Raw genomic sequence first — 243,793 nt, 5'->3', positions numbered from 1 at the left:
TCTGGGAGCCATACCTTGCGTGTCTGGGCTTCTATTACAGACCACGGAGGTAGAGAGAGGGCTGCTGTTGTTTTACTGTGAGTTTGGTGAATGGATTGATTGGAGCACACTCTCCCAAAGCCCATTGACCTTCCAATCACGTGATCCTGCTTTAAGAAAAGACTTCTCTCACTCCTATCAGAGGAAGGGCGAAAACAGATCCTGGAGTAGTTGCTTTGGTCATTATTAGTTATTTCATATTATTTAAGTTTTTGAGATGGGGAAGGGAAATTTCACTAATCTAGCAACTCTTTTCAGGGAAGACCAGCTTCACCTCCATCCTACATAGGGCTTTTTCCTTTTTTTTTTTTTTTTTTAAGGAAGCTTTATTGAGAAGCAAATTTCATTTCAGGAAAGGAAAAACAATAAATAACTTATAGAAAGCTTGGTACATTTCCCCCCATTACCTCCTATCTTTCTTCTGAGATATGACTAGCTGTGGTCTTGGCCCCAAGTTTATCTGTCCTATTTTGGTTATGTGGCAAGCTTTCAGTATTTCTACTTCCTGCCTACCAATCAGTGTTTGTGATCCACGATACATGCATATGCAAGTAAGTCTATGTAGGGGCATAAACCTACACTACACCTATACTTAGGCATGTACACCCACAAATGCATATAGCTATGCATTTGCAGCAAATAGGCTTATAACACTGTAAGCAGGTACTGTCATACACATATATACATATATATATAAATGTATATATATAAATGTATATATATATATATATACATATCTGCTTTACTTCTACAACAAATTCCCAGGCATTCAGCACTCATAGCTAAATTGGACACAGCACAAGTAAACATCTAAACACAATCACGTGATGACTACTATGTATTCAAATCTACACATGCATGTGCAGGTATATCTAACACCAAGAGCCAAATGTTTAAGTGAATTTAAGACCAAAAGCATACAAACAAAGTAGCAGAGTCACCAAGAAATCGTGAGCTGCATTTGGGAACTCTTCCATGAATTGTTGCTATTCGGTCTTCTGGATAGAAGCTCTCAGACAGAGAGCCAGAAATGTCACCAGGGGACTGTATGTGTCTGCGATTACCTACCATTATCTTTTTGTCCAGTTAAATAACATTCAAATATGACAGCTGGTTATGAACACATCTCAGGGACTGCAGAAACAACCCAAGCAGCCTCGATTCCAAACACCCGACCTCTGGGTCTCTGTCTCATCGTGCCACAGAATAGAAATAATGAGGGCATTCTGTGGACTTAGTTTACTTGGCATGCTCAAGTATATGCCAGAACACATGGTGATAAAAAGCTATTTGAATTAAATGCTGATCCTTGGTGGTTCAGATGGTAAAGAATCTGCCTGCAATGCAGGAGACCCAGGTTCGATCCCTGGGTCGGGAAGATCCCCAGGCGAAGTGAATAACTACCTACTCCAGTATTCTTGTCTGGAGAATTCCATGGACAGAGGAGCCTGCCAGGCTGGGTGCATGGGATAGCAAAGAGTTGGACACGACTGAGCAACTAACACTTGCAACAATGACTATTTCCAAGGAAGAGTCTCACTAGCTTTCAGGTGTGCACCAACATTTGCACTTTAGGACTAACAAGGAAAGCAGACCTAACTTCACTTGCTTCCTGTCTAACTTGTGTGGATGTTAACAAATGATCATCCAAGGGGCCTTTGAAGAGAATCTGACATTTTCAGCGACTCTCCCACCTTGACTCCATCACCACCACCATCCGCAAAATGTATGGTTGTTAAAATATATGTGTGTTCGGAGATCAATATCTCACACTCCATGGGCCCAAATCCCTAATATGTGCATAATAGAATCTGCATACTTCTGGCTCCTTCTGTCTTTTAGGAATATATGATCATATGTATATGAACAGTTCCGGGTCTGATCTGAGCACGTTGTCTCCGTTGTAAACCAGAGCTCCAGAGAAAGGAGGGTAGACATATTGGTTTCTTTTCTGGGGAACCAAATTGAGACAGACTATACACAGATGTTCCTGTGACAACACTTTTTGCCTGCCCAAGTGAGCCATAGAACCGTTGCCCCGAGTCGCCGGTCCCTTTAAGAAGACTCGGTCTTCCCCAATGGGCTCCAGCGGTGCCCGCAGCAAAAGGCAAACTTGCCTGGCTCATTGGTGGTGGGGGAAATGCCGCGTCGGGTGGGAGCTGAGAGAGCGCCAGAGTGCGCTGCAGGCTCCTTTCCCCTTCCCCTTTCCTTAACCCTTCCGGGAGCGGGGAGCGGGGGAACCGGGTCGTGCTGCAGCGCGCCTGAGGAGCTGGGGCGCTGACTGCCCTGGGCTCCCGAAACTTTGCGCGGAGCGTGGGTTGACTAGGTTGAGAAGAGCAGGTGGGCTGGCCTCGGAGGGGCGGGAGGAAGACCCACCCGTCGGTATCCCAGGTCTCTCGCCCGGGCGTTAGGAAGGCGGGGTTGCAGCAGCAGCAGAGGAGCTGTCCCTTCAGCACCACGGACCTAAAGCCTGGTCGTTAGGAAGGCGGAGGCGGGGCAACAGGCGGGGAGCTGTCCCTTCAGCACCGCGGACCTTTGCCCTCCGATGAAACCTCTCGGCCCCCGCCCCAGGACTGTCTTTTCTCCAGTTTGAGCGGGGGTGTCGGGAGCAGGCGGTGAGCTTTCCTGGGAGGCTGGGGAAGCAATGAACACTCTTCTCAGCGACTCGCCTCCCAGCAGTGCTATTTTTTGCCATCCGCCCTCACCCCCAGCACACGCGCTCGCACACACACGCACGCACGCACACACACACACACACACACACATAGTCCTCTCTCGATTTCTTTGCCTTGAGTCTCCCAGGGCTGTGAGGAGCCAGGCGCATCTCAGATTGAGCTGGCAGCTCCAGGCTCCAGAGCCATGCCCTGCACGGACCCTCATCCTTACCAAGCTCCCGAGGAATGAAAGGAAACCAGGGACCCTCAGAAGGCAGCAGTGATGTGGACCAACCCCCTGGAGCCTGCACCCTTCCGAGGGCCATAGGCGACCCAGGGAACTGGAGAGAGCTCCAGACAGGAAAACCCAGCTTTCCCAAAGTCCCTGTGGATGCCGACAAAAGGAGACCCGAATTTTTGGAATAGCCTGTCCTAGGTTACCCAGCTGCAGAGTGATTTTCCCCCTCTGGCATTGAATCTCCCTCTCCAACGCCCAGCCGTCCAGAGTACCATGAAGAATTATGAGGATGTGTGACAGAGGAGTCCAGATGTTGATCACTACTGTGGGAGCCTTCGCAGCTTTTAGTTTAATGACCATTGCAGTGGGCACGGACTACTGGTTATATTCCAGAGGTGTGTGCAGGACTAAATCTACAAGTGATAATGAAACCAGCAGGAAGAATGAAGAAGTAATGACCCATTCCGGGCTGTGGAGGACCTGCTGCCTAGAAGGTATTTACTAATTCCTCTCAATGGCCCCAAACAATCCAGTTTCTGATTTTTTGCTATTCCAGTGTGTGGTTGGGGAGACAGAGGCAGTGATGGGGAAAGAGGATAGTTCGAATTATTGCCAAGAATTTGCAGATGTCCAGACTGTTCCAAGAAAGACTAATGCAGTGTGGGATGAAGGGTTGGGTCTTGTTCGTTGTTTTTGGTATGAGCTTCATGAGATGAGATTTTGTGGCTCTCCGGGAAGCTTCTGCAGTTGAGAAAAGTCTTCAAATCTAAGATCCCCAGGCATATTGTGAACTACTTTGCTTTGATCTCTGGCTTCAGATGGGGTCTCTGGCTCTGCTTAAATTGCATTTCAGTGGGGGAAGAGGTGACAAGAGAGGAAGGGAAGGAAGGGAAAGCGGCAGGGGGAGAGATAGATTGATTATGACCTAGCCTGGCATACTCTCAGCTATTTCCTGATTTCACAACATAGTCTTATCAGTTTAACTTCTGAGTTTGGTCTAACTAGATATTTTCATGAACTTCCATTGCCAATCAGTTCCAGACTAACCTATATGAACCTCTACATGCACACACACACACACACACATTTTATGAAAACATTAATACATATTTCTCCATTTGGGATCAAAACAAAACTGAGGTCTAGGTATTTAGTGTCCACCTGTCTTCTTCCCTAAAGCATTTGCAAAGCCAACATATATTTCTATGACATTTGCATAAGACTGATTCTCAAGAATCACAGAATACCACTTCTCATTCAAAAAATCGAAGATTCATTCTAAATTACAATGAAGAGGACAAACTAATTTTAGAATGTCAAGCCTGTCTCGCTATAAACTTGCCTTCAGAACACCAGAAGTCACTCTCAGCATCATTGGGCAATGCCTGGATGTCAGTAGGAATAAATCAAAAAATAGAGAAGGAAATCAAAGCTCTTTAGAGACTGTGTGCCTGAGGGGAAGGAACTGGATTAGAGGGGCAGAAGGGAGTTTTTTCAGGCTTCTGAGGAATCTGTGAAGCTTGTCATAGTGATGAGCAAGGAAATCTGTGTTTCCTGTGTGCTTTCCTTCCCTACCTGCCATTGGTTCTCCATGCCTGCATTCCCACTGGTTGGCATTTGTCAGGGCTTCTTGAGAAGTTGCATTTACGTAAATTGCTTAGGAAATCGTGCTATGACATCACTTGCTAGTATAATATTGCATCATTCCCTGGCCTTCCTCCCATGATCTGACACTCTGAACAACTGCTCTCCTGATTGTAGCACTACTAGAGTTGATTCTGTCTCCACCACAAATTTGCAACTGGTGGGAAGCCCAGGTAGGAAAGGATGACTTTAAATGCAACAGGATTACTGCACTTGCTGGCTGAAGACCTTGGTAATGCTGCAAACTATCTATGTGACCTTGGCTAAGACATTTACCTATCCAACCCTGAGCATATTAATCTGGTAGATGATTAATTTGGGATAGGTGTTCATGAATTAGCACTATCCAGGGTCTTATTATAGCCAATGTACTGACAGAAATTCTTTCCTAAACTTTAACAAAAATCTGATATCTGTGATTATTTGTGGTCAGATATGGTGAAGTCATTTACCTTAGGGAAATGCCATAATTCTCTTTCCGATGTTAACAATAAGGAATTGAGCCATCTTTATAAAGCTGAAATTTGGTGGATGTTTTGGTGTCTATGTGATTCTAAGGATGACATAAAAAAATCTGAGGTGGCTTCCAAGCCAAAAATGGCATATAGGTGGACCATGTTTCATTTATTTCCAAATTTTCTGCCTCTTTGATGTAAATCTGGGAATACACAATTAAACCCCAGTTTGGGCCTCCCTCATTAGGTCCTAAAATTCCTGAAGCCTTGTTAAGAATTTCTCAACTGATGGTTTCACTTTTCTCCAACATCATGTCCTACACCCACAGTTTGTACAAGGAATTGGAACCCCACCCAGGCATTCTGTGGGCTTAGTGGGAGAAGTGAGGATTTGAATCAAGAAGAAATTGGATTATTCTAAGATATGTTCTTGGTCAGGTGAATTCTTCTAAGAAAATTTTCTTGCAGTCTCCTTGCAATGTGACCCAGGTATTTTATTTTTTACATTTTTGAAGTATTAATACAGTGAGCTGCACAAACTTTAATGAATCACAATGAAATTTTAGCTATGTGCTCACCCATATAATCAACACCAAAATAGGCCTAGCTGAAATCTGAAGCTAAGGTTTTCCTTCATGCAATGAACATATCAAGTGTTCAAGGAATTTGCAGGAGCATCTGCTTTATGCACGGATGCAGTAGGCAGCATCCATCTTCTGCTGGAATGAAGGTGTACAGCCATCTCCTGCTCCATAATCTCTTCTCTTCCAAAGCCTCAGCATCTTCATTTTACTGGCCCTTTAAGTGTCAAAAGATAACTAGGTGGGAGAGGGCATCCATACTTTTTTAAGAGTCATGAGAGAATGTGGCTATTTCGTACAAGGAGAGAATGCTCCAGAGGGACATGACAGCTGTCTGCAAATATCTGAAGGGCTGTCATATGGAAAAGAGACTCAAAATGTTCTATGTGGTCTCAAGAGGATAGAATTAGGAGCTAGAGGAAAACAAGTTTTACCTCAGTATAAGTAACTCTCCAATATGTCATAAGAAGCTTTCAGAGGTTATGAGTTGTCTACTACCAAAAATATTCAAGTATAAGATAACTACATTAATTGTTTCCCGATTTAACTAGTCATCAGAATCACATAGAGAGCTTTAAAAAGTAGATAATAAGGCCCCACAACTAGGTTCTTGGCCTCCATGGGTCTGCGGTAGGTCACTTGGAATCTTAATTTTCTGAAAGTCTTCCAAGCAATATATGTTAATGCCAAACCACATTGAGTATTTACAATGGGTCTGGGAATAACCATGTGTGTTAAGAAGGATCACATCTCTCAAGTGAGAGAAGAGATGTTTCCAGTTTTCCTTTCTGTAACTCAGCAGAACATCATACATATTTAGCACTTATTATGTGCTAGGATTGTGCTAAGAACTTTGAAAAATTAACTCTTTCATCTTCAAAGGCTGTCAGGGTGGTGGGTATAAGTATTAGCCTCATTTTACAGATGAGAAAACTGAGGCCTGGAGAAGTTATAGAACTTGCCCAAGGTCTCATACCTAAACTCAGCAGACACTATTGCACCTAAGCCATGTGGCTCCACCTAGCCCTTGCTAGAGAACATTAATTCATGCTCCAGAGGATAAGTTGCTACTGGTACAAATATAAGCCTGTGAGAGAACCCAAACACATGGGTTTTTCCATTCAGAAGCCCCAGATCCCACCATGCTTGTGCAGCATCTGCAGGGGTGTAGGAGCCACCAGACAGGCAAAAACTCAGAGGCAGTAAAGGACACTGTTTGAATGAAAAACCAATCGACCTATGTAGAGACACCCACACTGAGAAGCCAGAACAAATGCCTGACTCATTAGCTGGAAAGCACGCTAGGCATTCACAAGGCAGTCAGTGCCCCGACCTGCTGTGCGCTTTCAATGGCGACATGTGAATTTGAATGAGAACATGTTCAGTATGTGATTCTCTCATTACGAAACCTCTTGAAGTTGTAGATATAATCAAAGGGATGTGTTTAGATAACAGAAAGACCACTGGCCTAGTAGGAAGGATGCTACCAGGTGCTAATCACATTCCTATCTCTAGCAGTTGTGTATGTTAGTACACGCAGCAATTGTATATGTAAATTGTGTATGTTATTTCCTCCTTTGGAACTTAGTTCACCCAGTTCTAAAGAGAGAGCTTCAGGTAAGATTAGTAAGTAAGTAAAGTAGCTCAGTCATGTCCAACTCTTTGCGACCCCATGGACTCTAGCCTACCAGGCTCCTCTGTCCATGGGACTTTCCAGGCAAGAGTACTGGAGTGGGTTGCCATTTCCTTCTCCATCAGGTAAGATTAGGAAGAAACAAATCCAAACATCCCTGTGGACTAGGCAAGTAATGTAAAGTGTGAAGCAAGTATTTCACAGTCCTCTTAGCTCAGTTATCTTGTTGTGAGAAGAGGAGTAACAGTGCATATGAGCCGTCCATGGGATTCTCCAGGCAAGAATACTGCAGCAGGTTGCCATTTCCTTCTCCAGGGGATCTTCCCGACCCAGGGATTGAACCCGTGTCTCTTATGTCTCCTGCACTGGGAGTCGGGTTCTTTACCACTAGTGCCACCTGGGAAGCCCATGAGAAGATATCCAGTAACTGAAACTTGGTTTCAGTGTGGTGGCAACAGAGAGTGGTGGGGACTGTGGCCAACTGGGAACAATTGCTATGTGGCTTGAGTTGATTTTCACTCTGGGAAAATGGATCCCAAACTTGGCCCAATGCTCCAAATTTTAAAAAGCCAGATGTTGAATCGTCTGACTTTTAAAATGTGGGCAACTGGCTTAACTTTTTAAACACACAGTGCCAGCCAAACCAAGCTCACTTTATGGCTGAATTTGACCTGTGGGTTGCCTTTTGAGCCCTGAAAATGATCTAAAAGGCCCTTTAAATCCTAATTTCTGATATTTTCCTTAATGAAGTTGTCCTTCATTAAGTGAATTATCACTTTTTCAACTCATTAAAAAGTTGCTACTAAGAAAAAAAAAACACTTCGGATTTTAGAAGGGGGAACTTAAAATTATGAAAAAGAAGTTCAAGAAACTGATGTTTCTGCTACAGATGGGCCTGGATGATATCAAACATCTGGCTGAAAAACTGGAAAAAAAATTAGCCGGTCATTAGAAGTTCCCCCATATTTCCAAATCTCCAGATGGTTGACTTTTTCAGCCAGATGGGGTTCCAGCTTTATTTATGTGTTCAGAAGCCTTCGGGGAAGCTTCAAAGATGTGGTTGAGGACAGACATGGGAGAAGGACATGAGTACTTCCTATGTACCAAGCCCAATTCTAGGTGCTTTAACCTATACTAATTTACAATTTTCACATCTCCTATCTGCTCCCCAGTAGAATATAAACTCCATAAGGTGGAGATTCTTGTCTACGGGGGGCACTACTATATCCCTAGAACTTAGGAACAGTACCAAGTAGTCCCTTCTTCTCCTCTGCCCTAGATTAATGCTGCACCTCCCCTTAAATGTGGGTGCAGAATGCGTCCGAACTCTCTTTCCCACTCCTGACCTTCCTGTTCCTTTCTCTCCACTTTTCTTCCTTGATCTCAAAATCCAAGAGGCAGACAAAAGAGAGAAATGGGATGGAGGCTTAAGGCAGGATGGGAGATACTGACCATGACTGTGTTTGGGGGCAGGTTAGGATTTGGGGAAGTGGCAGAGGCTGAGGTGTGAGCATGACTGACATTCAGCCAGAAGATGTTTATATAGCCATACTAGATGTTAAAACATGGAAATACTTCCTTATCTGTTGATAAATAGTATCTGTTGGTTCCCCTTACTGATGAATTCAATAAAATTTTACATGAGCTCTCTGTGTATTTTAAGAGAATTATGTTTTTGACAATTTGAACAGTATACTCCAACATGTGAAAGTATCCCCAATAAAACCAGTCCTCACCAAAGCCCCACCACTAGCCCTTCCTCGAACCTCTCAAACATCCGTTAGATCCACCAAGTAAAAAGTAAAAACCTGGCCCAGCAGGGCCATCAGGATCGTGTTCCAGGCCTACAGAAGCATCAGTTCTAATTGGCTCATCTTATGTCCTACTGAGTGTTAAATATTTTTGGATCTCACTCTTAGCTATGCCATTCTCGATGGAAAGAATTGCTCTTTTTTCTACCTCAAATCCAGACTTCTACCTTCTGACTGTAGCATTCTACCCATCTGAGAAAGTTGATAGCCCAGATATACTTTTTGCTTCATCATTTGAGATGTTATCTCTGGATTAGAATAAAGGCAAGTGACCTGCAATCCGAGGCTGGGTGATCAATGTGGGCTAGTAGCGTGGATGATTAGTGTGAGTTACCAGCACATATGGAGAAAAGCAACAACAACAAGAAATCAGGCAAAAAGATGGGTATGCCCTTTTAATGTTTAATATCACAGGGTAGTGTCTGACAAGCTTACTTAAGTGGTCATCTAATTCTCTGGAAATGTACCTTTGTTTGACTTAGCTTTCATTATAGATTCAGGCCTAGCTGTATAGTTAAATGTTTACTTGTAGAAAACTTGGGAAGAAGAACATTTATCTTTTTATTCAGTGGAGGTACAAATAGTTTCTGTTCATTAGAGGAGATAACTCCAAATGTTGTGGACAATTTGCCCATTCCCTAGGACATTAGTCAGTTTTATATATAACTTAACAATATTATTTCAGTTTTTTTCATCTAAAAAAAAAACATAACATCTTCCTTTGAGCCAGCTTTGTCATTCTGCTGGTTCCCTTCACTGATGAATTAAATAAAATTTGACATAAGCTCACTGTGTATTTTAGGAGAATTATGTTTTTAACAATTGAACATTCTACCCTAACATGTGAAAGTATTCCCAATAAAACCAATGTTTCTGAGATTGAAAAGAAGCCTACGAAAATTCCAAGATTGATTTTTCCCCCCTCATTCTATGACCCTGCCGAGAGCCCATTTTTCAATATAGAAACAAATGGGCCTTTAATAATTTATGGAAGATCCCAAAGAATATTAGATAATAGCAGGGGCTTTGGGGTCAGGTAGAGCTGGTTTCTTACCTGAATCCTGCCATTTTCTGGCTATACAACTTCAGAGATTTCCAACCCTCTGAGCATGAGTTTCTTTATCTGTACAACAAGGAAGCGAAAGTAGCAAGCACTTTCACCTGTTTCTTTCTTAGTTCTTAATTTATGTCTTATGTCCTTCATGCCTCTAAATAATATGTTGACTAGTAGTCCTTGATTCATGCGTTTTAGACAAGATGCATTTTCTAAGACAAATGATTTTGCTTTCTTACACTACTACCCTTCCTTCAATACTTTTAGTTCCCCAATGAGTTACCTGTGGCTTCCAAGAAGAATCATTCATAAAGCCTGAGGGCAGCTGGCATCTCATTCCTGGATTGGATACTAGCTGAGGCAGCACAACTGCGCATCTGTTCATGTGCATATTTTAGCAAGGAAGTCAGAAGACAAGAGCAGGGCTGAGAGAGAGAATGGCAGTGGGGTGGCCTGTTCGGAAGGGAGAGGTCTTATGAGTTGAGTGGATCTATGGTGGATACCTGAGAGCTTATGCCATTTTGTCCACATCCCACCCAAGAGAATAGCCAGTTAGGTAAGTAGACCCTAGACAGGGCTACATGATATTCAGGAAGATTGCCCTGCAGTCCGTGGCCCTGCACAGGGCTGCCTGGCCAAGGGGTCAAGCAGAGATTAAGAGTCAGTCCATGCGCCACTCCCCAAACCACACCTGTTGATCCAGAACTGAGTCTATCCAAAGGGAGGCGGACCTTTAAAAGCATAAGGGTTCTGTATGGGGCAACTGCAGGTCCAGCAGCATAGGGCTATGCACTGCCAGTGATGGGAGCCAAGGTGGGATGGCAAAGACTGACCAGACTCAGGTATCTCACATCAGGGAAGGAAGTTGCAGTGGAAGGTCCACAGGGCCTCCAGTAACCAATGCACATGCTTCTGATGGGAAGTCACTGTGTTGACTCCTGCGTGCGGAGAATCTGACCATCAGTGTTAGCTGGAGGAACAGTAGCAATGAACAGTAATGCTTTGCAAATCCACCCACTAAATGAAGTGGCATTTTGGCCTTTTTTCCTTCCTGTTCTTGGCCACAGCATACCGAATTTACTCCCAAATGAAAGAGGGAAGAGTAGGGAAATAGCTTGCAACCAGGTATGCAGTTGCAAGTTTTAACAACCAACAGTGGCTGGAAAGGTATAAAATCTGCCCAAAATATCACTAAGAAAATGAGGGATTGGACATAACACAGTTGAAAGCCAAAATAAAACAGTTGCCTCATTATATGCCACTTAGTTGAGACTTATCAATAAATAGGAAATATGTCATCACGCTTTGTCTCTAAAATTCTAAAAGTTGAAAACTCAGTGATGTACTATGTAGGTACTATGATACATAATTATATTTCAGGAGTTGGGAAACTGCAGCCAGTGGGTCAGATTTGGCCCATGGTTTATTTTTGTGCAATCCAAAAGCTAAGACTATTTTGTACATTTTCAAATGGCAGAAAAAATTAAACAATATCCCCAAATATTTCACAATACATAAAAATGATAAGAAATTCAAATTTCAGCATTATATAACTCTTAGTGTTGTATATTTTTAAATTATGGAAATTTGTTTTCTTTCCTGTTATGTTAATACCTATATAGTATCCTCAATTTTGCTGCTTGGCCTGCAGAGCCTAAAATATTTACTGTCCGGCCCCTTAAGAAAAAGTAGTTTGCCAATCCCTGCTACACCTCACTGCAGAGATATGTAGGAATCTACAATAACAATTTATTTCGAGAAGTACCCTTTGTATTCCCAAGAGTGTCAAATTTCTTTCTTTTTTCCTGGTACTACGTTGCCTTTATCATAGACTGTTCATCTGATCAGGTATTCAGGTATTCTGTCCTCTCTTCTTTCCTGAAGAACTCTCATTTAGTTCTTTGCCCAGGCAGTCCTTGTCCTCTTTCTGAGCCATGAAAAGTTTGAAAGAAAGTCAATGAGATCTTCCCCTCTCTAATGGTATCTAAGGAAGACAGCCCCTGCCAAGGTATGTAAGGAAAAATATCTGTTGGAGCTGGCAAGAGAAGAAAACTTTGGTAACCTGTGTTCTGGCGGCTATGAAGAAATTTTAAAAAAAGATCCTAGAGGCAGACTGAAGTAGACTCAATCAGACATGGCTACTGGGTGAGTGAGGGTGAAGAAATTAAGTCCACAAGAGGCAGCTGGTATTGAAAATCTAGACAGAGCTACTCATCTGTATAGTTCCAAGAATAATGTTCATATGATTATGAAACTCCATGAAAAATATTATATGAATGGGCACTTTTTTAGAAGTAGTTTCATTCTCCCAAAGTGTTAAGAATCACTAATACAGAGTTTAGGGCAGAGAAGAAACCTGGGTTGATACTTAGGATCATCTAGGCATCGGTGGTAATTGAAGACACAAGAGTACACAAGAAATGGCAGAGAAACCCCAGATGACTACAAAGAGGGAAACTGACAGAACCCCTCTAAGTAACATTAATACTATGGGGCAAGGATTAGGGAAAAAAAAAAGTGAAAGTGTTCATTGCTCAGTCGTCTGACTCTTTCTGATCCCATGAACTATAGCCCATCAGGCTCCTCTGTCTATGGGATTCTTCAGGAAAGAATACTAGGGTAGGTAGCCATTCCCTTCTCTAGGGGATCTTCCTAATCCAGGGATCGAACCCGGGTCTCCTGCATTGCAGGCAGATTATTTACCATCTGAGCCATCAGGGAAGCCCCATGGATCAGAGGAACTTGTGAAAATTTAAAAACAACAAGACCAACAACAACCAGAAAAAAAGAGAACTGAAGAGGAGAAAGAATTCAGGATTTAAATACCATTTTGAAGTCTACTAAGGCTTGCTCCAAAACGATGCAAATGAACAGAAACGTCTGGTGCTAGAAGCTATCTGGCTTAGATAGCTCCTAGCAAGATGGAGAGTCAACATCAGTAGGCTACTTCCTGGGTTTGTGGGTCCCACAAAAGGGCCTGCTTCCAGGATAGGTCTGCCCTTCCTTCTGGGATTGGTAAGCAGGTGAGATATCAAGGTGGACCCTGGAGGATGCTTCTAAGGAAGTTGCTGAAGGAGAGAATGGGTCATGAGAATCCCAGAAAGAAGTGCCAAGGAAATAGTAAAATAATAATTAGCTAACACTTAATGAACACCTTCTGTGCATGAAGCTATGATTACTGGAGCAGATTGAGCATTCATTTAGGGGCTAACTCCTGAGCATTTATTTATTTATTTAACAGACACATGCTTTACGCCAAGCACTGTTGTAAGTGAGCACTTGACAAACATTATTTAATCCTTATGCATTCTTCAGAAGGTAGCCATTACTATTCTCCCCATTTTACAAATGAAGGGATGTGGACCCAGAAGGGACATGGTTAATAAGAGGCAGAACTGGAATTCCAATCCCACCCTGTGTTGCCTTTCGTTACTGTACTCTACCTGCTTGACAGAGGATGAGATGATGGGATGGCATCATCGACTCAATGGACATGAGCTTAAGTAAGCTCTGGGAGTTGGTGATGGACAGGGATGCTGGCACACTGCAGTCCATGGGATCTCAAAGAGTCGGACATGACTGAGCAACTGAACTGAACTGCTTGGCTAAGCACTTAGTGTAAACAGAAGGGACTGATTCTCGTAATAGCCCTGGGGACAACCAGCAGGCCTCTCCCGCCAATGACGACACTGAGGCTTGGACAATTGAAGATCACCAGCGAGGTGGTGGCAGGGCTGGGACTTGAACCAGAAAATTCACCCTAATCTCCACACTGCACTGTCTTAATATAAGATTCAAGGCCTGGTGGGCTGGGCTTCTCTAACCTTCCCACTCCTGTATCCAGGAGAGTTTGATGTTCGTCATGGCTCTGAACCATTCAACAGATGGAACTGTGGTGAAAAATAATTAACCCAGCCTTTGCCAACTTTTATTACAAAGCCAGAAGCAAGATCAAGGGAAAGATGTGGCAGAGTTAGTGAGACTGAGATATGGTAGCAATAGGTTCTGAAGAAACACCACCTCTGAATCAAAGGTAAGTTGAAAAAAATAAAAAGGCAACACCAAGCATTTGGAATAAGAGCAATGTTTCTTTTCCAGAGTTTGACTAGAGGCAGATGAGCAAACTATTGGAGACTCTTGCATCCTCTACCTTGAATTTGTGGTGTTTGCAAACTTAAGAGAGCCATTAGATTCATGGGTGTCCCACTTCCTGAGGACTAGACTTGGGCACATCATTTATTTGACTTCTTTGAGCTTTACATTCTGTGTCAGGCAGGAGGAGTCAAGGTGTCTGACTTAGGTAACTCTGGTACTTAGGGTCTGCAGCCTGATTCTCACACAGTACCCAAGGCTAAAGACATCTTTGAAGAGCACCTGAGTCACATCAGACACGCCAAAGACTATTGTACCACCAGCTCTAGTTCTTAGTGACCTTGGGCGTGAGTGGGCTCACAATAGGCTGCTCAGGTGAGCCTGGGGCAGCAAGACTTAACACCGTCGATCCACCTTTTAATTTTCATGTTGTAAGAAATACTATCACATGTTATCTATCACATATGCTTTTTGGAGAATATGTAACATATAGCATATATGTAGCATATAACACATGGAGTATGTGTAACATATAACATATGTCTCCTCCTTTTAAAATATTTGCTAATTTATTTTTGGCTTCATCAAACCTTACTTGCAGCATGCAAGATCTGTGTTGTGGGAGGTAGGCTTCTCTCTAGCTGTGGCACACAGGCTCAGTAGTTGTGACTCATGGGTTTAGTTGGCATATGGGTTCTCAGTTCTCCAACCAGGGATCGAACCTGCATACCCTGCATTGCAAGGCAGATTCTTAACCACTGGACCATTAGGGAAGTCTCTCGGACACTTTATCCACCACATTTCCCTGAACCAGTGCCTAGAACAAAAGCCTGGCACACAGTTGATGCTTAATAAATATACATTGAATTTATTGCTTGTGAGTAAGTAATTTCATTACCTTGAGTTTCTCTGAGTGAATCCATGCTAATCCCTGACAATCATTGTTCTGCCATTAAGTGCTTACAAACTACTTTTAAAATAATGTATCCTATAATCCCTGCCACAATGAATGATAATTCAACAGTCTGTATTTTGAGCAAGTCTGACTTGAAGATCTCAATATTGTTTGTCCATAGCTCACTTTTCATTTTTTTTCCCCTCAAAGATGATCCATAATATTTTAACTGTCTCATTTAAAATTTCCCTCCATATCCTGGGTGCAAACTTGGGGAAGGGAAAAAGAAAATACATGTTGTGTGAGACATATTGTGTACAGATCCGGCAGGCACTGTTTCTACTCCTTGTGCTTCAGATTCTGTATATATTTGGTTACCTGCATATTTAGGAAATGGAATTTCCACCACTCTATATTCTGCAGCGTATGCTATTCAGCATCATGCATAGCTGCCTTGGAATACAATAATGCCTACCTGTTAAATTAAGGTGACTCTGAACCTCATGGGTAACAGCTGAAGTGTCTTCCATCACCTCATCTATTACAAAATTCTACTGTCACCTGTGGAAATTGATTTTGGCATTGAGCCATTAATACAGATGCATATTTACAACAAATCATTCTGACCCTTTGCAAATCACAGGACGGCAGAACCAATTAGCTGTTTATCAACTTAAAATGTCTTAAAATATGTACTACCAAGTAAGTCCCGGCTTTTCAAAATATTGCTTTTCACCAAAGATGAATCTGGCTTGCAATCAAAATGCCTTAAGTGTTTAGAGAAAAAGAAAAAGATCAAATCAACAGGCAATGATGTTAATCTGAGTCAAAGGCCTGCTGCACAGCATCATAATTGCTCTTTTCTGCTTTTTCACTCTGTGCTGAGTGATGGCTTAGCTCTGAGCAGTGGGGAAATGGCAGGGGTTGGGTTCTAAGAGATAATAAGGTCTGAACCAAGGAAAATTCATTCTGGGCCACCCCCAAAGATGATTTTCCAGTTGGAGTCCCTGGGGCTGAGCATAGGAAATGGAGAGTCTTAGCCCAAGACCGTGGACTTTCTCCAAACTCTCTTAAAGCAAGCAGAAGAATGGGGTGGGGGAGGAGGGTGAAATTGTAAACAGCATGGTCAAGGTCAGCTTCCCTGAGAAGGTGACATTTAGCCCCAAATTTGAAAAAGGTAAGGAACCAAGTCAGGTGGGAAGAACGTTCCTGCCAGGCAGAAGGAACAGCAGGTGCAAAGGCCCTGAGAGGGGAGGTGCCTTGGGTGTTTAAGGAGCAAGGAAGTCAGTGTGACTGGACAGGATGGGTGAGGAGGAAGAGAGAACAGGTGAGAGAGATGGAGGTCGGAAGGAAGTAGTAAGAACTTGGACTTTGAGTGAACTGGAAGCCTTTGGAAGAGTTTTTAATTAATTTACTTCTTTGGCTGTGTGGGGTCTTAGTTGTGGCACACAGGATCTTCCATTACAGCACATGGATTCTCTGGCTGTGGTCCTTGGGCTCAGTAGTTACACTGGGCAGGCTTAGTTGCTTCAAGGCATGTGGAATCTTAGTTCCCTGACCAGGGATCGAACCCACATCCCCTGCATTACAAAGCAGATTATTAACCACTGGACCACCAGGGAAGTCCCTGAAAGAGTTGAATCCCAGGAATGATGTAGTCTTGGATTTGTCGTGTCTGGGTCTTCTCACCTGCATTATTTGCTGCTTGACAGAAGGAAAACTTTGAACTGTGACCTTTCTTGCTTCCACCAGGCAAGAACTTCAGCTCTAACCTTTAAAACTTTCACCCCACCCGGTCCTCATGCTTCTCTAAGACTGGGCACAGTGGAATAACATCTCTTCAGCCTCCTTTTCCTTCTTCTGAAAACAAGCTACGGTCCCTCACTGTTTTCAGCATCGTATTTCTCACTGTGAGGAAATGGGGTTTAAACGAAATGACAATGATGCGGAAGTTTCTAATGCTTTCCGGATCTTACAAAGCTCTTGGAGTCATCATTCCTGTTGGGTAACCCCTTCCTGACTCACAGATTATCCCCGTCAGGCTGGCATCTTCTCCTGTGCTCTGGTCCCTCTTCTCAGCCTGGAGAGACAATAAGACACTTCGAAGTAGGTGGTTTGCATTTGAGGGAACCTCCAGTCTGCCTCCTGCTCTGTGAGGGCTTATTTAACACCTACTATGTGCCAGACACTGTTCTGGGTGCCCAGGATTCAGCAGAAAATAGACAAGTTCACAATTGTGTAGGAAAGATGCTGAGTGCACCTAGATGAACAGTTCGGGATGCTCCTGGGACATAGACCAGGGGATCCTGGATTAGGCAGGGGGACTATTCACTGTCACGGCAATGTTCTCTTAGGGCTTGTGTGTCCCCAGGGTGCCTGGCCTACAATATGTGCTCAGAACACATTTGTCTAACGCACGAAGAAACTTGTGGAGGGCACACAGAGGAGAACTGACCTCTGCCAGGTGCTGGGGGCTGGAGTAGAAATGAATTCAGAGCCCATGGCTTTTTATCCTTCAGCAGAGAGGAAAGAGAACAGAAAAACAGTCTACCTAAAGGTCCATGGAGACTAATTGATGACACATCTGTCTCTTTTTCGAAATTCTTTGAACTTTTTAAAAAACAAATAATCTTGGATATTTGATTTTTGTCACGTTCTTTTGAGTGGCATATTTTTCCTATTGTATTTTCCTAATTAAAACACCTTGAATATAAAGGTCATAGAAAAACATATCCTCGATATCAACTTTTAAAATAAAATAGACAAGGTAAGTTTTCCCCTGGGCTCTTACAGCAATCTCATCCCCTTACCCCCAAACTATTGCTACTTCAGTTTGATGAATCTCTAATAAATATTATTTCCCTCTTTTTCTGGTCTACCAAGTCAAGGAGATTAGAAAGCATATATTTTTCTCTTCCAGTTCAAATTAATCATAATTTACTCAAAAGCTTTAAAATGGTATCTTACAATTTATTAAGATATTTAATCATGTACACTATTTTTAAAAATCAAATCATACAGAAGGGCTTTTAATGATAAGCATGTACTTCAAGGGGCTTCACCCCTCCCCACTTCAAGTACTACTCCTTAGAGCAAGCTTTTTAAAAAAAAAAAACAAACATTTCTGATTCAGTTCCTCTGATGGTTACATCCACATCTCTAAATAGTATGTTTCTTCTTTGATAAACATATTATAAACATTTTTTGATTTATAATCTATTGACTTCCTGCCATAATAGGCAAGGATTTAGCTAACTCACTCTACCCTCTGTATTGATTATCTTTCTAATTTCTAAAAATAATATTAATCTTCATTTCTTTTTCCAGCCACCTTGGGAAGAACATCTTTGCTTCCCACTTTGCAGAATGAGGATGTACATATACCCTCCTTCCTACCCACCCATGTCTGTCAGTTATATTTGGACTTTTTCATGGTCAAGATTCACTCCATTTGCATTCTATTCTATAAATATGCTAATGTCTTCCATGCTGGGGCTATAGATTGATTCTGGAGTTTGAAAAACAAATGAACATTATTATGATTATGTAGACAATGTTTGATACAAAGCTAAGTTGTTTTCTAGGATTACATGTTTTTTTTTATGGTTTCAATGTCATTGCAGTCTGAGTCATTCAAAGATAAATGTCCTTATGGAGTCTCCTTTCTACAACTCAACTAGTTGTTCAAAATCATGCCATGTATTATTTGCTACAGTTTTTATTTTTCCTGGAGTTTCTGATTGACTCAAAGAGTTTTCTAACAGGTCATTTAAGAGCAAAATTAGGCTTTTTAAACAGAAGCCCTGTGGCAGGGAAAGGAACGTTTTGGAAAAATCACTCCGCCTTCTTTTTTTTTTTTTTCCTGTTTCCTCAGTACAGGGTAGTGGTTAAGAACTCAGCTCCTACAGTTAGACTACTTGGGTTCAAATCCCAGGTCAACCGCATACAGTTATATAACTTTGGATGTGTCCACTAATCTCTCTTTGTGTTTCCTCATCTGTAAAGTGGTGATTATTACTCATAAAGTTGTTTCAGGGATTTAATGAGCTAGTCCTTGTATAGCACTTAGAGCAGTGCCTGGCACACGGGAGTACTAACTTGGTGTTGGTTGTTACCACCCTCCTGTGATAAACAGATCAGACAAAATCTGCCCATTGGCACTGTTCTGCCAACAGCAAGGACTCACCCAGGTTATAGTTACCACTGTACTGTTAGTCCCCAAGAATTTTCAGTCTTGGCTTTCCTGAGGCAAAGCCAATGATATAGCTGATGCAGACCCTATCAAGAAACAAAATTCATGATTTTTGGTGATACATCATGGACCTGATTCCTTTCATACTTGTTGATGTACGTGGTCAAAATGTCAGGGAATATGTATTCTAGAATATCCCCCAACTGAGCCACAGTGAGGAACCATTAGCACTTAATACATAACAGTAGCAAGGGCATACTGAGTACCTGTATGCATTATCTCCCTTAGTCCTCTCAAGAGCACTGTGGGGTATTTATACCCACTTTACCAATAAGCAAATGGGCTCAGATGGCAAAGAAGCTGCCTGCAATGCAGGAGGCCCAGGTTCAATCCCTGGGTTGGGCAGATACCCTGGAGAAGGGAATGGCAACCCACTCCAGTATTCTTGCCTGGAGAATCCCATGGACAGAGGAGCCTGGCAGGCTACAGTCTGTGGCGTTGCAAAGAATTGGACACGATTGAAGCAATTCAGCACACACATGCCAATGAACAAATGGAACTCAGAGAAGTAATTGTTCAGATTCTCACAACTAGTGAGTGGTTGTAGAAGTGAGATTGAACTCCGGGTCTTTTAAATCTGAAAACTGATATCCTTAAGGCTGCTGCTGTCAAGAGTTCTCAAAATGTCTTTTGTTAACTACGGAGCCTCCCAACATCATTTCATGGGGTCTGCAAAGTCAAAACTATTTCATAGTGATAATAAAATGTGATTTGCCTTTTTCACTGTATTGACTTTTGCACAGATGATGCAGAAACAAAGGTGGAGAACACTCCTGGAGTCTGGAATAATGGCAATACGCCAAGTGGCTCCGGGTGTCACTGTGTTCACTACCACCACCCACTCACAGTGAAAGGAAGTGCTAATTTCACTTTGTATGTAACAACACGGGAAGGACAGGTAAAGTACTTCCACCATAAACCAAAGGCCACCGCTGGTCTCCAGCAAAGCCACTTGTGCCACTGAGGTGCGAGCTGAACTAGCTGCTTTTCCCCCACGAAACACCCTATTTACTTGAAAGGATGACTGACAGGCAAATTATGGTTATTCAGACTTGGGTGTTTGGCAGACATTTTCTTGAAAATGAGCTAAGTGAGCCTGTCACTTCAAGGAAAGCAACTGACAGTGTTTATTGCCAAGGAAAAAAATTCAAGGTTGCAAGTAAAATTACAATTTTGTTTCTATCTGCCCCCATAAGTGAATGCAATTTTTTTTCTATTTGTAATGAAATGTGCCAAATTTGGAAGGTTTGTATAACTCAGTGAGCTGATATTTCCCGAATGACCAATGCATGATGTTAAAAATGATCCCTGGATAAATGATTCATTCAAAATACAGGATTAGAAAGAACCATGGATTTTAATGTACTAGAGCATAAAAAGTTAATGCATATGTTTTCAAACTCCACATTGCAACTGGCCGTTTAAAAGAAAAAAAAAAAAAAACTGCTTGATGAGTTTTGGCGTACTATCAAAGGAGATATCTGTGATCATCTTCAAAGGCTATTCAAATTCATTGATCTTTGCAGACCACATATTTGTATGAGGCTAGGTGTTCTTCATATATTTCAACAAAACATTTGACAACAGATCTAATGCAGAAGCATATATGAGAACCTACCTCTTTTTTTTTTATCAAGCCAGACAATAAAGAGATTTGCAAAAATGTAAAACCAAATGCCACTCTTCTCATGTTTTTTGTTTTAGAAAATAAAGCTATTTTCATATAAATATGCTATTTATGTTAGCATGCAATTGGGTCTATCATTGTTTTCAAATGAATATGAATTTTTCTGAGTTTGATTTTCTAATACAGGAAATACTGTTAGATTAAATGCACAGAAATATCTCAATAATGTGCACAAGTATAATAGGAGTCCTGAGACCAAAACACACCAGAATCTCTTTACAGATAAACTTTTACTCTTGTTGACAAACTTCAAGTGGTCGATGAGAGAAACTAAAGAAGCCATGTTCACACTTTTGTCAGAAGCTTTCCTTCTAGTTCTGTCTTTTCTTTTCCGCTGGGACCTAAACCATGGTCTCTTGGCACATTCTGGTCTCTCTGTTTTTGAGTCCTCTTTAGTTGCAGCTAAGCTCAGCCATTGTTCCCCCATCACTGGGATGTAAGAGGCAATGTGAGATTTCAGCAGGCGCTGAAAGAGGTGTCTTTGATTAAAATGCAACCCTGCTGGTATCAAGTTTGACAGGGCCTGAAGGATTCACCGTGTCTTGTGTCTTTGTTCACAAACACTGACAAAGCTTAGCCACGTCCTCACAAAGAAGGGAAAGCTTGGGATTTGTGGTGTGATTCTTTACATGTGAGACAAAGCAGAGGGCAGGAAAACTGAGCTGTGAGTCCTCAGGATTCTGTGGGTAAAGATTTAAATTGATAAATTGTCTGTCTTCTACCTCAAATTAAAGGAGACCATGTGTGAGGATGAAAAAATTCAGAAATGGAAGGGACTACTGGGACAGTCACTGAACACATATTTCTTGTGCCCAGTCCTAGTGCTAGGCACTGGGAAACAAAGAGAAAAATGGGAAATCAGAGGGAGGCTTGGGGATGCTTCCAGAAACGGCTGTTCTTGTTTGCATGTTGTTTTACCAGCCCCACATCCACCCCACTTCTTCTGGTAAAAGTACTCTGATTTTCTTTTTGGGGTTACCATGTCACCCTATCACTCTATCCTCTGTCCACATGATCTGAGAGGAACTGACTCCAGCCTGGCCCTCTGGATGAGCATGTGACTCAGGAATGACTTTGACAATTATAAAAAATTTAAGCTAAGTAGCGGTTCTCAATATGGTATAATTTTGCTCCCCATGGGACGGACATTTGGCAAAGTCTTGCGACATTTTTGGTCATCACGACTTGGTAGGAGTGTGGGGGAGTACTCCTGCATCTTGTGGCATCAGGGGATGTTGCTAAATGCTCTGCAATGCACAGGAAAGCCCCCACAGTGGAATTTTCTAGTTCTACGTGTCAACAGAGCGGGGGTTGATAGCCCTGATCGAAAGATAATAGGATGACATTGAAAGGTTTTAAGCAGAGGAGTAATGCGATGTAAACTGATGTTTTTAAAATTGTAGTCGGGTGTCATGCGGGAACAGATTTTACAGATGAAAGAGGGCAACAGGGAGCAGGTGCGGGAGTGCTATTGCGAAAACCCCGGTGAGAGACTAGAAGTTTGGAAAGAAGTTTGATTTGGAAATAAACATTTGCAAATCATCAGAGGCAAAGCGTAGAGACTTGGATGAGAATAATAGCCTCCCATAAGGCTGTGAAAAAGAATAGAATAGAACCAAAGACAGAACCTCTGGAGTCACCCATGTATGGCGCATAAAATAATGATAATATCTAACATCGTCTGACAGTTTATGAGCCAGCCACTATGCCAAGTCATTTACATGATCGCGTTTGATCCATTTATCAAAGCTTTCATTACCATTCTACAGATAAGAAAACTTAGGCACAGAGAGACTAAGTAACTGGCCCAAGGCCACACAGTTAGCTATTGTCGAAGACAGAATTAGAACTAAAAAGATATGATCATATCGCTTTCCCGCTTAACTACCAAGCTGCCTCCCTGGTCTAAGAATTTTCCAAGATAAAAACTACAACTCTCACAAGAACTGAAGGATGAATGTGAGTTAGAAAATGAAAGGATGAAGCAGTGCTCCAGGAAGAGGAAACAGCACGTATGGATGTCTGGAGGCTGGCACCACAGAGGAACTAAAACACTCAGTAATGGTTGCAGAGAGGTACACATTCATAGGTGGGCGAGTGCACAGAACGGCAGGGACCAAGTCATGCAAATCTGGGGAGAGTGTATTAGGTGCAACAGGAATCCTTTGGAAAATTTAAAGTGAGAGTTAGAAAAACTTATATGAGGTATGTTCCTGGTGGTCCAGTGGTTAAGACTTTGTGCTCCCAATGCAGGGGCCCTGGGTTTGATCCCTGGTCAGGGGAATAGATCCCACATGACACAGCTAAGTTCCTGCCTGCTGCAACTAAGACCTGGCACAGCCAAAAAATAAATAAATGGATGAATAGTAAGAAAAAAAAAATCTGAGATGATAAAGTTTTCATTTTTGAGGCCTGTTGCAGATGCAGTGTGGACAGTGGATGGGAGAATAGAAGGCCAGTTGAGAAGCTTTAATGCAATAATCCAGGAGCAATGATGGATTTCCCCTATTGGTGATGGGGAATCACATTACTTTGGGAGGTGTGTAAAAGCTGGAATCCACAGAAGTTCCTATTTGTTGCTTGTCAATTGTGAAGAAAAATAAAGTCAGGGGATTCTTGTGCTTCTGGCTTCACCTTTGGATGAGCAATGATACCTCTTACTGATGGGAAATTTTGTACAGGAAGATGGTGAGTTTAGTTTTTAACAGGTTGAGTTTACAGCTTCTCATCTAACATTCAGCTGGGGGCGTTAAGCAGGTCATTGAATACACTCATCTTGATCTTGTAAGAGATGTCTTGTCTAATTACTTCTCCATGTATGTAGCTAGGCTTTTTGATCAGAAAACAAATGTGTGCCTTCCAACCTCTGCTAATTCTAATAGAGTCACCCTGGACAGGTCATTCAATGAGGTTCTGCGTGACAGATTAACTGATGTTAAAAGTCTGATTTCAACATCAGGAGGTCACTGCCAATCTAACTGGGGACAGATAGAGTTTACTGGGTCGTGGAAAGCAAGTAGTGTGAAACCATTGTTTCAACCCCATCTGCTTCCATTGCTGACTTATCATCTGATTTGGGGTGAACATTAAAGAATCTTTTCATAATGGTGACCTTTTGAAATTTGAAATGATGGTTTCCGGTTAATTTCCATTCCAGCCCTGGGGCTGCTGCTTGAAGGTCATGAGCTTGGAGCTCTTGACTTGTTTCAAGGCGCATGCTCTCAACCAGAATTGGAAAAGGGCAGTGTTGTTTTTATCCTTTACATGCCCATCATTTGGATAAAGGATTGTCATACATAATTGTGTGACCAGACACTGAGGATGAAAAACATACAAAGTGTTGAGTTTCTGTTACTAACATGACCAAATCTGTTCTTTTCTGGAGAACCTGGGAACATTTGGTTTGAGGTCATCACAGTCCAATAACACTGTTGTATCACTTAGAATTCATTCAATTGCAAGTGACAGAAAACCCAATTCTAACTGAGAGAGAGAGAGATTCTACCAGGTCACATGCTTGGACAGTAAAGGTATGGCTTGATGTACTGAATTCACAAGTAATGCTATTTTTCTTGCCATTCTTTCTTCTGCTTCTTCTCTGTTGACTCCATTTGAGAGTAATGGATTAGAGACTCAGAGACAGATACAGAACAGCAACTCTCAGGGCTGAATGCGTCTTTGCTTGAACTCAGCAAAAGAGTATGAGATTCTTGCCCAGCAAGTGTAAATCTCATTGCACTTCATTGGCTCTGATAAGGTCCATGTCTGTTACTGAGCCAATCACTGTAGAGAAGGTGTCCCAAAGGGCTGACTGATTTATGTGGTCAAACCTTGGAGTAGGAGAGGCATAGATCCCAGAGATAATTATGATGATGAACAACAAGCATCAGTTACTACATGTCAGGCACTGGTCTAAGCAGCATGCGTGCTTTTTAATTTGCTACTTGGAACAATCTTTGGGGTAGGTGCTATGGATATCACCCTTTTAACGATGAACAAAGCCAAAATACAGTAAGGTTAAGTAACTTGGGGCTTCCCTGGTGGCTCAGTGGTAAATAAGCTGCCTGCAATGCAGCAGACTCGGGTTCAATCTCTGGGTCAGGGAAAATCCTGTGGAGGAGGAAATGGCAACCCACTCCAGAATTCTTGTCTGGGAAATCCCATGGACAGAGGCGCCTGGCAGGCTACAGTTCATGGGGTCACAGAAGAGTCAGACACAGTTTAGCGACTAAACAACACCAACATAAATAACTTTATCAAGAACCCACAGCTGCTAAATGACAAAAGCAAGGTTCACAAAGGTGAAGGAACCGTCTTCAAATCAGACAGGTGGTAGATGATGGAACCACAATGTAACAAACACACGCAGCCTCTCACCACAGCATGGGCTCTTAACCCATTCTCTGTGACACCACCCTAAGTTAGAGTGGGGCTACCAGATGTCCACTGTCACCCAACACTTCACTGTTACAGAGGGCTTTCATATAGACTTCAGTTTCCCTCACCGCCTTACGAATGATTCAGGACCTGGGTGCATTAGCCCCATTTTCAGATGAGAAAATTGATGTTCCAGTTAATTGAGTGATTTGCTCTAGGTCAAACATCAAGTAAATAGTGGAACAGGGTCTAAAATCCCACACCCACCCTTTCTTTTCTTACTTTACTTTATTTATGTATTTGGCTGTGCCAGGTCTTAGTTGAGGCACGTGGGATCTTTGATCTTTGTTGCAGCTTGTGGGATCTTTAGTTGAGGAATGTCAACTTCTAGTTGGGGCATGAGAACTGTTAATAGAAGCATGTGGGATCCAGTTCCCTGACCCGGAATCGACCCTGGGCCCCCTGCACTGGGAACATATAGTCTTAGCCATTGAATCACCAGGGAAGTTCCCACAGCCATCCTTTCTAACCCTGCAATTACATACCCTGAGAGTTTAGTGCATATTTTAAAAGCCTGCAGACTTTACTGGACTCATTGCAGGCTGGTCCTGAACCCTTGATTCCTGGAAGCTACCATCATGTTAATTTCTTTCTGGCTTTGTTGTTGGCAGATAAGAGAATCTCAAGAACTTGGACACAAAGTTTCCCTAGATATTTAAACTGCAAATTAAGCTATTTATAAAATAGTTCATCCACATTGAATTATGGCCTTTTTCTTCGATTCAGTTCACACACACACACACACAAACAAATCTGTATCTGCTTCTGGACTTTATATTCTTTACTTTGATACTTCTATTTCTGAGGTTCTATCATACTTTTGTTTGACTTAATACCACAGGTTTTTAAGATTCTTATTACCAGAAGGGCATGTGCTTCCTTATTATGCTGCCTTTTTTTCCCTAAGAGTGGCTTGATTACCTTTTTAAAAATATCTATTTAGGTGCAGGCTGGGTCTTAGTTGCAGCACTGGGAATCTTTTTTAGTTGCGGTGTACGGGACCTCTAGCTGCAGCATGTGAACTCAGTTGCAGCATGTGGGATCTAGTTCCTTGACCAGGAATCGAGCCCTGGCACCCTGAATTGGGAGTCTTAGCCACTGGACCACCTGCGAAGTTCTTCTCTGCTTCTTTTCCAGTACGTTTTCAGTTCTTCTGATTTTTCTCAGTGAATTTTCTGACCATTCTGTCAAGTTGCCAGAGATATGGAATATTAAGGAAAATTTAATTAATAGAGTTATTTGGGCACAATCGACATCTTCAGAACACTAAATCTTCCTCAACAAAAAGGTAATAAATTTCCCATGTATTAACATTTCCTGTAAGGTCTTTTAGAGAAGTTGTGCCAGTTTCCTCATTTAAGCTTGTGCATTGATTGGGTATATATTATTTTCAGGTAGCTTTTATATTCTTGGTTGCTAATGTTAACGGGTACCTTTTCCAGGATATATTCTAAGTAGTTTGTATGTGAGGAAGGTATTGATTTGCAATTAGAAGCTGCTTGAACTTTCTTATTGTTGCCAGTTGCACTGTAGTTAATTTCACTTGGTTTTCTAGGTAAACAATCATGACATCTGCAAATAATAGATAAAACTTATTTTCTTCCTGCTCGCTTCCCTTTGCCTGAGCCCCAAAGGATGATGGCCAGCAATGGTAGTGCTTAAAGACCACTTTGCCTTGCCCCTCACTATAAATGCCTTTGGACTGTAGTTCTCAAAGTGATTTGTCTAGGTATAAATCCCCAAGTTTATGCAAACTTGCTAATCTGCATTTTAGCAAGCTCCTAGGGTGATTTCTTCTCCCCTAATCCTGCTTCTCGCTGTTTCACCAAGAGGCATGGTTTTTGCTATTGGTTTAGAAAGGTTTTCTTTATCATGCTAGGGAGGCTTCTATCAATGTCTAGCTAACTAAGAATCTTAAACAGGTATGGAGGTTTACATTGTTATTTGGACGTTTACATTTTTTGATATCTACTGAGATTGCAAGCTTTTTCTCCCTTGACTTGTTAATAATATGTTTTTAAATTTAAATTTATTTATTTTTTAACTGGAGGAAAATTGCTTTACAACACAGTGTTGGTTTCTATATATCAACATAAATCAGCTGTAAGTACACATATGTCCCCTTTCTCTTGAACCTCCCTCCCACCTCCCACCCCGTTAATGCCTTTTGTAATAAATCCTTTTGGGCTTTATTTTACTTTTGATATATAATGCTGAAATAAATCTGCTAATAAATAATTTAGACCCCTGCTCTATATTGATCAGTAAAATTTATCTGTAGTCTGCCTTTTGTGTGCTGTGTTTAGATATCAGAGTTGTGATAGCTTGATAAAATGATTTGCTATGCTCTGAAATAGATTCAATAACATGGAGAATTTTCATGTAAAACCCTCTGGGCCTGGGGCCTTTTTGAAAGTAGTTCTTTGACAATATCTTTCATGTGTTACTTGCTTGTATCAGGCCTTTTTTTGGAGTCATTTCTGTTTCCTAGAAAATCATTCACTTCATAGAAACATACAAATGTTTTGGTATAGAGTTGAACACTGTGATTGCTTAAAGCTTGTGTTTTTCCAAGTCTATCTTTTCTCCTCTCTAGTTTATCATTTTGTCTCCAACTGCGCGTACAGTTGGTCCTGTTTTTTCCAACACTGTGCCATTGAGTTGTCTTTCAGCCTTCATTTTTTCAGCTTTGAGGTTTCATCTCTTTCTGGGTTTTTATGTATTTTTTAAGAAGCTGGGAAAAACTGTTTGAAGGCAGCTAGCCAAATGCATTTTGAGCAACATGTTTTTTCTCTTGGGACTTTTTAACCCAGATTTAAAGTTTCATCTTGTTCAGGTTGGCAGGTTTTAATGGGAAGAAGTCCTTTTGGGGATCCCAACTCATCCAGCAAAGGCACTAGAGTTCCCAGCTAAGTGTCATCTGCCAATATGATTGACTAGCTTGCCACTCTGATTCTCACAGAGTCATTGATAAAATCACTGAAAAGGAAAAGTTCAAGAATGTAGCTCTGTGGTAAAGAATTAGTTAAGCATAATCATCATCAGAAGATTCATCTGAATATAAACTCACTTCAAGTTCAGTGAGTTCACTGAAAAGCCAGAGCCCCTAACGCTGGCTGAGTTAAGTGTTATTCACTTATATTATACACTCCTTGAGTATTTCCTCTGGGTAAGAAAGTCACCTTGCTGGTCTTAGACACACAAAGCTGAAAAGATGCAGCCCCTTTCTTCGGGCACTTAGGCTGTGAAGAAAATCCTTTCTTAAATTATGTGATCACACAAGCTTGCACACCACAAGTGATCACACCACTATTTTTTTCTTATGTAGGCAAACATTAAGTTTCCCCTTCAAAAACTACAAAAGTATCATATTTCCTGTAATCAGTGAAACTATCCAAACATAGAAAAGGTAGTAATAATATACCCTGCTCAATTCCAACTCTATTTCCACATTACCCTACTCCAAAGCAATCCATGTTAACAGCTAGATATGTTTCCTCAACATCTTCTTCACCCTCAAAACACACACATACGTGCACAAGCGGGGCAGGGGGGATTTTTTTTATTTTTAAAATTGAATGAGATATTAGCTGCTACTTGCTTTTCTCCTTGGATACGTCATGGGTTTCTTTCCAGGGCAATAGACACAGATCTAACTCAATCCTTTTAATAGCTATATCATATTCCATAGAATGGAATCACTTCAGTGTATTCAACCATTTCCCCATGGGTGAGCATTCACCTTGCTTCCAGTTTTGTTTTGTTTATAGTCATTCTTACACATACGTCGCTATGTACCCTTGCTTTTATTTTTATAGGCTAGATTACCAAAAGTGAGATTGCCAGATACAGGCATGGGCTTATCATCCTAAAAGGTATTGACAGACTTGAAAATCTTGAAAGATTTTAGCAAGTAGGGGATGGTTACCAGGCAAATACTATAATTATTAAAATGCTGCCTGCCCACACAAATTCAAGACATTTGTTTGAAAGGAAGCTCTCTAGAATGGGTCTGTTGGATGCACAAAATCCAGGGGGCACTGCTCTGAGAACAGTAATTGTTGCTGTTGTTAGTCACTCAGTCGTGTCCAGCTCTTTGTGACTCCATGGACTGTAGCCTGCCAGGCTCCTCTGTCCACGGGATTCTCCAGGCAAGAATACTGGAGTGAGTTGCCAATTCCTTCTCCAGGGGATCTTCCTGACCCAGGGGTCGAACCGTGGTCTCCTGCATTGCAGGCAGATTCTTTACCATCTGAGCCACCAGGAAAGTCATTGAGAACAGTAAAAACAACAGCAAAGCCATTTACTGAGCCCTTCCCATGTAATCAGCCAGCACCTTAAGTGTGCATCTTTCATTTCACTCTCGCTGCCATAGAAAACAGATACTGTTTATTACCATCCTCACTTTCCAGAAACAGATACAGGCCTAGCAAGTTGAAGTCACTTACTCAAGGTCACCCATCTAGTAGGTGGTATAGCTGAGATCTGGCTCCAGTTCTGTGTGGCTCCAGGACCTGTGCTCTCAACCACCATATGGGATTTCTTCCAAGGATGCCTTTGCTGACACTGTTTTACTTGAGCCCCAAAATGATGTGACCTTTGATGTTCACTTTGAACAGGCTAAGCTGTGCCTCCTGCTGGGAAGGAGGAACACAGCCATGAGCTTGATTGACCTCCACGTAGGACTTCCTCATTCAAGGGGAGCTGAGTGAGAAGTGAGCTCCCAGGTTGCTAGGTGGACATGTTTGTTTGCCCTGCACACAACTCCAAAGCCAGCTTTCTCCTCCTCTTCTCTCTCTCCTCTTCTCCTCTCCCTACTCTCTTTCTTTTTCTTTCTCAAAACAGAGAACGAAGCAACTAAGAAAAACTGGGAACTGTTTACCAACACACAATCATAGTTAAAAGTATAGACTCTGGAGTCGGAATGACCTGGGTTGGAAACCAACCTACTATTCATCCTTGAGCAAGTTTCATGAGACTCTCCAAGCCTCCTGGTCTCCCTGGCAGCATAACCATCCCACTCAGTGTTTTGTCTTACCTATTAGTGCATCATCTCCTTGGGGACCAGTCAATACCCATGCCTCCCAGTTTACAGGTCCTGAGGGAACCTGCATCATGCTGGGCCAATATTGATTCTCAGCAATTAGATTTGATGATGTTTTTTAGTAAGACTCAAGGCTAGTCAGGGGAGAAGGGAAATGAATCCAGCTTTGAGAGCCTATGTATTAAGCACTGTCTTGGAACTTGATAAACATTGACTCAACTCTGTGACATAGGCATCATTATTTCCATCATACAGAGGAGAAAAATGACACTCGGCAGAGTCAAGATCATCTTCCTAGGACTGCAGAGTAGAAATGATGGTGATGGTTGTGATAACTACTGTTTATCAAGCATTGGCTGTGAGTCAGTACTATGTCAAGAACTTTGTTTGCACTCTCATTCAGTCCTAACAAAAATCCAACACGTGAACCCTATTATTAACCCCTTTTACAGATGAGAAAACTGAGGCCCTGAAAGGTTAAATGACTTTTCGAGAGCTCTCAGTAAGTGTGGGAGCTGGGATTTGAACTGAGGTCTTTCAGATTCCTTAGAAACTTACCTTGCCCTTCCTTTGGTAGTGAAGACCTTGGTGGCAGTTATTCAAATTTAAACATTCAGCTTCTTGGACCATATCTAAATGTCATGTCATGCAGCTGTTTAGAAGGCCAGGCCTTTAGAAGAAGGAACCAGATTGCATCCCACCCATCTTCATCCCTTCATCTTTTGAGGTGTGTGGGCATCACTTGCATGGCAAGATTCTGCATCCTGTCTCGTGGGCACACGTACCGTCTGTGCTTGGCACAGCCTGCTGCCTCCCTGGAACATCTGTGGCTCCCTACTACTGTGAGTGATTCTATTTTCCACACATCTCCAGCTCGTTAGAAAGCAAGGCTCCTATTTGTTGGTAGATGTTTGCAATCTGAAGCTGAAACACTGCAAAACGATGATTGAGCTGATTCACACCGGGGGAGAGTCTTTGACACATAAACACACACACACACACATGCACACGACACTTAATTAGTGAAGAATGAGTTGGCACCTGGTCCAGTGGGCGTGGTAACTGTCCACTGAGGGCCATCTGGCTCCTCAGTTGCAGAACCGGAAGCTTTTCACACAGCAATGGTGGTCTTCCCTGGCCATGGTTGCTATTCAAATGTCCTCTGGGTCACCCAACTCACTGAAGTATCAGTGTCCCAGGGATGCACTCTGTCACCCAAGGGAGTGAGAAAGCTGAGATAAACAGCATCACCCCAGCAGACCTTGGGTTATGCAGCAAGGAAAGAGCTTCCCCTCTGAACGTGTCTTAGAACTTCCTCAACGTTCCTCCCAGAGTCTCCACTTCTGGTCTTTGGCCAAATGCAATCTTTAAAAATACACATTTGGCAAGAATCTGAAAAAAAAAAAAAAAAAAAAACCTTCAGATTGTTATGTGATGGTGGGGAAAAGACACATTTTTTTTAAACTCTAAAAAAAGCACCTTAGCATTTGTAGGCTTTTATAATTCTGAAACAGCTGAAATGCTAAAACTTTCAAGTTGGCAGGATTGAAACTGAAATCTGCAAAGCCCGTTCAATTTGACAAGAGTGGGAGCCTTGCATCTCAGAGGGATTTGATGAAGCCTGTGGGCCTGAGCCATCAACACAATGGGTGGCCACCCACTCACAGGGGGCCCTTTCCTTGCCTCCCTTCCGGCTTCCTGCAGACCTCATCTTCTGGGGCTCTGTCCACTCAGCCCACCAAGGCTGTCCCACTGCCCTCAGAGTGGCTGGGAGCACAGCATCTGGCTAAGGATTCGGGTTGTGAAGTCAGACCACTTGGGTTTGCAGTACTGATTCCATGACCTACAAATTCTGGGACCTTATTCAAGTTACTTGATTCTTCTGTGCCTTGGTTTCCTCATCTGTAAAATGGGAACAATATCTATCTCATGACATAACTCTAAGTGAGTTATGTCCTGAAAATGCATTAGAGCAGTACCGAGTACATGGGAAACATTTAATAATGCTGGCTATTATTTATTAGTGGAGACAATGCAACCATAAAAAAAGATGTGGGATTGTGGCTAAAAATGGTGGGAAGCCCAGGGCTGAGGGGTTAGAGAAGCTTAGACTCTAGCCAATCAGGGGTGAGGTTAGGACAAAAATCATCATAGGTATAATCAAGACCTACTATGTGACAAAAGCTCTATGGGGATTCAAAATTAATATTTAATATATTTGTTGATTTATAATCATCTTCTTGGGCTTCCCCGGTAGCTCAGCTGGGAAAGAATCTGCCTGCAATGGCGGGAGACCTGGTTTCAATCCCTGGGTTGGGAAGATCCCCTGGAGGAGGGTATGACAACCTACTTCAGTACTCTTGCCTGGACAATCCCCATGGACAGAGGAGCCTGGCAGGCTACAGTCCACGGGATCGCAAAGAGTTGGACACGACTGATCAACTAAGCACAGCACAGCACAATCATCTTCTTCTAGAAAGAATTTAAGGCAGTTTCTAGGTACATAACATAAGAAAAGATAGGTCCAATACTTTAACTAGATTAAGAAAAATTGGGGACAGGACTACGCCAAGAGTGAGAGTGAAATGCATCTCATAATGAAATATGTTCTTGGAAAAGTGGTTCCTAGGGCTGCCCATAAACCAGGCTTCCTTAAACAAGGGAAAGAAAAGAAAAGTGAAAGTGAAATCGCTCAGTCGTATCCGACTCTTTGCGATCCCGTGGACTGTAGCCCGCCAGGCTCCTCCATCCATGGGATTCTCCAGGCAAGAAAACTGGAGTGGAGTGCCATTTCCTTCTCCAGGGGATCATTCCCCACTCAGGGATTGAACCCAGGTCTCCCGCATTGCAGGCAGACGCTTTAACCTCTGAGCCACCAGGGAAGCCTGAACAAGGGGAAGCTTGGTCAAATGCACGGCTGCAGCACTCGAATGCAGGTAAACCTGATGGCTAAGCAAACCTTTGATCAGGCCCACCTGGGGTCCCAGACGTGCTTCGAGGTTTGTCCCTTTGCAAATTCCTTAACCTCTTGGGGTTCCTTCACCTGTCATGGGATACTATGTGTGGCCATGGGGTTATTTCAAGTGTAACTTGGAATCATAGATGAAACACATTTATCACAGGGCCAGCCACTTAGCAAAGTGTCCAATAAATCATTGTCAAAATAAATAAATTTCAGAATATATAGATACCTGCCACTCTCTTTGATACCAAGCTCAGAAAGGACTGTTTCCCTTCCTAAAAGAATGCTGTTTCACATAATAAAACATGATATCCTCATCGTGGGGACAATGGCAAAGTCCCCAAAGCCACAGTGCAAACCCCGGAGGAGCACAACAGAAGTACAGGTTCAACTTCGAGGTCTACTGCCACTGGCAGTGAGACCTCGGATCCCTCGCTTCACTTTCCTGATACTTGGGTTCTATGTCTGTAAAAGGGCAAAATACTAGTATTAATGCTTTCCTTATAGGGATGTTACAGAAATTAAATGAGATAATGATTGATAAGATATTTGGCATCATTTGGGCATGTAGGCAGCACTCGGTGGCCCTGACGTTGTTTGTTGCTGATGTTGCCAACACTGATTCATCTGCGCTTGTCTGGCTTCATCCAGAGGGACCCCAGAATGCCTGGTAGGCGGGGGTGGTCTGCATGTCCCGCCGGCGTGGCGGGCTATCTCCTCTGCGTGAGGACACACTTACAGACCACATTTTTCGGGCAACCATTCAATTATTTTATCTTGTCAACTGAGGACAAACCATGTAGCTTAAATCAAGCGAGGGGTAGAAGGATCCTTTCGGAGAGGACGAAGTGCCCTTGAAGGGCCTGGACCTGAATAAATGGCCATTTCGGTGTCCTCCTTAGAATGGGTTGTGTTGGTGAAAGCCAGCAGGGCAGGGCTGAGGTATTATGGCTTCATGGTTAGGAGCAATGGTTTGGGAGCCACCCTGTTCAGGGTTCAAGATCTGCTTCTGCTACTTACTGGCTGTGTGACCTGGACCAAGTTACCTAACCTCTCTGGGTCTCAGTTTCCTCATTTCTTAAACAAAAGGGGACAGATGATAACAGCATCAACCTCATATGATTGTGATAGGATTAAGCAAGCTGAAAGATGCCGTTGAACAAGGGGCACACAGTAGGGTCAGGTTAAGTGTTAGCTGTTCTTATCACGGAGAGTACACAAGGTGAGAACCCGAAGACGCTATGGTGGTGGAGGAAAGGGTTAAGGCGGTTGTACTTCGTCAAGGGAGGCAGAATGGAACTCAGGTGAGCCTTGGAGAGGGAGACTTGGGTAAACGAGGGGTGCTTATTGATGAGGTAAGGACCTGGGGGCGACAGACGAGCCCGGCTCCCGGGCACAGGTGGAGCAGATAATCGGGGCCCGCGGAGGTGGAAGGCATTCTGGATGAGCCAAGGTGGCAGCTAAGTTTAGCGCTGGAAGGGAGGGATTTGAATATGCATGAACTGCCCTCCCGTGGTGCCAAACGGCTGAGGTTTTCAATCGCTCCTCACAGGGAGTCATGCATGAATGGGGAAACAGAGTCAGCAGGAATCCGCCTCTAGGGGGCTGTGTGCCCATTTCTCCCGGGTTCGGGCCACTGGCTTCCCACCCCATGTCGGGGACCAGAGAGGGGGCCTTCCTTGCTTTTGTCCAATGAAACTAGGCGTTTGGGGCAGTGGATCGCCAGGGAGTGGATTCCTTTTTGACATCAAGGAGGCCTGGTTTGGGGTGATAGCTTGTACACAACCAGAAGTGGGAAAGGGTCCTGGCTCACTTCCTGGTACACTCCCTGAAACTCACATCCCCCGGTCCTGCCCTGCCTCCCCTCCCCTCCGCTGCCCAACCCTCCCCAGCTTCTCTCCTCTCCCCTTCCTCTCTACCCCTCTTCTCCAGTTCCCTCTATCTCTCTCCCACAAATCTATATTCAGTTTCTGTCTTCCAAAAAGAAAAACTGAGTAGGAGGACAAATTGTTTAAAAGCAATGCATCTATTTTAACAAAATGCTTTTTCCTTTGAGTCAGTCCTAAGAAATTTGGGTACCATCTAAGCCAGAATGAACCAGACAATAATCCTGAACGATGAAATGGATTTGGGAAGAGAGCCTCACCTGCTGGGACCGGGTGGAAAACAAGGGAAGACAGAGAGGATGTCACCCCAGTGTGTTAGAGAGGTAACCAAGCCAGGGTGTTTGATGAGAAGACCTGAAAGTCAGCAGAGAGAGAGTAAAGCATCTGTTCAGTCATTTGGATGTCAAGTCCATCCTGTGTCAAACATCCGGCTCTTGGAAATGTGTGGATGATTGCTTGTGTAGACCTGACCTTTCAGATCTTGGCCACCCTGGTTCTCATCCCAAGTCAAGAAGTCCTTCCTTAGTTGATGCATAGCGCAGGGAGTTCATCCTGGTGCTCTGTGACAACCTAGAGGGGCGCAATGGGGTGGGAGGTGGGAGGGAGGTTCAAGAGGGAGGGGACATGTGTGTACTGATGGCGGATTCATACTGATGTGTGGCAGAAACCAACACAGCATTGTAAAGCGATTATCCTTCAGTTAAAAATAAATAAATTCTTTAAAAAAGAAGGGCAAACAGAAAAAAAAAAAAAAAGTCCTTCCTTGTCCTCTGGATTTAAAGATCCCAGAGCTGTCAGGAAAATCTTGAAGTCTTTTCTGTTGGAAAAGCCAGAATCTTAGCTCTAGTCTCAGCTCTGCCCCTTAGCTCTGAGCTGTGGAATAAACCATTCCCTGTGGGGCCCCTGTTTCCTTCTCTACACAATAAGAGGATTAGACTAGGCGACCTCAAGAGGCCTCCGACTGTGACCTTCAGCCTCTGGTTCTCTTTGTCCTTGTTGCTCCACTTGACAGCCAGCTAAGAGTGTGATCTTTGGAACCACATCACCGGCAGTCATATATTGCCTCCATCCCTGGCAGCTGTGGATCTGCACACGTTGCTTTTAACTCTCAGAGTCCTTAGTTTCCTCATCTGTAAAATGGATAACAGTACGGTTTTTCACTGCACTTGTTTTCCCCATTCCACTCAACAAAGCTTATCAGGAAGCCACTGAGTGAGAATAGAACCTACCCTGATTTATAAAAATAAAATGTACATCCCATGCATATTTCAGAACGTACACTGTAATTGGTAATAAGATTCTTGGGATGCCTTCTGCAATTGACAGGGAAATATTCTGCAGCTGAGATTTGCTGGCTCCTCCAATCTGGTTCCGTTTCAGCTTTGCTTGAGAAAACTGAGGATCAGACCGGCCCAACTATCTGCCCAGGATCATCCAACAGATGTTTTTGAGTGTCGCTGAAAATGCCAAGGGAGATCTACAGAGGGGAAGTCCTCTCTCACTCCTATACCCTACATCTGGTTCTGGGATTCATACTGGAAACATTATGGGTAGAGGGGGGAAAAAAAAATCAAACCCGTGAATCAAGAGCTTTCCAATCCTTCTGCCTCTTATCCCCATCCATCTGATCTACAGCCTCTTCTTCCACTGCAGGAATGTGTTCTCATAGAAAACTGCTTTTGCCTTATCTCCCTTCTGAGAAAATTTGCTGCTTCTGAAAAGATATATTTGTCCCACAAACTTCGTGTTTGTGCACCTGATTGTAGGTGCAGGAACAAGAAGGCAAATCTGGGTAGTAAAATTGCTTCCTTTTGCTTATCTGCAAACTCTTAACTTAGAGAGGACATCGGAAGAAGACACCAGAATATCTCCCCTCCAGGCAGCTGGGCCCACATCCTCTTGGCTTGGGTACGAGAAATCCCCTGAGTTATTCAGTGTGAAGGAACATAACAGCATCCCTACTGGCAGCAGAACTGCCTATGCCAAAGCCCCAGGGTGCCCAGTCTCTGTTCATTAATGCTGCCCACAGGCTGCAGGAGAAGTCCTTCTGCTTTGACAGGCAGAAGGTCCAGGTTCCAGGGCACTGGAGGAGATAATTGTCTTTATAGCCAGGGGATGCTTGGCAAAGAGGTCAACTGACTTTATACACTCCCCTAAAAGTCTAGGCAGATGATAGTGATGAAACCATATTGTTCTTAACTCCTGGCAAAACAAACAAATGAAAGATATTTTAGAAACAGCATGCTCTAGTAGAAAGTACAATATGGGGTTGATATCTGGGGATCTTGCCAGTTATGAGTCCTGTGCTGGCTTCGCTGATGCGTTCTCAGTTGCTTCAGTCGTGTCCGACTCTTTGCAACCCACCAGGCCGCTCTGTCCATGGGATTCTCTAGGCAAGAATACGGAGTGGGTCGTCATGCCCTGCCCTAGGGGATCTTCCCAACCCAGGGACTGAACCCGCGACTCTTGCATGGCAGACAGATTCTTTAGCCAGTGAGCCACCTGGGAAGCCCGGCTTATCTGGCAAAATTAGATAAATGATTCTTGCTCTGTGTATTTCCTTGGGTTGTTATGAGAATTAAATGAGATGCTAGGTATTAAAAGATTTGGGAGAATATATTGCACTTCTTTATTTATTCAAATCATGGAGGCTGAGTGTTCACTAGATGCCAGTAGTTGCAGATAGGGTGGTGCTAGGGGGTACCTGCTCTTACATACAGGTGGGCGAAGGCAGGTGTGCCCTGAGCTGAGGAATGGTTTCTCCAGAGCACCCTCCAGAGGCCACATCCTAGCCCTCCACCTGCCAGGTTAGCTGGAAGTACAAATTTTTTCCTTAAGTCTCTTAAGTCTCCAGATTGCTTCCTGGGGTCTGAATGGTCACTCAGCTTCCTCCAGACTTGCAGCCTGAACTCCAGCCCAGATGTGCTCCCAGGAGTAGGGTATGTCACAGCTGCCCCCTGAGATGCCAGCTTCAAAATGGGCCTCCATGCAGCCAAGTCCCCCAGCCTGCTGCTGGGAGGGGGAAATACCCAGTAGATTCTCAGCTTGCTACTCCTGGTACCAATGACAGCTAGATCTCAGTCCCCAGAGAGGGTGGGATTTCTACCAAGGCTTCTCTGATCCTTTAAGGTGTGAATAATAAAACAGCTGATTTCTACTGACTGATTTATCAATTGATAAACTGGGTATTATCCTGAGCATATTTCATACAGTAACTCTTTCAATCTCGAATTGAAAACAACTCTGTGAGGGCAGGATTAGGATTATCCCCATTTTACAGGCGAGGAAATCAAGGCTAGGAGTGACCCTCCTAAGTCACAGCTCTATGTGACAGAGCCAGGATCTGAACCAGAGCCATTGCCTCTAACTACTAACCACTCCTGGAAGAGCTAAGGAGGAGACTTTTCTATCATATACCAAAATAGGGCATATAGATTCAAGTTCAAGTCTGCCCTCAGGATGACAAGGTCAGGGGTGCTTCCAGTGTCTACCAGTTCCTGACTTAATGTCCTCAGTCCTGGTCCTGTCTCCTCCCATCCCGCCCTGCTCCTGCCCCACTCAGGTCACTTCCATCTAGGAGTCTGCTTGCCCTCCTGCACCGTCAGCTGGGCCAGTTTGCACTGAACAGCGTTCCACAACTTCACGTCTTGGTCTCCTTCTGTGAATTTGTCCTCTGAACGTGCAGCTCTTCCGGAACTACAGTTTGTCTTGCAGAAAACAAAATTAAACTGCTTCCTCACCAGACACCCAGCTGTGCACAAAAAATTAATCAATTACTTTTGAGATAAGAGCTGCAGAAGAGAAGCTCAGGGGGCTGCGGTGATACTGCTGTTATCTCTGAAGACACTCCTCAGCCATTCTATGCAAAGGGAGGCTGGGTTTGTTGAGGACGAGTGTTCATCCTGGTGGATGTTTCGAGGCCTACAGGTCCCCCCATAACCTCTCCTCCCGTCTCCTCTCTCCCTCCCTCCCTCCCTCTTAAGTAAAGGTATCAAATCTTTAACCCTGCTTAACTACTACTGTGTTATAGGGGCTTCCCTGGTGGCTCAAACGATAAAGAATCTACCTGCAATGTAGGAGACCTGGGTTAGATCCCTGACTCGGGAAGATCTCCTGGAGATGGAAATGGCTATCCACATCAGTATCTTGCCTGAAGAACTCCATGGACAGAGGAACCTGGTGGGCTACACAGTCCATGGGATCACAGAGAATCAGACATGACTGAGCAACTAACATTTTTTCACTTTATTATGTATAATGGCTCTTTTACTGTAGAAGCAATGCACTATTCACTGTAAAAAACTTAGATAATAAAAGTTAGCTTCAAAGTAACATTAATTATCCTTATATTCTCTTATCCCAGATATAACCTGGAGATATAACCTTTATTGAACGTATATGTTTAGATTATCTATATTTTCTAGTTAATCCCTTATTTTTAACTCAAATGGAATTATACCATACTTTATGTGTGTGTGTGTTAGTCGCTCAGTTGTGTCCAACTGTGTGCGATCTCATGAACTGTAGCCCACCAGGCTCCTCTGTCCATGGAATTCTCCAGGCCAGAACACTGGAGTGGGTAGCTATTCCCTTCTCCAGGGGATCTTCCTGACCCAGGGGTCAAACCTGGATCTCCTGCATTGCAGGCAGATTCTTTACCATCTCAGCCATCAGGGAAGCCCACCATACACTTTTTATAGTGTCCTGTTTCCCTTACTAAAGCATCATGATCATCTTTTCTATATCGACAAATGTTTTCCCTTATCATCTAATGACTGGATAATATTTCATTGTATGCTGTGTCATAACTAATTTAATCTCTTTGGGTTGGGTATTTAGTTTGCTTCCAGTTAAAAGCAATAGACACACATACATTGCAATGAATAAATTCTTGCACGCATTCATGATAATTCCTTATGAAGAATTTCTAAAACTGAAAATCACTGGATCAAAAGATGTACATATTTTAAAATATACTTTTTACTTAGGATAGTTTAGATTTGCAGCAAAGCTGCAAAGACACTAGAAATGGTTCCCACATTCATTTTCCCCTGTTAAGTTCTCAGACTGTGATGTATTTGTTCCAACTATAAATCAATATTGGGCTTCCCTGGTGGCTCGTATGGTAAAGAATCCACCTGCAATGCAGGAGACCGGGGTTCAATTCCTGGGTCGGGAAGATTCCTTGCAAAAGGGAATGGCTACCCACTCCAGTATTCTTGCCTGGAGAATTCCATGGACAGAGGAGTCTGGCGATCCCGTCCACAGGATCACAAAGAGTTGGACATGACTGAGCATCCAACACCTAACATAAACCAGTATTGGTACATTATTAACCAAAGTGAAAGTGAATTAGCTCAGTCGTGTCCGACTCTTTTCGACCCCCATGGACTGTAGCCTACCAGGCTCCTCCATCCATGGAATTTTCCAGGCAAGAGTACTGGAGTGGGTTGCCATTTCCTTCTCCAGGGATCTTCCTGACCCAGGGATCGAAGCCGGGTCTCCCGCATTGCAGGCAGACGCTTTACCGTCTGAGCCACCAGGGAAGCCCTTTTAAGTCACATGCTTTATTCTGATTTCCTTAGCTTTTGCCTAATGTCCTTTTTTCTGTTCCTGGATTCCATCCAGGATGTCATATTATGTTTAGTCATCACATCTCTTTAGGCTCCTCTAGGCTGTGACAGTTTTTCCTTGTTTTTGATTTTTTCCTTGTTTTTGATGACCTTCATGGTTTTGTGGAGTACTGACTAGGTATTCTGTAGCATGTCCCTCAGTTTGACTTTGTGTGATGTTTTTCTCATGATCACATCAGAGACTATGGGGTTTTGAGAGCAAAACCACAAAAAGTGCCATTCTCATCACATCATATCAAGGGTACGTGCTGTCCACATGACATCACTATTGGTGTTGACCTTGATCGCCAGACTGAGGTTGTGTTTATCAGGTTTCTCTGCTGTAGAGTTACTTCCCCCACTTCCTGTACTGTGTTATTTGGAAGGAAGTTACTCTGCACACAATTACTCTGATTCCCACACTTAATGAGTGGAGAGTCATGCTCCCCTTCCTGGAGGCGGCAGTATCTACATCAATTATTTAGAATCCTTCTGTACGAGAGAATTGTCCATGCTTCCTTATTCATTCGTTCATTCATTTATATCAATATGAATTCACAGACGTGTATTTTATACTGTGGATTATAGTTCATTACTCCATTATTTATTTTGCTCCTTCAATTGTCCCAGCTCTAGCCATTGGGAGCTCTTTCACTTGGCTCCTTTGTCCTTTTGACATTCTCCCATCGGTTTGTGTCTGAGAGCCTCCTTATTTTTCTGGACTCCAGGATGTTCTGGGCTCATCTTGTACATTCTCTGCCCAGAAGAAGTCGTTTTCCCAAGAATTCTTGGTTCCTTTTACAGGAGAATGGGATTAGAAACCAAGACTGGGTGTTGGTTATGCACTTTGCTGTTTACTCCAGGCCCTCCTGGCAGACAGAGCTCGGAAACGTATGTGTGCATTGAGCCATGTGTATGGATGTATCTATCATCATTTCTGTATTTATCTACCTGTATCTGTTTTAAGCTAAACATGAGTTCATATTCATGTCTTCAGTTCTAGTCCAGTATGACATGGTCTGCTTTAGCTTTCTTCTTTGCCATTAGCTATATATATTTTTTAATTGAACTATAATTGACATACAGTATGATGTTAGTTTCACGTGTACTGCATAGTGATTTTACATTTGCATACACTGTGAAATAATCACCCTAATATGTCTGGTCATCATCTGTCCTCCTACAAAATTATGACAGTATTATTCACCACCATATTCTTTAGGTAACATGTTAAAACCCTGTGGCTTCTTTTATAACAACTGGTTTGTATCCCTTTCACCTATTTTGCCCCCCCAACACCCCTTGCTCTCTGGCAAATACACATTTGTTCTCTGTATCTATAAGTCTGTTTTGATTTTGTTTTATTTGTTTGGTTTGTTTAGATTACACCTGTAAGTAAGGTGTAATCATATGGTATTTCTTTCTCTGTCTGACTCATTTCACTTAATATAATACTCTCTAGATCCATCCATGTTGTACAAATGGCAAGATTTCATTTTCTTTATGTCTGAGTAGTACTCCATTTCGGAGAAGGCAATGGCACCCCACTCCAGTACTCTTGCCTGGAAAATCCCATGGACGGAGGAGCCTGGTAGGCTGCAGTCCATGGGGTCGCGAAGAGTCCGACACGACTGAGCGACTTCCCTTTCACTTTTCACTTTCATGCATTGGAAAGGAAATGGCAACCCACTCCAGTATTCTTGCCTGGAGAATCCCAGGGACGGGGGAGCCTGGTGGGCTGCCGTCTATGGGATCGCACAGAGTCGGACACGACTGAAGTGACTTAGCAGTAGCAGCAGCAGTACTCCATTTTATATATGTGTGTGTGTGTGTGTGTGTGTGTGTATATATATATATATATATATATATAAAATGTATCTTCTTTATTCTTTCATCCATAGATGCACAATTAGGTTGCTTCTATATCTGGACTATTTTAAATAATGTTGCAGTGAACATTGGTGTCCGTATAGCTTTTCAAATTAGTGTTTTTGCTTGGAAGATAGCTATATTTTAAAGGCTTTTGACTTATACTCCCATATTGCCTTCCATGAACTTCTTTTGAGGGGAGGACAGGAGTTAGAGAACTATGCCCTGAACCTCTTTGCTGACAATCAGGTTTGAATAAAATTGATCACACACACCGCCTAGAATGACACATTCAAAGCTAACATTTCTCATGCTATATGAGAGATATGAAGTCCCTTTTTGCTTGAAGAGATCAAAATCTGAAAGTACTTGTGTGCACAACTCCCCCACTTTGAGAATCAGAGACCACTAATATCAGAGAAGAGCTCCAGGTGGAAATCTGTGGTTATTTCTTGCTTTGTCGAGTACTTTTTTGAGCCATGACTAAGATCTTTTGATCTGAGTGGCTTCCAAACTGCTTTTAAGTCCAGATAAAGAGTAGGTCTTTTATTCCCAACTTGTGGACCTGAGACCTCATGGGGTAAACAATGGACTATGGAATCTGTATAAAGGGTCACAAAACTCAGGTACCTACAGAACCAGGTGGGTTACACATGAGGGAAAGAGAGCTGGCAAACTGGGAAACTCAGGGCCTGGTTATAGAAATGTGGGCCCAGTGTCACCAGGGCCTCTGATTTCTTTTGAAGAAGCCAGAAATCTAGATTTTTGTGTGAACCCTTGCAGTTTTTAAATGGTGGTCATGATTGGCAATCTTTCCAAAACACTGTCAGAGCCAGCCAAAATAATATGTCCTCTGGCAAGACATGACCTTCAGAATTCCTGTTTGGGACTTTGGTATTGGCACTCACTTGTTCATAGGAAAACCGTTAAGTCAATTATGTGGGAATCCATGACCATTTTCTTATACTATAAAGGGATCCCACACAAAACAAGTTCAAATAACACTGGGTTACTGGGTTACAAGTTCAAATAATTTGTGTTCAAATAACACTGGGTTACTTTGTCTTGCAAAAGCATTCATTTTTTTTAAACTTTTTATTTTGTATTGGGATATAGCCAGTTACAATGTTGTGATAGTTTCCGGTGGACAGAAAAGGGACTCAACCATACATATACATGTATCCATTTCCTCTCAAACTTCTCTCCCATCCTGCCTGCCACATAAAGTTGAGCAGAGTTCCATGTGCTACAGGCTTCCTAGGTGGCACCAAAACTGAAACTGTTAGTCACTCAGTCATGTCTGACTCTGCGATCTCATGGACTATAGCCCACCAGGCTCCTCTTCCATGGAACTCTCCAGGCAAGAATACTGGAGTGGATTCCCATTTCCTTCTCTAGTGGATCTTCCCAACCCAGGGATCGAACCCGGGTCTTCCACATTGTAGCCAGTTTCTTCACTGTCTGAGCCACCAGGGAAGCCCTGGTGGTAAAGAACTCACATGCCTACCAATGCAAGAGTCATAAGAGATGCAAGTTTGATCCCTGGGTTGGGAAGATCCGCCAGAGAAGGAAATGGCAACCCACTCCAGTATTCTTGCCTGGAGAATTCCATGGACAGAGGAGCCTGGTGGGCTACAGCCCATAGGGTCACAAAGAGTCGGACACGTCTGAAGCAACTTAGCACGCACATATGCACCACGTGCTATACAGTAAGTCCTTGTCGTTTATCCGTTTTAAATATAATAGTGTGTACATGTCCTTTCCAAACTGCCTAACTATCCTTTCCCCCCATCCTTCCTCCTGGCAACCATAAGTTTGTTCTCTGTGAGTCTCTTTGTGCAAAACATTCACTTTTTTATTTTAATTTTTGAACAAGTGTTTTATTTATTTATTTTTTTTTACTTTACAATATTGTATTGGTTTTGCCATACATCAACATGAATCCACCACGGGTGTACATGTGTTCCCAATCCTGAACCCCTCTCCCACCTCCCTCTCCATACCATCCCTCTGGGTCATCCCAGTGCACCAGCCCCAAGCTTCCTGTATCCTGCATTGAACCTGGACTGGCGATTCGTTTCTTATATGATATTATACATGTTTAAATGCCATTCTCCCAAATCATCCCCCTCTCCCTCTCCCACAGAGTCCAAAAGACTGTTCTATACATCTGTGTCTCTTTTGCTGTCTCGCATACAGGGTTATCGTTACCTATGTATTTTTCAATTTGAGAATAATTGCTTTACAATATTGTGTTGGTTTCTGCAATACATCAGCATGAATCAGCCATAGATACACATATGTCTCCTCCCTCAACTCCCACCACTCTAGGTTGCCACAGAGCACCAGGCTGAGCTCCCTGTGTTATACAGCAGATAGCCAGTGGGAAAATATTCACTTTTATTTCTTTCCTGGGTCAGTGAGTTTCCAAACAAGTTAGAATTCAGACTCTCTGGAGGCTGAGGGATTAAGACCGGAACACAGTAAACCATTAGTGGCAGAATAAGCCAGGTCAACTTCATGGGGTGTTGGGGGAAATGTGACTCCCCTACCACCACCCAAAATAGTCACAAGAGGTGTGGGGACAGGGGGGGACCTCTGCCCACCCTGCGAAGGCATGTGCCCCACACTCTATGGTCTTCATTGCTTCTTCTGCTTTTCTGACTCATGAGCCTTTCAGGGCTGTGGGGGATTGATTTAAAAGCATCCCATAAGGCAGGGAATGGAGCCGAGGGAATTATTATCCATCCAGCAAGATTAAGCCTCCAAATGAAAACCATACTTCTTCGTTCATCTTGGCATGCAGACCATGTTCTTTCACCCAAGAGAACACTATTAGTTGGCAACCAAAGAGCTGCCATGTTCATGATCATTTTCTTAAGTTTTTAAACAACTGTATTTTTTTCCAGTCCTCTGGACTTCCCTACATTGGCATCTCCTTTCTGCTTCCTAGATTTCTGTGTTTGGGGCATAGATCTGGGTTTGAAAGTCATTACTCAGATGAGTAATTCTTCATGGAATAGTTCTGAGTGTCTAGTGAGATGACATAGAAAGAGATTCTAATTTTTATTTATTTACTTTTGGCTGCACTGGGTCTTCGCTGCTGTGTGCAAGATTTCTCTAGAGGTGGCATGTGGGCTTCTCATCGTGGTGGCTTCTCTTGTGGCAGAGCATGGGCTCTAGAGCATGCAAGCTTCAGAAGTTGTGGTACAGGCTCAGTAGTTGAGGTATACGAGCTTAGTCGCCCCATGGCACCTGGGACCTACCCAGATCGGGGATGGAACCCATGTCCCTCGCACTGGCTCGTGGACTCCAAACCACTGGACCACCAGGGAAGTCTTAGAGAGGGATTCTAAATTAAACACCGAGACACTGTAAATTCTGAATCTTTCTTCTGTTATCCTGATGCCAGGGATCCCTAGGACCCAGGCACGTGGAAAGCAAGAGCAGTCACCCAGCTTTTCCCTTTTACTCCCTCATCTCTTATCTTCTGGCTTCCACTGTTTTCTCCTTCTAATCCATTTTCCTCATTGTCTCCTGAGTAATCTTTTGAAAACACCCATAAGGTCGAGCTCTCCTTCTGCTTAATATTCTCCAAAGGCTTCCCAAGGTTCTTTTAAAAATAAGCCTTCTTATCATAGCCCCGTTAAACCTTGCTACTCGAAGTGTGGTCCTTGGACCTGGAGCATCAGCATCTTCTGGGAGCTTGTTAGAAATGCAGCTGCTGAAGGCAACCTACTGAACCAGAATCTGCATTTTCACAAGCTCCTCCGGTGACTGGGCTGCCCATCAAAACTGAAGAACCTATGGGCTTCCGGGCACACACTAGTAGTTCTCAGCCCAGGTTGCATACTGAGTCACCTGGGAAGATTTTGAACACATCCTGCCCAGCCTGCCATCTGGATGTGGTAGATTCCAGACTCTGGTATATTTTTTTAAAATCTCCCCAGGTGGGACTTCCCTGGTGGTCCAGCAGTTAAGAATCCACCTGTCAGTGCAGGGGGCGTGAGTTCAACCCCCGGTGTGGGAAGATTCCACATTAGGCAGAGCAACTAAGCCAGTGAGCCATAAGTACTGACCCTCTTGCCTAGAACCCATGCCCTGAAACAAGAGAAACCACCGCACTCAGAAGCCCACACACCTCAACTAGAGAGTAGTTTGCAACAACTGCTGGCAATAACTAGAGAAAGTCTGGGTGTAGCAACGAAGACTCAGAGCTGCCCCCTCCCCCAAAAAAAAACTCCCCAGGTAGTTGTAAGATACAACTAGGGGTCAAAAAACTGCTTTACCTCTTGCTTGCCCCTCTGGCTTCATCCCCCCAGGGTCCCCACATCCATCTTTTTTTTTTTCATACTCTAAAAATGCCTAGTGACATGAATCTCTCACCCTCATGTTCTTGCTGCCTAGGAAGCACCTCTTGTGGTCTTCTTATCATTTAGAACGCTACTTCAACATCAATGTTTCAGGTCCTCTTCCCTGGCTAGTCCCACTGCCCACTGGATCTGTACCCCACTGCCCTGTTCGATTGCCTTCAGAGCATTTATTGCTATCTGCAGGTAACGAACATGCTTCTGTATTTCTTGGCCCGTGAAATGGTTGCTTTTGTTCATTAGAATTTCAGTTTCAGGAAGACTGAGACCTTGCAGGTTTTATTTACCATTGGGGCTGGATTCATGGTAAACTAAGGCCGTGCTTTGCGCAAGGACATGTGGTGGGGGAAGAGTGACAGAAAGAAAAGCTTTTTTAAAACAAGATTTGATATTTCAAAAGCTGACCGAAGTTAGTCATCATGGGAAAAAAATTAGAATCTGTTGTACTTCCTTATACATATTTTAAAATAGTTCTTAAAAAAAAATACAAGAGGGAAAAGGTACCAATCATCTTTTTAGTACTTAGAGATTTAAAATTTTAAACTTAAAAAAATTAAAGTACAACCCACTCCAGCATTCTTGCTGGAGAATCCCATGGACAGAGGAGCCTTGTGGGTTACAGTCCATACGGTTGCAGAGTTGGACATGACTGAAGTGACTTAGCACAAATGCACGAAAAGTGTAACATGCACGCAGAGAAATGCATCCTCAACTCAGTGAAATTTCATAAACTGAACACTCCTATGTATCCATCACCCGATCAGCTTCTAGAAGCTTCTCTCATGCTCCTTCTGACCACTGTCAGCCCTCATTCAGCATAGACTCAGTTTTTGGAAAGTTCTAATCCAATATTCGGAGAAGGCAATGGCAACCCACTCCAGTACTCTTGCCTGGAAAATCCCATGGACGGAGGAGCCTGGTGGGGTGCAGTCCATGGGGTTGCTAAGAGTCGGACATGACTGAGCGACTTCACTTTCACTTTTCACTTTCATGCATTGGAGAAGGAAATGGCAACCCACTCCAGTGTTCTTGCCTGGAGAATCCCAGGGATGGGGGAGCCTGGTGGGCTGCTGTCTATGGGGCTGCACAGAGTCGGACACGACTGAAGTGACTTAGCAGCAGCAGCAATCCAACATTGACACCTCTATGGCCCCATGACTAGAGCAGTGCCTGGCAAATATTGGACGATCAATCAGTGTTTTCTGAATAAATGAATTGGTTCATTGATTAATTACTTCCTCCAATTATATCTATGCACATCCCCTGATGGGAAATCCAGAGAGGGCGGCTCTCAGAGGCTGGAATGTATAATTCGAACGACCAAAAATCATGTGATAGGCTCAGAGCTGACCTCAGTCTCCTTTAGGATGCCAGCAATTGATGGTACATTTTCCAGGTCCAGTTGGTCTGTGAGCCTTTTGATGGAAGCAGGGAGGTGGGTTTGCTTTGGTGCCTGCCCCCCGATGGTACCCATCCAGCTGCACCACCGCCCGTCAGCAGGAGTGGGAATTATCACACCAGTGGGCTGTTCTTGGCGTCACTGTGGTCACTGCCCTTTGGGTTTCTTTGCATTTAACTGGGGCTTATGTTTCGCCCCATGGAAACTCAGGGCTCCTATTCTTCCTTCTGGGCTTTTCATTTTTTCCCTTCTAGTTGATGAAGCAACCGTGCTGAGCAGGGTAAAAAGGTTGAATTGCAGTTTCAGAAGCAGAGAGGTACTAAACCATGGTTTCCTGTGCAGCAGGCGTGTGGGACAAAGGGAGGAGGGCACTGGCACTGACCCCAAAAGACAGGGACACCTGGCAGTCCATGGCCTCTTGCTCACCATTGTGCTAGGAAGTATTCCTTCTGGCCATTGGCTGCGCTGCTGTGCTGTGCTGTGCTTAGTCGCTCGGTCATATCCAACTCTTTGCGACCCCATGGACTGTAGCCCACCAGGCTTCTCTGTCCATGGGGATTCTCCAGGCAAGAATACTGGAGTGGGTTGCGTGCCCTTCTCCAGGGGGCTAGCCATTGGCTAACCACCCCCAACACATATGCATTTGCCTGCATGTCCAGGTACTACGATGCCTTCAGAATTCAATTGTCCCCAGCTGTGAGAAGATTTCCTGGACACAATTCTTCCCACCCCCAATTCCTGCCCCCACGCCCCCCGCCCCCACACACACAAGTTCCACAGTTTGCGTTAGGTGTGATGTCTGGCTCTATCTCAGGCATAACCACAACTTCTCACAACACTGCCATGCCCTGTGCTGCAACTTCACTTGCAGCCCCTCTTTAGTCCCCATCCCAGCTCTATGAAGCCCCTCCTGGCCTCATCCCCATTTTACAGATGGGGAAAATGAGGCTCCTGGAGGTTGACTTACCCAAGGTCTCTCAGCTAGTAAGTGGCAGAGCCAAGACTGGCACCCCTGTCTGTTCGATCCGAGTGACAGATGCTGGACAGCATCTGACCAGCTACTGGACTACATGGCCCATTCATAGCTGAGCCCTCAGTATAAAGAGGATACAGTATAAACAGCTCTCTGGAAATTGCCCTCAGTATAAAGAGCTGCCTCGGCCAAGGTCACACGCCTTTCACAAGGGGCATCCTACATCAAACAGCTGCTTAAGGTACAGGGTACAAAGACCCCACCCCCTTGCTTTCATTCAGGACATCTCTAAATATCAGCTCAGCTCCAGAGTCCCCATACCCATAGAGCAGACTGAGACCACATAACAACCACATCACAGTTGCATATGCCCCCTGGCCGGCCCTTCTTCCCTTACTCCCCCACCACACAGGGAACATCCCCAGGAGCCCATCCCAAAAAACCTGACATGCAAATCTTCAGGATCTGTATCCTGAGAACACAAACTACGAAAACTCCAAGGCACACACTAGACTCTGAGGTCTGTAAACTTTACCTATGGTTTTCCCAGCCCAGTACCCAGCAGGCAGAGATGGGAAAACAACCCAAGCCTACCTCTTCTCCATGCGCCTCTTGGAAAAATTGGATGTTCTCATTTATAATGAAGGGCTTCCCTGGTGGCTCAGACAGTAAAGAATCCGCCTGCAATGCAGGAGACCTGGGTTCAATCCCTGGGTCAGGAAGATCCCCTGGAGGAGGGCATGGCCACCCACTCCACTATTCTTGCCTGGAGAATCCCCATGGACAGAGGAGTCTGGTGGGCTACAGCCCATGGGGTCTCAAAGAGTCCCCAAACATGACTAAGCATAGCATAACTTATAACAAAATGATTGTAGGGGTCTTCCCTGGTGGTCCAGTGTCTAAGACTCCATGCTTCCAATGCAGAGGGCCTGAGTTCAATCTCTGATTTTGGTTGCATGCTGCAACTGGAAAAAAAAAAAAAAAAAAGATCCCTCATGCTGCAAGGAAGATCAAAGATCCTGCATCCCGCAACTAAGACCTGCTACAGACAAATAAATAAAAATAAATGTATTTTTTTTTTTAATGGTGTAGGACACTATGCGACCAGGGAAGAAATCTTTCCTGGGGTGTGATAGGCAGTGACTCTGATCCCCTGAGGACTTCACTGCATTGATATTCTTTCTGACTCGCAGCCCTACTTCTGGTGGCTTGTGGCATCTCCCCAAATAGGGGGTGGGGTGGAGAGGCCATGATCCCTCCAGCAGACCCAGACCTGCAAGAAAAGGATCTCCCTGTGCCCATCCAGGGGCGTGAGATCTGTGTTCCTGATGGGCATCTTGCTGCTGTGTCTGCCTCCCCGGCTCCACGCTGAACTCTCCAGGGGGCCGTATTTGTATCTGAAACTCCTGGACATCTGACAGGGCCTTTGACTCTGTGGACACTCCGAAAACCTTGAATGAACAGATGAGCCGGGGACCCAGGACGAAGGTCGATAAAGGTGGAAGGACCCCACGTGCTAGGGGGTAGATGGTGGATCACCCCCAACGCCGTGTCCCCATTCATTGGTGACCTTGGTCCCCACCCCCGAGGAAGAGGGTTCAGATCCACACCTCACAGCTTCGAGCCTGGGTGTGGCTGTTCCTGAAGCCATCTGCTCTACCAGTGTCTACAGCGGCCAGGGCAGAGGCGGCGCGCCCACTTCCTTCCTCTGCACGTCGGAATCTGCACAGCATGTAGGACTTCGCTGGCTGGGCCCTTGTCTCTTCCACGCCATCCATCGTCTCTGCAAGCTGTCCTTGCAGCCGGCCTGTGTCTTACTTATGTCTGGATTCCTACATCTTCTTGTCCAGGCCGGATCTCATTGTAAGCACCTAATCAATTAATATTATCAATGGTAAAAGCTAACAATAAGCATTTGAAACATTTACTATGTACCACTGGCCTAATTAGCACTTCGCCGATGGCTCAGCAGGTAAAGAATCTGTCGGCAATGCAGGAGACTAGGGTTTGATCCCTGGTTTGGGAAGATCCCCGGGAGGAGGACGTGGCAATCCATTCCAGTATTCTTGCTGGGATAATCCCATAGACAGAGAAGCCTGGTGGGGTTGAAAAGAGTTGGACGTGACTGAAGTGACTGAGCAAATATGCACTGGCCTAATACTCTCTCCCGAATGGACTTATTTAACCTTCACAGCAGCTCTATGAATTGTTGTTCTCACGTTGCAGAGGTAGAAACTAAGGCACAGAGATGTCAAGCAACCTGCCTGAGGTCACACAGCTAGTCAAGTAGGACAGTCAGGCTCTGAGTGCAAGTGTTTCAGCAGCACTTTGTACCTCCCCAGTGTGCACAAAGTAAGGGTGATACGGACAAAGAAAAAAGGACTGATGAGTAGATAGGGTAGAAAAGGAAGGTAATAAACAAATGCTATTTAGTGCTTAATATGTGCTCAGATCAGATCAGTCACCCAGTCGTGTCCGACTCTTTGCGACCCCATGAACCGCAGCACGCCAGGCCTCCCTGTCCATCACCAACTCCCGGAGTCCACCCAAACCCATGTCCATTGAGTCGGTGATGCCATCCAACCATCTCATCCTCTGTCGTCCCCTTCTCCTACTGCCCTCAATCTTTCCCAGCATCAGGGTCTTTTCAAATGAGTCAGCTCTTCGCATCAGGTGGCCAAAGTACTGGAGTTTCAGCTTCAGCATCAGTCCTTCCAATGAACACCCAGGACTGATCTCCTTTAGGATGGACTGATTGGATCTCCTTGCAGTCCAACACCACAGTTATCCAACGCCACAGTTCAAAAGCATCAATTCTTCGGCACTCAGCTTTCTTTATAGTCCAACTCTCACATCCATACATGACCACTGGAAAAATCATAGCCTTGACTAGATGGACCTTTGTTGACAAAGTAATGTCTCTGCTTTTTAATACGCTGTCTAGGTTGGTCATAACTTTCCTTCCAAGGAGTAAGCATCTTTTAATTTCATGGCTGCAATCACCATCTGCAGTGATTTTGGAGCTCCCAAAAACTAAAGTGTGAGGAAGAAGCATTCCTAACAGCAGCAAGCTTTGGTGATTGAGTGGACAGACACTGATAACAAATTGGATGTTTGAGAGTGAGGGGAAATCTATGAAAAACTCACCTGCCTGAGATAGGGAAGACCAAGAGTGAAAATAGCTATTGCTTAAACAGCGTTTGCTAGGTGCTGTTTTTATCACTTACTGTATGTTAATACTTCCTTTCAGCTTCACAGCAGCCTGAGGAGGAAGCTAATGTTATTCCCATTTACAGATGGGGAACTCTGAGATACAGAGAGGTTAAGCGATGTGCCCAAAGTCCCACAGCTAGTAGGTGAGAGTGCTGGGATTTGAACCTGGATTCAGGTTCCAAGCACGGGCATTTCACTGTGGATTCTCCCCCTTAGAGAAGAGTGTTCACAAGGTAGGGGGCTTTCTGGACGCCCCCATCCTGCTGTGAGCTGTCAGTAGCAGAGATGAATAGCTATTCTCCTGAGGCTGTTAGAGTTCAAGTGGGTGCACGTACAGGCTTCCCAGGTGGCTCAGTGGTAAAGAATTTGCCTGAAATATAGGAGACGCAGGAGATGCAGTTTTGATCCCTGGGTTGAGAAGATCCCCTGGAGAAGGAAATGGTAACCCACTCCAGTATTCTTGCTGGAGAATTCCAAGGAGAGAAGTGCCTGGTGGACTATAGTCCATAGGATTACAAAGAGTCAGACACGACTGAAGCAACTTAGTGCACGTGCACACACACACACACACACACACACAGGCACACACACACACACACACACACACACATGCATGGAGACACATATTCCTCCTAGATGTACTCCAGGTGATGACCCCTCAAGACCCCAAACCAGGGACTCCATTGGGTCCTGCTTCCTGGCCAGCTCCCCAGCGTGGACACAAAGGAACCAGTCCTTAGGGCGTTTTCAAGCTGTTTCCCTTTTCTGGGTGGAGACCCTATTGGGCTGTCTCATTCAGCCACAATATGGGGCAGAAGTTAAGAGTAAAAACTCTGCAAAGAGATGTGAGGCACATTACTTGACCTCTCTGTGTCTCAATTTTCCCATCTGTAAAATGGGAACAATGTTAGTGTCTCATGGGGTTATAATGAGTTAACATATATGAAGTATTATTAAAAAGTGCTTGGCACATTCTAAGAGCTTTTTTACATGGGTGCTAAGAAATAAAATGGTGATAGGTGAGGGCAAGGGGGAGATGCAATACTTCTCCAAGCCAAGATCATTATCCACAGAACAAAATGAGCACACATCATGTCTGTCCAGGGACCTGACCTGTTTGGGGGTTGATGTTGGGGAAAATATTAAAATCAGCCTTCAGTCAATCTGTTCTAAATATGAAATCAGAGTCAACAAGAAGGAGTAGGGCGCTAAATATTGGCGGCTGGGCTGAACTGAATTAGGCAGTAGGAGCAGACATTCACACGATGAACCGTGACCCCCTGGCTGGGAGGTTCCAGGACTAAAATGGATCGGAACGTGAACCCAGGTCAGCGTCTCAGCCCATCAGAACAACCCACATCCCACTCCAGCTTTGGTGAGTTGTGTTAAGAGAGGAACACAGTGTAAAAGTGCAGAGCTAGACTGGTTCAATGGAGAAGGGAATGGCACCCCACCCCAGGATTCTTGCCTGGAGAATCCCATGGACAGAGGAGCCTGGCAGGCTACAGTCCATGGTGTCGCAAGAATCAGACATGACTTAGTAACTAAACCACCACCATCAGACTGGTTCAAAGCCCAGCTCTGCCACTTGTTAGCTGTGCTTCTTTACACAAGTCACTTACCTCCTCTGTGCCTCAGTTTTCCCATCTGTAAAAACTTGGGTGATAGTAATAATAATATGTATCTTATTGTGCCGTAGTGAGGAAAGAATGAAAAGTATGATTCTAGCACCCAGTAAACACTGAATAAATAGCAATCTCAGTGTGTATAATGCTTTGTCCTTTTTAAAAACATTAATGTGCTATTATTTTAATTAATTAATAATTTTGGCCATGCCACACGGCATGTGGGATTTTAGTTCCCTGACCAGGGACTGAACCTGTGCTCCTAGCATTTGAAGCAGTCTTTACCATTGGACCACCAGGGAAGGCCCCATGATTTATCTTTTCTAAAATATTAAGTTAAAACTTCCACTATATTAAGAACTTTATATGAACTGATTTATTTCTCATAACAGCTCTCTGATATAAATCCTATTACTGTCTCTCATTTGCTGATGAAAAAAATGAGACTCAGAGAGGTTAAGCAATTTGCCCAAGGATACACAGCTTGAAGCGTCAGGACTGGGGTTTGAACCCAGGTAGCCTGGCTCCAGAGTCAAGGCTCAAAATATCACACTAAGCGGGTTTTGTTTTGTTTTTAATGCAGTGATATTTTTAAAAGCTTCATTTTCTACACTGTTCAGGATCAGTTTAAAAAAGATGAAACTGGCCAAAAAGATATACTTACTATGTCTTCACTATCTGAAAGCAGAGCTCCTGGGACTTCCCTGGCGGTCCAGTGGGTTAGGACTCTGCACCTCCAATGCAGAGGGCGTGGGTTCAATCCCTGGTTGGGGAACTTAGATTCTGCATACTGCGTGGTATGGCCCCCCCAAAAAAGAATGGATACCTGGTTACCACGGGGCAGAGCTTCTCTCCAGATGTAGGCTCCTGGTGAGCAGAAATAGATCCATACTTTAATAGACTCAGTACAAAATGAAATTTTTTTTCATCATTTCAAAAATATTAAAAATTTCAAGACGGTAAGAACAAAGCATTCAACCAAGGCCAGGATTCTTCTGAGCACGGGACGCTGTGAGGCTGCTCCGCTCCTCTGCCCTTGAAGCTGCCCTGATGCAGGGGCCTGGCTTCACTCCACCCGCAGGGCAGCCCCGTGGCCCTGGCTGAACCGTGTCACCTGAGAGGTTGTGAGTGGCCTTGACCTTTCACCCCAGGGCACCATGCTGTGAGAAAGGAAGGAAGCCCTGCCTTCCTGGATGAATCTAGAAAACACACTTCTCCTCGGTCTGAGCCAAAGCCCCATTCTTTCCCCAGGATTTATCAGCCTTCAGAATGCTTTGTATGTATGGGACGCCCCCCGTCCTTACAATATGGATGTTGCTATACACCTCTGTGTGCCCACAGACTCCCCAGCAACCCAGCTTCATTCTGAAACCCAGCAAACTCCCCAAGGATGCCCCGTCCCCTTCTCAGCCCCTCCTCTTCCTTCTTTTCCTTCTCCTCCTTCATCCCCTCACTCAACCTCCTTCATCTTTACACCATCCAGAAGCCTCCACAGTCAGGAAATCCAGGTAGGAAGAAAGTGGAAAATGGGAGCCGTGGGCTCTGAGTGTTACGTGATTGAGAAATCAGGGAGTCTGTAAGGGTGGGATCCCCCTGGGCTGCCGTATTAGGAAGCTGTGGGTGCGTGCGGGCTTTTTTTATTCTCTACCAGGTTCTTCGGGAAGTTCCTAGAACATGGGAGCAGCCTTGCCCACCTGAAGATCCTAAGGAGGTGGCTCCATCTGGGAGCTTCCAAAATAAACCCCCCACTCCCGCTGGTGCTTCCCTCACCCAGCAGCCCCAGCCTCTCCTCTGTGCCTCACAGGATTATTTTTGGAACTCTACTAATTCAACAGGTATTCACTGAGCGCTTCCCCGAGGCCAGGCCACACTTGTCAGACTGCTGACTCGCTTTGTATCTTGGGTGGAGATTCACCTGCCTCTGTGTCTCTCCCAGCCCAAGAGAGGGCTCTTTGAATCCAAGGAAGGGACCCGTGTTCTTCTTCAGCTGTCAGAACACACCCGCCACTTCACTGCTCCCTCCTCTGATCACCATCCTCACCATCAGCGGTATCATCGGATTGATGGCATTTACTGAGCACATACTATGCCCCAGACAGCATGGTGCACCTAATGAGGTGGTACTGTTATTATCCTTGTCTTACCAAGGAAGAAACAGAGGTTCAGAAAATGTAACGTGTCCAAGGCCCCATAGCCTGGGAACCAGGCTGGACCTAAGGTCTTCGCCACCTGGAGGATCTCAGGGACCCTTTGAACTTCATCCATCCTGAGACATCAAGGGCAGACACAACCTCCCTTTTACCATCCCTGGCAGGAGCCCCTCCTGTTTGTCTGCCAGTGCCTGCCCTGCCACATGCCCCAGGCCCTCCCCCATCAGTGCCCTGGCTGAGCTCTGGTGTCAGCCTTTCCTTGAGCCTCTGCCTGAATGCCCAGCATGCTGCGAGTAACTCTGAACCCTGGGCTCTCACTCTGGCTTGTAAGCCTGTGCTTGTGAGCTCCCTGGGGAAGGTTCCGGCCCACTTCCCCGAGTCCCCATGGAGCCAGTGCGGAGCAGGCAGCCATGCCACTTCCTGGGGTGACAACGGATTGGCCCATCCGTGGCTTTGTTCTGCTCTGTCTTCCCACACCTTCTCCCAGCAGTCCGACTGAGACACCCAAGACTCCACCCCACCCCCAGCAGCCCTGGAACCCCCCAGCTCGCTCCAAGCTGTGCCTGGTCTGCACTTGGATCCTCGGAGTGAGAGAGAGTTTGGCACCCCACCCCCCAAAGTCCTGATGTGGTGGCCCCATGGGGAGCAGAAATGAACAGATCTGGGTACAAATTCCAGCTTGGCTACTTGGCCAGGTCATCAAGCGTTCCTTGACTTCCCTGGTCTGCAGTCCCCTCACTAATGAAATATGGATAAAAATGCACAAATAATAACATCAGTTCAGTTCAGTCACTCAGTCGTGTCCGACTCTTTGCAACCCCATGGATTGCAGCACAGCAGGCTTCCCTGTCCATCACCAACTCCCAGAGCTTACTCAAACTCATGCCCATTGAGTCAGTGATGCCATCCAGCCATCTCATCCTCTGTCGTCCCCTTCTTCTCCTGCCCTCAATCTTTCCCAGCATCAGGATCTTTCTTTTCTAATGAGTCAGTTCTTCATATCAGGTGGCCAGAGTTTGGGAGCTTCAGCTTCACCATCAGTCCTTCCAATGAATATGCAGGACTGATTTTCTTTAGGATTGACTGGTTTACAACATAGTAATAACACAGGGGAAATGTCTTCTGTAGTACCTAGGACACAGACATCACATGACAAGTAGGACCAGCTTCCAAAACTAGAGAATGAGTGAATGAATGTGAATGAAGGGATCTCACAAATGACCCACCAGGCTGCAGAGTAACCATCATCACCCTTATTGCCCACATAGCCTAGGTCCCACGGACATGCTCCATGCTTTATTTATATTATCTCATTTAATTGGCCATTCCAGCTTTCCAGTTAAGGAAACTGCAGCATGGAGATGCTGAAAAATTCAAGCAAGGCTGCATGGGCAAGAAGGGGCAGAGACAGGAGACAGGTTTCAGCTTGGGGTTGGCTATGCCTGAGCCTGAGCTCTTAACCACTGAGTTATGCCTCCAGGCTGGCTCTCTGTGAGACCATTGCGTGTGTGCAGGCTAAGTCTATTCAGTTGTGTCCGACTTTTCACAATCCCATGGACCAGGCCCCTCAGTCCATGGGATTCTCCAGGCAAGAATACTGAAGTGGATTGCCATGTGCTCCCCCAGGGGATCTTCCCAACCTGGGGATCAAACCTGTGTCTCCTGCACTGGCTGGCAGGTTCTTTACCACTAGCGCCACCTGGGAAGCCCTTCTCTGAGGCGGTTAGACTCCACCTAATCATGGAATCACATGGTGGAAGCGACATGGGTAGGGTGGAGGGGATGGGTGTATTCCTCAGCCTGTTCCAAAGACTACAGACAGAACTTGAAGGAGCCACTGTTCACAGGGATGGGTGAGCCCTGGGGGCTACCATGGAGCCCCCAGACCAGCAGCAGCAGCAGCATCTCCTGGGAGCTTGTTAAATGTGCAGAATCTCAGACCCATCCCAGATCTGCTGAGTCAGAATTTCTCGGGAATCTGCATTGTAACAAGCCCTGCAGGGGACCCTGTGCCCCTGAAGTTTGGGAAGCACTGCTCTCAAGGGTTCCAGCCTTTGAGCCTTTGCACTTGTTAGTCACCCGGCCAGGATGCTCTCCTTCTTGCTCTTGGCATGGCTGGCTCATGTTCTGCATCCAACCTCAGCTCAGATGCCCCTTCCAGAAGCTTCCTTCTCCTCCCGCTGTGACTGGCTGTGTTACACTTTGTTGATTTCCTTCATAGCACGGTCCCCCTCGTGCTATGTTGTTTGAACAAGAAAGGCTTGTTCTTTCTCTCTCTTTCTCCCCCACATCCACAAGGGCAGAGATTTTGTTCATCTAATGTTTCTCTGCATTCCTGGAGCCAGGTGTTATGCTTAGCACCCAGTAGGCCCTCCGTAGACATTTTTATGGATGAGTGAATGAACAAACACCAGCTTCCTGCCTGGCATCAGCTCATAGGCTTGCTACCGTCTGGTTATTATATGATAGCCCTTTCAACACGAAGTCTCAGCAACACAGGCCCGAGGGGCCTTGTATATTAGGCGGAAATGGCCTGTTACAGGGTGGTTAGGGTGGCTTAGGGAAAATTTTGGCTCAGACGGTAAAACATCTGCCTGCCAAGCAGGAGACACGGGTTTGATCCCTGGGCTGGGAAGATCCCCTGGAGAAGGAAACAGCAACCCAGTCCAGTATTCTAGCCTGGGAAATGCCATGGACAGAGGAGCCTGGTGGGCTACAGTCCATGAGGTCACGAAAGAGTTGGACACAACTTAGCAACTAAGCAACAACAGCAAATCACGTAAGGGGCCCTTATTAAGGCTGTTCCTTGAGGCACTGAAAATCAGTGCCACCCAGCCTAGATGAAATGAGGTTACCTGGCCCTCCCTTCTACCTGGGGGTTACCTGACAGCCCACCCGCAGAGGCTCCCATGCCTCAGAGGGTACCTACCATGGCTGATGCCTGGAATCTGGACATGGCATTAAATAGCATCTTACCACATGGCGAGAAAGCTATTTGCTTTTCAATTCACAGTGTCTAGCTGGAATTTAATAACATCATTTTGTTTTCATTGTGTTTATTTTCGAGGTGGCCTTCTATTTATGGCCAGCAATACTAGTTCTCCATTTACAGTCAGGTTATAAAGCCTCCTTTTAAATAAAATTGGGTTTTAAAAAAAGTAAGTTGATTTAAAGAGACGTATCAGACAAATACTAAAAGGTGGTGTAAATATATGGAGACGGCCATAAAGGCTGGGGAACACGTAGTTTGCGAACCCGGGTACATTTCATGCATCAGAGTGTTTAGAATTTTAGAGAGACTAGGGTACATTTACCATAGATGGCTTTATGACCGGAGAAGGCAATTGCACCCCACTCCAGTACTCTTGCCTGGAAAATCCCATGGACGGAGGAGCCTGGTAGGCTGCAGTCCATGCTAAGGGTTGGACACAACTGAGCGACTTCACTTTCACTTTTCACTTTCACGCATTGGAGAAGGAAATGGCAACCCACTCCAGTGTTCTTGCCTGGAGAATCCCAGGGATGGGGGAGCCTGGTGGGCTGCCGTTTATGGGGTCGCACAGAGTCGGACACAACTGATGCGACTTAGCAGCAGCAGCAGCACCCTGCCATCAGATGCATTAGTTACTCTGTGGTAAAACTTCAAAATAGTTCTAACAAGTGAGATCTGTAAAGATGACAGTTACTTTCTCAAGTTAGATTGTTAGGTCAGGTTTTATCAGCAACTGAGTCCATGTCATGACCTCACAGTTTTGTTACCAAATACATAGCAAGGAACTTTCTTTTTTTTTCAGAGCTTTTTGGATTTCAGAATTTTGGATAAGGACTTGTAGACCTTGGAAATAATACTCACACAAATCCTAAATGGGAGTTCATGAGCATTTCACCCTGTGACATGCTTCCCCTTATGTGATCTCATTTAATCCTCATGACAACCCCAAGAGTCAAGGACTATGTTTATACCCATTTTCCAGATGAGGAAACTAAGGCCTCAAGCAGTTAATTCACCTGCCAAAGTTACACAGATAGTGGGACTTCCTTGGTGGTCCAGTAGCCAAGACTCCGAGCTCTCAATGCAGAGGGCCCAGGGCTCAATCCTAAGGGCCCGGGGTTCAGTTCCTGCTTGGGGAACTAGATTTCACATGTTGCAACTAAAAAAAAAGATCCCACATGCTGCAACTAAGACCCAGTGCAGCCAAATACAGAAATAAAATATTTGTTTAAAAAACACAAAGGGAAACAAAGTTACACAGCTAATATGATAGTGGGACCTGAATTGGAAGCCAGACAGACTGGAGGAGAAGGGCAGAATGACCTGGAACTCAGATGTATCCACCCCCATGGCCACTCCATGACCTATTGATGATTCCCACTCTCCTAGCACTGAAATTCTCACATCAGCATCACTCCTTAGCTAGGTGAGAAAAAAGAGCCACCGTCTCCAGATGCCCAAGAGAAACAAGCCCAGCCAGTGCCTGAGAACAGCTCTATGATTTCATTAGCACCTCAAGGGAGCCCTGATCACCCCTGGGTACCCGCCAGAAACTGCCAAGACAAGCTGTGAACTTCATGGCCACAGTTTCTTTTAGCCTTCAGACCCGCCCCTCCCCACCAGGCACACATTGCTTCTTTTCCTCTCTGGTTGCCATTTTTATTGAACATGAAAGCCCTTTGCCAGACACTGATCAGCTAAACATTTTCTTACACACTACCTCTGTTTCTGGAGGGGAGCTTCCTTGGTGGCTCCGTGGTAAAGAATCCACCCGCTAAGGCAGGAGACATGGGAGATCCAGGTTTGATCCCTGGGTTGGGAAGATCCCCTGGAGAGGGAAATGGCAACCCACTCCAGTATTCTTGCCTGGGAAATCCCAGGGATAGAAAAGCCTGGTGGGCTAAAGTCCATTGGGTCGCAAGAGTTGGACATGACTTAGCAACTTAAACCATCACCACCTCTGTTTTTAGAAGAGTTTTTAATTTGAAAAATATAGGGAAATGAAACCAAAAATATAAAACTCACTCATGATCCACTTTAAAATGTAGAGTAAGAGGGGAAAATTCCCCCCAACCCATTCTGCCACTCAAATTCTATCCCCTCCACACCCCACAAAGGTAAAGGAAACCTGACCTCTGCCTAGAAAGGCAAAAGGAAGAAAGCTAAAGCTGACTTTTATTTAGCACCTAGTATATGGGCTTCCGGAAAAGGCAATGGAACCTGACTCCAGTACTCTTGCCTGGAAAATCCCATGGACAGAGGAGCCTGGTAGGCCGCAGTCCATGGGGTTGCTAAGAGTCGGACATGACTGAGCGACTTCACTTTCACTTTTCACTTTCACGCATTGGAGAAGGAAATGGCAACCCACTCCAGTGTTCTTGCCTGGAGAATCCCAGGGATGGGGGAGCCTGGTGGGCTGCCGTCTATGGGGTTGCACAGAGTTGGGCACGAATGAAGTGACTTAGCAGCAGCAGCAACAGCATATGGGCTTCTGTGGTGGCTCAGAGGTTAAAGCATCTGCCTGCAATGCAGGAGACCTGGGTTCAATCCCTGGGTCAGGAAGATCCCCTGGAGAAGGAAATGGCAACCCACTCCAGTACTCTTGCCTGGAAAATCCCATGGAGAGAGGAGCCTGGTAGACTACAGTCCATGGGATCGCAAAGAGTCAGACATGACTGAGTGACTTCACTTTATATGCCTAGCATCTTGCTGGATGCTTTGTAACACATTATTTCATTGAATGCCCCCAAAGACAAGCAATAACAGTAAAGCCTTTAGAAAAGATAATAGTGTCCTTGTTTATAGAAAACTGAAATTCAAGGGCAATGAAAACTGCCCAAGATCACACAGGAAGTGGTGGAGCTGGGGTTCCAATCCCCTTCTTCTTTGCTTCTATTTCTAAATGGATACAGATCTCAGCCTAAAAACCCAAGTCTGCATGACACAACTGTATTTTTCTGCGGGTGAATTTAGTGTCTTAATTTCCTTCTGAAACACGCTCCTTGTCCAGTTTTCCCATCTCGTTTCCTGGGACCACTATTTACAGCACTCTCACAGGCCAAAAATGTAGAGAACCTCAATGTCTCTTTTCTCCCCGGTCATCCAATGACCAAATCTTTTCAGCTCTGCCTTCAAAATACAGAATTAACCAAGCGCTTCTCCCGCCTCCTGTCTTCTTAGTCCTAGCTGTCATCATCCATCGCTCCCGCCCCAGAACCACATGGCCCCAGCTTTTAGGCTTCTCTCTGTCAAGACCACCCTCCACCCGGCAGCCTGAAAATGAAAGTCACTCAGTTGTGACCGACTCTTTGTGATCCCATGGACTCCATGGAATTCTCCAGGCCAGAATACTGGAGTGGGTAGCCGTTCCCTTCTCCAGGGGATCTTCCCAACCCAGGGATTGAACCCAGGTCTCCCTCATTGCAGGCAGATTCTTTACCAGCTGAGCCACCAGGAAAGCCCAGCAGCCTGAGGTGTCATTAAAATGTCCATCTAGTCACATCGCTTTCCCACTTACTCTCCCTCCCCAAGCCTCCACCATACTTGGAATAAGACCCCAGTGCTGTTCTGTAGCCCACAACTCTTCTCCCCTCCTCCATAGGCTCAGTCTCCATCTCCTCCCCACTCGACTCTCCCGTTCCCTACTGGGTCTGCCCTGTCTCTCCACAGCCCAGCTCACTCCCACCTCAGGGCCCAGTGCTTCCTCTTCCCGCCACCTGAGGTGGGACTCTTTCATTCCCCATTCAGTCTTCAGGCCACACTTGCCCCTCAGAGACACCCCGATGTATCGTCACCCTCAGTGACTCCCGAGCCCCTTGTCCTGCTTGAGATTCCTCACAGCTCTGATCACTGAAGTCACTTGTTCATTCGTCCTCCCCACCCTCCAGAAGGACCTGGTAGCTTCTGAGAACACCAGAAGGGGTGCTTTCTGAGTCACAGAACAGTAGTTGCAATGCAGTAGTTGGAGTCCTGGAAACTAGGAGGTGGCTCATAGTTATTTCTTTTCTAACATTTATTTATTTGGCTGCCCTGGGTCTTAGTTGCAGCATGTGGGATCTAGTTCCCTGTGCTCAGTCACTCAGTCATGTCCGATTCTTTGTGACCTCATGGACTATAGCCTGCCAGGCTCCTCTGTCCATAGGGATTCTCCAGGCAAGAATACTGGACTGGGTTTCCATGTCCTCCTCCAGGGGATCTTCGCAACCCGGGCATCGAAGCCAGGTCTCCTGAATTGCAGGCAGATTCTTTACCATCTGGGTCACCAGGGAAGCCCAAGAATACTGGAGTGAGTAGCTTATCCCTTCTCCAGGGGATCTTCCAAACCCAGGAATTGAATTGGGGTCTCTTGCATTGCAGGAGGATTCTATACCAGCTGAGCTACCAGGGAAGCCTGACCAGGGATCAAACCCAGGCATCCTGCATTGGGAAAGTGGAGACTTAGCCACTGGACCACCAGGGAAGTCCCCTAATAGCTATTTCTTGAGTGACACGAATGAATTTCTGTTATGAGCTCTGCTCCATTGGAGGAAGGATTTAATCTCAGCCAATCCCTTTCCTTGAAGGGCATCTAAGCTCAGAGGGTGGAAACATCTGGTCTGGGTCATCTTGCCTGCATGTGCCATCTGCTGAGGCTTTCTCATTTCTTTCACCTCATTGGGGTGAAAGGAAGGATGATGGAAAAAAAAACGATTGAGGAACATCACTTAATTTATAGCAGAAGAGTCAATGACCACACAGCTTTGTCCCACTTTATTCCTTCATACACTTCAGATCCAGCACACTCAGTAGCCTGAGTCCCAGAGATACACAAGCCTCGCCCAAGCCAGCAAGCTCTGCTCCTGGGGGACCATGCTCAGCACTGTTCCTGGGCCACGGCCTCACTGATTCTCACAGAAAACCTGAGAAGCAGGACAGGTAGGACTGGTGATCCTCATTTCACAAACGTGAACACCAAGACCAGAAATGGTTATATGAGTTACCTGGGTTTGCAACATGGGTTTGGGGCAAACCTGAAGTTGGGAGACAGATGTGCTTTGCTCTGGGTTCACCAATTTTCTTCAGTGGATAGCTTTTCAGACAGCTGCTGGAAGTTGAAAACGGGAGGAGTGATGAGAAATCAAATCCTGATGACCTCATTTGAGATCCTGGATCCAGCCATGCCTGAATCAGGATCACCTCTTGGACGTATCAGTAACTGCTGATGGTCAAGCCAGCCCTTCCAGCAGGAGGCACACTCATTCATTTACGAAAGAAATATTTACTGAGTAAAGAAACAGAATCTGGATTCCTTGGGGTGAGACTTATACTTTGGTGAAACAAAAGTCTGTGTGGGGGGAGGGTTGGAGGGAGAGGCACAGGCTTAGACTGTGACATGATTGAGAACTCTCACAGCCAGGGAAAGCCCTGTGGAGGAATTAGAGTCAGTGAGAACCTAGAAAAGGGCTGGGTATTGAAATGTTCTTTGGTTAGTCATGAGGAAGCACACTGAGATTCTGGAGTCAGAAGAACCTGGATTTAAGTTGTCAATCTGCCCCTCTTGGGCTGTGTTAATTGGGTAAGATACTTACCCTCACTGAGCTTCAATTTACAAATTGTAATGTGTCCATGACAAGAGCTGATCCATTTCAAGTGATGTGGTGTAAGGATGAAATACTGTGTGGCCAACACTGAGTAGAGTCAGTACAAGAAAGAGACAGGCAGGGCAGGAGAGTGGTACATGCATGGTCTCTGGAATGAGTCTCTGGGTTTGAATCCTGAGTTTGCCACAGGTTGCCTGTGTCATCTTGGACAAGTTACATATTTCTCTATGACCAGTTTCCTTATCAATAAGATGAGTACCTATCTCATCGGGTTAGACCAAAAGTGCTTAAAACTGGACTTGGCAGATAACAGGATTTTTACTGTTCCAAGAAGGTGATCCTATATTTGTGAATACTCTCATTCGTAAATGACAGAAATCCATCTCAAATAATTATAAACTGCCTGAGGAGCTGGCATTAGTGGAAAAGAACCCGCCTACCAATGCAAAACACGTTAAGAGACATGGGCTCGATTCCTGGGTTAGGAAGATCCCCTGAGGAGGGCATGGCAACCCACTCCAGTATTCTTGCCTGGAGAATCCCATGGACAGAGGAGCCTGGTGGGCTACAGTCCATAGGGTCACAAAGAGTCGTACACGACTGAAGTGAGTTAGCATGCATACATGAGGAGCTACTGGCTTATGTAGCTGAAACACTCAACGGTTTACTTAATTAAGACATGGCTGCATCCAGGGGTTCAAATGATGTCAACAAGATTCAGACCTTCAACACCTCTGAGCTCTACGTTCTTGTCTCTGTTTCATCCTCAGGCTTGCCCTCTCCAAGAGGGGTCCTTGGCAAACTCCAGTTCCAGCTTACTACCTTAGCAACCCAGTGGGAAAGAGCACTTTTCTTCCTTAACAGTTTGAGCCAAGGCTCCAGGACCATTCCTCACCAGACCAACTTGGTCACTGGCCCATCCCTGAACCAATCACCTGATCAGAGAGATGGAATGTGTTGACTGGTCAAACTTAAGTCACGTGCTCCCCACTTTAGTCAACCACAACGGCCAGACCTATTTGGAATTTTGATGGGTCATTGCACGTCCACCTCTAAGCTAATAACGTCGTCACTCTTCTCATCCCACCCCTGACACAGGCTGAAGTGAGGCAGAAATTATTTCCTACAGTGGAATCAGGGTGCTGTTACCAAAAGACAAGAGTGTAGACCCTCCTCAGGCAGATAGAACACATGTGCCCTCCAGAGTCCTGGTACTGACCTCAGCCTCCCTGATCATCAGAGAGACCCACCTGATCTCTCCCCACCATGCCCTGATCCTGAGCCAGTCTAGTTAATGACAGCTGGCTGTAGGCTCCAGGCTTGAGGCTGACTGACCATGCCCGGGGACAGCACTGCCAGGAACCCAGTGAGTGTGCTGTGAACCTCAGCATCCCTCCTGGGAAAAGATGCACATCTCTAAGGAGTGGGCTGGGCTTCAGGACTCCAGGAGAAAAAGCCACAGTCCTGGAGGAGGAAAAGGCAAGGGGGCAATTCCAGGGCCCAGATTTTGCAAGACTCTGGAATTAAGAGGGTCTCAAGCAGTGAAGAGACAGTAACACAAGAAACTTAGGGAAGAATTCGGACTTGGAGGAAATGCTCCATACTCATCCCTTCACTGACTTATTTGTTGATTTGATGACCTACTGTGTGCCAGGAACTGGGAAGACAGCAGCAAACAAGAAGGAGTGTGTTCTTGGAATTTATGGTAGCACAGAATAAACAGACATATAATTAAACCCATAATTAATTATTTATAATATGTTCCCCCAAAAGAGAAACATGGGGTGCTGTGAGAGCAAATAATTAGATGGCATCAGCCTGAGTACATGTGGATGGTAAGATCTTAAGGGCAGGAGGAATTAATCTAACAGGGAATGGGTAGAGAAGGATATATGAGGCAGAGAGAGTGCAGGTGCAAAGGTCCTGAGGCAGGAGCAAGAGGAGTACGGGAAGAAGAATCCGGAGCTGGGAAGAGGCCAGATGACACAGGACTGTGCAGAACTTCTGTCCTTATCCAACAGGAAGCCACCTTGTCTAAAATTCCCTCAGGTACAATACACAACAAACAGACATTTGATAAATACTGATGAAGCACCTACTATGTACCAGACTTTGTACAAGGTGTCTGAGATACAGCAGTGCTTATATTTTAGTGAAGAAGTCAGAAATTAAACGAGGCAAGAAGGGCTTCCCTGGTGGCTCAGTGGTAAACCATCCACCTGCAATGCAGGAGACCTGGGTTTGATCCCTGGGTCAAGAAGATCCCCTGAAGGAGGAAATGGCAACCCGATGTAGTATTCTTGCCTGGGAAATCCCATGGACAGAGGAGCTATAGTCCACAGGTTGTAAAAAGAGTCAGACGTAACTGAGTGACTAAATAGCAACAGTAAATATAAACAAGATAATAAACAACTTACATATAATCATAAACGATGTGAAGGAAGCAACTAGAGGCAGGTGGAGACCTAAATGTTGAGAACGAGACAGCTCCAAAAAGGGCCAGGAGAGAGCGGGGCAGGCAGAAAGCTGTGTTCCTCAACCTCCTGCACATTAGAATCACCTGTGCATGCTCAGTCTCTAAGTCATGTCCAACTCTTTGCAATCCCACGGTCTGTAGCCCACCAAGCTCCTCTGTCCATGGAATTTCTCAAGCAAAAATACTGGAATGGGTTGCCATTCATCAGGGGATCTTCCCAACCCAGGAATCAAACCTGAGTATCCTGCTTTGCAGGCTGATTCCTTACCACTGTGCCACCTGGGAAGATGCAGCATTTTAGAATCACCCGGAATAGCTAAAAAAGGCCAACCCCCACATCCAGAAATGTGGGGTGTGGATACCAATACTGTTTAAGAACTTCTAGGATGGTTCTGGGGTCAGCCGGGACTGAGAATCCCTGGGTCAGACCCGGCTACTCAAAGTAAGGTCCACGGACCAGCAGCAGCCACACCACCTACGAGCTGGTTAGAAATCCCAGAAGAGACAGAACCCCAAGCCCTTTCCCAGACCTACCAGTTTCAAATCTTCATTTTTAACAACGTGCCCATGTTAAAGTTTGAGAATGGTTGACCTGGAGTATAGTGAAAGAGAGAGGTGTAGGTAGGACCAGGTGGGAATGGAGAGATGAGAGGAGGTCAGATGGGCTTTACTCTAGGGACCTCGCTTCATTCTGAGTACAGCACAGGTACACATACCACACCCCAACACACACACACAGCACACGGGCATGCAGCCATACCCACACGTGGGCACCAGGCCCTTTTACATTCTATGCTTTTCTAAAATATATTTGCACCCACCTCTGATAACTTCAGGCTTCCCTGGTGGCTCAGACAGTAAAGAATCTGCCTGCACTGTGGGAGACATGGGTTTGATCCCTGAGTTGGGAAGATCCCCCGGAGGAGGGCATGGGAACCCACTCCAGTATTCTTGCCTGGAGAATCCCCATGGACAGAGGAGCCTGGAGGGCTACAGTCCAGGAGGTTGCAAAGAGTCGGATACGACTGAAGGACTAAACACTGATAACTTCAGATGCCCTCCTCAGGGTAGGTAGGGGCATCCCTATCCCATCTCTCTCTCTCTCACACACACACACACACACACACACACACACACACACCTGCCCTTAGACTCACCCCACCCAGAGACACCCCTGCCTCACCCCCATCATACTGCAACTTAGATTCCAGTGGGTGAATGTGCAGGGAGAATGGAGGATCTAGAGAAAGAGGCCACACCTTCTTTCTCCTGCCCAGATGGGGTAGAAACCATCACATCCACACAGGTTACAGGGAGGCAGCCAGGCTCTGTACTTTGCAGAACTAAATCCCAGGATGGAGTTTGCTCCAAACGCCAGAACTATTCCTGGATGTCAGGTGCAGTTAATGGTTGCCGTGGCAACCACCCATGCTTAATGACTAGAAGAGAGTTAAAGATGCTGGATAAATGTCAGGGCCCAGGATGGATTTGCTGGGAGCAGATCTGCTCGCGCTGGGCAGAGTTGCCCAGTGAAGGTTGAAATGAGCAGTTCAGGGTAGCTGGAAACAGATGCAGAAGACTCTCTCTCCCCCTTCTCAGGTTAGTGGAGTCAGAATGCCACAAAATGTCAAAAAGTGTAGATTTCTACATGGACGGTTTCTACATAGACTCCAGGTTTGGGTTTGATCCTGCAAAATATTCTCAGAGATTGCAGGGGGTGGAAATCTAAGTCCAGGTCCCTCAAGAATTAAAAGATGTCACTTTATATATATATATATATATATATATATAAAAACTTTTCTGGAGGGCTTCCCAGGTGGCACTAGTGGTAAAGAATCCGCCTGCCAATGCAGGAGATGTAAGAGACCTGGGTTCCATCCCTGGGTCAGGAAGATACCCTGGAGGAGGGCATGGCAACCCACTCCAGTATTCTTGCCTGGAGAATCCCAGAGACAGAGGAGTCTGCAGGGCTACAGTCCATAGGGTCGTAAAGAGTCGGACAAGACTAAAGCAACTTAGCACACATGCACGTAAACTTTTCTGGATTATTTTTTTAATGAAGAAAATGCCAAATTAGCACTGAAAAAACAGCCTTTTGTAAAGATGATGTCAGGAAAATGAGATGATAAGCCACAGACTGGGAGAAAGTATCTGCCAAAGACACATCTGACAAAAGGCTGTTACCCAAAATATATGAAGAACTCTTGAAACACGTATATTACCATATGTTAAATAGATAACCAGTACAAGTTCGATGCATGAAGCAGGACACTCGAAGCTGGTGCTCTGGGACAACCCAGAGAGATAGGGTGGAGAAGGAGGTGGGAGAGGGGTTCAGGATGGGAGGGACACGTGTGCACCCATGACTGATTCATGTCAATGTTTGGCAAAAACCACCACAATATTGTAAAGTAATTATCCTCCAATTAATTAATTAAAAAAAGAACTCTTAAAGACCACCATTAAGAAAACAAGGAGCCTGATTTTAAAATGGGCCAAAAACTATAACAAACGTGTCACTAAACTCAAATTAAAACCATGAGATACCACCAAGCCCCTAGTAGAACGGCTGAAACCCAGAACGCTGACCCCACCAAAAGCGGGTGAGCAGCAGAAACTCTCACGCATTGCTTCTGTGCTGTGCTAAGTCGCTTCAGTGTCCAACTCTCTGCGGCCCTATGGACTATTGCCCTCCAGGCTCCTCTGCCCATGGGATTAGTGGGTTGCCATGCCCTCCTCCAGCGGATCTTCCCAACCCAGGAATCGAACTTGTGTCTCTTTATGTTTACCTGCATTGGCAGGTGAGTTCCTTACCAGTAGCACCACCTGGGAAACATTGCTGGTGAGAATGCAAAATGGAACAGCTGCTTTGGAGGACAGTTTGGTGCTTTCTTACAGAGTAAATATACACTTAACCATACAATCCAGCAATCATATACCTTGGTATTTGTCCAAATACTCCTTGGTATTTATATCTACACAGCAACCTACACATGGATATTTATAGCAACCGTGTTCACGATTGCCAAAAACCTGGACGCAATCAAGATGTCCTTCAGTATGCATGCGTGCATGCGTGTCGTGTCCGACTCCGTGCCATGCATGGACTGTAGCCCACCAGGTTCTCCTGCCCGTGGGATCCTCCAGGCAAGAATACTGGAGTGGATTGCCATGCTGTCTTCCAGGGGATCTTCTCGACCTAGGGATAGAATCCATGTCTCCTACATCTCCTGCACTGGGAGGTGGGTTCTTTACCTCTAGTGCCACCTAGGAAACCCGTCCTTCAGTATGTGACTGGATAAATAAACTGTCGCACATCCGAACAATGGAATATTGCTCAGTATAGAGAAAAAAGCTATGAAGCCATGAAAAGGCATGAAGGAATCTTTAAAAAAATATATATTTTTTATTGTGGTAAAAGTCACATAATATAAAACACACTGTTTTGACTATGTGACTGTACAGTTCAGCAGCACGAAGTACATTCACGTTGCTGGACCTCTTTCACCATCATCCATCTCCTGAATTTTTCACCTTCCTAAGCTGAAACTCTGTCCGCATTAAACACTGACTCCCCATTCCCCCTTCCCCATTCCCCATCCCCTGGTCCCTGGCATCTACCAATGTGCTTTCTCTTTTTAACTTTTTATTTTGTATTAGAGTATAACTGATTAACAATGCTGTGATATTTTCAGGTACGCAGCAGAGTGACTCGGTCATACGTATATACCAATGTACTTTCCGACTCCACTAATTTGACTGTTCTAGGTACCTCATCGGAGATGGCAATGGCACCCCATTCCAGTACTCTTGCCTGGAAAATCCCATGGGCAGAGGAGCCTGGTAGGCTACAGTCCATGGGGTCGCTAAGGGTCAGACACGACTGAGCAACCTCACTTTCACTTTTCACTTTCATGCATTGGAGAAGGAAAATGGCAACCCACTCCAGTGTTCTTGCCTGGAGAATCCCAGGGACGGCGGGGGAGCCTGGTGGGCTGCCGTCTATGGGGTCGCACAGAGTCAGACATGACTGAAGTGACTTAGCAGTAGGTACCTCCTACAAGTGGAATCAAGCAGTATTTGTCCACACCTAAAGTATATTGGAATGTACTTTTCAGGTTAACTTAACGTATGTCCTACAAACAGACTGTATCTTCTTTTTATTTCCCCCTGTGCTATACAGTAGGTTATCATTAGTTATCTGTTTTATACATAGTAATGTAGGGGGTGGGATAAATTGGGAGATTGGGACTGACATGGAGGAATCTTAAATGCATATGGCTACGTGACAGAAACTGTACGACATTCCAAGTATACGACACTGGAAAAGGCACAACAAAAGGAGACAGTAAAAGGAATGGTGGTCGGCAGGGGTCAGGAGAGAGGTGGATAGATAGGTGAAGCACAGAGCATTTTTAAAAATTAATTAATTTATTTTAATTGGAGGATACTTTCTTTACAACATTGTGGTGGTTTCTGCCTTACATCGACATGAATCACCCACGGTGCATATGTGTCCCCCCATCCTGAACCCCCGTCCCACTTGCCTCCCCACCCCATCCCTCTGGGTTGTCCCAGAGGACCAGCTTTGAGTGCCCTGCTTCATGCATCGAACTTGCACTGGTCTTCTATTTCACATATGGCAAAATACGTGTTTCAATGCTATTCTCTCAAGTCATCCCACCCTCGCCTTCTCCCACATAGTCCAAAAGTCTGTTCTTTGCATCTGTGTCTCCTTTGATGCCTTGCATATAGAATCGTCGTTACTGTCTTTCTAAATTTCACACGTATGCGTTAATAAATTGTATTGGTGTTTCTCCTTCTGACTTACTTCACTGGCACAGAGGATTTTTTAAGGCAGTGAAAACTATTTTGTGTGATACTATAATGATAGATACGTACTGTTAGATATTTGTCCGAACCCAAAGAATATACAACATCAAGAATGAAATAGAATATAAACTATGAATTTGAGTGATAACGATGTGTCAGTGTGGGTTACACAGTGTAACCCAAGTGTCATCGGTTATAACAAAGGTACCATTCTGGTGGGGATGCAGATAAAGGTAAAGTAATGAGTGTGTGGGGCAGGAGGGTATCAGAAATCTCTGGACCTTCCCCTCAAGTTTGCTCGGAACCTAATACTGCTCTAAAAAGGTACAATCCATTGAAAAAATAACAATAACTTTTTGAACCCCACACCTCCACCTGTTACACTGTAAGTGTGCCATTCACATGCTGCTTACTCGTGTTAAAGAACACAGGCAGGGAGCCAGGAGTCGGTTCCAAGTTGCACAGTGGATGTCTCTCAGGTCTGCCAGGGTGTCTCTGTGACGCTGTGTGGCGCTGCCCTTGGGAACTGCTAGCACCTGGGAGTGTGGAGGCCAAGTCCAAGGGATCGGCTGCTCTGAGATCCCTGATCAGGGCAGGGACTCAGGGCTGTGTGATGCTCCCTTGTTGAAAAAAAACAAAACAAAACAAAAAAAAACACTTGTATGGCCTCAACCTCAACCTTGTAAGAGGGAATTGCTTTCCACAAACCCTTTCAAACCCTATCTGGACCTGTTCCACGGTCAAGGTCTCACAAACTCACAGAGGTCAAGTCCTTTGTGTGTGTGACAATGATCGTGTGTCTGTCTGGCTGCAGAATTTGGCTCTCAGACTCTGGTAAACCTCGGAATCCTGCAAAAGCCTGCTAACTAACAGTTTCTCAGACTCTCCCTAACTCACTGCCTTGTGTAGCGAGCCCAAGAATACATCTCTTTTTTCCTAACAAGAGCCCAGGTGATTCTCATGTGGATGCGCCCAGCTTTTCCAGGAAGCCAGAGAAAAAGGGTTTTCCCCAGAACCTCTGCCATGGCCATTTGTTTGGTCTGGAAACTGATGGGTTCTTTGACTACCGCCAATGCTTGCCAAGGTGAGATTAAAATGATTTTTCACTAAAGTGATTATGGGGATCACCCCCACCCTCATAGATAATCTGATATTAAAATAATAATACTAAGCTGTTAAATAAGGAAGGACAACACATTTCAGGATTTTTTCCATGCTATTTTAATTTTGTTGTTGTTCAGTCACTAAGTCGTGTCTGACTCTGCGACCCCGTGAACTGCAGCATGCCAGCTTCCCTGTCCTTCACTATCTCCCAGAGTTTGCTCGAACTCATGTCCATTGAGTCGGTGATACCATCCAACCATGTCATGCTCTGTCACCCCCATCTCCTCTTGCTCTCAATCTTTCCCAGCATCAGGGTCTTTTCCAATGAGTCACCTCTTCAGCTGGCCAAAGTACTAAAGCTTCCTCAGCATCAATCCTTCCAATGAATATTCAGGATTGATTTCCTTTAGGATTGACCGGTTTGATCTGTGTTGTCCAAGGAACTCTCAAGAGCCTTCTCCAGCACCACAATTCAAAAACATCAATTCTTTAGCTATTTTAATGATATTTTGTAAAAGTCAAATATCGATTAATTTCCCATTCTCATTTTTTTCTTTCTGTTTTTACCCCTGCTTTCCTGGTACCCCCAAACACATGGCTTATTCTGCCTAGTTGGCAGAAGTAGGCGTTCTACACCAGTGCCTATGAAGTTTCAGGTGCCAAACTGGGCATCCAAAACACAGAAGTGGAGAGAACTGCTGTCTTGGCTAGGATGGGCCAGGCTCTTGACTCTGCACTTCAGAACCAGCTAGGACCCAGGCTTTGGGTTAGAATGGAGTTCCAGTTGGGCCTGCAATTAACCAGATAATTAAAGACCACACAAAATTTTTACCCCAAACCCAGCAAAGGCGCTAATCAAGCAAAATGCCCAATGTCAGGCTCTGCAGAAATAAATCAGACCTAGAACTGGTGCAGAGAAGGACAGACAGCACCACAGGCCCCTGCTCTGAGCTCAACTTTCTGTACTTGGTTCTAAGGCAGGACACTCACTTGATCAGGCATCTCTCTCCAGGTGGATGTGGCTGGACTCTGGCTGGATCATTGTTCCTCCCCCACCACCAGTTACTTCTTCAGAAGGTTCATGATAGCTTTCAATGACTCCTCTGATGATGCTCTTCCCTTCCTGCGCCTATGCAAGCCCCTGCCACTGTCTAAGAGATCTTCTAAAACTGTAAAACAGATTGTGTTTCTCACCTATATAAAGCCCTCCAGAAGCATGGACCACACACTTCTCCAGGTCCCAGCCCTGACCTCAAAGGGACTCCATCCTCTGGCTCCTTTGTGGACCTGGTTTTATCCTGTCTACCCCTTAATCTGCTCCCTGCACTTCCCTCGATTCCAGAAACAAGCTCCATATTACCCTGCCTTGGGGCCTTTGCACTTGGGGCGCCCTCTTCCTAGAAAGTTCTTCCCTCACATCTTCAAATCTTGTCACTCAGGTAACCTTTGCAGAGAAGACTTCCCTGTCCACCCAATCTTACAATTCTCTCCCTCTCCTCCCAAGACACTCTCTGTCTCTGGGAATTATTATTTTCATGGCATTTATCACTATTTGAAATCGCCTTTTCCATTTTTACAGAAACCTTTGTTTCATTTATTTATTCATTCACTGTTGGTCCCTCCGCACTAGGCTATAACAGCCTTGAGCTCCAGAACCTAGTCTGTTTCATTCACTGATGAATCCCGTGTGCCCAGGACACAGCTTAATGCAAACCAGGCACCTTGGCAAACATCTGTTGAACAAAAGACTGAATTCGGATGTGCACCGACAGCAGTTCAGGAGCCTCAGAAGAGCCTGTTTATTTCTCCTTAATTCACTCATTCCTATTAGGAGCCATGAGCCATAATTGCTGTGCCCCCAAGTGCTGCGTCTTGCTCAAAGACACCTAGTTCAGGGTCCTCATTATTGGTGAATTCATTATCCAAATCCTGCACATGTGAGGCTGCATGGATGAGCCAGCAAACTCCATCTTACTGTGAATATGTGACCTGACCTTTCATAAAATCAATCTCTGCTCAAACACACCCCCAGCCCCGTCCCACCGCACCCCTGTTGAATACCCTGTGGTTCATGGTCGTGGCCAGGCAGCCTCTCTCTGATTGCCAGCTCATGTCAACATGTGACCAAACAATGCAAATAGGAGGCAAAAATGACTGCAAAGTGAGAATGGGTATCTTGCAGCATAGTCAGGACTTCACGAGATGGATGTGAGGATTGTTGGGGATTTGGTGGCGTGGGGTGACATGCCAGCCAAGGGCGACCAAGAGCCTGTGCAGAAGGGCGCTGGTTAACAATGGGAGAAGAGAAAACCAACAAGAGTGATGATGTGATAGGCGCATCCCAGCCATTTGAATATCAAAGGATTAAGAGGAACCCTTGAGAAAATGATGACATGCTCAAACATTTTTCGCAAAAGTGACCCACTTTATGATCTGGCTCTGAAAGTCAGACTTTATAATCCAGCTGGGAAAGCGAAGGATTTTGTATTGCATCATCATGTGATTGTATCAGACAAAGGTTGCCCCCTCCCACCAAAAATCCACATAACTGACTTTTGGGTTAATCCTAGTGTGTACTTAGAAAAGATAAGACAAAATACACATAGTCTCACAAGTGATGATTCTGTTTTCAAGATAAGGCTGGAAGAACAACCTTGAATTTTATTATTTGCTATGAAATGATGGTCCCTATTTTTATTTATTTATTTTTGGCAGCTCTGGGTCTTCACTGCTTCTCACAGGCTTTCTCTAGTAGTGGCAATTGTCATAGTGCGCGGGCTTCTCATTGTGGTGACTTCTCTTGTTACAGAGCACGGGCTTTCAGGTCCACAGGCTTCAGCAGTTGTGGCCCACAGGCTTGGTTGCCCCAAGGCACATGGGATCGTCCCAGACTAGGAGTGAACTTGCATCCCTTGCATTGCAAGTCAGATTCTTAACCACTGGACCACCAGGAAAGTCCTGGTCCCTATTCTTAAGTGAGCTCCCCTGAAGGCTATGAGTCTCAACCTTAGTTGATCAGTTATACTCATCTGGGCAGCTGTACAAACTCCAGATGTCCAGGCTAATTAAGTAAGAATCTTCAGAGGTGGAACTGAGATCAGCATTTTCCAGCTGTTCCCTCAGCCCCTGAAATCCCCATGTGCATCCCATGTTGGGAAGCACTGTTTCAAGGTACCCTTATCCTCTGTAATAAAGATCTGCTTTAACACCAGGAACCCAGGCATCCTTACCATTAGGTGGTGGTTTTTGCTTTCTTAACACAAGTACTTTCAGGGCACAGACCTGATGTTTGTTCTTCTTTCCTGATTTCTCAAGGCAGGTTCATCACAATGAGCATTTAACAAAAGACCTATATCACTGGACCCAGATCCCTCCTCTCAAGTGAGCCTTGGTTTTCATTCTGAGCTCAAGTTTGGGGGCCTGACGTTTGTCTGCAGCAGCCAAATGGGATGGGTGGCAAGGTCCAGGCACTGGCTTGGCTGTGTTTCTGGGCTGGGTGGGGCTGGCTAGGAGCGTCCACCCTCAACCTGAGCACATGGTCACTGTCCAGAGACTGCTCAGAAGTAATCCTTTGTCAGGTCGGAAGGTGCCACAGCCACCAAATTCTGCCCCAGGACTATCAACATGGGCTGCTCACAGTCCGCAGAAGGTGGATGGTGGGGGACCCGCCTGAAGACCACTGAGGGGCTCTGCCAGTCTGATCTCCTCCCTTCAGAGGATGGACATCCTGTGGACAACTGCCCTCCATTCAGGGTCTCCCTTCAGGACTGCAAACTTGAAAAAAGGATGGTTGATTTGAATGACTCTCTCACTTCCCCTGGTCTTTCTGCTCTGGGTCTGGTTATTTCCCATCCTGAAGCCAAAACCACTGAAATCAGAGCTGTCTTTAGCTGACCCAGAAAAGCTCTGTCGGGCCCTTGCCCAAACGTGGTACAGCCGGCAGTCTAGGCCTGTTCCTGCTGGGGTGTGGCAGGTCCCCAGGCTTCCTTCCTGGCTCATCTCTATGTGGGATCACACGTGTGCACACGCCCACACACAGGTCTGTGCATGTATAGACACGTCCATGTGAGGGTGGCAGGGAGAAGACACGATCTCCAGCTTCCCCATGGCTTCCTTTCCCCCTGTGCCCCAAATAGTTAGTAACAACATTAATAGCTGTCCCTTGGTTTGGGGTTTTTTTTGTTTTTGTTTTTTTTTGGCAGGGGGTGGGATGCAATAGGAGTCACACCATGTGGCATGCAGGATCTTAGTTCCCCAACCAGGGATTGAACCTGCGTCTCCTGCATTGCAAGCTTCGAGCCGGAACCACTGGACTGCCAAGGAAGTCCCAGAAGCTGTCGTTTGTTAATGCTGTTCTTGGGGCTCAGCACCATGTTAGTACCATTTAGCGGATTTTGCTAAGACCTCAGGCTCTAAAGTTAGACAGACCTTGGTTTTAGGCCTCAGGTTTCCTGTCTATAAATGGAGTGATTGGATTAACACACACATAATAGTAACCATCGATCTAAAGCTCTAGACAAATATTAACTCTTTTAATCCTCATTACACCCCACAAGCTATATACCACCAGTATGCTCAGATTACAGACAGGAAACTGAGATACACGTAAGTTCAGTAACTTGCAACACAGCCAGCTCTCACAGTCAGGCAGTTTGGCTCCAGAATCCACGCTCCTCACTCCAGTCTACAACCAGCAGGAGTGCCCGCTTCATGGGGTTGCAAGCACTACACAAAGATCCCTTAGCTTGACACGTGGCACAGGGCACATCTAAACAAACAGCAGGTAACATACTTCTTTCTTTGAGAAGTTATTTGCAGATTATTGTTTTCTTACAGGAGACCGAGGCTCAGTGGAATAAATAACTCATCCAAGGTCGCTCAACCAATGAGTTAGTAAGTGGTGGAACAGAGATTTGAACTCAGGCCTGAGGGCTCCAAAGCTTTGTTCCTATGCCTGTGTCACTGGACAACCTCTTTCTAAGTCAAATATGTACCTGCTGAAGAGGTGCTGTTCAGTTGCTCAGTCGTGCCTGACTCTTTGTGACCCCATGGGATGCCAGGCTTTCCTGTCCTTCACTATCTCCTGGGGTTTGCTCAAACTCACGTCCATCGGTGATGCCATCCAACTATCTCATTTTCTGTCTCCCTCTTCTCCTCCTGCCCCCAACCTTTCCGAGCATCAGGGTCTTTTCCAGTGAGTTGGCTCTTCATATTAGGTGATCCAAAGTATTGGAGCTTTAACATCAATCCTTTCAACAAATATTCAGGATTGATTTCCTTTAGGATTGACTGGTTGGATCTCCTTGCAGTCCAAGGGACTCTCAAGAGGCTTCTCCAGCACCACAATTATTTGAAAGCATCATTTCTTTGGTGCTCAGCCTTCTTTATGGTCCAACTCTCACATCATACATGACTATTGGAAAACCGTAACTTTGACTATGTGGACCTTTGTTGGAAAAGTGATGTCTCTGCTTTTTAATATGCTAAGTTCATCATAATTTTTTTCCCTAAGGAGCAAGCGTCGTTTAATTTCATGGCTGCAATCACCATCCATAGTGATTTTGGAGCGCAAGAACATGAAGTCTGTCACTGTTTTCATTGTTTCCCCATCTGTTTGCCATGAAGTGATGAGATCGGATGCTATGATCTTTGTTTTTTGAATGTTGCGTTTTAAGCCAACTTTTTCACTCTTTTCTTTCACTTTCATCAAGAGGTTCTTTACTTTCTCTTCACTTTGTGCCAATCTCATCTGCATAGCTGAGATTATTGATATTTCTCCCAGCAATCTTGATTCCAGCTTGTGTTTCATCCAACCCAGCATTTCACATGATGTACACTGCATATAAGTTAAATAAGCAGAGTGACAATATAGAGCCTTGATGTACTGACATCAAGGGAGTACTGGGAACTAGTCCATTTTCCATGTCCGGTTCTAACTGTTGCTTCTTGACCTGCATACAGGTTTCTCAGGAGGAAGGTAAGGTGGTCTGGTATTCCCATCTCTTAGAGGGTACAGCCTTTATTTCTCCAAATTACAAGAAGCTGACTTGTTTGTAAAAATTCCAGAAAAGTATACTCAATATTTTGTAATAACCTATAAGGGAAAAGAAGCTGAGAAAAATGGATGTGTGTGTGTGTGTGTGTGTGTAAACTAACACAGCATTGTAAATCAACCATGCTTCAGTTTAAAAAAACCTGAAGAAAAAAAAAAGAAATTCCAAGCAAAACAGCCTAATCCCCACTTCATGATTGTTGATGGCCATTTCCCAAGATCAGGCTGGGTGCCCACGGTACTTAGATCTGAAAGGAAATACTCAGGATGGAGACTGAGCCAGGGAACGTGGAAACACCACTTTCCCTGGAGATATGTGACAAGGGCTTTATGAGTTAAAAACACAAACATCCCATTTTCTGGGCTCCCTCCCCAGCCTGGCTGCCTCCCTTGCATGTCTGGAAGCCCCTCAAGGCCATGTAGATCCTTTAGGTTACCCCGACCCTAAGGAAGAGATGGAGGTGACCTTGGTCCTTGTGCAACCCAACCTCCGAGATATTCCATAGACCTCAGTGCTGAAGGGACAGCTTGAAGGGCAGCTGATGGACCCGGTAACACCCCCACAAGAAGCCCTCTTCCACCCACTGGTCTCCTTTCTGTTCCCCAAGCTCATTCCCAACCCCAGAGCCACTTGCACTGCGCTTGGCCTGGAAAGCCCTTTCTCGGGCTCTTCACACCACTGACTCCTTCTCTGTACTCAGGTCTGAGCTCATATGTTCCCCTGGACCACCCTGCCCCAAGTTGCCAACCATCTCCCCCACCATCACATCATCCTGTAGGGTCTCTTTACAGCAAAGTTATCTTATTCTTCTATTGAATAGTCTATAGACTCTCTTTTCCAGCGAGGATATAAATTCTGAGGACCAGAATCTTCTTTGTCTTGGCCACTAGTCAATTCCTAGGACTTAAAACAGCTCTGGTACACTGTGGGTGTTTGATAAATTTGGGGGAAGGATGGAAAGAAGGAAAGGAAGGAGTGAGGGAGGGAGGGAGCAGGAGGTTGAAGCAATCAATCTTCACAGCCCAGTTCTCATGCCTGCCCTACCCCAGGTATCCATCACCTTATCACCTGTCACCAGTGGCTACTGGATCTGTCTCCCAGACCAGCCACCATTGATCCTCTTAACACCCTGAATCACTCAGAGGACCCAAATGAGTTTTTCTTTCACTCACTCCCTCTCATCATCTCACAAGTTATTCCACTCTGCCTGGAGCCACACACCTCCCTTACTCTGATTAACTTTTAATTAACCTTCAGATCTCAGTTTAGACATGATTTCATTCAACATTCAGTTAACAGAAATCACTCTACAAAGTTATCAAGTGAGAGAATTTTGGGTGATGAAGGAAGCGCTTTTACTTTAATCTTATGCCTTTTCTATATATACTGTTTGAATTTTCTAACTACGTACATATATTCTTTTAGTTTAACAAGGGTTATCTGAATACGGAATAATGGATTGCTCCTTATTTTCTTTCTAACATTTCTCTGCTTTGAAAAAATATCCTAATAAATGTACTTTGTCAATGTCAGTACCACAATGACTTAATTATTACAGCTTTGTTTTATGGTTTAATATCTTGCCAGGAGCCACCTTCCTGACTTCTTTCATTCATTCTACTATTTTTTTCATAGTGAATTGCCTCCAGCTTCCATTACCAAATAGACTATTCGATCACCTGGAAAGAAATGATAATTTTACCCTATTTTTTATCGTGTATAACTCTTAATTCTGTTTTATTTCTTCTTGTACTGGAGCTTGTAGAACCATGGTACATAATAGAGGCAATTGCGGGCATTCATATCTCATTCTTGATTGTAATGGGACTATTTCTAGGGTTTGACCTTTGAAAAGGATTGTTGGTTTAAAGGAGGTGCCTTCCTCATAGGAAAGAAGTATTCTTCTATTGTCAGAGCCAGAGATAAGCCATTACTGTAAAGTTCTCTGCAGGATGAGTCTTGTTGCCACCCCAAATCCAGTCCCTGTAATTACACTTCAGCACTTCAGGAAATCTCTCTTGGGTCTCCCTGTCATTCCAAAGCTCTTTTGGGGGTCCTGAGGTCTGTGAGTTCTCACAGCCTAGCTCCCTATGTGCTCTACTTGGGGTTCCCATCCCCTCTCACCTGTAACCGCTGGTCTGTCTCCTAGACCAACCACCACCGAGCCCTCTCCTGGTGTTCCACATTCCTGGTTTCTGCGTCTCTCAGCCCCAGTGTCTTAGCCTCAGCTGTACTAGGACAGTGCTTATCTCTGTACCCTGACTTCATCCTCACAGGGTACCTGTTTTCAGCATCTCTCTTGATTCCATCCTCTGCAGTTCATGGGCAAGTCCAATCCCATCCTTTGTTTTCCTTAGATTTTACTGATGTAGGGAAATACTGATGAGAAAATATAAGTGAGAATAAGAACAGCAAAATCCTGATTTTTAAAAAAAAACTACTTGTGTGTTACAGCCTGGGGGGTGTGGGGAGAAGGCTGGAAGGAAACATACAGAAATGCTAAACAGTGGTTATTTCTGGGAGCTGGCAATATGCTATTTGTACGAATGGCCAAGTTCACTTTTTGATGAGTGTATGACTTACGGTGCCAGCAGCTTCATTTTCAGTGTGGAGTCTTCCTCAGGGAAATTCTTGATTCCCTTTCCTTTTGTATTGCTTTTTAAACTCTCATCATGGCACCAATGTGTCTCTTCTGGTCCTAAAATACCTCCCCAAGCCAATGGTAGGAATAGTTATAATTTATTGAGTTCTTACTATGTGCCAGGAACTATACTAAGTGCCTTTCGTCATTGCCTGATTAAAAGAGCTCTGTAGAAACTGCCGAGTGCAGCACTCCTATTACAGCCTCGATTAATTCTCATGACAGCCTCATGAAGTTATTATTGTTATTATCTTCATCCTGTAGAAGAAGAAGAAATGGAGATTTGGAGCGGTAATTCGCCACAGGTAGCTCAAGTGAAGTAGAGCCGGGTGGGGACTTTGGCCAACTAGAGAAACTTACATCCAGTCCAAAGCGGGGGAGGGGTTACTGATGCCCAGCTGCTGGGGATTGTTTCCACACGGACACGTGGGACAGAGCGCCCCATTGTTCACGAGAAGCTGCAAATCAGATTTTCCTGGGACATATCCTGAATTTTAAATTGCAGCGATATACTTAACTTATAAAAATATACAGGACTTCGCTGGTGGTCCAATGATAAAGAATCCACCTGCCAGTGCAGGGGACATGGGTTCGATCCCTGGTCTGGGAAGATTCCACATGTTCAGGAGCAACTAAGCCCATGAGTCACAACTATTGAACCTGCACTCTAGAGCCCGGGAGCCACAACTACTGAAGCCCACGTGCCCTAGAGCCCATACGCTGCAACAAGAGAAGCTACTGCAAAGAGAGTAGCCACCTACCCCCAAGTCTCCCCAACTAGAGAAAGCCCTTGAGCAAGCCCACATGCAGCAAATATGACCCAACACAGCCAAAAATAATTAATTAATTTAAAAATATTAATACAATTTAAAATCAAAATACAATAAAATACAAGTGAAAAACAAAACATAAACAAACACACCAAACAGAACATTCTTCAGTCCAAATTTGCCCTAGATGAACATTATCTGCTTCAGAAGCTCCAGCTTGGATTAAGTTCTCCAGCCCCAAGAAGGCCCAATTTTTTCCGACTTTTGCCCCCACCGCAGTTTGTACACAGTCTGTGTCTGACTCTTCGCAACCTCATGGACTGTAACATACCAGGCTCCTCTGTCTTTGGGATTCTTCAGGCGAGAATACTAGAGTGGGTTGCCATGCCTTCCTCTCGGGGATCTTCCCAACTCAGGGATCAAACGCACATCTCTCACGTCCCTCGCCTTGGCAGGTGGCTTTTTTACCACTACAGCCACCTGGGAAGCCTCCTTAGGCAAACAGTCAATAATTTTGGCTTTGCTGTCTCTACCACAACTACTCAGCTCTGCCATTTTGGCACAAAAATTGTAAACAAACAGGCATGGCTGGATTTCAATACGATTTTATTTACAGACTCTGAAAGTTGAATTTTGTCTAGTTTTTTTTTTTTTAATGTGTCATGAAACAACATTCTTCTTTTGATTTTTCCAACCATCTACATATGCAAAAACCAGCCTCAGCTCGTAGGCTGTACAAAACAGGTGGTGCGACGCTTTAGACCACTTAAAATTCTTGACCGTGTGTCCAGGAGCCACTGGTGTTTGCTGGCTCTGCATCCTAGTTTCAAGCTGCCTTAAGCCCCCTCAGGTAAGGCGCGTTTCACAAGCAGATGCGGGCATGTGTGTAGCCCTCTAGTCCCGTGTGGTTCTGACTGGTCTGTTTCAGTAGCTTTCACATTTAGTCTTCAGCTGAACTTCTCCTTCTTATGAAATCTCTTGTTGAGAATGTGAAATAGCTATTGATAGGTGGGTCCCACAACCAGTCGTCTTTCCCTGCCCAGTGGCCCCTGATGTAAACCCTGGAAAAAGCATAGTGGATGGAAAAATCACCATCCTATGGTCTGGTTTATAACAATGGATGGACCGTGAAATGGTCATACAGCCATCTGGCAAAGGACTTTGCTTACAACCCTAAAATGTGTTGAAGAGAGTGCAGTTCTGAGTAGTGATTATGAACTTGGCTTTGGAGTCTGAAAGACTTACATTTGAGTGTGCCGCTTGTAGCTGTATCCTTGGGAAAATCACCTACTTTATAGATTTCCTCATCTGTGAAATAGGACTCATAAAACCAGGTACCTCAACAGGCTGTCTTGAGTGCTAGAGAGGATTTAGAATGGCATGTGGTGTACGGTAAGTGCTTCACATTTGTGACTTATTCTGATTTGTTATCCAGCCAGGTGGAAGGGGATGGGGCTTAAAAACAAACAGGAATCTGGCTGAAACTCTCAAATCCAAACAAGAAAAAGGAAGGCCTTTTCTCAATATCAGGGAAGGAGTTCTGAGTTTGTCCTTCTTCCAAGAATTTCTTTGAGTCTTCAAGCCTTCTCTCCAAGACTCCCCTTCTTGGTTCTGAGTCCCTTCTCTGCCTGGTAAGTGGAGAATCAGAACCGAGAGAATGGGCTCATATCGCATGCCATTTTCTGTGAAATGCCTCTGGTTTGCAGCATACTTGTAGTGCGGGTTAAATACATGGCTCTCCTCGAGCCAAGGAAGCAACCTAAATGTCCATCAACAGAGGAATGGATAAAGAGGATGTAGTACGTATACACAATGGGATGTTGCTGCTGCTGCTGCTGAGTCACTTCAGTCGTCTCCAACTCTGTGTGACCCCATAGACAGCAGCCCACCAGGTTCCCTTGTCCCCGGGATTCTCCAGGCAAGAACACTGGAGTGGGTTGCCATTTCCTTCTACAGTGCATGAAAGTGAAAAGTGAAAGTGAAGTCGCTCAGTCGTGTCCAACCCTCAGCGACCCCATGGACTGCAGCCTTCCAGGCTCCTCCGTCCATGGGATTTTCCAGGCAAGAGTACTGGAGTGGGGTGACAATGGGATGTTACTTAGCCATTAAAAAGGATGAAATAATGCTGTTTGCAGCAACACGGATGAACCTAGAGATTATCATACTAAGTGAAGTAAGTCAGAAAGAGAAAGGCAAATGCCATATGGTAGCACTTATATGTGGAATCTAAAATATGACATAAATGAATTTCCACAAAGCAGAAATAGACATACAGAATAGACTTGTGGTTGCCAAGGGTCGGGGTCAGGGGATGGTAGGGAGAGGGATGGATTGGGAGCTTGGGATTAGCAGATGCAAACTGAGACATATAGAATGGATAAACAACAAGGTCCTACTGTATAGCAAAGGGAACTATATTTAATATTCTGTAATAAGATATCATGGAAAGAATATGAAAATTATATATATATATATATATACGTATAATTGAATCATTTTGGTGAACAGCAGAAACTAACAGGACATTGTAAATCAACTACACTTCATTAAAATTTTAAGAATATACATGGCACGGGACTTCCCTGGTGGTCCAGTGGCTAAGACTTTGTGCTCCCAATGCAGGGGGCCCACGTTCGATCCCTGGTTGGGGAACTAGATCCTGCATGCCACAACTAAGATCCTGTGGGGCCAAATAAAGAAATAAAATGTTTTTAAACATGCATAGCACTCCTATTATTATCAGATAATAATAGACATAGTGTAATGGTAAAGCCAGATGCAAATATTGACTCTTCCCTTCACCAGCTGTGACAACCCTCTCTCCTCTGCGATCCTGCATTGACTCATCATCGAATGTCAGTGTGAATAGTCCCTACCTCCTAGGGTGGTGGATGAGAGTAAATGAGAAGAATGTAGGTTTCAGCTCTGTGCCTTGTCCACTGGAAGCACTTCAAAGGTGCTAGCCATTATAATGATGCGCCCAGAGCTTTGCAAAAATTATCTTACTTCATATATGATCTTATTTCTTACAGTAACTACTCTGAAAATATAAGCCCAGCTGTGTGTGAATATAAGCCTTGTCTGCGGTCCTCGACACCACCTGGCCCCTCACCTCCACGCCATCTCTACGGGCAGAGACAAGAACAATAAGGCATAATTTCACACTGTGTTGTGGTGAGAGGTTCTGAAATTGTTTGTCATTTATGAGAACTGGCAGAGCCATTAACTGCCCTGGAGACTGGCTAATTGGCTAGTTAACAAACACCCACAACGATTATCAAACACCCGCAATGAGTTAACTCAGGCTGATGGCGAAGGAAGAAAAGGAAAGAGAATGCTGACTGTCGTTTCCCCAGGATATACCCATGCAATTCTGTCCTCCTGAAGGAGTGAGCTGCACAGCAGAGCCCAGAAAGCTGTGGTTCCAGGCAAGGGGATCGTTAAAGGGGACTATCCTGTGTTATCTATCAGAGAGAGTGGGTTACTCCGAATCCGTGCCTGGAATCCACACCGAGGAGCCAGCAGACCTTGATTGTGTTCTGGCTCACCTCTTACGCATTTGAGCGCAAGCACAGTTTTGTTTTGTGTTTTAATTGGAAGATTATTGCTTTACAAGGTTGTGTTGGTTTCTGCCATACAACAACTCGAATCAGTCATAACTATATATTAATATATATCCCTTCCCTCACGAGCCTCTCTCCCATTCCCCCCAAAAATATTTATTTGGCTCCTCGGGGCTTTGTTGCAGCATGAGGGGGTCTTAGTTCCTCTGACCAGGGATCAAACCCAAGTCTGCTGCATTGCAAGGTGGATCCTTAACCACTGGACCACCAGGGAAGTCCCTAAGCACAATGCTATTGGCCAGTTGCTTCATCTGTAAAATGGGACGATAAGTTTTTATATATAAATATATATATATACACACATATATGTCTACCCACTGGGTTTCCCCCGGTGGCTCAGCAGTAAAGAATCTACCTACAATGCAAGAGCCACAGGAGACACATGTTCGATCCCTGAGTCGGGAAGATCCCCTGGAGAAGGAAATGGCAACCGACTCCAGTATTCTTGCCTGGAGAATCCCATGGGCAGAGGAGCCTGGCGGGCTACAGTCCATGGGATTGCAAAGAGTCGGACACAATGAAGCAACTCAGCACGCACATGCACACACACACATGTATATTCCACTTTCTTTTCCCCTTTCCCCTCATTGACTGGGGAAAAAATAACAGCTCTCATGATGAATGCTTATGCTTCCTAGCTCTTTGCCCTTCTAAATAGATCCCAGGATCATGCAAAAATCTAAGCAGAAAGTTTCCATCTCCAGCTTTATTTATTTTTTTCCTCTACTAATCTCCTTTTTGTGCCCCAAGAAAGACGCTGATTGACCCACCAAGGCAGAACCACCAAGTCTGAAGGATCTTCACTGTGGGAGAGGAGAAGCCCCAGGCTGGACCCAGGTGCTCTTTCTGCCCCCCTCCCCCGACTCAGGGCCACACTTGTTTCCACAGGGGCTTTCCGAGGCGTGTGCAAGAAAATTGATCACTTCCCCGAAGATGCTGACTACGAACAGGATACAGCTGAGTATCTCCTGCGTAAGTTTCCCCGACTTCCAGGGTCCCCCTGGCGGGAGGATGGTGAGGAGGGGTGCCCTGTGGTCACCCAGCTGCCTCTGAGTTTGAGGCTCCCCAATACCTAGCCTCAGAAATGGATATGTGCAATGAAGCTTCAGGAAAATCTTTGCTAGTAGACAGAGACATTCAGGCAGTTCTGATATCTGAGTCTCTTTCATTTCAATGAACTAGAAACAGGAAAAGAAAAAAAAAAAGGTGAATCAAACCTCAAAAGTTCTTTTTAGTCCACTTACAAGAAAATCTAAGGGTTTTCTTTAACTTGAATACAAGTTTTCACCTGCCCCAGAGGGTGGATTTGAGGTGCTAATGGGTGAGGTGCTAATGGATGAAGTGCTAATGGGCGAGGTCCTGAGGGGCAAGGCCTGGGAGAATAAATGTAAACCAAGGTTCACCCTTCTTCAGTTTCAATAGCATTGGGGCAGGGCCAGTGTCTCCCCATAGATTGTCCCAAGGTCAGTGACCCTGATATGATGGGGAACTGTCATGAATACAGAATGTAGGAGGCAGTAGGGTATGCTGAGCAAGGGCTCTGGATTCTGGTCGACCAGGGCTTTTACTCCGCTGACGCCCTCCGAGCTGGGTTAGATCTGGGCCAAGTTGCTTTACCTCTCATTGTAAGACCAAACTCTATAAAACTCTTAGAGGAAAACAGAGGCAGAACACTCTTTGTCATAAATCGCAGCAAGATCTTTTTTGACCACCTCCTAGAATAATGAAAATAAGAATAAACAAATGGGACATACTTAAACTTAAAAGCTTTTGTGCAGCAAAGGAAACCATAAACAAAACAAAAAGACCATCCCCAGAGTGTGAGAAAATATTTGCAAACAGAGCAATTGACAAGGAATTAATCTCCAAAACATACACAGAGCTCATGTAGCTCAATATCAAAAAACAAAAACAAATTACACAATCAAAAAATGGGTGGAAGACCTAAAATAAACCTCTCTCTAAAGAAGACACACAGATAGCCAACCAACACATGAAAAGATGCTCAACATCACTAATAATTAGAGAAATGCAAATCAAAACTGCATCATCAAATAGTCTCTCACCTTTCTTTATAGTCAGGAATGAAGACTATAAAGTCATCCATTTAACAGGGTCATGAAAATTACATAAATGTGAAATGCACATTACACGCCGCCTGAAACCATACGTGTTGGCTCTTTTTTGTGGCATGGGATGAACAACAGCCAAGGCCAACAGCAGCCAAGGGCCTGACATTGATCCTGGCACAGAGGGAATTGGAAACAATGTAATTTAAATAGAATTTCTTCAACAGGGAGCCTGAGTTTCCTCAAAAGGGAAATTTTAAGGCACTGACTAATTTACTATTAGAGAGTGTTAAATGTAACATTTTTTAAAAAACTACTACAGTAATATCAATAAAAACTTCAAGAAATTGTGGTATTCTGACTATGCCTGTAACTCATAACTCAGGCAGAGTGTTTTACAATTAAAATCAGTTTTCACTCTACTCATGCTTGCTAGTCTGCAGAGGGGCTGTGGGTATTCATATGAGCCTTTAATCACATAACAATCTAAGTGGTGCTGGGGGATCAGTTTGAAAGAAACAGACACTTCTAAGCTAAATTTTAAAACGTAAACATATTATTTCTCTTTTTTCAGCTACTTGGATTTGTCCAATGCTGCCTAGGGTTTATATGAGCAGCTCAAAAAGATCTGATGTGGGAATAGAAGCCACATTTAGAGAGGGAGCTTGACCAGAGTTTGGGGGATGACATAGATTATTATTACTTGGACTTCCTCAAAAAAAGGATTATTCTAAAGCCATCACAAGTGGGGTTTTATCAGAGTGCCTAAGTTTTTACTTTTCTTCCCCATTTTGATGTTTGCCCTGCTGGGGATAAAACAGAACTGTGAGTTCTATTTCACAACTTGCAAAACTGATTTTAAATTCTTCCAAGAGATGCACCTCTTTTCCAACAAAATATATCTCTCCCCTCTTGGAAGGTGAAGGTCCTCACCATCAGCCACCGAACCCAGTTAAGGAGGGACTGTCCCAAGCACACGAATTTCCTGCTGGGAATGTTGGAATCCCTGACCCAGTCACGTGGGGCCAGGGTCCCGTTCCTGCAGGGGTCTCCAGCCCGTCCAATCCACACACTGCTAGTTCCTGCTGTGACCACACCCCAGGAGGATGGGATTCTCCACACTAATTTGTTTGCTTTTTCTTCTTCCTTATATGTGGTTGGGGAGGTTACAGTTTAAATCTGTAGCAGAAGGTTTAAGAGTCCACAGGTCCTGTTGACCTGAGCAGTGGTCCCCAACCTTTTTGGCACCAGGGACTGGTTCCATGGAAGACAATTTTTCCATGGACAGCAGGGGTCGGGCGGTTGAGGGGATGGTTTCAGGAAGATTGAAGCAATAGGGTTCTGGCTCCTATGAGAATCTAATGACCCTGATCTGACAGGAGGCTGAGTTTAGGCAGTAACGTGAGTGATGGGGAATGGCTGTAAATACAGATGAAGCTTCACCCACTGGCCTGCCACTCACCTCCTGCTGTGCAGCCTGGTTCTTAACAGACCACAGATGGGAAGCAGTCCAGAGCCTGTAGGTTGGGGATCCCTAGACTAGAGAAATCCCTAACATAGCACTGGACCTGGCCAAGCCCTGCTCAGACAACGAAGATGAAATTACCCTGGAACAAGCTTCCCTCCCCACTCCTAGGACCACAGCTTAGCCCCATATAGATTAGGGAGGAGAAACAGGGAAAGAAGACAGCAAGACGTCTTTAATTGTCCTGAAGCCAGACAAAAACCTTCTTGTTCATCTAGATAAACCAAATCCAAGGTTGGGAATTCCCTGGCGGTTCATTGGTTAGGACTTGGTGCTTTCACTGTTGAAGCTGGGGTTTGATCCCTAGTGAGGGAACTAAGATCCCACAAGCCATGCATCACAGCCAAAAAAAAAAACAGTGAATGAATCGAGGGTAGACTCCACCTGACTTAGGAGAAAGTGGCAGCAGAGCACATCCTGTGTGAGGCTGGCACCTGTAGCCAGAGTCTTCAGAACCTGCTCTGATCCCGCCCGTGGGGCAGAAATGGGGCAGAAATGGGATCTGGCCACCGCCTGGTTTCCAGATGGTTCTCACACCACATAGGAAGCAACCACGTTCCCACGTCTCACAGCCACACATCGCAAATACACACAACCAACGCAATTCAGTAGCTTCCAACGTTCAGATCATCTCCTTCAGGCATAATCACACTGTAATCATACTTTGAAATTTTTTTTTTAAAAATTGTTTTTAAGGTGCTCTCCTTTAATCAGTTGAACTCATCACATTGAATATTCCAGCAATTCCCATCAAGGATACAATGCAAACGATTGCTTCAGAGATCTGCACAAGAGTTCCTAACAAGTCCTTGATATCACTGGGGGTAGACCCACTCCTAATATTTGTGGGGCCCAGGGCCAAGGTTCATATGGAAACTCATAGGCCATATGGGTAAATATTTAGATGCTATAGATAAGCTATGCCCACCAAAGACCCCAGAGCTTACTTCCCAGGATACCCCTTGACATGGGCACTAGAGGAACCAGGGGGCCCGCCCTGCCCCCTGCAAGCCTGTGTGGGGCCCAGATGTGCAGGGCAAGCCAGGCCTAGGCCAGGACTCCTGGACAGTGACTGACTGGCCTGAAGCCAGGATGGGGACTGATCTAATCACCCTCCCAGGGGTCAGGACATCCAGTACCCCTCCCATCATGCTTCAGGTCTCCTATTGAGGTTTCTAGTTAGTTTGAAGCCCCTCCCAAAACTTTCCCATCACAATGAGGACAGTTACTGGGATCCTGGTCTGCCCAGACCCCAACACTGGGTGACTTGGGGTGGTCATCCCTAAACAAAAGCTAGAATTTTTTTCATTTTCTTCTTTTCATGAAGAGAATCTCACCCCAGTTCTCCTCCATCGGCCCTCCCAGGCAGATCCCAAACCAGCTACCAAACTTGCAGAAAACTTTTTCCGTGAAAAAGACAAAACAAAACACCAGCAACAACAAAAGCAGAGCCCAGCCCTGTGCCCTTGGAGCGTGAGTACCGCCACGCTGCAGCAGTAGGAAGGGCTGCAGCTGCATCCGTGAGAAAACCCACAGGGCCGTGAAGTTCTGAGCACTGAGCTTGAACTTCAACGCCAAGAATGCACTGACCACCTTTTCCCGCTGCCCTACTGCTCCTGCACATGCGCCGTGATTGTAAAGATGCTACCATCTGCTCAGCGGCTAAGCACCAGGCCCTCGAGTCATTGTCAACCCCTCTTTCTCTCACATCCCACTGCCAGTTCTTTAGGATTTACCTTCAAAATGCATCCTGAGTCTCTCACCACCCATCTACAACCGAGTCCATGCCATGGTCAGCTCAAGTCTGGGTTCTTACAGCCCTTTCAGCCACACCAGCCCCACCCTTCAAGGGCCCACACCTGGGTCCATGCTCTCTGCTCTCACTATCTTGGAAGTCTTCTTTTTTTATATATGCCTTTGACAGTCACCTTTATTTCATCTTTTCTTCCAGTTTTATTGATATATAACTGATATACAGTGCTGTATAGATTTAAGGTGTACAGCATCATGGTTTGACTTACATACATCATGAAATGATGACCACAGAATGTTTAGTGAACATTCACCATCTCATACAGACACAAAATTAAAGAAGCAGAAAAAGTTTGTTTCCTTGTGTTGAGAACTCTCAGGAGTTACTCTCTCAGTTTTTATGTATAATGTCCAGCTGTGTTAATTTTATTTACCATGCTGCACATTAAATCCCTAGTATTTATTTTCCTTATAACCTGGAAGTCTGTACCTTTTGACCACCTTCATTTCATTCCCCTCCCCCTAGTCCCCACCTCTAGTAACCGCAAATCTGGTCTCTTTTTCTATGAGTTTGTTTTTGAAGTAGATCTGACCTACAATTGGAGCTTCCCTGGTAGCTCAGCTGGTTAAGAATCTGCCTGCAATGCAGGAGACTCCAGTTAGATCCCTGCTTCAGGAAGATCTGCTAGAGAAGGGAACAGCTACCTACTCCAGTATTCTGGCCTGGAGAATTCTATGGACTGGGGTCCATGGGGTCACAAAGAGTTGGATATGACTGGGTGACTTTCACTTTCTAACCTACAACAGTATGTTGGTTCCTGTTACACAACAAAATGATTTGATATTTCTATACATTTCAAAATGATTGCCATGATAAGTCTAGTCACCATACCATCTTGAAATTCTTAATAATTTTATAACAAGAGGCCTTGCATTTTCATCCTGCATAGGGCCCTAAAAATTAGGTAGCAGCTCCTACCTGTCATCTCTGTTAGAATGTAAGCCCCGTAAGGGTGGGACCTTAGCTCTTTTGTACCTCAATGAAGGCAGAATTTATCCAACTGATACTCTGGCCCAAGTATTCCAGGAAATAACTCTAATACTGGTTGGGTAAATACTGGGATCCCCACCTAAAGGCCCCTTCCCCCAAAACCTTAGGGCCTCTCTATGATCCAGTAACAAGAGTTAACACACTTGTTTCGAAGACTTGCCCTGGGCCTCAACTAGCCTCCCCTTTTTCCCCTTTGAAGGGCCACACCTGTGCCCCTTGGGGTGTTTAAACATTTCTGTCAGTATGCCAAGACCCAGAAGAGCCCCTGGCATTTTGTAGGTGCCCCAGAAGCCTTGATGAATGAATAACTAAATTCATGTGTTTATCCAGTGACTAAATAGATATTGCATGGTCATTGCCAGACTCAGTACTAAACGAATGTTCGTGTGTTTTGGGAAAGAGAGCTTGTGATCTAATGGGAATCCCAGGATGCCCCACCAGCTACCTACATTGCAGGGCCCAGGGCAAAATGAAATGTGTTTCTGGTTCAAAACGCAGGCCAAAAATACTGTTTCCCTTCTTCTGCCTTCTCTCTCTCCACCTGTCATGGTGTCTTTTACTTGCTATGTAATGTCACACTCCCTCCGGCATAAGGACACTCAAGGGTGCCCAGGGCTTGCACCCAATCCTGATTCTCCCTGTGTCCATGCCCAGGAGCCAAGGGTGGCAGCAGTCAGTGGTTGGGGTTGGGGAGGGGGCAGCTAGGAACCACCCCACGGAGAACGGGAGGTAGCAATGTGGTGGGGAGTGGGATGCCACATGAGTTGAGGTTCGAAGCCCATGGTGCATGCTCCATTGGCCCATCAGACTTATTTGAAAAACACACATTCAAAGATAAAGCTATTATGCATTTCAGGATGATGACTACAGACCGTTAACCCCAAACCCAGTGTGTTAGATGTAGACTCCTCCTGCTCACGTGCTGTCCTCCAACCAGGCACCCCCATGTCTGTGGAGGGGGATCTCAGGGCTGGCTGGGTGCAGGCAGAACCCTCTCTCCTTCTCTCCGCAGGGGCTGTGAGGGCCTCCAGCGTCTTCCCCATCCTCAGCGTCACGCTGCTCTTCTTCGGCGGGCTCTGCGTGGCAGCCAGCGAGTTCCATCGCAGCAGACACAACGTCATCCTCAGCGCGGGCATCTTTTTTGTCTCTGCAGGTGAGCATCTTGGCCTCTGCCCAGAGAGCATCACAGACACCAAACCTAAGCCAGGGCCGGAAGGACAAAGCCATGCTATTCAGGGTTCCCTCCAGGGAAGGAGCAAAAAAATGTTGGACCTGTGTGTTAAGAATGAGAACCAAAGGCTTTAATAAGAAGCAAAGATGCTGACAATCTAGCTGGAGAATGGACAGAGGGAAGATGAGGAGGAGATGGGGTACTTAGGTCGGCTTAGAGATGGGAGAATGATTAATAAGAGTGTGCCTGTGTATGTCTGCTCAGAGTGGGCAGGGAGCGTGTATGGTGTGTATAAGGTGTGACCCGAGAGAAGAGTCCAGTGTGTTTTAAAGAGGTCCAACTTCTGGATATGATCATACACTATTTCTGGCCCCGTGAGACCTGGATTTACTGGTGAACTACTTGTCACAGCTCTTCAAGAACTCAAATCCTCAGGCTGTCCAGAGCATCTCTGGGAACAACAGAAAACCCAGCAGCCTCAGATGCTCTCAGGGAAGATCTTATCAATAGCAGCCCTGACCAGAAGGTGGCAGAGGGTGGTACGGAGGATGAGACAGTCTCGAGAAGGGTTCCTGTTTCTGCCTCCTCTCTCCTCCTTTATCTCCATCCCTCCTCTCCCCTCCTCATCTTCCTCCCTTTTGGGTTTCCACACCTTCATTGCTTTGCAGTCTCTTCCCACCCCACCCTTCAGTCGATGCCATCTGAATGAAATGCTTTAGAGATGAAAAGAGGGAAGAGAGCTTGACTCTTTGATGATGACCTCCAAACTTTAACCCATAATGGCAGAATATTTACTAGGGTAGAAACAGAGGGGCAGCTTCCCCGGTGGCGATAGTGCTAAAGAATCCGCCCGCCATTGCAGGAGATGTGAGAGATGTGGGTTTCTATCCCTGGGTGGGGAAGATCCCCTGGAGGAGGAAATGGCAACCCACTCCAGTATTCTTGCCTGGGAAATCCCATGGACAGAGGAGACTGGCAGGCTACAGCCTATGGAGTTGCAAAAGGGACAGATGCGACTTAGCGATGAAACAACAACCACAAAAAAAGAATAGCTTACCTGCCTGGATTTGAATTTTGGCTAAACTTATGGGACCCTGGAAATGTTACCAAATCCCTGTAACTTGATTTCCTCAACTATAAGATGGGGGGAAAAGTACAAGTGCTTATTTCATAGGGTTGTTGGAAGGAGGTTGAACGTAAAAAGCACAATATTATTTTCTAGCAAGTTAAAAGCAACACAATAGTTCTGAAGTTGGAAGCCCAGCTTCCCAGCCCCCTCTAAGATCTTTCTCAGTATCCTCCCTATTCTTTTCCCTTCTTGGAAAAGGGGAAGGTGGACGGAATCCAGCGCTGAGTGTCTGGGAACCAACTCGAGCCACAGACCATCTTGTCAGGAGGATAAGATCAGCCTATGATTTTATTAAAGGCGACACTCGGTGTGGACAGACGCTAACAGCTGGCAGACCCAGGGACCTGCATTGCTTTGAGGCACGTTCTAGTTGTTGGGGGCCCCTCCAGACCTCGCGGTCTCTGACTGACCCAGGGGATGCTGTGTTGTGCTGACATGAGGGTTTCCTAAGCAGGAGAAGATCATTATTTTGTCCCCTAAGGGGATTGTGAAGGGAGAGTGTGTAACCAGCAAATGTCCTGTTACAAGGGGTGTTGTGAGAGACAGCAGGTAGAATAGACTCACGGGAACCGGGGAACACAAGGAGCAGCGACAAGGCCCTGAGGGGGAGCCAGAAGCGGGGGGTCTAGTCCTAGCTCTCCCCCCACCACTGACCTCCCTGAGGGCCCTAAAGAGCCTCAGTTTTTCCACCTACAAAATGAAAGTAGGATTCAGCACTCCCGAAGGCTCTTTTTGCTCAGTTATTCTAAGGTCCTATGATTTCTGGCAAGCAGTCAACAACCCTTTATTGAGTACCTACTATGTGCCAGGAACTGGGCATTATGCTCAAGACCATGGGCTCTGAAGTCAGGCTGCCTGGGGCAAATCGTGGCTCTACCACTCCCCTGTGTGGTAACCTCAGGCAAGTCTCTTAACCAATCAGTGCCTTTGTTTCCTAATCTGAAAAATGGGGGTAATAATGGCTCTACCTCTTAAGCCTGCTCAGAGGATTAGATAGTTGGTATATGGAAAATGCCTAGAACTGCATCTAGGTGGCAGTAACTGTGGGATGTATAGTGCTAAGTCACTTCAGTCATGTCCAACTCTGTGACCACATGGACTGTAGCCCACCAGGCTCCTCTGTCCTTGGGATTCTCTAGGCAAGAATACTGGAGTGGGTCACCATGTCCTTCTCCAAGGGATCTTCCCAACCCAGGGATAAACCTGCATTTCTTATGTCTCCTGCATTGGCAGGCGGGTTCTTTACCACTAGGACCACCTAGGATGCATAATAGCTGGTATTATATATGTTGTACCATTTAATTCTCATGTTGATTCAATTTAACAAATATGCACTGTGCTCTTGCTTTGGGTCAGGCTCTGGGCAAGGAGATGAGACCATAGTGGTGAACAAACCTAGCTAGATCTGAGCTCAGGGAGCTTTTAGGAGACAATCTTGGGTTCAAACCCCACCTTTGCCATTTCCCAGGGCTTCCCAGGTGGACAGAATGCACCTGTCCATGGAGGAGATTTAAGAGACACCAGCTCAATCCTTGGGTCAGGAAGATCTCCTGGAGGAGGGCATGGCAACCCACTCCAGTATTTCTGCCTGGAGAATCCCATGGACAGAGGAGCCCGGTGGGTTACAGTCCATGGGGTCACAAAGAGTTGGACACGACTGCAGCAGCTTAGCAGGAGCACACAGGCCATTTCCCAGCTGTGTTGACTTGGGAAGTTATTTTCTCTGTGTCCCAGTTTCCTCATCTGTAAAAAAAAAAAAAGGTTTTTTGTTTTTCTGTTTTTTTAAAGCAGGACTGTTGCAATGATTAATTGAGATCATGCACGTAAAGACTTTGCACAGTGCCTGGCGTATCGTCAATGCCCTAGAAACAAGTGGCAACTCACTTGGCTTGTCACCTCCTTTAACCTGCGCTGACATCCGAGTATCTCTTTGAGTTTCTTTTTTTTTTTTTTTAGCAAGACTTCTTTCCAGGGCTTCTCAAACTTTGCCACCAAAATTTCCCTGCAGGCAGAGGAGAGTGAAATATGTGACCCTGGGGAGTCAGGGGGCATCACCAGAAGCTGCCTTCCATGAGCTGAAATGTCTTTGAAGTCTGTCTCCCATTTATACTTAAAAATTCATGTGAATTCTGCTCTCTTCTCCTTATTATATCCATGTTCATTTTAATATAAAAGAATGTGTCTTCCCTACTCATCTTCAAGCCAAACTGACACTCCAGAAACAGGGGCCGTTTTTTTCACCCTGTGGTTTTCTGCAGCTTGACACAGGGCTGGCCGTGTCAACCCCCATATGAAGAAATAGCTCCGTGATTAGAACCCGCTGCCTACCTGCTGAGCGCCTGTGCTGGGTAAAACCAAGAGGAGACAGGAAAGAAGCAGACCCTGGCCCTGCCTTCTAGGGGAGAGTCCTAGATGGAGTGTGGCCAGAGATCATATTCAAAACATGAATCCCTTTAATGCATGAGCACCAGTCAATCAGAACGGTAGCACTGGAGTAGAATGGAGTGGCCCTTGCTATGCCAAGCTTTAACCCTTTGTACAGATGAACCTATTTGCAGGGCAGAAGTAGAGATGCAGATGTAGGGAATGGACATGTGGATCTGAGGTGGGGGGATGAATTGGGAAATTGGGACTGACATATGGGCACTGCCATGCATAAAACAGATAGCTAGCAGGAACCTACTGTAGGTTCCTACTAGCTCAGTTCGGTGCTCGATGGTGACCTAGATGGGTAGTAGGGATAGGGGGTGGAGAGGTCCAAGAGGGAGGGGATATATGTATGCCTATCAGTGATTCATGTTGTTGTACAGCAGAAACTAATACAACATTGTAAAGCAACCATGTTGCTCAGTCACTCAGTCATGTCCGACTCTTTGCAACCCCATAGACTGTAGTCCGCCAGGCTCCTCTGTCCATGGAATTTTCCAGGCAGGAATACTGGACTGGGTTGCCACTTCCTACTCCAGGGGATAAAACCCATGTCTCTTGGGTCTCCTGCATTGGCAGCCAGATTCTTTACCACTAGTGGGAAGTTCCAAAGCAACTATACCCCAATTAAAAAGAACAACAACAACAACAAAAAAAAAACTTGGTTGCTGGACTCTGGGGAAATCCTGAGGATCAGGATTTCCTGATACAGGAAGAGTATGAGGTGTTCAATGGTGGGGATACTCAGCAGGCCAATGGAAATCGTTATTTACCAACTAGTACTGTGAACTGTGGGCTTCCCAGGTGGCGCTAGTGGTAAAGAAGCAGCCTGCCAATTCAGGAGACGTAAGAGACCTGGGTTGGATCCCTAGGTCCAGAAGATCCCCTGGAGGAGGGCACAGCAACCCACTCCAGTATTCTTGCCTGGAGAATCCCATGAACAGAGGAGCTTTGTGAGCTACGGTCCATAGGGTTACAAAGAGTCAGATATGACGGAAGTGACTTAGCACGTACGCACTGGGAACTGTAAGAAGGGACAACTTCCATTTAGAGGCAGCCTGGGTTTGTAGGCTAGGAGACTCCAGCTGATGTACAAGCCTCCCTGAGTCATTACTGGTATAAGGCTCAGATGAGGCCCTTAAAGCAAAGAGACACAAAGAGATATTGTTAGCTTTGGACAATCATGTGAGAGAAGCAGCCACAGACCCTCAGGTTCTTTCATTCCTTCTTACTACTCCCTAGAGAATCAATTTCTCTCCAAGCGACTGGGCAGCTCTTTCCAGAACTATTCTGTTGGCCCTTGGGGACACCAAGTCTGCAGACCTTGCCTACTGGGGACAACAGCTTCACATTCCCCAATTCCTGATGTTTGAACAATAGCTAATTTAAAACATTATTGTATCCCCCATGCAGATAAAAAGATATAGTTAGTTACTGTCCCTTACCCATGGGTCATTCTTTCTCCAAACTTCGTTCCAGACCCAGAAATATCCACTGGGCAGCCATATCTGGACTCTCAATAAGCACTTCTAACCCCGTTCTTCTTCTCTAAGCCTCCTCTCTCTGCTGCCTCTTATTGAGGTTCAAGATGCCATCAGCCTTCCCACCATCCAGGCGAGACCGCTACTATAAGTTATTCTCAACTCTGTTGTCAACAGCCTTTCATCTCCTGGTGAGCCAGGAGCTGTTCAGGACCTGCTCAAACGTCACCTTGTCTTCAGGACAAAGTGGCTTAGTCATCCTCTCTTTTTGCTCCTGAACCATTTTATATATGTCTCTGGTGGAGCCCTGACTGTATTTTGCTGTAATTGCATTTACATGTCAGTTTCTCCTACTAATGGTGACGAACTCAAGAGCAAGGATCTGTATCTCGTTCATTTTACCATTCTCATGACTTAGTGCTGAAGACTAAGTTTTGATGGAATGAATTGTTTCTAAGGGAAAATACATGCACTTTGATTTCTGCTGCACTTGCTGGAGGAGTAAGGTGTATTCTTTAGCTGAATGCTTCCCACCAGGGATGGATCAGCAGAATTTTTCATTTCCCGAGAGACAGACCCTGCAGGAAGAGTTCAGCAGCTGGATTTCCGGCCATAAATCCATTCTCCTCTCTCCCTGTCATCTCCACATTTTCAAAATAAATAGTTCAAGCCTGAGTCACAGTTACCTCTGAGGTTTATAAAGGATGTATTTTTCTTTCCCTTTCTTTTAGGGTTAAGCAACATCATCGGCATCATAGTTTATATATCAGCCAATGCTGGAGACCCTGGGCAGCGTGACTCCAAAAAGAGCTACTCCTATGGCTGGTCCTTTTACTTCGGAGCCTTCTCTTTCATCATCGCGGAAATTGTGGGTGTCGTCGCCGTGCACATCTATATAGAAAAGCATCAGCAGTTACGTGCCAAATCCCACTCGGAGCTCCTGAAGAAATCGACCTTCGCTCGCCTTCCACCCTACAGGTATAGATTTCGGAGGCGGTCGAGTTCCCGCTCCACGGAACCCAGATCCCGAGACCTGTCCCCCATCAGCAAAGGCTTCCACACCATCCCTTCCACTGACATCTCAATGTTCACCCTGTCCCGGGACCCCTCAAAGATCACCATGGGGACCCTCCTCAACTCCGACCGGGACCACGCTTTTCTACAGTTCCACAACTCCACGCCCAAAGAGTTCAAAGAGTCGTTGCATAATAATCCGGCCAACAGGCGCACCACGCCCGTCTGAACTGACCTCGGCCCTCTGCCCTCCGCCCCAGCACAGCGCGGGGGGAAGTGGACAGAGGAGTCTCTGAGGTTGCATGGCATGGTCCTCGTGATGGTATTACTTTTTACAAAGAATGAAACCAAATGGACTCAGCCCTCTCCCACATTTCGCCCCTCCCCCTCCAGGTCCTAACCGGTCCATCCCTTCCCCCACTTTTCAAGCCAATCCCATGATGTCGTTTCTCTCTGTGTGTATCTGTGACAGATGTTTTCCTCTCTTCCTTCTTTACTGGAAGGACCTCCTCATTCTTCCCTCCTTGGAAGAGGACTTTACTCAAAGTCACAGGTGGTGGCTGGGTGGGGGGTGGTGGGGTCTCCAAATCCCCAGGTGTGTGCACAGGTGTCCCCATTGTCCACTCATGCAAATCCTCAAGCCACTTAACCGCCCAGGTGGCCCAGAGGGAGGCATTCACCTTTCCGTGTTAGAATAACATGACCAGAAATCAAAGATGTCAGAGCCCCGAAGCAGCTAATGTAATAAGCACTCATGTATTAAAGGTTTTGCCTTGTTGTAACTCACAGAGCGGGGGTGCTTTGTTTCTTCTGGGTAATTCCTGCACAAATTCACTGCCCTGCCCTCAAGCTGACTCATGTCCACGTTGAAAGCTGAACTTTGCTCATCCACACTCCAGTCACTAGGAAGGATCTGCCTTCCCCTCTTGAGGACAGCAAGGTGCTGTCACCAATGGCAGAGTCTGTAACCCTTGCCTGAATCCCCAGAAGCTACTGGGGGCAAACATGTGTTCAGAAATCTAGCTCTGGTACCCAGTAGCTCTAGGAACTGGGGAAAGTCCACCTGATCTTCAAGCCTCAGCCTTCTCATCTGTAAAATGGAGCATGGTACAGTATTCTCCTCAACAGAGTTGTGAGGCTTAAATAGAACGTCTTGTGTAAAATGATTCAGTTCAGTTCAGTCGCTCAGTCGTGTCCAACTCTTTGCGACCCCATGAATCACAGCACGCCAGGCCTCCCTATCCATCACCAACTCCTGGAGTTCACCCAAACTCATGTCCATCGAGTCTCTGATGCCATCCAGCCATCTCATCCTCTGTCTTTCCCTTCTCCTCCTGCCCCCAATCCTTCCAGCATCAGAGTCTTTTCCAATGAGTCAACTCTTCACACAAGGTGGCCAAAGTATTGGAGTTTCAGCTTCAACATCAGTCTTTCCAGTGAACATCCAGGAATGATCTCCTTTAGGATGGACTGGTTGGATCTTCTTGCAGTCCAAAGGACTCTTAAGAGTCTTCTCCAGCAGCACAGTTCAAAAGCATCAATTCTTTGGCGCTCAGCTTTCTTCACAGTCCAACTCTCACATCCATACATGACCACTGGAAAAACCATAGCCTTGACAAGAAGGACCTTTGTTGGCAAAGTAATGTCTCTGCTTTTGAATATACTATCTATGTTGGTCATAACTTTCCTTCCAAGGAGTAAGCGTCTTTTAATTTCATGGCTACAATCACCATCTACAGTGATTTTGGAGCCCCAAAAAACAAAGTCTGACACTGTTTCCCCACCTATTTCCCATGAAGTTATGGGACCAGATGCCATGATCTTCGTTTTCTGAATGCTGAGCTTTAAGCCAACTTTTTCACTCTCCTCTTTCACTTTCATCAAGAGGCTTTTGAGTTCCTCTTCACTTTCTGCCATTTAAGGGTGGTGTCATCTTCATATCTGAGGTTATTGATATTTCTCCCAGCAATCTTGATTCCAGCTTGTGCTTCTTCCAGCCCAGCGTTTCTCATGATGTACTCTGCATAGAAGTTAAATAAGCAGGGTGACAATATACAGCCTTGACCTACTCCTTTTCCTATTTGGAACCAGTCTGTTGTTCCATGTCCAGTTCTAACTGTTGCTCCTGACCTGCATACAGATTTCTCAAGAGGCAGGTCAGGTGGTCTGGTATTCCCATCTCTTGCAGAATTTCCCACAGTTTATTGTGATCCACACAGTCAAAGGCTTTGGCATAGTCAATAAAGCAGAAATAGATGTTTTTCTGGAACTCTCTTGCTTTTTCCATGATCCAGCGGATGTTGGCAACTTGATCTGTGGTTCCTCTGCCTTTTCTAAAACCAGCTTGAACATCAGGAAGTTCATGGTTCACGTATTGCTGAAGCCTGGCTAGGAGAATTTTGAGCATTACTTTACTAGCATGTGAGATGAGGGCAATTGTGCAGTAGTTCAAGCATTCTTTGGCATTGCCTTTCTTTGGGCTTGGAATGAAAACTGACCTTTTCCAGTCCTGTGGCCACTGCTGAGTTTTCCAAATTTGCTGACATATTGAGTGCAGCACTTTCACAGCATCATCTTATGCTTTTTACCTTATGGATGACATCTGGGTAGACTGAGCATTATCTGAGTTTTGACTTCCATAACAAATACTATAGATCAGGTGGCTGGGCAGTTCCAGATCAGGATGACAGCAGATTTTGTTCTTGGTGAGGGCTCTCCTCCTAGCTTGAAGACAGCCACATTCTCACTGTGTCCTAACATGACAGAGCCACTAACTCCATCACAAGGGCCCACCCTCATTAAGGGTTTTCCCGATTTCTCAGTGGTAAAAAACATCTGCCTGCAAAGAAGGAGATGCAGGAGGTGCGAGTTCGATCCCTGGATCAGGAAGATCCCCTGGAGAGAACCCACTCCAGTATTCTTGCCTAGACAATCCCACAGACAGAGGAGCCTGATGGGCTACAATCCATGGGGTGACAAAGAGTCAGGCATGACTGAGCATGCACTCTTGAGCTTGAGCTTGATCCCTAATTACCTCCCAAATGCCTCATCTCCAAATGTCATCATTTTGAAGCTTAGGGCTTCAGTGTGTGGATTTAGATGGTGGGGAGGGATCCCATTCAGTCCGCAGCAAGCATGACTGTAGGAAAACTGAAGCCAAATGGAAGCTAGTCTCTTTGGGGGGTAAGGGTGTACTTTGCACAGTCCCTGAGGGGCTCAGGGGAGTGAAAGTGGAAGGACATTTGAATATTTTGAATATTGATACCAGAAAGCATGAGAGACAGATAGCATCTCTGCCTGCAGTGATTCCTGGGGTGAGTGTGGCACACACCAACTTGTCACGCCTCCATCCCACTTCCAGCTGCAGCCACTCAAGGAGGCAGAGTTATGGTCATAGGAGCTTACACTTACCTAACTCTGCTAGGTACCAGGCTGTGTTGTGGAAACTTACACGTATTGCATCATTTAATCCTCCCAGAAATATACGCATTTTACCAAGGAGGAAACTGAAGCCAGAGAGGGTGTGTGATTGTCCAGACTTCATTCCCACTGCAGGCTCCAAATCCTGGGAAGCCAGTCACGTGCCCACACTCACACCCACAGTGAATTTTATTGTAGAGCGCAGACTAGTAACAATTTGTTTTGTTTGACACTTGAGAGACATTGCTTGCAAATTACACACATACATCAAATTATCTCACTGAATCCTTAAGACAACCCACGTGTAGGAAGAATTATTATCCGCATTTCAGCAGGTGAGGAAATAGAGGCTCGAGGAGAGTGTCTTAGGTACCGATAACAGAGCCAGCATTGAGAGCCAAGACTCTGTTTCCTAATTTGACCAATTTCCTCCCTCTGCCCGCATTTCCCAAACCTCAGTCATTTGAATTCAACCCTCGCAAAAATGTTTCATACCCACGTACCACATTGGCCATTATTTATTTAATGTTTCTCTTTAAATTGACTCGCTTTTTACTTTAATAAATATATCTTGAAAATGAACTTTATATCACTACTGTAAAAAAGAAAATTGGCATTGCTTACCATAAGCAAATGGTAACTAGGAGAATAACCACAGAAAAAAGCAACACAGTCCTGCCATATTCTAGCTGCTGCCTATTGTAAGCCAAAGGCTGGCTGCCTGCTCTTTGTAAAAATGGACATAATCAAAATGTTAGAAAGATGTTAAGATACTCTAGCAACAAAGAAAATGCTTCCCTTGGCTTAATCAGGAAAAACGGCAAGGGGAAAACCTCCTCACTAACACTGCTCTCTAATACTGCGGCCATGTGTCAGGTCAAATTATCTCATCCAACACTTCGGGAGGAGTGGCTCCAGGCACTCTTGGAGAGGGAAATATCTAAGAGATGGAGCAGGTAGGTGATGGATACTGTGAAGGGAAGACTCAGCAGCCTGCAGCCCTGAGAACCAGGAGTTTGCCAAAAACAGGGCATCTGGGGAGCTGATCAGGGATGGAGAGAAAAAACCCAGTGGCTTAACTAACTGGACATCTGCTCAGGAGACCCAGTACGAAGTCCTCTGCAAAGGCCAGAGAGCTGGAGGAGAGGAGCAGGCACCTGACCCCTGGAAGGACCCCCTTGCTCCCTGCAAGGTTTCAGTGTGTGAGACCTCAGAGTGCCTTTGCGTGAAGGCCGCTCAGATGCACCCGGCTGGCTGGCATCAAGTACATATTCATATCAACACTTCCAGTTCACAGCCAGGACCCTGGGCAATCCTGGTCATCCAAAGTCCTGTGAAGAGTATTCACATTCACTAGGCGCCTACTGCGTGTGCCAAGCAATGTGTCAGGAACTTCTCTTAATTTGTGTTTTTCCATCCTAACATTTGGGTATGTACTATCATTAAATCCATTGGATAGATGTTAAAACTTGCAAAGAAACAGCAAAGGAGGTGCTCGGACTGGCATCTACCTGACTCTAAACTCTATGCAATAGCCACTCACTAAGCCTTCTGGGTCACACTTCTCAAATCTCTTGCTCCACTGCTGAGTTCCCCTCCATTTCCTTCACCACAATGCAGCTCCTTTCCCAGTCCTCTCATTTATGGACCAGCAACATCCTACGGCCAATTTCAAGAGCAGAACACTGGGGCTTCTCTGTCTTGTATCTCTATTCTGCAGCCCTCAGGGCCAAGTTTTGTCTCTACCTTTCAAGAGGGCATAACATTCAAGCAAGCAGACGCTGTAGCTGCACTGCCCAGATTTGAATCCCAGCTCTGCATTCATCAGCCATGATGACCTTAACAAGATGATCTCCCTGTGCCTCAGCGTTCCCTGCTGTAAAAGGGACGCAAAAGTAGTCCTTACTTCATAGGTTTGTGGTGAGGATTCAATGAGCTTATTTTCATAAAGCACTTAGAAATATACTTGAAAGAAAATATGTACCGTATAAATGTTGCTATTTTGTGTTAGTTGCTCAGTCATGTCCGTCTCTTTCTGACCCTATGCACTGTAGCCCACCAGGCTCCTTTGTCCATGGGGATTCTCCAGGCAAAAATACTAGAGTGGGTTGCCACGCGCTCCTCCAGGGGATCTTCCCAACCCAGGAATCAAACCAGGGTCTCCTGCATTGTAGGCAGATTCTTTACCAGCTGAGCTATCAGGTTAGCTAATATTTTATATTGTTCTCAGATTTACATTGTTCCTACTGGATCATTTCCCACCAATCCAATCTTATTTTCCAGATTGTGTAACACACACCTCTAATCAAGCCAGCATCTACATGCATGCCTGCATGCTAAGTCGCTTCAGTTGTGTCCGACTCTGTGTGACCCCATGGACTATAGCCCCCCAGGCTCCTCTGTTTACGGGGATTCTTCAGGCAAGACTACTCAAGTGGGTTGCCATGCCCTCCTCCAGGGGATCTTCCCGAGTCAAAGATCAAACCTCTTATGTCTCCTGCACGGGCAGGTGGGTTCTTTACCACTAGCGCCAGCTGGGAAGCCCCCGCATCTACATACCTATTCCCAGCTCTCTGCTGTTGCCGATGAGTGTTATTCCTGCCTACCATGTTTCCCCTTGCCCTCTCCACGTTTTGTCCATTCTTCAAGAGCAAAATCAAGCCTCGTCCACCTCCATGAAGTCTTTAGTGGCTTCTTGGGCTACATAACCTCTCACTTCATAACATTCATTCCTTCATTCATTCATCTAGCACTTATTACCAAGTACCTACTATGCTACTATGTGTCAGAAACAACTACAATCCCCACAGATACAACCACTCTCTGTCCAGTGTGGGAGACAAGTACTAAACAACTAGACACACGAATCAGCATCGTTTACAATTGTGTCATAAGGGGAAAACAGAGAGCAAAAAGTACATAGGCCTGTAAACAGGGAGCTCTAATTTTGTTGGAGGGTCAAGTCTCAGGAGTTGGCATTTACAAGTATACCTAAAAGTAGAGTTTGTGTTATCCAAGTGAAAGAAGGACACGGGGAGGGAAAAAAACCTCAGCATATGCAAAGGCCCTGAGACTGGAGAGACCCCCCCACCTCCAACTCCGAAAAAGTCAGTAAAACTGGAATGCATACAGGTTACAGGAAGGGCGGCATCAGACAAAACCAAGGGAAAAGCTGGATCCAGAGGATAGAGAATTACAACCATGTAAAAGATTTGGAATTTTGACCCTGAGTACATTCAGAGGCCACTTATCAGCCATAAAAAAAAAAAAAAATGAAATAAGGCCATTTGCAGCAACATGGATGCAACTAGAGATTATCATACTAAGTGAAGGAAGTCAGAAAAAGAAAGACAAATACCATATGATACCACTTATATGTGGAATCTAAAATATGGCACAAACGAACCTATTTACAAAACAGAAACAGATTCTCAGACATAGAGAACAGATTTGTGGTTGCCAAGGGGAAGGGGAGTGGGGTGGGGAAGGGCTGGGAGTTTGGGATTCCTAGATGTAAACTATTATATCTAGGATGGACAAACAAAAGGTCCTGCTGTACAACAGAGGGAATTATATTCAGTATCCTGTGATTAAACCATAATGGAAAAGAATATGAAAAAAATAATGTCTATATGTGTACAACTGAGTCACTTTGCTGTATAGCAACAGGCATAATGTTATAAATCAACTATACTTCAATTTAAAAACAAAAAAATGTTCAGAAAAATTTTTAAAGACTTCGAAACATAAAAAAAAAAGGAATTTTAATTTTAGGTATACGTTCAGTTCAGTTGAGTTCAGTCATTCAGTCGTGTCTGACTCTTTGCAACTCCATGAATTGCAGCACACCAGGCCTCCCTGTCCATCACCAACTCCCGGAGTTCACCCAAACTCATGTCCATCGAGTCAGTGATGCCATCCAGCCATCTCATCCCCTGTCATCCCCTCTCCTCCTGCCCCCAATCCCTCCCAGCATCAGAGTCTTTTCCAATGAGTCAACTCTTCACATGAGGTGGCCAAAGTACTAGAGTTTCAGCTTTAGCATCAGTCCTTCCAATGAACACCCAGGACTGATCTCCTTTAGAATGGACTGGTTGGATCTCCTTGCAGTCCAAGGGACTAGCTAGAGTCTTCTCCAACACCACAGTTCAAAAGCATCAATTCTTCGGTGCTCAGCTTTCTTCACAGTCCAACTTTCACATCCATATATGGCCACTGGAAAAACCATAGCCTTGACTAGACGGACCTTTGTTGGCAAAGTAATGTCTCTGCTTTTGAATATGCTATCTAGGTTGGTCATAACTTTGCTTCCAAGGAGTAAGCGTCTGTTAATTTCATGGCTGCAGTCACCATCTGCAGAGATTTTGGAGCCCAAAAAAATAAAGTCTGACACTGTTTCCCCATCTATTTCCCATGAAGTGATGGGACCAGATGCCATGATTATTTTCTGAATGTTGAGCTTTAAGCCAACTATTTCACTCTCCTCTTTCACTTTCATCAAGAGGCTTTTGAGTTCCTCTTCACTTTCTGCCATAAGGGTGGTGGTGTCCGCATATCTGAGGTTACTGATATTTCTCCCAGCAATCTTGATTCCAGCTTGTGTTTCTTCCAGCCCAGCGTTTCCCATGATGTACTCTGCATAGAAGTTAAATAAGCAGGGTGACAATATACAGCCTTGACGAACTCCTTTTCCTATTTGGAACCAGTCTGTTGTTCCATGTCCAGTTCTAACTGTTGCTTCCTGACCTGCATATAGGTTTCTCAAGAGGCAGGTCAGGTATATGTTAGAGACAATCTATTTGTCTTTTCAGAAATTTTATGTTAGGCACCTAGTGAAATATTAGTTTCCTAAATCTCATCTTTTGAAATAAATATTTCTTTAATAGTTTTTGTATTACGTGCTTTATCCACAGTCTCTGGTGGATGGGGGCTTCCCAGGTGGTGTAGTTAATAAAGAATCCACCCGCCATTGCAGGAGATGCAGAGGAGCTTGGCAGGCTACAGTCCATGGGGTGGCGAAGAGTTAGACACGACTGAGTGACTCACACAAACATACACACACTTACACACACACACACACACACACACACACACTTACACACTTGCTGCCAGACACAGCTGATTGGATCACAGTTTGTATCTGATTGAAGGCTAGCCAACTCATTCATAGGGAGGCCGGTAACCTGGAACTTGTGACTTGACTTTAAACGGTAAACTGAGCCAATCAGATGATCTCTGCTGGAAATTTTAACTAACAGCCACAGAAATCAGTTGCTAGTTGGCTAGGGACAGTGAAACAGAAAAGATACAAGGAAGCCTTGGGACTAGGGTGGCAACAATGGGGCAAAGGCAAGCTGAAGTTATTTTTAAAAATAAGAAAAAACTGTTTGGTCATGAGGAGACAACCCTGCAAAGCCTTCCCATTACACTTAAATAAAATCCAAAATTTTGCCATGATCTCCAAAGTCTTGCATTATTAAGACCATACTAACCTATCCATCTTTATTCCATGCCACCTTTCATGTTGCGGCCTACACTCCAGTCACATGTCTTCCCTTTTCAGTCCCTTGATCCAGCCAAACATATTTCTGCCTCAGGGCCTTCACATCCAATGCTCCCGCTGCTTGAAATCTCTCTCTTTATATGGTTGTCTTCTTCCCATTCTTCAGGTCTGAGCTGACAAGTCACCTCTTTGTTTGCCAATTCTCAAAAGCAAATCCCCTGTTATTCTCTATTATAGTCCATACTTATTCCCTTGATCATTCAGAAGGGTGTAATATTTTATCTTTTGTGTATCTGTTTACTTACTAGAAGATAAGTTCTGTGAGACCAGTGTCCTTGACTGTCTTGTTCTAGCTTTTCATCTGGTAAGTGCTCAACTATGTAAAGGGAAGAAAGAGAACGCATGGAGTATTATTTAGGGGAAAACAAGTAGCACAGGGAGAGGAAAAGCGTGGCTTTCTTGGATTCTAATGGCTTCTCTGTCCCATTTCCTTCTGGCCCAGTCGTATTTCAGGGGATCTCTGGGAGACTTTTTCTGAATTCCTTCAACAATCTCCTCTTTCCTCGAGCAAACTTGAGTGGGTCTCTGTTCCTAGCCACCAAGTGAACACTGACGAGAACTTCTGAAGCTTCCAGAGCTGGAGAACACCCAGCCATATGGGAGCAGCTGAGAGTCCCTCTTGGGGACAGCAGGATAGCTGGATCAGAGTAGTATTTAGCCAGGATGTTTCTAGAAGGGGGGTCAGAACTTCAAAGCCAGTTCAGTTCAGAAAGAGCCAAGACTGAGACAGAACCGGGGACCGAAAACCAAGGGGCAGTGTCTGAGGGCCAGTAAATCGTGAGCCTAAAATCAAAGCCAGCATAAAGGCAATGGCAAGGCCACGTTATTGGCTGAAAGCAAGCACCTCCTGGGTGTTAGGTAAAATTTATGGACTGCTGATTCCTTCTTTGCAAATAATAGCAAAACCAACCAAACAAAAACCAGTTTTAAGATGGTAGTCTGTGGGGACTTCCCCTGTGCTCCCGCGGTTAGGACCCAGCACATTCACTGCCACAGGTTTGCTCCCTGGTTGGGGAACTAAGAACCTGCAAGCCTCACGACACAGCAAAAAAAAAAAAAAAAAAAAAAAAGATGGTGATCTGGACTTCAGAGGGCCTTCTCTGATGCTTTAAGTAAAAACCTCTTGGCTGCAAGTAATACTCAGTTCTAACTTAACTAGACTGTGTTGATCAGGTAAACTAAGTTATCATAACAACCTCCCAAGTTTCTAGGGTTTAACCAAATAAACCTTTACTTCTTGCTCACACAAAGTCCAATGCAGGTGTTTTTGGCTGAGTCACGCTCCTGGATGACACTACTCAAGTTGTAACTCAGGGGACAAAGCTGCTTCCGTCCTGCAGTTGTGCCATCTTGTGGCTTCAGGGTGGCCTGATCTCATCCACCTGGGTAGATGGGGGAGGGGAGAGTGGTAGTGGTAAGAAAGCGAAGGATCATGCCCCTAAACTCAATCACCTTGACCCAGAAGCAACCCATACATTTCATTAGTAAGAAGAGTCATGTGGCTCCAGATTCCAGGGGAAGTGATGTTGAAAACATCATCCAAGCTGGAGAGTTGGTTCCTAGTAATAACTCTACATGACGTAAGGTAGGCATTGATCTTTAGCAAGTGACTGCTCATTTCTGTCATTCAACTTAAGTAAGAAAAAATGTTGCCTTTGTAAAAAGAAATCTCAAGATAAAGGGGCCCTCAGGTTAGTTAATGGTTTCCCTGGTGGTTCAGCAGTAAAGAATTCACTTGCAACACAGGAGACACAGGAGATGTGGATTGCATCCCTGGGTCGGAAAGATCCCCTGGAGGAGGGCATGGCAACCCACTCCAGTATTCTTGCTAGGAAAATCCCATGGTCAGAGGAGCCTAGCAGGCCACAGTCCAAGTGGTCACAAAAAGGAAAAGATGACTGCAGCTGTTGAGCACACACACACAGGTTAGTTAACTCAGCAGCTCAAAGATAAATCCAAGGACCCAAAGACGTTCCATCTTTCCACAGTTCCGTCCTTGGGCCAGTATCCATCATACCCAGGTACAATATCCCATCATAGACAGATGCAACATCTGTGCGAGATGCTGCCTCTTTACTGTGCATCTTTAAGAGGGAAGAAATCTTTATTAGAAGCTACTCCATTACATTTCCCCCTATTTGGCCAGAATTGTGCCACATGTCCACCCATAAGCCAGTCACCAATAAAGGGAATAACATTACCATGAGGGACCCAGACCAGTGGTTCTTAGCCTTGGATGTCCATTAGCACCATCTGCAGGACGTTTTTTAAAATACAAATGTTCAGACACTCGCAGCTGACTCTCAACTTAACTGATCAAAAGGGGGCCTGAGCTTCATGAGTCGCCAATGACAGATTAAGGAACAAAGTCTATTTACATTCTTGTTTAGCTTAATCCATGAGATGCTCGTAAAATTTGGGAACTTGAAGTGATAAAGCAAATGGGGAAAATGATAGCAACCGGTGCATCTGGATAAAGGATAGGGGAAGAAGCTCTTTCTTCATTCTTGTGATTTTTTTTTCTATAGGCTTGAGATTATATCAAAATTTAAAGTTACAAAAGAGAGGGGTGATGGGAACTTACATATAAAAGCCAGGATTTTGAAATTCTTTTGAAAATCAGAAAATCTGGAGAAGTGGAGTCTGTGTTCCTGCAGAAAATAAAAAGTAGATCTGATAATAGAGCCCAGAACTCTGAGCAAATACATCCAAGCCAAGGGCCTTGGCATCAGTATCATTATCTGAAGCTCAGGTGAGTCTTAGAATCAGTCTTGGGACTCAGTGTCTGGAATCCTTTCCATTTCTATTCATTCTCTTCTATCCTGCTCCATTCTCTTCCAGCCTCTAAGTATAGCTTGGATTATTTTCTGCCAAATGCAGCACCTTGCACTTGCCCACACTGAAAGCTCATCCCTGGCAACTCCTCTGCCCACTCGCACAGCCTGGTGAGCTCTTCCTGCGACGACGTGTCGCCAGCGGCTTGGCATTTCACTCCCTGGCACAGGGATGTGTCACCGGCGCATGTGGCGCTCTCACCACTCACTCCTCCGGATCAGTCAGGCAAATGTCAGCGAAGACCCAGCCCAGCACTGACACCCTGCTGTTTTCAATTAATTGATTAACTAACTCATCACAACCCAACCAAGCCTCTGGAGGCAAGCAAAAGTGGCCAGCTGTGGTTAATGTAAACAACAGAGGAATTTTGTGTAAGGCAGAACTTCTCAAAGGTGGTGCAAGCGACATTGGGGTCTGGATAACTCTGCTCTGGGGCTGCGCTGAGCATTGTAGGATGTTTAGCAGCAGCCCTGGCTTCCACCCACCAGATGCCAGGAGCACAACTGCCCTGCCCAACCCCCAACGTTGTGACAACCAAAAATGTCTCCAGACAATGGCAGAAGTTTTTGGTGGAGATGGGGGAATTAAAACCTGCTCCCAACAGAAAGGATTAAGGATTAAACCTAAGAAAAGATGGCAATCTTGAAACAGAGCAGGACCCTGTGGGGCTCCTGGGCCTGGAAGCACTTCTGTGTCCCCCATTCTTTCCTTGTTTATAGGGAGTAGACTCCAGTCTCCATGATCTTCCTTGAGTCCCAGAGGGCAGATTCAAGTTGTTGCTACTCAGGGAATGGAGAGGGGCTGCAGAGATAAGGAAGGAAGAGTGTGGAAACAGTGGTGAAGCCTTGGAGCAGGGTCCTGGTTCCCCCTCAAGGGTACCCATAAAGAGCTCATCTTTGAGCTCTTTATAGAACTCAGTCATTTAAGGGCATATAAAGGGTATATAAAATCATTTAAGGGTACCCATAAAGAGCTCATCTTTGAGCTCTTTATAGAACTAAAGCCCCCAACAAATGGAAGATGTTAGCATTTGTCATTCCAGAGAAGACCACCTGAAGCCAGATTAAAGGAGTTCCAGCCCCGCACACAATTCTTATCAGCAACCCCAGGCTTGAATCATTGCTGTAAAACTCCTCACCAAATCCTCCCAGGTTGGGATACACAGTTCCTTAGGACACAAGCCCATTGGGTTCCCCTTTGCCTGGCAAAGAAATAAAGCTCTTCTTTTCTACTTCACGCAAAGCTTTGTCTCTATTCTATTCAGCACCAGTGCGTAGGGGCTGAGTTTTTGGCATCTTATGAGACATTGTAGGGTTCTAGACAGCAGAGACTGTTAGATGGTTGGATGTGAATCCTGGCTCCATCATTTTTATTTGTGTGACTTAATCTCTCCATGCCTCAGTTCCCTTATCTTTAAAGGGAGATAATCAGGATAAATTAGGTTATATCATGGAAACAAATAAGCCCCAAATATTAGTAGTTTAAAATACAGGCTATGTGTCCACTGGGGGTCAGCTGGGGTTTTGTTCATCTTGCTCAGTAGAGGGTCCACCATCTGGATATTGCTGGTCAAAATGACAAGGAGAAAACAAAGAGATGCTAAACTGGCCCTTAAAAGTTTCTGCCTGGAAATGATACATATCATTCCTGTTCATAATTCATTGATCAAATAAGTTATGTGGCTATACTGAATTTAAAGGGGATAACAAAGTGAAAACCTACCACAAGCCCAGAGAAAGAAGAAGGGGAAATATTGATTGACAAACAGCACTAAAGTCGAATATGAGTAATAACAATACTGACCTTATAAGTTTGCTGGGAATAGTAAACAAATTAATCGTACAAAGTTCTCAGAACAGTGCCTGGCATCTATTAACTACTCTATAAATTTTGGCTTCTTATTACTGGTCAATTCGTCCAGCGTTTATTGAGCACTGTGATGGTCCACTTTATGTGAATATCCCAGTAGTCTCATCAAACACTCATCTTGGTGTTGCTTTGAAGGATTTTACAGATGTGATTAACATCTGTAGTTGACATTACGTAAAAGGAATTATTTTCAACAATCTGGGCCACCCGATGCAATCAGTTGAAGGGCCTTAAGAGCAGAGCCAAGGTTACCCTAAAGAAGAAGAAATTCTGGGGAATTTCCTGGTGGTCCAGTGGTTAGGACTCAGTGATTTCACTGCCAGGGACTGGGTTCACTGGGTTCACTCCCCGATCAGGGAACTAAGATAATGCAGGATGTGTGGCATGGCCAAAATAAATAAATAAATAAATTCTTCCTGAGGACAGTAGCATCAGCTCCTGCCCAGGTTTCCAGGCTGCCCTTCCTAACAGCCTGTGCTACAGATTTCAGATTTGCCCAGCCTGCCCCACAATCACATAAGCCAACTCCAGGCAATAAATCTGTTTACAAGAACTTTCCTAGTGGTCCAGTGGTTAAGACTCTGCACTTTCAATGCAGGGATCTCAGGTTTGATCCCTGCTTGGGAAACTAAGATCCCATATGCTGTGCTGTGTGGCCAAGAATAAAATAATAATAATAATAATAAATTTTTAAAGGAATAATAAAAGTAATAACTGATAATAAAAACACTTTACAGCCTTACCTGTCAATATCTTCCCCCTCCCTGCTTTCCCTCTTCTTCCTCCTGCTGCTGCTGCTAAGTCGCTTCAGTCGTGTCCGACTCTGTGCGACCCCAGAGACGGCAGCCCGCCAGCCTCCCCCGTCCCTGGGATTCTCCAGGCAAGAACACTGGAGTGGGTTGCCATTTCCTTCTCCAATGCGTGAAAGTGAAAAGTGAAAGTGAAGTCGCTCAGTCATGTCTGACTCTTAGCGACCCCATGGACTGCAGCCCACCAGGCTCCTCCGTCCATGGGATTTTCCAGGCAAGAGTACTGGAGTGGGGTGCCATTGCCTTCTCCGCTCTTCTTCCTACCTCTTGTTAAAGACATAAGTTCTAGGTTTTATTCCCCACGCCTGTGATGACTCATTTCTGATTTCTGACCCTTTAGTACTGACCCCCCCCACCCCCGCACCGCACCCCCCTGGCGGACGTTTCCTGGTTTGGCCCCATCCCCCTGGATCTTTCTGTTACCAGCCACCACCTACCTCCTTAGATGTCTAGCAGTTTCTTCCCCCGTGTTGGGCATTCTTAAGGCTAAAGAGCTTGGGAGAGCAGAAATTTTGAGCCACATGACTTCGGGACCAACTGCCCCCAAAGTAGGCCTCAATTATATACTGATTATGTTGAATTAAAGTTAAGAAACAATTGATGTAACAGGACACTTTGACCCTCCTCTGTGTTTCTCTGGAAGCAGGAAATAAACTTCCCATGTGATACATATAGCTATATATGAAATAAATAACCAACAAGGGCCTACTGTAGAGAACAGGGAACTATACTCAGTATTATGTAATAACCAGTAAGGGAAAAGAATCTGGAAAAAATGGATATTTATGTATATATGTATAGCTGAATTACTTTGCTACACACTTGAAACTAACGTAACATTGTAGATCAACTATACTTCATTAAAAATAAATAAATGAATCTTTTTTAAAAAGAAAGAAGAGGGCAGAGAATCCCCAAGTCAAAGAAAATCAGTCAATCAATAAGTAATCAATCATTAAACTTCTCATGGGAAAGGTCCATTCTCTGCATCTGGAGGTAAAGAGGACACCCTTATCTGAGGTGAGAAAACTGTATAAACAAGTCTTGTTACCTCTTTACTTTCCCCAAGCCCAAACTCCGTTTAGGTAATTCACTAATTAAGAAAAGTGAAAGTGTTAGCCGCTCAGTCGTGTCTGACTGTTTGCAACCCTATGGACTGTGGTCCACCAGGCTCCTCTGTCCATGGGATTCTCCAGGCAAGAATACTGGAGTGGGTTGCCATTCCCTTCTCCAGGGGACTTTCCCAACCCAGGGATTGAAGCCGGGTCTTCCCCATTGCAGACAGATTCTTTACCACTGAGCCACCAGGGAAGCCCCCACAGCCTAATTTTCTTTGTCTCATCAATTCCTCATACCTTTATTTCTTTGTCTAAAAAGTATACAAGCTGCCTGATTTGGCCACTTCTTAGATTCCATTTCTTTTTTTTTTTTTTTTTTTTTTTTTTAGGCATATAGTTCATGTTTATTGGATTGAATTGAAGGCTCACCTTTCTTTAGGATTTCTCCTAACTTCGGGGCCAGTGGCGGATGGTGTCCTTCTATCATCCTTGAAGTTCTCCATTTTCAGGCTTCACCCTCACACTCCCCTGAACCCTGCTGTGGAGGAGGCAACCAGGTCAACTTCCTGTCCCTCAGAATCCGGTTCAAAGGCAAAAACGAAACATCAAGACCGCTTCACGCATCTCTGACCATGACTTGATGTAACCCTGGACATGAAACACTCGCACAAGAGGCATTCTAGAATAACATTTCTCTTGGAGTGTGTGGTGCTATTTCCATATTCAGTTCAATTCAGATCAGTTGCTCAGTCATGTCCGACTCCTTGCGACCCCATGAATTGCAGCACGGCAGGCCTCCCTATCCATCACCAGCTCCTGGAGCTCACCCAAACTCATGTCCATGGAGTCGGTGATGCCATCCAGCCATCTCATCCTCTGTCATCCCCTTCTCCTCCTGCCCCCAATCTCTCCCAGTATCAGGGTTTTTTCCAATGAGTCAACTCTTCGCATGAGGTGGCCAAAGTATTGGAGTTTCAGCTTTAGCATCATTCCTTCCAAAGAAATCCCAGGGCTGATCTCCTTCAGAATGGACTGGTTGGACTCTTTGCAGTCGAAGGGACTCTCAAGAGTCTTCTCCAACACCACAGTTCAAAAGCATCAATTCTTCGGCACTCAGCCTTCTTCACAGTCCAACTCTCACGTCCATACATGACCACTGGAAAAACCATAGCCTTGACTAGACGGACCTTTTTTGGCAAAGTAATGTCTCTGCTTTTGAATATGCTATCTAGGTTGGTCATTGGAGAAGGCAATGGCACCCCACTCCAGTACTCTTGCCTGGAAAATCCCATGGACAGAGGAGCCTGGTGGGCTGCAGTCCATGGGGTCGCTAAGAGTCGGACACGACTGAGCGACTTCACTTTCACTTTTTCACTTTCATGCATTGGAGAAGGAAATGGCAACCCACTCCAGTGTTCTTGCCTGGAGAATCCCAGGGATGGGGGAGCCTGGTGGGCTGATGTCTATGGGGTCGCACAGAGTTGGACACGACTGAAGTGACTTAGCAGCAGCAGCAGGTTGGTCATAACTATCCTTCCAAGGAGTAAGCATCTTTTAATTTCATGGCTGCAATCACCATCTACAGTGATTTTGGAGTCCCCTAAAATAAAGTCTGTCACTCTTTCCACTGTTTCCCCATCTATTTGCCATGAAGTGATGGGACCAGATGCCATGATGTTAGTTTTCTGAATGGTGAGCTTTAAACCAACTTTTTCACTCTCCTCTTTCACTTTCATCAAGAGGATTTTTAGTTCCTCTTCACTTTCTGCCATCAGATCAGATCAGATCAGTCGCTCAGTCGTGTCTGACTCCTTGCGACCCCATGAATCGCAGCACGCCAGGCCTCCCTGTCCATCACCAACTCCCAGAGTTCACTGAGACCCATGTGCATTGAGTCAGTGATGCCATCCAGCCATCTCATCCTCTGTCATCCCCTTCTCCTCATGCCCCCAATCCCTCCCAGCATCAGAGTCTTTTCCAGTGAGTCAACTCTTCGCATGCAGTGGCCAAAGTACTTGAGTTTCAGCTTTAGCATCATTCCTTCCAAAGAAATCCCAGGGCTGATCTCCTTCAGAATGGACTGGTTGGACTCTTTGCAGTCGAAGGGACTCTCAAGAGTCTTCTCCAACACCACAGTTCAAAAGCATCAATTCTTCAGCGCTCAGCCTTCTTCACAGTCCAACTCTCACATCCATACATGACCACAGGAAAAACCATAGCCTTGTCTAGATGAACCTTTGTTGGCAAAGTACTGTCTCTGCTTTTGAATATGCTATCTAGGTTGGTCATAACTTTCCTTCCAAGGAGTAAGCATCTTTTAATTTCATGGCTGCAGTCACCATCTGTAGTGATTTTGGAGCCCAGAAAAATAAAGTCTGACACTGTTTCCACTGTTTCCCCATCTATTTCCCATGAAGTGATGGGACCAGATGCCATGATCTTCGTTTTCTGAATGTTGAGCTTTAAGCCAACTTTTTCACTCTCCACTTTCACTTTCATCAAGAGGCTTTTTAGTTCTTCTTCACTTTCTGCCATAAGGGTGGTGTCATCTGCATATCTGAGGTTATTGATATTTCTCCCAGCAATCTTGATTCCAGCTTGTGTTTCTTCCAGCCCAGCATTTCTCATGATGTACTCTGCATATAAGTTAAATAAACAGGGTGACAATATACAGCCTTGACGAACTCCTTTTCCTATTTGGAACCAGTCCTTTGTTCCATGTCCAGTTCTAACTGTTGCTTCCTGACCTGCATACAGATTTCTCAAGAGGCAGATCAGGTGGTCTGGTATTCCCATCTCTTGCAGAATTTCCCACAGTTTATTGTGATCCACACAGTCAAAGGCTTTGGCATAGTCAATAAAGCAGAAATAGATGTTTTTCTGGAACTCTCTTGCTTTTTCCATGATCCAGCAGATGTTGGCAATTTGATCTCTGGTTCCTCTGCCTTTTCTAAAACCAGCTTGAACATCTGGAAGTTCACAGTTCACGTATTGCTAAAGCCTGGCTTGGAGAATTTTGAGCATTACTTTACTAGCGTGTGAGGTGAGTGCGATTGTGTGGTAGTTTGAGCATTCTTTGGCATTGCCTTTCTTTGGGATTGGAATGAAAACTGACCTTTTCCAGTCCTGTGGCCACTGCTGAGTTTTCCAAATTTGCTGGCATATTGAGTGCAGCACTTTCACAGCATCATCTTTTTTTTTTTATGTGTGTTTAAATTTTATTTTATTTTTAAACTTTACATAACTGTATTAGTTTTGCCAAATATCAAAATGAATCCGCCACAGGTATACAAGTGTTCCCCATCCTGAACCCTCCTCCCTCCTCCCTCCCCATTCCATCCCTCTGGGTCGTCCCAGTGCACCAGCCCCAAGCATCCAGTATCGTGCATCGAACCTGGACTGGCAACTCATTTCATACATGATATTTTACATGTTTCAATGCCATTCCCCCAAATCTTCCCACCGTCTCCCTCTCCCACAGAGTCCATAAGACTGTTCTATACATCAGTGTCTCTTTTGCTGTCTCGTACACAGGGTTATTGTTACCATCTTTCTAAATTCCATATATATGCGTTAGTATACTGTATTGGTGTTTTTCTTTCTGGCTTACTTCACTCTGTATAATAGGCTCCAGTTTCATCCACCTCATTAGAACTAATTCAAATGTATTCTTTTTAATGGCTGAATAATACTCCATTGTGTATATGTACCACAGCTTTCTTATCCATTCATCTGCTGATGGACATCTAGGTTGCTTCCATGTCCTGGCTATTATAAACAGTGCTGCGATGAACATTGGGGTACTCGTGTCTCTTTCCCTTCTGGTTTCCTCAGTGTGTATGCCCAGCAGTGGGATTGCTGGATCATAAGGCAGGTCTATTTCCAGTTTTTTAAGGAATCTCCACACTGTTCTCCATAGTGGCTGTACTAGTTTGCATTCCCACCAACAGTGTAAGAGGGTTCCCTTTTCTCCACATCCTCTCCAGCATTTATTACTTGCAGACTTTTGGATTGCAGCCATTCTGACTGGTGTGAAATGGTACCTCATAGTGGTTTTGATTTGCATTTCTCTGATAATGAGTGACGTTGAGCATCTTTTCATGTGTTTGTTAGCCATCTGTATGTCTTCTTTGGAGAAATGTCTATTTAGTTCTTTGGCCCATTTTTCAATTGGGTCATTTATTTTTCTGGAGTTGAGCTGTAGGAGTTGCTTGTATATTCTCGAGATTAGTTGTTTGTCAGTTGCTTCATTTGCTATTATCTTCTCCCATTCTGAAGGCTGTCTTTTCACCTTGCTAATAGTTTCCTTTGATGTGCAGAAGCTTTTAAGGTTAATTAGGTCCCATTTGTTTATTTTTGCTTTTATTTCCAATATTCTTGGAGGTGGGTCATAGAGGATCCTGCTGTGATGTATGTCAGAGAGTGTTTTGCCTATGTTCTCCTCTAGGAGTTTTATAGTTTCTGGTCTTACGTTTAGATCTTTAATCCATTTTGAGTTTATTTTTGTGTATGGTGTTAGAAAGTGTTCTAGTTTCATTCTTTTACAAGTGGTTGACCAGAGTTCCCAGCACCACTTGTTAAAGAGATTGTCTTTAATCCATTGTATATTCTTGCCTCCTTTGTCAAAGATAAGGTGTCCATATGTGCGTGGATTTATCTCTGGGCTTTCTATTTTGTTCCATTGATCTATATTTCTGTCTTTGTGCCAGTACCATACTGTCTTGATAACTGTGGCTTTGTAGTAGAGCCTGAAGTCAGGTAGGTTGATTCCTCCAGTTCCATTCTTCTTTCTCAAGATCGCTTTGGCTATTCGAGGTTTTTTGTTTTTCCATACAAATTGTGAAATTATTTGTTCTAGCTCTGTGAAGAATGCTGTTGGTAGCTTGATAGGGATTGCATTGAATCTATAGATTGCTTTGGGTAGTATACTCATTTTCACTATATTGATTCTTCCAATCCATGAACATGGTATATTTCTCCATCTGTTAGTGTCCTCTTTGATTTCTTTCACCAGTGTTTTATAGTTTTCTATATATAGGTCTTTAGATTCTTTAGGTAGATATATTCCTAAGTATTTTATTCTTTCCGTTGCAATGGTGAATGGAATTGTTTCCTTAATTTCCCTTTCTGTTTTCTCATTATTAGTGTATAGGAATGCAAGGGATTTCTGTGTGTTGATTTTATATCCTGCAACTTTACTATAGTCATTGATTAGTTCTAGTAATTTTCTGGTGGAGTCTTTAGGGTTTTCTATGTAGAGGATCATGTCATCTGCAAACAGTGAGAGCTTTACTTCTTCTTTTCCAATTTGGATTCCTTTTATTTCTTTTTCTGTTCTGATTGCTGTGGCCAAAACTTCCAAAACTATGTTGAATAGTAATGGTGAAAGTGGGCACCCTTGTCTTGTTCCTGACTTTAGAGGAAATGCTTTCAATTTTTCACCATTGAGGATAATGTTTGCTGTGGGTTTGTCATATATAGCTTTTATTATGTTGAGGTATGTTCCTTCTATTCCTGCTTTCTGGAGAGTTTTTTATCATAAATGGATGTTGAATTTTGTCAAAGGCTTTCTCTGCATCTATTGAGATAATCATATGGTTTTATTTTTCAATTTGTTAATGTGGTGTATTACATTGATTGATTTGCAGATATTGAAGAATCCTTGCATCCCTGGGATAAAGCCCACTTGGTCATGGTGTATGATCTTTTTAATGTGTTGTTGGATTCTGATTGCTAGAATTTTGTTAAGGATTTTTGCATCTATGTTCATCAGTGATATTGGCCTGTAGTTTTCTTTTTTTGTGGGATCTTTGTCAGGTTTTGGTATTAGGGTGATGGTGGCCTCATAGAATGAGTTTGGAAGTTTACCATCCTCTGCAATTTTCTGGAAGAGTTTGAGCAGGATAGGTGTTAGCTCTTCTCTAAATTTTTGGTAGAATTCAGCTGTGAAGCCGTCTGGACCTGGGCTTTTGTTTGCGGGAAGATTTTTTATTACAGTTTCAATTTCCGTGCTTGTGATGGGTCTGTTAAGATTTTCTATTTCTTCCTGATCGATTTTTGGAAAGTTGTACTTTTCTAAGAATTTGTCCATTTCTTCCTCATTGTCCATTTTATTGGCATATAATTGTTGATAGTAGTCTCTTATGATCCTTTGTATTTCTGTCTTTTCTGTTGTGATCTCTCCATTTTCATTTCTAATTTTATTGATTTGATTTTTCTCCCTTTGTTTCTTGATGAGTCTGGCTAATGGTTTGTCAATTTTATTTATCCTTTCAAAGAACCAGCTTTTGGTTTTGTTGATTTTTGCTATAGTCTCTTTTGTTTCTTTTGCATTTATTTCTGCTCTAATTTTTAAGATTTCTTTCCTTCTACTAACCCTGGGGTTCTTCATTTCTTCCTTTTCTAGTTGCTTTAGGTGTAGAGTTAGGTTATTTATTTGACTTTTTTCTTGTTTCTTGAGGTGTGCCTGTATTGCTATGAACTTTCCCCTTAGGACTGCTTTTACCGTGTCCCACAGGTTTTGGGTTGTTGTGTTTTCATTTTCATTCGTTTCTATGCAAATTTTGATTTCTTTTTTGATTTCTTCTGTGATTTGTTGGTTATTCAGCAGCGTGTTGTTCAGCCTCCATATGTTGGATTTTTTAATAGTTTTTCTCCTGTAATTGAGATCTAATCTTACTGCATTGTGATCAGAAAAGATGCTTGGAATGATTTCTATTTTTTTGAATTTACCAAGGCTAGCTTTATGGCCCAGGATGTGATCTATCCTGGAGAAGGTTCCATGTGCGCTTGAGAAGAAGGTGAAATTCATTGATTTGGGATGAAATGTCCTATAGATATCAATTAGGTCTAACTGGTCTATTGTATCATTTAAAGTTTGTGTTTCCTTGTTAATTTTCTGTTTAGTTGATCTATCCATAGGTGTGAGTGGGGTATTAAAGTCTCCCACTATTATTGTCTTATTGTTAATTTCTCCTTTCATACTTGTTAGCATTTGTCTTACATACTGCGGTGCTCCCGTGTTGGGTGCATATATATTTGTAATTGTTATATCTTCTTCTTGGATTGATCCTTTGATCATTATGTAGTGACCATCTTTGTCTCTTTTCACAGTCTTTGTTTTAAAGTCTATTTTATCTGATATGAGTATTGCTACTCCTGCTTTCTTTTGGTCCCTATTTGCATGGAAAATCTTTTTCCAGCCCTTCACTTTCAGTATGTATGTGTCCCCTGTTTTGAGGTGGGTCTCTTGTAGACAACATATGTAGGGGTCTTGTTTTTGTATCCATTCAGCCTTAGATTCCATTTCTATAAGACCTCTGTCCATACAAATTAAAATTTGTCTCTTTTTCTCCAGTTAATCTGTCTTGTGTCCATTTTATTATGAGTCCAGCTGCAAGAACTCAAGAGGGGAAGGAGGTAAATTTGCCCCTCCTCAACAATGACCATGACCGCTGTGCCTTGGGAAGCTCCATCTGCTGCCCCGACCCCACCTTCACTATCAAGTTCAAGTCTGTGCTCTGTGACTTTAGGTACGTGACTTTCTGCGCTTCAGTTTAACTCAGCTGCTGGAGGGGATCAGGATATACCATCTTGAAATATGCCACTTCGGCAGAGGATTATTTTGAGCTGAAGGCAAGCAAGAAACAGCAAATGCAGAGAAAGCTCTTTATCCTCCTCTTTACTGCCTCAAGGCAAGGCATAAATTTCCCTCCGTGAAGGTGTGCCCCCTCCTCAATCCTGTTCCAAAAAGAAGAAACAACTCTTGTCACACTGGCGATGGCACCAACTTGAATTTGCACAAAGAAATTGAATTGAAATAACCCTTATCGTGCATCATTTCTCCCATATATTTGCCTTCTCACAATCTACTGCCCCTAGAAGCCCAAACCCTTTTCCTTCCTCTTGTCACCTCTCTAACTAAATGTATTGCACTTTGTTAAAATGGTATATAACCTCTCAGACTAAACCATGCAATTCAGATTGGGACTTGAACCCATGGTCTTTTAGCTGAGACCACACACTTGGTCTCAGGATTTAATGACGCTCAGGTTCTTGCAGTCTCTTCCCAGAAAGAATTCAGTGAGAGACAAAGTGATAGGTAAGAAGTAGATTTATTTAGGGAGAAATACACTCCACAGACAGAGTATAGGCCATCTTAGAAAGCAAGAGGCCCCAAAATATGGGATATTAGTTTTAATGTCCTGGGGAATTTCATAGGCTAATGAGTGGGAGGGTTATCCAACTGTTTTGAGGAAGTGGTAGGGATTTTCAGGCATTGGGCCACCAGTCACTTTTGGCCTTTTATGATTAGCCTCAGAACTGTCATGGTGTCTCATTTGGCTAATGTATTACAATGAGGAATTAGACACATGAGTGTCTAATGAGGCTCAAGGTCTACTGGAAGTTGAATCTTCTGCCATCTTGGGCTTGGTTAGTTCTAACCAGTTTTTGTCGTAACTTGTGGCTATGTCATTCTTTTAAAGGTTATGTCCTGTCCCCTTCCTTCCCATTTCAGAAACACTTCTTTGAGCTTTCACTTCCTCTTCCATGAGATCCCCTTGTTTGTATAAAAAAAATAAATAAAATATCAATGTCATATATAATTTGTATACCTTATAGGGGAACAAAATTTGCCACTCCAAAATCTGTCTTTGGGGCATGAGGATCATGATTGATTATTTAGGTTGGTTATTTTTAAGAAACAGAAGATTCAGCAAGAAACTTTGACCTCCTCCTTAGCTGCCTAAAGAATGTAGATAGAGGACATGTTATATCAAAGGAACATCACCAAAGACTATAGTAAGACATTAGGTGTGTAGACCCGGAGGAGCCTAGCAAGGCCTGTTTGTTAAAACTCCTCTGTGTCCCACTGCCTCTGCCTGGACCAGCAAACATTTATTTACCAAATATTTGCTTTTCCATATCCATGTGAGTTGCCTACCTTACCTTTGAAGTCCCAGATGCCTACCCCTAACATCTTCTTCTATCTTAAGCTGAAGATGGTATTTAAGGTGAAGGTTTCAGTCATTTTAGTAAATTACTCCATTTTCCTGGGCTCTCCCATATATGCTTGTTATTAAACTTTTGTTTGATTTTCTCCTCTTAATCTGTCTCGTGTCAGTTTAATTCTTAGGCCAGCCAGAAGAACCTACAAGGGAAGAAGAAAATGTCTTCCTCCCCGACAGCCTCTTTTTCTGTTAACTAGCTTTTCTTAGTTTAGTTTGCATGGCCCCATCCACTCAGTTAAACAGTGTAAGAGGAAAAGTATTCTCCTCCCCTGTACAGCAAAGTGGGAATCACAAGAGAACCCATCTTCTATTTGTGCAGTGAGGACTAAATGAGGCAAATGCTTGTGTAGTACTTAACATATGACCAGCTCATAGTCAGTGCTTAGTAACTGAGAACTTGTTAGGTAATTACCAATACTACTATTGATGAAAAATTAATCAATCTAGGAAAGAAATGGAATATTTTATTCAAGGCAAATGGAGAATTAAAGCATGGCCACATAATCTTTTGAGACAGAGGGAGGGCTGTACATTAAATGATGTGTTGTTGACAGTTTACAGAATCCAGATCTACAAGTACAGAGTGAGTAGTGGGGGTCAGGAGTCATTATGGCCCCTTACAAGATTAAGAAAAGTTATCTCCTAAGAAGTAATGAATCTTGATGAGATTCAGTTCAGTTCAGTCACTCAGTCGTGTCCGACTCTTTGCAATCCCATGAATCGCAGCACGCCAGGCCTCCCTGTCCATCACCAACTCCCGAAGTTCACCCAGACTCGTGTCCATCGAGTCAGTGATGCCATCCTGCCATCTCATCCTCTGTCATCCCCTTCTCCTCCTGCCCCCAATCCCTCCCAGCATCAGAGTCTTTTCCAATGAGTCAACTCTTTGCATGAGGTGGCCAAAGTATGGGAGTTTCAGCTTCAGCATCATTCCCTCCAAAGAAATCCCAGGGCTGATCTCCTTCAGAATGGACTGGTTGGATCTCCTTGCAGCCCAAGGGACTCTCAAGAGTCTTCTCCAACAGCACAGTTCAAAAGCATCAATTCTTCGGCACTCAGCCTTCTTCACAGTCCAACTCTCACATCCATATATGACCACAGGAAAAACCATAGCCTTGACTAGACGAACCTTTGTTGGCAAAGTAATGTCTCTGCTTTTGAATATGCTATCTAGGTTGGTCATAACTTTCCTTCCAAGGAGTAAGTGTCTTTTAATTTCATGGCTGCAGTCACCATCTACAGTGATTTTGGAGCCCCCCAAAAAATAAAGTCTGCCACTGTTTCCACTGTTTCCCCATCTATTTCCCATGAAGTGGTGGGACCAGATGCCGTGATCTTTGTTTTCTGAATGTTGAGCTTTAAGCCAACTTTCTCACTCTCCTCTTTCACTTTCATCAAGAGGCTTTTTAGTTCCTCTTCACTTTCTGCCATACGGGTGGTGTCATCTGCATATCTGAGGTTATTGATATTTCTCCCAGCAATCTTGATTCCAGCTTGTGTTTCTTCCAGCCCAGCGTTTCTCATGATGTACTCTGCATATAAGTTAAATAAGCAGGGTGATAATATACAGCCTTGACGTACTCCTTTTCCTATTTGGAACCAGTCTGTTGTTCCATGTTCAGTTCTAACTGTTGCTCCTAACCTGCATACAGATTTCTCAAGAGGCAGGTCAGGTGGTCTGGTATTCCCATCTCTTGCAGAATTTCCCACAGTTTATTGTGATCCACACAGTCAAAGGCTTTGGCATAGTCAATATAGCAGAAATAGATGTTTTTCTGGGACTCTCCTGCTTTTTCCATGATCCAGCGGATGTTGGCAACTTGATCTGTGGTTCCTCTGCCTTTTCTAAAACCAGCTTGAACATCAGGAAGTTCATGGTTCACGTATTGCTGAAGCCTGGCTTGGAGAATTTTGAGCATTACTTTACTAGTGTGTGAGATGAGTGCAATTGTGTGGTAGTTTGAGCATTCTTTGGCATTACCTTTGTTTGGGATTGGAATGAAAACTGACCTTTTCCAGTCCTGTGGCCACTGCTGAGTTTTCCAAATTTGCTGGCATATTGAGTGCAGCACTTTCACAGCATCATCTTTCAGGATTTGAAAAAGCTCAACTGGAATTCCATCACCTCCACTAGCTTTGTTCATAGTGATGCTTTCTAAGGCCCACTTGACTTCACATTCCAGGATGTCTGGTTCTAGGTCAGTGATCACACCATCGTGATTATCTGGGTCGTGAAGATCTTTTTTGTACAGTTCTTCTGTGTATTCTTGCCACCTCTTCTTAATATCTTCTGCTTCTGTTAGGTCCATACCATTTCTGTCCTTTATCGAGCCCATCTTTGCATGAAATGTCCCCTTGGCATCTCTAATTTTCTTGAAGAGATCTCTAGTCTTTCCCATTCTGTTATATTCCTCTATTTCTGTGCATTGATCACTGAGGAAGGCTTTCTTATCTCTCCTTGCTATTCTTTGGAACTCTGCATTCAGATGTTTATATCTTTCTTTTTCTCCTTTGCTTTTTGCTTCTTCTTTTCACAGCTATTTGTTAGGCCTCCCCAGACAGCCATTTTGCTTTTTTGCATTTCTTTTCCATGGGGATGGTCTTGATGAGATTAAGGAGGATTAATCAGATCTCCTAAGGGGGTCTGATTAATACAGATACACGTGCCTGCTAAGTCACTTCAGTTATGTCTGACTCTTTGCAACTCTGTGGACTATAGCCCACCAGGCTCCTCTGTCCATGGGATTCTCCAGGCAAGAATACTGGAGTAGGTTGCCATGCCCTTCTCCAGGGGATCTTCTCAACCCAGGGATCAAAGCCACATTTCTTATGTCTTCTGCACTGGCAGGTGGGTTCTTTACCACTTGCACCACCTGGGAAGTCCCCATGCAGATGCAGAAAACACACTCAAGGGACTTCCCTGGTAGTCCAGTGGTTAAGACTCTGTACTTTCACTGCAGGGAGCATGGGTTCGATCCCTGGTTGGGGAACTAAGATCCCACAAGCTACATGGTCAAAAAACAAAACAAAGAAACAAAAGATACAATAAATGCTAAATGGGGAGGGAGGAAGCCCAAACAGGCAAAGAAACACTTTATCAAAATTTTTCCCATCTTGCCATAAATTATGAATTTTATTTCATCACTAGCCCTCTCCATCTTCATCCCCAGCCCTAGTATTTTTGCCCCTTGTGGTCTCAGGACAATTTTGAGAAAGGTGAACAGCTGAGTCACAGAAACATAACCAGTTTTATTAACCACAACCAAGCTGGTGTTGACAAAATTAATCGGTCCATGTAAGAAAGCAATGGAAAATTTTATTTGAGCCAAACCAAGAATTATAACCTGGGAAAAGCATCTCAGAAAACTCCAAGAACTGTTTCACCCATTAGAAGTCAAGGCATAGTTTTATAAGTTTTTTGAGATAGAGGCCTGTACGTTAAATGACATATTATTGACAGTTTATACAATCCAGATCTGTAGGTACAAGGTGGTGGATCATCATGACCCCTTACAAGATCAAGAAGGAATGTTAGTTACCTTTTAAGGTGTTGTGTTCTTGGTGCTAGGAGAATGCTGTTGTTTTTGCTGATGGAGAAGTTTGGTCGATGCATAATACAGGCACACAATGCACAGTGAGGGGAGAGAGGGGACCAAAGGGCAGAGGACATGCTCTAGTTTACTTTTTTCTAATCTTTCCATAAAATATGAATTTTATATGACACTGGCATCCCCACTGTAAGTCTCTCTTGAGAAGGGAAACTTCTACAATCTAAATCTATTCATCTTTTCTTCAAACCCACCCTCTCCCATAACATAAAGAGCTGCTTCCTTTTATCAGGGAGCCCCAGGGAGCTGGCTTCTGTCTCCCTACTTCGATCCACGCTCAGGCACCCCATGGTCAATGTGTCCATATTGCCATCTCAGCTGTAGGGGACTCACAAGAAGTCTTGTGCTTTGAAGTATCGCACTTACCTACATTTTACATATCAAGAGGGAAGAGGATGGCAAATCATTATTGGCAAGAAAGATAGGGGAAATAGCAGAGGTCGTGTATTCAAAAGCAATTAGTTGGGACAACAGAAGGAACAAAAGGAAAGACATTATGCAAATGGAGGCCATTCCATCCCTCAGAAGATAATGTCCTCTTTGAACACAAAAGGAAGGCTTTTAAAGCAGCCCAGTTCTTTCCAGTTCTGTTCAAATATTAAGCTTCCTCATGATTAATATTAGGCCTGGGTAGCATCAGGGCTCTGAAACATTAACACTTTCATATTCCTCAGTAATGATGTTAGTATTCACTGTATTAGATTTTAAATATTTCACAACATTGGGCAGGAGTCAGTACAGTCATAAATCTTTAATTTCTACCAAATAACTCAAAACTGGCATGAGCCCATACTGCTCTTCCTTTTTTAACATTTCCTCTATGTGGTCTTTTGAGGGCTACTAAATTGGGGATGGTCTTCAATAGGAAGTCCATTCTCTGGGAAGCAAGTAGTGTCTGATTTCAGTTACTTTAGGAAAAGAAAGCAAAGTGTTACCAAACTCGGAGTGCCATTCAAAGGCCAAATTCAAATATTGAGAGTCGATTGGAAAGGAAAAGCTACTTTTTTTTTCAGGAGGCTAGCAACCTGGGGAGAAGGCTGACTTGTGTCCAAAAACCAATTCCGAAGATTCTGCTCAACCATGAAGTCTTCCCAGGTGTCTCAGATGATAAAGAATCTGCCCTCAGTGCTGGAGACCCAGGTTTGACTCCTAGGTCAGAAAGATACCCTGGAGAAGGGGATGAAAACCCACTCCAGTATGCTTGCCTGGAGAATTCCATGGACAGAGGAGCCTGGTGGGCTACAGTCCATGGGGGTCGCAAAGGGTCAGATATGGCTGAGTGACTAAGGCAACACACACAAGCTTTTAAAGGGAGAATCATTTGGGGAGCAGGTCAAAGTCTTCATATCTTCTACTGTGTGCTGGCTTTCTTCTGATTGGTTGGTGGTGAGGTAACAGGGCAGTGCTCCAGGAATCTCATGCTCAGCCTGAAGTCACCATCCTCCACCTTGGTGGGGGCCTTAGTTCCAGCAGAAGAACTAAAAGGTATTTTGCTGTGCATATTCCGTGAGGAGGAACCAGGGCCCTGAAATGTTGTTTCTTTTCCCTTTGGCCACACTTCATGACCTGCGGGATTTTAGTTCCCTGACCAGGGGAACCCGGGCAGTGGAAGTGTAGAGTCAACCAGTGAACTGCCAGGGAAGCCCCTGCCCTATTGCTTCTTTTTTCTCTCTCTCTTTTTATTTTATTTTTTTAATTAAATTTATTTGTTTTAATTAGAGGCTAATTACTTTACAATATTGTATTGCACTATTGCTTCTTGACTCTTCCTCATAAGTTTCTGCATTCCCTCCCTTCCCTGGTAAGCAACTGTTTAAATATGCCCTTTGGAACTCAGGGAAGTTCAAGGAGGCTGAATGAAGCTTATTTCCTACAAACAGAAATGGGGAAACACTGAAAGGATCTGTACCCAGAAGAACCCCACAGTGTCCTGCTCTGCTTCAAAGGTAAGCAGAATTGGAAAATATCCCCTTTACCTTTCACCCCTTCTTCATGGAACCAGGATTCTTCTTTCTCTCCACATGGAGAAACTGTGACCAAGTCCAAGCTTGCTCTGCTCACCTCACAATGAATCTGAGAGACAAAGTGTTGAGGCAAGGAGTATAACTTTATTCAGAAAGCCGGCTGATCAAGAAGATGGCAGACTAATGTCTCAGAGTAACCATCTCATCAGAGTCTGGATGCCAGGTCAGGGAGAGAAGCAATGAGAAGCTAAAATCAAAAGGCAGAATAGAGAGGGTCAGGCAGTGGGGAAATAAATGAAAGAGAGGAAGAGGTGATGGGGGAGTAAAGTGAAAGGGTCTTCAGCCTTCCAAACATCTCTGGGAACGGCCAGATTTTGAAAGGGGTGTGTTAATGTCTTCCTTTTGTTGTAGCTATTCACAAGTGGCAGGGTCAGATTATGTCTCTATGAGCTGAAAAAAGGTACTTTAGTTTACAGTCAGGCAGATAGGCAGGGTCCTCTGAGGCAGGACCCTGCCTCATTGTGATTATAATAACAAAAGTAATGAAAAGCAAGTCAAAGAAACAGTTTCCAACATGGAGTCAGAATTAGCTCCTTCTCTGCAACAAAACCAGGAGAAATGGAGATTCAAGTTCATCCCTCCCATGAGCAAAAGAGAGCAAGAAGATAGTAGAGGTATTATCAGAAGGGGGACCCCTTCCAGGGCCCAAGATTGGGTTCCTGTCTAACACTCAGAAATGAATTGTCCAAGGAGACATACATGCTGACAAAGTAAGGGAATTTATTGGGATGGGGTGCTCAGGCAGAGGGCAGTATGGTAAAGGAACCCAAGAGAACTTCTCTGCCACGTGACTTGTAGTCTCAGAGTTTATGGTGGTGGAGTTCATCCTTCAGGTTTTCTCTGGCCAGTCATCTTGCATGAAACTGAGCAGGACACTGTGGGGCTCTGGGCATGGAAGCCTTTCTTTGTCCCCCACTTTTTGTTTGTAGGAAACAGGTTTCAGCCCCCATTACCTTCACTGAGTTCCAAAGGGAAGGTTCAAATCATTGCTAATCAAGGAAGGAGGAGATGCATGACAAGGGAAGAGTGGTCAAGAAATAATAGTGCAGCTCGGGGACAGTGTCCTGGTTCTGCCTCAAGGAATACACAGAACAATCTTTGAGCTCTTCTGCAGAACTAAAACCCACCACAAATGGAAGATGTTAACTACTTATGAAACATTCTTCATTCCAGAGAACCACAGTTTGATAACCCTGAGAACCTCATCAGGAGAAGCTCATTAGGAGATACCACCTGAGGCCAGATTAAAGGAATGCAGGCCCTGGACACACCCTGGTCCTTATCAACAACCCTGCCCTTTGGACCATTGCTATAAAACTCCTCACCCAACCTCCCCCAGGTTGGAACACACAGTTCTGAGGGCATTAGCCCTCTGTGTTCCCCTTTCCTGGCAAAGCAATAAAACTACTGTGCCCAAAGCTCTGTCTTTGAGATTCAGTTCAGCACGAGGGTACACAGGCCAAGTTTCAGAACTACCTGTGCCTGTATTTGATCTGATTCAAGGTCTGTCCTAACAGTATGTGTATCTCAAGATGTGTGTAGTCAAGATGTTTTCCAGCATGAGAGTTTCTGGGAGTTTGACAGGACATATTATATCTTGGCATCTCCCTCCCTCCTTTTGGCCCCTCCCAAATTCTTCTGGCTGACAGTAGCTTGTCAGTTGCATATTCTTTATCAGAACCTCCTGTTGTGAGATAATTCAGGCAGACGGTTATTATCCTGCATGGCCAGAGCAGGTCATTTTAGTCAATGGTTCCCTAATGGACGGATAGCAAATTTAAAGAAAAGGATACTTGATGACATTACCAGTCTTCAGAGTGGGGAGGAAAATAGGAGAAATTTAGGGGACAGAAAACGTCCACGTCTTGGTGTACCACCCATCCATTGTTGACACGCCTCCTTGAAAGCCCACATTGCTATCCATTCAGTGTAGAATTCATTGTGACCTCAGTTGTCACGATGCAAAGTCAAGGCAGCCCTTCAAGCAGTGACAGCTTCAAGGGAGTGCTTCCAGTTAGAGACCCACCAACCATCCCAAGGAACCAAGCACCTGAGAAGTTCTGCTTTTATCCATCCCAGGGATTTACCCAAGAGTTGTTTTCCTCCTTTGAGCCCATGAGAGCTTTTCTTTCACTTTTCCAGGAAGATGGGGTGATTCACCCTTTAAAGGTACTTGGATTGTTCCTAGGAGATCCCGCAGTCACCTGGAAGCTTCTCCTTAAAGACTGTGAGTCCTTCCACTTCCCACAGAATAGAGCTTGATTTCCCCCAGAGGGGCCCAGAGCATCACAACACAAAGACTCATGAGAGATAGCATGACCTTCTAGGGCATGTTAGGGCAGAGAAAATGACCTTAATTTCTGGCATGGCCCCATATGCTGCATGCATCAAAGCTGGGTTCTCATCAGAGACAGTCATGGTGTGTTAGGATTTCAGTTAGGGCTTCCGGGGTGATCCAGTGGTTAAAAAATCCACCTGTCAATACATTGGACTTGAGTTTGATCCCTGGTCCAGGGAGACCTCACGTGCCATGGAGCACTAAGCCCATGCACCACAACTGCTGAGCCGGTTCCTTAGAGCCCATCCTCTGCAACAAGAGAAGCCACCGCAGTAAGAAAACCAAGCATTGCAACAAAGAGTAGTCCCCACCTGCTCCAACTAGACAAAGCCCAGTAGTAGTTCAGTCCCCCAGTCGTGTCCAACTCCTTGCGACCCCATGGACTGCAGCCAAAATGAATAAATAAATAAAACTAAAAAGAAAAGATTTCAGTTGCCTGGCAGGGACTTTCCCTCACAGAATCCATCCTCTCTGCCCTTCTAATAGTATGGAAATTGTTTCATTTGCCAACAGGAGATAAACAACTAATACAGAAACCAGACTGGGAGAGGGCAACAGATGTAATTTTTTTTAAAGTCCAAACACAAATGCTTAAATCTCCAGAAAGTATTCCTCTCCTTTGTCCATGAATACTCCCTTTATGTTATTATTATATTATGTATTATTACTCTAAAGCCTTCAACTGTGTGGATCACAACAACCTGTGGAAAATTCTTAAACACATGGGAATACCAGACCACTTTACCTGTCTTCTGAAAAACCTGTATGCAGACCAAGAAGCAATAGTTAGAACCGGACATGGTACAACAGACTGGTTCAAAATTGGGTCAAGGCTGTATATTGCCACCTTGCTTTTTTAACTTCTATGCAGAGTACATCATGTGAAATGCTGGGCTAGATGAAGCACAAGCTGGAATCAAGATTGCTGGGAGAAATATCAATAACCTCAGATATGTAGATGCATTGCCCTTATGGCAGAGAGTGAAGAACTAAAGAGCCTCTTGATGAGGGTGAAAGAGGAGTGAAAGGCTGACTTAAAACTCAACATTCAAAAAACTAAGATCATGGCATCCAGTCCCATCACTTCATGGCAAACAGATGGGAAGAATGTAGAAACAGTGACACACTTTATTTTCTTGGGCTCCAAAATCACGGTGGATGGTGACAGCAGCCATGAAATTAAAAGACACTTGCTCCTTGGAAGAAAAGCTATGACCAAACTAGACAGCATATTAAAAAGCAGAGACATCATTTTGCTGACAAAGGTCCACATAGTCAAAGCTATGGTTTTTCCAGTAGTCTTGTACAAATGTGAGAGTTGGACAATAAAGAAGGCTGAGCACCAAAGAATTGATGTTTTTGAACTGTGGTGTTGGAGAAGACTCTTGAGAGTCCCTTGGACGGCAAGAAGATCAAACCAGTCAATCCTAGAGGAAATCAGTCCTGAATATTCATTGGAAGGACTGAGGCTGAAGCTGTGGCTCCAACACTTTGGTGACCTGATGCAAAGAGCCAACTCACTGGAAAAGACGCTAATGCTGGGAAAGATTGAAAGCAAAAGAAGAGTGCGACAGAAAATAAGATGGTTGAATAACATCACTGACTCAATGGACATGAGTTTGAGCATACTCTGGGAGACAGTGAAGCACAGAGAAGCCTGGCATGATGCCGTCCATGGGGTTGCAAAGAATTGGACATGACTTAGCAAATGAACAATAACAATCATTATACATTAATTATATTAGTTACAATTACATTAGGTTTTTTTTTTTTTTTTTTTTTACATTAGGTTTTAACTATAACATTATATAGTATTTTTCACATGCCCCTTCCTCAACCCAAGCTACCCCTCTCCCAGCCCCTCATAATAATAAAACCCCATGAGATCCAGGCTGGTCTCACATGTTACAAAATGAGCCATCTCAAACGTCTCCTGAATATGAAGAGATGTCTCCTTGGCACTTTCTGCTGGTGGAGAAGGTAAGCTTTGATACTTTCTTCTAGTTTTCCAAGTGGTAAGAAGGAAGAGTCCTGGTCCACAGATGAGGGGTGCAGGGAAAGGAGGCTTGTGGGTATCTCCACCTCAGGCAATGGCTTATTATCTCCTAAGGTTATTGAAATCAGATGTGAGGTTAATTTCTCTTTTGTAAACCACTCCCATTTAGGCTAACTGAGAAATGTACTTGTCTCTTAAGAATTGACCTTGACCTTATCCCATGAGAAGTAACAAACCTGGCCTTATTATGTTAAAGGCATAGCAAACCCTCTTTTGTCTTAGGTTTTATTACAACGAAGACCCATGTTTACTGAAAATGCTTCTACTTACCCTCCAGAACAGTTATTCTTAATCCTGGCTAAGCATTAGGCCCAGTTTAAGAGCTTAAAAAAAAAGAAAAAAAAAAACCCTATTCCCTATGTATAAATTCTAAACATACACCTGCCCTATGTCCCAGCAATTCTACTCCTAATTATATGCTTAAGAAAAATGAGTGCACTGATGGAAATTTTTGGTGTGTATACCAAAAATATGTATAAAATTCATCATATTTCATTATGTTAGCCAAGAATTGAAAACAACCAAATTTCTATTGGAAATAGGATGGATGTACATGTTGTGGCATAGTCATTCGATGGAATAAATAACTGCTGACCCTCACAACATGGATGAATCTCACAGACCTGTTAAGGGAAAGAAGCTAAGCTCCAAAAGACTGCATGCTACATGGCCCCATTTCTATGAAGTTCAAGAACAGGCAGAATGAACCTCAGGTGTTAGAAGTCAGGATAGTAGTGCCCTATCCTAGGACAGGGAGCTTTCCAGGTGGCTCAGTGGTAAAGAATCTGCCAGCCAACGCAGGAGGCGCAAGAGATGCTGGTTCAACCCCTTGGTCAGGAAGATCCCTTGGAGTAGGACATGGCAAACCACTCTAGTATTCTTGCCTGGAGAATCCTACAACTGAGCGCACACACAGACATCCTGGGGTGGTGGGAGGAGTTACTGCCTGGAAGAAGCATGATGGAGTTTTCAGCAGTAGCCGGAAAGTTCTACGGCTTCATCGAGGTGTTAGTATAATACATGGGTATATATTTATGTAAAAATTCATTGGGCTGAAAACAAGATTTGTAAATTCTACTGTAATATTCTATATGTATATATGTTAGTCACTCAGTCATGTCTGATTCTTTGCAATCCCATGGACTATAGCCCACCAGGCTCCTCTCTGTCCATGAAATTTTCCAGGCAAGAATACTAGAGTGGTTTAAAAATAAAATAAAATTTAAAAAAATAAAAAGAAAGAAAGAAACAAACAAACAAAAAAAGAATACTAGAGTGGGTTGCCATTCCATTTTCCAGGAGATGGGTCTTCCTGACCCAAGAATGGAACCTGGGTGCATTTTGGGCAGATTCTTTACCATCTGAGCTACCAGGGGAAGCCTTGTGATATACCATAACTCAACAGAATTTTTTATAAAATAAGCAAATTTACATAAAATACAAAATACCTAAGCCAGTACCCACTTTCCCTGAGAGTCTGATTCAGTTGAATTTTTGAGTAGGACCAAGACAAGGGGATATTTTAAGAGTCCCATAGGGATTATTTTTCTAGCTTTATTAGGATATAACCAGCATAGAACATTGTATAAGTTTAAGGCTTACACCCTTATAGCAGAAAGTGAAGAGGAACTAAAAAGCCTCTTGATGAAAGTGAAAGAGGAGAATGAAAAAGTTGGCTTAAAGCTCAACATTCAGAAAACGAAGATCATGGCATCTGGTCCCATCACTTCATGGGAAATAGATGGGGAAACAGTGGAAACAGTGTCAGACTTTATTTTGGGGGGGCTCCAAAATCACTGCAGATGGTGATTGCAGCCATGAAATTAAAAGACGCTTACTCCTTGGAAGGAAAGTTATGACCAACCTAGATAGCATATTCAAAAGAAAGACATTACTTTGCCAACAAAGGTCCATCTAGTCAAGGCTATGGCTTTTCCAGTAGTCATGTATAGATGTGAGAGTTGGACTGTAAAGAAAGCTGAGCACCAAAGAGTTGATGCTTTTGAACTGTGGTGTTGGAGAAGACTCTTGAGAGTCCCTTGGACTGCAAGGAGATCCAACCAGTCCATCCTAAAGGAGATCAGTCCTGGGTGTTCATTGGAAGAACTGATGCTGAGTCTGAAACTCCAATACTTTGGCTACTTCATGCAAAGAGTTGACTCATTGGAAAAGACTCTGATGCTGGGAGGGATTGGGGGCATGAGGAGAAGGGGATGACAGAGGATGAGATGGCTGGATGGCATCACCGACTTGATGCACATGAATTTGGGTGAACTCCAGGAGTTGGTGATGGTCAGGGAGGCCTGGCGTGCTGTGATTCATGGAGTTGCAAAGAGTCGGACACGACTGAGCGACTGAACTGAACTGAACTAAAGGCTTACATAATGTTTATATATATTTATATATGCATATATATGTTGCAAAATGATTGCCTCAATAAGGTTAATGAACACATCCATCACCTTGTGAAATAAAATTCCTATTTTATAGCAAGACAAGAAAAATTTGAACATAAAAAATGTTCTCTGCCCTTTGATTTCCTCTCTACTGCCCTACTGGGCACTGTGCGCCTGCATTACACATCGATCAAAACTTGCCATCAACAGAAATACCTGCTCAACCATAAAGAGCAGCATTCTTCCAGCACCAACAAGACAACTCCTTAAAAGATAGCATGCCTTCCCAATCTTGTAAGGAGTCACATGATGCTTAGATTGTGTAAACTGCCAATAATATGTCATTTAACACACAGCCTTCTGTCTCAAAAAACTTATATAACTGTGCTTTGACTTCTAACAGGGAGAATAAAACTTCCTGAGAGGCTCTTCCTAGGTTATAATCCTCAGTTTGACTTGAATAAGATTTCCCATTTCTTTCTTAGTTTGATTAATTTTTCACCAACAACCTCATGCAGTTACGATTGTGTAATAGGGAACAACCTTTGTATTCTATTACAAGGTAATCACTAACTTGTTGCCCATAAGCTTAAATTATACACAATAGCCCAACTCTGGGAACCCTGCATCCCAGACAATGAGCATTAAGCTAAAATACCTTTATTTACCTCACAGGAAACATCCTGGCAAGGTTCACCTGTGAATGACTGCAGGAAGGAGGAAATTAACACATTCCCTCTGAAGGCTGGTTGGAACCAGGAAAAGCTTGACTTTACTCCCTCCCCTTTTGAGGCAGGAGTTAGATGCTCCTCCCCGCCCCCCCACCCCCCTCCCTCACCCACCCCAACACAGTAGATACTCCAAGAGGAGAAGAGCAGGACAATCAAGGGAGGAGGTAGGGTCCTGCCCAGATAGAAAATAAGAGACCACATATTTCTCATTCTCAAAGTTAGGAAACCTCCCCAACTACACATGCAGAGGAAGACTCCTTGGAAGTAAAAAGGGAGAGTGATGCTAAGTGATGCTAACTTCCCATAGGCCTCTTCAGTAGAATTCATCTTGGCTAAGAGGTGTGTGCTACATGCATGGGAGCATCCTGAGATATACCAAATACGGACTCTGAACCAGGCAAATCAAAACGATTGGCCAAAGGAAACCAGGAAGAAATGCCCTATATGCGTGATTTAAACTGCCATGAAAGCATGACTCTACCTCTCTGAGTATGCCCATGTGTCTGTCCACGCTACTGTACTCTTTTTTCCTCCTAATAAACACTTTACTTATTTCTCTACTTTCTGTCATCGTGGAAATTCTTTTTTTGCAAAGCTGAAGAGCAGGGGCCTTGTCACTGACCATGTCTAGTGGCTAGGATTCAGTGGTCTCTCTGCTGTGACCTGGCCTCATTCTCTGGTCAGGAATCAAAGCCCTGCGTCAAGCTGCTGCCAGCCAAGGCCACCTGAGATCAACTTTTAGAATAAAAGAAACCTAAATTCTAACTTAGGCAAGATGGTTCTTTGGGACACCAGTCTACCATCTTCTCAGTCTGCTGGCTTTCTGAATAAAGTTGCTATTCTTCACCCCAGCAACTCGAATTTCAATTCACTGGCCTGTTCTTCATTGAGCAGTATGAACTTGGACTCAGTAAGACGGGCGTGTGTGTGTTTGAGAATTATTAAGATCTCGCTTAGCATCTTTCAAATAGACAATACAGCATTGTTAACCATAGCGACATACTGAACATTATGCCAGTCTTTTATACAAAGACTGCTTTGAGAATACTGTCCCAGAAGAGTGGACCTATGCTCCTCTAGCTTCTCTCTGACCCTGTGGATAACCCTCACAATTATGGGGAAAAGGGGAGAATATACTGGCACAAGAAATCTGGTTTACTGGACTGAAGCAGACGACAAGGCCGTAAGGCCTAAGGAGAGCCTCTTACTCCTCCATGTTCCAAATCTAATTATTTAGGCAATGCAATGCATGAGGAGGAAACCTATCCCAGGAGGCCAACCCCAGAGCTGAAATCTTGTGTCTCAGATTGAACCCAGACAAAGCCCATGTTGGGTCTGGAACCCACGGTCTTTTAGCTGAGATCACATACCTGGTCTCAGGACTTAATGAAGCTCAGGTTCTTGATGTTGCATCACAAAAAGATATCAGTGAGACACACAGTGGTAGGTAAGAAGTGGATTTATTTAAAGAGAAACACCTTCCACAGACAGTAGGCCATTTTAGAAGGCAAGAACAGCCTTGAAATATGACATGGTTTGTTTTTATGGGCTAGGTAATTTCATAGGCTAATAAAGGGAGGATTATTCCAATGATTTGGGGGCAGAAACAGAGATTTCCAGGAATTGGACCACTGCCTATCTTTTGGTCTTTGATGGTCAGCCTTGTAACCATCGTGGTGGGTGTGTCACTTAGATTATGCTAATATATTACAGTGAGTGTATAATGAGGCTTGAAGTCCACTGGAAGTTGAATATTTCACCATCTTGGACCTAGTTGATTCTAACCAGTTTTTGTCATGTCCTATGCCTACCGGGATCCAGCCCCGGTTGGATCCAGGGGGTCCCTTGGGAGGATGGCGTTGGTGAAAAGGATAGATAAAAGGAGAAAGAGACAGGGAAAGAATTTTGCAGTTAAGAAAATAGAGGAGAGAAAAGAGGCTGATATTCCTTGGTTTACACAGAAAGCCAATAAAGCCCCAGCACAGGACTTGCTCTGTTCACATAGGCCGCAGACGCCCTCTCGAATAGCTGAAGGTGCCCCACCCTGGGCACCTTCTCGAGTGGGTCTTAGAAGCCCAGGCAGGAAAGTGAACGCAGAGGGCCCCTGCGCTCCATGGAATCAGCCTGAATAGGAAAAGGAAAGAGAAAGAACGACATGGGGAGACCAAGCTTTGGTGAGCAAGGCCCGCACTTTATTTTCCAAAGTAGTTTTTATACCTTAAGTTGTGCATAGAGGATAATGGGGCGGGGAGGGTGTGGAGTCATGCAAGGTCAGCAGTCCTTGATCCTTATCGAAGCCAGGCTTTCTTTCTGCAAACCTATCATATGCAAAAGTTTTAGGTGATTTACATCATCTTCTGGCCAGGAGGCCTGTTAACATTTTATGACCCTTTCTTCAGAAAACTTATTTTTCTCTAAAGGTGATTATTCTAAAGTCAGGCGCCACCCTCCAAAAGCATTAGACAAAGTTGCATTCCTATAGGGCAAAAGTGTGGTGGGCTATAACAAGAAAAGAATTAACTCAAGGGTCCAAGGTTACAAACATTAAAGCTACTACTTACATTTCTATACACCAACTATATTAATCAATACACTCTCAGGGACACAGTAGGTAAGGGATATGGAAATTTGGCAGCAAGCATTAGCTCAACAAAGAAATCCTCTACTAGTTCTATTTTAACAGTTTTAACTCTCTGAGAAGCTCTGCATTGTTAGAATATCTTAAGCTTCCTGTGCCTCTCGTGGTTGGGAGGCTGTGAATCTGAACAAACCTGTCAGGCAAGCTAGAAAGTCATCAGAGGGGTTTGAATTGAAACACTCCTATTATGCCCAGGAGACTTATTAACTAGAGTTTTAAGTTGATTTTCTTCAGAGAAAGGTGGTCGGGGATAGCCCCCGTTAATGTCAGAAGAGTTGGTGAAAGTCGTAAAATAGTAAAACAGACAGATTCTGGTTTTGGGGTAGATGCTCAGGCAGGCCCAGAGGGGCACCCCTCGAGTTCTGGCTCGCCTTGCCCACCAGAACTCTCCCACATGACCTTGTCATGGGTGGGGACTCCCGTGCTGGCTCCCAGCATATGCCTATGTTGAAGATGGTGAAGAACAGGGAAGCCTGGCATGCTGCAGTCCATGGGGTTGCAAAGGGTCAGATACAACTGAGCGACTGAACAACAAGATGGCCATGTTGGGCTTCTCAGGTGACGCTAGCAGTAAAGAACCCGCCTGCCGATGCAGGAGACATAAGAGACTCAGGCTCAATCCTTGGGTCGGGATGATCCCTGGAGAAGGGCAAGGCAACCCACTCCAGTATTCTTGCCTGAAGAATCCCATGGACACAGGAGCTTGGCAGGCTACAGTCCACAGGGTCGCAAAGAGCCGGACAGGACTGAAACGACTTGGCACGCATGCACACTTGGCTATGTCATTCTTATAAATAAGACTGTGCTGTGCCCCCTTCCCTTGTTTTGGAGTTATTTAATCTTATTGTTGCATGGGAAAGTAGAAAGGCCCTGAAAGAGAAGAACCAGCCTACCAAGCTGTAGTTCTTGCTTCTCCAGTGGTTCCCAACCTTGACTGTCCAATCAAATCATGTGGGGAGCTTTTTAAAATCCCCATGCCAATGCTGCATTCCAGATTCTCTGGGGGTAGCCCAGGCATCAGTATTTTATAAGGCTTCCCAGATGATTCCATTGGGAAGCCAAGGTTGAGAACCACTATTCATAGCCATAGGCCACACCCAGGCACTGAAGCACAGTGATCTTGGCCACTATCCGAGAATCTGACTCAATTCCGTTAGCACTGCCTTCTCCTAAAGGGAGATGGGGGCTGGAATAAGGAGGGATTGGAGACCTCCTCCCCTCACTGGCTCTGGGGAAGGCACTATACTGGGTGTCCTGCAGCTTGAATATAAAGACTTTGTCAAGGACCTGCAGTCTCTCAGCTGGAGGACACAAACCCCACCAGCCACTTAGTGGACATGAAACTTCTTCCTCTGTGCCTGACTGTTCTAACAGTCAGCCTGGTTGTGCTGGGATCCACGTTTTCCAGAATCGCCCTCCCTGAATGGTTCCAAGTTAGAGTTGACCATTTTATTGAATGTTCACCGTGGTGAGAGAGAGATGTTGCCAGGTTTCAGTTTGCCCCGGCTCTGCTCTGTATGCTGCATCCAGCCCTTCTCCTGAATGCCCCCCGGACCTGCTGACCCACAGTGACCCCATCACTGCCACATGCTTCACTGAGCACGCGCAGAGGCAGCAGCTAAAGAACCAACAGCTTCCCTCGGGTTTCTGCACCAGCTCTTCTGTGGTCTCACTACTACAGCCGGATGTGGCCAGCTTCCGGGCTTTCTGACAATCTCTGACTCATTCACCCGTGTCCTTGCTCCGAGTGAGTGCCTTTGCTGATTCCCCCATGCCCTGTTTTGAACTCTTAATTCCCCAGTTCCTCCCACAGTTGGCTAAAGTCAAATTCTTTTAATCCCTGGTAACCTAACATTCATCATGGTTCTGCTTTTCTGATTCGACCCTGATGGATACAGCACAGAAGGGCAGGGGGCACTGTCCAGGATGTTGGAAATGTTCTAAATCTTGATCTGGGCAGTGATTACACGAATACTGTATGTATACATGTTTTTAATTAATTAAACCTTATTCTTAAGACATTCACATTTTACCATTCAAATGTGCAGCTAAATGCATGCGTGCGTACATGCTCAGTCGAGTCCAACTCTTGGACTGTAGCCTGCCAGGCTCCTCTGTCCATGGGATTTCCCAAGCAAGAATTCTGGAGTGGGTTGCCATTTCCTCCTCCAGGGGATCTTCCTGGCCCAGCGATCAAACCCAAGTCTCCTGCATCTTCTGCATTGACAGGCAGATTCTTCACCACTGAGCCACTTTGGGGAAGCTATGCATCTCAATAATTTTTTTTAAAGCGTGGCTTAAGACAGTAGTCCCCAACCTTTTGGGGCACCAGAGACAAGTTTCATGAAAGATAATTTTCCCATGGACCAGTGGAGGAGGGATGGTTTCAAGATGATTTGAGCACGTTACATTTATTATGCCTTTGTTTCTATCTTTATGACAATAGCTCCACCTGAGGTCATCAGGCATTTGATCCTGGAGGCTGGGGACCCTTGGCTTAAGAGACTTTATCAGCCAAATAAAGCAATTAAAGCAGAAAGGTAGATTGAGGGCAAACCCATTCAGACACCCGCCTGGGCCACAGACGCCCAGCCCCAAGCTTGCCTGCTCACCTCCTCCCAGGCCCCAGCCTATCTCCCTCTCTGCTGCCACTGCTGAATATGCATCAGTCCTTCTAAGGACTCCTCTGCCTGCTGGCTTTGACAATAGCAGATCGTGATTACAAATGGCTTTAGACTGAAGAAAGAGCTTTGGTCTTCATTAAGGTTTATTTGTGACTGTTCCAATGCTGGTTTCTGAGGCAGAGAAAGAATGCCGATGTAATTAGGCCTCCTAATTGCAGCCGTCGCTGATTGCCTGTATTAAAAACATTTGAGGAAGTGTAGCAATTAGAGCTTCGGGAAATATTGTAAAACAAAGTGAAAAGAGGCCTCCAAGTGAAAGGACGCAGAGAGGCAGCCATGAGCCCCCTGCCCGGCTGGAGTGGACCCCGAGTGACCCTGGATGGCTGAGCCTGTCACCCCCAGGCAATGACCGCAAGAGTCTAGGGAGATAAAGGCATGTTTCCTCCAGTCACCCTCTACACGTGGCTGAATTAACCTGTGGAGAGATAGTTTGCAAACAGGATAATAATGCCAGGCACATATTAATATACATATATAGGCATTTGCTGGCTAAATCCACACAAGAAGCTACAGCATTGTTTCCATTGAAGTTGAAGAAACTGAGGTCCCAGGGACTTGCCTGGTGATCCAGTGGTTAAGGGTTTCCCAGGTGGCTCTGTAAAGAATCTGCTGCTAATGTAGTAGACACAGGAGACACAGTTTGGATCTCTGGGTCAGGAAGATCCCCTCGAGAAGGAAACAGCAATCCACTCCAGTATTCTTGCCTGGGAAATCGCATGGACAGAGGCGCCTGGCAGGCTACACGCACATCAGTGGTTAAGACTCTATGCTTCCACGGCCAGGGCTGTGAGTTCAATCCTTGCTCAAGGAATTAAGATCCTGCATGCTGCTCGATACAGCCAAAAGAAAAAACACCACCAAAAACAAACAAAAAAACGCTCCTGAGGTCGTCACTGAAGAGGAAAATAGAAAACTTTTCAAGGTCATGTACACAGGTGTCAGATCCCAATTCAATGCACATGCCCATAGCTAATACATAATTCTGTGTCTTTCTCATTCCCAATGAACTGGTTCCTCTCACCATCGGCACCCCAGCAAGGCAGGCTTGCTTATGAGTTCACACCATCCCCTCCCAACAACCCTTTATCACGTCTCCTTCAAGAATCTCTTCCAACCATCAAACCAGTTAACAAGTCCTCTTGCTCTGCTAGACCTCCTTCATGCTCCCTGAGAATGAGCTCTTGGAATTTTCTAAACTCCTCTTCCCAGGAAGATGAGAGATCCAAGGTCTTTCATCTGTCCCTGAATTTCTACCTCAGAGAATTCAAATCGTGCTCGTAGATCATCTCCAAAAGTCTCCAATCACCAACTAAAGTTTCCTTTTGCTCTGTCCCCAGGGTGCTCCACTATGCTTTAACGGGAATGTAAGTAACATGAGAGAAGAGATTTGGGGCCTGTTTTCTTTCCTGCTGTAAACCTGGCACTTAGAAGAGTAACTAGTACATAGTAGGTGCTCAATACATGTATGCATGCCTGCTGAGTCGCTGCAGTGGTGTCTTACTCTTTCCAACCCTATGGACTGTAGCCTACCAGGGTCCTCTGTCTATGGGATTCTCCAGGCAAGAATACTGGCGTGGTTTACCATGCCCTCTTCCAGGGGTTCTTCCCGACCCAGGGATCAAACCCACATCTCTTAGCATCTCCTGCATTGGCAGATAGATTCTTTACCACTAGGGAAGCCCAATAAACAATCACCAAATGAATGGACACTTTCTTTTATCCAACCAGAAATACATCCTCTACATGTCTAAGCATCCCTTGGTACGTGGTACTGTCTCAATTGCCAGAAATGCCTTCTCTGTGTTCCTTTGTATCCAACACTTTTCCTAGAATCATACCTTCATGCCTTTCAGCCTAGCCCAGATGGATTCATATGGCCGCTCCTTTAGCCCAGAAAGCATTTTTATTTCTCAAGCCTGACGTATAAGAAGATTACCTCTATGTCACAGGTCCAGTGCCACCCTAGACAAAGTTGTTCTCAAGCTCACTTGTGTGGACCCTTTAAGAGGAGGCATTTCACCTCACCTTGTACTATGTCCATCAGGAAACAAGATTAAAACTTTACATCCATCTCCTAACTGGTACTGTCACCGCCCCTCACCCCCGCAAGAAATACTGGTCCATTAAGTAAGGAATGCTAATTGCTTACTCATCTCCTACTCACACTGATGACAGACTTAGTTAAGGGTTCTTCTTAAGGCCCATTAAAGGGAAGCCTGTGTGGCAGGCTTCTGCGTTGCTTGGAGAGACTGCACATAGATGCTTAGGGGGTGGAATAGGGTGAAAATCAGGAGGTGCAGGTGAATGAGGACACAGATGATTCGGGGAGGAGGGTGGGCTGCTGATAAAAGTGCAAGTAACAGAGACCAAGTGACTCAGAGACGGCTTTGCTTTTTAAATCTCCCACTAATTATTTATGTATTTATTTAAAGATTTTTTTCACATGGGCCATTTTTAAAGCCTTTATTGAATTTGTTACAGTATGTTAATTTATTTAATTGGAGGATAATTGCTTTACAATATTGTGTTGGTTTCTGCCATGTATCAACATGAATCGGCCAGATGTAGAGAACACATCTGGCTTGTGGACACAGGGGGGCGGGGGGGAAGGAGAGGGTACAATGAATTGGGAGAGTACCATTGAAACATATACATTGCCATATGCAAAACAGATAGCCAGTGGGAATTTGCCGTATGACGCAGGCAGCTCAAAGCCAGTGCTCTTGCACTACAGTATTGTTTCTGTTTTGGGTTTTTATTTTTTGGCTGTGAGGCATGTGGGATCTTGGTTCCCCAATCAGGAATCCAATCCACATTCCCTGGGAGCCTAAGTGCTCAGTTCAGTTCAGTTCAGTCGCTCAGTCGTATATACGACTCTTTGCGACCACATGAATAGCAGCACGCCAGGCCTCCCTGTCCTTCACCAATTCCTAGAGCTTGCTCAGACGCAGGTCAATCGAGTTGGTGATGTCATCCAACCATCTCATCCTCTGTCATCTCCTTTTCCTCCTGCCTTCAATCTTTCCCAGCATCAGGGGCTTTTCTAATGATTTGGCTCTTTCCATTCAGGTGGCCAAAGTATCGGAGCTTCAGCTTCAGCATCAGTCCTTCCAATGAATATTCAGGACTGATTTCCTTCATGATTGATTGGTTTGATCTCCTTGCAGACTCCTCTCAAGGGTCTTCTCCAACATCACGGTTCAAAAGCATCAATTCTTTGGTGCTCAACTTTATGGTCCAACTCTCACATCCATACATGATTACTGGAAAAACCAACTAAATGGACCTTTGTCAGCAAAGTAATTGCTCTGCTTTTTAATATGTTGTCTAGGTTGGTCACAGCTTTTCTTCCAAGGACCAAGCGTCTTTTGATTTCATGGCTGAAGTCACCATCTGCAGTGATTTTGGAGCCCAAGAAAATAAAGTCTGTCACTGTTTCCATTGTTTCCCTATTTGCCATGAAGTGATGGCACTTATATACTCATTATATAAGTAGCATATTAAAAAATTCCTTTGGAGATTGGCTATTATGACACATAGAATATAAACACCTCTATCTGTTACCCCTAAACCCATGAAACAAATTCATAATGGCACAGGAAAGCAAGAAAGTTACCATCATCAGATGGTCAGAAATTTTAAGTCAAAGATAAAGCTTAGAAGGGACTTCCCTGGTAGTCCAATGGTTAAGACTCCATACTTCCAAAGCAGGGGGTGCAGTTTTGATCCCTGGTCAGAGAACTAAGATCCCATATGCAGCATGGTACAGCCAATAAATAAATACATTTTTTAAAAAAGCAGAAGTTGGGAAATAGACAACATATACACTACAGATAAACAGAACTAGAGGATCATCATCACAGCATTTGCAAGAGAATCACTAGAGAAGGAAGGAATATATGGAGATAAACTCCAAGCTCAGAGGCAAGGGAAAGAAGCGTGGCCCCAGGAGTACTTGTCAAGGTGATTAACTGGAAAGATACAACAACTATGTCAGGTCTCTGAGAAGATAACCAGGTAAGAACACTGAGAAGTAAGATGAATTTTAAAAGTCCCATACGTGGATGTAAAGTATCAAGAATAAAGAGAAAAATCCTAAAATTTTCCAGAAAGAAGAAAAAGGTCACTTAAAATCACTGTCCTTTGTCTTCCTCCCACCTGTTTTTATTTTTAAACGAAGGAACTTTAGATTTTTGAATATGTATGAGTACAGGATGAAGGTGTAACAGATATGGGAGGGCATAATTCATATAGCAAGAACCTGCTGAGATGGCTTACATTGAGAAATTCTTCTTGCCCTCTAAAATAAGGAAGAAAATCCTAAGGATGGGTGGAGAAGAACTCAGTCTCAGGATAGATGGTCAGAAAATTAAGGAAGGTTATGCTCTGGTAGCCTCTGTTCTTTTTATTTTGAACAGTTACTGTGCGTCAACCACTGTTCTTAATGTATCATTCCTCATTTGAATCTCAAAACAATCTGCACACAGATTGGGGAAAACCATAGTAAATATATCAAAGGAAGAGTATATGAAATATAGTTTAAACATCTATCAATTAACAATGAAAATCAAACAACTCAATTTTTTAATTAATTAATTAATTTTATTTATTTTCACTGTCTTGGACCTTTATTGCTGCATGTGGGCTTTCTCTAGCTGTGGCGAGCAGGGGGCTACTCTCTAGTTGATGTGCACAGACTTCTCATTGCAGTGGCTTCTCTTGTTGCAGAACATGGGCTCTAAACACACAGGCTTCAGTAGCTGTGGTGTATGGATTTAGTTGCTCCATGGCACATGGGATCTTCCTGGACCAGGGATTGAACCCCTGTCCCTGGCACTGGCAGGCAGATTCTTAACCACTGGGCAGCAGGGAAGCCCCTAAACAACTCCGTTTTTTTAAATGAGCAAAAGTCATGAACAAAATTCACAGGAGGAAATATATAATAACCAACAAGCACATGAAATGATGCTCAGGATTGTTAGCCATCAGGCCAATGCCAAAGCACAGTGAGATACCGCTTCAAACCGATGAGAATGGTAAAAATCATGTGCCGACAGGAATATGGAGCAACTGGAATTCTCATACATTGCTGTGAGAATGCAGAGTCATGCAACCATTTTGAACTATTTGGAAATTTTTTATAAAGTTGAAGATACATTTATACATGCATGTGTGTTCAGTTGTGTCCAACTCTTTTGTAACCCCATGGACTGTAGCCACCCAGTTCCTCCATCCATGGAATTTTCCAGGCAACAATACTTTCTTGCCATTTTGTTCTCCAGGGGATCTTCCCAATCCAGGGATTGAACCCACATCTCCTACATTGACAGGCAGATTCTTTGCCACTGAGCCACCTGGGGAGCCCAAAGATACATCTATATGACCCAGAAATTCCATGCCTAGGTATTTATCCATGACAAATGAAAACATACTTCTATTAAAAGGCAAATACACAATTGTTCATAGTAACCTGGATCATAATAGTGGCCCAAACTGGAGACAATTCAAAATGCCCATCAAGTGGAGGACATATTTCAAATTGTAGTATGTTCACACAATGGGATACTACCCAACAATATTAATAAAAAAAAAAAAAAGTAATAAACCACTGACACCCACAGTAGCATGGATGAATCTCAAAAACACCAGCTGAATACAAGAAAGTAGTTACAAAAGAAAACATGCTGCATGGTTGTACTTACATGAAATCTAAGAACAGGCTAAACAAATATATAAGGACAGAAAAAACAGATTCACTTAGAAAGAGGTACAAGTGAGTTTTCTGGGGTGATGGTAATGCTTCATTTCTTATTTTCAGATGTTTGTTACCCAAATGTATACAATAGTTAAAATTCATCAAAGTAAACACTTGACGAGTACATCTTAGTGCCAGGAGCCAGAACAGGAGTCCTCACCCATGACAAAGTCATGCGGGAGAGTTCTGGTGGGCAAGGCGAGCCAGAACTCAAGGGGTGCCCCTCTGGGCCTGCCTGAGCATCTACCCCAAAACCTGAGCCTGTTTGTTTTATTGTTTCACGACTTTCACCAACTCTTCTGACATTAACGAGGGGCTATCCCCGACCACCTTTCTCTGAAGAAAATCAACTTAAAACTCTAGTTAATAAGTCTCCTGGGCATAATAGGAGTGTTTCAATTCAAACCCCTCTGATGACTTTCTAGCTTGCCTGACAGGTTTGTTCAGATTCACAGCCTCCCAACCACGAGAGGCACAGGAAGCTTAAGATATTCTAACAATGCAGAGCTTCTCAGAGAGTTAAAACTGTTAAAATAGAACTAGTAGAGGATTTCTTTGTTGAGCTAATGCTTGCTGCCAAATTTCCATATCCCTTACCTACTGTGTCCTTGGGAGTGTATTGATTAATATAGTTAGTGTATAGAAATGTAAGTAGTAGCTTTAATGTTTGTAACCTTGGACCCTTGAGTTAATTCTTTTCTTGTTATAGCCCACCACACTTTTGCCCTATAGGAATGCAACTTTGTCTAATGCTTTTGGAGGGTGGCGCCTGACTTTAGAATAATCACCTTTAGAGAAAAATAAGTTTTCTGAAGAAAGGGTCATAAAATGTTAACAGGCCTCCTGGCCAGAAGATGATGTAAATCACCTAAAACTTTTGCATATGATAAGTTTGCAGAAAGAAAGCCTGGCTTCGATAAGGATCAAGGACTGCTGACCTTGCATGACTCCACACCCCCACCCGCCCCATCATCCTCTATGCACAACTTAAGGTATAAAAAATACTTTGGAAAATAAAGTGCAGGCCCCGCTCACTGAAGCTTGGTCTCCCCATGTGTTCTTTCTCTTTACTTTTCCTTTTCAGGCTGACCCCCTGGAGCACAGGGGCCCTCTGTGTTCACTTTCCTGCCTGGGCTTCTAAGACCCACTGGAGAAGGTGCCTAAGGTGGGGCACCTTCCGCAATTCGAGAGGGCGCCTTCGGCCTACGTGAACAGAGCAAGTCCTGTGCTGGGGCTTTATTGGCTTTCTGCGTAAACCAAGGAATATCAGCCTCTCTTCTCTCCTCTATTTTCTTTAGTGCCAAAGTCTTTCCTTATCTCTTTATCTATCCTTTTAATCGCCGACGCCGTTCTCCGGAGGGAATCCCTGGATCCAACCAGGGCTGGACCCCAGTATCTTAGTTTATATATATTGTGCTTTACTTTAAAAATAAATATTTCAAAACCCTGCAAGTTGGGTTTTACAGGTGAAACACAAAAGTTCAAAGAAATCAAGATACCAGCCTACAATCACAGAGTGAGTGAGTGGAATGGTGGAGTTATAATTCAAAGACATATCTGACTGATTCCAAAGGCCATGAACCATCCTAAAACCACTATATTAAACCATTCCAAAACTCTTCTGCTAAGGCAATTAGGCAAGAAAAAATAAAAGGAATCCAACTTGGTAAGGAAGATGTGCAGCTATTTTTATTTGCAGAAAATATAGAAAATTCTTAGGAACACACACACACAAACTATTAGAACTAACAGATATGGCAGCATTGTGTAATATGAGTAATACATAAACTAATCAGTTGTATTCCTATATAGTAGCAATGAACAGTACAAAAATTAAGAAAAATCACAAAAATTAAAATAGCCTCAAAAAGAATAAAGTACTTAGAAATAAACTTAACAAAAGAAGTGCAAAACTTGTACAGTGTAGAACATTACTCAAAAAAAGAAGACCTAAAGAAAGGAGCTGCTGCTGCCGCTGCTGCTAAGTCGCTTCAGTCGTGTCCGACTCTGTGCGACCCCATAGAGGGCAGCCCACCAGACTCCCCCGTCCCTGGGATTCTCCAGGCAAGAACGCTGGAGTGGGTTGCCATTTCCTTCTCCAATGCATGAAAGTGAAAAGTGAAAGTGAAGTCGTTCAGTCGTGTCTGACTCTTAGCAACCCCATGGACTGCAGCCTGCCAGGCTCCTCTGTCCGTGGAATTTTCCAGGCTGGAGTGGGGTGCCATTGCCTTCTCCAAAAGAAAGGAGAGACATCCTATATTCACAGATCAGAAGACTTAATATAGTTAAGATGGCAATATTCACCAAACTGATCTATGGATTTGGCAGAATCCCTATCAAAATTCCAGCAGTCTTTTTGCAGAAATTGTCAGAATGACCTTAAAATTCATATAGAAATTCAAGGAACTCAGAATAGTCAAACAATCTAGAGAAAGAACAAAGCTAGAAGACTCAGAACTCCTGGTTTCAGACCTGCAACAAAGTCACTATGAAGACAGTGTGGTACTGGCAAGAGGGTAAGTAGATCAATGCAACAGAACTGAAAGGCTAGAGAAAAATCCTTACATTTGTAGCTGATTGATTTTCAACAAGATTGCCAACACAATTCACTGAGGAAAGAAGACTTTCAACATATGATGCTGTGACGGAATGGATATCTACATGCAAAAGAATCAAGTTGGACCCAATTCACACCACATAAGAAAATAAACTCAAAATGGATCATACCTAAATGCAAGAGCTAAAACTATAAAACTTATAAAGAAAACACTGGAGTTAATCTTCAATACCTCAGATTAGGCAGTGGTTTCTTAGCTATGACAGGAAAAGCCAAAGTAATAAGAAAGAAGTAGATACATTAGACATCATCAAAATTAAAAACTGTGTGCTTCAAAGGACACCAAAAAGAAAACAAAAAGACAGGAATTCCCTAGTGCTCCAGTGGTTAGGACTTGGCACTTTCATTGTCAAGGGTCCAGGTTCAGTTCCTCGTCAGGGAACTAAGATCCTACAAGCTGCATGGTACGGACAAAAAGAAAAAAATAAAATAAAACACACACACACACACACACACAAAGACAACCCTTAGATTGGGAGATACTTGGAAACATCTGATAAAAAAAACTTGTACCCAAATGATATAAAAAACTATTACTACTTAAAAATAAAAACCCAAATAACCTAATTTTAAAGTGGACAAGGGTATAAGTTTGACAGGAAAAGATTAGTCATTAGGCTTTGCCAATCAAAAACCACAGTGAGATATCACAAAATATAAAAGAGAGACAATCACAAATGTTAGCAAGAATGTGGAAAACCTGGAATACTTATACATTGCTGATAGGATTGCAAAGTGGAGCAGCCACTTTGAAAAACTGTTTCTCAGAAGTGACCATATGACCTAGCAATTCAATAGTTGTTCAGTCACTCAGTTGTGTCCAGCTCTTTGCTACCCCATGGACTGCAGCACCCCAGTCTTCCCTGCTCTTCACCATCTCCCCGAGCTTGCTCAGACTCATGTCCACTGAGTCGGTAATGCCATCCAACCATCTCATCCTGTGTCGTCCCTTTCTCCTCCTGCCTTCAATCTTTCCCAGCTTCAGGGGCTTTTCTAATCAGTCGACTCTTCGCATCAGGTGGCCAAAGTATTGGAGCTTCGACTTCAGCGTCAGTCCTTCCAATGAATATTCAGGACTGATTTCCTTTAGGATGGACTCGTTGGATCTCCTTGCAGTCCAAGGGACTCTCCAGAGTTCTCCAACACCACAATTCAAAAGCATCAATTCTTCAGCACTCAGCCTTCTTTATGGTCCAATTCTCATATCCATAACACAACTACTGGAAAAACCATAGCTTTGACCACATGGACCTTTGATGGCAAAGTAATGTTTCTGTTTTTAATATGCTGTCTAGATTTGTCACAGCTTTTCTTCCAAGGAGCAAGCATCGTTTAATTTCATGCCTGCAGTGACCACCTACAGTGATTTTGGAGCCCAAGAAAATAAAGTCTCTCACTGTTTCCATCATTTCCCCATCTATTTGCCATGAAGTGATGGAACCAAAAGCTATGATCTTAGTTTTTTCAAGTTGAGTTTTGAGCCAGCTTTTTCACTCTCCTCTTTTACCTTCATTAAGAAGTCCCTCTTCACTTTCTGCCATAAGGGTGGTGTCATCTGCATATCTGAGGTTATTGCTATTTCTCCCGGCAATCTTGATTCCAGCTTGTGCTTCATCCAACCCAACATTTTACATGATGTACTCTGCATAGAAGTTAAATAAGCTGGCTGACAATATACAGCCTTGATGTACTCCTCTCCCAATTTTGAACCAGTCTGTTGTTCCATGTCTGGTTCTAACTGTTGCTTCTTAACCTGCATACAGGTTTCATAGGTGGCAGGTAAGGTGGTCCGGTATTCCCATCTCTTTAAGAAGAGACTCTTAAGAGAGTCTTTTCCACAGTTGGTTGTAGCAGTCATGTCTCCAGTAGTCATGAATGGATGTGAGAGTTGGACCATAAAGAAAGATGAGCGCGGAAGAACTGATGCTTTTAAACTGTGGTGTTGGAGAAGACTCTTGAGAGTCCCTTTGACTGCAAGGAGATCCAACCAGTCTATCCTAAAGGAAATCATTCCTGAATATTCACTGGAAGGACTGATGCTGAAGCTGAAACTCCAATACTTTGGCTACCTGATGTGAGTCTACTGACTCACTAGAAAAGACCCTGATGCTGGGAAAGATTGAAGTTGAGAGGAAAAGGGGAATTACAGAAGATGAGATGGTTGGACGGCATCACTGACTCGATGGACATGAGTTTGAGTAATCTCTAGGAGTTGGTGATGGACAGGGAAGCCTGGGGTGCTGCAGTCCATGGGGTCACAAAGAGTTGTACATGACTGAGCAATTGAACTGAACTGCACTGAACTTTATTTGGCTGTGCTGGGTCTTAGTTGTGGCACATGGGATCTTTAACTGTAGTATGTGACATCTAATTCCGGGACCAGGGATCGAACCTGGGACTCCTACATTAGAAGCATGAAGTCTTAGCCACTGGACCACCAGGGAAGTCCCTGGGACTTCTTTTTGGAGTTATAAAAACATTCCAAAATTAGATAGTGGTGATGATTATGCAACTTTGTGAATACATGAAAAATCATCGGGAACTTCCCTGATGGTCCAATGCAGGGGGCCAGGGTTGGACCGCTGGTCAGAGAACTAGATCCCACATGCCACAACTAAGATCCAGTGCAGGCAAATAAAAAATAAGTAAATATTTTTAAAAAGTCATTGAATTGTACACTTTAAAGGGGTGAATTTTATGGTATATGAATTACATCTCAATAGAGCTGTTATTTTAAAAATTCATCTTCTGGAGAGGAGGGGAGAATTGGGCATGGGATAGAGTACAGAGGGCTCCAAGTGAGTAATGGGGTTTGAAATCAATGGCAATAGGCGTGTAATGGGATTTCTGAGCAGTGATGAGGCCAGGTCTGTGATGCAATACCACAAAATTGTCATGGCACCCATCTGCATGGCTGGGAGAATTTTACACCCATGCCTTCAGCCACAAGCACAGAGACCCGAGGCATTGGATCGTGACCCCCACAGTGGGTACCACACCAGCACCATCCAGTTGGAAGAGGCAGGGGGTACCTGAGACTCCTTCCTGCCCACATCCAAACACCCGGTTTTCACACCCAACAAGGAGAAAGCTGAGGACTTGGCTCTCTATTTCTCAAGGAGAATTTCTGGAACGAAAATATCTCCTAAACCTGCTGCCTAAGCATCAGGCAGGAGAAAGAATAAAAAGAGAAAAAGAAAAGGAAGGCATTTTCCTAGTAATTAAATCTGAATTATTCACAACCTGTTAGACACTTTTTTTTTCCTTCTGATTTAGAAGAATACATTTTCATTTTCCCCCTAAGTCCTAAACACCTTTGCAATTCAGTTGAATTTTTGGCTAAGAGTTTTCATTTTAGATGGGCACCCAAGGCTACACCCTCACCTATGTCATCAACCAATTCAGCCCTCCCCCAATTCAACCCCCGCTTTCAAAGGGGCTGGTTTTACCTAATGCCTTAATCCTCCTCCTTGACTAATTCCTCCATGGATTGTGTGTTGTGAAGTTTCTTTAGATTGTTTCAAGTGACCTAGTTTCAACTAACTGAGGCTTAGTAGGGGATTTACTGACTAAGGTAACTCCACCTGAGAAAGATGAGGAAGCAGCTGCCCTCATTGATAATAAAACTGGGAACTCAGGTACTTCCTGCTCCGTGATCTGCCCATCCAGCCCACATCCCCACCACACATATACCACTCCCCTTTGGGTAGGCGGTACTTTTTTCTTCACATCTGTTTCCTCCATGAAGCTGAAAGTGTGGCAATCAGCAGTGGCCAAGCTCATACCTCCTGGGCTTCACCCTACTTCCCCTAGTTTGAATTCAGAAACCTGTACGGAGGCTTCTGATTTTCTTGTCTCATGCCTGATGGCCAAAGGACCAGGGTATGTCATGGTTGGCAAAGCCCACTAAAAACCACTTTTGTTGGGACTTCCCTGGTGGCCCAGTGGTAAAGAATCCGTATGGCAATGCAAGGTATGTGGGTTCAATCCCTGATGGGGGAACTAAGATCCCACATGCTGTGGAGCAACTAAGCTTGTGCTACTGAGCAACTACTGAGCCCCCATGCCCCAACTAGAGAGTCCACATCAATGTGCCCCAGTCGAAAGATCCTACATGATGCAACAAAGATTCTGTATGCAGCAACTATGACCCAACACAGCCAAAATAAGTGAATTTATTCTGTCATGCTAATTCACCAAATCCTATGGTGCAGCTCTTCCCATCAAGAAGTGGGAGTTTTTCTCTGCTTTCTTGAATACTTACCTATAAGGTAAGTACTATGTCTACTTTATAAGGAAACTGAGACCAAGATCAATAAAGCCTTGCCTGAATTTCTTGTCTGGCCTCTAGTCAATTTCTATTGATCAGGGACTCCAGTGTTCTCGCCTGGAGAATCCCAGGTACAGGGGAGCCTAGTGGGCTGCTGTCTACGGGGTCTCACAGAGTCAGACACGACTGACGCCACTTAGCAGCAGCAGCAGGGAAGGCCAAGAACCCTGGTGGGTATCCATTTGGGAGACTGCAAACAGGCATTCAAGCTAATGGGGGCATCCTGAAGTGGGACAGTGAATGGAAAGAAGCAGACCCATCCTAACAATATTTAGGAGGGAACACAATAGGATTTGGTGAAGTAGAGTGATAGAAAGCCAAGGAGACAAAAGATTTGAGGACTGGTGAGAGTGTCATTAAGAGTCTGAGTGTGCAATCCAGGTGGGAAGGGAAGTTTGGGAACGACTGAAGAATGGGGAGGTCAAACTGCAGGTCTATTGGGATTGATTGGGTAGAACAGGGTATATCATCAAAACAGACTATTGGAGTTTGAGTTTTCGGAGTTAGAACAGGGTGCAGTAGAAGGAAGGTGATGGGAGTTTTCCAAGTGCCAAGGTTCACTTGATTTATTTATTTTTGGCTGTACCGAATCTTCATTGCTGCCTGCGGGTTTTCTGTAGCGGTGAGCCGGGGCTACTCTCTAGTTGTGGTATGTAGGCTTCCCATAGCAGTGGTTTCTCTTGCTGTGTGCAGGCTCTAGAGCACACAGGCTTCAGTAGCTGTGGCATGCCAGCTTAGCTGCTCCTCGGCATGTGGACGCTTCCTGGTGTGCGCATGTGTGCTCAGTGGCTAAGTCATGTCCAACTCGTTGTGACCCCATGGACTGTAGCTCGCCAGGCTCCTCTGTCCATGGTATTTTCGGGATCAAGCCCATATCCTTTGCATCGGCAGGCAGATTCTTAACCACTGGACCACCAGGGGAGTCCCCTTGATCAACTTTTAATTTAAAGTGCCTTCTAAGACAGAGTGAGAGTCCTGAGGGTGAAGAGATACATGGTTCATCTTTGTAATTCTCTCTCCTCCTCCATGTTCATCATCGAGTTCAGTGGATGGATGAGGACAGTACCCACGGTTGGTCTCAAGCTTGAGAGCTTTACCCGGGGAGCTTTTTAAACTCCGCAGGCCGAACTGCACCCAGACCACTTTACACAGTACCTCTGTGGGTGAGACCCAGGCAGCAATACTTTTTAAAGCTCCCTGGTTTATTCCAATGTGCAGCCAAGGTTGATGCAGCTCATGTGTCACAGTGGCTCTCAATTCTCCCTGCTTACTAGAATCACCTGGAAAGCTTTATAAATATGCAGAGGCCTGGGCCTCATCCCCAGAGATCTGTGTTCACTGGCCTGGAGTAGGGCTCTTGTAGATATATTTTTTAAAAGCTCTCCAGACACTTTGAATGTGCAGTCGGTGTTGAGAAGCACCAGCTTAGCACATAGAATGCAGTTTGACAAATGCTTATATCGAATCCAATCACTACTTCCATCCGTACCATCTCTTCTGAGCCCGAGGGTGATCAGCCCAATGACCTGCTGTGCGTGGCCTCCTTTGTGCATCCCAGATACCTCAAGCTCAATGTCCAAGAGTAAACTCAGTCTCCCAACATCCCTCACAGGCCAGTGAGGGATCTGAGCCTTTTTACTAGGACAGGGAAGTTCTGGGAGCTGGACCCAGGTTTGGGGAACTAATGTTATCCTGTGGCCACAAGCAGAGAATAAAGGGTAACTGCAGAGTTTGGGAGACAGCAGTAGGCTCAAACCTTAGAGTTCAAGAAACTGAAGAATGAAATCCAGATGGAGTCAGAGGGTGTTGGATGGACAGGCAAAGACTCCAGAAAATGATTACAAGTGAAGGACTTTCAGCCTCATAAGGCAGGCACTTCATAAGTGCTCAATAAATGTTTAGTGAAAGAAATAAATGGTGGAGAAAGAGTCTGGAAACACCAGTGTGGAGAGGATGACAGACTTCACATGAAAAAGTTAGGGTTAGGGACTTCACTGGAGGTTCAGGGGCTTAGACTCTGTGCTCCTAATGCAGGGGGCCCAGGTTCAATCCCTGTCCAGGGAACTAGATCCCACACACCGCAACTAAGAGTTAACGTGTTGCAAAACAATATCTTGCATGCTGCAACAAAGATCAAAGATCTTGGGTGCTGCAACTAAAGGCCTGGTACAGCCAAATAAATAAATATTTTTTAAAAAGAAAGAAAAAGTTAGTGGCATTTGCTCTGCTAGGGAGTTCTCCATTTTTGTGTGCAGAAGAATCTTCTGGAAATTCTCCAACCATACTGGCTTCCTCCTATTCTCTGGTGACTTCAAGCAAATTCCTTCCTCAGGGCTGTTGTATTTGCTGTTCCCTCTGCCTGGAACACTGTTCCAACCAGATAGTCACATGGCTCACTATCTTCTTTCAGATCTTTACTCACTCTTCCCCTTCATACTTCCTACCCCCTATCTTGGCTTTATTCTTCTCCCTAGCACTGACGACTAACTAATATACCCTATATTTTCCATACATATCTATTTTGTGTTCTTCATTAGTTAGTGTGAAAGTGTTCATGTTCAAAAAAAAAACAAACAGGGATTCCCTGGTGGTTCAGACGGTAAAGAGTCTGCCTGTAATGCGGGAGACATGGGTTCGATTCCTGGGTCAGGAAGATCCCCTGGAGAAGGAAGTAGCAACCCACTCCAGTATTCTTGCCTGGGAAATCCCATGGACAGAGGAGCCTGGCCAACTACAGTCTATAGGTCACAAAGAGTCAGACACGACTGAGTGACTTGATTCTCTTTTCAAAGTGTTCCTGACTCTGCTGCTGCTGCTGCTAAGTCGCTTCAGTCATGTCCAACTCTGTGTGACCCCATAGACCACAGTTGTGTCCAATTCCTTGTGACTCCACGGACTGTAGCCCGCCAGGCTCCTCTGTCCATGGAATTCTCCAGGTGAGAATACTGGAGTGGGTAGCCATTCCCTTCTCTAGGGGACCTTCTCAACCCAGGGATTGAACCCAAGTCTCCTGCATTTCGGGCAGATTCTTTACCGTCTGAGCCACCAGGGATGCCCTACCTCTGTGCAAATGGGGATTTTTGTCTGCTTTGTTCTCTGGCATATCCAGAGCCTACAACAATGCCTGGCAGACAGCAGGCACTCAGCAGATGAATGAATGAACAGAGCAGTTAAAAGCACAGACACTGCCCCCGGAGATGATGACCCAGCGGGCCCAGATAGGATCCAAGGCAGTACGTGTGTACCAGGCAGTTCTAAAGGAGACGATTGGAGGCCACACAGGAAGAAGTATCTGTGAGAGAAAGAACACCTTGGGTTTTGTCTGTATACAAGTCCCTTGACATCTGGGTAGAGAGCAGGAGGCTGAGGACCAAGGGGATCAGGATCCCTGCCATCTTTCCTTGTTTCTTCCCTGGGCTGAGCCACATCTCACATCTGGTAATTTGGCAGAGGGAAGCGAGTGTGCGCGCAGAAGGCAGGGATGTGGGTGGCCAGCGCCTCGGAGAACGCCTCACTGTCAGTGCCAAACTGCACTTCTGGGCTGAGTCCCAGGTGGAGGAAGCATGGTTCCTGCCATGGGACAGAGCTGTCAGGATGTGGGAATCTGAGCTTGGCAGGGACTGAGCTGGAACCGCTCAGCAGCACTCCTTTTACCAAAGTCCTGCTTGGACAGCCAGCTTTGGGAGCGCTGGTAAATGTTTAACAACCAGCTCTGGGGGAGTAGTGGGGAGAATGCATGTGTGTCTATACAAACATAAGTTTATTATAAATTCTGCAGCTCTAAAGAAAGTGCATCACATAATTTGCAAATGATAAAATATAAAAGACTCTGTTGTAAATTACAAAGCTGATTAATTCTTCCTCAATATTTTATTGTGCTTAAAAAGTTAAGAGATGTATCCTCTTCGATTTTTCAGTTAACACATTGTTATCTATGAACACAATATTATACAGCTGATCTCTAGAACATATTCCTCCTGCATAACTGAAATCTTATACTTGATTAAAAACCCCCACTTCCCCTTCCCACCAGCTGCTGGCAACCACAATTCTGTACCTGCATGACTTTATTTTAGATCAGATCAGATCAGATCAGTTGCTCAGTCGTGTCCGACTCTTTGCGACCCCATGAACTGCAGCACACCAGGCCTCCCTGTCCATCACCAACTCCCAGAGTTCACTCAGACTCACGTCCATCGAGTCAGTGATGCCATCCAGCCATCTCATCCTCTGGCGTCCCCTTCTCCTCTTGCCCCCAATCCCTCCCAGCATCAGAGTCTTTTCCAAGGAGTCAACTCTTCACATGAGGTGGCCAAAGTACTGGAGTTTCAGCTTTAGCATCGTTCCTCCCAAAGAAATCCCAGGGCTGATCTCCTTCAGAATGGACTGGTTGGATCTCCTTGCAGTCCAAGGGACTCTCAAGAGTCTTCTCCAACACCACAGTTCAAAAGCATCCATTCTTCGGCGCTCAGCCTTCTTCACAGTCCAACTCTCACATCCATACATGACGATAGGAAAAACTATAGCCTTGACTAGACGAACCTTTGTTGGCAAAGTAATGTCTCTGCTTTTGAATATGCTATCTAGGTTGGTCATAACTTTCCTTCCAAGGAGTAAGCGTCTTTTAATTTCATGGCTGCAGTCACCATCTGTAGTGATTTTGGAGCCCAGAAAAATAAAGTCTGACACTGTTTCCCCATCTATTTCCCATGATGAGATCATTTCCCAGGTGTTGCTAGTGGTAAAGAACCTGCATGCCAATGGAGGAGATGAAGGAGATGAGGGATCAATTTCTGGGTCTAGAAGATCCCCTGGAGTAGCAAATGGCAACCTACTCCAGTATTCTTGCCTGGACAATTTCATGGACAGAGGAGCCTGGTGGGCTACAGTCCATGGGGTGGCAAAGAGTCAGACACAATGAGAATGCATACACGTGTGTGCGCGTGTGCACGCACACACACACACAAGTGAGATCATGGGCTTCCCAGATGGCCCTAGTGATAAAGAACCAGTCTGCCAATGCAGGAGAGGTAAGTATTCTTGCCTGGAGAATCCCATGGACAGAGAAGCCTGGCAAGCTATGATCCATAGGGTGACAAAGAGTTGGACACGACTGAAGTGACTTAGCACCCGCACACACATGAGATCATGTGGTAACTGTCCTTCTGTGACTGGTTTATTTCACTTAGCATGATGTCCTCCAGGCTTATGTGTGTTATTGCACAGAGTGGCATTTGCTCCTTCTTTAAGGCTGAATGATATTCCATTTTATGTATATTTCGCATTTTTTTATTCATTTATCCACTGATGTACATTTCGGTTGTTTACGCATCTTGGCTATGGTGACTAACACTGCGGCGAAATGGGAGTGCAGATTATCTCCTTGAGATCCTGATTTCAGTTCTTTGGGATAAATACTAGAAATGGGGTTGCTGGATCATATGGTAAAAATATGATATGATATATGATACATATATCATATATATCATGATACATATATCATATGGTAGTTCTAGTTTTAATTTTTTTGAGGTATTTTCATACTGTTTTCCATAGCAGCTGAACCATTTACATTCCCACCAAAAATATATGAGTTGCAATTTCTCTATATCCTCAATCACACTTAACTGTCTTTTGACTTTTTGATCATAGCCACCCTAACAGGAATGAGGTAATATCTTTTTGTGATTTTTATTTGCATTTAGGCACATGATTATTGATATTGAGCATCTTTTCATATACCTACTGGCCATCTGAATGCCTTCTTTGGAAAAAATGTCTATTCAAATTCTTAATCCATTTTTTAATCGAGTTATTAGTTATTTTCTACTAAGTTGTAAGGGTTCCTTATATATTTTGGATATTATCCCTAAGATACATGGTTTGTGAATATTTTCTCCCATTCCATAGGCTGCCTTTTCCCTCCGTTGATTGTTTCCTTTATCGTGCAGTTAGTTCTTTCTTTATTTTATTCTATTTTATTTTATTTTGGCTGTGCACGGGCTTCTCACAGCAGTGGTTTCTCCTGTTGTCGACCACAGACTCTAGGGTACTCGGGCTTCAGTATTTGTGGTTCCCAGGCTCTAGAGCATAGGCACACAGGCTTAGTTGCTCCTTGGCATGTGGAATCTTCTTGGATCAGAGATTTAACCCTTGTCCCCTGAAGTGCTGTGAAGTTCATTCTTATGGAATGCTTTCGTTGAATTTTGCTGAACTCTTGTTCCCTAGAGTCAACCTACAGCTACAACTCAATCATGATTTCACAATATTTTGTAGTATTCACAATGTAACCACTGTAGACACACTTTTATGTTTAGTCTGCATTATTAAAATTTGTATCGCTTTCTAAAGTCTAGACATTTAATCAAGGAAAGAAATCAATCCTTGATTTGAAGCCCTGGCTGATTTCCGTGGTGTGAATACTCAACAGCAGCTGATTTCAAGCTATCACCGTGATGTCACTGAACGCAGAGCTGGGAGCTGGCTGCCTGTTATGTAGTATTTTCACAGTATTTCTGTGACCGTAGGCTAAGCACTATATAGCATATTGGTTATAGACAGATATACATATATGTATGTATGCATTTTTATACTCCAAGAGTATAGGAAATGTAAAACTATCTGGAAGCAATGAGCTGTGAATATTTATGACCTTTAAAAATATAATTTAATCATAAGTTTATGTAACTTAATTTTTTATATTTTTTATTGAGGGGCTCAGTTGTGTCCAACTCTTTGCAGCCCCATGGACTGTAGCCCGCCAGGCTCCTCTGCCCATGGAATTTTCCAGGCCAGAATACTGGAGTGGGTAGCTGTTTCCTACTCCACAGGGTCTTCCCAACCCAGGGATCAAATCCACATTCTTGTGTCTCCTGCATTGGCAGACAGATTCTTTACCACTAGTTCCACCTGGGAAGCCCTGGTGGCTCAACTGGTAAAGAATCCACCTGGCAATGTGGAAGACCTGGGTTTGATCCCTGGGTTGGGAAGATCCCCTGGAGAAGGGAACAGCTACCCACTCTAGTATTCTGGCCTGGAGAATTAGCAAAGAGTAGGACACGACTGACACAACTGAGTGACTTTCACACGTATCACTTGTTTTATTAAGGTAGCATTGGTTTATAACACTATGTAATTTTCATGGGTATAACATGATATTTCCACTTCTGTATATTGTATCACGCACTCATCAAAAGCTTAGTTTCCATCTGTCACCATACAGTGATCCCCTATTTACCTATTTTGCGCTCCTTCTCCCCTGCCCCCTGCCCTTTCTCCTCTGGTAACCACTATTAAGTACAACTTCTTTTTTTTTTTTTTTTTATATTTTTGATGTTATATATAATTATAACATTTTAACATTTTTAAATTATATGTAACATTTTATAATTATATAACATTTTTAAAGTCTTTATTGAATTTGTTACAATATTGCTTCTGTTTTATGGTTTTGTTTATTTATTTATTTTTTCTTTGGTTGCAAGGCATGCAGGATCTTAGTTCCACAACCAAGGATTGAACCCACATCTTCTGCATGTGGAAGTATTAACCACTGGACTGCCAGGGAAGTCCCTAACTTCATTTTTAATAAAGGTTGTACATAACAGTCAGCTTGCAAAAGTCCTGGAAATGTCACCCTCATGTCTTGTGAGCTCCAGTGCACACTAGACAGATCAAGCACCAGGATGAAACCCCAGTTGCATCGTGAGAGGCTCCAGATCTTATTCACTTATAGGACCAACTGAGGCTCTCCTCAAAGCAGGTTAAGAGCCAGACTGCAGATTTGGGGGTTGGGAAATGGTGTGGTCTGCAATATCCATACTCTTTCCATTCTATTTCTCACCCAGAGCTGGCCATTCCTAAACCAAGATAATGGGCATGGAGTTAGGGACCCCTGGACTGGGTTCAAATATCAATGACATAAGGAAGCAGGGAGATCTTACACTACCAGAAATGTGCTGTTTCCTTCAGGGGGAGTGAAAGGAAAAGGTAATAAAACGGTTGCACACCCACGAGTTTCTTTTAGGGATTTAAAGTAGCATTTTGGACTTCCCTGGTGGTCCAGCTGCAGCTACTGAAACCTGCACTCTCTGGAGCCTGTGCTCTGCGATGAGAGAGTAGCTGCTGCTCGCCGCAACTGAAGTCCACGTGCAGCAACAAAGATCCAGCATAGCCAAAAATAAATCAATATAAAATAAAAAATAGAAAACCATTTTGTTCTAAAATTCATGTTTTCTCAGGTTAAGACTTTGCCTTCCAATGCAGGGGGTGCAGTCCTCTCCTTAGTCAAGGACCTAAGATCCCCAGTGGCCAAAACACCAAAACATAAAACAGAAGCAATATTGTAACAAATTCAAAACAGACTTTTAAAATGATCCACATCAAAAAAAAAAAAATCTTTAAAAGACAACAACAACAACCAAATAGGTAAGGTGGCTTCAGATTTTGGTATCTGGAGAACAAATGATTGCTGGGGATTTGAAAGGAGAATGTCAGAAATTCAAGGATGAACAGGATGACTTTGAAAAACAGGTTTTCATTTTGTAGTCAAGACAGGAATGGTGGGCATGAAAGAGAAAGGAGAAAGATGCCACCTGAATCTGCAGAGTATCAGACCTACCCTGGTTAAAGAGAAAGGAACCAAGGTACTCACTTGAAAAAGCTTAGTGGGGACTTCTCTAGTTAAGACGCTGTACTTCCTCTCTGGGAGGTGAAGGTTTGATTCTTGGTCAGAGAACTAAGATCCCACATGTGCTGTGCTTAGTCATTCAGTCGTGTCTGACTCTTTGCAACCCCATGGGCCCCAGCACACCTGTCTATGGGAATTCTCCAGGCAAGAATACTGGAGTGGGTTGCCATGCCCTCTTCTAGGGGATCTTCCCATCCCAGGGATTGAACCCAGGTCTCCCACATTGCAGGTGGATTCTTTACCATCTGAGATACCAGGGAAACCCAAAAATACTGAAGTGGGTAGCCTATCCCTTCTCCAGGGGAATTTCCCAACCCAGGAAATGAACCAGGATGTCCTGCATTGCAGTCAGATTCTTTACTAGCTGAAATCCCACATGCTGGGGGCAAATAAGCCTGCTGCAGCTCTAGAGCCTTTGCCCCAACTAGAGAGAAACCCTCATGCCCCAACCAAAAGCCCATGGGCCATGGCTAAGACCCAATGCAGTCAAATAAATACATAAATATGTTTTAAATAAAATTTTTTAAATGTAAAGCTAAGGAAAAGTAGGGTAGAAAGATATACTGTTCTCCCTGGGCTCCTGAGAGTACAGCAGCTTTAGGCTGGAGAATTGTGTTGTGGGGGAGGTGGATGGGAGAGGGGAGAATATCATTTGGACCACTATGGGAATACAAGGTGCCTTTGGAACAGAATGCATAGGCCCAGGGAGTTCTAGAATAAGAAACAGCTGCATCAGGCATACTGGGGATCCTGCTGAGGATGGACAATACTTTTCAAAGAGACACAGGTTTAAGATTGGGACTTTGGTGAGAGCAGAACCATGACATTTTATGGAAATATTACCTTTTAGTCAATACAAGGCATGGAAATTCCCGGTGGTCCAGTGGTTAGGGAGCTTCCCTCGTGGCTCAGATGGTAAAGAATCTGCCTGCGATGTGAGAGACCTGGGTTCGATTCCTGGGTTGGGAAGATCCACTGGAGGAGGAAATGGACACCCACTCCAGTATTCTTGCTTGGAGAATCCACATGGGCAGAGGAGCCTAGCGGGCTATAGTCCATGGGGTCACAAAGAGTCGGACACAACTGAGCAACTAAGCACCAGTGGTTAGGACCTGTGCTTTCACTGTTGTGGACACAGTTTCCATCCTTGATCAGGGAAATAAGATCCTGCAAGCCATGAGGCATGGCCAAAAAATAAAAATAAAAACATATAAATGTGAGGGGCTCTGGTTATAAGAGAGGGTGAGGAGTATATTTCAAGCATCCCCCCGGTGAAGTCAATCACATGGCTGGGAGATCATTTCTCCCCAAACAATGTCCTCATTACCTTCCTGTAGTGCATTTTTCCCTGGTAGGATCTTCCTTTTTCCTCTGCTCTGCTTCTTGTCTGCTCCTCCAGGGCGCACAGCTGGTGAAATGTGTCGGGTTCGGAGATGTTCTGTGAGTGAGTGGATCAGTGCTTATATTGTGAATTGCCAGGAAGCTCCCATTTGTCTCCAGAATGTTTGTGCTTTGGACCAGAGCAGGGATTGTAATAATCTTATTTGTCTTGTCCAGTCTCTCAATCTGAACTGTGTATCAAAGTGATCAGCAACCACAGGTAGGTATTTAAACTGAAATGAATTAAAATTAAATGTAACTTAAAATTCAGTTTCTCAGTCTTATTAGCTACATTCCAAGTGCTTAATACCATTTATGCTCGGTGTTCTATATCAGTGTTTCTCCACCTTTTTTTTTTTTCACTATTGCTTCTTCTAGGAGTCTTTTTAGGCATTTTTTCCCCTAGTTTCCACATCCCCCCACCATGAAATTTTAGTAGCACAGGTATAGTATATGTATATGTCATGGTCTGTGCACTTGTTGGAAAAGAATTTCCAGACAAGAGGCAGAATGAGAGGAGAACAGAGTTTATCAGAGCAGGAGACACTGTTAGAGGGCTTCCCTAGTAGCTCGGAGAGTAAAGAAGCTGCCTGCAATGCAGGAGACCTGGGTTTGACCCCTGGGTCAGGAATATCCCCTGGAGGAGGGCATGGCAACCCACTCCAGTATTCTTGTCTGGCAGAGGAGCCTGGCAGGCTACAGTCCATAGGATCACAAACAGTCAGACATGACTGGGCAACTAACACTTTCACTTTCACACTGTTAGAACAGTGGATGGGCTCCAGAGAGAGCCAGGCCAGATATGGGTCTTTGGTCTGTGTTTATAGCCGGGCAATAGGAATGGGCTTGCTAGTCATTTGCTGATTGCGTGAGGTATATACACATTCCCTACATAGGTTGAGAGAAGAGTAAGACAAATACATTTCCTTAGGTAGGTAGGAGGGTAGGAGGGGACAGGCCATCCCACTCAGGAGGGCTTAAATATTCTGCAACAGTTACAACATGGTGGAAAGGGAGATAAGGGTCTGGCTTTTTCTTTCCTGCATTTGAGACCATTCTCGCTCATCTTGTTTTTTTGTCCTCAGGGCACCACAGTATCTTGTGTTTCATACATAAAAACAGCAAGCTTTGTTTTGCCTCTCCCTCAACCCCCACAACCGGGAACAAATGTTTGCCCCGATGGAGGCAGTAACATCCTCATCATGCATGGGCTGGGGCTTCCCTGGTGGCTCAGTGGGTCTGGGCAACTAAGCCCGTGCACACTATTGAGCCTGTGCTCTAGAGCCTGCAAGCCACAACTAGGGAAGCCTGTGCACCCTAGAGCCCCTGCTTCACAGCAAGAGAAGCCCGAGCACCACAACTAGAGAATAGACTCCACTCGCCTCAACTAGAGGAAAGCCCGCACAGCAACAAAGACACAGCACAGCCAAAATAAACAAATAAAATTATTATTTTTTTTTTTCAGAAACAAGTGTGATCAAAAGCATGTAGGGTTCCCTGAAACCTGAAAAATAAAGAACGCATGTGCTATAGGAACCAGGGCCAAGATTAAGGTGAGTTACCATCTGTTCAAAATTTAAGGAGGCACTGACTCCCAGAATTGTACAACTGAAGTGTCAGCGTCTGAAAGCAAGAGCTTCCTTAAATTTTGCACCCTGCATGCCTCACTTGCCTCATTCTAGTTCTGGTCCTTATATGAGCATTTCCCATTGGACAATTAATGAAGAGAAAGAAATCTTATTACAGTGGGGTCAGGAGGTCAGAAGGGGGAGCTCTCACAAATGTACCTTTCAACATCAATACAGATTCCCAACAGGAAGAGACTTACCTTGCATCTCCAGCAGGAAGTGATGCTACTTTACTACCACCAGCAGGAGGAAGAGAGATCTTCTCCTTGCCTGGCAACAGCTCAGCCAATGAGAGACGGTCACATCTCAGCCAATGGAAAGCCACTATATTCAACTTCCCAGCTTCCTACAGTGGACATAACGGCCCCTCCCAATTTCCCTTTCTCCTCTATAAGAGAGTTTCCCCTCCTTTTAAAATTTAATTTAATTTATTTATTTTTGGCTGGGTTGGATTTTCGTTGCTGAGTGTGGGTTTTCTCTGGTTGTGGTGAGTGGGGCTGCTCTCTAGCTGCAGTGCTCGGGCTTCTCATTGCAGTGGCTTCTCTTGTTGCAGAGCACAGGCCCTAGTGTGCGTGGGCTTCAGTAGTTGCAACTCGGGGCAGCATGTGGAATCCTCCTGGACTAAGAATCAAACCCATGCTCCCTGCATTGGCAGGTGGATTCTTAATCATTGGACCACCAGGGAAGTCCGAGTTTCCCCTCCTTTGCTTTACGAAGCTTGCATGTGGTTTGCCATAGTCCTAAATTGCAAATCTTTGCTTTTCCCAAGTAAACTTGTTTTGCTGGTAAAATAAGTGATAGTTTTCTTGTTTTAGGTTAACAATCATCACAGAAATTTCTATCAGATTAGAATTTTAGAAAAGTAGAACCAAGAGAGACAGAGGAAAGTAAGTCAGAAAGACAAATGTTTTATATTAATGCATGTATATGGAATCTAGAAAGATGGTACTGATGAACCTATCTGCAGGGCAGCAATGGACACACAGACATAGAGAACAGACTTGTGGGCACAGTGGGGGAAGGAGAGGGTGGGATGAATTGAGAAAATAGCATGGAAACATACTCCATGTGTGTGTGCATGGTAAGTCACTTCAGTCTTGTCCGACTCTTTGTGACCCTGTGGACTGTAGCCACCAGTCTCCTCTGTCCATGAGATTCTCCAGGCAAGAATACTGGAGTGGCTCTGGCATAAATCATAGCAAGATCCTCTTTGACCCACCTCCCAGAGAAATGGAAATAAAAACAAAAATAAACAATTGGGACCTAATTAAACGTAAAAGCTTTTGCACAATGAAGGAAACTGTAAGTAAGGTAAAAAGGCAACCTTCAGAATGGGAGAAAATAGTAGCAAACAAAACAACTGACTAAGAATTAAGCTCCAAAATATACAAGCAGCTCATGCAGCTCAATACCAGGAAGACATACAAGCCAATCAAAAAGTGGGCCAAAGAACTAAATAGACATTTCTCCAAAGAAGACATACACATGGCTAACAAACACATGAAAAGATGCTCAACATCACTCATTATCAGAGAAATGCAAATCAAAACCACAATGAGGTATCATCTCACACAGGTCAGAATGACTGCCATCAAAAAGTCTACAAACAATAAATGCTGGAGAGGGTGTGGAGAAAAGGGAACCCTCTTACACTGTTGATGAGAATGGAAACTGGTACAGCCACTATGGAGAACAGTGTGGGGAGTCCTTAAAAAACTGGAAATAGAACTGCCATACATGCAGAGTATATCATGAGAAATGCTGGGCTGGAGGAAGCACAAGCTGGAACCAAGATTGCTGGGAGAAATATCAATAACCTCGGATATGCAGATGATACCACCCTCATGACAGAAAGTGAAGAAGAACTAAAGAGCCTCTTGATGAAAGTGAAAGAAGAGAATGAAAAAGTTGGCTTAAAGCTCAGCATTCAGAAAACTAAGATCATGGCATTTGGTCCCATCACTTAATAGCAAATAGATGGGGAAACAGTGGTTGACTTTATTTTTCTGGGCTCCAAAATCACTGCAGATGGTGATTGCAGCCATGAAATTAAAAGACGCTTACTCCTTGGAAGGAAAGTTATGACCAACCTAGACAGCATATTAAAAAGCAGAGACATTACTCTGTCAACAAAGGTCCATCTAGTCAAGGCTATGGTTTTTCCAGTGGTCATGTATGGATGTGAGAGTTGGACTATGAAGAAAGCTGAGCGCCAAAGAGTTGATGCTTTTGAACTGTGGTGTTGGAGAAGACTCTTGAGTCTTCTTGAGAGTCCCTTGGACTGCAAGGGTATCCAACCAGTCCATCCTAAAGGAGATCAGTCCTGGCTGTTCATTGGTGGGACTGATGTTGAAGCTGAAACTTCAATACTTTGGCCACCTGATGCGAAGAGCTGACTCATTTGAAAAGACCCTGATGTTGGGAAAAATTGCGGGCAGGAGGAGAAGGGGATGACAGAGGATGAGATGATTGGACGGCATCACCGACTCAATGGACATGGATTTGGGTGGACTCCAGGAGTTGGAGATGGACAGAGAGGCCTGGCATTCTGTGGTTCATGGGGTCACAAAGAGTCGGACATGACTGAGCAACTGAACTAAACTGAATGACCCAGAAATCCCACTGCTGGGCATATACAGTGAGGAAACCAGAATTGAAAGAGACACATGTAGCCCAATGTTCATTGCAGCACTGTTTGCAATAGCCAGGACATGGAAGCAACCTAGGTGTCCATTGGCAGACAAATGGATAAGGAAGTTGTAGTACATATACACAATGGAATACTACTCAGCTATAAAAAAGAATGCATTTGAGTTAGTTCAAATGAGGTGGATGAAACTGGAGACTATTATACAGCATGAAGTAAGTCAGAAAGAGCAACACCAATGCAGTATATTAATGCATATATATGAAATTTAGAAAAATGGTAATGATGATCCTATATGTAAGGTAGCAAAAGAGACAAAGATGTAAAGAAAAAACTTTTGAACTATGCAGGAGAAGGCGAGGGTGGGATGATTTGAGAGAATAGCATTGAAACATGTATATTATCATATGTAAAATAGATTACTGCTGCAAGTCCAATACATGAAGCAGGGCATTCAAAGCCAGTGCTCTGGGGCAACCCAGAGGGATGGGGTGGGAAGGAGGGAGGGAGGAGGGGGTTCAGGATGGGGGACACATATGCACCCCTGGCTGATTCATGTTGATGTATGGCAAAAACCACCACAATATTGCAAAGTTATTTGCAATTAAAATTAATTAATTTAAAAAACTAAAAGCATACTGGAGTGGGTTGCCATGCCCTCTTCCAGGGGATTTTCCAAACCCAGGGATCTCTATGTCTCCTACATTGGCAGGTGGGTTCTTTACCACTAGCACCACCAGGAAGCCCAACATATACATTGCTGCTGCTGCTGCTGCTAAGTCACTTCAGTCATGTCTGACTCTATGCGACCCCATAGACGGCAGCCCACCAGGCTCCCCCATCCCTGGGATTCTCCAGGCAAGAACACTGGAGTGGGTTGCCATTTCCTTCTCCAATGCATGAAAGTGAAAAGTGAAAGTCAAGTCACTCAGTCGTGTCCAACTCTTCACAACCCAATGGACTGCAGCCTACCAGGCTCCTCCGTCCATGGGATTTTCCAGGCAAGAGTACTAGAATGGGTTGCTATTTATTGCCTTCTCCTAACATATACATTTGCTATATGTAAAATAGATAGAAAGTGGGAATTTTCTGTGTGACACAGGGAGCTCAACCCACTGCTCTGTGACAACCTAGAGGGATGGGACGGGGAGAGAGACAGGAGGGGGTTCAGGAGAGAGGGGACATTTTTGTATACCTGTGGCTGACTCGATGTATGGCAGAAACCAACACAATATTGTAAAGCAACCATCCTGCAATTTTTAAAAAAGGGAAAAAGAGAGAGAGACTTTGAATTGGAGAAAATCTGTTTGGAAGAGCTGTAGTTTGCTTAGTCCATGAACCTGTCCAGGATGTAGGTGAATTGCTCTCAACTCCAACTGCCCATTAGAATCATCTGATAACTTTTCAAAATCCTGATGCCTTGGACCTAACCTGAGGCCAATTAAGTCCAAATCTTTAGAAATAGGGCTTCTCAAGCTTCCAGATTATTCCAGTGTGCAACCTGGCCTGAGAGTCTCTGCTGTGAGTGCAGAAAAATTCAAGTTCCAGTCAGTGAACCTGGGGGGTGGAGACTGGGTGGATATCCTGCTGCTTCTTTAAGCAGAAAAAATAGGAAAGGAGCTTTAATTGCACTGTAGAAACAAGGGATTAAGTGGATAAAGGAAGGTTTGGAGTGTGAACAATGCAGAGTGGTGGCATGTCTAGGGATTCTGTCATGAGTGGTGCATGGTTTGGACTTTGTTTAGGATGTTAACACTCTCTGGGAGGCCTGACTGGACACTGTAACTGAACACCATTGAGATGATAATTAACCGAGAGGCTCCCAGATGCAGTGAAGAATGTGGCCTTGAGGTTAATTTATTAACTTCCTTCCTGACATTTTTTCAGCAGCTTCTGGGGCCAATGCCAAAGAGATGTTTGGAAAGGGCTCTTGTTAAGTTCAGTGGTCATTTTCCATTGGTCCCAGATGAATAGCTGAGAGAAATTTTCATGGCTGGAGTCATGAGCATTATCTCCTCTGATAAGTGGCCGAAGAAACACCGGTCTTAAGTTGTCCACAGTCTGGTTGGCAAACTGCGTTTAAAAGAGAACAAACTGTGGAGGGGATATTTGAACTCTAAGTTCCACCCACCCTCATCTTCATCCCAGACCCACTTCAAACAAACACACACACACACACACACACACCCCTAAAGAGGATTCGTTTTTATGCATTAAGATCTGGGTAGAGCAAGACCCAGGGTGTTGGGGGTGGTGTGTGTGTGTGTTGTGTGTGTGTGTGTGTGTGTGTGTGTGTGTGTGTGTGTGTTAGCATGATGCAGAGAGAGCTGTTTGTCTTTTCTCTTTGGATTCTTATTTACTGATTCCAATATTGGTTCATTTCTCTCTAATCCCAGGTCACTATGGGGTTGCAAACGGTCCGAGAATCAAGAGGGTTCCAGAGTGGTTTGGGGGAAAAGGAAGATTGAAGTAGGTTATTTCGGCTTTACCATTCCAGACAAGGCATGTGTTCAAGACACACGTGCCCACCAGCATAACTCAACAAGGGGATGACCCTGGAGTCTGACCAGAGCTATCATCAGGCTTCCCTCGTGGCTCAGCTGGTAAAGAATCTATCTGCAATGCAGGAGACCTGGATTCGATCCCTGGGTTGGGAAGATCCCCTGGAGAAGGGAACGGCTGCCCACTCCAGTAGTCTAGCCTGGAGAATTCCATGGGGTCGCAAAGAGTCAGACACAACTGAGTGACTTTCACATCATTGTAACAATAACTAATCGCTCTGGCATTTTCCTCTAGGAAGTTGTGAGGTTAATGTAGCACTATAGTCAAGAATTTAGGTGAAGGTTTATTTCTCAGTTTTCTCTTAATTATCTCCCCAGATACAGAAACCACAGATATCAGTGGCCTCATATGCCTTAAGCTTGGAAGGAACTGTTAAGGACATTTACCCCCACGCCTGCTCCCCCTAGATTTCATCCACCCCCATCACCTAACCCAAAACCTTAAATCATCCTAGACTCCTCCCTTTCTATCAGATGCTTTAAGATATCTTGGTTATTACTTCCTAAGTACCTCTCACTTCTCTGCTTTTTTCTGGCATCTCACTTAATGCTATACTACTTTCAGCTCCCATGAGTTCTGTTCTGTACTCACCGAAGTCTGTTTCATTTATTATTTGAAAAGCATTTTTAATTGCACAAAGCATGAATATATTATCATTTTTAAAATATAAACAATATAGATAATCAACAATTCAAGATTTAACCATGGTAACCAGTTGGGAGTGTTTTTCTTTGCATATCTACACAGAAAAAACATTTCTTTTACTACTTTTGTATGATTTAAAAAAAATAATAAATGGTGGCATAAACAGTTTTGCTATTTCCTTTTCCCACTTAATATGTCTTGGAGATTTGCCATGTCAGTATATTCAGAACTGCCTTATTTGGGCTGCTACATGGTGTGACAGGCTCCCTCTAAGATGACCTCTGTTTCCTTGTATTCACATCCTCTTATAATCTCCTCTGTGGATATGCCATATTTTATGTAACAGTGCAGCTTATCATATTTTTTTTAACAGGGATACGATTCAAATTGATCACTTAAGCTCCTTCCAGAAATACTTTTTAACAGAAATCTGATCGTGTTACTCATCTGCTTCATAATTTCAGCGTGACATAATTAGAAAGTTCTAGGAAGATGACCAACTGGGTGACTATCCCCAGTCCCTCCCCTTTGTGGTCTGTTTTTGGAGCAATATACATACCAAAATAAGAGCTCTGATGGAAACCGCAAGGTATGTGAGGTTAGCACTTGTTCTGAGAGTTCCAGGGGAGGGACAGCATGGGGCTTCCTTCTTGGGCTGAGACAAAGACTTTATGGCTTTCTGAGAAAAGATGTATGGTAGACACTGGCGTTCTCTTGGATGTCCTTAGTGGGGATTGCTCCATCTTGCTGACCCCAGGAGACAGAAGTGAAAATATCCAGTTCGCCTGACTTAATCTCAGAGTGGCTTAAAAAAAAAAAAAAAAATCTGTCCCCTTCTCAGACTCAGAGGTATGAGAGTCTAGCCACCACCTCCTCCACCCCCAGTGTGGAGGAAAGAACATTTATGAGTTCATTTCCCACCAACACACAAAAAGCAAAGCTATTTTTAAATGATAGAAATCATTTACCAAAAACTGATAGCATGTATAATATAAGCTGAAGTCATTTCTGTCAAAGTTATCGTTCTCAACATTGCTTGGAAGACCTTAACTAATGCAATACATTACTTAGTATTATTAAGTAATCCACACAAAACCTGGGAGAAAAAAAGACAAAAATTACTTTATATTCATATCACATAACTGCATATTCAGGAAATCCAAAAGATTCAGCCAAAGCTATTTGAAATAATGAAACTTTGGGGCACTTCCCTGGTGGCTCAGCGGTAAAGAATCCACCTGCCAATGCAGCAGACGCAGGTTTGATCCCTGATCCGGGAAGATCCCACATGCCTTAGAGAAACTAAGCCCACGTGCCACAACTGCTGTGCCTGTGCCCTCGAGCCCATGCTCTGCAACAAGAGAAGCCACCACAATGAGAAGTCCTCACGCCGAGACTAGAGCATTCCACAATTAGGGGAAAGCCCTGGAAGCAGCAAAGACCCAGCACAGCCAAAAATAAAATTAACCAAAAAAATTAAACTTTGGTAAGGTGAATGATAGTAGTTAAGAATACAAAAGTAAATACGGACTTCCTTGGCTGTCCTGTGATTAAGACTCTGCTTCCACTGCAGGGGGCAAGAGTTTGATCCCCGGTCAGGAAACTAAGATCTCACACACCATACGGGTGAGGGCAAATAAATAAATAAATATATGAAATTTTCTTCATGCCAGCAATAAACAGTAAGACATGAAAATCATCTCAACTGTGGTGGATAGAATAACACCCTTCCCCAAAGGTATCCACAAAGTAATCTTCAAAACCTCTGAAAGTGAAAAGTGAAAGTCACTCAGTCGTGGCCAACTCTTTGTGACCCCATGGACTATAGAGTCCATGGAATTCGCCAGGCCAGAATACTAGAGTGGGTAGCTGTTCCCTTCTCCAGGGCATCTTCCCAACCCAGGGATCAAACCCAGGTCTCCCACATTGCAGGCAGATTCTTTACCAGCTGAGCCACAAAAACAGATTCTTTACCAACTGAGCTATGAGGGAAGCCCCAAAACCTGTGAGTATATTGCATTAAATGACAGAAGGAATAATGCAGATGTGATTAAATTAAATTAACATGACTATGAATAAATTGTCCCTAGAAGGTGCATAATCTACATGAAGAGACCTAAATTCTCATTAAAAAGTATAAAAAAGACCTGAATAGTTGAAGAGAAATATTCTATTCCTGAATAGGAAAGCTTGGTATTTTGAAATGTCCATCCTCCACAAACTAACACGTAACTTTAAGAGACTTACAATCAGGACTGTCAATCTTTCACAAACTAATATGTAACTTTGAGTTGAAATCAGAATTTTAGGGGGAAGACAAGGAGAGTGAGTGGTTAAAATTATTTTAAATTTTGAATAAAAAATATAAGAATCTGAGAATAGCCCCCAAAATAAAGAAAAAGCATGGAGTGGTGGGATTTAACTTCAGTTCAGTTCAGTCACTCATTCGTGTCCGACTCTTTGTGAACCCATGAACTGCAGCATGCCAAGCCTCCCTGTCCATCACCAACTCCCGGAGTTCACCCAAACTCATGTGCATCAAGTCAGTGATGCCATCCAGCCATCTCATCCTCTGTCGTCCCTTTCTCCTCCTGCCTCCGATCCCTCCCAGCATCAGGGTCTTTTCCAATGAGTCAACCCTTCACATGAGGTGGCCAAAGTATTGGAGTTTCAGCCTCAGCATCAGTCCTTCCAATGAACACCCAGGACTGATCTCCTTTATGATAGACTGGTTGGATCTCCTTGCAGTCCAAGGGACTTGCAAGAGTCTTCTCCAACACCACAGTTCAAAAGCATCAATTCTTTGGCACTCAGCTTTCTTCACAGTCCAACTCTCACATACATACATGACCACTGGAAAACCATAGCCTTAACTAGATGGACCTTTGTTGGCAAAGTAATATCTCTGCTTTTTAATATGCTATCTATGTTGGTCGTAACTTTCCTTCCAAGGAGTAAGCGTCTTTTAATTTCATGGCTGCAATCACCATCTGCAGTGATTTTGGAGCCCCCAAAAATAAAGTCAGCCACTGTTTCCACTGTTTCCCCATCTATTTCCCATGAAGTGATGGGACCAGATGCCATGATCTTCGTCTTCTGAATGTTGAGCTTTAAGCCAACTTTCTCACTCTCCTCTTTCACTTTCATCAAGAGGCTTTTGAGTTCCTCTTCACTTTCTGCCATAGGGTGGTGTCATCTGCATATCTGAGGTTATTGATATTTCTCCCAGCAATCTTGATTCCAGCTTGTGCTTCTTCCAGCCCAGCATTTCTCATGATGTACTCTGCATAGAAGTTAAATAAGCAGGGTGACAATATACAGCCTTGACGTATCCCTTTTCCTATTTGGAACCAGTCTGTTGTTCCATGTCCAGTTCTAACTGTTGCTTCCTGATCTGCATATAGGTTTCTCAAGAGGCAAGTCAGGTGGTCTGGTATTCCCATCTCTTGCAGAATTTCCCACAGTTTATTGTGATCCACACAGTCAAAGGCTTTGGCATAGTCATTAAAGCAGAAATAGATGTTTTTCTGGAACTCTCTTGCTTTTTCCATGATCCAGCAGATGTTGGCAATTTGATCTCTGATTCCTCTGCCTTCTCGAAAACCAGCTTGAACATCTTGAAGTTCATGGTTCACGTATTGCTGAAGCCTGGCTTGGAGAATTTTGAGCATTACTTTACTAGTGTGTGAGATGAGTGCAATTGTGTGGTAGTTTGAGCATTCTCTGGCATTGCCTTTCTTTGGGATTGGAATGAAAACTGACCTTTTCCAGTCTTGTGGCCACTGCTGAGTTTTCCAAATTTGCTGGCATATTGAGTGCAGCACTTTCACAGCATCATCTTTCAGGATTTGAAATAGCTCCATTGGAATTCCATCACCTCCTCTAGCTTTGTTCATAGTGATGCTTTCTAAGGCCCACTTGACTTCACATTCCAGGATATCTGGCTCTAGGTGAGTGATCACACCATCGTGATTATCTGCGTCATGAAGATCTTTTTTGTACAGTTCTCCTGTGTATTCTTGCCACCTCTTCTTAACATCTTCTGCTTCTGTTAGGTCCATACCATTTCTGTCCTTTATCGAGCCCATCTTTGCATGAATTGTTGCCTTGGTATCTCTAGTTTTCTTGAAGAGATCTCTAGTCTTTCCCATTCTGTTTTTTCCTCTATTTCTTTGCATTGATTGCTGAGGAAGGCTTTCTTATCTCTCCTTGCTATTCTTTGGAACTCTGCATTCAAATGAGAATATCTTTCTTTTTCTCCTTTGCTTTTCGCTTCTCTTCTTTTCACAGCTATTTGTAAGGCCTCCTCAGACAGCCGTTTTGCTTACCAGATACTAAAATTTAACTTACCAGATACTAAAATTTATAAGAAAGTTACTGAAAGCAAAATAGCATCATATGCTATATCAAGAGACAAATAGAGTTTTGATATTGTACTATAGTTATAGAAGATGCTACCCTTGGGAGAGTGGGGTGAAGGATACATGGGACTCTTTGTACCATTTCATAACTTTGTGTTAGTCTCCGAATGTTTCCAAATAAAAAGTTAAAAACAAACAAACAAATGATATTCTGAGGATAAAAGGGAACCTTTGCAAAACATATGGATGTGTGTGTGTTAGTCACTCAGTCGTGTCTGACTCTTTGCCACCCCATGGACTGCAGCCCACCAGGCTCCTCTCTCCATGGAATTCTCCAGGCGAGAATACTGGAGTGGGTTGCCATTTCCTTCTCCAAAACATATGGATAAAGATGAACAATTACTAATATTCAAACAGCTTTCACCCAATGATAAAAAAAAGATAACTGAATAGAGAAATGAGCAGGCAATTCACATAAGGGAATGTACAAATTGTCAATAAACACAGTAAGATGTTCCATGTCTATAGAAGTCAGGGAAATGCAAATTAAACCATCGCAGCATGTTTTTCACTCATTACATTGACCAAAATTTGCAAGTGGAAGAATGATGATGTCCAGTTCCAGCTGACAGCATTGAGGAATAGGAATTCTACAACCTTTTAGAAAAGTAATCTGGACACATCAATTAAAATTAAAAATACAAACTTCCACTGACCTAGATATCCTGCCTTTGAGAATCTATTTTACTGAAAGTCCCAATATACCCAGGCTCATCTCAAGGATACAGCAATATTTTTGTAGTTGCTGAAAATGAAAAACAACTTGTCAACTGGCAAGAGAATATTTAAATGAATAAATGAGTGAAGCCTCACTCATCTGGAGGGATGTCCATATATTGTTAAGGGAAAAAAACAAAGTACAGAATAATAAGTACAGCCGGCCTTCTGTAGCCTTGCACTCTGCATCGGCAGATTCAACCAACCTCGAATTAAAGATATTTGGGGAAAGAAATTTTCAGAAAGTACCAAAAAGCAAAACTTGAATTTGCCGCCCACAAGCAACTATTTACATAGCATTTACAGTGTATTGGTATTATTAGTAATCTAGAGATGATTTAAAGTATAAAGGAGAATGTGCATAGGTTATATGCAAACACTACACTATTTTATATAAGGGACGAGCATCTTTGGCTTTTGTCATCCACGGGAATCCTGAAACCAATCTACCATACCAAGGGACAACTCTGGATCTTCTTTTGCAATTCAGGTGAGCTCAAATAAGCAAACGAATCAACCCTCAATAAGAGAAAGATATGTCAGGATACCCTCCTGTTTACTTGCCCTGGCTACTGCCAAAATGAGAGAGGACAGAAATTGTGACCTTTTTTCTCCTTTTTTTTTTTTGTTGTTGTTCAGTTGCTAAGTCATGTCCAACATTTTGCAACCCTATGGACTCTAGCTTTTCTTCCAAGGAGCAAGTATCTTTTAATTTCATGGCTGCAGTCACCATCTGCAGTGATTTTGGAGCCCAAGAAAATAAAGTCTGTCACTGTTCCCACTTTTCCCCCATCTATTTGCCATGAAGTGATGGGACTGGATGACATGACCTTAATTTTTTGAATGTTGAATTTTAAGCCAGCTTTTTCACTCTCCTCTTTCACCATCATCAAGAGGTTCTTTAGTTCCTTTTCACTTTCTGCCATTAGAATGTTAACATTTGCATATCTGAGGTTGTCAATATTTCTCCTGGTAATCTTGGAGAAGGAAATGGCAACCCACTCCAATATTCTTGCCTGGAAAATTCTGTGGACAGAGGAGCCTGGCAGGCTACAGTTCATGGGGTCGCAAAGAGGTGAACATGACTGAGCAAACAGGCAATTTTGATTTCAGCTTGTGAGTCATTCAGCCCAGCATTTCTCATAATGTACTCTGCATGTAAGTTAAATAAGTAGGTTGACAATATACAGCCTTGATGTACTCTTTCCCCAATTTTGAACCAGTATTGTTTAATGTCCAGTTCTGTAACTTCTTGGCCTGCATGCAGGTTTCTCAGGAGACATGTAAGGTGGTCTAGTATTCCCATCTCTTTAAGAATTTCCCAGAGTTTGCTGTGATCCACACAGTCAAAGGCTTTAGCATATTCAACGAAGCAGAAGTAGATGTCTTTTTGGAGTTTCCTTGCTTTTTCTATGATCCAACAGATGTTGAGAATTTGATCTCTGTTTCCTCTGCCTTTTCTAAATCCAGCTTGCACATTTAGAAGTTCAAGGTTCACACACTGTTGAAGCCTAGCTTGAAGGATTTTGACCATTACCTTGTTAGCATGTGAGATGAACGCAATTATACTGTAGTTTGAACATTTCTTTGGCATTGCCTTTCTTTGGAACTGGAATGAAAACTGACCTTTTCCAGTCCTGTGGCCACTGCTGAGTTTTCCAAATTTGCTGGCATATTGAGTGCAGCATTTTCACAGCATCATCTTTTAGGATTTGAAATAGCTCAACTGGAATTCCATCATCTCCACTAGCTTTGTTCGTAGTGATGTTTCCTTAGGCCCACTTGACTTTGCATTCCAGGATGTCTGGCTCCAGGTGAGTAATAACACCATTGTGATTATCTGGGTCATAAAACTTTTTTCGTACAGTTCTTCTGTACATTCTTGCCACCTCTTCTTAATATCTTCTGCTTCTGTTAGATCCTTGCTGTTTCTGTTCTTTATTGTCCCCATCTTTGCATGAGACATTCCCTTGATAGCTTCAATTTTCTTAAAGAGATCTCCAGTCTTTCCCATTCTATTGTTTTCCTCTGTTTCTCTGCATTGTTCACTTAAGAAGGCGTTCTTATCTCTCCTTGCTATTCTCTGGAACTCCGCATGCAGTTGGATATATCCCTTTCTCCTTTGCCTTTCACTTCTCTTTTTACCTCAGCCATTTGTAAGGCTTCCTCAGACAGCCACTTTGCCTTCTTACATTTCTTTTTCTTGGGGATGGTTTTGGTCACCACCTCCTGTACAGCATTATGAACCTCTGTCCATAGACCTTTAGGCACTCAGCTCACCAGATCTAATCCCTTGAATCAATCCTTGTATTCTACTGAAATTGTCTGTGTCTATATGTGTGTGCATATGTGTTGTGTCACCCTTCAATTGTGCTTGACATACAGAAAGTTTTTAATGCTTGCTGGATGAACTTATATTAATCAAATTAGTTTTTTAGGGACTTTCCTGGCAGTCCACTTGTTAAGACTCTCATGCTTCCAATGCAGGGGGCATGGGTTTGATCCTTCATCGGGGAGCTAGGATCCCTTATGCTGTGTAGCCTAGCCAAAACATTTTTTTAAATAAAAAACATTTTTTTTTAATTTCGTGTTTTATACTGTCTGTGCTTTTTGACCTAACAAGAGTACCACTCAAACTGTTTTGATGATTTGTGTTTTCAATGGGCTATTGTGGGTGCAACATTTTATAAATATGCTAATACAGTCTGATGGAATATTTTGTTAAAAGTTGAGACAGTTGCAATGACACCTTTCCAACAGTTAAAGTTCATTTTTAGTTTGGGTTAAATACCTGAATCAGTTCAGTCCAGTCGCTTAGTTGTGTCCGACTCTTTGTGACCCCATGGACTACAGCACCCCAGGCTTCCTTGTCCATCACCAACTCCCAGAGCTTGCTCAGTCTCAAGTCCATCGAGTCAGTGATGCCATCCAACCATCTTATTGTCTGTCATCCCCTTCTCCTCCTGCCTTCAATCTTTCCCAGCATCAGGGTCTTTTCTAATGAGTCAGTTCTTTGCATCAGGTGGTCAAAGTATTGGAGCGCAGCATCAGTCCTTCCAATGAATATTCAGGACTGATTTCCTTCAGGATTGGCTGGTTTGATCTCCTTGCAGTCCTGAATGGGGAATACAAATAAAAAAGAAGTAGTTCGACTTCTTTTTCTTTCTCCCAAAGGATGTGTAGGATCAGTCTTGGGCCTATTAGGACTTGCATCCATTCCCAGGCCTTTCCCTCCTCTGCTCTGTGTTGCAGAAGGGACTGGTCCCTGAAGCCTACATCTCCAGGCTCCTGTCCCACCTGGCTGCCAGCCGAGCTCAGCTCATAATGTCTAGCCCTGGTGGGAGGCTGGAGGGCAAACAGAAGAGAGAAATCTGGGTATTTCACTCTCTCTGCTTTAATCAGCTCTGGCTGCTCTGCACCTCTAAGCCTCCATGGGTTATCTCTGCCCTTATTCCTCTTCTGTTGGGTGTTCAGGTTACCCAGGGCCCCTTGTATATAGCCTCCTCCCTATGTCTCTACAGCCACCAATAGTAACAACCCCTGCTGTTGCTAATTTCTGGATTACTTCATGTACTGGCTTGCTTTTGTTCTGAAACAAACTACCTTACAACTTAATGGCTAAAACAACAACCATTCTTTGTAGCTCACCAAGCATGAGGTAGCAATTTAGACTGAGATCAGCTGGGAAATTCTTCTGCTGGTCTTGGCTGGGCACACTCAGGCATCCATAGTCAGCAGCCAGATCTGCAGGGGCCTCCACTTAGGGAGCTGGCTGGCTGTCATCTGGGGTGATGGTGGGTCCATATGTCTCTCATTATCCAACAGCCTAGCCCAGATACATTCAGTTGGCAGCTGGTTCTAAGAACAAGAAGGGAAATAGGAAAGACCTCTTGAGGCCCACACTTAAACTTACACAACATTACTTCTTTCCAAAGCAAGTCACAAGACCTGTCTCAATTCCACAGGTAAAGATATAGGCTCCATTTCTAAACTGGGGAGAAAAAAATCTTAGGGCCATTTTTAGAATCAGCCACATCTTACCATTTTCTCCTCCATCGCCTATATAACCAAGTCCCTTCATAAATTTCCTCTGTGATAAGTACTGGAAGTCATTATTGTTTCCCTAGTTAGACTTTGTGTGTATGCTTGAATGTGCTTGAAAGATAAGAGTTAAGGAAAACAGGAAAAAACCTGTTCCTAATGGGTTCCCCTTGAATTTGAAAGTTTCTGTTTTAAAAGTTGCCTGCCCAGGCTTTTTTATAATTAATCAACATGACAATATAGATGAATCACAAATTCAACAGAGATGAATTAAGTGTCTACCACGTGGCAGACATGATGCCAGGCACGATGGCACATGGCAGGTGTGGGGGATGGTACATAGAGTGAGTAAGGCATGGTGCCTACCTTATGGGGAGTTCATATGTGGTACACACATATGAGCCAGGCACATAGCCAGTGGTACACAGAGTTTGGTAAGATGAGGAGAAAAATGACCGCTATGATAGTAAAGCAGTTCATAACTCAGGAAGATAAATATTTAGTGAGAGTTTTTTGGTCTGTCTCTGCAACCTAGAAAGTAAGCTCCAGAGGGACTTCCCTGGTGATCCAGTGGCTCAAACTCTGCACTGCCAATGCAGGAAGCCCAGGTTCTACCCCTGGTCAGGGAACAAGATCCTGCATGCCACAGTGGAAGATCCCTTGTGCCACAGCGAAGACCTGGTACAGCCAAATAAATTTTTTAAAAAATGAAAATAAGCTTCAGGAAGGCTAAACTCTTATATATTGTCACACATCACTATTTTTCCATCGCCTAACAAAAGACCAGTACCAGTAACCAGTGAATATGCTATGCTATGCTATACTAAGTCGCTTCAGTCGTGTCTGACTCTGTGCGACCCCATAGACGGCAGCCCACCAGGCTCCCTCATCCCTGGGATTCTCCAGGCAAGAATACTGGAGTGGGTTGCCATTTCCTTCTCCAATGCATGAAAGTGAAAAGTGAAAGTGAAGTCGCTCTGTCATGCCCGACTCTTAGCGACCCCATGGACTGCAGCCCACCAGGCTCCTCCATCCATGGGATTTTCCAAGCAAGAGTACTGGAGTGGGGTGCCATTGCCTTCTCCGAACTAGTGAATAACCATGCATTAAGTATAGGAGTGAAAGTTGTATGCACGATGCTAACAGAGAATAGACAAAAAAGAAATTAGTTCTGAAAACAGGGCAAACAATGCCAACAACAGGGGAAATTTTCATAAAAACAGATGATGTCTAAAATTTATACTAAGATAGAGCTGTCAATATGTGGCAGCAGAGAAGGCGACTGAAAGGAAAAGCAAAGGACTAGAGTGAATAATATCAAGGAGAATTGGAGGGTGGGCTAACTCCCTTGAGGGTGATGGAGGCACCCCCCTGCAGATCACCCCGTGTCATCACCAGCTGCGTGCAGACCCTTGGATGGAGGTGGCTGATTGTTGATTCTCTGAACCCATCTCATTGAGTAGTCAGAAAGTGACTTTGAGGCCCAAACTGCTTGGATTTGGCAAAGGACAACTCTACTGTCCTTCAGGCTGTTGTGAAAGTTCCCTGACCCAGTATAGCTGGGGGGCAGTGCTGTATGGATGGGTACAATGTGAATCTGGGCAAATTTCACCTCCTGGCTTGGGTGTTTTTGAACATGTGCCCAGAGACAGATGTAATAAATCCCTTTTTAGAATCTAAACAAACGCAAAGGGAAGGGAGGGGGCAGCCAGAGGCAATGGAAATGCCTCCTGGGGGGACATCTGAGTTGACAGGGAAGACACCTGGACCAGAGGAGGAGAGGAATCCTGGCAAGAGCTGGAGTGCTCAGCTTAAAGACCTTCACTGAGCCACCCTCTCTGCGTATTTCCAGCAGGAAATAAGCCAAACTGCTCCTTTTTTTCTGCCTGGGATTCCAGAGATGGCCTAAGAAAGCTCCACGAGGACAGCACTCTTTATCTGGGAAAGAAACCCCTCCACACACAGTAAGCCAGAAGGGACATGAAGTCATTTACAGGAAGAGAAACTTTAGCTGTCCTTGCTATTATATTGGTGCTTCAAGTTCAAGGTATTTCAGAGTTTTCAGTTCTCAGCCTTGGGGCTGAAATCTTAGAGTGATGCTCAACTTCTCTTCCACCTCCATACTGCCAAACTCCACAGTGTTACTAACCCATTGAACTTCAGGTTTCCTGTAGGTTAGAGGAGATTTCTGGTCTCATATCAGATTATAAATTGGAAATGGTTATAAGTGAGAGCTCAAGATGGTTATAAGAGGTCAGGAGGGGCGGCCATGAAGAGATACCCCTTGTCCAAGGTAAGGAGCAGTGGCTGTGCTTTGCTGGAGCAGCTGAGAAGAGATACCCCACATCCAAGGTAAGAGAAACCCAAGTAAGACAGTAGGTGTTGAGAGAGGGCATCAGAGGGCAGAGACACTGAAACCATAATCACAGAAAACTAGCCAATCTGATTACATGGACCACAGCCGTGTCTAACCCAGTGAAACTAAGCCATGCCCTGTGGGGCCACCCAAGGCGGGAAGGTCATGGTGGAGAGGTCTGACAGAATGTGGCCCACTGGAGAAGGGAATGGCAAACCACTTCAGTATTCTTGCCTTGAGAACCCCATAAACAGTATGAAAAGGCAAAATGATAGGATACTGAAAGAGGAACTCCCCAGGTCGGTAGGTGCCCAATATGCTACTGGAGATCAGTGGAGAAATAACTCCAGAAAGAATGAAGGGATGGAGCCAAAGCAAAAACAATACCCAGTTGTGACTGGTGATAGAAGCAATGTCCAATGCTGTAAAGAGCAATATAGCATAGGAACCTGGAATGTCAGGCCCATGAATCAAGGCAAACTGCAAGTGGTCAAACAGGAGATGGCAAGAATGGACGTCAACATTCTAGGAATCAGCGAACTGAAATGGACTGGAATGGGTGAATTTAACTCAGATGACCATTATATCTATATATATTCCTGTGGGCAGGAATCCCTTAGAAGAAATGGAGTAGCCATCATGGTCAACAAGAGAATCCAAAATGCAGTACTTGGATGCAATCTCAAAAATGACAGAATGATCTCTGTTCATTTCCAAGGCAAACCATTCAATATCACAGTAATCCAAGCCTATGCCCCAACCAGTAAAGCTGAAGAAGCTGGAGTTGATGGCTCCATGAAGACCTACAAGATCTTTTAGAACTAACACACAAAAAAGATGTCCTTTTCATTATAGTGGACTGGAATGCAAAAGTAGAAAGTCAAGAAACACCTGGAGTAACAGGCAAATTTGGCCTTGGAGTACGGAATAAAGCAGGGCAAAGGCTAACTGAGTTTTGCCAAGAGAACTTACTGGTCATAGCAAACACCCTCTTCCAACAACACAAGAGAAGACTCTACACATGGACATCACCAGATGGTCAACACCGAAATCAGATTGATTATATTCTTTGCAGCCAAAGATGGAGAAGCTCTATACAGTCAGCAAAAACAAGACTGGGAGCTGACTGTGGCTCAGATCATGACCTCGTTATTTCCAAATTCAGACTTAAATTGAAGAAAGTGGGGAAAACCACTAGACCATTCAGGTATGACCTAAATCAAATCCCTTATGATTATACAGTCGAAGTGAGAAATAGATGTAAGGGACTAGATCTGATAGAGTGCCTGATGAAATATGGATGGAGGTTGGTGACATTGTACAGGAGACAGGGATCAAGACCATCCCCATGGAAAAGAAATGCAAAAAAGCAAAGTGGCTGTCTGAAGGCCTTACAAATAGCTGTGAAAAGAAGAGAAGTGAAAAGCAAAAGAGAAAAGAAAAGATACAAGCATTTGAATGCAGAGTTCCAAAGAATAGCAAGGAGAGATAAGAAAGCCTTCCTCAGAAATCAATGCAAAGAAATAGAGGAAAACAACAGAATGGGAAAGACTAGAGATCTCTTCAAGAAAATTAGTGATACCAAGGGAACATTTCATGCAAAGATGGGCTCGATAAAGGACAGAAATGGTATGGACCTAACAGAAGCAGAAGATATTAAGAAGAGGTGGCAAGAATACACAGGAGGACTATACAAAAAAGATCTTCATGACCCAGATAATCATGATGGTGTGATCACTCACGTAGAGCCAGACATCCTGGAATATGAAGTCAAGTGGGCCTAAGGAAGCATCACTATGAACAAAGCTAGTGGAGGTGATGGAATTCCAATGGAGCTATTTCAAATCCTGAAAGATGATTCTGTGAAAGTGCTGCACTCAATATGCCAGGAAATTTGAAAAACTCAGTAGTGGCCACAGGACTGGAAAAGGTCAGTTTTCATTCCAATCCCAAAGAAAGGCAATGCCAGAGAATGCTCAAACTACCACACAATTGCACTCATCTCACATGCTAGTAAAGAAATGCTCAAAATTCTCCAAGCTAGGCTTCAGCAATACATGAACCGTGAAGTTCCAGATGTTCAAGCTGGATTTAGAAAAGGCAGAGGAACCAGAGATCAAATTGCCAACATCTGCTGGATCATGGAAAAAGCGAGAGAGTTCCAGAAAAACATCTATTTCTGCTTTAATGACTATGCCAAAGCCTTTGACTTTGTGAATAACATTAAACTATGGAAAATTCTGAAAGAGATGGGAATACCAGACCACCTGACTTGCCTCTTGAGAAACCTATATGCAGATCAGAAAGCAACAGTTAGAACTGGACATGGAACAACAGACTGGTTCCAAATAGGAAAAGGAGTAGGTCAAGGCTGTATATTGTCACCCTGCTTATTTAACTTCTATGCAGAGTACATCATGAGAAATGCTGGGCTGGAAGAAGCACAAGTTGGAATCAAGATTGCTGGGAGAAATATCAATAACCTCAGATATGCAGATGACACCACCCTTATGGCAGAAAGTGAAGAGGAACTCAAAAGCCTCTTGATGAAAGTGAAAGAGGAGAGTGAAAAAGTTGGCTTAAAGCTCAGCATTCAGAAAACTAAGATCATGGTATCTGGTCCCATCACTTCATGGGAAATAGATGGGGAAACAGTGGAAACAGTGTCAGACTTTATTTTTCTGGGCTCCAAAATCATTGCAGATTGTGATTACAGCCATGAAATTAAAAGATGCTTACTCCTTGGAAGGAAAGTTATGACCAACCTAGACAGCATATTCAAAACAGAGACATTACTTTGCCAACAAAGGTCCATCTAGTCAAGGCTATGGTTTTTCCAGTGGTCATGTATGTATGTGAGAGTTGGACTGTGAAGAAAGCTGAGCACCGAATAATTGATGCTTTTGAACTGTGGTGCTGGAGAAGACTTTTGCGAGTCCCTTGGACTGTAAGGAGATCCAACCAGTCCATCCTAAAGGAGACCAGTCCAGGGTGTTCATTGGAAGGGCTGATGCTGAGGCTGAAACTACAATACTTTGGCCACCTCATGGGAAGAGTTGACACGTTGGAAAAGACCCTGATGCTGGGAGGGATTGGGGGCAGGAGGAGAAGGGTACGACAGAAGATGAGATGGCTGGATGGCATCACCGACTTGATGGACATGAGTTTGAGTGGACTCTGGGAGTTGGTGATGAACAGTGAGGTCTGGTGTGCTGCAATTCATGGGGTCGAAAAGAGTAGGACATGAGTGAGCGACTGAACTGAACTGATAAGTGAGAGGGCTGGTACAGAGAAAGCAGTGAAGTATAGTCAAAGCTATGGTTTTTCCAGTAGTCATGTACAAATGTGAGAGTTGGACCTTAAAGAAGCCTGAGCACTGAAGAATTGGCACTTTCAAGTTGTGGTGCGAGAGAAGACTCTTGAGAGTCCCTTGGACAGCAAGGATACCAAATCAGTCAATCCTAAAGAAAGCAACCCTGAATATTCATTAAAGTATTGATGCTGAAGCTGAAGCTCCAAGACTTTGTCCACCTGTTGCAAAGAGCCAACTCATCGGAAAAGACCCAGATGCTGGGAAAGATTGACGGCAAAAGAAGAGAGTGGCAGAGGATGAGATGGTTAGATAATATCACCAACTCAATGGACATGAATCTGAGCAAACTCTGGGAGGTACTGGAGGACAGGGGAGCCTGGCAAGCTGCAGTCCATGGGGTCAAAAAGAGTTGGACATGACTTAGTGACTGAACAACAACAAGCCTTACCCTGAACATTGGAGTAAGATTTCTATGGGCAGGTGGGCAGCTCCCTCAGGCAGCTCCTGTTTTATCTGTGTGTTTATTAACTTGAGTTATTAAAGCAGATGGCTTCCCCTTCCTCTCAGAAGGCATGCCTGCATGATCATTATATTTATTTCATATATAGTGCCCAACTGATATTCACTTCCTTAGAGTTCTTGCGAAAGCACAAAACGGCAACCACAGTGAAGGGACACCTTGAACAGGAAATGACCTAGGAAAACCTCATTTTGTGAATTTTTTTAAATTTATTTTTTTACTGAAGGATAATTGCTTTACAGAATTTTGTTGTTTTCTGTCAAACCTCAACATGAATCAGCCATAGGTATACATATATCCCCTCCCTTCTGAACCTCCCTCCCCTCTCCCTCCCCATCCCACTCCTCTAGGTTGATACAGAGCCCCTATTTGAGTTTCTTGAGCCATACAGCAAATTCCCATTGGCTATCTATTTTACATATGGTAATGTAAGTTTCCCATGTTACTCTTTTCATACATCTCACCCTCTCCTCCCCTCTCCCCATGTCCATAAGTCTGTTCCCTATCTGTTTCTCCATTCCTGCCCTGAAAATAAATCTTTCAGTACCATTTTTCTCGATTCTGTATATATATGTTAGAAGACAATATTTATCTTTCTCTTTCTGACTCACTTCACTCTGTATAATAGGTTCTAGGTTAATCCACCTCATCAGAACTGACTCATTTTGTGAATTTTTTTATTCAAGTAGAAGCAGGGAAGAGCAGATTGGTTATGGCAGGAAAACAAATAAAGGGCTTAAAGGCCAAATACAAGAAAATCTCCAGAATTTCTGTATTTTTTTTAAAATAAAGAGATAAAACTATTTGAGGACAGATAAGAGATAGGAAGGATAGATATTTGATATTCACAAAATGTATGTAGTAGCTATTTCAGATGGAGAGAACAGAAAAACCAGAATTGTAGCATTCAGCAATTTAGCACAGATTTGATGAGAGCAGACTCTAAAATCAGAGATACCCAGACTTGAATCTGAGCTCTGGCACTTTTATCTTTAAACTTTGACAATTTTCTTAAACTCTCTATTTCAGTTTGGTGTTTTTTTTTTGTTTGTTTGTTTTTAATAAATTGAGTTACAATAGTACAGACTTCTGGATAGGTAGGAAAATTATGTGAGATGATTGACATTTGCAAAATATTAAGCATGAGGCTAACATGCAATAAATACTCAACAAATGTCACACATTATGGATTGTATTATGTCCCCCCAAAACTTCTATGTTGAAGCCATAAGCCTGTGCCTCAAAATGTGACTGTATTTGGAGAAAGGGTCTCTGATGAAAGACCATGTGAGTACACAGAGATGTTAGATGGGCAGTAGTCTACACGTCAAGGAGAGAGGCCTCAGGACAAACCAAACCTGCTGACACCTTGATCTTAGACCATTCACTTCTGGAACTGTGAGAAATAAAGTTTTTATTGTTTACACCACCCAGCCTGTGGTATTTTGTTATGGCAGCCTAAGCAGACTAACATATCCCCTATTGTTATTATTTTGAAATCCAGATGCAAAGTTGAGAAGCAAGGTGCCCTTGGTTTTCACTACTGATAAAGGCTCCCAGGCCAATTATGCAGAGGAAGGCAGAATCCACATTCCTTCCAGCCCTGTCACATGGGCTGACTGGCTGCAGAGACCACCACTGTATGACTCAGGCCATCTCTGGTTTCCTTGCAGGGTGCAGATCTCTAGAGACCAGCTGACAACTGCTATGAGTCAGGGGACTCAGGGGAGTCCCTGAGATTCCAAGACATGCTCCTTTACCCAGCCCCCGGTTCCTCCGCAGATGCTGAGAACGTGTCACCCCCCAAAGAGTGAGGTTCTCCCTTGGTTTCTCAGTCATCTCGACTGCCCTCCCATCACCCTCTAGAAGGTCAGAAAGTCAGATTCCACCAAAGGCTGCCACAGATGTGGTTTTAAAATAGTCCCTTCAGAAGCCCACAATTAAAGCCTAATTACACATCTTTGCCAATTAGTGAAGGAGTTGCCGTATCCGATGATAGCAGAATCCCCCAAAATCCACAATTACTCTCGCCTGCTCCCCCAACAAACCACTGTGGCCTTTATTTGTAATCCTGGAAAAGTAACCAAACCTCTGATCTTGATGACTTATACACCTCTCATTAGAAGGGTGCTAAAAAGTCATTAATTTTAAAAAAAGTCATTAATTCAGTTGATATTTTCTGACTGACCTACTGTACATTCATTCTTTTATTCAGCAAATATTTACTGAACATCTGCCACATGTCAATTGAAGTTGCAGTTTACCTTCTCAAATAGAGATCAGGAACAAGTAGACAAAATGACTTCAGACAGTGATGCGCTATACAGGAAACAAATGCAGTAATGAGATGGAAATTAAACAAGAGATAAGTTAGAGGTGAGATGTCACAGAAGGCTTCTAAGAGGTCTGGTTGATAAGTTGGCCATGAGAGGGCCTAGAGAAAGAATATGCTACCAAAACAATGGAAAGGAAACCACAGATGAAGCAGCTCTGAAAAGAGAGAAGCATTTTATGAACAGAAAAGAACAGACAGAAGGACAGTAGGAGGAGGGAGAGAATGTCCAGGGGACATTCTCACCTGTCATGGGACAGGTGGCCAGGTCACATAGGGTCTCCCAGGACATGGAAATTATGATCTTCCCATGATGACAAGTATGGAAAATTCTTTGATCCACACAGACCGTAGATCTGCAAGACTACTAACTTAAGCTGAGTTAAGACAGGAGGGACCATATCAGTCAGGGCCTCCCTGGTTATGGTCAGTCATTTGGATTTAATTCAGAATCTAATGTTGGAGAAGGCAATGGCACCCCACTCCAGTACTCTTGCCTGGAAAATCTCATGGACAGAGGAGCCTGGAAGGCTGCAGTCCATGGGGTTGCAAAGAGTCGGACACGACTGAGCGATTTCTCTTTCACTTTTTCACTTTCATGCATTGGATAAGGAAATGGCAACCCACTCCAGTGTTCTTGCCTGGAGAATCCCAGGAACAGGGGAGCCTGGTGGGCTGCCGTCTATTGGGTCGCACAGGGTAGGACACGACTGAAGCGACTTAGCAGCAGCAGCAGCAGCAACAGCAGCAGAATCTAATGTAGTGGTTCTTAATATTGACCACACGTGGGAACTATTGTAGGGAAGAGCCAATTGTGACTCCATGGTGGATCTATGTCACTGACTTTAACCTTTGTTTTTCATTGCTTTTGTTATTATGGCACTATTATTTAGTCACTAATTCGTGTCCAACTCTTTGTGACCCCATGGACAGCAGCACACCTCAGTCCTCCACTGTCTCCCAGAGTCTGCTTGAACTCGTGTCCATTGAGTCAGTGGTGCCGTCCAACCATCTCATCCTGTTACCCCCTTCTCCTGCCCTCAATTTTCCCAGCGTCAGAGTCTTTTCTAATAACTTGGCTTTTCTTCCCTAATAGCTCACCTGTTAAAGAATCCACCTGCAATGCTGGAGACCTGGGTTTGATCCCTGGGTTGGGAAGATCCCCTGGAGAAGGGAACAGCTACCCACTTCGGTATTCTGGCCTGGAGAATTCTTGGGTCACAAACAGTTGGACACGATTGAGTGACTTTCACTTCACTATCCCATCAGGTGGCCAAATTATTGGAGCTTCGGCTTCAGCATCAGTCCCTCCAATGAATATTCAGAGTTGATTTCCTTTAAGATTGACTGGTTTGTTATTATAATCATTCATAATGTCCTGCCTCAGGGAAACCTGCCCCTCTGCCTAAAGAGATTAACACGTTCCCTCCCTGAGGTTGGCCATTCCAGGAGATATTTGCAAGACACTGGTTTTTATTTTCTCAACTCCTCTCCCTCTTTGTCCTATGAAAGAACCTGGCAGCCAAACTCCAACAATTAGATATTTTGAAACATCAGTCTGTCATCTTCTCAGTCAGCTGGCTTGCCAAACAAAGTCAAATTCCTTGCCTCAACACCTCGTCTCTCTGATTTATTGGCCTGTCATGTGGTGAGCGGACCAAGCTTGGACTCAGTAACAGAACAACCTAGGAAGCTTTAAACAAATGCTGATGTCTGAGTCCCACCCCACTAATGCTGATATGGTTTGTCTGGGGTGCAGCCTAGTCAGTGGGTGTTTTTTAAGCTCTCCAATGATTCTTATAGGCAGCCAAGGTGGAGGCAATGGCAGCCCACTCCAGTACTCTTGCCTGGAAAATCGCATGGACGGAGGAGCCTGGTAGGGTGCAGTCCATGGGGTTGCACAGAGTCGGACACAACTGAGGGACTTCACTTTCACTTTTCACTTTCATGCATTGGAGAAGGAAATGGCAACCCACTCCAGTGTTCTTGCCTGGAGAATCCCAGGGACGGGGAGCCTGGTGGGCTGCCGTTTATGGGGCCGCACAGAGTTGGACATGACTGAAGCGACTTAGCAGCAGCAGCAGTAGCTAAATTGTGTCAGATTCTTTTGATACCCCAAGGACTATAGCCTGCCAAGCTCTTCTGTCCATGGAATTTTCCAGGCAAGAATACTGGAGTGGGTTGCCATTTCCTTCTCCAAGGAATCTTTCTGACCCAGAGATCATACCTGCATCTCCAGGCAAATTCTTTACCACTGAGCCACCAGGAAAGCCAACCCAGGTGGAGACTGCTGGACAAAGATGCCACTAGGGGTGAGTTTCAAGCAAGAGAATGACATGGTCTGAATTCTCTTTAAGAGAGATCATGCTGGCAGCCTTATAAATATGTAAAGCTCCCATGACAGTGCCCTGATGCTTCCTTCCTTCCTTCCCATATGCTTTCGATCTTTTAGAAGCATGGACTCACTGAACATTGCAGAGGGAAAGCCCAACCAGATACTAAGAGGGAAGACTCTCACTGGCTCTGCCTCCAGCTAGACATTGTCTTTTCCTTTCTCTGTCTCTGAAATTGTCCATCCATTTCCTCCACATCCCCCTCTCCCAGCCTGAGACCTCATCTCCTGTGTTTTTCATATCCTGTCTATGCTCCTTCTTTGACAGCCCTGAGGGCCCCCCCCAGCCCCCAGCAGAGCAGCTCCAAGGAACAGTCAGAGCAACTTAGTGAGTTTATTTTGATGAAATACAATAATTATCATGCTTAGCAGCTGTTGCTATTTAAAATAAGAAAAACCTGGGCTTGAATTTAAACTGTTTGGTAAAGCATGTGCCCCACCAATCTGGTCCAACGAAATCAGACATTATGAAATCTACAGAAGAACTGGAGCTTGTTACAGGAAGTTAAGATGCAAATCATATTTTGTTTCAAATGAGCCCGATGAATGCGTAATTTTCCACAAAGAAATACTTTTGTGTTGGGATCCTTTTGCCAGGAACCGAAGTTCTTGGGCTGCAGCTGTCAGCAGCGTCTGATTGTCCATTTCAAACTGCAGGCAGTTCTGCTTTTCTAAGGAGGATTTGGAGCAAAGACAGGAAGAGGGCAGAGATGCTCCTGTCAATTGTCTTCCAGAATATTCTCTATGAGATCTGTTTGTGCTTCCCCAACAACCAGACTTGTCCTTAGACTTTCATGGACTAGACACCACAGCGAACCAATAGCTACTCCCAACATAATATCCATTCAGAAGGGATATCCTTTCTCCCAGCATCTTCTCTTAGCTTGGGTCATTCATTCTATTTGTCTGGAGTCTTTTGATTTCAAGTGGAAGAAACCCAATTCAAGTTCAATAAACACTCCAATTAGACGGGAGAGAAATTGTTTGTTCTCCTAACTGCGAAGTCCAAACATGACTTGGCTTCAGGCCCGCTGAACGCAGGTTGAGGGAAACCAGAGAAGAAATTAGTTGCAGACAACTGAAAGGATTTATGAGCAGCTCTGGGGGACCAGCATCTGTTGCCATGGATTTGCAAGGCACCAGTGTTCAAGTTGTGTGATTTTCTCCAGGGGTAGATGCAGAGATGTCCCACTGAGGAATTCGGATTGAATTTGGCTTGACAGGTATGATAAAAAGACAGACATGGGTAAGTACAAGGGAAATAATCCTTCAGAGGACCACCCCTGAGATGGGTCACAGCTGTGAAGGGATGAAGAGACATTAGACAGGGGCCAGGGGATTGGAGAGAATGGAGCTCTGGAAGTCACTCTAAGTTGGAAGAATAGGTGTTGTGGGAGGGATGGAAACAAAAGCCCTGCACAGATGGGAGATGATGGAGCCTGAGGGGTGTGATGAGGACAAATCATATGATGAATGGTTATAATTTCCCACCCACACGCACATCCATTTCCCAAGGAGAGGAGGGTTCTTTGATTGCTTGATCTGCTGATGAGGCAATGGATGAAGATGCAGAACACATGAAGAATCCTACACAAGGGCATTTTTAAAAGATATAGAAAATATCATATGATGTTGCTTATATGTGAAATCTAAAACATGGTACAAATGAACTTATTTACAAAAGAGAAATAAGAGTACAGATGAAGAAAACTAACTTATGGTTACCAGCGGGGAAAGAGGCAGGGAGGGATAACTTGGGAGGTTGGGATTGACATATATACACTACTATATATAAAATAGATAACTATTAAGGACCTGGGCTTCACAGGTGGCACAATGGTAAAGAATCTGCCTTCCAAAGCAGGAGATGCAAGAGATGCAGGTTTGATCCCTGGATTGAGAAGATCCCCTGAGTAGAAACTGGCAACCCACTCCAGTATTCTTGCCTGGAAAATTCCATGGACAGAAGAGGCTGGGGCTCCACTTCATGGGGTTGCAAAGAGTTGGACATGACTGACGGACTGAGCACACAATAAGGACCTACTGTATAGCACAGTGGAGAAGGCAATGGCAACCAACTCCAGTACTCTTGCCTGGAAAATCCCATGGATGGAGGAGCCTGGTGGGCTGCAGTCCATGGGGTCACTAAGAGTTGGACACAACTGAATGACTCACTTTCACTTTTCACTTTCATGCATTGGAGAAGAAAATGGCAACCCACTTCAGTGTTCTTGCCTGGAGAATTCCAGGGACGGGGGAGCCTGGTGGGCTGCCGTCTATGGGGTCGCACAGAGTCAGACATGACTTAGAGCAGCAGCAGCAGGGAACCCTACTCGATACTCCATAATGGCCTATATGGGGAAAGAATCTATAAAAGAGTGGATATATGTATAACTGATTCACTTTGGTGTTCACCTGAGACTAACGCCATACTGTAAATCAACTATACCTCAATTTTAAAAAAAGACATAGATCTGAGTTAAGGAGGAGTTGCAAAGAGGGGGCAAGGAGAGGAAAGAATGAGTGAGACAGGAGAACTAAGTGGACTTGGGGGTTGAACAGAAGGAAGGAGATAAGGAACTGCCATAAGATGTGGGACTTTGTGGGGACAGGTGAACAGAGGTGATTTTTAGAAAGTCTTCTTGTATATTATGTGAGGTACCTCACCCCTCTGCCACTGTCTCAAGATCCTTTCAGGAAGAACTAGTAACATTTTCCATGGCTCTCTCTGGAAGAATAGTCGTTTGTTTTTTTAACCTGTGAAATCAAGCTGAGAAACAGTCTTGAGGAAACCTGGTTTTGCCCTGTTTAGAGTGATACATGGAGCTTTGAGACTTTTCTTTTTGGCCACACTGGGCAGAATGCAGAACTTCCCTGACCAGGAATCAAACCTGAGTCCTCTGCAGTGGAAGCATGGAGTCTTAACCCCTGGACTACCAGGGAAGTCCTGGAATTTTTAAGATTGTTAAGGTGGAGCCCACACAAGTCCAAGTGGCTGAAGTGGGTTGAAGGTGAAAGTCAAAAGGATTAAAGCCAAAGAATGTCTAAGGGTCTAAGTATCAGGCAAACAGTGCAGCTGATGGTCAGTATTTGGCTTGAAAAAGCAGATAGTGGACCAAGTCCTAAAGTCTTCAATGAATGGAACGGGGGGTATGAATGAACGACAGCAGTGAGAGGGAGGAAGTGAGGTAATCAGATGGCGGGAGTCTCAAAGGACTGGGGACATTGATGTGCCAGTGGAAAGAGCACTAGGAATGAGGGCTCCAACACCCTGCTTCTGACCCGGAATCAATGGGGTGTGGAGAATGAGCAACTACTATGTTGAAGCTGAAACTCTAATACTTTGGGCACCTGATGACTCATTGAAAAGACCCTGATGCTGGGAAAGATCAAAGGCAGGAGGAGAAGGGGACGACAGAGGATGAGATGGTTGGACGGCATCACCGACTCAATGGACATGAGTTTGGGTAAACTCCAGGAGTTGGTGATGAACGGGGAGGCCTGGCATGTCGAGTCAGACACGACAGAGGGACTGAACTGAACTGAACTATTTGCAAGAGCAGCAGGGGGAATCAATATCCTAAAAGAAGAATCAAGTGTCAGTTAAAACAATTTCCAAAAGCAGCGGAAATGGGCACAGGAAGAAGAGTCAGGAGGGAGGGGACCAGTGGGGGATTTGGGTCAGAGACTTGGCTTTTCCTATGCCTGGGTCCTTCTCAGCTCACAATTTCCTTGATTTCATCATCCAAAGTTCCCTGTCACCCTAGGAAATTATATATCATTTCTCCCTGTACGTTTCTTACAAGTTACCTAATATTGAATACATAAATAAAGTAATTTACCGCATTGTTCCCCAATAAGCAGCCACCATGTCCACTAGAAGGTAAACTCCATGTTACATTCAGAAAACATGAACAGAAAATGAACTGAAACTGGTCTGTTCATTCACAGACTTATTATCGTCAGTGCCTGGCACATAGTGAGCACTCCATAAATGTATGTCAAATGACTTACCAAACAGATGAATAAAAGTAGCCCTATGAAATTGGAAACAGAGTTCAATGGAAGAGCATAGATGTTCATGAAGCTTCCACATTTGATGAGATGCCCTGGGATAAAAGGATGTGTTACCTCATGTACCTGGAGAATCCCAATTTGACACCTGTGGACAGATCCCTCTGGACTTGCTGTGCCCTGGGAGGTAAATCTTAAGGAGAGATGCTTAAATCTGGGCTTTCCCAGGGGCTCAGTGATAAAGAATCTGCCTGCAGTGCAGGAGATGTGGGTTTGATTCCTGGGTTGGAAAGATCCCCTGGAGGAGGGCATGGCAACCCACTCCAGTATTCTTGCCAGGAAAATCTCGTGGACAGAGGAGCCTGGCAGGCTGTGGCCCATGGGATTGCAAAGAGTTGAACACGCCTGAAGCAACTGAGCATGCATGCATGCTTGAATCTACATTCCTGCATTTGCGATGTGTTAGTTCCAAGTTCTAGCCTAAAAATACTCCTCTCTGATATCAAGGACAAAATTTATAAACATGAAAGTGGTTATTATGGTTTAATCACAGGCTTGGTGTAGTGACTCTTGGCAATCTCTCTGGGGTATTAACAAGAACAGAGTAAATATGTCACATAGGTGGTATTTTTAGTCTCACCCACCCTTCCAGCCCAAAAGGGAACATCCCTGCAGAAGGTCCTTATGACTCCCTGGGCCCCACCCCAGCCCTTGCTGCCCAGAAACCAGAGTCATGGGGGCCATGGTGGCAGCCACTAAGCCAAGGAGAGTGAGGAGGACACTGGTGCCACCTGGACCCATCACAATCCTTATTGGATGGGCACCAAGTCCTGGTCCCAGGGTTAACCACCCAACCAATGCCTCCCAGTTCCTGTGGCCCACTCATGCACCCCTTCTCCAGGATGAGGCTGAAAGTTAAAGGCAACTAGTAGGAATGAAAAGACCCATCCCTGAAAACCCTCTTTCTGTGACCCTCTCCCCAAGATCATCAGCTTAAAAAAAAAAAAAGGAAAAAAACAAATAATCCCTGACTGAGCCCTAGAGCCCTGAGCCCAACCAAGAGTTTCCCAGACTACCAATTCATCTTTGCCTTTCAGTGCTAGAAGGGTTTAAACCTGAAGTTCACACTCCAGTGTCAAGAAGTGATCTATGGCACGCACTATGTATTGCATGCATGTGTACTCGGTTGCTCAGTCTTGTCCGACTCTTTGAGACCCCATAGATTGTAGCCTGCCAGGCTCCTCTGTCCATGGGATTCTCCAGGCAAGAAGAGTGGAGTGAGTTACCATTTCCTCCTCCAGGAGATCTTCTCAACCCAGGGATCGAACTTGAGTCTCCTGTATTGGCAGATGGATGCTCTACCGCTGAGCCACCTGAGAAGCCAGGCACTGCTGCTGCTGCTGCTAAGTCACTTCAGTCATGTCCGACTCTGTGCGACCCCACAGACGGCAGCCCACCAGGCTCCCCCATCCCTGGGATTCTCCAGGCAAGAACACTGGAGTGGGGTGCCGTTGCCTTCTCCTCACCAGGCACTATGCAGAGCCTTATGCTGTTAGGTACTGGGATCAAGGATTAGACTGCCTCTCCCATACATCTTCCACAGCATCCCTCCAGAGCCTGGCTCTTATATACGATGAGGCTTTATCTCAGTAGCTCATTGCACCCTGCCCAGTAGTTTATGGTCTACAGAACATATTGTTTCAGGCCCTACTGAAAGCACTTACCTTACTTCCATCTGGGGAACAAAGTTCCTTCACTTTAAGAACATGCACTTCAGACTTAACCTGGTGGTCCATGGTTAAGAATCTGCCTGCCAATGCAGGGGACACAGGTTCAATCCCTGGTCCAGAAAGATCCCATATGCCAAAGGACAATTAACTCTACATGCTCTAGGGCCTGAGCACTGCAACAAGAGAAACCATGGCTCGATGCAGAGAGACAAAGCCCATCGGCAGCCGTAAATAAATATACAAGCAAAAAAAAAATTGTGATTTTATTTTGGATCTATATACCCAAGGGACTGAACCTACACTCTCAGCAGTGAAAGTGTGAAGTCCTAACCAGTGGACCCCCAGGGAATTGCCAAGAATGTGTTGTTCTGATGGAGTTCACACTACCCTCACTGAAGAGGTGACTGGGGACCCAGGCCCAGCTATTCACAACCTCCCATCTGCCCTGACCCCTGAGGGGTCAATGGGGTTGATCCAGGTATGAGTGTATGGTATTAGGTTGGTGCAAATGTAATTACAGTTTAGGACCCTGAATTTTAAAGCAGTATAACTAGGCTCAAACACATCTTTATTAATCAAAATAGAAACCTTTATAATCAACACATTTGTTGATTTCACATTGCCAATGAGAAATAAGTTTATTTATTCCTGTAGCATAAAAATCCATGTTTTGGAATTCGAGAAACCCTTGAATAGCATTTTCTGTGTCCTGCTGGTTGTGGAAGCATTTTCCCTGCAAAAAATTGTCAAGATGCTTGAAGAAGTGGTAGTCAGTTGGCGAGAAGTCAGGTGAATATGGCGGATGAGGCAAAACTTTGTAACCCAATTCATTCAACTTTTGATGCATTGGTTGTTCGATGTGTGGTCGGGTGTTGTGGAGAACTGGGCCCTTTCTGTTGACCAATGCTGGCTGCAGGCATCGTAGTTTTCTGTACATCTCATTGATTTACTAAGCATACTTCTCAGCTGTAATGGTTTTGCCTCGATTCAGAAAGCTGTCGTGGATCAGACCAACAGCAGACCACCAAACAGTGACCATGACCTTGATTTGGTGCAAGTTTGGCTTTGGGAAGTCCTTTGGAGCTTCTTTGCAGTCCAGCCACTGAGCTGCTTGTCACCGGTTGTCATATAAAATCCACTTTTCATCACATGTCACAATCTGATCAAGAAATGGTTTGTTGTTGTGGAGAATAAGAGAAGATGATACTTTAGATTGATGATATTTTTTTGATTTGTGGTCAGCTCATGAGGCATCCACTTTTTGAGCTTTTTCACATTTCCAATTTGCTTCAGATGCCAAATGACCATAGAATGGTTGACTTCGAGTTCTTGGGCAACTTCTCATTTCGGTTGTAAGAGGACCAGTCAATGATCCCATCAGTTGACCAGTTGTCAGTTCAATGATCCTCTCGGTTGTTGTCAACTTCTGATGGCCACCCACTGTGCTCCTTATCTTCAAGACTCTCATCTCCTTTGCAAAACTCCTTTAACCACCATTGCACTGTATGCTCATTAGCCGTTCTTGGGCCAAATGCATTGTTGATGTTGCAAGTTGTCTCCACTGACACATTTTGAACTCAAATAAGAAAATCCCTCAAGCTTGCTTTTCACTTAACATCATTTCCATAGTCTAAAATACATATAAAATAAACAGCAAGTAATAATTCATTAGCAAAAAGCACAAAGCAAGAAATCCATGTTAAAATGATGTGTAACATAACCACATTTATTTAAGAATATATTTTAATATCAAAAGGCAAAACTCAACAAGGCAAGACCAAAATTACTTTTGCACCAATTTAATATAAGCGTTGTTGACAAAAAGTGAATCAGTTGATCTAAGAAGACATGGAAATTTTTATTCCAGTCAAATTGAGGATTATAAACCTGGGAACAACATCACAGAAAGCTCCAAGAACTCTTCCACCTGTTTGAAGTCAAAGCACAGTTATAAAAGGGTTTTTGAGATAAAAGGCTGTACGTTAAATGGCATATTATGGACAGTTTATACAATCCATATCTAAGCAGCATCATGACCTCTTACAAGATCATGAAGGAATGTTATCCATTTAAGGAGTTGTCTTGATGGGCTTCCCCGGTGGCTCAGAGGGTAAAGCGTCTGCCTGCAATGCAGGAGACCCGGGTTCGATCCCTGGGTCGAGAAGATCCCCTGGAGAAGGAAATGGCAACCCACTCCAGTATTCTTGTCCGGAGAATCCCATGGACAGAGAAGCCTGGTGGGCTACAGTCCACGGGGTCACAGAGTCGGACACGATTGCACAACTTCTATTTCGCTTTTACTTTCACTTGTTGGTGCTAGGAGAATGCTGGTCTTTACGGTTGAGCAGGTATTTCTGCTGCCCAGGGAGGTTTGATTAACACAAAATGCAGATACACAATGTACAGTAGGGGTAAGTAAGTGAGTGAGTGAAAGCTGATCAGTCGTGTCCGACTCTTTGTGACCCCATGGACTGCATGCAGCACACCAGACTCCTGTGTCAGTGGAATTCTCCAAGCAAGTATACTGGAGTGGTTTACCATTTCCTTCTCCAGGGGATCTTCCCAGCCCAGGAATTAAACCCAGGTCTCCCGCCTTGCAGGCAGATTCTTTATGATCTCAGCCACCAGGGAAGGGAAGAGGCCAAAAGGCGGGGAAATTTTATGTTTAATTTTTCTTGTCATGTCACAAAATGTGCATTTGATTTCACAGAGCCAATACAGATCCTTGAGCCATCCATCTTATACAGTAAGTCTACTGACTTACTGTATAACCTTAAGAGAATCACTTACATCTGTGGGTGCCATTTTTCAAAATGTTACATTAGGGGATTTTCCTGGTGGTGCAGTGTTTAGGACTCTGTGCTTCCACTACATGGACGTGGGTTTGATCCCTGGTCAAGGAACTAAGATCCCACATGTTATAAGGCCTGGCCAAAAAAAAAATTTTTTCCAATAAAAAAAATTTTTTTAATAAAATATTAGATTAGATTAGAGCTACACACACCATGGACAAGAGCTTTGGCATTACCTACAGAGATACAAATTTTGGGGCCCTACCCAAAATTTCTATATCAGAAATTCTGGAAGAGGGGACCAGAAATTTCATGCTGCAACAAACCATCTGGAAAATTCTGATGCACAAAGAAGTTTGAGAAGCCCTGGATGAACTGGTCTCTAAGTCTATGAGTCTATCAATCACTGTGTCAAGAAAATCAGTAAAAGCAAACAGGGACCATCTGGCACTAACTATTCTTTCTCCTTTTTGTTTTCCTTTCCATTTTCACTTAACTACTACCTCCTACTTTCATTTCAGGTGCTCTCTAGGCCACTCGAGGGCAACAGGAAATGTGTGGAGAGTCTTATGCCCTTTCCGCTTTGCCACCATCAAACAATTCCTAGGTTCTGGCTGTTACACTGTGGAGGTACAGTGTTATATAATGCAAGCAGGAGCTGTGTCTCTTGCTTCACAGTTATAACCTTGGCTCCCAGATTGCCCCTCATTAAGATTTGTTGAATGGGACTTCCCTGGAAGCCCAGTGAGCATGGAAGACTCCATGCTCACAATGCAGGTTTGATCCCTGGTTAGAGTATTAGATCCCACATGCCACAACTAAGAGCTCGAATGCTGCAACTAAGACCCAGTGCAGGTAAGAAAATAGTTTTTAAAAATAATTTATTTATTTATTTTGGCTGTGCTTGGTCTTCGTAGCTGCATGCTGGCTTTTTCTCGTTGCAGTGAGCAGGGGCTACTGTCTACTTGCAGTGCTTGGGCTTCTCATTGCCATGGCTTCTCTTGTTGCAGAGCAAAGGCTCCAAGGCTCCCAAGCTTCCGTAGTTGTGGTTCCCAGGCTCTAGAGCACAGGCTCAATAGTTGTGGTGCAAGGGCTTTGTTGCTCAATGGCATGTGTGATCTGGGACCAGGGATTGATGAGAGATATCCCCAAACCTGTCCTAGAGTTTATGTGGGCTGCCATAACAAGACATGACTTAAACAATAGAAATTTGTCTTCTCAAAGTTCAGGAGGCTGAAAAGTCTAAGATCAAGGTCCAGTGGGCCCAATATCTCTCTTCCTGGCTTGCACACAAGCCCCTTCTCTCTGTGTCCTCACATGCATGTGGAGGTGTGAGGGAGCAGCAGCTCTCTTGTGTCTTCTTATAAAGACACTAATCCTATTGGGTCAGGGCTCCACCCTTATGACTTCATTTAACCTTTGTTGTTGTTCAGTCCCTAAATCATGTCTGACTCCCTGTGACCTTAATTGCTTCCTTATTCCAAACAAAGCCACACTGGAGTTTAGGCATTCAACACAGGAGTCTGGGGAGATGCAAACATTTGATCTATAGTAGAGTCCCATTAATTTTCCCTTCCCACCTCCATCTCATTCTTATACTCTTTTCTTCACCTCTCCCCTAGTCCAGGGAATTTTTATCTCCTCTATCGTCTCCTAAATCTAGGGCATAGACCATGACCTCAACTTTAGAGGCTCAAAAGCACTTCTGTTGTGACACTCTCCCTTCAGGCAACAGATGATTGATTTCCAGTTGTCCAAATGGAAGAGGGTCATTGGGTAAAGAGAAACTACAAGGGGAAAAGCTCATCAGTTGATACAGTAGATTATTTTCCCTCTATGTAAATAATCAAAATATAATACATGGAATAAATCATGAAGGTGCTGATTTTTATTCCATTTAAGTGCAGAAAGAAAAAATAAAATAAATAAGGTTGAAAGTGAGAACAATCATGACAAATAAAAAGCAACAGCAAAAAAAAGTAAACAAAGGCAAGATCGATAATGTTCAGGATAGTGTGATGTCGTTTCTAATAAAGAAATGAATGTGAGTGGTAACATGTTTATATATCAGTTTACAGAAAACAAACAAACAAAACACCCGAATGGGTCAGACACCTAACCATTAACAGCACTTACCTCTAGGAGTTACCCTTGAGTAACTAATGCATGCTGAGTTGCTTCAGTTCAGTTCAGTTCAGTCACTCAGTCGTGTCCGACTCTTTGCGACCCCATGAATCGCAGCACGCCAGGCCTCCCTGTCCATCACCAACTCCCAGAGTTCACTCAGACTCACGTCCATCGAGTCAGTGATGCCATCCAGCCATTTCATCCTCTGTCGTCCCCTTCTCCTCCTGCCTCCAATCCCTCCCAGCATCAGGGTCTTTTCCAATGAGTCAACTCTTCACATGAGGTGGCCAAAGTACTGGAGTTTCAGCTTTAGCATCATTCCTTCCAAAGAAATCCCAGGGCTGATCTCCTTCAGAATGGACTGGTTGGATCTCCTTGCAGTCCAAGGGACTCTCAAGAGTCTTCTCCAACACCACAGTTCAAAAGCATCAATTCTTCGGCGCTCAGCCTTCTTCACAGTCCAACTCTCACATCCATACATGACCACAGGAAAAACCATAGCCTTGACTAGACGAACCTTTGTTGGCAAAGTAATGTCTCTGCTTTTCAATATGCTATCTAGGTTGGTCATAACTTTCCTTCCAAGGAATAAGTGTCTTTTAATTTCATGGCTGCAGTCACCATCTGCAGTGATTTTGGAGCCCCAAAAAAATAAAGTCTGACACTGTTTCCACTGTTTCCCCATCTATTTCCCATGAAGTGATGGGACCGGATGCCATGATCTTCGTTTTCTGAATGTTGAGCTTTAAGCCGACTTTTTGACTCTCCTCTTTCACTTTCATCAAGAGGCTTTTTAGTTCCTCTTCACTTTCTGCCATAAGGGTGGTGTCATCTGCATATCTGAGGTTATTGAGATTTCTCCCGGCAATCTTGATTCCAGCTGCTTCAGTTGTGTCAAAAACTCTTTGTGACGCTATGGACTGTAGCCCACCAGGTTCCTCTGTCAAGAACACTGGAGTGGGTTGCCATGCCCTCCTCCAGGGTATCTTCCAGACCCAGGGATTGAACCCATTTCTTTTACATCTCCTGCAGGGGCAGGCAGGTTCTTTACCGCTAGCACTACTTAGGAAGCCTAGCAGTTACCTCTAGGGAATGCATTGGGAAAGGAGAACTTTTACTTTTTGTTCATACACATCTGCATTTAAATATATCTGTTAAAATTTCCAGGTGAATAGTAAAATGCTAAAATGTGATGAGGGAGAAAATGAAAAGACTAGATTCTTAAGATACAATGATTCTTTCATGAAGATTTCAATAAAACATGGCTGAGATTTATAAAAAGACAAAAATAGACATGACTTGAAATAAAAGGGAAATCAATACAAAGTTACAATAATCTGACATTAAAAGCTTAAAGAGAAAAAAAACACCCTATGAAAAATTAAAGATGAAAAGGTAAAGCTGTTTTTTTTTTTAAGTTAAAGATGTAACAATAAAGGTGTATAACCTACATTTAAAAAAAAAAGTTGTAGGAAAAAATAAGAAAGCAAAGACAAAAGTTTAGAGACATAAAAGAAGGCAGAGAAAACAGCTGCTAGAAGCAGCTAAGGGTTAAAGCTTTGGTCACAGAATTTTTGTCTGGGCTTCCCTAGTGAAAAGTCTCTCATTGGAAAGACTGTGTCTGCAAACACCCTCAGCCCCTTTCACGGTCAACTCAGTCCCCACCATGGCTTCAGTTTCTTTCTGCAGTTGACTTTCTTGACCATGTACTTGTGAACATGGAGAAAGAAAGAAAGAAAGAGTGAAGTAGCTCAATCGTATCCGACTCTTTGCAACCCCATGGACTGAAGCCTATCAGGATCCTGGATCCATGGGATTCTCCAGGCAGGAATACTGGAATAGGTTGCCATTTCCTTCTCCAGGAGATCTTCCCAACCCAGGGATTGAACCTGGGTCTCCTGCATTGTAGGCAGACACTTTACCATCTGAGCCACCAGGGAAGTCGTGAACATGGAGAATGTCTCCTCAAATTAAAAAAGAAAAACCAGAAGTCAACAAAAAATGATTGAGCTGGTGGATTCTGAACCAAAGAGGTACAATTTTGTTCTTTTCAGTGGCATCAGCTTTGTAGAGCTTTTCTGAAATCTTAGATCTCAGAAGGAATCCACACTCACCCTCCCAGGAGCAGAACAGAACTGAGTACAAATCCCAGGCAAGATACCTCTCTACATCTCTGTTTCCTCTTTTATAAAGTAGAATATAGAATAAAATTCATATTTTATTGCAAGACAAGAAAATGTAAAACATCTGCTCTGCCCTTTGTTCTCCTCTCTCCCCGCACTGTGCATTGTGTACCTGCATTATGCATGGACCAAACTTCCCCATTGGCAGAAACCTGCTCAGCCACAAAGAACAGCATTCTTCAAGCACCAATAAGACAACTCTTTAAAAGATGACACACGTTCTTGATTTTGTAAAGGGTCACAATGACCCACTACTTTGTACTTGCAGAGCTGGATTGCAAAAACTATCTACATCATTTATCAAAGACCTGCATAACTGTGCTTTGATCTCAATGGGCAGAACAGTCCTTAGAACTTTCTGAGAGGCTGTTCCTGTGTTATAATCCTCAGTTTGCCTTAAATTAAATTTTCCATTTCTCTCTTTTTTTTGGCCCCATTGCACAGCATGTGGGATCTTAGTTCCCTGACTAGGGATTGAACCCTGGGCCACCTGCAGTGGAAGCATGGAGTCTTAACCACCAGACTGCTAGGGAAGTCCTGAAATTTTCTATTTCTTAAAAAAAATTTTTTTTTCATTTCTTCCTTAGATCTACTGGTTAATTTTTTTTTATTATTGACAAGGGGACTTAAGAACCCACCTCATGGAATTTTTATGAGGACTGAATACACAGAAAGAGCAGTAGAAAACACTCAAATAAGTCCAATTCTCTCCTTTGTGAAGGAGTAGAATACAATTTGAAGATTTCTTCAATATCACAGAGTAAATATGCAGAGGAATTTACATTGAACTCAATGGCCTCTCTCTCCCAGGGCCACTTTTCATTATGCCAGGCTTGCTTTGGGATTATATTCTTTGTTTGTTCATTGCCTTTGAGGGCCATATCTGGTTGTGTGCCTTTAAAGTTTCCAAGGAGTAGAGATTTTCCCTGCCTGCCAAAACTATTTTAGGATCAGCTGCATCCCCTGAAGCTGGGATAGAAGTTCAGCACTCACCTGAAAGGACTTCTCGTGTGATAAGAGGAAGACTCACATGTCCTTCCCCAAAGTAGGGGTGGACAGGCACCCTCGCCTTTCATTTGTCTGTCATTACAGACTAAAAGTTTAAAAGGGCAGTGTAATGGAGCCCTATTTTGTAAAATGAATTAAAATGTATCAGATCCGATCAGATCAGTAGCTCAGTCGTGTCCCACTCTTTGCGACCCCATGAATCGCAGCACGCCAGGCCTCCCTGTCCATCACCAACTCCCAGAGTTCACTCAGACTCACGTCCATCGAGTCAGTGATGCCATCCAGCCATCTCATCCTCTGTCGTCCCCTTCTCCTTCTGCCCCCAATCCCTCCCAGCATCAGAGTCTTTTCCAATGAGTCAACTCTTCACATGAGGTGGCCAAAGTACTGGAGTTTCAGCTTTAGCATCATTCCTTCCAAAGAAATCCCAGGGCTGATCTCCTTCACAATGGACTGGTTGGATCTCCTTGCAGTCCAAGGGACTCTCAAGAGTCTTCTCCAACACCACAGTTCAAAAGCATCAATTCTTCAGCGCTCAGCCTTCTTCACAGTCTAACTCTCACATCCATACATGACCACAGGAAAAACCATAGCCTTGACTAGACGAACCTTTGTTGGCAAAGTAATGTCTCTGCTTTTCAATATGCTATCTAGGTTGGTCATAACTTTCCTTCCAAGGAATAAGCGTCTTTTAATTTCATGGCTGCAGTCACCATCTGTGACTTTGAAGCCCAAAAAAATAAAGTCTGACACTGTTTCCACTGTTTCCCCACCTATTTCCCATGATGTGATGGGACCGGATGCCATGATCTTTGTTTTCTGAATGTTGAGCTTTAAGCCCACTTAAATGGACCAAATAGTAGCTAAGCAGTCAAGGAAACTGCCATCTCCCAACCTGCAACCCAAGGCTGCTTTACATCCTCGTATGCCTGGCCTCAAAGCCAAGAGTGGAATTAACATGAAGAAAGCAGCACCAAGAGCTGGAGAGTGTGAGATGGAAACCTGATGTCCCATCTGAGTTGCCTAATCCAGACACCCCTGAACTCTTTCATTACATGAGCCAGTATCTTGTTCTGTTTCAAAGCCAGTTTGCTTGCTTTCCATCTGTCTAAATGGAAAAGATCCTTGTGAATACACCTGGCCTCCTCTACCTTTTCCTAAAAAAAAAAAAAAAATCTTTCAAACTAAACTTCCCTGCCTCAACAGTAGTCTCCCCATAGCCACTGTCTTACCTCAGGGACGAATGGGGTTAAAATCTCAGTAATATCAAATATTTTCTCTTTATTTGGCGTAACCCAAGGTCCAGGAGCATCATCAGATCACTGTGGTACCATTCAGCTAGCAATTTATTAACCATAATGAGGAGAAAACTCTGGGCCCTCTATTCCAGAGGTAGGGGCTAATCATCACATGAGGATTCAAGTAACATTGGGCTAAAATGGGATTGGCAGGCAGAGTCCACCTTCAGCCTGTCCTCCATCCAATGGGTGGTTAATGAAACCAAGCAGGGCCCTGTGAGGCTCCTGAGCATGGAGGCCTTTTTGTCCCCCATTTCTTATATGCAAGAGTCCAGCCTCCGTGACCTTCTCTGAGCTCCAAAGGGCAGATTTGAAGAGTTGCTAGTCATGGGAAGAGCTGCTGCAGAACCACCTGAGGCAAGACAGAGAAGCTCCTCCAGATTAGGACCCTACCTGGGACCCTTGTGTGCATGGGTGCTCTGTCGTGTCCAACTCTTTGCAACCCTATGGACTGTAGCCCGCCAGGCTCCACTGACCATGGGACTCTCCAGGCAAGAATACTGGAGTGGGTTGCCATTTTCTTCTCCAGGGGATCTTCCTGACCCAGGTTCCAACCCGGGTCTCCTGCATTGCCAGGCGGGTTCTTTACCACTAGCGCCAATCTAAGACCCTGCACACCCCCTAATCTTGACAGCAAGACACCCTTTTGAAATTTTACAGAAGAAAGAAGAATGCAAGTTTGTTTCTGCCTTGATACTTAAAGTACTTCCCTGACCACGAGCAACTGACTGTAAGACCTCTCCCTTTTTCCCAGGGAGTGGAACGCAGTGCTTGAGGTGCTAGCCTACTTTGTTCCTGCTTTGCCTGGCAAAAAAAGAATGCAACTCTCTATTTTCCCTCCATATCTCTGTCTCTGTATTTCTGTTCCGCCTCGGTGCACAGAGAGCCAAGACTTTGGCATGACTAGTACCATCCATCAAACAGCATGACATTTCCCTCTTGTGTGTTTCTAGGTGTTCTCAGAGGAGGTGGGTGGATGTGCCACATGCAAGCCAGCTTCCATATGCAGCATGGAAGTCAACTGCACCAGCTCTAGTCCTGTTTCGTCCCTGTGTCTCTGCTGCTTGGCCACTCCCAGCCCTGATGCATTATGCTGTTGACAGAGCCAGTGGCCTGCCCACTATTCACCACCAATGATGCTGGAAACTCAGCTTCTCTGAACACTGCTGCCAAATCGAATCTTGGAGATGGAGTTTTGGATGAAGTAGGAAAGGATAGTGTTGAGTCCTGCTCCAAGGCCACAGGTGTGAGGTCTTGCACTGAGGCCACAGAAGCAGAGCCCAGAACAAAGGTCACCTCTGAAGCTGACTGAGCCCCATTGTAGCTGTTGCTGATCTCCCTGATCATCACTAACAGGCTTCCTGACTCCAAATTAGGTAAAAATGCCACCTTGGTACTCACCCTATAATAGCACCCTAACCAATCATCTGACTCTTTGCTACCCCATGGAGTATAGCCCACCAGGCTCCTCTGTCCATGGGATTTTCCAGGCAAGAATACTGGAGTGGTTGTCATTTCCTTCTCCAGGGGATCTTCCCAACCCAGGGATCAAACCCAGGTCTCCTTCATTGCAGGCAGATGCTTTAACCTCTGAGCCACCAGGGAAGCCCAACCAATCATCTAATGCCAGTCTTCCAGCAGGAACATTCTTTGTCTTGAGGGTCTGAAAACTGGCTACTAACCCCCAAAAACTGTCGACTCTCCCTGGCCTGTCAGGAGTTGTTGGCCAACTGCCCTCAAAGCACCCATGTTATCTCTGCTCTTTGTTCTTAATAAACTCACTCCTTTCCGCAATACTCCATGTCTAGAAATTCTTTTCCAACTGGTGTTCGGACTCTTCAACAGATAGCTTTATTGCTTTACCAGGCAAAGAGGGGCACAGTGGGCTCCTGTCCTTAAAAACTATGCATCCCAACTCAGGGGACTTTGGTGAGGAGTTTTATGGCAATGGTTCAAGAGTGGGGTTGCTGATAAGATTAGAGGGTGTGCAGGGTCCCAGGTGATCAGTCTCCTAATCTTTTTTTTTTAATTATGTATTTATTTATTTGTGGCTGCACTGGGTCTTCGTGGCTTTCTCTTTATCTGCACTGGGCTTTCTCTTGTTGTGGTGAGTGGATGCTACTCCTCTTTACAATCCGTGGGCTTCTCTTGCTGCTGAACACAGGCTCTAGGCACACAGGCTTCAGTAGTTGCGGCACACAGGCTCTGGACTTGTGGCTGGCTGGCCCTAGAACTCTCGGGCTTCAGTAGTTTCAGTGCTCGGGCTTAGTTGCTCCACTGCATGTGGAATCCTCCCAGACCAGGGATCCAACCATTTGCCCCTGCATTGCATGGGGGATTCTTCTCCGCTGTGCCACCAAGAAAGTCTCAGTCTCATCTTGATGAGCTTCTCTGGTCCCCTTAATCTTGCCTCAGGTGGTTTCTTGGCTGCTCCTCCTTTAATTAGCAGCTGTTGGCATATGCCCTTTGGAACTAAGGGAAGGTCACAGAGGTGGGAGTATTGCCTTCAAGATACAGGGGACAAAAGAAAAAGGCCTCCAGGCCTGGGAGTCCTTATTGCCAAATTCAGACTTAAATTGAAGAAAGTAGGGAAAACCACTAGACCATTTAGGTATGACCTAAATCAAATCCCTTATGATTATACAGTGGAAGTGAGAAATAGATTTAAGGGCCTAGATCTGATAGACAGAGTGCCTGATGAACTATGGATGGAGGTTGGTGACATTGTACAGGAGACAGGGATCAAGACCATCCCCATGGAAAAGAAATGCAAAAAAAGCAAAATGGCTGTCTGAGGAGGCCTTACAAATAGCTGTGAAAAGAAGAGAAGCAAAAAGCAAAGGAGAAAAGGAAAGACGTAAGCATCTGAATGCAGAGTTCCAAAGAATAGCAAGGAGAGATAGGAAAGCCTTCCTCAGCAATCAATGCAAATAAACAGAGGAAAACAACAGAATGGGAAAGACTAGAGATCTCGTCAAGAAAATTAGAGATACCAAGGGAACACTTCATGCAAAGATGTGCTTGATAAAGGACAGAAATGGTATGGACCTAACAGAAGCGGAAAATATTAAGAGGTGGCAAGAATACACAGAAGAACTGTACAAAAAAGATCTTCACGACCCAGATAATCACGATGGTGTGATCACTGACCTAGAGCCAGACATCCTGGAATGGGAAGTTAAGTGGGCCGAAGGAAGCATTACTGTGAACAAAGCTAGTTGAGGTGATGGAATTCCAGTGGAGCTATTTCAAATCCTGAAAGATGATGCTGTGAAAGTGCTGCACTCAATATGCCAGCAAATTTGGAAAACTCAACAGTGGCCCACAGGACTGGAAAAGGTCAGTTTTCATCCCAATCCCAAAGAAAGGCAATGCCAAAGAATGCTCAAACTACCACACAATTGCACTCATCTCACATGCTAGTAAGGTAATGCTCAAAATTCTCCAAGCCAGCCTTCAGCAATATGTGAACCATGAACTTCCAGATGTTCAAGCTGGTTTTAGAAAAGGCAGAGGAACCAGAGATCAAGTTGCCAACATCCGCTGGATCATGGAAAAAGCAAGAGAGTTCCAGAAAAACATCTATTTCTGCTCTATTGACTATGCCAAAGCCTTTGACTGTGTGGATTACAATAAAATGTGGAAAATTCTGAAAGAGATGGAATACCAGACCACCTGACCTGCCTCTTGAGAAACCTGTATGCAGTTCAGGAAGAAACAGTTAGAACTGGACATGGAACAACAGACTGGTTCCAAATAGGAAAAGGAGTACATCAAGGCTGTATATTGTCACCCTGCTTATTTAACTTCTATGCAGAGTACATCATGAGAAACGCTGGACTGGAAGAAGCACAAGCTGGAATCAAGAATGCTAGGAGAAATATCAATAACTTCAGATATGCAGATGACACCCCCCTTATGGCAGAAAGTGAAGAGGAACTCAAAAGCCTCTTGATGAAAGCGAAAGAGGAGAGTGAAAAAGTTGGCTTAAAGCTCAACATTCAGAAAACTAAGATCATGGCATCCGGTCCCACCACTTCATGGGAAATAGATGGGGAAACAGTGGAAACAGTGTCAGACTTTATTTTGGGGGGGCTCCAAAATCACTGTAGATGGTGATTTTAGCCATGAAATTAAAAGACACTTACTCCTTGGAAGCAAAGTTATGACCAACCTAGATAGCATATTCAAAAGCAGAGATATTACTTTGCCAACAAAGGTCCATCTAGTCAAGGCTATGGTTTTTCCAGTGGTCATGTATGGGTGTGAGAGTTGGACTGTGAAGAAAGCTGAGTTCTGAAGAATTGATGCTTTTGAACTATGGTGTTGGAGAAGACTCTTGAGAGTCCCTTGGACTGCAAGGAGGTCCAACCAGTTCATCCTAAAGGAGATCAGTCCTGGGTGTTCATTGGAAGGACTGATGCTAAAGCTGAAACTCCAATACTTTGGCCACCTCATGTGAAGAGTTGACTCATTGGAAAAGACTCTGATGCTGGGAGGGATTGGGGGCAGGAGGAGAAGGGGATGACAGAGGATGAGATGGTTGGATGGCATTACCGACTCGATGGACATGAGTTTGAGTGGACTCAGGGAGTTGGTGATGGAAAGGGAGGCCTGGCGTTCTGCGATTCATGGGATTGCAATGAGTTGGACACAACTGAGTGACTGAACTGAACTGAACTGATGCTGCCTTTGACTGCTTAAGTAGTGAAAGTGAAAGTGAAGTCACTCAGTCATGTCGGACTCTTTATATCCCATGGACTGTAGCCTACCAGGCTCCTCCCTCCATGGGATTCTCCAGGCAAGGGTACTGGAGTGGGTGACCATTTCCTTCTCCAGGGGATCTTCCCGACCCAGGGATGGAACCTGGTCTCCTGCATTCCAGGCAGACGCTTTAACCTCTGAGCCACCAGGGAAGCCACCGTGACTGCTTAAGCTTGTCAACAAATATTAATCAGTTCATCTAAGAAATAAATGGAAGATTTTATTTGAGCTAACCAGAGGTTTATAAATCTGAGAGACAGCCTTTCAAAAGGCTCTAAGGACTGTTCTACCCATTAGAGGTCAAAGCACAGATAAGTAGGTTTTTGAGACAGAGGGTCATACAGGAAATTACATGTTATTGACAGTTTACACAATCCAGATCTACACACACACAAAGGAAGCAGTGGGTCATGGGTCCCATAACCCCTTACAAGATTAAGAAAGAAGGTTATCTCCTAAGAAGTTATGACTCATGATGAGATTAAGAGGGAATGTTATCTCCTAAGGATGTCTGGTTAATGCAGGAACTTTAATAGAAGGGTTAAACTGTTTTATTATGTTTGTTACCTATTTAGGTACACGCCACGAATCTATGTCCTTTGGCTGATTTTTCATATGCGGGTATTATTGAGGTTTTCCTATTGAATTGCAAGACTGTTTTTGATATTAAAGTGTTTTTCCCACAGCACCTGCTGCCTCTTCATTTTTTGAACACATATTTGATTCACAGATACTTGAAGAATAGTGTAGTAAAATCAACCATTTTCTTCACAATTTCTTCCATTATTTTTATGTTTACCAGGGTTCTCTTTGTTTCTTTGTAATTTTTCTAAACACTGTTTTGAATTTTTATGTACTAAAACCCAAGGGCATTCTCCTTTACAGGTTTTCTTCTTGCTGTTAAGTTCAAAACGGCTTTCCTCTTCCCAAGGATCTGATAAAATAATCACACACCTTTTTTCATAGTTCTTTTGCGATTTTCATCTTATGATTAACTCTTCTTGACTAAATTAAAATGAATAATATTTTATTATAAAAATACCATTTGTGACAAAATACAATGTCTGTATATGTGTCTACAACGTGATACTTAGGAAAGATATAAATGGCATATAATCCCAATCATGAGATTATTCAAACACTCCTTTAGCATTGTCTATTAAAAAGCATATATTAATTTTTTAATAATTCATTTGGTGCTTCTTAATGCCCCAGCTTAAAGTTCAATATTCTTTTTTTTTAATTAAATAATTAATTTACTTTTGGCTGTGCTGGATCTTCACTGCTGCATAAGGGCTTAGCACCAGCTTTTTCTAGTTGCAGTGGGTAGGATTCTCACTGCTGTGGCTTCTCTTATTGTGGAGCACGGGTCCTAGAGTGAGGGCTTCAGTAGCTGTGGGAAGCAGGCTTAGTTGCCTGCATGTGGAATCTTTCTGGACCAGGAATCAAACCATTGTCTCCTGCATTGACAGGCAGATTCTTAAGCAGTGGACCACCAGGGCAGTCCCTCAATATTTTGGTCTTGATAGATAAAACCCTTCTTAAGTTTGGTTCTGTGGTATAATAAGAAATATATTTGGTGTTTGTCCCCAGTTCTAGCACAAAGCTCCTAAAACCTTTGGAATTTCCTGAGTAATAGGGATGGCTTTTGTTATTCCTAAGGAGCATGTTTTAAAGGAGGCACCCTAGATAGCCTTGGAGTGGGGTTGGTTGCCTGAAAGACCAAGTAATTAAATGGCTGGAACCTTCAGCCCCACCCACCAACCTCTGGGAAGGGAGGTGGAAGGGGGCTGAAAATTAAACTTTATCAAAACTCTTGGACAATGAGATTTGAAGAGTTTCCTGGTTGCAAGATCAGGATTGTTTCAGACCTTGCTCTATGTACTTCTTCACCTGGATGTTCATCTGTATCTTTTTTTCTTTTGAGGATTTTCTTTGACATTTATTTTTGCTTATTTATTTATTTATTTGGCTGCACTGGGTCTTAGTCGCAGCACACAGGATCTTCCATCTTTGTTGAGGTGTGAGAGCTCTTTAGTTGGGGCAAGGAAACTCCAAACTCTAAGTTGTGGCATGTGGGATCTAGTTCCCTCACCAGGGATCCAAACCTGGGCCCCCTGTATTGGGATTGTGGAGTCTTAGCCACTAGACCAGGAAAATTTATGTTCACAAACTTCAAAAAATGTGAATCTCTCTGTTGCACACCTGAAACATGCATGTATGCTAAGTTGCTTCAGTCGTGTCTGTATCCTCCCCACCACCCCGCCCCACCCCCACCCCGCAAGGCTCCTCTGTCCATGGGATTCTCCAGGCAAGAATACTGGAGGTGGGTGCTATGCCCTCCTCCAGGGGAACTTCCCGACCCAGGGATCAAACTCCCCATCTCATGCAGCTCCTGCACGGCAGGCAGATTCTTCACTGCTGAGTTATTAGGGAAGCCCACACCTGAAACATATATAATATTATAAATCAAATACACCTCAATAAAAAATAAACATACTGGTAAAAACAATAAATGTTTTCTGAGTCCTGTGAGCCACTCTAGCAAATTAATTGAACGTGAGGGAGGGGCCAGGGAACCCCCAATTTATAGCCAGTTCATGAGATGTTCAAGTGACAACATGGACTTGTGATTGCTGTGTGAAGCAGGGTGTGTGAAGTGTGAAGTCTCTCATGAGACTGAGCCCTTAACTTGTGGGATTTGGCGCTGTCTCCAGGAACACAGTGTAAGAACTGAATTAAATTTGTAGGACACTCAGTCAATGTCTGCTGAAGATTGGAGAACTGCATGGTGGTATTGGGAAAAACACATCAGAAGTCCCTTCTTACTTCTCTCACTTCTAGATAAGCCTGCATCTGTTTTCCCCCTACTTACGCTCCCTGATACTTCAAGTCCTTTAAAGATGCTTGTCCTTTCCCCTAGTACAGGGGTTTTCAGGCTTGGCACAATTAACATTTGGGGCCAGACAGCTGCAGGGGCTGTCCTGGCACTATAAGATGTTAGCAGCAGCCCTGGCCTCTACCTACTAGATGCCCCTCCCTGACCCCGCCAAGTTGCAACAACTAAAAATGTCTCTAAGCATTGCCTAATGTCTGGGGAGGGTCAGGGAAGGGGGTGTTACCCCCTGATGAGAACCACTGTTCTATAGTGACCTTCCTCCTAAGGATCTCCCCTGCCTATTTCATGCTTACTTATCCCTTGAGATTGGAGTCAAGGCTTATCTCTGCCTAAACTTGTTCTTTGACCTCCCCAAGTAAATAAGGTACATCACATCCCCACAAACAGGTTGCAATCTCTTTCTTTCTTTCATTAAACTATCTTTCAGAGGTCAACTCCCCCACTGGACTATTAGCTCCCCAAGTGTCTACATCTTCCAATCATGGTGCATGAAGAGGGCTTGTAGAGTGTATGGTAATCAGTGCTTTAGCCTCTCAGTTGTGTCTGACTCTTTGAGATTCCATGGACTGTAGCCTGCCATGCTCCTCTGCCTATAGAATTCTCCAGGCAAGAATACTGGAGTGGGTAACCATTTCCTACTCCAGGGGATCTTCCCAACCAAAGGATTGAACCTGGGTCTCCTACATTGCAGGTGGATTCTTTACCAACTGAGCCAGAGTGTTGTCAGTATAGAATGTACATAAAAGTCCTATCCTATGCACAGCCCCTCTGAAATGTCATCTCTCTGTACACAGGAAGTGGGACATTGGAAGTTCCTGGGCCCCAAGGATGGGTACATTGGCCAGACTCAGGGTCCCCAAATTAAAACCTTACATCTCTGCATGTTATCCTCGTGAGAATGTCATGCTGTGGGGATCATAAATTATGTCCACTCACCACCAATAGCCATGCTTACTCAGCTCCCGCAACAGAGCAGGGAGTAATGGGCTTTCCCTCCACCCTTGGGTGACCAGAAAGAGATTGTCAGCCAGTCAACGAGTGGAAAAACACCCAGGGCTCCTTTTTTTTTTTTTCTTTTAAATTTTTAGCTCCACTATGTGGCATGCAGGATCTTAGTTCCCTAACCAGGGATCAAACCCTCACTACTTACAGTGGAAACGAGGAGTCTTAACCACTCAGCGCATTTTTTTTTTTTTTTTGAAGTACGGAGATTTACAATGCCGTGTTAGTTTCAGGTGTACAGCAAAGTAATTCAGGTTTTTTTACGTATTTTCTTCAGATTCTTTTCCATTATAGGTTGTTACAAGATACTGAATACAGCTACTATGCTCTACAGTAGATCCTTGTTGTTTATTTGATATACAGTAGTATATACTTGGGAGAAGGCAATAGCACCCCACTCCAGTACTCTTGCCTGGAAAATCCCATGGACGGAGGAGCCTGGTAGGCTGCAGTCCATGGGGTCGTGAAGAGTCGGACACGACTGAGCGACTTCACTTTCACTTCTCACTTTCATGCATTGGAGAAGGAAATGGCAACCCACTCCAGTGTTCTTGCCTGGAGAATCCCAGGGATGGGGGAGCCTGGTGGGCTGTCGTCTATGGGGTCACACAGAGTCAGACATGACTGAAGTGACTTAGCAGCAGCAGCAGCAGCAGCAGCAGCAGCAGCAGTGTATATATTTGCAAATCCCTACTCCTAATGTATCCCTCCTCCTTCCCTTCCCCTTTGGTAACCATAAGTATGTTTCCTATGTTTGAATCACATCCTTTATAAGCAGGGCAATGAAATCTTGTTGCTACAAGCTTAGTGCAGCGGTATTTCCTGAAGTCAGATGTTATCAAACATCCAGAGACATTCCTTTCTGTGTCTGGTGCCAGGAACCACCTGGACCACCACCAGGACCTCATGCCAGGTCTGGGCTTCCAGAAGGTTGACAATGGTGCTTTGTGGGAGGCAAATCTTTCCCAGCATCAGGGTCTTTTCCAATGGGTCAGCTCTTTGCATCAGGTGGCCAAAGTATTGGAGCTTCAGCTTCAGCATCAGTCCTACAGCATCAGGAGGGCTACAGGCTTATCTGCTCAAAGATACCAACCTCCTGCCGCCTGTGCTGAATGAGTAAATGACTTAGCCCATCTGAGCTGCTGTAACAAAATACCATGGACTTATAAACATTAGAAGCTTATTTCTCACAGTTCTGGAGGTTGGGGAATCCAAGGTCAGGGCGCCTACAGATTCTGGGTCTAGTGACGACTCCCATCCTAGCTCATAGACAACTGTCTTTTCCCTGTATCCTCACATGGCTGAAGGGGCAAGGGAGCTCTCTGGGATTTCTTTTAAAGGACACTAAGCAGAGACATCACTTTAACAACAAAAACCAAAGCTATGGTTTTTCAAATAGTCAAGTATGGATGTCAGAGTTGGACCGTAAAGAAGGCTGAGTGCCGAAGAATTGACGCTTCCGAACTGTGGTGTTGGAGAGGACTCTTGAGAATCCCTTGGACTGCAAGGAAATCAAACCAGTCAATCCTAGAGGAAATCAACCCTGAAAATTCACTGGAAGGACTGATGCTGAAGCTGAAGCTCCAATACTTTGGCCACCTAATGCAAAGAGCTGACTCACTGGAAAAGACCCTGATGCTGGGAAAGATTGAGAGCAGGAGGAGAAGGGGGCAACAGAGGAAGAAATAGTTGGATGGCCTCACCGACTCAATGGACATGAGTTTGAGCAAATTTTGGGAGATAGTGAAGGACAGGGAAGCCTGGCATGCTGCAGTTCATGGGGCAGCAAAGAATCAGACAAGATTTAGCAACTGAACAACAATCCCATTCATGAGGGCTCCACCCTCACAACCTAATCGCCTCCCAAAGGCATCACCTGCTATCATAACATTGGGGGTTAGACTTTTAATACATAAATTTGAGGTGGGCGGAGGACATAAATATTCCATCTATTGGTTGGTAATCATCACGTCCCCAACACCCAGAGAGCAATCTGCATATGCTTCTTAAGTTCCAGTACAAGAAACATTTCCTCAAGTTAATAAAAAATATCTTTTCCTTTTTTGCTATTACTGAAAACCTGAATACTTTTTCTGAATGGGCAAAAGTGATCTTAGTGGGACTTCCCTGGTGGTCCAGTGATTAAGACTCTAAGCTTTCTTTGCAGGGGTTCAGGTTCAATCCCTGATCAGGGAATTAAGATCCCACAAGCCTCATGGTGCAGCCAAAAAACAAAAAACAGAATGGAAAAATAGAAGACAAAAACAGGTATTGACAAGTTTTTTTTTTTCTTTCTGTTTTCATTTGTGTATGAATTTTTAATTAAAAAAAAACAGGGACATAAAGCATTCATGCAAATCAAAATATTCAATGACCAATTCTATAATAATAATAAGTATACTAGTTAAGTATTTTCTAGATCATGCCAGCATTTGGATTTTTAAGACTGGTACTTAGGCCTCCTTGATGGTCCAGTGATTAAGAATCCAGGGCTTCCCCTGTGGCTCAGCTGGTAAAGAATCAGCCTGCAATGCAGGAGACCTGGGTATGATCCCTGGACTGGGAAGATCTGCTGGAGAAGGGAAAGGCTGCTGCTGCTGCTGCTGCTAAGTCGCTTCAGTCGTGTCCGACTGTGCAACCCCATGGACTGCAGCCTACCAGGCTACTCCGTCCCTGGGATTCTCCAGGCAAGAACACTGGAGTGGGTTGCCATTTCCTTCTCCAATGCATGAAAGTGAAAAGTGAAAGTGAAGTCGCTCAGTCGTGTCCGGCTCCTAGCGACCCCATGGACTGCAGCCTACCAGGCTCCTCCATCCATAGGATTTTCCAGGCAAGAGTACTGGAGTGGGGTGCCATTGCCTTCTCCCAGGGAAAGGCTACCCACTCCAGTATTCTGGCCTGGAGAATTCCATGGACTGTATAGTCCATGGGATCGCAGAGGGTCAGACATGACTGAGCGATTTTCACTTTGATCCCCTCTGCCGTGGGGGAACTAAGCCATGTGCTATAACTGCTGAGCCTGAGCTCTAGAGACTGGGTGTCACAGCTACTGATGCCTGTGCACCTAGAGCCCGTGCTTGGTAACATGAGAAGCCACCACAACGAGAAGCCCACGCAATACAAATGAAGAGTAGTCCCAGCTTGCCACAACTAGACAAAGCCTGCCCACAGGAACTAAGACCCAGCACAGCCAAAAATAAAATAAATAAATCTTTTTAAAAATATTTTAAAAGACTGGTACTTTTCTTTCACTTCTTTCTGTCTTCTTTTCTTTCTTCCTTTCCCTTCTATCTTTTTAGTAGAAGATGACATTTATTTGAGTTTTAGAGATATAGCACACAATTTCATTGCTTCACAGTATCCACTCTTACTCTATGACATTAGAGGTATATCCATGAAAATGTCTGAAAAGCATTAATACAGATTTTTCAAGTTACCTTTATCAAAGAATAACTAGTAAATGCTTCTAGCACTAACTAGAGAGACCAGAGAAGAAGGCATCAAAATTTAGTAAAATAGGCATCCTATGATAATTGGTGCCCCATCCAGATGCTCTGTACTTGAATAGTGAACATCACACCCTGCTCCTGTATTAGCTGCCCATGTCTGCCTCCTATTACATAAATTTTCTCCTCCAATGAAAGCCATCTTAACCAGGCACATTTCTTATTCCATGACAACAAAATTATGTTGTAGCCCTTTGATTGAATAGTAGATTCCATTTATTCACTTTTTTAAATTTATTTTTTTATTGAAGGATAATTGCTTTACAGAATTTTGCTGTTTTCAGTCAAACCTCAACATGAATCAGCCATAGGTATACATATATCCCCTCCTTTTTGAACCTCTCTCCCATCTCCCACCCCTCTAGGTAGATCCAGAGCTCCTGTTTGAGTTTCCTGAGCCATACAGCAAATTCCTGTTGGCTCTCTACTTTACACATGGTAATGTAAGATTCCATGTTACTCTTTCCATACATCTCACCCTCCCCTCCCCTCTCCCCAGGTTCATATGTCTCTCCATTGCTTCCCTGTAAATGAGTTCTTCAGTACCATTCTTCTAGATTCCGTATATATGTGTTAGAATATGATATTTATCTTTCTCTTTCTGACTCACTTCACTCTGTATAATAGGTTCTAGGTTCATCCGCCTCATCAGAACTGACTCAAATGTGTTCCTTTTTAATGGATGATTAACATTCCATTGTGTATATGTGCCACAACATCTTTATCCATTCTTCTGTCAATGGACGTCTAGGTTGCTTGTATATTCGAGCTATTGTAAATAGTACTGCAATGAACAATGGGATACATGTGCCTTTTTCAGCTTTGGTTTTCTCAGGGTATATAGCTAGGAGTGGGATTGCTGGGTCATATGATGGTTTTATTTGTAGTTTTTTAGGGAATCTCCATACTGTCTTAGTGGCTGTATCAATTCTATTCCCACCAACAGTGCAAGAGAATTCCCTTTTCTTCATACCCTCTCCAGCATTTATTGTTTGTAGGCTTTTCCATGATGGCCATTCTGACTGGTGTGAGGTGGTATCTCATTGTAGTTTTGATTTGCATTCCTCTAATAATGAGGAGAGTGAAAAAGTTGGCTTAAAGCTCAACAGTCAGAAAATGAAGATCATGGCATCTGGTCCCATAACTTCATGGCAAATAGATGGGAAAACGGTGGAAACAGTGTCAGACTTTATTTTGGGGGGCTCCAAAATCACTGCAGATGGTGACTGCAGCCATGAAGTTAAAAGATGCTTACTCCTTGGAAGGAAAGTTATGACCAACCTAGATAGCATATTCAGAAGTAGAGACATTACTTTGCCAACAAAGGTCCGTCTAGTCAAGGCTATGGTTTTTCCAGTGGTCATCTATGGGTGTGAAAGTTGGACTGTAAGAAAGCTGAGCACCGAAGAATTGATGCTTTTGAACTGTGGTGTTGGAGAAGACTCTTGAGAGTCCCTTGGACTGCAAGGAGATCCAACAAGTCCATTCTAAAGGAAATCAGTCCTGGGATTTCTTTGGAAGGAATGATGCTGAAGCTGAAACTCCAGTACTTTGGCCACCTGATGCGAAGAGCTGACTCACTGGAAAAGACTCTGATGCTGGGAGGGATTGGGGGCAGGAGGAGAAAGGGATGACAGAGGATGAGATGGCTGGATGGCACCACCAACTCGATGGACATAAGTTTGAGTGAACTCCGGAAGTTGGTGATGGACAGGGAGGCCTGGCGTGCTGCAATTCATGGGGTTGCAAAGAGTCGGATACGACTGAGCAACTGAACTGAACTGAATAATCAATAATGTTGAGCATCTTTTCATGTGTTTATTAGCCATCTGTATGTCTTCTTTGGAGAAGTATCTGTTTAAGTCTTTCCCCCACTTTTTGATTGGGTTGTTTATTTTTCTGGTATTGAGTTGTATGAGCTGCTTATATATGTTGGAAATTAATCCTTTGTTAGTTGTTTCATTTGCTTTTATTTTCTCCCATTCTGAGGGTTGTCTTTTCACCTTGCTTATAGTTTCCTTTGCTGTTCAAAAGCTTTTAAGTTTAATTAGGTCCCACTTGTTTACTTTTGTTTTTATTTCCATTGCTTTAGGAGGTGGGTCATAGAGGATTTTGCTTTGATTTATGTCATTGAGTGTTTTGCTTATGTTTTCCTCTAAGAGTTTTATAGTTTCTGGTATTACATTTAGGTCTTTAATCCATTTTGAGTTTATCTTTGTTTATGGTGTTAGGAAGTGTTTTAATTTCATTCTTTTACATGTTGCTGTCCAGTTTTCCCAGCACCATTTATTGAAGAGGCTGTCTTTGCCCCATTGTATATTCTTGCCTCTTTTGTAAAAACTAAGGTACCCATAGGTGCATTGGTTTATTTTTGGGCTTTCTATCTTGTCCCATTGGTCTATATTTCTGGTTTTGTGCCAGTACCATACTGTCTTGATGACTGTAACTTTGTAGTATAATCTGAAGTTAGGAAAGTTGATTCCTCCAGCTCCATTCTTCTTTCTCAAGACTGCTTTAGATGTTTGGGGTCTTTTGTGTTTCCATATGAATTGTGAATTTTTTTGTTCTAGTTCTGTGAAAAATGTCATTGGTAATTTGATAGGGATCTCATTGAATCTGTAGATTGCATTTGGTAGTATAGTCATTTTCACAATCTTGATTCTTCCTACCCAGAAACATGGAATATCTTTCCATCTGTTTATGTCATCTTTGATTTCTTTCATTGAGTTCAGTTCAGTTCAGTCGCTCAGTCGTGTCCGACTCTTTGCAACCCCATGAATCGCAGCACGCCAGGCCTCCCTGTCCATCACCAACTCCCAGAGTTCACTCAAACTCACGTCCATCGAGTCAGTGATGCCATCCTGCATCTCATCCTCTGTCATCCCCTTTTCCTCCTGTCCCCAATCCCTCCCAGCATCAGAGTCTTTTCCAATGAGTCAGCTCTTCACATGAGGTGGCCAAAGTACTGGAGTTTCAGATTCAGCATCATTCCTTCCAAAGAAATCCCAGGACTGATTTCCTTTAGAATGGACTTGTTGGATCTCCTTGCAGTCCAAGGGACTCTCAAGAGTCTTCTCCAACACCACAGTTCAAAAGCATCAATTCTTCAGAACTCAGCTTTCTTCACAGTCCAACTTTCACATCCATAGATGACCACTGGAAAAACCATAGCCTTGACTAGACGGACCTTTGTTGGCAAAGTAATGTCTCTGCTTTTGAATATGCTATCTAGGTTGGTCATAACTTTCCCTACAAGGAGTAAGTGTCTTTTAATTTCATGGCTGCAATCACCATCTACAGTGATTTTGGAGCCCCCAAGAATAAAGTCTGACACTGTTTCCACTGTTTCCCCATCTATTTCCCATGAAGTGATGGGACCAGATGCCATGACCTTCGTTTTCTGAATGTTGAGCTTTAAGCCAGCTTTTTCACTCTCCTCTTTCACTTTCATCAAGAGGTTTTTAGTTCCTCTTCACTTTCTGCCATAAGGGTGGTGTCATCTGCATATCTGAGGTTATTGATATTTCTCCCAGCAATCTTGATTCCAGCTTGTGCTTCTTCCAGCCCACCGTTTCTCATGATGTACTCTGCACAGAAGTTAAATAAGCAGGATGAGAGTATACAGCCTTGACATACTCCTTTTCCTATTTGGAACCAGTCTGTTGTTCCATGTCCAGTTCTAACTGTTGCTTCCTGACCTGCATACAGGTTTCTCAAGAGGCATGTCAGGTGGTCTGGTATTCCCGTCTCTTTCAGAATTTTCCACAGTTTATTGTAATCCACACAGTCAAAGGCTTTGGCATAGTCACTAAAGCAGAAATAGATGTTTTTCTGGAACTCTCTTGCTTTTTCAATGATCCAGCAGATTTTGGCAATTTGATCTCTGGTTCCTCTGCCTTTCATTAGTGTCTTATAATTTTCTGTGTACAGTTCTTTTGTCTCCTTAGGTAAGTTTATTCCTAGATATTTAATTCTTTTTGTTGCAATGGTGAATGGGATTGATTCCTTAATTTTTCTTTCTGATTTTTCATTGTTAGTATATAGAAATGCAAGTGATTTCTGTGTATTATTTGTATCCTGCAACTTTGCTAAATTCACTGATTAGCTCTAGTAATTTTCTGATACTATCTTTAGGGTTTCCTATGTACAGTATCATGTCATCTGCACACAGTGAGAGCTTTACTTCTTCTTTCCCGATCTAGATTACTTTTATTTCTTTTTCTTCTCTGATTGCTGTAGCTAGGACTTCCAGAACTATGTTGAATAATAGTAGTGAAAGTGGTCACCCTTGCCTTGTTCCTGATCTTACGGGAAATGCTTTCAGTTTTTCACCATTGAGAATAATGTTTGCTGTAGGCTTATCATATATGGCCTTTACTATGTTGAGGTAGGTTCCTTCTGTGGCCATTTTTGGAAGAGTTTAATCATAAATGGGTGCTGAATTTTGTCAAAGGCTTTTTCTGCATCTATTGAGATGATCATATGATTTTTATCTTTCAGTCTGTTAATATGGTGCATCACATTGATTGATTTGCATATATTGAAGAATCCTTGCATTCTTGGAAGAAACCCAACTTGATCATGGTGTATGAGCTTTTTGATGTGTTGCTGAATTCTGTTTGCTAGAATTTTGTTGAGGATTTCTGCATCTATGTTCATCAGTGCTACCAGCCTGTAGTTTTCTTTTTTTGTGTGTTATCTTTGTCTAGTTTGGGGATCAGGGTGATGGTGGCCTTGTAGAATGAATTTGAAAGTGTTCCTTCTTCTGCAATTTTTTGAAAGAGTTTTAGAAGGAGAGGCGTTAGCTCTTCTCTAAATGTTTGACAGAATTCTCCTGTGAAGCCATCTGGTCCTGGGCTTTTGGCTTTTTGAGAGATTTTTTTTATCACAACTTCAATTTCAGCACTTGTAATTGGGTTGTTCATAATTTTTATTTCTTCCTTGTTCAGTCTTGGAAGATTGAACTTTTCTAAGAATCTGTCCATTTCTTCCAGGTTATCCATTTTATTGCCATATAGTTGTTCATAATAGTCTCATAAACCATTGTACTTCTGCATTGTCTGTTGTAACCTCTCCTTTTTCATTTCTAATTTTATTGATTTGATTCTTTTCTCTTTCTTTCTTGATGAGTCTGGCTAAAGGTTTTTCAGTTTTGTTTATCTTCTCAAAGGACCAGATTTTAGTTTTATTAATCTTTACTATTTTTTCTTTCATTTCTTTTTCATTTATTTCTGCTCAGATCTTTACCATTTCTTTCCTTCTACTAATTTTGAGGTGCTTTTTGTTCTTCTTTCTCCAGTTGCTTTAAGTGTAAAGTTAGGTTATCTATTCGATATTTTTCTTGTTTCTTGAGGTAGGATTGTATTGCTATCAACTTCCCTCTTAGGACTGCTTTTGCTGTATCCCATAGGTTTTCAGTTTGTTGTGTTTTCATTGCCATTTGTCCCTAGTTTTTTATTTCCCTTTTGATTTCTTCAGTAACCTGTTGGTTATTTAGAAACGTGTTGTTTAATTTCCATGCTTTTGTGTTTCTTACAGTCTTTTTCTTATAATTGATATCTAGTCTCATAGTGTTGTGGTCAGAGAAGATACTTGATATGATTTCAATTTTCTTAAATTTACTGAGGTTTGATTTGTGACCCAAGATGTGGTCTATCCTGGAGAATGTTTCATGTGCACTTGAGAAGAAGGTGTATTCTTCTGCATTTGGATGGAATGTCCTGAAGATATCAATGAGATCCATCTCATTTAATGTATCATTTAAGACTTGTGTTTCCTTCTTAATTTTCTGCTTTGATGATCTGTCTGTTGGTGTGAGTGGGGTGTTAAAGCCTCCTACTATTATTATGTTACAGTCAATTTCTCCTTTTATGTCAGTTAGTGTTTGTCTTGGAGAAGGAAATGGCAACCCACTCCAGCGTTCTTGCCTGGAGAATCCCAGGGACGGGGGAGCCTGGTGGGCTTCTGTCTATGGGTTCGCACAGAGTCGGACACGATTGAAGTGACTTAGCAGCAGCAGCAGCAGCAGTGTTTGTCTTATGTATTGAGGTGCTCCTATGTTGGGTGCATAGATATTTACAATTGTTATGTCTTCCTCTTGGATTGATCCCTTGATCATTATGTAGTGTTCTTCCTTATTTCTTGTAAAATTCTTTATTTTAAGGTCTATTTTGTCTGCTATGAGAATTGCTACTCCAGCTTTCTTTTGCTTCCCATTTGCAAGGAATATATTTTTCCATCCTCTCACTATCAGTCTATATGTGTCTTTAGGTCTGAAGTGGGTTTCTTGTTTACAGCATATATATGGGTCTTGTTTTTGTATCCATTCAGCCAGTCTGTGTCTTTGGGTTGGAGCATTTAATTCATTTACATTTAATTACTGCTATATATGTTCCTATTGCCATTTTCTTAATTGTTTGGGGTTGATTTTGTAGATCTTTTTTCTTCTCTTGTATTTCTTGACTATATAAGTACCTTTAACATTTGTTGTAAAACTGGTTTGGTGGTACTGAGTTCTCTTAACTTTTGCTTGTCTGAAAAGCTTTTTATTTCTCCATCAATTTTGAATGAGATCTTTGCCACGTATAGTAGTCTTGGTTGTAGAATTTTCCTTTTCAGTACTTTAAATATATCCTGCCATTCCCTTCTGGCCTGTAGATTTTCCGCTGAAAGGTCAACTGTTAAGCATATGGGGTTTCCCTTGTATGTTACTTGCTGCTTTTCCCTTGCTGCTTTTAATATTCTTTCTTTGTGTTTAGTTTTGTTAGTTTGATTAGTATGTGTCTTGGCATGTTTCTCCTTGGGTGTGTCCTGTATGGGACTCTTTGTGCTTCTTGGACTTGATTGACTATTTCCTTTTCCATGTTGGGGAAATTTTCAACTATAATCTCTTCAAAAAATTTCTCATACCCTTTCTTTTTCTCTTCTTCTTCTGGGACCCCTATAATTCGAATGTTGGTGTGTTTGATATTGTCTGAGAGGTCTCTGAGACTATCCTCAGTACTTATCATTCTTTTTATTTCATTCTGCCCATCAGGAGTTATTTCCACCATTTTATCTTCCAGCTCACTGATTTGTTCTTCTGCTTCAGGTATTCTGCTACTGATTCCTTCTAGAGTGTTTTTAATTTCAGTAATTGTGTTGTTTGTGTCTATATGTTTATTCTTTAATTCTTCTAAGTCTTTCTTAATTGATTCTTGCATTTTCTCCATTTTGTCTTCAAGCTTTTTGATCATCTTTACTATCATTATTCTGAATTCTTTTTCAGGTAGTTTGCCTATTTCCTTCTCATTTATTTGGACTTCTGTGTTTCTAGTTTGTTCCTTCATTTGTGTAGTATTTCTCTGACTTTTCATTATTTTTTTTTAACTTATTGTGTTTGAGGTCTCCTTTTCCCAGTCTTCAAGGTTGAATTCTTTCTTCCTTTTAGTTTCTGCCCTCCTAAGGTTGGTCCAGTGGTTTATGTAAGCTTTGTATAGGGTGAGATTTGTGCTGAGTTTTTGTTTGCTTGTTTGTTTTTCCTCTGATGGTCAAGGCTGAGTGAGGCAGTAATCCTGTCTGCTGATGATTTGGTTTGTATTTTTGTTTTGTTTGTTGTTTAGATGAGGCATTCTGCACAGGTTACTACTGGTGGTTGGGTGATACGATGTCTTGTATTCAAGTGGTTGCCTTTGTGTGAGTTCTCACTATTTTACACTCCCTAGGGTTAGTTCTCTGGTAGTCTAGGATTGTGGAGTTAATGCTCCCACTCCAAAGGCTCAGGGCTTGATCTCTGGTCAGGAATTAACACTCCACAAGTGGTTTGTTATGGCATTTAATGAGATGAAAACAAATATCCAAAAACAAGAAACCAAAGATGAACCCCAGACAAATGGCAGTTACAAAATCAAGCAAATAATAATAAAGTAATGGAATATACACACATACATATACACCTATAAGCAAAGTCAAAGCAAAACAAAAAAAAAAAGTACAATAGATTGACCCAGTGAACAAAGGAAACCAAAAATTATATTTACCTGTTAAGAACAAAACTAACTAAAGCACAAAATGGAAAACAAAACTAAACCAAGGTGCCAAGTGGGGAATAAAGCAATGAAAACAAAACTAACAAATATGTTGAGAAGATACGCAAAGTTAAATAGAGGTAGATGAAGGAGATTTATATACATTAAAGATTAACTGCAAGGGGAAAAGAACAGTAGGAAAGGCAAACAAAGGAGTAAATGTAGAAAAAAATATAATAGGTTTAAAAAACTAAAAATTAAAATTACAAGAGAAAAAAATAACAGAAGAAACAAAAAAGGAAAAGAAGAAAGAACACTCCAAAGAACTACAAAAGCCCAATGTAGAGGCAGAAGTTTATAACAATAATAAAAAGTGTGACTGAATATACATATATACATATACAGCCATAATCAAAATCAAAACAGTTCAACAAAAATAAAGTAGAATAGATTGAGCCATGAGCAAAGGAAACCAAAATTTATATTTACTAGCACAAAACTAACTAAAGCACAGACTGGAAAAAAACTAAAGCCAGGTGCAAAGTGGGAAATAAACCAATGAAATAAAACTAACAAATATGTTAAGAGGAAAAGAAAGAAAGAACAGATACGCAAATTGCCAACATCCGCTGGATCATCGAAAAGGCAAGAAAGTTCCAGAAAAACATCTATTTCTGCCTTATTGACTATGCCAAAGCCTTTGACTGTGTGGATTACAATAAACTGGGGAAAATTCTGAAAGAGATGGGAATACCAGACCACCAGACCTGCCTCTTGAGAAGCCTATATGCAGGTCAGGAAGCAACAGTTAGAACTGGACATGGAACAACAGACTGGTTCCAAATAGGAAAAGGAGTAGGTCAAGGCTGTATATTGTCACCTTGCTTATTTAACTTCTATGCAGAGTACATCATGAGAAACGCTGGGCTGGAAGAAAAACAAGCTGGAATCAAGATTGCCAGAAGAAATATCAATAACTTCAGATATGCAGATGACACCACCCTTATGGCAGAAAGTGAAGAGGAACTAAAAAGCCTCTTCATAAAAGTGAAAGAGGAGAGTGAAAAAGCTGGCTTAAAGCTCAACATTCAGAAAACGAAGATCATGGCATCCGGTCCCATCACATCATGGGAAATAGATGGGGAAACAGTGGAAACAGTGTCAGACTTTATTTTGGGGGGCTCCAAAATCACTGCAGATGGTGACTGCAGCCATGAAATTAAAAGACACTTACTCCTTGGAAGGAAAGTTATGACCAACCTAGAGAGCATATTCAAAAGCAAAGACATTATTTTGCCAAAAAAGGACATGACTGAAGCAACTTAGCAGCAGCAGCAGTCAAGGCCATGGTTTTTCCAGTGGTCAGGTATGGATGTGAGAGTTGGACTGTGAAGAAGGCTGAGCACCGAAGAATTGATGCTTTTCAACTGTGGTGTTGGAGAAGACTCTTGAGAGTCCCTTGGACTGCAAGGAGATCCAACCAGTCCATTCTGAAGGAGATCAGCCCTGGGATTTCTTTGGAAGGAATGATGTTAATGCTGAAACTCCAGTACTTTGGCCACCTCATGCGAAGAGTTGACTCATTGGAAAAGACTCTGATGCTGGGAGGGATTGGGGGCAGGAGGAGAAGGGGACGACAGAGGATGAGATGGCAGGATGGCATCACTGACTCGATGGACGTGAGTCTGAGTGAACTCCGGGAGTTGGTGATGGACAGCAAGGCCTGGTGTGCTGCAATTCATGGAGTTGCAAAGAGTTGGACATGACTGAGCGACTGACTGAACTGATGAAGATTAACATTAAAGATTAACTGCAAGGGGGAAAGAACAGCAGGAAAAGTAAACAGAGGAATAAATGTAGAAAAAATAATAATAGGTTTAAAAAATTAAAATTAAAAAAAGAGAGACAGAAAAGAAAGAAGAAAAAAAAGGAAAGTCCACAGAACTACAGAAGCCCAATGTAGAGGCAGAGATTTATAACAACAACAAAAAATGTGACTGAGGGGAAAAAAAAGAAAACCTCAAAAGCTTAATTGGATTTCGTCAGTTCAGTTCAGTCGCTCAGTCATGTGCAACTCTTTGCGACCCAATGAATCACAGCACACCATGCCTCCCTGTCCATCACCACTCCCAGAGTCCATTCAAACTCATATCCACCGAGTCGGTGATGCCATCCAGCCATCTCATCCTCTGTCGTCCCCTTCTCCTCCTGCCCCCAATCCCTCCCAGCATCAGAGTCTTTTCCAATGAGTCAACTCTTCCCATCAGGTGGCCAAAGTGTTGGCGTTTCAGCTTTAACATCAGTCCTTCCAATGAACACCCAGGACTGATTTCCTTTAGAATGGACTGGTTGGATCTCCTTGCAGTCCAAGGGACTCTCAAGAGTCTTCTCCAACACCACAGTTCAAAAGCATCAATTCTTCAGTGCTCAGCTTTCTTCACAGTCCAACTCTCACATCCATGCATGACCACTGGGAAAACCATAGCCTTGACTAGATGGACCTTTGTTGGCAAAGTAATATCTCTGTTTTTGAATATGCTATCTAGGTTGGTCATAACTTTCCTTCCAAGGAGTAAGCGTCTTTTAATTTCATGGCTGCAATCACCATCTACAGTGATTTTGGAGCCCCCAAGAATAAAGTCTGACACTGTTTCCACTGTTTCCCCATCTATTTCCCATGATGTGATGGGACCAGATGCCATGATCTTCGTTTTCTGAATGTTGAGCTTTAAGCCAACTTTTTCACTCTCCTCTTTCACTTTCATGAAGAGGCTTTTTAGTTCCTCTTCACTTTCTGCCATAAGGGTGGTGTCATCTGCATATCTGAGGTTATTGATATTTCTCCCAGCAATCTTGATTCCAGCTTGTGCTTCTTCCAGCCCAGCATTTCTCATGATGTACTCTGCATAGAAGTTAAATAAGCAGGGTGACAATATACAGCCTTGACGTACTCCTTTTCCTATTTGGAACCAGTCTGTTGTTCCATGTCCAGTTCTAACTGTTGCTTCCTGACCTGCATATAGGCTTCTCAAGAGGCAGGTCTGGTGGTCTGGTATTCCCATCTCTTTCAGAATTTTCCACAGTTTATTGTGATCCACACAGTCAAAGACTTTGGCATAGTCAATAAGGCAGAAATAGATGTTTTTCTGGAACTCTCTTGCTTTTTTGATGATCCAGCAGATGTTGGCAATTTGATTTCTGGTTCCTCTGCCTTTTCTTAAACCAGCTTGAACATCTGGAAGTTCATGGTTTACGTATTGCTGAAGCCTGGCTTGGAGAATTTTGAGCATTACTTTACTAGTGTGTAAGATGAGTGCAGTTGTGCAGTAGTTTGAGCATTCTTTGGCATTGCCTTTCTTTGGGATTGGAATGAAAACTGACCTTTTCCAGTCCTGTGGCCACTGCTGAGTTTTCCAATTTGCTGGCATATTGAGTGCAGCACTTTCACAGCATCATCTTTCAGGATTTGAAATAGCTCAACTGGAATTCTATCACCTCCACTAGCTTTGTTCGTAGTGGTGCTCTCTAAGGCCCATTTGACTTCCAGGATGTCTGGCTCTAGGTGAGTGATCACACCATCGTGATTATCTGGGTCATGAAGATGTTTTTTGTACAGTTCTCCTGTGTATTCTTGCCACCTCTTCTTAATATCTTCTGCTTCTGTTAGGTCCTTACCATTTCTGTCCTTTATCAAGCCCATCTTTACATGAAATGTTCCCTTGGTATCTCTAATTTTCTTGAAGAGATCTCTAGTCTTTCCCATTCTGTTGTTTTCCTCTGTTTATTTGCATTGATCGCTGAGGAAGGCTTTCTTATCTCTCCTTGCTATTCTTTGGAACTCTGCATTCAAATGCTTGTATCTTTTCTTTTCTCTTTTGCTTTTCACTTCTCTTCTTTTCACAGCTATTTGTAAGGCCTCCTCAGACAGCCATTTTGCTTTTTTTGCATTTCTTTTCCATGGGGATGGTCTTGATCCCTGTCTCCTGTACAATGTCACCAACCTCCATCCATAGTTCATCAGGCACTCTATCTATCAGATCGAGTCCCTTAAATCTATTTCTCACTTCCACAGTATAATCATAAGGGATTTGATTTAGGTCATACCTGAATGGTCTAGCGGTTTTCCCTACTTTCTTCAATTTCAGTCTGAATTTGGCAATAAGGAGTTCATGATCTGAGCCACAGTCAGCTCCCAGTCTTGTTTTTGCTGACTGTATAGAGCTTCTCCATCTTTGGCTGCAAAGAATATAATCAATCTGATTTCGATGTTGACCATCTGGTGATGTCCATGTGTAGAGTCTTCTCTTGTGTTGTTGGAAGAGGGTGTTTGCTATGACCAGTGTGTTCTCTTGGCAAAACTCTATTAGCCTTTTCCCTGCTTCATTCCATACTCCAAGGCCAAATTTGCCTGTTACTCCAGCTGTTTCTTGACTTCCTACTTCTGCATTCCAGTCCCCTATGAAAAGGACATCTTTTTTGGGTGTTAGTTCTAAAAGGTCTTGTAGGTCTTCATAGAGCCATCAACTTCAGCTTCTTCAGCTTTACTGGTTGGGGCATAGGCTTGGATTACTGTGATATTGAATGGTTTGCCTTGGAAATGAACAGAGATCATTCTGTCGTTTTTGAGATTGCATCCAAGTACTGCATTTCAGACTCTTTTGTTGACCATAATGGCTACTCCATTTCTTCTGAGGGATTCCTGCCCACAGTAGTAGATATAGTGGTCATCTGAATTAAATTCACCCATTCCAGTCCATTTTAGTTCGCTGATTCCTAGAATGTCGACATTCACTCTTGCCATCTCCTGTTTGACCACTTCCAATTTGCCTTGATTCATGGGCCTGACATTCCAGGTTCCTGTGCAATATTGCTCTTTACAGCATTGGACCTTGCTTCTATCACCAGTCACATCCACAACTGGGTATTGTTTTTGCTTTGGCTCCATCCCTTCATTCTTTCTGGAGTTATTTCTCCACTGATCTCCAGTAGCATATTGGGGACCTACCGACCTGGGGAGTTCCTCTTTCAGTATCCTATCATTTTGCCTTTTCATACTGTTCATGGGGTTCTCAAGGCAAGAATACTGAAGTGGTTTGCCATTCCCTTCTCCAGTGGACCACATTCTGTGAGCCTCTCCACCATGACCTGCCCGTCCTGGGTGGCCCCACACGGCATAGCTTAATTTCACTGAGTTAGACACGGCTGTGGTCCATGTGATCAGATTGGCTAGTTTTCCGTGATTATGGTTTCAGTGTTTCTGCCCTCTGATGCCCTCTCACAACACCTACCATCTTACTCGGGTTTCTCTTACCTTGGACGTGGCGTATCTCTTCATGGCTGCTCCAGCAAAGCGCAGCCGCTGCTCCTTACCTTGGACGAGGGATCTCTCCTCACTGGGCGCCCCTCCTGACCTTGAACGTGAAGTAGCTCCTCTTGGCCCTCCTGCGCCCACACAGCCACCGCTCCTTGGATGTGGGGTTGCTCCTCTCAGCTGCCGCCCCTATTGGATATGAAATTGGATTTCATAGTGCCAGTAAATTCGACAACTACAACAGAGCCGGGGGGGGGGGGGTGGGCAGAGGAGGGGGGCGGGGGGCGGGGAGGGGGCCAGGGAGGAGAAACAAAAAGAAAAGAAATCCAACAGAATCTACAGAACAAATCAAGACGTAAGAATAATAGATGTTTTTCTTGAGTCACTGCTGTCAAAGTCCTTCCCTTCCTGGAGTCACAGTCCACCTCACCTCCCTAGGATGCCCTCCAACACTGTGCTGATCTCTGGACCTGCTGTGGCGGCAGCTCAGATTCTAATCAGGTCCTACTCCTGTGTGTTCTTGCTTTCAATGTCCACAGCTATCAGAACTAGTGTGTTTTCTTTTGTGGGAGCTCTCAATGACCTTTTATATATTCCATAGACACAGACTCTGCCTAGTTGATTGTGTGGATTTAATCTGCAGCTTGTACAGCTGGTGGGGAGGTTTTGGGTCTTCTTCCTTAGCCACACTGCCCCTGGGTTTCAATTGTGGTTTTATTTCCACCTCTGCATGTGGATCATCCACTGGGGTTTGCTCCTGAGGCTATCCTGGAGGACTTGGGTTTGGCCCTGTGAGGGCCAGGTATGGAGGTGGTTGCAGGGGTTCTGGCAGCACCCAGTACTCAAGGGACTTGGCAGCTAGGGAAGCAGGAAATGTGGCGCTCTAGAAGGGTATGGCAACCAGCATTGGCCGATGTGCTCCAGTATTCTTGCCTGGAGAACCGCCCCCCACCACCACCCCCTGATAGAGAAGCCTGGCAGGCAACAGTGTACAGGGTTGCAAAGAGTTGGACACTACCGAAGAGATCCTGCTCACATAGACACAAGACTTTTTTGCCTGTGGCAGCTTTGCCCCAGTGAGAGTTGAGCGTGAAGGTGGGGCAGCTGCTTGGCTTGCGGGAACCCTGGCGGCATCAAGTGTGCAGGGACACGGGCTGTCTCCACCACAGGAGTTATGGCCCTATCAGAGTCTTCTTTCCAGCCTCTTGTAGCTGTGATCAGAAGGCCTTTTTGGCCAGTCTTTCTCCATAGCTCCACCCATTCAGGTCCTTAGAGGGCTTCCTTGCCTGGGGTCCTTCTCTGCTGTTGGGTGCATCAGGCACATAGAGGGGACACCCTGCCTGGGGTCCTACTCTGTAGATTGGCGCATCAGGCACTTAAAGGGGCACCCTGGGTGGGGTCCTACTCTGTAGTTCAGTACATCAGGCATTTGATGGGCCAGCCTCTCTACTGTTCAGCTGCAGATGCTGGCAGTGTGGGGAGAGAGAGGATATGGTGATGGCTCCATCCACTATGCGTGACTCAGCAGTATCGCCTTGCTTCCGTGGCTGTCTGGCTTTCCTCCACAGGCATTTCCCACCACAGTCTCCTCCCTCACGTCCCCTTGATCTGTCTCTCCACAGTTAAGAGCAGCCCTCACCTTGGGATTGCTCCGCACTCCCTAAACTCCAACTCCCAGCTGCTGTGCCTTCCAGGGAACCTCCATCCCTGTCTGGGGTATATATGGCTGTGGCAAGGACTGTCTGATTCTCATTCCATTTAGGCTGCCACAGATCAGCTGTTTCGCTCTCAGCCTTGAATGTTTCTCCTCTGACTCAGACAATTGCCCCAATATGGGGATTGGCCCGCTGCTTCAGTTCCCCCACCGCCTGAGGGCAGGTCCAGTCCTACTAACACTCCTGTTTTTCACCCTAGTTCCTTCACCCTACCCAGTTTTGCATGGTTCTATATATTCTTTTCCACTGGTCAGGTACTCCTGTCCACTCTCAGCTAGTGTTCTGCATGCACTTCTGTGTCTAAAGGTGTATTCCTGATGTATCCAAGAGAGAGATGTACTCCACATCCACCTACTCCTCTGCCATCTTGTTCTTTTTTTTTTTTTTTAAGAGAAAAGCAAGTCATCCACCATGTAAGTACATGTTTTTAATGTACTTCTCTGTTGTTCTTGTGGGTTTGTTATTAAAACAGAGCAAGTTGTATACACTGATATAATTTTAATGCTGTGTGGAGGCTGGACAATTTTTATTTTTCTAATAAACTGAAGCCTGGTGAGGTTCAGGACAGCGCTTCAAAAGCTGTAATGTGCATCCAAATCACCTGGGAGTCTTATTCACATGAAAATTCTAGTTCAGTAGGTCTGGACTGGGCCTTAGATTCTGTATTTTTCACAGGCTCCCAAGTGATGCTTATGCCGCTAGTCTAGAGACCACACTTTGAGAGTGAGGGTTTATAATGATCAAACCTATACAGTTAATGTGTGCCTCTTAGCATGAGGATCCAGTCTCTTCCTCTTCCTCTAGTTATCTTTCAAGTATACTTCATAATGGACTTTAATAAGGCGATCATAAAATCCATCATCCTGACTTTTTTTTTTCCTTCAAGTAAAAGGGGGCACCATTAACAATTACCAGGGATAAGGCAGAACTGTCCAAGGCATACAGGGACTTACAGTTACCCTGACTTGAGCAGAAATGGAGATTACCTTCCAATGAACAAATGATCCAACATTTATTTTAAATCTACTGGGAATAAATGCAGTGCTTTCTCCAAGAGGAAGTCAATCTGGAATATTTTGCAGTTGCTAGTGATGTTTGGAAGGGTAAATAAAGAAGGAGGATAAGAGGGATAAATTTAATTTACGTTGCTGTTCAAAAGGCTATTGATAAGGTTCTCCAGTAAATGCTGATAAAGATGAGTCAGCAGAGGATGGAAGGAATGTTTCCCCGTGATAGGAAACTGACTTAAAGCCCAGAAACAAAGGCGAGGGATAAACAGGCACTTATCTACGCTGGGATGAGTGGCAAGCCCGCCACAGCACTGGGGAGAAAAGAGTGATGGGATTGGCTGTAAGGAGCCAAGAATGTGCCCTGGGCTTAAAATAAGGAAGTGAATGTACCAAAAAGGAAGTGTCGAGGTGCTGGAGTTTAGGAAGGGGTGAATGGAAAGCTAGAATAAATGCCAGATAAGATAACACCTTGAATAGGACCAGTCTTTTTTTTTTTTTTTTTTTAAATTTTATTTTATTTTTAAACTTTACATAACTGTATTAGTTTTGCCAAATATCAAAATGAATCCGCCACAGGTATACATGTGTTCCCCAGTCTTTTTTTACTCAAAGGCAAACTAACTTCAAGGAAAATGCAATTAAAAATAAAATGCTCAGCTTGTCAGCTTGGATGAATATTGGGGGTGAAGTGTGTGACTGAGGGGAATACTCTGCAGAAATTGCAATGAGATAGCAGGAGCTGAAACCAGAGGCTCTCCACCCCAGCTGCCTATCACTATTGCTTGGGGAGTGTCTGCAAACTACCAAGGCCTAGCTAGGCTCTCACCTGGCTCTCCTGAAGCAAAATCTTAAGAGGATGGGCTCAAGCAACTATGTTTGGGAGGAAGACACACTCCCCCTGGAGATTCTGATACACAGCCAGGGCTGAATACCAATGAGTTGACTAATAAAAAATGATGTAGAAACAAAGGTTAATATCTGTTAACCAAAGAAAGGGGATTTCAATTAGGTAATGGAGCATAAGAACATGGTGCATGATTCTTAATCTTCATTTTTCTTCATCATATATAAGAAATAGAATGTACTTTTTGTACATAAAACACAAATATACAATGGAACAAATTATATAAAGTGAATACCTATGAAACCACCATCAGGTTAAGAAATATGCTTATTGCCAGCATCCCCAGAAGTTCTTCCTGTGTTCCCTCCCAATTCCAACCCCTCCTCACTCTCCAGAGATAATAAACATCCTGATTTTTTAATAATCAATTCCTCAATTTGCCTTATAGTTTCACCACCTCTATGCTGCTACTGCTACTGCTAAGTCACTTCAGTCGTGTCCGACTCTGTGCGACCCCATAGACAGCAGCCCACCAGGCTCCCCCGTCCCTGGGATTCTCCAGGCAAGAACACTGGAGTGGGTTGCCATTTCCTTCTCCAGTGCAGGAAAATGAAAAGTGAAAGTGAAGTCACTCAGTCGTGCCCAAACCTCAGCGACCCCATGGACTGCAGCCCACCAGGCTCCTCCGTCCATGGGATTTTCCAGGCAAGAGTACTGGAGTGGGGTGCCATTGCCTTCTCCGATATGCACCCTTAAACAATATCGTTTCATTTTTACTGCTTTTGAACTGTATATAAATGGCAGATTTCTTTGTGTCTATCTTTTTTTTGTTTGTTTTGCATTTGGGCCACACAACATGCAGGATAGTTCCCTGACCAAGGACTGAACTCAGTCCTCCTCAGTGAAAGCACTACATCCTAATCACCAGGCCACCAGAGAACTCTTATGTTTCTGCCTTCTTTCATTCAATAACTTTCAAAGATTTAGCCATATTGTTATTTCTAGTCATATTAGTTCTGCCATTAGTCAGAAATAATTCTAGTCATATTATTTCAGTCATGATGTTTCTGCTTTCTCAGTACTGTAGAGCAAAAGCCAGAAAACTGGGCCAAATCTGGGCCACCGTCTGTTTTGTAAATAAAGTTTTATTGGAACACAGTCACACCTACCCATTTTCATATTGTCCATGGCTGCTCACACACTACAATGGCAGCGTTGTGTAATTGCAACAATGACTCTATGGCCCACAGAGCCTTGAAAGTGAAAGTGAAAGTCGCTCAGTTGTGCCTGATTCTTTGTGACCCCATGGACTATACAGTCCGTGGAATTCTCCAGACCAGAATACTGGAGTGGGTAGCCTTTCCCTTCCCCAGGGGATCTTCCCAACCCAGGGAACAAACCCAGGTCTCCTGCATTGCAGGCAGATTCTTCACCAGCCGGGGCACAAGGGAAGCCCTTAGGTATTTGCTATCTCTATATCTGTCCTCAACTGAAATGAGAACAGCAATATCTATTTCCAGAGGAAGATCTATACCTTAATAAGGCTCGCCAGTACAACTTACTAGCTCAAAAACATCAGTTACAGTTCCTCCCATTTGTACTCTTTTGTACGTCCATTGTAAGGGCTTCTCAGGTGGTTCAGTGGTAAAGAACCCCCTAACAATGCAGGAGACAGAGGCTCAACCCCTGGGTCAAGAAGATCCCCTGGAGAAGAAAATAGAAATCCACTCCAGTATTCTTGCCTGGAAAATTCCATGGAGAGAGGAGCCTAGGGAGCTACAGTCCAAAGGGTCACAAAGAATTGGACACAACTGAGCAGCTGAGCACATGTGAACACATATGTCCATTGTACATCCATTACCTTAACTCATTCAGACAATAAACATTTACTTTAACCCCACTACATGCTAAGATTTAGGTAGGCATTAGAGCATCAGAAGAATGCTATATAATGATTAGCATTCATTGAGCATTTGTTCTGTGCCATTACATTAACCATTCTGCATGTTTTCTTCTTAGCTTTCCTATGGCAGAGACAATTATCTTTCCACCAAGTGCTCATGCTCTCCATTCCATGGTTTAAGGTTGTTGGCTGTTCCCAACACAGTATGACATTTCCCAGCCACCTTTATAGTTGGGATACCATATAGTTGAGAAATTATGAAGAAAAGCTATGACAAACCTAGACAGTGTAAAAAAAGGAAGCGATATCACTTTGTCGACAAAGGTCCATACAGGCAAAGCTCTGATTTTTCCAGTAGTCATGTATGGATGTGAGAGTTGGACCATAAAGAAGGCTGAATGCTGAAGAATTGATGCTTTCCAACTGTGGGGCTGGAGAAGACTCTTGAGAGTCCCTTGACTGCAAGGAGATCAAGCCAATCAGTCCTAAAGGAAATCAACCCTGAATATTCACTGGAAGGACTTATTGAACCTGAAGCTCCAATACTTTGGCCACCAATTCCAAAGAACTGACTCATTGGAAAAGATCCTGATGCTGGAAAAGAGTGAAGGCCTAAGGTGAAATGAGCAGCAGAGGATAAGATGGTTAGAGAGCATCACTGACTCAATGGACATGAATTTGAACAAACTCTGGGAGATAGTGGAGGACAGAAAAGACTGACAATGTGTACATTTTCTTATCCTGGTCCATAAACCCTCCCAATTTGGGGAGGAGCTCATTTGTGCTCTTGGATTTTAGTATTTTCTGCTTCAAGACAGAGAAAAAGGAAACAGCACAGGATAGAAGGAGCTTAGTGTGGTAGCCAACCTCCAATATGGTTCCCAATGATGCTTATCTCCAGGTATTCATACTCATATATTCACCTCTGCAACTGAACAGGATTGGGTTGTGTAATCAATAGGATTTAATGGAAATGATGAAGTATGACTTTTGAAGATAAATCATAAAAGACATTGTAAGGAATTCCCTGGCAGTCCAGTGGTTACGACTCCAAGCTCTCATTGCTGAGGACCCAGGTTCAGTTCCTGATTGGGGAACTAAGATCCCACAAGCCATGGGGCTAAACAAAAACAAAAACAAAAATGTAGTTTCTGTCTTATCTTTAATCACTCCTCTGAAGGAAGCCAATGCCATGTTGTAAGGATGCTCAAGCAGCTCTAAGGAATTGAGGCTTCTTACCAATGAGCATCTACCTACAGTCACATGAGTGCACCATCTTGGAAGCAGAAACTACAGTCCCAGTTATGTTTTCAGATGAGACTGCAACCCTGGCCAATATCTTGAATATAAGATATTTTATTCGTGAGAGATTCTATCCATAATCACTCATCTAAGGCAGTTCCAAATTCTTGACCCTGTGAAATTATGTGACGTAACAAGTGTTTTCATTAGATAATTTGTTACACAGCAGTAGATAACCAATACAACTGAATCCCTGAATGATTACACGGAAAACTACCATTGACTAACTTCAGGCATTGAATGAGTGACTCATAATGTCTAGAACCTTAAGCCACTAAATAGCTGGGGTTTATGTTACACTGAATAACAACTGCTCCAGCTTTTACAATATTATTAGTTTAAGTTTGATTCTTATCTACTACTTTGTATGGAAGACATACATGACCCTAAAGGTCAAGACAATAATATTTGAGTTGTATGCACTTGTTTCTTCTTATATAACACTGTCATTTTCAAAGTGTATTTTGTAATGGAAATGTTTCTTCCAATAAGCGTTTTCAAAGCCCCCAGTAGAAATCAATTAATATCTAAGCTTGTTCAAATTGGAACAGGGTTGAACTAGTGACAACTTTACATCTTCTATCTACCCCAGCCTTCAACTCATCTCTTGAAGTTACTTTAGATTAAATTTAAACAAGAAGAAGTAACAGCATTTCCACAAAGAAAGACATGGCTTGAGGATTGCAGGTCTATTGGATATGAAATTCTGGGACATTTTGTAAAGAAAACAGTCCTTGAAAGGATTAGTCCTTCCCCCCTCTTCCCTCTCCCTCCTGTCCTCTATCCTTCCTTCCATCCTTCCTGCCCTCCCTCTTTTTCCACAGCTAGTAAATTATCCTGAAATAATTGCACAAAGTAAGTAGGCATATGTGATGATGAGTTCCAAGAAATGTCATTTGATTAGGGGAAAAAATAAGCTCAACCAAAGTAGATACAATTTTGGAAAGTCAGAGAGAACTTTGAATGTTAAAAAGAGAACCAAATTATACAGCTCCAGTCGTTGTTAGCCTTCTATCTCTGGTCAGCTCAGCAGTTAAAATCCAGTTCTTGAAATTCTTTTAGTTCTAAGACTTCCTTTTCTCCCATAGGAAAAGGCAAAGGTGATTCTAGTTAAAGCCAAAAATTGGCAGTGAGTTTGATGTTTAACTGCTCCCAGTTCACTTTCCAGGCAACTCTAGAAGAACATATTTTTTTACATTTTAATAATACATGTTAAAAGGGCAAAAATAATCCCTGTTTTTCATGTTCAAGAAGAATTAACAAGTATGGCTTCATCTCTTCCCTTAGGAAAGCTTTTGAAGACAAGTAAGGGGAGGTGTTAACCATGTGAAGGAGATGCTGCTGTCAAACCCAGAGGGTTCAACAGTCTGGGAATAAAGCTTGCCCGAAGGAAGTGATCCAAGTGGTTTTCAAAGTTAATGACTTAACACCATTTTCCTTCCTACAGCCACATTATAAGAAGATATATTTATGAAGCAAGAGTTGCAAGGTCAAAAATTTCTCCACATTCTACCTCATTTAGGATGCTTTTGGCTGCAAGTAGAAGATATTCATCTCAAACAGCTTTAACTTGGGGAATTTATTCTCTTACATAATAAGAGCCCTATTGAGCAAACGTGGTGGCTCAGCTGGTAAAGAATCCATCTGCCATGCAGGAGACCTGAGTTCGATCCCTGGGTTGGGAACATCCCCTGGAGAGGGGAACGGCTACCCACTCCAGTATTCTGGCTTGGACAATTCCGTGGACAGTATAGTCCATGGGGTTGCAAAGAGTTGGACATGACTGAGCAACTTTCACTTCACATTCTCTTACATACCAAGGAAGGCAGAAATAAGGTGGTCATTTCAGGAGTCTAAAAGCATCTTCAAGAACCCAGTTTCTGGGACCTCCCTGTTGATCCAGTGGTTAAGACTCTGTGCTTCCCATACAAGGAGCACAGGTTATATCCCTGGTCAGGAAAGTTCACTCGCTTTCTTATTGGTGATGGTGGAGGGGAGGGCTAGGTGTTCCCAAGCACTGGGGAACTGTTAGGGTCTCAAGACACCAGCAAAGGCCCTCTTGACATAGGCAACCAAACCCTCAATAGTATAAATACAGCCTCCCCACAGTGGTGTGGTTCTCCCTATGACTTTTCACCCCAGAACCTCAAATGGGGATTATGCCCCAAGCACCACTGTTCTAGTATTTCCCCCAAATGCTTCTAGTTGTTTCTAACCCCCATCCTCCACCCTATCCAGCAGGAGCCTTGACCCCCAGGGAGGGAGACTGCACACACTGGTCTGATCCCATGTCCTTCCTCTTTTCTGATACTTTTAGGTCCAACCCCCCAGATCAGAAAGAAGGCATTTGCTCCATTTCCCATCCCTGTCCAGAACTCCTCATGGATCCCATCCTCCTTCTCCCCCATCCTACGGCCTTCCTCGTGCCAGCAGAGGTTTTCATCCCTCCTCTTTCCTGTGAACACAAATCTCATGAATGGGCCTTAATAGAGAAAACTGTTCCCCTTAAGAGGAAAAATGACTCAGATCACTGAAAGAGGAAAAACACTTCTGTTTGCAAAACAGCATTCATTGCTATGGGTTTTTAAAAAATATTATCCCTGCTCCGTCACTTGTCAATTGTCTATGTCAAATGCATGCTTCTCAGTTTGAAACAGACAAAGTTTTATTAAAGGCAGTTTCTTTCACAAACATATTTATTTATGATGAGCCTTTAGAGCAGTGACTCA

At 43.9% G+C, this 243,793-nt stretch overlaps 1 protein-coding gene, 2 long non-coding RNA genes and 1 other non-coding gene across 4 annotated transcripts; 2 read left to right on the top strand and 2 right to left on the bottom strand.

Moving 5' to 3' along the window:
• Window positions 1-2,252: 2,252 nt before the first annotated feature.
• Window positions 2,253-101,051, top strand: CACNG3 (calcium voltage-gated channel auxiliary subunit gamma 3). Its single transcript, XM_006071160.3, has 4 exons — window positions 2,253-3,425; window positions 87,535-87,618; window positions 94,056-94,196; window positions 99,983-101,051. Exons 1-4 carry the CDS (start codon window positions 3,215-3,217, stop codon window positions 100,492-100,494), a joined length of 948 nt encoding a protein of 315 aa, XP_006071222.1. The 5' UTR covers window positions 2,253-3,214; the 3' UTR covers window positions 100,495-101,051.
• A 30,111-nt stretch (window positions 101,052-131,162) lies between these two features.
• Window positions 131,163-135,671, bottom strand: LOC123331551. Its single transcript, XR_006548247.2, has 2 exons — window positions 134,703-135,671; window positions 131,163-133,049 (listed from the first exon to the last, which is right to left on the bottom strand). It is a non-coding gene; the product is annotated as an uncharacterized LOC123331551 (long non-coding RNA).
• Window positions 135,672-206,181: 70,510 nt separating this feature from the next.
• TRNAC-ACA lies at window positions 206,182-206,253 on the bottom strand. The gene has a single exon. It is a non-coding gene; the product is annotated as a tRNA-Cys (tRNA).
• A 30,118-nt stretch (window positions 206,254-236,371) lies between these two features.
• Window positions 236,372-242,461, top strand: LOC123331516. Its single transcript, XR_006548178.1, has 2 exons — window positions 236,372-236,418; window positions 242,352-242,461. It is a non-coding gene; the product is annotated as an uncharacterized LOC123331516 (long non-coding RNA).
• The last annotated feature ends 1,332 nt before the right edge of the window (window positions 242,462-243,793 follow it).

This window comes from Bubalus bubalis, chromosome 24 (assembly GCF_019923935.1).
Source record: "Bubalus bubalis isolate 160015118507 breed Murrah chromosome 24, NDDB_SH_1, whole genome shotgun sequence".
Classification (NCBI taxonomy): domain Eukaryota; kingdom Metazoa; phylum Chordata; class Mammalia; order Artiodactyla; family Bovidae; genus Bubalus; species Bubalus bubalis.
The sequence above is the reverse complement of the archived record's forward strand: the minus strand, read 5'-3'. Positions and strand labels throughout refer to the sequence as shown.

Excerpts from the sequence above, each read along its gene's own strand:
- CACNG3 (XM_006071160.3), top strand. The coding sequence starts at position 3,215 with ATGAGGATGTGTGACAGAGGAGTCCAGATGTTGATCACTACTGTGGGA. Across the intron at positions 87,619-94,055 it reads TACAGCTGAGTATCTCCTGC|GGGCTGTGAGGGCCTCCAGC; the intron begins GTAAGTTTCCCC and ends TTCTCTCCGCAG. Across the intron at positions 94,197-99,982 it reads CATCTTTTTTGTCTCTGCAG|GGTTAAGCAACATCATCGGC; the intron begins GTGAGCATCTTG and ends CCTTTCTTTTAG.